This window comes from Gopherus flavomarginatus, chromosome 4 (assembly GCF_025201925.1).
Source record: "Gopherus flavomarginatus isolate rGopFla2 chromosome 4, rGopFla2.mat.asm, whole genome shotgun sequence".
NCBI classification, from domain to species: domain Eukaryota; kingdom Metazoa; phylum Chordata; order Testudines; family Testudinidae; genus Gopherus; species Gopherus flavomarginatus.
In genome coordinates this window covers 14,482,894-14,771,251 of record NC_066620.1, presented here as the reverse complement: position 1 = coordinate 14,771,251, position 288,358 = coordinate 14,482,894, and the positions used below count along the sequence as shown (strand labels likewise).

Here is a 288,358-nt window from a genome sequence, read left to right as displayed (position 1 = left end):
GAAATGTGGCCGGGACCCCATGCAAACCAAAGACCATGGTCTAGAACTGAAAAAGTCCAAAGGGGGTGGAGAAAGCGATTTTTTCCCTGGACTCGGGTGTGAGAGGGATCTGCCAATAGCCCTTCATTAAATCTAAAGTGGTGGTGTATTCTGCCTTTCCCAGCTGGTCAAGCAGTTCATCAACCTGTGGCATTGGGTAGCACTGAACATCGATACTGAATTGACCTTGTGGAAGTTGATGCAAAAACAGGTGCTTTCACTGGGCTTAGGGATCAGTACCATAGGGCTTTTCCAGTCACTAAATGATTCCTCAATCACCTCCAACGCTAACACTGAGCAGAGTTCCTCTTTCATGGTCTCTCTAAGCTTCTGGAGGAGGGGCCAGGGCTTTTCTCTGACCTTAACTCCTGAGTCCATTTGAATATTATGAGTTATTAGGTGAGTCCGCCCTGGTTGGGTCGAGAAAACAGAAGAGAAGGCACTGATCAGTTTTTGCGCCTGATTTATCTGCTCTGGGATAAGATTGTCCCCAATCTTGACCATCCCCTGGAGTTGAGGCCTCCACTTGTGGGCCTAGTTTGGGCTCTGGTGGGTAGGGCGCTATTGGTAAGTCTTCCTGGGCTTTCCACAGTTTTAACAGGTTCAGTGGCAGATTTATCATACCTTATGTTTGTCAGGTTGCTTGATTTCATAGTTCACCTGCCCCAAATGTCGGATCACATCATACAGTCCTTGCCAGCGGGCTAGGAGCTTCGATTCTGAACTGGGCAACAATAACAGCACCTGGTCACAGGGCTGAAACTCCCATTTATTGTAAGCTACTTCTTGGGTATCCTGGGCATTAGGAGGTTCTCTCTGGCAAACAAGCCTAGGGCCTCAAGCCTCTCACGCAGGTTTAAAACATACTGTACCATGTCGTTGGCTTGGGACGGCTGCTTTTCCCACCGTTCTTGCCTGGTGTTGCCTTCCATATAAAAGCTCAAATGGTGAGAAGCCAGTGGAAGACTGGGGTACTTCCTGCACTGAGATCAAGAGAGGTGGGAGCAGCTGGTCGCAATGCCGGACATCCGTCAGGACGAACCTTCGGAGCATTGTTTTTAGGGTTTGGTTAAAGTGCTCTACCAGGCCATCTGTTTGGAGGTGGTATACAGATGTTCTTAAGGTCTTGATTTTGAGTAAACAGCAGAGCTGCTTGATTGTCTGGGACATAAAGTTTGTCCCTTGATCTGTCAAGATTTCCCAGAGCACCCTGACTTGGACGAAGATGTTCATAAGTTCTGTAGCCATCCCCTTGGAGCACAGTGACACTACTTCAGGGTACCGGGTCGCGTAGTCCACTACAAGAAGAATGAACCGGTATCCAGCAGCGCTCTTCTCTAGCAGGCCAAATAAGTTGACTCCAATTCACTCAAAGGGTATACTTACAAACGAGAGGGGGATCAACGGGGCTCTCTCAGCTGGCCGAGGTGCGGAGAGCTGGCACTCTGGGCATGAGGCACAGAAGTCTGCCACTTCTCAGTAGACTCCTGGCCAAAAGAACTGGGCTAAAATCCGGGCTAGCATCTTTTCCCTTCCAACGTGCCCAGCCACGGGTATGGCATGGGCAAGTCATATAACTTCCTTCCACTATGATCAGGGCACCAGGAACTGATGCTGGCCCTCTTCAGTCAATTGGTCTTTCTCTATGCGGTACAGATGGTCACCTTGAGTCTCAAAGCGTGGGAACTGTCCCGCTTGTTGGCATTCGACAGTCTCTCCGTTCACTGCAGCCACCTGGGCATATGCCTGACTCAGGGTATCATCAGCCCATTGCTCCTCCACAAAATCAGAGAGGCGAGTCAGGATGTCCAATTTGGATAATGGAGGAGAGCTCCCCTCCTGGCTGGGAGGGGGCCTGGGCTGATGCTGAGAACTGGGAAGTCCTTTCACCAAGATCAGCAAACTCTCCCCCACGCAAGGGTCACACCTTCAGACTGGCGGGGGGCCAGAGGTAGGGGCCCTTGACCACTGGATGGGGAGTCTCACCAGTTGCCTCCAGTGACTGTAGGCCGGTTGCTAGTCTGTGCCTTCAGGCAGGCATACAGACAGCTCCTGCCTCTTCACCAGTCAGTCCATGACTGAGCCAGGCTCCCTTCTTTCTCCCCCTCCTCCAGGCCTGGCACTGGCTGAAGGTACTGCAAGTATAACGGGGCGGGGCTAGCTGAACCCACAGGTGTTCTTTAACCCCTGCCGTGTCCAGCTGAAGTCTCTCTGCTCCTTCAGAACATGCCACATCAGGCTGCCTTGGCAGACAAAAGAAAGGAACATCATTAAGGATGGATGAGCAGTATGTGTTGGGTGTTGAGAGAAACAGTGAGAAACTGGCTGGATCCCTTAATCATTCCATTTCTAGACTTTGAATGATGAGGTTTTTTTAAGGTTAGGGTTTTTTAAAGAAAGTATAATTTTAGGGGGAATACTAGCTTGACTCCATTGAAACACATGTCTAACCATAACTCTTTCTCTTTTGTGTGTGTGTGGCGGGGGTGGGGGTATACTGTATAATCAGTACAGCCAAATATTTCACGGTCACTAATACCTTCTAAAAAAGGGAATCAAAATAGTGAACCCATGGGGACAGATCCTCTGATGGTGTAAATCAGCATAGCTCCACTGAAGCCAATGGAGCAATGCCTATTAACACCAGCTGTGGATCTGGCCCTGAGTGTTTCTCTGTGAATCTCTGTATTATCTCCTCACTACTCCTAGCTGTTTTGCAACTCACCTTCCCACTGCTTTTGTCAGGTGTTGTCAGATGTAAAGTCCCTCTTCTAGGGATGCCCCACTCACTGTTCCTATTCCGGTTCCCTTGCAGTTGGGGGTTTCTTGGGTTCAGGCTGTGTAGGGAGCCTGTGGTCTGCTGTAGCTTATTAATTAGGTCTCCTTTAGACACCCTCCAGCAGTTCTGTTCCAGAAAAACCTCAGAACTCATCATCACTGGGAGAGAGAAGGTGAGGATAGTCAGCCTGGGAGCAGAAAGGTGACAAGATTCCACTTAGCAAGTCTAAAAGTTGTGCTGGGACCAGAACATCCCTTCTGATATTTGGCCACCAAAGGGATGAAGGTAATTAGAAACCTTCTGTAATAGATTAAATGGATTAAACCCCCATAAATTGATGAGTGTAACAAGTGCCCTTTATTCAGGTTAAACATAAGATGCAACAGTGGTCTTCAAGCCAAAGGCATAGCCACGCCATTAGGAATTTTAACTTCTTGGAAGGAGGGATTTTCACTGAGTGTTGCCTGGAGATAAGGATGTATGTCTGGGTGAGTGGAGAATCAAGATGAAGGCCTGGTCTACACTACGTGTTTAAACCGATTTTAGTAGCATTAAACCGATTTAATGCTGTACCCGTCCACACAACGAGGCCCTTTATATCGATATAAAGGGCTCTTTAAATCGGTTTCTGTACTTCTGCCCAACGAGAGGAGTAGCGCTAAAATCGGTATTACCATATCGGATTAGGGTTAGTGTGGCCGCAAATCGATGGTATTGGCCTCCGGGCGGTATCCCACAGTGCTCCACTGTGACCGCTCTGGACAGCAATCTGAACTCGGATGCAGTGGCCAGGTAGACAGGAAAAGGCCCTCGAACTTTTGAATTTCATTTCCTGTTTGTCCAGCGTGGAGCTCTGATCAGCACGGGTGGCAATGCAGTCTCAAATCCAAAAAGAGCTCCAGCATGGACCGTACGGGAGATACTGGATCTGATCGCTGTATGGGGAGACAAATCTGTTCTATCACAGCGCCGTTACAGAAGACAAAATGCCAAAGCATTTGAAAAAAATCTCCAGGCTATGATACAGAGTCCACAGCACGGTGCTGTGTGACATGCGTAACGGAAAGCCAAGGAATCAAATGGATGCTCATGGAGGGAGGGAGGGGATACTGAGGACTCCAGCTATCCCACAGTCCCTGCAGTCTCAGAAAAATATTTGCATTCTTGGCTGAGCTCCCAATGCCTGTAGGGTCAAACACATTGTCCGGGGTGGTTCAGGGTATAACTCGTCAATTTACCCCTCCTCCCCCTCCGTGATAGAAAAGGGGAAAAATCATTTCTTGACTTTTTTATATGTCACCCTATGTATACTGCATGCTGCTGGTAGACATGGTGCTGCAGCAGTAAACAGTAGCATCCTCTCTCTTCCCCTCCCCAGTGGTAGATGGTACAGTGCAGTAGGACTGATAGCCGTCCTCGTCATCAGCCCGTGAGTGCTCCTGGCTGGCCTCAGGTGAGGCCGGCTGGGGGCGCCTGGGTAAAAATAGGAATGATTCCCAGTCATTCCCAGTAGATGGTACAGAACGGCTGATAACCGTCTTCATCATAGCAACTGGGGGCTGAGCTCCATCAGCCCCCTCCCTTTCATGGGTAAAGAAAAGATTCTGTACTGCCTGGACTATCATAGCAGCGAGATGCTGGGCTTCTCTCCCCCACACTGCTTAAAGTCCTGCCTGGACTATCATAGCAGCTGAAGGCTGCCTCCCTCTCATTTTATCTCACTAACAAGTCAGTGTTTCTTATTCCTGCATTCTTTATTACTTCATCACACAAATGGGGGGGACGCTGCCATGGTAGCCCAGGAGGGTTGGGGGAGGAGGGAAGCAACGGGTGGTGTAAGGTTCTTGGGAGGCTACGGGCCTACCCAGGGTGCTCTGCAAGAACGAGGCCCACACACACTGTGAGTTATTGGCTTTAATGAAGGTAAAGTGACACACCTGCAACGAGGACTCCTGGCGTTGCTGTCACGGAGGCGGGGAACCCAGCGCACCGAAGCTCGGCCTGGTATGGAGTCCAAAGGCGGGACCGGGATCATGCAGCTATATATACAAGACACAAACACAACTCATACATAAGCAAATAGGGACTTTCCACAGGCTGTGTCCGCCCCTTGGCCAAAGACCAGAGACTTTCCACAGGCGGCGTTCGCCCTTTGGCTAAGGGCCATGCAAACTGGCCCTAACCAGTTAAGAGCGGATTATAACTGGCGTGCTGTGTCCTACAGTGACCGGCCGCCGAGAAAGCGGAAATACCCTAGCTAGGCCGTAACACAGTCTTCCGCAGTTCCCTACAGGTGGGGTTGTTGCAGGGGCACCCCCTGTGAATGGCATGCAGCTCATCATTTCTGTGGGATCTGACACGGAGTGGCTGTGCTCTCTGGTACACTGGTACACTGGTTCTCTAGTACACTTGCCCCATATTCTAGGCAGGACTGACTCTATTTTTAGATACCATAAAGGAGGGATTGACTCGGGGAGTCATTCCCATTTTTGTCTTTGCGCCCCCTGCCGACCTCAGCCAGGGGCACCCATGACAGTAGCAGACAGTACAGAAAGATAGATAGCCGTCATCTCATCGCCAATTTACAACGGCACAGCAGACAGTACAGAACGACTGATAACTGTCTCTGCTATCATGCAAAGGCAAATGAATGCTGCTGTGTAGTGCTGCAGTATCGCCTCTGTCAGCGGCATCCAGTACACATACAGTGACAGTGACAAAAGGCAAAACAGGCTCCATGGTTGCCATGCTATGGCATCTGCCAGGGCAATCCAGGGAAAAAGGATGCAAAATGATTGTCTGCCGTTGCTTTCACGGAGGAAGGAATGACTGAAGACATTCACCCAGAACCACCTGCGACAATGATTTTTGCCCCATCAGGCACTGGGATCTCAACCCAGAATTCCAATGGGCGGGGTAGACTGTGGAAACTATGGGATAGCTACGGAATAGCTACTTACAGTGCAAAGCTCCAGAAATCGACGCTAGCCTCGGACCATGGACGCACACCGCCGAATTAATGAGCTTAGTGTGGCCGCGTGCACTCGACCTTATACAATCTGTTTTACAAAACCGATTTATGTAAAATCGGAATAATCCTGTAGTGTAGACGTACCCGGAGAGAGACAGACACAGAGCCTGAACAAGCAGCTGGGAGCACAGCCCTGGAAGAAGCCTAGAAAAAGAGCTTTTGAGGGTAGTGGTTGAAAGAGTTGGTGTTGCTGTGAGCAAAGACACTGTCTCCAGTTGTTTGATTCCTACTGTGTTCAGGGAAACAGAACTTTGTGTACATTGCGTCAAATAAATACCTGACTCCATTATCAATTTCTCCTCCTAACAGAAACAACTTGCTAGATGTTGGCAAACCGCTCGGTTCAAGAATGAGTAAACACCAGTATAATTCCATTGAAGTCAATGGGGTTGCAGTTGTGTAGCACAGAATTTGGCCCATTATGAGTTGCTAAGAGCTCTAAAGGTGACATCTCTTACAGAGAGGGCATAGACACAGGGCTGGCCATGGCCCATCCAGTTAGCACTTCAGCCACCCAAAGTTCACCTGCTCCTACCCCGTGCCACTTGTCTGCTGATTGCCATCCTGCTCAACTCCAGGTGAAGAAGGAGGAGGCGTACCTGGTCCCCTCTCCTCCGCAGCCAGAATCAGGGCTCCCATCCCATCCCAGCTATGGATTGGCCAGGCTCTGGGTGGTTCTGAATGCGACGGCAAGATGTAGAGCAAGGGCAGAAAGGAGAGTCTGTCTGACTCCAGGGACCTGGATGGATTCTATGACTAACCCAGGGGTAAGTCCTGCCTGCTGGAGGGAAGATGCAGCATCTGCTTAGTACCAAAGTGTGGGGCAAAGCCTGGCCAGAGCTTTGGTCTGCAACCACCCAGACTTGCTCCAGGGACAGGGCAGGAATTCACTGTAGGTCATGTGATTCCCAGCCATCTCCAAACACCACAACACAGCCCACAATGCCTCCCTTCCCATTCCCTCCCTTCCCCCAGTATCCCTCTGTGACCCAGGGACCTCTTGGTGCCAACCATAAACAGATAGCTAAGGGTTAATGTCTCGTTCACCTGAAGCACCTGACCAGAGGACCAATCAGGAAACTGGATTTTTTCAACTCTGGGTGGAGGGAAGTGTGTGTCTGAGTCTTTGTTTTCTGGCTGCCTGCTTTCTCTGAGCTTTGGAGAAGTAGTTTCTTTTTTCTAGTCTTCTGTTTCCAAGTGTAAGGACAAAGAGATCAGATAGTAAGTTATATGGTTTCTTTTCTTTGGTATTTGCATGAATATAAGTGCTGGAGTGCTTTGATTTGTATTCTTTTGGAATAAGGCTGTTTATTCAATATTCTTTTAAGCAATTGACCCTGTGTTGTATCATCTTAATACAGAGAGAACATTTGTACTTATTTTTCTTTCTTTTTATATAAAGCTTTCTTTTAAGACCTGTTGGAGTTTTTCTTTACTTCAGGGAAATTGAGTCTGTACTCACCAGGGAATTGGTGGGAGGAAGGAATCGGGGAGACCTGTGTGTTGGATTGCTAGCCGGATTTTTGCATTCCCTCTGGGGGGAATAGGAAAGTACTTTTTGTTTCCAGGATTGGGAACAGAGAGGGAGATTCACTCTGTTTGGGTTCACAGAGCTTGTGTCTGTGTATCTCTCCAGGAGCACCTGGAGGGGGGAAGGGAAAAAGGATTATTTCCCTTTGTTGTGAGACTCAAGGGATTTGGGTCTTGGGGTCCCCAGGGAAGGTTTTTCAGGGGGACCAGAGTGCCCCAAAACACTCTAATTTTTTGGGTGGTGGCAGCAGGTACCAGGTCCAAGCTGGTAGCTAAGCTTGGAGGTTTTCATGCTAACCCCCATATTTTGGACGCTAAGGTCCAAATCTGGGACTAAGGTTGTTACATGAGTGGCAGCTGGTGGGAGATAGACAGAATCCAGAAGCCAGTAGAAATATTATATTTTTCTTTTCTCTGCTAAGGGCTTTTTAGCAGAGAGAAGCAGTTGGTTTTAAAAGGGAACCAGAGAGAATTTTTTTTTCTGCTCTCTCTCGCAGTTTGTGGCTTGCATGTTAAGGGTCTTTTGTCATGCAATAGCCCTCCCATTAGGAGGCAAGTACCAGCACTTATAGGCATGCAAAAAAAGTGGTTTTTCTGGTTTCCCTTCATTGAACATTAGCTAGAGAGAGAAAAGGACAAAAAACACTGTTGCTAGGCAGACTTCAGGAGGCAACAGAGAACCTGCAGTTCAGAAGATAAACACCGGAGGGCACCCCAACACAAGAAAACAGGAATCATGACTTCTAAGGCAAAAATTGAGGCCCAAGAGCAAGTCAGAGAAGCTGAACACAGGCGACAACTGGAAATAAAACAAACAGAGATGGAAATAAGAGAAAGAGAAAGAGAAAGAGAGGCGGCCCACCGCCGAGAAATGGAAAAACAACAAAAAGAAAATGAAGAGAAGGAAAAACAGAGAAAACATGAACTGGAGTTGTCAAAAGCTGGGCTGCATGTGCCAGCCAACCCTAACAACCCGGCGCCAAATATTGCTCCACAGCACAGGAAATTTCCCACCTACAAGGCAGGTGATGACACCGAGGCCTTCTTGGAAAATTTTGAAAGAGCCTGTCTTGGGTACAGCATTCCCGAAGACCAGTACATGGTAGAATTGAGGTCACAGCTCAGTGGACCTTTAGCAGAGGTGGCAGCTGAAATGCCTAAGCACCAAATGAATGACTATAAACTTTTTCAAACCAAGGCCAGATACAGGATGGGGATAACCCCAGATCATGCCCGTCGGCGCTTCAGAACCCAAAAGTGGAAACCAGAGGTGTCATTTCCCAAACACGCCTACTACATTGCAAAAAACTATGAGGCCTGGCTAACAGGAAACAACATTCAAACCTTGGAAGAACTGAACCTCCTCATACAAATGGAGCAGTTCTTGGATGGTGTTCCTGAAGACATCACACGGTACATACAAGATGGAAACCCCAAGAATATCGCTGAGGCGGGGGAGATTGGAGCCAAATGGATGGAACTGGCAGAAAGCAAGAAAGCTACTGTCAAGGGGAACGATTACCCCAGGGGGCACACAGACCATAAACCCTACCACCGAGGACCGCCAAAGACCCCACATACCACCCAAGTAAAGCCACAGATACCCTACCCTTCAACCTCACCAGTCTCCAGTAACTCACCTCGGGCCAGTGACCCATCAGATGGAAGATGCTTTAAGTGTAATGAACTGGGACATATCAAGGCCAAGTGTCCCAAGAACACCATGCGAGTGCAATTCATTACACCACCATCACACCAAAGATCCCCAGGCCCGGATGCCTCTCAAATACCCTTGGAGCGAAGGGAAAATTTGAGAGTGGGCGGAAAGAAGGTTACTGCGTGGAGAGACACGGGGGCACAAGTGTCAGCTATCCACCAATCCTTCGTTGACCCCAAATTCATCAACCCAAAGGCCAAAGTTACAATTTACCCCTTCATGTCACAAGCTGTAGACTTGCCTACAGCTCAACTGCCTGTCCAGTACAAAGGCTGGTCAGGAATGTGGACTTTTGCAGTCTATGACAATTATCCTATCCCCATGCTACTGGGGGAAGACTTGGCCAACCAGGTGAGGCGGGCCAAGAGAGTGGGAATGGTTACACGTAGCCAAACCAGGCAAGCTTCCAGACCCATTCCTGTTCCTGAGCCGTCCACAGAGGCCCCGTCTGTGTTACCAGAGACCCAGACAGAGGTAGTGGACCCGGATTCCATGCCTACCACTGAAACAGCCACAGCATCTCCAGTCCCAGGCCCGGAACTGGAACAGCAACCAGCACCAGCAAGTGCAACCCCATCTTCAAACTCAACGCCAGAGGGCGCCAGCGAGCCAGAACTGGCAGAAGCACAAGACAGCCATACCCAAAAGGCTCAGCCAGAGCCTGAAATACCCTCAGGTGCACCAGCGGAGAGCGGTACACCAGCAACGGAAACAACACCATCACCTACATCGCTTCCAGAGGGACCAAGCCCAAGTCCACAGTCTGAGGAAGAACTGGTGACCCCAGCCTCAAGGGAACAGTTCCAGACTGAGCAGGAAGCAGATGACAGCCTTCAGAAAGCTTGGGCGGCGGCACGGAGCACCCCACTGCCTCTCAGCTCTTCTAATCGATCCCGGTTTGTTATAGACCAAGGACTTTTATACAAGGAAATTCTTTCTGGTGGACACCGGGAAGAATGGCAGCCGCAAAAACAGTTGGTGGTTCCAACTAAGTACCGGGAGAAGCTCTTAAGCTTAGCCCATGATCATCCCAGTGGCCATGCTGGGGTGAACCGAACCAAGGACCGGTTGGGGAAGTCCTTCCACTGGGAGGGGATGGGCAAGGACGTTGCCAAGTATGTCCGGTCTTGTGAGGTATGCCAAAGAGTGGGAAAGCCTCAAGACCAGGTCAAGGCCCCTCTCCAGCCACTCCCCATAATTGAGGTCCCATTTCAGCGAGTAGCTGTGGATATTCTGGGCCCTTTCCCAAAAAAGACGCCCAGAGGAAAGCAGTACGTACTGACTTTAGTGGACTTTGCTACTCGATGGCCAGAAGCAGTAGCTCTAGGCAACACCAGGGCTAACACTGTGTGCCTGGCCCTAACAGACATCTTTGCCAGGGTAGGTTGGCCCTCTGACATCCTTACAGATTCAGGGTCTAATTTCCTGGCAGGGACCATGGAAAAACTGTGGGAAACTCATGGGGTGAATCACTTGGTTGCCACCCCGTACCACCATCAAACCAATGGCCTGGTGGAAAGGTTCAATGGAACTTTGGGGGCCATGATACGTAAATTCATCAACGAATTCTCCAATAATTGGGACCTAGTGTTGCAGCAGTTGCTGTTTGCCTACAGGGCTGTACCACATCCCAGTTTAGGGTTTCACCATTTGAACTTGTGTATGGTCACGAGGTTAAGGGGCCATTACAGTTGGTAAAGCAGCAATGGGAGGGGTTTACGCCTTCTCCAGGAACTAACATTCTGGACTTTGTAAGCAACCTACAAAGCACCCTCCGACACTCTTTAGCCCTTGCTAGAGACAATCTAAAGGATGCTCAGGAAGAGCAAAAGGCCTGGTATAACAGACATGCCAGAGATCGGTCCTTCAAGGTAGGAGACCAGGTTATGGTCTTGAAGGCGCAACAGGCCCATAAGATGGAAGCATCATGGGAAGGGCCCTTCACGGTCCAAGAGCGCCTGGGAGCTGTAAACTACCTCATAGCATTTCCCAATTCCTCACTAAAGCCTAAAGTGTACCATGTTAATTCTCTCAAGCCTTTCTATTCCAGAGATTTACAGGTTTGTCAGTTTACAGTCCAGGGAGATGATGCTGAGTGGCCTGACGGTGTCTACTACGACGGGAAAAAAGACAGTGGCGTGGAAGAGGTGAACCTCTCAACCACTCTGGAACGTCTGCAGCGGCAACAAATCAAGGAGCTGTGCACTAGCTTCGCCCCATTGTTCTCAGCCACCCCAGGACGGACTGAACGGGCATACCACTCCATTGATACAGGTAATGCTCACCCAATCAGAACCCCACCCTACCGAGTGTCTCCTCATGCCCAAGCCGCTATAGAACGGGAGATCCAGAACATGCTACAGATGGGTATAATCCGCTCATCTACCAGTGCATGGGCATCTCCAGTGGTTCTGGTACCCAAACCAGATGGGGAAATACGCTTTTGCGTGGACTACCGTAAGCTAAATGCTGTAACTCGTCCGGACAACTATCCAATGCCACGCACCGATGAGCTATTGGAGAAGTTGGGACGGGCCCAGTTCATCTCTACAATAGACTTAACCAAGGGGTACTGGCAAGTACCGCTTGATGAACCTGCCAAGGAGAGGTCAGCATTCGTCACCCATGCGGGGGTGTATGAATTCAATGTCCTTCCTTTCGGCCTTCGAAATGCACCCGCCACCTTCCAGAGGCTGGTAGATGGTCTACTAGCTGGACCGGGAGAATTTGCAGTTGCCTACCTCGATGATGTGGCCATTTTTTCAGACTCCTGGCCCGAACACCTACTACACCTGGAAAAGGTCTTTGAGCGCATCAGGCAGGCCGGACTAACTGTTAAGGCCAAAAAGTGTCAAATAGGCCAAAACAGAGTGACTTACCTGGGGCACCAGGTGGGTCGAGGAACCATAAACCCCCTACAGGCCAAGGTGGATGCTATCCAAAAGTGGCCTGTCCCACGGTCCAAGAAGCAGGTCCAATCCTTCTTAGGCTTGGCCGGATACTACAGGCGATTTGTACCACACTACAGCCAAATCGCTGCCCCATTGACCGACCTGACCAAAAAGACCCAGCCAAATGCCGTTAAGTGGACTAATGAGTGTCAAAAGGCCTTTACCCAGCTTAAGGCGATGCTCATGTCTGACCCCGTGCTCAGGGCCCCGGATTTTGACAAGCCATTCCTAGTAACCACAGATGCATCTGAGCGTGGTATAGGAGCGGTGCTCATGCAGGAAGCAACAGATCACAACTTCCATCCTGTCGTGTTTCTCAGCAAGAAACTGTCTGAGAGGGAAAGTCACTGGTCAGTCAGTGAAAAGGAATGCTATGCCATTGTGTACGCCCTGGAAAAGCTACGCCCATATGTTTGGGGATGGCGGTTCCAACTACAAACTGACCATGCTGCACTAAAGTGGCTTCATACTGCCAAGGGGAACAACAAGAAACTTCTTCGTTGGAGTTTAGCTCTCCAAGATTTTGATTTTGAAATTCAACACATCACAGGAGCTTCTAATAAAGTTGCTGATGCACTCTCCCGTGAGAGTTTCCCAGAATTCAGTAGTTAAAAAGTGTTCTTAAAATGTAGAAGTCTGTTAGTTATATACTTAGGAGTATATGTAAAGGTGTATGTGTTGTATTAATCTGTTTATTTTCAAGTTCTAGAAGGAAATCGCCGCCAGTGAGCTTCCCCACTGTCTGCATTTTGGGGGGCGTGTCATAAACAGATAGCTAAGGGTTAATGTCTCGTTCACCTGAAGCACCTGACCAGAGGACCAATCAGGAAACCGGATTTTTTCAACTCTGGATGGAGGGAAGTGTGTGTCTGAGTCTTTGTTTTCTGGCTGCCTGCTTTCTCTGAGCTTTGGAGAAGTAGTTTCTTTTTTCTAGTCTTCTGTTTCCAAGTGTAAGGACAAAGAGATCAGATAGTAAGTTATATGGTTTCTTTTCTTTGGTATTTGCATGAATATAAGTGCTGGAGTGCTTTGATTTGTATTCTTTTGGAATAAGGCTGTTTATTCAATATTCTTTTAAGCAATTGACCCTGTGTTGTATCATCTTAATACAGAGAGAACATTTGTACTTATTTTTCTTTCTTTTTATATAAAGCTTTCTTTTAAGACCTGTTGGAGTTTTTCTTTACTTCAGGGAAATTGAGTCTGTACTCACCAGGGAATTGGTGGGAGGAAGGAATCGGGGAGACCTGTGTGTTGGATTGCTAGCCGGATTTTTGCATTCCCTCTGGGGGGAATAGGAAAGTACTTTTTGTTTCCAGGATTGGGAACAGAGAGGGAGATTCACTCTGTTTGGGTTCACAGAGCTTGTGTCTGTGTATCTCTCCAGGAGCACCTGGAGGGGGGAAGGGAAAAAGGATTATTTCCCTTTGTTGTGAGACTCAAGGGATTTGGGTCTTGGGGTCCCCAGGGAAGGTTTTTCAGGGGGACCAGAGTGCCCCAAAACACTCTAATTTTTTGGGTGGTGGCAGCAGGTACCAGGTCCAAGCTGGTAGCTAAGCTTGGAGGTTTTCATGCTAACCCCCATATTTTGGACGCTAAGGTCCAAATCTGGGACTAAGGTTATTACACACAGGGATGCATAAGGGTTACAGGGATTCCCTGGGTCTGGTGTCTACATACTAGTTTACCAAAGACTGTCAAATAATGTCTCTGCAGAAAGCCTGTGTCACACTGGTCCTCGTAATCATTGCAGAATGTGTGAATGGATAATAGGTAAGGAGTTATGTGCATATAATAAAAATTATGTTCTTAACATCTGTGATTTGGGGCCAGTCACCAAAAGGTGAGAAACAGGTTTCTTTCAGGCAAGATGTGTTTATCTTTCTGTCTACAAATAATGGAGTATTGTATACTTCACCATGAACACCTATATACAATCTGAGCTAAGTGCTAATTAAGTTATTACAAAGTCTCCATGGGAGATTGTGGGCAGGAAAATACAAGCAGCGGCAGTTATCCTGCATGAAAGAGAAGACAATGAATTTTTGACACTATAACTGTAGGTACAGAGACACAATCTGCATCTTTCAACCAGGAAGTAAACTGACAATGGGTTTGCTCATGAATGGAAGGATTAGAAAACACAAGCTGAGTACCGATAGTCTGCAAATGTCAAGTGAGAGCCATGATTGTTTTACAATATACCTGATCTTCACTGGTCCAGGGAAGATGAGTATCAAGATAGCTTGTATATGTGGGTCTTATCTCCTGCTATGCTCTGTACCACCGCTGGCCAACCACTGTACTTGTTTAAATAGATACATATTTACTTCAGCTTCAAAGGAGCCAACAAAGACCATTCTGGAGGCAACATAATGTGCTGTGAAATGGGAAATCCATGTTACAGTCCCAAGTTTGATCCCACACTCTTAGGCTTGTAGGGCCTAGAATCACTGTGAGGCCAGCACACCCAGTCCTTTGTGAGTAAGGAGCACATTACAATGCTCTTGTGAAACCTTCTGCAGCCAACACAGGAGTGTTTGTTATTGATAGGTTCTGGCTGGGAGCCACATCCTGACCTCCTTCCCTAGAAGGAAGGGTTATCCTGATACAGGAACAGGAAATAAAAGGGGGGAATTTCCCCACCCACCCACCTCAAAAAGAAAAACAGCAAGATGCTTACAGAATATTGTGCTTGCCTGAGTGCATCAACACAGAGATAGGTTGCAGCTACAAGACTGCAGGATAACCATGGGCAGGTGGTGACCTGACCATAGGAGGGGCTAGCCCCCTCACCTTTCCCTCCCTTCCCCGCAGGAGCCCAGAGCACCCTCAGGGCCGGGCTGCTGGGCAGTATGACCGCAGCATCCCCAGCCCCACAGTGCTGGGCAGTGCAGCTCCAGTGCCAGTCACCCCAAGTCCCTGTGACCGGCCGCCCAGCCCCAGACAGCGTGGGCCAGGCAGAGTGCCAGGAACTGCAGGAGGGGTGTGAGGGCAGAGGGTGGGTGTGGCCATGCTAGGCTGTTTGGGGAGGCATAACCTGCCCCAGCTTATGATACCTGCCGCCCGTGAGGATAACTTTCCTGTATGGCAGTGCTTCCTTCCAATGAGGTTCTCAGATGCACAGGAGGAATTTCTGAAATACAGACACTGGTATGGGCAATACTGCTCTTCTGCAGAGAGATTCAGTTCTCTGGGGGGCAGTGGGACATCACTATAGACTCCAGTCACTTCTAGTCACAATTCATCACCCACAGTTAAATTAAAAAACCTCTAACACCAGTCTTCATGTTTCTGTCTCCCTTGAACAAAAGCTGAACCTCAGCATTGAGGAACGTACCAAGAACCCATTCCAAGTAGGCACAAACTGAAAAAGATTAGCTTATGAAGTCTGCACTAGTGTGACAAACAAAGAGAGGCCTCATTCTGCCTGGAAATCCACTTGGAATGAGGCAAAGGATCTGGACTGTATTTCTGTGCCCCTTTAAATTAACCCATGTGTAGTCCCTGACTGGTGGACGATTCCAGTTCAGTACTATGTAAGTGCCATTCCCTATCAGCCACCACCAGCCAGTTTGACTTACTTATTCATGTTAACCTCTCTTTTACGGTCACCGTCCTCTGCACCACTTGCTGTGTCTTCTGACCAGAGCGGGCATTGCTATGGGCAATGTTGTGAATATTCTGGGGTTCTTCATAACAGTGGAAAAGTGGTGTAGCCTTTGGCTGGTCACCCTAGGCCAGGGGTCGGCAACCTTTCAGAAGTGGTGTGCAGAGTCTTCATTCATTCACTCTAATTTAAGGTTTCACGTGCCAATAATACATTTTAACGTTATTAGAAGGTCTCTTTCTATAAGTCTATAATATATAACTAAACTATTGTTGTATGTAAAGTAAATAATATTTAAGAAGCTTCATTTAAAATTAAATGAAATGCAGAGCCCTCCGGACCAGTGGCCAGGACCCAGATAGTGTGAGTGTCACTGAAAATCAGCTCACGTGCCGCCTTCGGCACCCATGCCATAGGTTGCCTATCCCTGCCCTAGGCAAAGAGGCAGGAGGTCAGTTTTTTGTGTTGGGCACGAGCTTATCCCTCTTGCCCATCCTACTATTCACCACAAATAACCAAAAATTAAATTAAAAAAAAATCAAATCTCAAACCAACAGCTTTTGAAGTGACTGCTACTGGGGTGGTTCCCCACGGGGTATGTAGAGAATACCATCATCTGGAAGGCAGGAGTTACTGAGGGAAGTTGCTTTTGATGTTAACTAGCGGAGAACTTTGTTCAGTCTTATAACAGGAGCATGGAGCTTTAGTTTCCAATTTATCATTATTTATCATTTACATTGTTGTAGCATCTAGAGCCCTCAGCCAGTGGGACCCCATTGTACTAGAACTTTACTGATATAGTAAATGACGGTCCCTTCTCCAAAGGGCTAATAATCTAAATAAACAAGACATAGCACATGAAAGAGACAATCAAGTGATTAGGGAAGGGGCGGGTGTTGGACAGGGTTTCAGATGTAGCGATAAGTTTTTAGTACAGCCTAACCTTGTGCATGCTTCTTAGCCAATCCGTAGCAGTGATCATAACTCGCCTCCTGCCTGGACACCATCGGTTGGCAGTTTTCTGTAGGCAGTTCCACCCATCTCAGAGCACTGACATGTATGATGCACTGTAATTGCCACTTCTCTGAACAGGTGTCCTATTTAATGACTATAGTGGATTGTCTCAGTTTCAGTCCAGAGGAGAATCTGAACGTTGGAGCTGGCCAGCCAAGCTAGTTCTGCTGTTGGGAGGAAGCAGTCTTGGTTATGCACATTTAGGGCACCACAGACCTCTGTGGAGATGTGCAAGGGGTGGACGTAACAAGGCACCTCTTCATGAACCTGCATAAGGGCTAGTCACAATGGCAGTGTTTGGGCTCCTCTGAGTGAAAAGACTGATCAGCTCCAGCAACACTGTTGGCACTAAATTCCTCAACTGATCAGGCAGGGACAAATCAGTGCATACTGCATCCAGTCTCTGGATGGCACAAAAACCATGCTTCCCTTTGCTCCTGCAGGCATTGTGCTCACAGCACAAGGCCACCTTCTTATACTGAAGCTTCCACCATTGGTAACAGCAATAGATCTGCATGGTGGAGAAAACACTTACAGATTTTCCTACTTTACACAAGGCCTCCCAACCTTCACCAGGTTCAGTGGAAATCTGTATGCAAAGCCAAATGTTCTCTTTCCTTGTGGGTTGATTGGATTATGCTGGCAATGTAAAACTCAACAAAATTCTCTCTTTTAAAATCAAATCACTTGCAGTTAGTTCTTTATATCTTGTTGCAGCCCATCTATTTTTCTCATTATACTGTAATTAAAAACTTATATGCAATGCACCAAAGACATCTATCCTACCTTTGATGTGGACCGTCCACAAAACCACCATTAACTTTAACAGGGTGATTTGCATATATTGAAAGGAGAATGGATACCATTTTATTGAATATTCCAGGCTCTCTTCACTTTGGGAGATAATCTTACCTTCGACGTTACCTAAACTAGAGACCTAGTGACAGTTTGAGCATTCCAGATGAAATTCACCCTGTGGAGAAAGCCAACATAAGGTGTGATTAATTATGCATACCTCCTTTCTCTCATTACACCAGTGATGGGGAAGCCAGTAAGCATATGAGAAGACATAGCTGCCTCTACTCACTTGGCATCAGTGGAAAGTTCCCATGCAGAGAAAGAATTCTCCATTGGCCTCTGGTTGCTTTAGTGCCACTTTGAACAGTAATGAAGTGGCTTTAGCAGATCAGAGAATCCTGACCTACCTGTGTACATTTATTTAAGAGATTACGATCCAAAGCCCACTGAAGTTTACAGAAACATTGCTATTGACTTCAGTTGTCTTTGGATTAGTCCCATAATGAACTATTGGGTGAAATCTTGGCTCATGTGAAATCAATGGGAGTTTTGACAATGACTTTAGTGGGGTCAGGAAATCAGTCTGCCTGTGTAATTGTTTCCAGTATTTTTTGGCATATGTACATTGTAACAAACAACTTAGAGTTTTTTTTTTCTGGATGGCCCTGATCCTGAAAGCATTTACTAATATGTTTAAGTACATGATTACAGTACAGACCTGTTTACGCGTGACCCGTTTATGCGTGAATCCGCTTAACGCACGGTAGCGCCATGCCTCCCAGTGCTACCTATTTAACACGCGAGACTCATTAATGTGTGGTACAGGAACTTGCTATGTAACACTACAGATTTGCTCACTAACTCACTGACATAGAAATCGACAGAAAGTGTGGAATGGAAATGTGTGGTACGTCTTTACCTTCAACGGGGGCGGGGGGTGGAGGGAAGGGGCAGCAGCACTTTAAGGATGGTCCTTTGCTGCGGCAGCACTTTAAGAATCCTCAAAGCGCTGCTGCAGCAAAGGATCGTCCTTAAAGTGCTGCTATGGCAGCACCAGCAGCACTTTAACGTTGCTGCCCCTTCCCCCCCCCCATCAGCAGCCCTGCGGGGGAGGCAAAAAGGGCAGGGCTTTAAGGATGGTCCTTTGCTGAGGTAGCGCTGGGCTGCCGACGGGGGTGGGGGCGCAGGAACGTTAAAGCGCTGCTGCGGCAAAGGACCCTGCAGCGCTTTAAGGTCCCAGCCCCTTTTGCCCCACCTTGGACGCTGATGGGGGGCAAAAGCTGTTCCGGGGCTGGAAATTTAAAAGGGCCCATGGCTCCAGATGCCACTACTGCAGCAGCAGCATCTGGAGCCCCGGGCCCTTTTAAATCACCATGGGAACCCTGGGTGGCACAGACCAAGCAGCCTGGAAGTGCTGGCAGGGGGATGCTGACCACTAGCCCCACCCCTTCCACCCAAGGCCCTGCCCCTTCCGGGTGCCAAAGCCACCCTCACCCCGTACTGGTAACTGTCTTGAGTTACTTTCACCCCTGTGTAGTAATAATAATGTTTTTAATAGATTACATATTTGAATTCATATTCTTGCAAAGCACCATTAACAGATAGGCCTGCAACATTTAGAACACTGTGAATATGTATGTAATCCTAGATAATTATACATGTATATATAGATATCTTAAGATATTTCAGCATGGTCCTCTTAACCCGCCGTCTGTTAACACGTGGTCGTGATGGCTTGACTCCTGACATCCATGCGTAAACAGATATGTACTGTAGTTACACGTGTGCTAAACTTTAAGTATATAAATAAATGTTTTCCTGATTGAGGCTTTCATGAGAAAGAGTGTAGCATTTTCAGGAGACAATAACACTACTGAAAGTTATTTACCATTATCCGTCAATGGAGGACTGTGATAGGGCGCACTTGCCCCACTCTGGTACTGCGAGGGTTAACTCTACTCTCTGGACCAAGAAGGCCTCGCCCTTGCAGCCCTGCTGGGCATGCTCCTGATGGAAACTGGGTATAAAAGGCAGCAGCTTGGCTCATTGGGGGTAGATCTCTGAAGAGGGAGGATGCACCCTGTGAGCTCCAGTCTGGAACTGCAGAAGCCTCAGATGGTAGAAGCCAGGGATGCTGAGACTCCAGAGGATGCCCAAGGCATGATGGAGCTGCACTGACCAAGGAGCCCAGAGACCCTGGAGATGCTGGGACTGCTGCATCAGGAACACGGTAGGAAGTAGCTTGAGGGGACTAGTTATTGTGTTGAGTGGGGTAAGTGTGTTTTGAGTGGATTCCCTGCTGCCCTTGTGGTGGGCATACTTGCCAGACAGGGCATGAGCTGGGACCTGGTGGAGCAGGGAGGGCCTGGCTCCCCTTACCTAGCTGCCATCCACCTCAGGGTGGCAGCTCATTCCCCTGACAGGCCATGCAGCCCTATGGGAATATTTACACTGACTTTGGCCAATGGGCCATGCAGCCCTGAGAGAGGGTGGCCCTACTGACTCTTGCCACTAGGCCACACTGCCTTGCTGAGTCAAGTGGCCATGCTGACTCTGACCACTAGGTTATACACTCTGGCTGAACTGGTGAGCCATCCTGACTCAGGCCATTAGGTCCCACAGCCCAGTGGGAAAGGGCCGTCACCTTGACTCTGGTCATTGGATCACACAACCTTGAGAGAGAGTGGCCATATTTTACCGCTAGGCCTCTCTCTACCCCAAGATAAGGGATAGTCATAAAGATGTGACCATGGGGAAGTAATTAACACACACACACAGCCCACCCCAAGAGAAGGCAGAGTGCACTTGCCCTGCGACAAGGACTAAAATATGACATAAGAAACTCCAGGAAATGAATGTAGGCAGTCATTTGACAATGCCTGTAGAAAAATAATATTTAATAAGCCACCTTGTTTTTATTTGGAAAGACTGAAAATACAGTTTATCGGAACAGTTTTTAAAATTTCTTAGAGTTACTTTTGAAATGCCTGTGGTAATGTTAGGTCAGGAACAAGACCAGAGAGGAGATTCTCAAGCTTTGAAAGTCTGGAATAATTTTGCAAGTGGAATGCATCAGTTTCTGTGAATGAGCTATTAGAAAGTATTTTTCAGAAAGGACTTATGTTGCAAGGATTTAATCTGGTTACATATCAAGAGGCAGTCCATGGGGGAAAAAAATCATTCATAAGGCATTTGTTGTTAAAATTGAAGACTGTTTGGAAAGAACCACTGTGAAACTCTTCTCTGTCCAGGGATATGTGACCATTATGTAAACAGAGTTGCTACTTCCTGTTACTTTTCCAAAAAGTAGTATTTATCGGTACTTCAAATTCAGAACCTATCTTAAGTTTTCCTGGGTGGAAGTAAAAGAACTGATTTGTTGATTTTTAATAAACTCACAATGTAAAGGTTAAGAAATGGGTTGAATATAAAAACAAAAAGCCCAACTTTTGTCTTAGCTATTATTTACTGGTGGAATGGAACAGTCTGATTTATTTATAGCTTTGTGTCATGAGTCTGTGAGCCAATATGATGCCATATGCAAGACGGGCAAAGCACAAATTGAAATAATGCCAGATAGCAGCTCCACACAAACTTCAGTATGTGTTTTTGATTTTTAATAAGCCTTTGTTTTCCCCCCCTGTTGCATGTTCTATAAGTAGTTTTGGAGGTAAAATACACTTTGAAATCCAAGAATGAACAACCCAGTAAAACAATTTTTTCCATCAGTGCTGCACATGTACTGTTTTATGTGTTGATTAATAGCATAGTTCATATAACTACTAGTTATGTAACACAGTTGCCAATACCTTATTTCTAATTTAATCATCAGAGCTGAACTGATTGTTCCCGTAACCAAGCATATTTCTTTGTTAGTTCATTATAAATGTCCTATAAAAGAAACTTTTACTTCTCTCCTCTGAACAGTTTAAAAAAAGCAATCACAGAATCTCAGTAAACCTGGAACATAAAGTAAAGAAGAATTCATGGCTTTCATAATTCTTGGAGTGCAGCATGTCACACTCAGATTTGCTCAGAGGCACTTTATACACTGTCGATTTATTCTACCATGAATCTGAATGAAGATAAAACAGCAAAGCAGTGGCTTTCCTGCTCTTTAGATGGGATTTCACACTCTGCTTGCCAGCTCATTAGGAGTGACATTCATTCATCAAGTTTTTTCAAATTTATTTTTATTATGTTTTGTTTCCTTAATCCTGAAACAAAGAGCTTTGCAGTGCTCTTATATGCACCAGAACATTCATTTAAAAAAAAAATCCTGTAAAGCTTTATCTATTGTAAGGAGTTCTAGAAGTAAATGTTTCAAACTGTTTAATAAGTTTCTACAGGCATCTAGTTAAACAATCTCAATGTATCACCCACACAATGTGCTGAAAATGTACTTCCAGATTTTAATGAACAAGTAGCTTTGTAAGAGAGTCAGACAGTCTTGGAGAAACAAAGCAGGAGAGAATAAGATGCTTAGACTTCTATAGTTAGTCATTATTCTGTGCCCTTTTCAGACCCTTTGCAAATATTTAAGACTATGGAAACCAGGTATTTTGTTTGTTTGCTATAAAATCTGCAATTAAGTCCGTTTGGGGATTTTTACTTCTGTCTTCTTTAAATTAAATTTATTTCTCTGAAAGAAATAAAACAAACCATAGGATGGGTTTAATGAAGATTTCACCTGTGGCCATTTCATAGCATCATTCAATCTCTGCCACTGTTCTTTTGTTCCACCCACATGTAGCGGGATAGCCTACTTTTCATCACTGCAATGTGGTCACATAAATGTAGAATTATGCACATAAAAAATGGAGGATCCCCTTATTTATCAGTAGGGAATTATTTCCATTTTACGTATGGGACTACTCATGTGCTTAAAGTATGTGTTTAAGTGCATTGATGGACTGGTGTTTCCTGCTGCAGTCATCTTTAGTATGTTTTTTATTTTGGTCCCGCATTTGGTCTGATCTGAGGTACAAAGAGGTGGAATAACATGACAAAATTTCCCCATCCATCTTCAATAGCTGAGTATTGAACATTTCAAGTTAAAATAAAAATGAATACTATAAAAATCCCTCACCAGATCTTTAAATATATGTGTGTGTATATAACACTTTGTACAGGCACTTTAATTTTATACCTAGACGTATTTAATATGCATGAAACCTAGAATTACAGGCAGAAAAGGTCCTTTGAAAGTTGGACACCTTAATGATTTATATTCAAACTATTGGCACAAAAAGAAAAATTGTTATATAGAATACTGTCTGTGAGTGTAAATTGCAAGGATGGGCAAAGCAGTGACTTACGGATTATTGTTCAAAAGCTCAGAATAGGTGGGAGGATGGCAGATGAAATTCACTGTTGACAAATGCAAGGCATTTGAAAGGAATCATTTTGAACCACCTATACATATTAACAACTGTAACCATGCAGGAAGAAGACCCAGGTGATACTATGAGCAGCACAAAGAAAACCTTTGCTAAATGTGCAGCAGCAGTTAAAAAGGCAAACAAAACCACAGAATGTGATGGAAAATAATACTGAAACCCTTTATAATAGAGGCTGTCAGATAATTACTAAAAGATACTTAAATGTATTATTGATCAGCTGAAATATCATGCTCATCTGAAGTTTCAGTATTTACCATTAATTCATATTTTTAATAAACTCTTATGAATACAGTGCCTTGAGACTTTCAGTTACTCCCCAGTAAATCAGTCACTGGAGTTGCACCATTGTGAGTGGGAGTACAATCCGGAGCAATATTTATATTTCAGAACTAAATAATTCTGTCATGATCATAATTATTGCTGTTTGCCTGTTTTTCCCCACCACATCATGACTCCCCTGGTCCTCTTATATGCACAACTGTACCACATTTTATGCTTTTTTAGATATACTTTTAGAAAACAAAGTTGCATTGTTTAAAAAAAATCTAATTACGGTGGCTAAATGAACCAGAATTAATTAAATTGTGGCTACTTGACATTTATAGTTAATTAGTTTTATCTAGCATAAACTGTGAAATAAGTACTTCTCATCTCAGTGTTTTATCAACTGTGCTGAAATCTTAAAGAAGTAGGTCTCAAAAGGGTCACAGAAATAGCTAATTTGGCAAAACCCATTTGACTGCAATAATGAAGGAATATGTTTCCTGCATCTTCATCTCTTCAATTTCAGTCAACAAAAATGATTGTAATGTCTTGAACGTTCCCAATTAGGGCAAGTTTGAGCTTTGTGCAGAACAAAAAACAAGATGCAACAAGTGAATCTAGCAAACATTTGGGGGCGGGGAGGAGGGACAAGAAGGGCAACAGTAATTAGATTAGCTAGTTATATAGTCCAACAATATGCATAATTGTTCCAAATAATTTTAAAACATTTTTTTAAATATTGCCCATTTCTAGTTCTTTCTTTTAATCTCTGCCTGTTTATACACTTTTAACCACAATATAAGGATTACTTCCATCCAGTCTGCATCAAACCTGCAAAGTGAGTTCTGTACAGCTGGTGGGCAGAATGCTTGGGGTGATGAATTCATACACACATGCCCACAATCCAGAGCCAAGGAATGGGTGGCTGTGCTGTCCCTTCCCCTTCCTTCCCCCTCCCGGATATACCAGCCGATAAGATGAAATAGTGGTAACCCACCCCCCATACCAGTTATGAACCACAGTCTCTCTGGATCTACATAAAGTTGGATCTGTAGCCTTTCCCTTGCCATTCAACATCCTATCATAGGGGTAAGCAGTGTGGAGACTTTTGCCACCAGTGGACACCAGTGCAGCCTGTAAGTGGTGTGGAGAGTCTCGTGCTAGCCTTGAATTACATCCTAAAAAGAATTCCTCCAACCACCACACCACACAGTTTCCATTTCTCTAATCCTCTCCTCTTGCTGCCTGGGGGTTTATTAGCATGTGCATGGAGCTGAAAAACAGGCCACAAAATCTGGCAAGGATTTTATTTCTTTGCTCTCAATGTGTGCAGTATAAAAAGAGAGGAAATATTTTAAGAGAATGTCAGAGGATCTTCCTTCAAGCTCTCAGGCCACCTATGTCCCCATCACTGCTGCTTTTACACAACCATTGCTTCCACAGCTTTATGATCTGGTGGCCTTGTCTACACTAGACTTTTTGTTAAAATCTCCCCCCCTTTGCAACCCATACCACCAGCAGCAGCAACATTGGGAGTATTAGTTTAGACTGTCCACTGATTCTTACGGCCGGACGGGGCAAGGGGCAAAATGACAACAGCTGGTCCACGCTATCCCTCCCACCAGTGCAGCTGCATTGGTGCTACACAAGTGGTGGGAGATACGAAGTAAAAGGCTGGTGTAAAAAAGACACTAGCTGCATGAAACCAGCCCCAAACACATCCACTGTTAAGCTCCTTCCAAGGCTGTCACTCAGTGACCACCCTCATGTGGCCTTGACTAATTTGCAAAACAAAATGAACCCTTCCTGAATTCAGATATCAACAACCCTCCATTTTGAAACCAGGGTCAGACGTTAAGGGTCTGAATTTGGTCCATGGTTTAGTGGCTGCTCTAAATAGCCAATCAGTTCAAAGGCAACTATTGTCTTCCCCAGATAGCCCAACTCATTACAGAGCTAGGTGCTAACCCTTCTTGCAGGTTCCCATATTAGATATTTATTTACTTAAGTTATTTGTTTCATATCGCTTTTGCCTCAACACTTTGTCAGATCCTACATCATCCCGACTGAAGCAGTGTGTAACATCACCCACATCTGCAATGCTGCCTCTGTTTCTTTTCCAGTGCTCTCACTTCCTATCCATCCCAAATGCCCTTGTCAGTACTCCAGCCAACCTCACCTGTGCCATTTTTCAGGGAAGCTGCTGCTAGCACAGAGGGATGAGGTAGAAGCAGAACTCCTGATCAGTAGGCTAAGGAGGAGGCAACATTTTCATCTTTTATTTACCATTTTTATTCTCTTCTAGAAACTTTGATGAACCAGACTCACCTCAGAAACCCAAACACCCTTTTAAACTCAGAAGGACCCTCACCTAACAGTACAGAAGTATTGTTTTTATTTAGCCTTTTGCTAATTCCTTGCCTTGTTTTCCCTGTGATCACCATGTTTTCTACATAGCAAGTCAATTTCTCCTTCCTTTGGTTTTAAAGGAGGGCCTTTATCTTCAGATGAGTGTTCTCAGCATCTCCAATCATGTAAGTCCCACCATTTTTACCATGTGCTGCTACCAACTGCCCTATATAAATGACAAAGTAACAGTGCATTATAGTAGAATAGAGAATTTGTCACATTTGGTATGTTTATCACTATGGTAATTACTGATCATTTACTAGCTTTTGTACCCTAACAAATTAAATAGGATGAAACCTGGTAACCCTTATGGTTTCATAAAGATGGCTCCAAATTAGTTCTGGATGTTTGGGCTTCCCATTTTTTTATTACTATTGATTAATGACAGTGCCATCTATCCCTTCTGTAACTTCTCATTGGGAATGTTAGCAGAACACCAGTTTGATTTTACTGCTGTGTAGAATACATTAATTCCTCTCACCATTTTCTACATGTTTGGGTTAATTTTCTTCAGTTTTATTAGGCAACCCCAAGTGCCACAGAATACTATGTACATTGTAAATTATGTCTTACTTTATTTTGGTAACAATTCTAATTCTAAAATAAAATAAAACAAATTTAAAATGAAATCAAGGCTCACCCTCTATTTACCGGAAATTGCCTGTCTGACTTTTTGTGTTTTTCCTTTCATGTTCATCACTTGTGCATGCCATTCCATCTCTCTCTCTCTTTTTTATCTTGCATATTAGCTGGGATCTCATTTGTGAGCCAAGAGAAGTATGTTGATACATGTCAGTTCTAGCCCTCAGCCCTGCAATTGTTCCCAGGTCTCTGTCCGATGGAGCTCCACTGTCTCCGGGGTGCAGAGGCAGGGATGGGAGAAGATGAAGCATGGGAATTGCTGCTGTCTGTGACACTTTCCTTGGCCCTGCTCCTGGATTTCAAGATGGGAGATGATATAGCTCAGAGCTGTATTACTTCCATCTGGATCTTGTCTGTGGTGCTATTCTACAGCCAAAGAGGGACTCAGTTAATGGATTAGGGTAGAGAGTCAGTGTATGGCCTACATTAGCTGAGCCACTGTAAACTCTCCTGCTGACATAGCGCTGTCTGCACCAACGCTTAAATTGGCATAAGTTATGTCGCTCAAGGGGGTGGCTAATTCACACCCCTGAGCGACATAACTTATGTCGACTTAAGCTGTCATGTAGCCTTAGCCTCAGGAATAGTCTATGATAGCTGCTGTCTCAGCATGGAACCTCACTGCAAAGCCCCCACATACATGTACTTACAACAAGGCCTGGGTCCATAATGTGTGCAACCCCACACTTTCCAAGGAGAATTCTGTGAGGAGACTCATGGTGAGGAGACTTCCCTGTGAAAGGGATGATTGAGCCCTACATTTATATGTAAGGTTGTGTTAAAACATGAAAGGCAGGGGAAAGGAGATGGGACATCCACTGTGAAGAACCATTTCCTATGGACTTGTGTGGTATGGTACAAATATTGCCTTATTCATATTCATAACCAATGTATTAGAGCTGGGAGATCCGCCAGCTTTCTGCTCCCTACCGTGCTAATTAGTAGCTTATGGCTGGTATTAAATATGGTACTTTGTGAACAATAAGTTCCTAAAACAAAGGTGTCTCACATCCCCAGAGTCTCTTCCTCAAGCCAGCCCAGCCTTGATATAACTAAGAGCAATGCCAGTATCAAGCTATGACGCAACAAATAAGCTTGTTCATCACAAGTCCGATGCTTAATCTTTATTACACTTTGAACTAACAGTGGCAGTAAGGTGTTCTAGCAAGTTCTGTCTGGACTGAGGCTCTGCCAGCTCCCTGCATGGATACTAATAAAGCCTTGAGCTGTTCTGGTTGTCTCATTCTTTCAAACATTTATCGACTTAAATCATAGTTTCAGTCACAGAATACACGGGGGAGCTGGTGGTAAATTACAACAGCTCTGTTGCTGGATCTGGCTGTGAATTTGCCATCCCTGGTGGACTCAAGCTGGATGTACCTTTTTTTACTGCTTTTACAGCTAGACTGGCTGTGGGGAAAACCCTGGCACATGTTGTGCTGCCCTGTGTCTGCAGCCATGGCAGGAGTCAACAGACAGCTCTTCAGTGTTAATACTGTATTATGTCCATTTCCCATTCAGCTTCAGTATGGTGAAAACTCTCTCCCAGGATGACAGATCTTGGTGTTATGTAACATGCCCCAAATCAAAGAAATACAAGTAAATTCACATCAGCTACAGCTTCTACCTTCTCTATGCCAGAATTCCATGCTGGAACACAACTCTGCACATATGTTCACCGTCACTTGCTACAATATCCCAGAGATGTAGCTGCTACAGGTATGAGTTATAGCAGGGGTCGGCAATCTTTCAGAAGTGGTGTGCCAAGTCTTCATTTATTCACTCTGTTTTAAGGTTTTGCATGCCAGTAATGCATTTTAATGTTTTTAGAAGGTCTCTTTCTATAAGTCTATAATATATAACTAAACTATTGTTGTATGTAAAGTAAATAAGATTTTTAAAATGTTTAAGAAGCTTCATTTAAAATTAAATTAAAATGCAGAGCCCCCTGGACCAGTGGCCAGGACCCGGATGTGTGAGTGCCACTGAAAATCAGCTCGTGTGCCGCCTTTGGCACGTGTGCCATAGGTTGCCTACCCCTGAGTTATAGCATACCACAACCAGAGATGGGAAAATAGATCCTGAGTATATAAATCCTCAGCTGCACGTAGTGAGACAAGATCTGAGTGTATAAATCCCCCACCCCCAACTCCAAATAGTGAGATGAGAACAGAGTTCAAGTCCCCAACCCCACAAAGCAAGATGAGAACTGTTCCTTGGGAGTATATGCCCTGAGCCTCATGTGACATAGACATATACATATGCAAATAAAGCTGAAGTAATGTTTACTTTTATAAATAATGCCTATTTCTTTTATTGCTCTCCATTCCTGCTTGCACCTGAGAGAGCGTGAGCTCTAGACAAGCACTTAAATAATTTTAAATTACCATTGTTTCATATTCTTCAGTCTTCTGAGGTCATTCTAAAGTTTCTCTCTTTCAGCATAAAAGCTTTCAAGACATCCCGCTGACAGCTACTAGACAGGGAGATGCCAAGGAAGGTAACCTAGTGGCCAATTTGGGAATGGATGGAAGAAGGGCTTGGATTATATTATGGGTTCAATCCTGCTCCCATATAACTGAGCAGGAGAACTGCCATTGATTTCAATGGCATAATTTTGAACACATTAGGTGAAGTAGGGCTATAACTTGCTCCATGCATTTGTGTACAAATTAAAGCCATGCAATACCTTTCAGCCACGACCCCAAATCAGATTAAATTTAATATTGATGGGAAATATTGCAAATAGAGCTAGCTGAAATTTTTCAATGAAAAGTAATTTCAGCAAAAAAGGCTTTTCTTCATAAATGAAATTTTTTGTTGAAAAAATTCATTTTGATGAAATTTTCAGGGTCTTCAAGACACAACCCTAAATTTTGTACCAAAATGATTTTCAAAACTTGAATTTTTATCATGCTTTTTATTGACAAAAACAGATTTTTAAAACAAAAAAATTGTTTGGCTGTTCAGTTTCAGGTTTTGGTCAAAAGGTAAAATATTTATGGGAAATTTGACAATTTTTTTTTCAAAATGTACTGCAAAAAAAATTGATATTTTTTGACCAGCTCTAATTTCAAGATTCTAATAAACCTTAGCAAACATCTCACTCAGGCTCACTGTGACGCTGTACCTTAAAATAGCACCCTGCTGGAACCCACATATTCACCACTGTCATATGATTGATACATTTAGTACAATGCATGCCTTGTGAGGTATCATTTTAAAAGTCTTGATCTGTTGAAACTTAATATCCTGTAGCCTTGTATGCACCATCATAGTATGTGAAGTTATGAGTACACATCTACCCTGACATAAAGCGACCCGATATAACACGAATTTGGCTATAATGTGGTAAACCAGTGCTCTGGGGAGGCAGGGCTGCACACTTCGGTGGATTGAAGCAAGTTTGATATAACACGGTTTCACCTATAACACGGTAAGATTTTTTGGCTCCCGAGAACAGCATTATATCGAGGTAGAGGTGTATTGCTATATGTGTTGCTGAAATATGTTTTGAGTTTTGGAATCTCCACAGCTGGCCTTTCAGTTGCAATAAAGAAGCAGCCACCACTGCCCAGGCAGGCATTAATGACCCACCAAGAAGAATCAACTCTCCCAGAGGCTTCTCAGAGAAGGCATGTATGCAATGAGGTGGCCTAACCCACATCACAGCAAGGATATTTCTAGCAGCTGGAAGAATGTATAAAAGAAGGACAGCAACACCATCACTTGGCCTCTCCCCTCCCCACATCTCAACACCTAGAAGATCCTCCAGGTCCTTTGAAGTAGGTGGCTCTAGGTATTTTGCCGCCCCAAGCATGGCAGGCAGGCTGCCTTCGGTGGCTTGTCTGCAGGAGGTCCCCGGTCCCGCAGATTCGGGGACCCTCCACAGGCATGCCACTGAAGGCAACCTGCCTGCCGCCCTTGCAGCGACCGGCAGAGTGCCCCCCCGTGGCTTGCCACCCCAGGCACGCGCTTGGTGTGCTGGGGCCTGGAGCCATCCCTGCCTGGAAAGGAATCCAGTCTGTGTACTGAGGAGCTGTGAGCTGCCTGTAACTTCTGTTAGGGTGAGAGACTGCTTGATTCAAACTTTGCTTAGCCTGTTAGACTGTGTTTCTATTTTTATTTCTTAGGTAACCAACTTTGATCTCTATGCCTGCCACTTATAATCACTTAAAATCTGCCTTTCTGTAGGTAATAAATCTGTTTTATATTATTTACCTAAAACAGCATGGTTTTGGCTGAAGTACTTGGGGAATCTCAGCTCATATGATGAGGACTGGTGCATGTTCACTCTCATTTGAAGAAGTGGTGAACTTATTAATGAACTGTCCAAGGGAATACAGACCAGTGTAAGGTGGTATATTTCTGGGGTGGGGGTGGGGGGTGATTTGTTGTTGCCTAGTTCTGTACAATTCATGAGTGGCTGAGGGAGTATTCATGCAATTTAGCTGGGTATGTGGCTCCACATACTCAGTTGATAGCTGAGTGATCACAGTACTTGGATGGGTTTTGCTTCTTGTCACTTGCGTAGCTTTGTGAGAGACAGCCTAGGCTAGAGAGTTAAGGAAGCACAGTGGTCCCACAGTTCAAGGTTGTACCCCAGGGATGGGATCCCACCACTGTGCTGCAGCAAGCAGGATGAAATGCACAGCTTCTTGTTCTGAGTGAGATTTGCACTTCATAGACTGGTGTGGAGATTTTAAGTGTGGGACTGAGAACAGTCAAAGAGACGGTTACAAGTTTATTTTCTGTTTGCTTATTTCATGAAAGGGGAGTAGTAACAGAAAAAGAAGACACATGGGTGAGAGTGAGGGAGTTGCAAAGTTAGAGCTGTTCAGACTGGAGGTGGCAGAAAGAGCAAGAACATACATGAACCCTGGAGCTAAAGGAACTGGAAATAGGGGGCCAGAAGCAAGCTGAGGAGTTAGCACATCAGCAGGCCATCAAGCTGAAAGCCCAGGAAGCCAAGGCCCAGAGACTAGCCATGGAAGAAAGAGAGAGAGAGAGAGAAAGCAAAAGCACCAACTGGATCTGTCAGACAGAACCAGAACTCGCCCACACCACTGAGTCCCACCTCTCCAGAATTGGGAGCAATTGTGTCCTGCATACAAAGAGACAGATGATGTCACAGAATATTTTGCTACTTTTCAGAGGCTGTGTGTGATTCATGAAATTCCTGAGGACATGGAAATCTCCACCTTTGTTGCAAAGTTAACTGGTAAAGCATGGAATATATTCAATGAAATGCAAATTCAGGATACATTAGGTTACTGTAATGTCAAAGAAACCATTCTGAAATTATTTCAGAGTATCCCGGAAATATATTGTGTGAAATTTAAAAATATGAAGAGGGGTGCTGATATGAGTAATGGGGAATATGTAAACAGGATGAAAAATCTAATGGGAAAAGGAGTGAGGGGAGAAGGAGTTGAAAGTTTTGAACAAATGTTTGTATTTGTTGCTCAGGATAAAGACATTTTGTTCCCTTCCTGCAAGGAGTAGGTACAGGCAATTTTCTTTGCTGCCACCATTGTCTCTTTAACTCTTTCTGTTAAAGGATGCAGTATGTCCTGGAGCACTATAGAAATATAGGGCTTGAAGACAGCTTGAGAGGTAATCTATTCCAGCCCACTGTGCTAAGGGAAGACCACATACACCTAGACCATCCCTGACAGGTGTTGGTCTAATTTGTTCTTAAAAATTTCCAATTATGAGGAATCCACAACCTCCCTTGGGAGCCTAATCTAGTGCTGACCTATCAATATATTAGACCAGGGGTCACCAATGCGGTGCCCGTGGGCACCATGGCGCTCGCGGGGGCATCTAAATGCGCCCACATCCTGGATGGCGGTGGAGCATCCGCCGAAATGCCGCCAAATTTCTGCGGCATTTCAGTGGCGACGCCTCTAGATGACGCTGCTTGTTGGTGGAAAGCAGTGTCATCGAGAGGCATCGCCACTGAATTTCTGCAGCATTTTGGCGGCGACGCCTCTCGATGACGCCACTTGCCACCGACAAGTGACGTCATTGAGAGACGTTGCCACCGAAATGCCACAAAAATTCGGCGGCATTTCAGCGGATGCTCCACCACCACCATGGTCCTTCGTCTGGCGCCTGACAGACAAAGGTTGGGGACCACTGCATTAGACAGTTCTTGAGATTTTGCTTTGAGGTGTGTTCTTTGGACAAATCTCTGAATGTTCCAAGATGTATTTGTCCCTATGATTTCCACCCTATATCATTTTCTTAGAGGATGATCCTTTCTTGGCCCATCTTATTATAGCATCTGTCATGGTCTTCCACAAACCTGGAAAAGGTATGTTGAAGGATAGAGCTTCAATTTAGAGGATACGTTCAATTTCCTTTTTAAGTTTAGATTGTAAAATATATGCACAACTTTTAGCTAAACATCTGAAGTAGGAAGCTTCTTTTCTAATTATTAATGACCATACTGGCTGTATCAGTGATAGATCATCAGTCATTGTTAATATTCAGGGTCTAGTCACAGTATTGTAAAGCACTGCTAAGGACTCACCAGAATCAAAATCTGGTTGCTGAAAAAACATTTGATATGATAGAGAGGAGATTTCTATGGGTGATCTTAGACAATATTATTTATTATGTGTCTTACAATAGCACTTAAAGGCTTATTCCAAGACCAGGGCTCCATTGTGCTAGGCACTGTACAGACACATAGTAAAGACAGTCCCTGACCCCAAGAGTGGTCAGTCAAAGGACTAGATGGTAAATTCACTAATACCTCTAAAGTTGTGTATCTTAGATCAACCCCCACCGCCCAGTGTAGACCAGGCCTAAGTAAGAGGCAGCTCATAGTTTCTTTGCTCCAGGAACAGACCAAAAACTGAACTCTGACTTTCTGAGAGTTGGCATTGCTGGGAAACTGGCCAAGTATTTAAATGCGAAGTCAGTCTTGAAAATATCAAACAAATCACTTTTTAATTTTTACCCCATTATGATGCACCTCAGTTTACCCTTTACAACAAAAACAACAACAAAATCCTGAGATCTTCATTGTTGCTTGTCCCTACAGACCTGAGCAAACATTACGGTTTCCATTTCAAACCATTGCTACAACAGATAAAATCCAATTTCTACAGAGGGACTTTAGCTAAGTGGATGTGTCAATGGGATAAAAAATGAATACTCTTCCTATGTGCTTGGAACTTGATTCTCCTTTGACATGCACCCCACACAGTCATTGTCACCAGTGCAAAGTAGCTGTAAAACGCTACTGCTCTGATTTGGTAGCCTTTTGCTCCCACTTTGCATGAGTATAAATGACTACACAAGATGCAGGGCAAGGAGAATCTGGCCTTTGGTTCCTATGTCAAATCCTTCCTTGCCTTTTCTTTAGTAAATTCTTTGAGAAATGTGATGCCTTGTGGTCCTTGCTTAAATGAAAGAAGTGTCCCCATATTAACCGTGCTAAATAACAAAAGCTTGTGGGGAAAACAGATTGGAATACTATCACTTTAAGAAATGCTACTCAGCAGCCAGATCACATGCCAGGAACCATTTCTTCAGGGAATTCATCTTAAACTCATTTTAGACTAATTCAGACCAAGCTATATATTACCTAAAGAGGCCACTAACCTCTTATATCAGCTGAATGGATTGAAACACGTTGCTCACACAGTCTCTTGCTATCTGGACAGTTATATCCAAGCAGTGTGTGTGTGTGTGTGTGTGTGTGTGTGTGTGAATAGCTACAATCCAAAGGGTTTCTTAGAACTCTGGCCAGCTACTGGAAACTTAAACATAAAAGATGTTTCATCCCCAAATTTATTCAGCTCTTTCTCCAAGCTAAATAGAAATTGGCCTTATGACAGAAAAGCACACTATCAATATTTACAGCATCAGTGCAAATCCAGGTAGCAATTCTAAATGGAGAAACTGGTTCTGCTTGGAGCCAGAACCACAGTGTATTTTCTCGGAATCTGCATGTGACAGAGCCACCAGAAAACTGGGATGCAAAAGCCAGTTTGGAAAGGGTTAATACAGAGGAGTATTCATTAAACCACAACTGAAACCTTACCTAGCATCTCAACAGGACAGAGAGGGGCACGCCAGAGCAGTTTTTCCCTTTCTCCTGCCCTTATGTTGCAAAGACCCCAGGCATATGTATTTTAATATTATTATTTTTCAGGGTTTCCTCTAGATCCAAGAAGATCAAGGAGTGCTAGCAAATGGAAACACTTTTAGATCATGTCAGGAGGCTCAGGAGAGCTAGCGATGCCTGAAATTGGCCCCCTTTGCATCATTTAGTAGCACAAATGCAGCTTTGCATTAAGCCAAATGGGAAAACGTCAGAATAGTAAGGCTGAATTCTGGTCCGCCCTCTCTGACCTCTATATGCTGTTCTGATGGAATATATGGGCCACAAAGAAGCTGGAAAGACCCTGTGCTGCTCTTCCTCACAGGCCCTAGCATAGTGGGTATACTGGGAGAAGTAGGAGCCGAAAACAAAGGGCAAACCCCCAGTGCTGCTCTAACTTATGCTAGGAGCCATTCTGGCCTCCACAGTAGTCCATTATTTGGATGGCACAATGGTGACACAAAGCCATTTTTGCCCACCCTGCCACCTCAGCCTTCCATGCCGAGTTTCTGAAGAGGTGGATCACAGAATCCTGCTCGTACTCTGTGGGTTTGTACGTTCGCCTGTTAGAACCATGAGCTGTTCCTTGGGCTGAGGGATGTATGAAAGCATTTGCAGGTGCATTCTTGCTGTTGATCCTGATGAAAGCTGTGATGAAATGTCAGACTACCTTGGCCGTGTTGTATTGTGATTGAAATTCTCATTGTAGTCTTCAGATACTGAAACCTTTGCTATGAGTAGCGTGGCCTGCCTGCCAGGGCTTTGCATGCCTGCATAACTACGCACAATGGAATTTAATGAGATGCTAGTTGCATGTGACATTGTTCCAAACAGCTAAAATAGGCTGCCATAATGGAACATAATTCCATGGGAGACAGGAGTGCGTGAAGTTGCAGGGTCATATATTCATACCTTAAGAGCATTTTGAGGCTTTTATTCACAGGTCAATTTTCTAGGATGTTTTCCCTCAGGATCTTTTCTCTAACAGAATCATAAAGTGACATGGTATAAAATCAAGATTTTGTTTACCCTCTTATGAAGTGCTCTGAGTTCTTCAGGTGAAAAGTGCTATATAAGAGCTAGAGAGACAATGTGTCTCATATCAGAGCGGTAGCCATGTTAGTCTGTATCCACAAAAACAATAAGGAGTCCAGTGGCAACTTGAAGATTAACAGATTTATTTGGGCATAAGCTTCAAAATGTGCCTCAAAAGCTTCTCTCTCTGAGCAACAGAAGTTGGTCCAATAAAAGATATTACCTAACCCACCTTGCCTCTGTAATATCCTGGGACTGACATGGCTACAAATACACTGAATATATGAGCTAAGTATTATTTAAATTAAAAAGAATTAAAACTAACGTGGGGAGCTGGATAGGTTGGGGAATTTAGAGGCATTTACTTTGCATGATGTAGGCCCCATCCTGCAAACACTTAGGCGTGTGCTTAACTTTACATTGAAGTCAACAGGACTACTCTTGTGCTTAAGAGTCACACATACGCAAGTATTGGCAGAATCAAGGCCTCGTGACAGAAGTCCTCTGTTTATGTAGGGCTTGATCCACAGCCCACTACAAACAATGGTGTCTTTATTAACGTTAAGTGTTTTTGTTTACACTCCCTACACAGCAGATTCAGCAAAGGCGGTGGCAAGGCAAGCTTCCCTTCCACATCTTGTCAACCAGTTTCACTGCAGGGAGTATGAGTTTCTCCATCTCCATTCAGTCCTGCTGTAACTGCCTTCTGAGGTATTATTTAGTGCTTATTGTGATGAGGAATTTTTGTGGTCAGAATTTATATTTATAGGTACATTATTATGCTTTGTAAGTACCATTTCTACTGGGTGTCCTCTGTCGAAAAATTCAAAGCTTTCTCCCCTGCAGAGGGCTTATATGTCTGACAGTTGGATTTAAATCTACATACAGGAACAGAATACCCCTGTTCTGTAAAGTTGGGGTCCAGATAACTGATCACTTTCTCTACTGTGGGCTGAACGAAAGCTTGGATCCGAATACCTTGAACTTTGGAGAAGTTTAGGTCTGGATCAAAATGTCTCCTCAAATATTGGGAGAGAGCTTCAGCTGGTGTGAAGCTGTAGATTTCAATGGACCTAGGCTGATTTACACCAGCTCAGGATCTGATCCACTGTGTGTGAGGCCCATTTCTAATGTGTTGGTTATAAATGTGCATGATCTTAGGATCACTTTCAGTCCTGGTCAGAGGAGCCTGTGTGGCCAAAGCCGTTGGACATGTGGTCTCAGGGATAGAGCACTGAGCTGGGTTCTGTTCCCAGTTCTATCACTGATCTGCTATGTGACCTTGGGAGAATCACTTCACCTCTCCCCAGTTTTGTTTCCGCTCCCAGCCTTTATCTGTCTTGTCTATTTAGCTTGTAAGTTCTTCAAGGGGGGGATTCTTTCTTACTACATATATATGTAGTGCTTAGTAGAAAGGGGCCTTCATTTTGGTTGCAGCTTCCAGGCAGTACTTTAATAAAAATCATAAAGAAAAGGAAGAATGCTTATATGTACTAGCTAGTGCAATGTTTTAATGACACTATCCTTTGCTGTTCATTTTTGTTTTTCTAGCTGTAAAATTATTGAAAAAAATAGTTTTAAATGTTTAAAAATTGCAATGGTGATTTTTTTCCCTCCTTCTAAAAGAGATATTTATTTATTCACCTAGCAATAGGTTAGTCACATTATCACACATTCATCCTATAAGCTAAGAACAGATACCAACAGTCAGGTTTTCTCTAGACAATGTGAGGAGAAAATGGGATTATTATTGTATCGTTTTCAGATGAAGCAATAGGGTATGATTCCAGCACTAAAAGTCTACAGAGAAAAATAGAAACTATACTCCTAGATAAAACCATAGTAATAATTCTCTCCCTGAACAGAAAAAGATTTGTGTTTGAGTCTGATATTCCAGGAGCAGAAAATACTAATACACTCATTTATTTCTGCAAGATTCTAAGGAAGTGATTGAAGGTTATGTGAATAAGAATTGTTAACATTCATGACAGTGCCTTGCTGCTTTGTTGCCAGGGAACCATAATGAGACAATACCAATGCCCAGGTTCCGTGATATGGGGCTGCGACATTAATCCTGCGTTTCACAGATAGGAGATCTATGTCATTTGCAAACATGAATACACCCGCAGGAACCTGGGAAGGTCACTTCACTAATAGATATGTAAAACATCATTTTAAAAAATGACACCAAAATGGATCTCAGAGAAGCTTTACTGTCTCCTAGTATGAAATTCAGTGTAAAATGAGAAGGTGAGCTCAGCTCACCATCTGTGAGAGTGGTGATTTCCAGGATTGTACTAGGGATAGGATTATATTAATCATTTACATGGTAGAAAATGCTTGTGTAGGGCCCCATGCTGTATCTGCATAGCAAATTATGACATTGTTACAAATAACATCATGTCATATCCTACCCTTCTGCAAAAAACATCTGCAGAGGAGGAAACATGGTACACCAGTCTTCAGATTTTGAAAGCCATATCAGCCTTTTGCACTAGGAGAGGTGCAGGAAAGCTGGGGCAATCCTGACAAAACCATAGAGCACAAGGATTCACATGAAAAAAGGGTCAAATTCCACAGGCCTTCGACATTTCTCATCCGTTTCTGTGTTGCTGACAGCTAACCTTCCCATCTCAGCACCAGCAGCACAACTACAGTCCAGGACCTGCTGCACATTGCAGCCAACACGTAAACATACACTTTTGGTTCCTTTAACACCAGGCTAGATCCTATAGGGCTCATATTCTGGTATTTTTAAAGGATGTGTTCTATACAGTCCTCTTTATAGACTCCTATTGACTTCAAAGGGCTTTGCATTATGCACTAATGAAACTGCATACACATTTTTTGCTTCTGCTGCCTATTTTTTCCACAGTTTTGAATAGGGATCTTTTGAACTATTCTAAAAAAGTATTCAGAAAAGTAAACCAAGAAAAATTACTGTTGTAAATGCAGCTGTTTCTGTCAGTTAATTTCTATCAGTAAGCTGGGAGTTCTGAAAAAATTATAGAAAATATATACAGAAGAAATGTTAATATTTTTTACTCTAGAGTCTCATGCAATATATTTCTTGTCATTCATAGATAGCTGATTATAAGAAAAGATATGTCTCATTTTAAATGCCCCATGTTGAGGCAGGACCAAGTATACCTACATCATTTCGAACATGTGGCCTGGTCTACACTACGCGTTTATACTGAATTTAGCAGCGTTAAATCGATTTAACCCTGCACCCATCCACACAACGAAGCCCTATATATTGATATAAAGGGCTCTAAAAACTGATTTCTGTACTCCTCTCTGATGAGGGGAGTAGTGATGAAATTGGTATTGCCATATCGGATTAGGGTTAGTGTGGCCACAATTTGACGGTATTGGCCTCCGGGCGGTATCCCACAGTGCACCATTGTGACCGCTCTGGAAAGCTATCTGAACTCTGATGCACTGGCCAGGTAGACAGGAAAGCCTCGCGAACTTTTGAATTTCATTTCCTGTTTGCCCAACGTGGAGCGCTGATCAGCACGGGTGGCCATGCAGTCCCAAATCCAAAAACAGCTCCAGCATGGACCATACGGGAGATACTGGATCTGACCGCTGTATGGGGAGACAAATATGTTCTATCAGAGCTCCGTTCCAGAAGACGAAATGACAAAGCATTTGAAAAAATCTCCAGGCTATGATAGACAGAGGCCACAGCAGGGACTCAACACAATGCTGTGTGACAAGCGTAACGGAAAGCCAAAGAATCAAATGGATGCTCATGGAGGGAGGGAGCGGGGACTGAGGACTTGAGCTATCTCACAGTTCCTGCAGTCTCCGAAAAGCAATGCCTGAAGGGTCAAAAACATTGTCGCCAGTGGTTCAGGGAAGTTGTCATCAATTTACCCCTCCCCCTCCCCAAAGAAAAGGGAAAAAAATCATTTCTCGCCTCTTTTCAATGTGACCGTATGTCTACTGGATGCTGCTGGTAGATGGGGTGCTGCAGCGCTAAACAGCAGCATCCTCTCCCTTCCCCTCTCGGATGGCAGATGGTACGGTACAATAGGACTGATAGCCATCCTCATCATCAGCCAGTGAGTGCTCCTGGCTGGCCTCGGTGAGGTCGGCCGGGGGTGCCTGGGCAAAAATGGGAATGACTCCCGGTCATTCCCTTCTTTAAGCTTTGTGTCCTGGAGATTCAGTCCTGGCAGACGGTGCAATAGGGCTGGTAACTGTCCTCATCATAGCATCTGGAGGCTGAGCTCCTCTCCCCTCCCCCTTTCATGTCTACTGGAGATTCTGGACTATCATAGGAGCAGGAGGCTATGCTCCTCTTCCCCCCCACCTTTTAATGAGTAATGGAGATGTCCTGCCTGGAATATCATACCAGCTGGAGGCTGCCTCCTCCTCATTTTATCTCACTAAAAAGTCAGTGTTTCTTATTCCTGCATTCTTTATTACTTCATCACACAAATGGAGGGATAACTGCCATGGTAGCCCAGGAGGGGTGTGGGAGGAAGGAAGCAACGGGTGGGGTTGTTGCAGGGGCAACCCCTAGAATGGCATGCAGCTCATCATTTCTGCAGGATATCTAGGGGTCTGACCCAGAGTGGCTGTGCTCTCTGATTCTCTAGTAGACTTGCCCCATATTCTAGACAGGACTGACTCTAATTTTAGACAAAACATAAGGGAATGACCTGGGAAGTCATTCCCATTTTTGTCCATGCACCCCCGGTCAGCCTCAGCGAGGCCAGCCAGAAGCACCCATGACAGCAGCAGATGGTGCAATAGGGCTGGTAACCATCTCTGCTACCTTGCAAAGGCAAATGAATGCTGCTGTGTAGCACTGCAGTAGAGCCTCTGTCAGCAGCACCCAGTACATATACGGTGATAGTGACAAAAGGCTAAACGGGTTCCATGGTTACCATGCTATGGAGTCTGCCAGGGCAATCCAGAGAAAAAGGGCGCGAAATGATTGTCTGCCATTGCTTTCATGGAGGAAGGAATGAGTGACGACATTTACCCAGAATCACCCTTGACACTGTTTTTGCTCCATCATGCATTGTGATATCAACCCAGAATTCCAATGGGCAGAGGAGACTGTAGGAACTATGGGATAGCTGTGGGATAGCTACCCACAGTGCAATGCTCCGGAAATCAACACTAGCCTCAGTACATGGACGCACACCACCGAATTAATGTGCTTAGTGTGGCCGCGTGCACTCGACTTTATACAATCTGTTTTAAAAAAAACGGTTTCTGTAAAATAGGAATAATCCCGTAGTGTAGACATACCCTGTATTTGTCCAATCAGTACTTAAAACCCTCCAATGATGGGAGTTCCATATACTTGGTAACTTTTCCCACTAATTAACTATTCCTTATAGTTAGAAAGATTTTCCTTATAGTTTGAAATATTTTCCTAATATATAACCTAAATCTTCCTTACTGCAGATTAAACCCATTACATCTTGTCCTACCTTCAGTGGACAGGGAGAACAATTAGCCTGCAAGTGACCTGTGCCCCATGCTGCAGAGGAAGGCGAAAACCCCACAGAGTCTCTGGTGACTGACTTGGGGGAAAAATATAGTGATCAATTGGACCCTGGGCATGTTGGCAAGACCCATCAGCCAGACCCCTGGAAATAGAATTCTCTGTAGTAACTCAAAGCCCTCCTCCATCTAGTGTTTGATTAGGCTAAACAAGCCAAGCTCCTTTAGTTTCCTCTCACCATCCTAGTAGCCCTTCTCTACAACATTCCTTTATCCAAACAACCAGGCTTTAGGCTTTAGGCTGATTTGCTCAATTCCCTGGAATCCAGCCCTGCGCCTAAGAGGGCCCTGCACCAGGGCCCCGTGCCTTAGGCGTCTTTTTAATTTTTTTTTTTTTTACTCAGCTGCAGTCTGCTCTAGGGTCTTGGGAGGCATTTCGGCGGTGGGGGGTCCACTCCGGGGGTCTTCAGTGGCATTTCAGTGGCAGGGGGGGTCCTTCGGTTCCACGGAAGACCCAGAGCAGACCCCCTGCTGCCAAAGTGCCGCCAAAGCCCCTGACTGCTGCCGGGTATTTGAATCGGGCTCCGCAGTTAATAAAGCCGGCCCTGCAAACAACTTCAGTTATAGTAACTCTATTTGTAAATTATAACTACAGTCTCTACTTGGGCAAAAGTGCCCTCTGAATGACTTCAACCAAACTGTAAATGTCTATGTGTGGAATTTTCAAAGTCATCTAAGTGATTTAGGGACACAAACTGTTGATTTTCAATGGCATTTGTGCTTCTAATCACTTGGCAACTTTGAAAACCTTATCCTTTGTGCTTGTGTCAAGTTATTAACAAGTCAAACAAAAGTCTGTTTTGGGAGGAAGCATGGCCCAGTGATTAAGGGGCTAATCTGACTCTTAGTGGTTCCTGGTTCAATTCTCTGCTCCACCACAAACTTCCTTGGTGAGTTTGGGCAAGTCACTTAGCCTCTCTGTATCTCAGTTCTCCATCTGTAAATTGGGGATAATAACCCTGCCCTACCTCACAAGGGTGTGTAAGGATAAATACATTAAAGATTGTGAAGCACACAGATAGTGGGGACCAGATAAGTACATAAAATAAAACAATTAAGGCCCTAATCCTGCCTCAATTGAAATCACTAGCAATAAGATGAAGAATGAGGCCTTTCAAAATATAAGGATAAGGCCTTTCAGAATATCAGAGCAGTAAGATATGATTGTTTTCATTATAAATATGTTTTCAACAGCTAAGACTAAGAGATAATGAGTCAAGATAATAGAAACAGAAATGGTTACATTTACTTTTTTTTTTTAATAACACGCTTTCTTGAATCTAAACTTAACTTTAACAGGCTAAACCCTTGTCTAAAGAAGTTTATCTTACCTAGAGCAGTCTCCCAGCAGCTCCAACCAACCTGACTGAGATACCTCTTTCATGAATGCAAAAAGTGCTGTCCTTTTTATTTCCTCAGTGAAGGATAAAAAGGTTTCCTTTTTCCATTTCCTTATATCCACCCAAATTCACTGTTTTGTCATGAGTCAGGACAACCTGCTGGGGTTTATTCCCTGATGTGCTGATCGCATGCTGCCTTCACAGCCTCATGTTGACCATATGCAAATAGAGCTTCTATTCTATTGGTTTACAGTGCTTAATTCACATGTGAACCAAGGCAGACTGATGAATATATGTTCTTTGTCTGGCAAAAACCTGTTTATCAACCCTGCCTTGATTCAGATTTTAGAAACATAGTTTCATGATACATAAATAATTTTTTACATCGTATCAATGCATAAATTGCACAATAATAATAATGAGCAGTCTCATCTTGGCTTTCATTTAAGATCTTACATGACATCTTGTATGGATAAACACCATGAAAGCAGTATGCTAAATGTAGGGAGTTTGAGGCCTGATGGGAGTTACTGTTCTAGAACAGTGAACCCTTTGCCAGTTGACATTGAGGGATTCTTAAAGTCATACTCCCCCCTTCACGCCTACCTTGAGACCCACTCCAACCACTCGACCATTCATGCTTCCCATGTGCTCTCTCCTTCAGGAAGAGAAAACATGTCTTAGCCTCTATAGCACTCCCACAAACCTACTCTCCCATTTACATTTTGCCCTTCTCCAATGCCCCTTGCAATGTACTAACTACTAATGTTTATCTTGCTAAGGAAGCACCAAGTTCTCATTCAGTGTGAATTAGTTGGCTAGCCATGTCTGAAAATCCCACTCTAAGAGCCTCCCAGAACATAAATTTCTTCTATGTACTAACTACTCACACACACAGGCCTCCTCTGTTTTTCCCTGTAGACTACAGATCTTTAGTCCTATTTCACTGGGGATACTTGACCAACAGTCTAGGTTTTTTGGTATGTTTTGTTTGGTTGCTGGGTTTTTTTCCTGACGTTAGGCTTCATGCTCAGTGAAGGAAGATATATGAAATGAATGCGTTAGAAAATAACTCTGGCACTAAATTCATTCAAAGTAAAATTTCCTATAGTTTCTTTCATAATTTAACTTATCCACATCTAGAGTTCTCTAAATATCTTCTCAGAAGACATAATTCTGAGCTCACATTTCCTTCTGAACTTCAGTTGACTTTGGATCAGAGTCTTATCAGGGAATACAAGGGACTTTGGGTCAGGGCCTTTATGTCCACATTTTCTCAAGTCTCATTTAATCAGATTTCAGTCTGAAATTTGTCAGAAGGGCTGTTTTGGGTTGCCTTAGACTTTTTCAATTTGTTGCCAGGGGTCAGTGAGCAAATATTTTTTGAGGGGAAAATAAATGCGAATGCATTTTGAGGACCCCTGACTTTCCAGTGTACAATTTTAATACGTTTTTACCAGTTCTTGTAAGTCCACCAATAGAAAGTTGTTCACTATACCATGGCTTTCTGCATTTCCTTTTGACCGTTTTGGGCTTGTGATAAGTTATGGGTAACACTTTACATCCCTGCTCATCATTTTAGGACTTTCTACCATGAAAAAGAGAATAATGACAATCTTGGAAATATGCTGTAGCATGGAAATTTCATTCTTCGTCTTCTATGAGGCAGCAGCCTAATACTCTAGGCTCTCCAGAAATGCTTACACTTACCTCTTATATTGGGTTTCTATAATTTTAAAATGGGAAGGCACATGCTTCAGGTTGTGCCTGAATTTTTGCAAGTATATGGACAATAATGCAAATTTGAATCCTACTTTGTTTTTGTTATAGGCTCTTGTCAGGCACACACTCTTGGTGCATAAGTCCGCCAGGCATGAAGTATTCCACAGCCATTCTGGAAGGACAGTTTCTTCCACTAGACAAAAACATGACAGCAGTCACCACCCAGCTCTGTGGTGGCAGAAAGATGACCTCAACAGCTGTTACCTCCTGCTGCTAAAGTTGCCAGCATCATAATTTCTCCTGCCTCTCTGAATCCACTGCCAGTAGACGTGTATGCTACAGGCCTCCCTGATCCTTCCAGCACTACAGGTTCTTTAGGTGAAACCTGAGCTTTAACGTCTACTTCTTGCTATCTCAGGTTGGAAGAAGTGTCTCATGTAACAGGTTTAGAGTGTGCCACCTGCAACCACATAGTTCATGCGTCCCTAATATCAGCTTTGGAAAGGAAGGAGTGAGGGTCAAGAAGAACCTACCAACTCTCTAAGGCTCTATCTACATGAAGAAAATGGGAGCCATTAAATAAGACTTCCTCTTGCCCCACTACCTAACCAGTTTGTAACAGTTCAGCATAGGTGGGATCAAATAATTTTTAGTACTTATCGAATGTGAGGGAGACATGGACTTGACAGGATAGTTGGTCTCACGGCTAAGCTGCTATCTTGTCTCCATTCCTGGCTTTTCCATAGCAATGCTGAGTGACCTGGCAAAAACCATTTACCTGTGACTCAGTTCTCCATCTATAAAATCAGGATAATAATACATTCCTACCTACCGGGTGTAGAGAAGATAAACTGATTGACTGATGTGAAGTTCTCAGATCCTCATAGAAAATCCTATAAATAAAACTGTTTTTGACCCACAGCTGAAGCAACAATGTGTCATTTCCTAATGAAGATGCACCCTAATAGCAGTCAGAAAAATCTAGCTGGTGAATGAGAGAGGGCCTTCATTTTCATGCCTGCTACAGGTTTCCCAGTGCTACCAAAAGACCACTTTAAAATCTTGTCAGTAATGGTGTAGTAACTCATAAAAAGTTATTGGATCTTTCTGCAGCTTGCTTGCTTATCAAGTTTTGTCATATTACCTTTTTGACATAACAAATTGCCTTCACGTTAATTGGGAGATATAACAATAATATGATGAACAATATAGAGATTGCTGGCTGCTAACGCATATGAATTTTGAAGAATGAGAACTCTACAAGGAAAAGTTATCAAAACATCTCCCTATTATATTTAATAAAGAAACAACAAATTGCTACATTCCTGGATGGTTGGAGGATATAATGAATTGAACAACAGACAATTTCATTTCTCTCTCCAACTGTGTAGAAATTAAATGTCAACTATAGCCACTTATTCTTCATTTCCCTTGCTATGCACTAGACTCTTTCTTGTCAGGATACTTAACTGAAACTGAAACAGGGGGATGGGACCTTATTTCTGGCAAGCCAGTGTTCTCCTTGTCAGGGCGGCTCTAGGTATTTTGCCACCCCAAGCACGGCAGGCAGGCTGCCTTCAGTGGCTTGCCTGCGGGAGGTCCCCGGTTCCAGGGATTCAGCGGCACGCCTGTGGGAGGTCCGCTAAAGCCGCAGGACCAACAGACCCTCCGCAGGCAGGCTGCCGAAGGCAGCTTGCCTGCCGCCCTTGCAGCGACTGGCAGAGCACCCCTTGTGGCTTACCGCCACAAACACGCGCTTGGCATGCTGGTGCCTGGAGCCGCCCCTGCTTCTTGTTATATTTAAAGGGCTGTGCAATGGAGTATACCGGGGTAGGCAACCTATGGCACACCGGGTCCTGGCCACTGGTCCAGAGGGCTCTGCATTTTAATTTAATTTTAAATGAAGCTTCTTAAACATTTTAAAAACCTTATTTATGTTATATACAACAATAGTTTAGTTATATATTATAGACTCATAGAAAGAGACCTTCTAAAAACGTTAAAATGTATTACTGGCACACAAAACCTTAAATTAGAGTGAATAAATGAAGACTCAGTATACCACTCCTGAAAGGTTGCCGAGTCCTGGAGTATACAAACCCCTCACTGGGCAACAAGGGGTTAAGGAACTACTCTGGGCTCAGCCAGTCCTGCCCCACCCTGCCCTGCCTGTAGGAAATGCTTTAACAGGAAGAGTAGTTAAAAGGTAGGGGAACAGCTCATTTAGTGGCAGGCTAGGGAAGAGAGCAGACCTGCAACCTATAGCTCCAGCAGAGAAGAGCTGAGGGAAAGGTAGAATGTCTCCCTAAAACAACTGCACAAAGGTCCCTCCCTGAGGGAAGGGAGGACCTGCTACAGAGACAGCATTCCCCTCTCCCCTTCTCAGCGTTATTTGGGAAGTCCCACAATCATCTACTGGATTCTCCCCATTTGAACTCGTGTATGGAAGATGACCCTAGGGAATTCTCAACCTATTCTGAGAGCAGGGGCGGATCCAGGCCCCAGCAAACCAAGTGCATGCTTCGGGCGGCAAGCCGCGGGGGGCGCTCTGCCGGCGCCGCAAGGGCGGCAAGCAGGTTGCCTTCGGCGGCTTGCCTGCGGAGGGTCCACTGGTCCCGCGGCTTCGGCGGACCTCCTGCAGGAAGCCGCCGAAGGCAGCCTGCCTGCCGTGGTTGGGGAGGCAAAATGCCTAGAGCCGCCCCTGTCTGAGAGATGTGGAAAGGACAGACATCTAGAAATGAGAATGTCCTACAATATGTGTTGAAGTTCTGAGAGAGACAGGAGATTGTGGGGACCTTGGCTAAAGAAAACCTCCTCACCACTCAACAGACCCAGGAGCGTACCTACAACAAGGGATCAGAGGTGAGCTTATTTAAGCCAGGTGAATGGGTTCTCCTTTTATTCCTGAGTATGGAATCCAAGCTATTGTCCAAGTGGCAAGGATCCTATGAAGTTGTGCATCAAGTTGTGCCAGTCAACTATGAGATTAGGAAGCCTGACAAGTGGAAGCCCATCCAGATCTATCATATCAACCTTTTAAATTCATCGAAAGAGCGAGAAAGCTTATTGCCCTTTACTGCTCTGAACTGGAAATGGGGCCCCAAGTGCCTCATGTCCTGCTCCCAGACTTTATACAGGTGGGGGAACACCTTCACCTAGAGCAGAGGGCCCAGGTAAGGAGCCTCATGAAAGCCTTCCTGAGGGTGTTCTCCTCCCAGTTGGCAAGGACTCATCTTGCGCACCACCACATCCAAATGAAACCCAGGCAGAGGAGATTATGTTTGTCTGCGGACCTCCCCTACCCTGTGATATTAGGCTGAGACTGGCCGTATTTCTCCAAGCTCTTACAAAAACTTCCTGTAACACAGGGGCTGAGGAAGACACCTCAGAGGAGGTGTTAGGGGTCTTGTTCCCTTTTAAGAACTATGACCTCCTTACCTCCTAATCCAAGGGAAAAAACTCTCAGAAAGAAAAATGGAAGAGAGGAAAGAATGAAAGAAGGTGGGAGAGTCAGTCCCCGCCATAGCTGTAATAGACACCACAGATGCGAGAGCTGATGCCCGGAGAAGGACCATCTACAGGCCCAAATACCACTCCCTCTGCAACGAGACCTGAGAAGCTAATTGGATTCTTAGATTTCTGTGGGGAGCAAAGGAATGATGAGACTTTGAGCTGAGTCTTCAAATAACTAGCCATGATAGAAGATGAAGCGGTGGATCCCCTAAAGGCAAAGCAGTACCCACATTTTACCCTTAAGATGGACTTGTCATATCATGTAGACCAAGACCAGCAGATGCAAGAGATATGGATACAATGGCTAGTACCTTGGGTATATCACTGCGAGTTGCTGCATCCGGTGCACACAACCGTATATGCGAGACTTCTTGGGAAAGACAAGACCGTTTAGGATCCTGGCATAATACTTTTGGCCAGGGGTCTTTAAAGAAGTGAAGAATTTCTATGCCTCATGTCCTGAATGCCAATTGACAGCCCCTAAGGGAATACCCCAGGGTCCAGGAGTATCTCTTCCCTTGGAGGAGACCTCCTTTGAGACAATTGGAATTGACCTTATGGGACCCCTAGAGAAGAGTGCCTCTGGGCACTAGCTATACTTGGCATCATGGACTATGCCACCAGATACCCAGGAGACATACCACTATAGTCTATGAATGCTAAAACCATCACCAATGCACTGCTGAAGGTCTTCGCACAGGTCAGGTTTCCCAAAGAAATCCTGACAGACCAGGGGACAAATTTCACATCCCGGCTGATGTGAAAGAAGCATGAGAACTATTGAAAATCAAAGCCTTACACACATCCATGTACCACCCACAGACAGATGGCCTAGTAGAAAAGTTCAATCAGACACTGAAAAGGATGCTCAAGAAGTTCATAGCCCAGGATTAAGGCTATGATTTTGTCATGGACATTTTTAGTAAAAGTCACAGACCAGTCACGGGCAATAAATAAAAATTCATGAAAACTGTGACCTGACTTTTACTAAAAATGTCCATGACAAAATCAAGGGAGGGAGGAGGGTCCATCACTCTGCCCTGCTGTGGTTGGGAGCTGCGGAGACTGGTGAGCCTTGGGGGTTTCCCCCACCACCCGCAGCAGCTGAGGAGCTGTCAGGTTTTCCCCGCCACCCGCAGCAGCTGGGGAGCTGCAGGGGATCCCCCCGCACATAGTGGTTGGGGAGCTGCAGGGGATCTCCACACCCATGGGGACTGGGGAACACCAGGGCCCCCGCCACTCTGGGCAGCAGGGCATCCTGTAGTTCCCGGCCACCACGAGCGGTGGGGATACCCTGCAGCTCCCGGCTGCTGTGGGCTGAAGTCATGGAGGACTTGACCAAATCGTATCCTTACCCAGGATCCATGACACTGGGACCAGCTAATCCCAGCCTTACTCTTCACCATCAGAAAGGTACCCTAAACTCCAACAGGGTTTGCACCCTTTGAACTGCTGTATGGATGACAACCAAGAGGCATACTCTACCTGTTATGAGAAACCTGGGAAAGCCGAGCACCGACAGCTGAAAACATAGTGCAGTATGTTTTAAACTTACATGAGAATTTGGAGGCTATTGGGGCATATAATGGAGAAAATCTCAAGGAAGCACGGGAACAACAACGACAGTATAACCGAGGGGCACGGATGCATGTCTTTCAATTGGGAGACCTAATCCTGTTGTTTCTTCCAAAGTTAATGGCCAAGTGGCAAGGACCTTACGAGGCGATATAGAAAGTGGGGACTGTAGACTACTTTATCAGACAACCAAGGAAGAAAAAAGAAAAAAATTACCATATAAGTTTATGGAAGGCTGGGAAATCCAGGGAAATCCTTTTCATCATACTGTATCCTGAGGAACCGGAACTAGGACCCCCCAAAAAGGCTCAGTATCCTCAGAAAGAACTTAAACCATATGCAAAAGGAACAGGTGTTCCAACCGGTGCCCACTTTCCCATGGGTATTCTCAGCTCTAACCTGGGAAGACATTCTTAGCACAACATCACATTAATACAGAACGTGGTAAAGTAATATGGGAAGTATTCAGGCCATCAAGAAAGAGAGCAGGACCATGTTGGAATCTGGGGTGATAGAAGAGTTCCAGAATGACTGGAGGAGTCCTATTTTGCTGGTCCCAAAGCTGGATGGCACACTATGTTTTTGTATAGATAGATGAATGCAATTTTTAAATTTGACCCGCCTATCCCATGCCAAGAATCTTAGACCAAGTGAGAGAATCCTAGTGCATTACCACTTTGGATTTGACAAAGGCGTATTGGCATATCCCCTTACCACTGGATTCTCAGCAGAAAGCAGCATTTTCTAGGCTGCTTGGCTATTTCATTTTAAGAGTATGACCTTTGGATTACAAAGGGCAGCATTTGATGGACCGATTACTCCAACAGCAGCAGCATACTTGGATGACATAGTTATCTTTAGCAAGGATTAGGACTCTCCTCTAGACAAAGTAGCTGCTGTTCTCTGATCACTGAGAGAAGCCAGGTTAATGACAAACCCCACTAAATGTGGAATAGGAAAGGAAGAAGCCTGTTGCCTGGGACATAGGGTTGGTAGAGGACAAGTCTTCCCCTTGGTGGATAAGATTCATACTGTACAGGTATACAAGACCCCCATGACCAAAAAGCAAGTGCATGTCTTCTTAGGCTTAGTTGGATACTACCGCCAATTCATACTTCATTATGCAATCCTGACAGCCGCACTAACTCACTTGACTAAGGATGCCATCCCAAGATGCCCCACCTACAAAAGAGTATCAAAAACTTAAGACCATTGTGACATTATGACCCATATTCTTCACAGAAATATGTTTATGATATGTACGTATTCTTCAGTGTATTAAGCCTAGTTTGTATGTTTGTTTTATTTGCTCAACAATCTGCTTTAACTGAGATGTATTTTATGCAAGATGGGTCATGTGAGATATCATTGGAAAGGTTATGATTTACTGAATATGATTATCCAATTTGGATGCATGTATCATTTCTGCATCTGAAGTTAGGAATATTGACTATGTAACAATTACAACTGTGTGTACACTTGGGGAACGCCTACCAGACAGTGCTCAATCAGCCTGAATGGGCCATTAGGAAGGACAACAGGACTTTGAAGATGCTAATCTCCTTCCTTCCTGAGAAGTTTCCTGGGATGCTGCAATGACTTGGCAGGGTCATGTGATCACCATATTGGACTTCTAGTATTCTTCCAGGAAACCAAGGATTACTGCCATATGCAAATGAGAAGTGAGTTAATCTTGGTTCTCCTCCATTGCTTCCCCACCCCAGAGAGAAGATGGCTGAAAACACTTGAAGAAACAAAGGAACTAAGTTGGAGGATGGGGAGGGGGCAGGGGCTGGGCCCAGGCAAAAAAGGTCAGCCTGTGAAAGGAATACCTGGAGATTTAAGCTACGAGCAGTGCAGTTTACCTTCAAGTAGGCTGACCAGATAGCCAGTGTAAAAAATTGGGACAGAGGTGGGGGGTAATAGGTGCCTATATAAGTAGAAGCCTCCAAAATCGGGACTGTCCCAATAAAATCAGGACATCTGGTCATCCTACCTTCAAGAAACTCTGCAACCTGCATAAAACAACATTTAGGGTGAGAAATTACTATTTATAGCCAATTTCTTTAATGTATTAAACCTCATTTGTATTTTTATATGCTCAGTAATCTGCTTTAATCTGTTTGCTATCCCATATAATCACTTGAAATCTACCCTTTGTAGTTAATAAATGTTTTTGTTTATTCTATAATCAGTTTGTGTAATTCGTAACTGAGGGGGAACACACAAAAAGCTGTGCATATCTTCCTCCACATTGAGGGAGGGAGCAAATTTCATGAGCTTATGAGCGCAAGACAATATAATTTTGGGTTTGCACCCCAAAGGAAGTGTGCACTTAAGTGCTGGGGAATCCCTGAGCTGACTCTTGCCACACAATGCTGATTGTAGATGCTATGTGATTCTACAGCTGGGAGAGAGAGAGAGAGAGAGAGAGTGTGTGTGTGTGTGTGTGTGTGTGTGTGTGTGTGTGTGTGTGTGTGTGTGTGTGTGTGTGTGTGTGTGTGTGTGTGTGTGTGTGTGTGTGTGCGCGCAGCAGGACAGGGTGTGGGAGCCCAGGCTGGTGGAAAGGATGGGCTTAGTGGGATCCCACTACATCAGATAGCACCCTGGAAGGAGGGTCCAACCCACCACAACCATATTCTGCAGACACCCAGTTCTGTATAGCCGAACTTCAAAAAGGAATTTGTATTACAGTTGCATTGGAGGTAGGACTAGGGGCAGCAACGCTTCCTCCGTGAGAAAACATACTCAGTGATAGAAAAAGAGTGTTTGGCTGCCAAATGGGCAATAGAGAGCCTTCAGTACTACCTCCTAGGAAATGCGTTCACATGAGTCACTGATCTTGCACCCTGCACTGGCTAAATGCGATGAAAGAGAGAAACCCAAGAATCATGAGATGGTACCTGTCGCTACAACCACACGCCTTTTGGATACAACACTGGGCAGGACGTTTGCATCATAACACTGATTTTCTGTCCAGCAAAGGAGCCTATGCTAGCCAATACTGAGCACAGACAAAAGGGAGAGGAAAGCCTCTCCTGTTTACCAGCAAGCAGCTTGACCACACCCCCATGCAGCTGCCACAGCTGCCAGTCATGGATGCAGGCCCTCACAGCTTCAGTTTATAGAGGAAACAAGGCCTGCTATAAAGGGGAGGGTACAGAGAAGGACTCAGTTAGAGATGAGGGTCCAAGAAGTGCCCTGACCAGGAGCAAGCTGAGGAGAGCTGGTCAGGAGCAGCAGAGACCCCTCAAAAGACCACACCAGGAGCTGGTGACACAAGTTTATTCCTTTAATAGACTGAGTCCTTTATATTTTAGTCATCATACTATTGTGTTTGGACATTCTATCAGCAAGAAATAATTCCCCATGGCACTCTGGTTAGCTGAGGTTTGGTCATAATGTCTAGAAGTCTGTAACAAGGAGTGCTTGTATTCGAATTGAAGAGTCAGCTTCAGACATCTACTGAAATACAAGAGGCGTTAGGGCCCAGCACGGCCTCCCACTTTTAACTGTGGTGCATAGGTTTGTGCTGCGTGCATGCTGTACACTTGTTTCTGCAAGTAGAAATGGAGACACCTAGATACATGTTTCATTGACACCAGCTTTATATCTACATCTGGAAGATGGTTTGAAAACAAATTGCTGATCAAAAAGAACTAACTCTGCATAAGGATTAAATAATAAGTGTTTACATACAGTAAAGAATTCTGAACTGGGAAGGTTGTTTGTTCCCTATGTTTTGACAGAAGAGACAATAAAGAAAGCCTATTCTGATTGTTCAGGTGCAGAAGTTCAGCATGACCCTCACTTGGTTATGAAGAAATGACATCTAGTTCTGCATGTCAAAACAGATTTAAACAGCACCACGCAGCTTACCAACAATTACAGAGGGAGAATAGATCAGCAGACGAAGTTGCACTCATTTTCTTCCCAAAAGAGTTCAAAGCACTCAAAGATTAGGATAACTTCTATGATGAACTGACCTATAGCTGTGAGGAGGTAACACTGTTCCCAGCTTTGACTAGAGAAAAGCCTCTTGCTGGTTTCTGATGAACTAGCGATCACTCTTTTTACAGAGATGACACTTCGGCTTCCTGAACCAAACTGTGAAATACAAACACCAGCTGTTCAGTCAAACTGATGCTCACTGTGATTTAAGACAACTTACAGGAAGGCCTGTATCCACTATTAATTCACCAAGATTTGCAAAGGGACCGAGGTGCTGCAATGCTTAGCATTACAATGCTAAATTGTAGGCACCCTTTCCTATAGTGGAATTCCCAACCCTGAGATAGCATCCAGGCTCACTATACAATGCTTGGGGAGAGTTAGGTGTCGAAGAATGAGATTCACAAAAGCGAGTATGTGTTCAGTGGGGAAATGCCTAAGCTAGTTGATCAAAAATGCTGATGAGATGGGAATGGCCTAAGCCCAGACTCTCAAAGTGAGCTAGATAGCTATCTCCATTTGGGATTCACAGCCATGAACCCTCTATTGGAGTTAGGCACCTCAGCCCTTTCTCACAAAAAAACCGAGGCCAGGAGGAGGAGGTGCCTTCCTTATAACCCGGAGCCCAGTGGTCGTAGAACTCACATGGGATGTGAGACCCATGTTCAATTCCTTGATCAATTGATGGGGGAGAAGGGATTTGAGAAGGGATTTGAACATGGATTGCCTTCATCTCAGGAAATTATAGGATTACAGAGAAGCATTACAGAGAAGGTGAGTTTTGAGAAGGGATTTGAAAGAGAATAAATAGGATCATAGAGAAGGATATATGCAGCGGCAACTGCACAGCAAGCTCTTGGAACATGAAGTATAAAGAACTGCTTAGTGAGGAATGAAAGAGTGCTTTCACAAACACAGCATGGGACAACAGCAGCAATAATATTAAAACCAAAGTTATGTAGAAGCCTTTCACAGGAAAAAGAAGTTAGGATACATCGAAAATATAAGTAGGTAAAAGAAAAGATGAAGTACAAAATGCATCAGTGAAAAGTGGTTGGTATTTGCTCCATTAACGAACATTTTCAATTAAGTCTTTGTGATGGGTTGGACCCACCTTCTGGTATGCCACTGATGTACTGGGGTTTTACTGAGCCCTTCCTGCTCCAACAGCCTGGATTCCCTCTCTCTGTTTTGCTAAATTACTGTATATACTCGTTCATTAGCCTGTTCATTTATAAGCCGACCCCCTAAAATGGATAGGTAAAAATAGCAAAAACTGTATGACCCTTCCATAAGCCGACCCTATATTTCAGGGGTTGGAAAACTTTGGCTCCCAGCCCGTTAGGGTAAGCCGTTGGCGGGTTGGGACATTTTGTTTACCTGGAGCATCTGCAGGCATGGAGCCCCTCAGCTCCCTGTGGCCACGGTTCGCCGTTCCCAGCCAATGGGGGTTCCTGCAGCTCCCATTGGCTGAGAACGGCAAACCGTGGCCACAGGGAGCTGAGGGGCTCTATGCCTACAGATACTCTAGCTAAACAAAAGTACAATGTATTAGCTCAGGGATCGGCAAACTTTGGCACGCGGCTCATCAGGGTAAGCACCCTTGCGGGCTGTGTCAGTTTGTTTACCTGCCACATCCGCAGGTCTGCCGATCACGGCTCTTTCTGGCCACAGTTCGCTGCTCCAGGATGCATCACTTTTTTACCAAAAAGATTTGGCTTAAGAACAAATATATACAGTAGGCTCTCCGGCCTCTTGCAGTGTGCACGCATGCGCGCGCGCACACACGCACACACACACACAGAGAGATAAGGCCACAACCAGTTGCAGACATAGACTGAAGTCAGCTCTGTGTGAGAGGATTCACCCAGCACTCACGTGCACACCCCATTGGGGAATAAACCCAAAATAATACTGTCTTGTGCTATATAGAAAGATCTGCACAGCGCAAGCTCATAAAAATTCGCCCTCTCCCTCAATGTGAAGAGAGATATGCACTGCTTCTTCCCCCCTGATATGGATTGCACAAACTGGGTTTAATAATAAACAAAAACAAGTTTATTAACTATAAAAAGTAGATTTTAAGTGATTATAAGGGATAGCAAACATAACAAAGCAGATTACCAAGCAAATAAAACAAAACACACATACTAAATTTAAGATCTTAAAGAAACTGATTACAAAATATAATTTCTCATCCTAAATGTTGATTTAGGGAAGATGCAGATTTTCTGTAGCGTAGAGTTCCAGTTATTTCTCTTTACAGACTAGACTCCTGTTTTAGTCTGGACTCAGCCCTTGCCTTTGTCTCTTCAGGTGTTTTTAGCAGTCTTTCTTCTTGGGTGGGATAAATAAACCATGTCCACCCTCATGTTCCATTTCTGCAAAGGGAGCCACAAGCAAAACCTTCAATTCCACAAACAAAATTCGTGATCTTTTGTGGGATCTGGGCATTTGTTTTGATCCATTTATAATAATAATTTAATAATTAATCATTATTAATAATATGTTTGTGTTATGGCAGCACCTAGAAGGACTCCACTATACACTTTACAAAGACACACTCTTTTAAAACATTTTGCATTACTGAAGGGGCCAAAATCCTAATACTGTGTTTGCAATATATTTGCAAACTGCATTATGTGGCATTTTCCTGTTGTCTTCAGTATGAGCAGGATGGGGCTCCTCTCCATGTCCTTATTTCCTAGCATTATAGCACAATTTATACTACTTTTATTATGCCACTGTGCATCAGCAAAGCCCATTAGTAAGACTCCCATTGCTTTGGGTATGGACCAAAACCTAACTGTCCTGCTTCTCACCACATGCAAAAGTTAAAAAAATATTGGCAGCTCCTCTTGGGTCGAGTCTTTATCTGGGAGATTAATATACATATATTAGCTGCCTGGGATTATTGTTTCACTCTAGAGCTCATCAGATCTTTAATTACAGAGGGGCCTGGTAACGCCAACATCTGGGATTAGACGCTGTGTGGGATTACACAAAGCCTACAGCTCTGGAGTTCATCCCTCCTGTGATGAAAAGAAGCAAACAGCTAAACGCACCACAGCCCCATGGGGGCAGGAGTGTGTAACCCCAGGGGACAGGCTTGGCCAGTGACTGCACCTGCCCACCCGTCTGTGTGTGTTGGGGGGGCGGGGATCCCTCCCTGTGGCTGTGCTCCCGACCCCTGCCCCGGCTCTAAGGCCTCGCTGCTGTTCCAGGGGCACTCCCAAGCTCGCTCCCCACGCCCCGCCCTTCCCTGGACAGGGGACTCCAGCCCTCGGTGGGCGGGGCTCCGGGCAGCAGCCAGGAGGGGGGGGGAGGAGTAGCGCGTCCCGAGGAGGTTTGTCCCTGCGCTGGCGCCGTACCAGTGGTGCTCGCCGCTGCTGCCCCGTGGCTGCCGTGACAACAAGGGGAGCCGGCCCGACCGGCGCAGTGATTCGGGCGACTGCGTGAGAGGGACGCGGCGCGGCAGCTGGCAGTAGCGGAGGAGGCGGGGATGTGGCCTGTCCCCTAGCCGGCAGGGCCAGCCCTGGGCCAGGGCAGGGATGAGCCATGGCTTCGGTGAAGGTGGCTGTCCGGGTCCGGCCCATGAACCGCAGGTGAGTCCCGGGCGGAGCAGGCTCCTGCTGCTCATTTCCCGCTGTAAGGGGGAGGGACTGTCCTGCCTCCTGCCCCCTTCCCTGGGGGCTGCGGGGCCGAGATCCTCCCCTCCCGTCCCCTTTCCGGGGGGCCGACGTCGGACTGGTCCTGATTTGCCCCGGGTCAGGGCTGTCACTGTTCTTATTCCTCCTTGTCCCCTTCCCTGGTGGCTGCTGGGGCAAAGCCTGTTCTGCTGTGCCCTTACCTGCCCCCCTCCCTTGGCTGCTGGCCAGGGCTGGGACTAGTGACTGGGACTAGCTGGGACAGACAACACCTGTCAGGCGTGGTCTAGACTGTAGATAATACTAAATCCTGCCATGAGTGCAGGGGACTGGACTAGATGATCCCCCCGCCCCCCGTGGTCCCTTCCAGTCCTATGATTCTATCCCCTCTCAATACCCACCTTCCATGGTGGCTGCTGAGTCAGGGCTGGGGCAGCATGAAAGAGATTTTCAAACAATGAGGAAGTTTTTTTTTTTTTTAAATCTTTCTGAAACAGAGTAGAAACTCTCCATTCCCACAGTGTGAGACCACTGAAAATTGCTTTAAAACGTTCTGTAAAATTCTCTTCCCCCTTCAGTTCTCAGGATAAGTCAGATTGTGTGTCAGGGCTACATCCCACTGAAACACGAATTACGATGGTTAGAACCATGTTGTTATTCCCGATCTTCCAGGTTCTGTATCTGGAAGTTTTAAAAGTTTGTGGGGACATAAACGTCTGAGCTGCCAGAACACATAACTCCTGTAAGGGCTGTATTGGCAATGCCATATCTATAATTGTTAAGAAAATCATGTATGTGAATGTTAAATGTCTCTAATACGCAGCCAAATAATCCACTGCAAGAGTTACTTCAAACTTGATTGCCAAATGAGGTCCCTTTCTTTCTCCTGTGGTGGACTGAGAAATACTTCCGCATTGTGCATACGGGATTGTTTTGTCAGGATCCTTTACTGAATGAAAGCTTTGTCTTCCAAGTCATTAGTAATTATATATGTTCGTCGAATACTTTTATAGTTTAAGAAAGTTTGCAGTATTGTGAGAGACGAGACTGTTGAGCACACTTCCTTTCATCTGAATGTTAAAAGAAAGTAGAACACCACACATTATTTGTTGGGCCCATATGGGTATTGCAAGCTGCTTTGCCTATTTTAATAAGAGGTAGTTTTGCATAGTACAAATATAACTACTTTTGGTTTGCAGTGGGGGAAGACATAGAAAATGTTTGTTCAGTTGCTGTTGAGAGGGCTTTTTTTTTTCCATGTAAAAATGGGGGAAAAAAAGTAGACAGGTATCTGGAAAGTAATATTTTGGACACTTTCAAAAAGTGACCTCAATCAGAAGTCTTTATAGGTAATGACTGTTAGTTGACTGCTGAAAAAGACATTAAAAGGACACTGCCTGGACTGTTCACAAAGTTGATTGTTGCAAAATGTACACATCTTGAGGTAAATCCAGAAAATAAAAGCAGTTTCTCCTAGATAACTAAACTTTTTTAATGTACAGAGTAAATATAGTAATTTTTTTTAATGAACTGACCCAAATACTGCTTTAAAGAGACAGACAAACACCCTCCCCCTCCCATATTAAATTCAGTGGCTTCTCTTGGCAATCTTTTCATTTATTCCAGTGGTCTGAAGTGACAAAGATTTATTATTATTTTTTTTACAAGAAAAAGATATGCGTTCAATTTATAAATTGTCAACCAGGAGTCTGTTAACTTCCACATTTTACCTACTTTCGATATCTCCTTATCAATTTGCAAAATCCTTAGAAGATCTGTAAAAAAAATTATAAGGGCCTTGCGACCATGGGTCGAAAGGCAGAATAAAAGTGCAAAGTATTATATATTTGTATTGTGGTAGCACCTAGGAGTCCTAATCATGGACCAGGACCTCATTGTGCTGTGCACCTTACAAATACATAATGAGAAGACAGTCACTGTCTCAAAGAATTTATAATCTAAGTACGAAACACAAGTGGATACAACAGATAGATTGGGAGCACATGGAAACAGTAGAACAGTGCTGGTGTGTTGGGCAGCATGTGCTGGGATGTGTTAAGGTTCAGAGAGCAAGCAGAAAGGAGAACCAGCAAACCAATTTACAAAGACATGGTTAAGGATTCTTGTGTGTGCTGCAATACACAACTTGTTTACAGGAAGACAGCGGTGCCAGCCCAGGTTGCTAACCAGAGAAACATGACCAGCTGCTCTGGTTTCTGAGAATACTAACCATTAACTGGTTACAAATTGAGGCATTCATCATGTTGTCTGCCTGGTTGAAGCAGTCTGAAGTTATGGTGTAGGCAAGTCCTCACTGTCAGCAAAAATACCACCTCAGACTGTGTTCTTACCAGATTTGTAAGGTTTAGTGTGATCAATATGTAGATGGGAGGCTGCCTTGGAAAACCCAGAGTTCAGCAGAAAGTTGGTAGTTTATTAAAATAGCACTATTTTTTTTTGGTCAGCCTGGTTTTATGGTTTGCTGTGCTGCAGGAGGTGCTATCCTTGAGATGAAGTGCAAATCCAAGATCCTGAAATGTTAATAAGAGTAGCGATGTTGGCCCTGGTGCATAAACCAAATGAGATAATTACATTTTGTCCATATAAATTTCTGTTGTATCTTTATTTGGATATGATATCCTTTGTGTCCTTTCCTAAGTTGTTGCTGTGCTGTTCACATCTGCTATGCTGAAGTACATAGTCTTAGGGTATGGCTGCACTTGCAGCAGTACAGCGCTGCCGTGGGAGCACTCCCGTGGCAGTGCTTTGAAGTGCGAGTGTGGTCGCGGCGCCAGTGCTGGGAGAGAGCTCTCCCAGCGCTGCAGGTACTCCACTTCCCCTTGGGGATTAGCTTGCAGCGCTGGGAGCCGCGCTCAGACTGGCACTTTGCAGTGCTGTAACTTGCTGCGCTCAGGGGTGTGTTTTTTCACACCCCTGAGCGAGAAAGTTGCAGCACTGTAAAGTGCCAGTGTAGCCAAGGCCATAGATTGGTGAAGGGACTTTTTTCTTTAATTAAAAGAAACGTGTCAATGAAGCCTTACTGTATCCCTGTGTTTTTAAACTCTAAGCATGGTATACATAAAAGCAAAAAGACTTTCATTAACTTGCGGCACCTTAGAGTCCTGAGTCTAAGAGTCCTGTGGCACCTTATAGACTAACAGACGTATTGAAGCATAAATTTTAGTGGGTGAATACCCGCTTCATTGGATATTCACCCACGAAAGCTTATGTTCCAATATGTCTTAGTCCTGTGGCACCGTACAGACTCTCTTTGTTGCTTTTTACAGCTCCAGACTAACATGGCTGCCCCCCTGATACTTTCATTAACTTGTAATTTCTTGTAGATGCTTAGTACATCTTTGGTTTGTTTTAAATTTCATTATATTATGAAGCTTATTTTATGATTAACTATTCAGGTCATTTGTAATTAGAGCAGGCCGGGCAGTGTGTGGTTATGTAAAAATGTCTGTTGGTAAGCCTTCTTCAGCAAAGCTTCGAGTGCTTTGGTTTTTGCACTATATGCAGTTGCAAAATATGAAAATAGAGGTGAATATTGAATTATTAAAAATAAAACTAAATTGGAAGTTACTGATATTTTGTAAAATTTGTTTCAATTCTTCCTTGGATATTGGTTTTCTACATGTAGCAAACCAACTGAAGGGAAAGATAGAAATGCATATGCTCAGGTTTGCTGCTTAGGCACATGAAGTCATTCACAGTTATTATAATAAATCAGTTTTACTTTCATAAGATGAACAGCTTTAAAACGTTATAGAGTTGAGGGTTTCTCTGTAAAAGAAGTTTTTAAGTGACTCTAGGATTTGGTTGGATTAACGTGTGCTGTGTCAGTGTTAATGCTTGAAATTTGTAGGCCATATTTGTAGGCTGTCCATTACAGAGATATGCAAATTAGTGCAACAGCACCATTAGCTATATAATTTGTTGTGTATATGCATTTTGGAATGAGTCAAGCAGTAGGAAGGAACATACTGCTTTATTAAATATAATTTGCCATTCCATCATGTAGGTGACTAACTTTAATGCACTTCCCTCCTTTCTGTGGTTTTTGGTCAGTGGCATCTGTCTTTGATCTGTCCTGAAAAGGGACACATTCATTTGGGAGCCACAATAGTCTGCCTCCTTCCTTCCCCCTGTGCCTCTCTAAAAATAATTCACATCCAAAAGTGTATCATCTGTAAGAAGGGTTTCTGACAAAATTATGATTCAGTATCTCTCCTGCTGAATAATATAATAGTAACAGTGTGGTATGTAGTAGAGAAGGTTTAGGAGCTAAACAAATTATCTTTGAAACCAAACTGCAGGTGTGAGGTCATGTAGTTACAAAACAGTTTAGTCACGTTAAATCTCCATGAAGCCTTCATTTTTCTCTCTTGAGCATGTGTATGTAATTTTGTGGAAGTAGAGAGGGACAAATGTAGTTACTAGTGTATTGTGACATTAACCTTTTTAAAAAAAATTCTAAGCTATTTTATATTGCCAGAAATAAATCTTTTGAGCCACAGAAGGAAAAAGCAGTTGATTGCTTCTGAGACTAAAGATATAGTAGGAGTTCATAAGTGACTGAAGTTATCCCAGGGGCTTATGGAATGGTCTTAGTTGTCACTTACCTGTATAAAGTTACCTATGAGGTTCAGTTTTAGAAATAGTTGTTAAAACTTCAGCCTGTGAGGAGTTGGGTGGGAAGGATACTGAAGAAAGTAGGGTGTTTATAACAAGTGACTGTCATTCCTTGGAGCATTCCTATTTGCAGTGTGCTGTACCTTTTGAAGTTCTCTCAACTCTCCCTTTTATTTTTGTTGCCTCAGAAAATATCAGACAGCTCCTTATGCTTCTCTGTTCATTGCTGGATAGCATCTTGAGCAAGTTGGACACTATTATGTGGTTTTCTGTTGACTTTACATTCCTATTTAATGAAACTGATTCTATTTTTCCCGTTTGGATGCTTTTACCCATTGCTGGTCAAATTTATGAAGTTACCTGACAATCTTGCATTAATATCCGCAGTGAATCTTTTAGTTCTTCAATTTTCCCTTCCCCTCTGTTTTCTCCTCCTCCCCATTATATCTATACTTAGAATTAATGGTGAATTGGCAAGTTTAAATCTTTCTGGAAAAATATATTGAAGACAAAATCATGTCAGTACTTTAAAAAAATTGCTAATTTTGTGGTACAATAAAGACAATGTTTTTAACATAAAATGATGCAATTCTCTTCTGACTCTTAACTGTTTTTATGGCATAATTGCACAGTCATCTTTGTTTAAACTCAACACCCCAAAAATTATACACTGAATGAACCTGGTATTGGAAAGGCCTGGAACACAGATTTTAAATGATCCTCACTGCTACCACTTTGACAACAGTGGTAATGAAAATGTCAAGATTGTTGTACTTGCTGGTGTTCTGTTCTTCCATTTCAATGGACATCTTCATTCAATGACTCATCTGATGTTGAAGAATTTGAAGAAACTGACTACTTCTATTTTTAAGATGAGCACACTTCTTTTCTCTCATTACTTAATTTTTGACAATGTTTACATTTTCCTCATTTTTCCAAAGTCAGTAATTTTTATGCCCTTGATCTGCACGCCCTTCTTGATATCAGCTGGAGTAGTGCAGATGAATGGAAAGCATTATATGACTTTTGGGATCTAACTAAAGTACTGGTAATAATAAGGAATGGAAAATCTGAAATAAAAATTCCATTGGTTTGTCAACTACACTTAAAATAGTCATGATGAGCTCTTTTAACTTAAACAAAAATAAATAAGTTAATAGAAGTAAACAACAGAAACTGTATTGTAGCATGTATGTTTATTACACAAAGAGAAAATATGTTGAAGTAGGAAAACGTGAGATATAAAAATGTAATATAGTAAAAGCAATTTATGTTTAAATTGTGCTTTCAGAAACATGGATTTCTTTAACTGTGCTGGGTTCTAATACTTTAGAGTTTTTGGCACTGTCTTTGGGGCCAAATTATGTTTTAAGTGGACTAATTTTTTTAACATAATTCAGCCCAAACCACATTGGTCAGATGAACTGTTACAGCTCAGTGCAGCCACAATTGTACGTTAAACCGTGCATAAACATACATAATATATTTTTTTAAACTTGGTGGTTTGCCCATGTGGAAAGTAAATATTAGTCCATTATACTGTACCTCTATAGCAGTGTTTCTCAAACTGTAGTCAGGGTTGGTGTTAGACTTGCTGGGGCTTTGGCCCTCCTGTGGTGGCAGAGCTCGTGCAGGCTCAGGCTTCGGTCCCCCCTCCTGGGATCATGTAGTAATTTTTGTTGTCAGAAGGGGGCCACAGTGCAACAAAGTTTTGAGAACCCCTGCTTTATAGCATAGACAGCTGCATCTTCATTTCTGATCTAGCATGGTATGTGAACAATCACACTTGTTTAAAAAACACCACAAACTGCATGAAAAATATTGGTTTCTCATATTAGAAGAACTAGAAGTCAGGCAACTACTCCACTTGAAGGCACAACAAACAGGTTCCTCCCTGTCGTTGTCGTCCTCCTAAGATGTGCTAAGTTTTGTCTAGATACTCTATAAAACTTCATGAATGATGATAACTTATTACCTACTGTATTTTTAGAATAATACCCAGTGCTTATGTTTCAGTCTGTTTATTGCCCCACCTTTTGGTACTTTGGATCACTGCTTGCTCAGAGAATCTATTAGGATTTCTCCTTATATCTGAGCAAAACCTAGTTCCACACTTGACTGTTCTAAATATTTATTTAGAGCACATATCTTTTTAAACACTTGATTTTGTAATCTGTGATAACTGAATCTTTGCTTTTGCATCTCGAGTCTCATTTCACTGCTCCAATGAGAAGAATCTCTAAATAGCCTAAATTGTATGACTTGTACTGTATATGATATTAGTTATCAATCAGTGTGTTGCACTTTAAACTTTTGGACACTGAAATTCTGCAGCAATCCCAGGAAAATCCTCAGGAAGCAAAACACTTGAAAATGTGTCATTTTCCTGGAGAGTTTCAGCCTTGGTTACTCAGAGGCCCTGGAACTTAACCTTTCCCTTAGCTCTAGATAATCTTTTGTCATCTGTAATCTGTATTGTTGCACTTGTGAATTATATAGCCACGCACTCTTATTTTCTCACAACATACATATTAGTTTAGCCATATAAAGTTGTCATGAAAAACTTCTTAGCCTAGCCATAGAACTTGCTATTGCTAGGCTTAACATTGTGGTGATGGTGTGGGAGTGGGAGAGAATTACTTGGGAGCAGCCTTTGAAAATTCTGCTTGCTCATCTTGTCATAAATCATTCACAATTGGCCAGATCCTCAGCTTGTGTAAATTGTTGTCATAGCTCAGTTAAAGTCAATGGACATATGACAACTTGAGTCAGGTGAAGGTCTGGCCCCTGAAGTTCCCTTGTGCATATATTTGTTCTCTGATATCTTTATATATGGAACTCTGTCACCTTGTTACAGTTGCTTTAAATATTTTGGAATCAGTTACTCTGCTTTCGTATTCGCTTCTAGCCAAAACAAATGGAAGTGTCATTCTTAGGAGTGACAGTAGATATTGAGTAATCATTTGCTGTGATGTAAACCTATAAACTCATGATACAAAACTCAAGGGTGTTGATAAATAGTTTGTTTCTTTACAGTTTTTTAAAATGAAAAGATAATTGTTCAGTTTGTTACTAGTAAGATATACCCATTCTCTTACTTGAAACTTAAGATGCCAGTTCCTACATCAGCTAAATCTAGTCCGTAGAGCAGCTCAACTTCACAAGTACAAAAAGCGGAACTTATTTAAATTAAAGAACTGATCTTTAAGAGGTAGGGAAACCTTGGCACTTCGGTTTAGCAGTTTTCTCAACCTAACAAATACAATACATAGGCTTTAAATTGAATTTTAAAATTTTCCCCATGACATTATGATTTTAGAGTAGGTCAGATTTTGGGACTTTAAGTTTTGAAGTATTCTTTTAAATAACAAATGTTTTTGGACAAATATGAAGCATGGGCTTTGGGGTGTGTGTGTGTTTTTCTTTTCAAAAGAGAGAATTTGTAAGGTCCTAAATGGAGATGCCTCAACTATCTTCTTAAATTCTGGATTGATTTTCTTTTATTAGTAGATAACATATTGTTTGAATGGCCATTAAATGTTTTACTATGGCAATCTGTTACTCAACAGTAATGCTACTTCACTTTTACCCTGATTTTTCCTATTGTCTTCATGGGATAGGCTGTAAGGCTGAGAACTACCCAGGTTCTATTTTAAGAACTGGCAACAGCTAACTTTGTAAATAAATAACATGGGTGAGAACACTTTCTCCTCTCTATACAATAAATTTCTGCTTCTCATCTGTTGACTTTTGAATATAAAGTCATTAAAATAATTTCACTGAGCACCTCTTGGGGTAAGGTAGGGCATGTCTTCAGTGTCCTCTTAAAAACAAAAATGACTCTTTACACTCTTCATTTTAATAACCAGTATTTCTGGAATGTTGTGTGTGGAACTTTGCAAACACAAGAAAATGTCCCTGATTCAAAGAATTTAAATCACATTCAGGCGGGCATATACCATGCCAAGGATCCATTTTTATCTGCAAAATTTGTAGGGAATGATGACAACATGGAGGAGATTGTTGGAAGACTACATCAAGTGAAAGGGTTGAAGAGGAAGTGGACTTGGCTGATTTAAATTGGAAGCTGTGCTAAAGGTGAGGGACAGAATGAAAAACAGTGTAGGCTAAGAACTGTAGAAACAGCAGGTCAGAATGTCCCAGGGATTGAGACATTTTCTTGCAGTTCCACTTTCAGGATCATAAAACAGAGGTGATGATATGGACTTGTGGATCCTGGTGAGGGAGAGGCAGCCAAGCATTTTGCTGGTGCCTCCTTATGGCAGATGTCCAGTATAGGTACTTGGTATGGGTTGTCAGATAAAATGGATTGGAAAAGGATTTGAAGGAAAACATCCCTTAAGGGAGCTGGGGAGCGGGGCAGGGAGTTTGGGGTTCCTGCATCCTGTACAGCTGGCCACCAACTAGCCTCCTTTCACCTGATATGAGGGGAGGATGGTGAAGTACCAGCAGTAGTATTACTTTGACTTGGTTGGGGATTATGTGGAAACGATTAAGGAAAGGATGATTGACCTGTACTGTCGAACTTATTGCTGGGTACTCCCAGATATTTTAGGTGAATACAGTTGCAGCTTTATTAAACCACATCCATTGCCTCTTATTTTCCTTCTGATATGGTAGGACAATGAAAAACAATGTTAGGCTGAGAACTGGAGAAACAGCAGGTCAGAGCCTCTCAGAGGTAAAAGAGGATGTGTTGCACCAAGTCGTCAGCTAGTGGGAATGCTCACTGAACATCATAAGAAAGAGATGCCAGTGTCAACAGTTACACAGCAGGATGGAGCTGAGGGTGAGGAGGCACTGACTAATGATTACCATCGTTTGGAGTTCTGTGGTGCATGTGTTTTCCCAGTCTCTCTCATCTGACAAGCAGTAAAGCTAGTAATCTTTCATCAAGCACGCCAAACTGTTTTTTTTCCCCTCTCCCTTGGGGCTCGTTGAAGTTTTGCTATTTAGAATGTGGGGTCATGAATTTGCTATGATATGGCCTCAGAAAAGGGCAATGCACTTTTGGCTTCCATGCACGCAAGCATCGCATGAAGCTCAAAGGTTCTTTTCTGTGTGGCGTGTTACAACTGCCAGCAAAGATTAGAAGACATAAGTCGACAACTATTTGAAGGGTATAAATACCTAGGAGAAAGAGGTGTTAATTATTTAGTTAAAGCTCCTTATTTTAGGAGCAATGGGATGAAATTAATAAAGGAAATTTAAACTGCATATAAAGAAATACATTTTAATATGGAGATTTCTTTAGACTGTGGAATAGTCTCCCAAGGTAAGAGTCGAAAACTTAGTCAGTTGGAGAATCTACAACTCTCCGATTAAAATATTTGAAAACACTATAAGGAATAATCTTGCATAAACGGGGAAGTGGACGGGAACTAGGTGACCTTATAGGTAACTTCCTGTTTCTGACTTCTATATGATTCTGTGAGCTCTTGTAATGTGATGTGTGTACAGGTCTATGTGTACCCTGCAGGACACCCTGTACATTTCTTGCCATTTGTGTGTGTCCCACAGCTAGGACTTGGTCCAACTTTCATTTAAGTTAATGGTAAAACTCCTATTGATTTGAATAGAGCAGGATGGAGCCCCTAATGCTAATAGGCCAAATTTTGTGTTCCTTTAATTGAATGGTTGGGCTGGCAGTTAAGCTTGCATACAATATGGAAATACAGGATGCCTCTGTCTACATATGCTTGCTTTCCTGAGCTTTCCAATTTTTTTTAATGTTAATGCCTCATATTTGTCAAGCATTATAAGGGTTTATCTCAATTGCTGCCCTGTTTCCATCATTCTCCTGTGTAGCATTAAAGAGCAAAATGTTTCCAGTGCCATTGTGACTGGAGTATAATGGTAGTGTGGGAATGTGTGGTGCAAACTTAGTTATATTTCTGTTTTTAGAACTTTTTTTTTCTTTTTTGCAGGCTACACTCACATTTAAAACATTTTGCATCCCGAATATTCAAACTGTATTTCTTTTATAGTGGCTTATATTAAAAACATAAGCATTTATTTTAGTGATTTTTATCCAACACACTTTTGAGGCACCTACGTGTCTTATGTAAATAAAATTGTGAATTACAAAATAAACTGAAACCTCCACCCCTCACTGTGAATTCCCTGCAACCATACCAGGAAAAGACAGTGAATCATAAGGTTGTAACTCCCATGATGAACTAGAAAGTAAGAGAGAGAGAGAGACTCTGTCACAACTGAGATTTGATTTGAAATTAACACCGATTTTTGAGATTTAGACCGTAACTTTTAAAATAAATATTTAAAAAGTTGTTAGAGTTGTGAACAGTTAATACAACTACACTCCTTGAACTGGTGCCTCTGAAGTCTGACTATTTGAAATGAATGACAGGTTTCAGAGTAGCAGCCCTGTTAGTCTGTATCAGCAAAAAGAACAGGAGTACTTGTGGCACCTTAGAGACTAACACATTTATTTGAGCATAATAAATAAATAAATTGAATTTGTTAGTCTCTAAGGTGCCACAAGTACTCCTGTTCTTTTTGCTGAAATGAATGAGTTTATAGGTAGGGCCAGCTGTGTGAATGAGTCGTCATGTTTATACTGGTTAGATACAAAATACACAGATACCATAGCTATTGAGAGTGTATTCTTAAACGGAGAGATGCGCCAGAAATAGTGAAGCTCTGAAAGACTGAGCACAAGCGGGTAATTGCTAGTTAACTAAAGTTATCATTCAATGTATGTATCCTAGTAATACCCAGAGGCTTTGATCAGCTTTATGAAGACATGGTCTTTGTCCCCAAAGAGTTTATAATCTAAAATCACAAGTGATATAGGAAGGGTGCAGTAGGAGGGGACACATTTATAACTTTTATATAGACATATTTACATTTTCAAACGTTTAAATTATTTTTACTTCTGAAAGTGTCTAAGTGCCTAATAACCCCATCTGCTCTTCGAGCCAGACTTGTATGTATCACAGCTGAGGAGAAGTGGGAAGAAATATGTGGTCTTAAAGGTCAGTTCAGGGAGAGTGCTCAGTCTTGAAGAAGACACTGTTCAAGTTTTAGTTGTTCGTTTAAATTATCTTTTAACTTAATATAAAATGCAGTAACAAGTGAGAGTAAACTATGGAGGTAGGATACCATCATGAGTTTAGTCAAGGTGGGAGCTACTCAGTTTTCTGAACTGAGGATGTCACATACAATTACAAGTACTTAACTTGTGACCAAGTGGTGTATAGTGCAGATAAGGCTTCAAAGCCTAGGTAGAGAATCATGAGGCCAGAGTTGCTGAACAGAGACATAGTTACTTTTCAAGGTGGCATATAAGGACAGCGTGGAACAAATCCATCTCAGAACTGGCTTCTCTGATCTCCAGTTGAGAGAGCTTTTCTTATCCTGGGGGTGGAAAACCAAGTATATGAAGGAAGAGCACCTCTTCATTTCAGATGTGAAGTAGAATGTCTGACAATGAAAGAGGATGCTAACATAATACAGTAGGAATTACTGAAACATGATGGAAAGATAAAAATTACTGAGATAATGTAATATGGGGCTATAAACTATGCAGGAAGGACTGACTTGGTCGTAGAGATAGGGATCATGGAATCTTGTAGTTTTACAAATAGAATGTTAATAACTTGTGAATCTGTTTGGATATGGATAGAAATCATCATAAGTCATAAGTACAAATATAGACTAAGGTTATACTACTAGTCTCCTGATTAGAAGAAGAATATTGAATACATAATGTTGAAGGACTTCAAAGGGACAGTTCAGTCTAATAATACAGTTCTGATGAGTAACTTCAGCTACTTGCGTACAAACTGGTCAGATGACACAACTGGACACCGTTAATTGTCTTGTGGCACATTTGAAAATGGGACTTACAGCCAAAGTCACTTACACACTTTTGAAAAATTCTACTTGTTATAAGCTATGTAAAGAAATTAGGTCTCGTCTGGCAATAAAACCTAGTGGTATGGTTACAGAATTATTTCAGTTACACCTCCCAGTTTGAGGTTATCATAACTTCCTGAAATGTTTCTGGACTGAAACATTCTGTTTGGTGTGAACCACAATGTGAATTTTTTGGTGAAAACTTGAGGAAGTCTTTTTGGCCATGACAGCTGGATAATGTTGAAAACAAAATTCTAATTATCCCCTTAATGTCATGGCAGCAGCAAACAAATTAAGCCTGAAATGTACTTAATAGCCTTTATTGGGCATTACATTCTGGTAGTAGTCTTCTGATGAAGAGTTGTGCCTATGCGAAGTTTGAGCAAGGCATAGCACTCCTTTTCAATTATGGCGTAGTTTTGTTAATTTTTTTGCTTCAGTAGGCAGTGGGGTGCCTCTTCCCCTCCCCCCAATTCTGTCTTGTATCAATACTGGACTTTGGTTGTTTTCTGTGTGTATTTTTTTCCTTTTGTTTTTTATTGATAACAAAACACATTCCTGGTACTGGTTCTCTTCCTAAAATTTTCCTCTGTGACATCACAATTGATTACTGTATAAGTAATTCAATAATAAACATAAAACCATGCCTTCCTTGTGGGAATAAGCATCAGGAGCAGATGAATACCTCATGAGTCATCAAATAATAAAGAACAAAGACAGTTGAATTATTTCTAGGTGTTTTCCAATTTTCAGCAGTATCTTAAAGGTGAACTGTGAAGCAAAGGCAAAAATTGTGCCCTTTTGCTGCTCTATGTATAAAAATGGTGTCCCAAGATTGTCTTTCATTTGTTTATATCAGGGGTTGGCAACCTTTCAGAAGTGGTGTGCCAAGTCTTCATTTATTCACTCTAATTTTAAGGTTTCGCGTGTCAATAATATTTAAATTAGAAGGTCTCTTTCTATAATATATAACTAAACTATTATTGTAATGTAAATAAGGTTTTTAAAATGTTTAAGAAGCTTCATTTAAAATTAAATTAAAATGCAGAGCACCCTGGACACCGGTGGCCAGGACCCGGGCACTGTGAGTGCCACTGAAAATCAGCTTGCTTGCTGCCTTTGGCATGCGTGCCATAGGTTGCCTGCCCTGGCTTTGTATGTTTACTGTGCAAGGACTTTCCAGTTCTTGGTTCCCTTTCCTTGTGGGAGAAATTTGATAAAGGCTTGTGAAGGACTAGAATAGTGACATCACAAGAGAATGTAGTGAGGTTTACTCTGTTCCTTGAAATGTGCGGGGTTAGTTTTAATGGTTTGGCTTGGATTACCTGCCCATGCAGTGGGGAAAAAACCTCCTCTTATGTGGGCTGACTAGATCTAAAGTCCAAGTGCATAGGAATAAGGAGGACTACTTGCCTGCTTTCTTCCTCTGTGGAGCAGTTGTGCAAGGAACTGGAATCTTGATGGGGAATGGGTAGTAATGCAGCGCATAGAGAAAGCAAGGGAGGAAACATGTCTCAGAAGTGTCTCTGAGTCACAGTTTCTCAGTTCTTCTCCTGGATCAGTACAGTTTATGTACCAGCCCACCTCATGGCTCTGCCTAATGTCGGATCCTAGTCCTATAAAAGTGAAGAAGAATTATTAAATCTGTGAGCAGATAATCCACTTGTCAGACATACAGACTATTGTTATTATACCTTAATTTCTGGTATTGGTACTCTTGATACTGAAACAAGGGCCTGATATCTATAATAGTTCTCCAGAATTTTTTCCCCTACGAATATCTGAATTTAGTAGTGCTAGAGGGTTAATACTAAATACTTAGTTAAAATATTTCCTGACATCGGTGTCAAGCAATTTACCTGCCTTGATCACTTTATAACATTAGTTCTGAGCCAAGAGGCCATAGGTTGTAAGCTTAATTATAGAGCCCGACATAGTGTATGAAGTGGCAGTGGTGAAAGGCTGAAAATTGGAGTGGAGCATTAGCTTGAGAGTAGATGTGATTTCAGAGGAAACAAGTTCTTTCAATGCAATAAATTATCAAGCCATTAAACGTAAACTCATTTTGGTAGCCTTTCCCTTTATTTTACTTTGTATAAAGAAGGGAAGGGAAATAGAGGCTTGTATCTTATTTCTGGTGATAATGTGTTTTTGGGCAGTGTTTGAAGCTCACGTCTAAATTGTGAACTACGGCTCAGATTGCATGGTAAGTACCGTGTATTGTAAAAGTTGCTAACTGCGATAGGCTTCTTTTCAGGCCTTCAGTGCTCATATAATGGTAATGGGACGGTGAATTGCAGCTTATTACTTTGCTTAATTTTTTGGTAATTAAGATGACGCGTTCAGTCCCAAATGTTTTGAGCAAAATTCAATTCCAAATAATACTTGTGTAAAGACTGCAACAGCGTAATGTTAGACTGCATTATGGCTACATAATTGGTCTCCGTTTAGATTTTAATGGAATCTGTCAGCTTACAAAAATCACGTATTGGAAACCTAGTATTAGTAATATAAATAATACATTCTTTAAACTGATTTAAAAAAAATCCATTTTACTTTCCATTATTTATTCTCTTTACATTTGCATTTCACCCAGTTTTGACAGTAAATAGCTCAGATCCTATATTCATTTTTAACCTTGCCCTCACTCCAGGAGTAAAATCCCTGATTTTCCTTTTGCAGGTCACCTTTTTAGGAGGTTCCTTTTTTTTAAAGAGGTCTGAATCCCAATTCTATTATGTACAGCCTTATAAATTGATAGAGTAAAAGAAAAATGCTGAGACCTTACATGTGGTCAGTGTTATCACAAAAATAAGTGACTGAAGATTTCTTGTAAAAACAATATGTAATACATTTTTATATTTAAAACTCTTTTTGGCAACACTGTAAATCAGGGGTCAGCAACCTCTGGCACGCGGCTCACCAGGGTAAGCACCCTGGCAGGTTGGGCCAGTTTGTTTACCTACTGCATCAGCAGGTTTGGCTGATCGCGGCTCCCACTGGCCGCGGTTCACCGCTCCAGGCTAATGAGGGTGGCGGAAGCTGCGGCCAGCACATCCCTCGCCCCACGCTGCTTCCCACAGCCCTCCTTGTGGCACCTTAGAGACTAACAAATTTATTTGGGCATAAGCTTTCGTGGGCTAAAACCCACTTCATCAGATGCATGGAGTGGAAAATAGTAGGGAGGTATAAATACACAGCATATGACAAGATGGTTGTTGCCTTACCAACACTGACCCCCCCCACACTTGGTAAGGCAACTCCCATCTTGTCATATGCTGTGTATTTATACCTCCCTACTGTATGTTCCACTCCATGCATCTGATGAAGTGGGCTTTAGCCCACGAAAGCTTATGCCCAAATAAATTTGTTAGTCTCTAAGGTGCCACAAGGACTCCTCGTTATTTTTGCTGATACAGACTAATACGGCTACCACTCTGAAACCTAGTATTGGGTGGTGGCGTAAGAGACAATCTCAATCCATCTCCTGGTAACGATACCACTGGAAATGTTTCTCCATTTCCCCTGTCTGTCACCAGTATCAGAATTATTTTTCTTCAATCTGGAAATATAGAGCTAGTCAGGGAGCTGGAAGAAGCTGTGGGGGGGAAAAAAATCAATATTATAAAGAGATCATCCTCAAAGGCAGTTGTAGTGTTTTTCTGGTAAACCTAAATTCAAATTACAGCATTAACTATACACTATTAAAAGTCTGTTTTTATTGGGTTAAAAATAATGTAATCAATGTATTGATATTTAAATAAGCATCTTTATTGGCTTATTATTTATTATCTTTAGTTCATTGACTGAGGTTTTTAAAATCTCTCCTGTTCCTTCAGAATTACTTCTAGAAGGAGACTGAATGGGATAAAGAGTGACTTATCAATGAGCAAGGATTAAGAAGTGATGTTCCAGCCTACCATTTGGAGGGAAATATTAAACCAAAAGTCTTTCCTTGGTCCGCTTGTGCTTGGCAAGGCTATTCCTTGGCTGGGAGGGAAGAGGGAAGAATTTACTCTCTGCTATTTTTCATTTTAATCTGGCTAAGTACATATCAAGTAGTCATGAAAACATGGTTATTATTTTAACTCCTTTTACTTTGCTGTGTGTCAGTCAGATATGATTATTTATTTGCTAGGTGACTTATCGATCTGATATTTGTAACAGCTGATGTTATTTTTGACTAATATTGTGAATATCATTTTGTCTGGTGTACAACACTACTTGCTCTTTAAGGGTATGGCTACACTCGAAACTTCAAAGCTCTGCTGTGGCAGCGCTTTGAAGTGCAAGTGTGGTCGTAGCGCTAGTGCTGGGAGAGAGATCTCCCAGCGCTGCACGTACTCCACCTCCTCATGGGGATTAGCTTACAGCGCTGGGAGCCACACTCCCAGCGCTGGGACACTGTTTACACTGGCGCTTCACAGCGCTGTATCTTGCAGCGCTCAGGGGGGTGTTTTTTTCACACCTCCGAGCGAGAAAGTTGCAGCATTGTAAAGCGCCAGTATAGCCATGGCCTTAGTTTAGCTTTTATATTTCACACATTTTTATAATGCATGGGATGTTGTGTGACAATATTTTTAATGGGTAACCTTATTAAAACAAATGTAATTACAAATATGCATATGGACTACTCATGTTTTGTAGTTAGGTATAATGAAATCAGATCTCTGCAACAGCTTGGCACATGTTTCCCAGGCACTGAGTTGGCTCTTTCTTGATATTTCAGACAGGCAGGAATGCTGATTAGAATGTAGTTGCTAACAGTTGAGACTGTTTTCCAAGACCAGTAATCCAAATAATTCTCGAAGTCGCTAGCCACTAGAGGGGGCCTGTGTGAGGGAAACTAATCTAGTGAGATTGTAGCTTGCTCTTTCTTTGGTGTCTTCAGGTGTTCATGGGAGGGCATATGTCAGGGCCGTAATTCGATTATCTCTTGCCCTGTCTTGGCTTTTCCAGGGTTGATCTCCTTTATGTCTTCCTCACTCTCTGCTGCAGAATTGGACAGATTTTTGTGGAACAGCCACTGGGGGGGAGGAGAGGGCTGTTAGACTACAGGAGGAGAGAAGCATGCCTCCTGTGGCTACAACCAAAGTCTCTAGAGCTGCCAACTCCGAGTATTTAAAACACTCGGTCTCTCTCTCTCTCCCCCACCAATCATTAGCATTAAAAAATACATTTGGGGTTCTTGATATTTGCCGTGAAGCAGTGGTGGGCAACCTGTGGCCTACGGGCCACTGGCAGGCCACGAGACAGTTTGGGTACGTCTGCACTATGGGATTATTCCAATTTTACATAAACTGGTTTTGTAAAACAGATTGTATAAAGTCGAGTGCACGTGGCCACACCAAGCACATTAATTCGGTGGTGTGCGTCCAGGTACCGAGGCTAGCATCGATTTCTGGATCGTTGCACTGTGGGTAGCTATCCCATAGTTCCCGCAGTCTCCCCCGCCCATTGGAATTCTGGGTTGAGATCCCAATGCATGATGGTGCAAAAATAGTGTTGCGGGTGATTCTGGGTAAATGTCATCACTCATTCCTTCCTCCGTGAAAGCAATGACAGACAGTCATTTCGTGCCCTTTTTCCCTGGATTGCCCTGGCAGACGCCATAGCCTGGCAACCATGGAGCCTGTTTTGCCTTTTGTCACTGTCACCGTATGCGTATTGGATGCCGCTGACAGAGGCGGTATGCAGCGCTACGCAGCAGCATTCATTTACCTTTGCAAGATAGCAGAGATGGTTATCCATTGTTCTGTACTGTCTGCCATGCCATTGTAAATTGGCGATGAGATGATGGTTATCAGTCGTTCTGTAGCGTCTGCTGCTGTCATGGGTGCTCCTGGCTGAGGTCGGCCGGGGGTGCAAAGACAAAAATGGGAATGACCTCCCGGGTCATTTCCTCCTTTATGGTTTATCTAAAAATAGTCAGTCCTGCCTAGAATATGGGGCAAGTGTGCTAGAGAACCAGTGTACCAGACAGCACAGCCACTCCGTGTCAGAACCCGCAGAAATGATGAGCTGCATGCCATTCACGGGGGGTGCCCCTGCAACAACCCCACCCGTTGCTTCCCTGCTCCCCCAACCCTCCTGGGCTACCGTTGCAGTCCCCCCCGCATTTGTGTGATGAAGTAATAAAGAATGCAGGAATAAGAAACACTGACTTGTTAGTGAGATAAAAAGAGGCGGAGGCAGCCTTCAGCTGCTATGATAGTCCAGGCAGTACAGAATCTATTCTTTAGACATGAAAGGAGGGGGCTGATGGAGCTCAGCCCCCAGTTGCTATGATGAAGACAGTTACCAGCTGTTCTGTAGCATTTACTGGGAATGACCGGGAATCATTCCTATTTTTGCCCAGGTGCCCCGGCCGACCTCACCTGAGGCCAGCCAAGAGCACTCACGGGCTGATGATGACGATGGATAGCAGTCATATTTTACTGTCTGCCACTGAGGAGGGGAAGGGAGAGGGTGCTGTTCATTGCCTCAGCACCATGTCTACCAGCAGCATGCAGTAGACATAGGGTGACATATAAAAAAGTCAAGAAACGATTTTTTTCCCTTTTCTTTCATGGCGGGGGGAGGGAGATAAATTGACGAGCTATACCCTGAACCACCCCGGACAATGTGTTTGACCCTACAGGCATTTGGAGCTCAGCCAAGAATGCAAGTGCTTTTCGGAGACTGCGGGGACTGTGGGATAGCTGGAGTCCTCAGTACCCCCTCCCTCCCTCCATGAGCGTCCATTTGATTCCTTGGCTTTCCGTTACGCTTGTCGTGCAGTACTATGCTGAGTCCCTGCTGTGGCCTCTGTCTGGAGATTTTTTCAAATGCTTTGTCATTTCATCTTCTGGAATGGAGCTCTGATAGAACTTATTTGCCTCCCCATACAGCGATCAGATCCAGTATCTCCTATACGGTCCATGCTGGAGCTCTTTTTGGATTTGGAACTGCATGGTCACCCGTGCTGATCAGAGCTCCATGTTGGACAAACAGAAAATGAAATTCAAAAGTTCGAGGGGCTTTTCCTGTCTACCTGGCCAGTGCGTCTGAGTTCAGATTGCTGTCCAGAGCAGTCACAATGGTACACTGTGGGATACCGCCCGCGGGCCAATACTGTCGATTTGTGGCCACACTAACCCTAATACAATATGGTAATACCGATTTCAGCGCTACTCCTCTCTTCGGGGAGGAGTACAGAAACCGGTTTAAAGAGCCCTTTATATTGATATAAAGGGCCTTGTTGTGTAGACGGGTGCAGCATTAAATTGGTTTAATGCTGCTAAAATCAGTATAAACGCGTAGTGTAGACCAGGCCTTTGTTTGCATTGACTGTCCACAGGCACGGCTGCCTGCAGCTCCCATTGGCCGGGAACAGCGAACCACGGACACTGCGCGCGACAGGTGGCCGTACCCGTGGACAGTCAATGTAAACAAACTGTCTTGTAGCCCACCAGCGGATTCCCCTGATGGGAATTCCCCTGATGGGTTGTGTGTGGCCCGTGGGCCACAGGTTGCCCACCAATGCCATGAAGGCTTGTTTGTTGTTTAAATGAAAGCTGAGATTCTCAGGTTGCAACCCGATTCTAGCAGCTGGGACATCACAAAAAACACAAAATATTGTGAGGCTTTTAAAGTAAAATTGCGAGTGGTCAACACTGGGTCTCTAAGGAAGAATTGCAGTTAAAACAGTACTCAGTTCATTACCTGGGCCACGTGGCCAAGTTGGGTCCTGATTCAGGCCAAAACAGAATTGTTGCTAACTTGATGGAAAGAGCTAAGGTTTCCTTCATAATGCTTTATTTCAGAATTCATTAGAGCTAGCTGGAGAATGCTCCCAACAATTTCACCAGGCTTTGGATCAGATCTGCCAGTAAGAGAAAACTATTAATTGAAGTGTCTAATCAAACTTCTGGTGTTGAATTTTTCCTGGAAGGGACTTGGCAGAAGGAACTTGGAAACAAGCTCAGGCAATACAAATATATCAGAAATGTAAAGCAGTAAAGCATGCCTCAATGAAAAAAGAAATTGACTAATATTCATATACAGTGCTAAAGTAGTGTTATAAAAACAGTTACTCTTTGATTCCTGAATGCAAGATAAAGTTTTTTTCAACAAACTGAAATCATGCTTTTTATTTACAGGGAAAAGGACCTGGATGCTAAATTTATTATTTCAATGGAAAAAAATAAAACAACTATCACAAATATAAAGGTGAGTGTTCTCATTTGGGAAGGAAAAATTATAACCAAGTTAGCCATCAAAACAAGGTTCTGATAAATAGGTAATTGGTAGTGTCCATTTCATATGAGGGAGAGGCCTTTGGTCTCTGGCTTATCTACATCTTTGAATTGTTGTCTGGAGACCAAGATAGGGAAGTTACTATTGTTTGTTGTACAAATTTCATTTGAAAGGCAACCCATAGGACCCGTTTCTTAAGTATTTCTGTTGCTGTGGCCATTCACTTAGCTGGAGGATGAGTGCTTACAATGGAAAAAAACATTTATACTCTGTTTCTAATGAGCTCCAATTTTCCATCCTGCTGTACAAACAGCCTTCCAAAATTGTAGTGAAAATTTACTAAATCAGGTGGAAGGTCTACTTGCCACTATTTACTAAGATGATTTAAAATCTTATTAAATTTTTCTTACTTGCCAAAAGATAACTGACTGCACTAGGTATGCAGAATTTTTCAAGGTGTGCAAAACTCACCTGCAAATATTTAAAGATATTAAAGGTATGTTGATGTTCTGAAAGCCTCCAATGACAAATGTTAAAGAGGCTTTCAGCACATAACTAATTTAAAATCATTAAAGGTCCTAGTTGTGCTGGCCATTTCTTACGTAAACCAGGCTATTACATCTGCTATCAGCAATTAAGCTGGATGTACAAATACCCCAAAGGAGTTATGCCATTAGATTTGTATTTATATGGAGTGGTTTTACAAAGACTTAATACACATGACTTCTGGGATTTCAGAAAAATGTATAAAATGAAATATATTGTGGATGTGTGTGAGATAGTATTTTATGGCCAGTTATCTGCATGCACTCTTGCTATCCTCACCACAGATGGGATATCCCAACATTGTGTATAGTTGGGTAGAACAGATGTAGGAATTGGCTGGTGAGATTTTTATTTCAAAGGAATTTAAAATGGGAATGAAGAAAGGTACAATAAAATTAAAATATGCTAAATAATCATGCCTTTGTTACTTGATGGATTCAGCAAATTAACATACTTTTAGTTTATGTAACAAAAAATGTAGGTCTTTATTTTAAACTTTTGTTATTTAAATAATGCTACATAGTCAAATATCTTTAGATTTTTTTCTTTGTGCTATTGTAGCACCTTCTCATCAGTGCTTCATAAACACTGTTCCGCTGGTTCTCCACCAAGGGTCCGGGATCCACTTGGGGGGCTGCAAGCAGGTTTCAGGGAGTCTGCCAAGTAGGACCAGCAGTAGGCTGGGGCTCAGGGCAGAAAGCCAAAGCTCCACTGCCTGGGGGGCTGAAGCCTGGGGCTTCAAGCCCTGCCACCCGTGGCTGAAGTCAAAGCCTGAGCAACTTAGTATCACAGGGCCCTCTGTGGCATAGTGCCCTGGGCAGTTGCCCTGCTTGCTACTCCCTAATGCTGGCCCTGGCTTTTATGTTGAGAAAAACAGTTGTTGTGGCACAGACGGGCCATGGAATTTTATAAAATGTTGTGGGGGCCTTAGAAAGAAAAAGGTTGAGAACCCTGCACTATTCTACCTGATGCACCTTTCATATACACAAGCCTTACAACCTTTTTATAGCGGAGTGAGCCAAGGCACAGAAGTTAGATACTTTTCTTAAGATGACATAGTGAAACGAGTGGCAGAGCTGGAGATAAAATCCAGTATACCTGATGCATAGTACCCCACTCTTAACAACTACATTATGTTCCTGCCCCGAAAGGAGAATTGTGTGCGAGACTCGGATAGTAGTACATATTGCTAATGTCATGAGCAGTCTGCCTCCAGCATGATAATAGCCTTAAGCTGAAGGCATATATGACCATTTTAATTACATCTGTGCTTTCATATGCAATTCAGTTTGTACATGGTAAAGTGTTTGTTCATTAAGTAAATGTTCGGAATATTGTCTTAGAATTTCCTACACAGAATTTAACTTGTAATAACTAGTAGTGGTAAACATTACATAGTAACATAACAAAAATGAGCCATTACATTAAAAGTAAATTAAAATAAAGAGTAACATACCTACAGTGCTCTTTTAATAAGACTGTCCCTTTCTTATGAAAGCAGATGTTACTTGCTAACTTTTTTCACCACTAAGTGTGTATATTTGTTAGAATAACAAAAAGGGATAGCCTTTCATTAAAATGCTCTCTTTGTGTGCTCTCCTATGAAATTTGTGTTCCAATCATCCTATGTTGCAAAATGTCCTTTGAATTGATTACTTTATCATGCAACATGCCAACTCTTTTTTGTCTCCTGTAGATACCAGAAGGAGGAACTGGAGACATAGGAAGAGAACGGACAAAAACATTTACCTACGACTTCTCCTATTTCTCAGCAGATAGTAAAAGTCCTGTCTATGTGTCTCAAGAAGTGGTAGGCTTTCTAAACTTTTAGAATTGATTGATCCTTTTTATATTGAAAGATTAATGTGACGTTTCCTCCCTTTTACAGTTCTCTCTGCTCAATTTGGAAATTCCCTACATGTTTGAGAGAAGCGTTAGGACAGCCAACACAGTTAGCTATATGTTTTCTCGCGGTAGAGAAGGAATGTCCCTTGTCTGGTTCTCTTATATGACTTATTTTATTAGGTCAGGTTAGTGAAATCCTCAGTAAAGCTATTACTGTGCTACCTATATTTGTCACCTAAAAACTTAAAAATCACCTTCTGAACACCAGATACATCTGCTTAATTCAAAAAGACACAAACATTCGGTTTTTCCAGATAAAATCCTGTTTGAACTAGATTTATTAAGGATTTGAAAACCTGCTTGAAACAGGTTCTTGATCCTTCTCTCCAGAGTATTACATGCGAGCTTTCTAATGTAGAGTTGTAGACTTTGCCCTCTAAATTACCTTTCTTCTCTCACCCACAAGACCGCATATCTATCATTTATAATTATGTAGATCTGGTGACTGTCTCCTCCACCCAAGTCTAAACATATGGAGACTGTTTTTCTGAAGACAGGCTTGTGTAATTGCATGCACACTACATATTTTCACTTAATTTAGGCACACAAATGTAAGTGCACATTGGTATCCCACTAACTTTGAAATATGTCATATGTGCTTTTTGCAGGACCTTTGTTGCTTATGACCTTCCTAGTTCCCTTCCAGACCCAAATTAATTTATCTGACACAATTCAAATGTTTTTCAATATCGGCACTTTCCTCTTTTGATCCTGTACCAACATATTAGGACAATTGCTTCTCTCCTGTTGTATGAGAGAGTTTTCAGTATACTTAAATAATGGAAATTCCTGCTGAATTTATGGATACCAGTGAAGACCTTTTGGTATCTAGAGTTGCTGCAGATACATTGCAGTGGTGATGGTGGTGGTCTAGAATTAAGTGAAATTAGTGAGCCTGATCCCTGAAGACATGGGGGTTAAAACCAACAGGAAGACTAAAATAACTGCCTAAAGTAGAAAAATGGTAGTTCAGGCCAAGATTAAGGTGCATTATTATAACAGACTGTTTTTATTGGCAATGCTAACCAATATGGCTATCTGACAGGGAATTTCCACTTCTGGTTTTCTCTTTAACCATTTAATACAAACTAGTAGATCCCATTGTTAAAACTTCCTTATTCATTTTTATAGTTTAAATAATAGATTGAATTAAATTGTAGATTAAACACTTGATTACATCTTTAACTAAAGAAGTTATTAATTCTTGGCAATTCAAAATTTTTCCATTGCAGTAGTTGCCACTGTTTTCTTAGTTTTCTGAATTTTGTAGGTTTTATTTGTTTCTGTGCATGTATGCTTTGAAAAACAAAAATTAAGATAGTTAAAGATACTAAGTGAAGGAAAAGATTATAACTGACAATATTCATAAAAATCCCAAACTCAAACATTGAGGTCCCAGTCCTGGAAAGCATTTCTATTCAGAAAGGGTGCTTAAGCATGTGTTAAGTCCCTAGTGATGCTTAAGCATGTGCTTTTAAAGTTGAGCATGTGTGTAAGTGCTTTGCTGAATAGGGATAGATTTAAGCATTTTAAGGTTTTGCCCCTGTTTCAAACTAGGGCAAAGTGCCTTGGTGCAAGTCACTTTGACACCTGTGGAGGATTCCTATACAAGGCACACTGCTTGTGGAGGAAAAAAACGCCAGTGAGGGAAGACCTGAGGGTGCAGCAGCAGCCTGAAACAATAGCTCCTAGAAGAGTGAACTGTACCATTCCTATCAATAGGATGTTAACTGTGAAATCTAAAAACGACTTTCTTAAATGTCAACATTCACTATTGATCTTTACAACAGACATACCCAATTTAAGTGCATGTCCCACAATCCCAAACCTGTCTCCCAGATCTTCTTGGGTACCAAAAATCCCAACAGTTCTCTGCCAAGCTATCAAAACCTCCATTGTCTATCATGCATTTGTGTTAAATAAAAAGTCCTGTGGCACATGGAGAACAGAAGGCCATCTTCAAATAAATTAACTTCAACTTCAAAAATAAATACAAGACAGGCTGTCCTCCTTGTATTACTCACTTTCATATATAATTGAAAACATTCATATTTTAACATGCATCAAGCTGCTACAGAATTTCCAATCGACTACACCAGGGTACTGCATAAACCTTCCTGCCTAATTCATGTCCAGCTCACTGTGGAGCACAATGGATACTTGAATTACTAGCATATTTGGTCCGTTATTAAACTTTTGCTATGTACACATAACTGAGTGATAAATGAAACTGTATCTAGCTTTACATGTCCTATCAATGCCCTCTTGTGGACATGAATTGTGCTACAGTGACCCAGAAATTAGACTAGAGATTTTACCTGCTGATCTTTAGCTGTATATCTGTGCAACAAGAATGAAGATAGATTTTTTTTTTCTGATCAGTTGTACTGGCCTTTTGAAACCACTAACAGAAGGCCCTAGCGATTCAGTCCTAGTGCTAACAATATGTTCTGTTCAAGTTGATGCACTGGGCAGTAATTCAGAAAATGGTAATCTCTGGTTGCTTCTGTCTAAACATCATTGCTTTACTTTAACCTGAATAAATTTTCAAGAGTCATGTAGCATAATACAATTTTATGTTGTATAAAGATGTTCTTGTTCCCCTAGAGTAGACAGATTGTGTAGTGAGAAAAAAGAGACTTGTACTAGATTAGTGGGGGGGATTAGGGATAGGAACGGGGCTATACCAAGGGCGGGATGAGTGAGGCAGCTGTAAAGCCACGGGGCTGGTAAAATGGGGCAAAGAAATGCCTAATAAAATCAGCAGGGAGTGAAAATATGCTTGCTTGCCCTAGATGCTAAAATATCTAGTTACAGCTCTGTATAGGAATAATGAGACACAACTCCATGAGGCAGGTTTGAGCATACCCGTCAAGGGATTACCAAGAGTGAGGCAAATATTGGACTGGATTTTGACATGAATGAGGTGTCAGTGGAATTATTTGGTGATAATACAGCTTCAATTTTTTTGAACATTTGGGAAGATGGATAGTGGCAATCTTCAAACGCTAGAGTCTAGAGATGGTCGAGGGGCAATTAAGGCAACATGAAATGTAGGTATGGATGATGATTTCAAGAAAGGTACCATCAGAATGGCATTAAATGGGAGACATTCTCTTCAAATAACAGGGAGAACATGAGAGAATTGTGCTTACGATTGTCTATGACAGAGGACCCCAAATCCTGGTACATGAGGGTGTTGAGAGTGGCACAGTATAACAGGGTGGTTTGTCCTCTTTAAGGGGTAATGGGGCCTGGAGCCATCCAACCCCACCACAACAGAAAGGAACCAGGCACACCTAAATGGCTATGTAGATGATCCAGGAGGATGGAGTGCTCTACAATGTCAGATTTGATTAAATTTGAGAGCAAAAGGAGAAGGGGCTATCTGAGGAAAGAAGGTAATTACTATAAAGAAGACATGTTCTCTGCTTTGGCCAGAAGGAAACAGAGTTCGAACTCAAAGGTTCTGTTATGCAAGAGGTGATTGGTGAGAGGAAAAAGGCCACTCATAGTCTCGGGATCAGGGAAGGGTTTTCTTTTTAAGACGGGAATAGACACTTTCAAATTCTGTAGCATTGGGGAAAATATTAAAGGTGTAAAGTAACTATTAACAATAGCAGAAAGATGGTCATTAGATAGTGCCTGGATTCGATTAAAAAAAATAGGGGAAGATCTAGGTTTGACAGAGAAAGTGAAAAGAATACTTTGGCACCGCTGTAAACTAAATATACTAGTAACATTCTGCATGTAATCAAAACGGTTCCTAGCTAATTCTCTAAAGCAAATATAACTGATCCAAACCGATAGCTTGTGTGTGTTAGTATATCTCTGCTGTTTTGTAGTATTTGCAATGCTATGTTGAATAGAATACATTAAACTATAATTAAAACTACTGCAGATATAATGATTTTTTTTAACTGTTCAGTCTCTTAAAAAGCCTTTTTTTTTTGTTTTTGTTTTGTTTTTGTTTTTAGGTTTTCAAAAATCTTGGCACAGATGTCCTGGCATCTGCTTTTGAAGGTTATAATGCTTGTATTTTTGCGTATGGACAGACTGGATCTGGGAAGTCCTACACTATGATGGGAAATGCTGTATGTCATGTTTTGCAGACTTCAGTTTTATTATGCAGTTGGATTCCTTTTGGAACCATCATTCTCTACTTTGTCTGCACATTGTTATTTCCATTTTATATCTAACTTTTAGTAGTTACGTGGGAGTCTTCAAAGTTCCTTATAGTTATGTGGGAGAAATTTTAAATCAGAAAAAATATCTTTTTGTGTTGCTGTTACAGCTAATAATAAGCTATTTGTCATGCACAGATCAGAACAAAAATCTTCAAATTGACTAGTGATTTTTGGGTACTCAACTTGAGACACCTTAAAGGGGCCATGATTTTGAGAGTATGTATGCTCAGCACTTTCTGAAAGAATCTGCCTGGTTCTGAAGGGGGAAAAAAAATCAAGATGGCTGTTTGATTCCTATTTGGAAAATAAATAAAACTTCAAAATAAAAACATTATGCAGACTTTAATTTTAAGGATTAAAGTTCTGGCTAACTCTGGCACAGGACACCTAGCAAAGGAAAGTCCAACTGGAGGGGCATTCTGACAGGAGTAGAGTGGCCCACAATTGACTCCATTGAGGGGGGATGCTTGCTTGAAAGGGGAAGGAACTGGCTGAGGAAACTTTTGAGTGGTGCAGCCAGTGGCATGCTGATTAAGTGCATCCCAGAAGCATCCTCTGTTAGCTGGTCTCTTGTACTCCTTAGCTAAAATAACCACCCACCCCCAGCAAAATTTAAGAAGGGAAGGCTGCCACTTGCCCTCTGCCAGTTAAATCCTTTTTGAACTGTAATTGTGTCACTAATTTTCACCTCCCTGAGCTGGAAGTGTGAATTTGACTCTGTCTTTTACATATTACTATACACACAGAATAAGTAACTTCGCGTATAATGTTATGAAGTTTTTTCCGTGTGGTGAATAAGCATAATAGAATGTTAGGGTGAGAGAAAATTTTATGAATGAAAGATATAAATTGCTGAAAATGGTGTGCTAAGTAACCTGCATATTGCGAGACTTCCTGAGTAAATCTAGTGGACATTATCTTCAAGAGATTTTGCTATGATATAAGTAGCAGTGTTTGTTTGACCCAGCTCAGAAATAGAGGTCTACATTGATTCTTCTCGCTGTGAGCCATAGTTACTGTACTTTGGCCGTATGTATAAGATTATATAAATTGATAGACAGTGGCAGTTGGCTCACAGAATCACTTGTATAAAACATTTGATCCTAGACTCTACCTATAATAGACAAAATTCAAGTTACAAGTAAATAATTTCCTTTTTTTGCTATTCCTTAAAGCACTAGTACTAAAATTGTAGTCAAGGGACTTTTCACCCTCCTAGAGCTTACAGTGCCATTAGCAAATATGCATTGATTGCCAAACTCTGCAAGTGGCACTGATAGTGTGTGCTAATATTCTAGTAACAGTGTATTCATTAGCAGAATGGGTCCCCAGATGAAGACTTCACTAGTGTGTAATCATAATTGGTTTTAGGTGCCTGTTTTTTTTAGATTTCTGTTCACTTTTAATTAATTTTAATAAGAAATATGCAGCTATATTTCTGACAAAACCACCAAAAACCCCTAACTTAAAATCGATGGCTAAATTAAACAGAAATATAAATCAAGGAAACGTGCAAGCACATGCTTCTTATATCTGAGGCCTGTAGTTAAGTTTACCCAAGAAATAAGTAAACTCAAGATTCTGGTGTCTCAGCATTTCTCTGCTGCCAATAAATGTCTGTGAAACCCCTGAGGGAAGTGTCTCAGCTACCTCCTAGTGGTTGGTCCACATAGAAGATAATAACCTACTACTGTTAGGAGTTACTGTGTTAGCTCAAGTGGCAGAGGTTTGTGCTGATAAACCACATGGGTGTGTTGGAATATATGAAACAAAGGTGTTAATCCAGTGACAGTTATGTTAATATTTTGGCCCATCTATTTCATTAAAATTAACCTATTTTTGGCGTGCTTTTATGTCTTTGTCTCGCTTTTATGTTTTTCCCCATCAGTAGGTGTCAATATGTTTCCACGTTATTCAAATTTTGGTTTTCACTTTTCAGAAACCTAGGAAATTACACACAAACAACTGTGCAAAAAGAACATTAAGGTTGCAAAATAAAGCACTTAGAAATAGGGAAATACAAGAGTTAAAATTGCCTTAATTCGCCCCCCATCGTGCACATATATTATGATAGTCTTTAATTACGCTATTGCATGCTGATATTTTCCACAGGACTCTGCCTCACTCAGTGCGGAAGATGGATCTGCTCTGGGGCTGGATCAGGGTTATTTAGTGCATGAGGTTGTTGTCTGTAGGACCCCTGCTTTTGTTGCAGATGTCGGAAGGTGTGTGACTGAGGCAAAGGGTTTAGGGGAGAGAAAGGATGGTTAAGGAAGTTAAATGCTGTCCTGGAGAACTGGATTCTTTCTCTGCTTTAAGTAGGTGAGATTTGTATAGACCAAATGTGTAGGGCACAGGGTAAAATCTAACTCAAAACTAAGGGCCAGTGCTAGGATCTGAATTGCAAACTGCTTAACCTCCAAGTTGCTATGTCTGCTAAATGTGATATTAAGAATATTTGCTAATAATTCCCTGCTGCATATCTGGCGCAATGACTTTGGGTATTTTCAATTTCAACTGGTGATTTCTTCTGTTTGGAAAATATACAGTGCATACATGTAGCGATGTAGAAAATAAAAATTGTTGTTGCAGGGCGATGCTGGCTTAATACCTAGAATTTGTGAAGGATTATTCAGCAGAATAAATGAAAAAACAAGATGGAATGAAGCATCCTTTCGAACAGAAGTCAGGTAGGTTTTGTGTACATTACAAAGATTGCTGGGAATGAACCTACTCTGTTATAAACTCCTTGTTTTCATGTTAGTATCGTTTTGTGCAATGTGGTTTTAGGGATGAAACTTATTCTTCTTCTCAGCCCGAAAATGGATTTTTGTGGAAAGCTCTGGTAAAATGTTATCAGAACTTCTCTGCTGGACCTCCCACACTTTTTCAATACTTTAAGAAAAATTCATGCTTTTATAAAGCAACCTTCACTAATCCTTCCCCTTGTATTCAGAAATTTCACTGCAGACAGAGACCAAACCTGGGAAACTTCATCTCACATGGTGAAAGTTTGACATGATTTATAGTCAGTTGAAATTGCTCTTGAGAATGGAAACACTTAAACAACCTTAACTTCAGCTGTTGCTACATGTGCCATTTGTAATAATTTAAAAATACTTTAATTCTGTATTTTTTTGGCTTTTTGTAGGTAGCAAGAGTAATAATTATGAAAAATATTAGATTTTTCTACATTCTGTTATCACTTGATCGTGATGAAAACAAGTTTTTAACCTTTTTTACTAGACCATTTTCTAATGTCCAAAGTGTATAAAGGAAAGAAGTTTAACGGCTTACTTTATTTTCTGTTGCTACAACTATCGGTAATAATAGGATTTGCATCAAGATATACTAATTCTCATTGGTATTGGGTTAGGAAGCATAGTACAGTAAACAAAACACCAGGAAATGCAGGGAGATGTTTACATCATAATGTGATCTTTAGCAATTTTGTTACCATAGAGCTTATATTGTGAATGGTATCATAACTTGGTGAAAAAGTTACGAACTAGGATCTGTCCTGCAGAATGCCTACATGCAGGAGTGACTGAATAGTCAATTGGACTCGTGGGTGAAGTCACTCCTATGTAAACTTGCAGGATTGAGGCTCAATTCTACCATCCGAATGAGCTCTTTCCAGTAATGTTTGCTTTTTAAAATATTGTATCATTCAATATTTTTCTAAATTCAAATACTTTTGTTTCAGTTATCTGGAAATATATAATGAACGTGTGAGAGATCTGCTTAGGCGAAAATCATCAAAAACTTATAATTTAAGAATACGAGAGCATCCGAAAGAAGGGCCTTACGTTGAGGGTAAAATCACTTCATTGCTTTCTGCTTAATGAATATTTTCAGGTTTATGTTTAAGTGTATATCCCTGTTTTTTGTTTTTAAATTGTAAATGCAAATGAAGGTGAAAGACAATATGTTTCATTATCAATGTAAAAGCATTATTGGGAACAGTCTTTTTTATTTTGTACAGTTCTCATTTCCAAACTCTTCTAAAGTACACCACTTTTTTACTGAAGTGAAGCTCTGCTAATTGATTTCAAATCAGCGTTGGGGGCTAACTTATCAATCATGGATGTTTGAACTGGAAAGGATTTGTTAGACTCTAACTATCTTAGTCTACCACTCCGCCAATGCAGGTTCTTTTCCCTGAAAGGTTAGACATATACTATATGCTTCAAAGAGAAGTATGCAATTTTTTGAACTATTCTACTGTAAATTTTATAATAATAGTCTGAAGACGTATTCTTCACACAATGTCTCATTTACACTATTTAAAAGAAATAAAGGAAATCTGACTATAAACGCTTTCTGTGTTACTTGAGCACTGCTGCATTGTACTGAGGTGAACCTGAATCTCAATCAGTTCACAGTAGCTTCATAAGTATACTTGTTTTAATTTATAATCATTTTTGCTTCTGTTCAGATTTGTCCAAACATTTAGTACAAAATTACAGCGATGTAGAGGAACTTATGGAAGCAGGAAACATAAATCGAACTACTGCTGCAACTGGAATGAATGACGTTAGCAGCAGGTCTCATGCCATTTTCACGATCAACTTCACTCAGGTAAAAAAAATCGCATTGTCTTTAAATATTTGCATGTAATAACTTTTATTTGCTAACTGAAACATGTAACTCTTAAATCAGCAACGTGGGAGACCCAGTTACTTCTATTGATGCAAATACAGTGACGAAACAAGGACAGACACTTGGATGGAGTTTAAGTGGCAGGCTGCAACTTTTATTAAGCTTAAACACAAGGGAAGGATGTTATCCGCCTTTCACCCTTACTTGCCTATACCAGGCATTTAAGTGGGAAGGGTACAAGGGCTCTTACCATGTAACCCTTTCCCTAGACTATCCTCTAGCACTCAGCTCGGTCTGAGGCCTGCTACCACCGCTCACTACGAAGGGGACAAAAGGTGCAGAAAGATGGGGACTTCAGCCTTACCCTGTCCCATGAACCCAAGGCCCATCAGCAAAATCCCATGTCTTTTACCTCTGGGAAACTTTCATTTTATCCTTTCAACTGCACTGAAAACCCAAACTGATATGAATTAACAGCTCAACCAGGTACCTCAGTTAGGTACTAAGTGTATTCCTACTGTCACTTGTGGTTTGAAGGAGTTGTGAGGAAAGTGAAAAAACTCCCCAGGCTTCTGCCAGTTGGCTCTCTGGGAGAGAAATTCCTTCCTGATCCCCAAGGCAATTGACTAGAACTGCAGCATCTGGCAGACTGAATTCCTATTCTTAGTTCAGGGTGGATATGGGGTGGAGCTGCTTGAATGAAGCTGAAGGAGGCTCCAGATGGCGCGGGCTCCACGTTAAATCCCCAGAGCTGGGGCTGTGACACAATCGGCACCTCTCCCCTATAGCTGGCCAGTGGGTGTTAGAGACTCCAAGGTGAGGAGAAGCTACTTGGTGTCCTTCAGTGAGTGTCTCCCTCCCTCAATGCTAGGTCTGACCCTCTTTACCACCAGCCCCATCAATTTCCTTCACCTGTTGAGACAGGTGGGTGGTATTTGTCTTCTGCAGCAGAGAAAGGGAAGGGTATGTTTTTTTGTTAGAGTTAAGTGTGGTATGATGAACTTCTCAGTGACTGTATTAAGACATTGTACATTACAGTGCCTAGTAATTCTTAAAACAACTTTTCTCAGATGCACCATTCTCGATGATAATTGACTGAAACTCAAGCTAGCTAAAACTCAGTGAATAAGTAAAGCATAGACCCTTCTGTTGCCATAGAATCCCAACAACACTGGGGAAAAATATTGAAAATTATGTGTGATTTGCATAAAAGTAGTGACTGCCTTTTATGCTTTAACGTTGGCCAGACACTCCTGAAATACAGTCCCATGGCCCAGACTGGTCTCCCATTAACTGTTCCTCTTCTGGCTACTAGAGTCCTAACTTTGAATGCATATTCATTTCATTCATCTCTGGACTAATGGGGTGACCAAATATATTCTTCTAGGTATTTGTTTTCCACTCCAATTCCCAGTAGCAGTCAACCTTAGAAAAGGTAGTTTACTTTTTTTTGTAATTTTGTGGGGATAGTAGGCCTATGGAGAGTTTTATGGAGGGAGGATGGAAGGAAGGTAGAATTTGTCATCGTTGCACAGTTTCATTTTTTCCATAGCATGTTGCAAAAAGTTGTGTATTTTGGGAACAGTGAATTACTCAGCTTACAATTTTTAGAGACGGGTGGGAGGCAAGCCAACAAATGGTATCAATGTATTGTTCAAAGACACTGTAAAAGTACGATGGGGAAATCTGAGTGAAAAGGTTGTATGTGTATGTAAAAAGTGCAGCACTGATTGTTAGCCAAAAATTTAATACAGATTTAACAGGTGAGTTTATTGTACTTCTTTAAAATATCAATACATTTTAAGATGTTTGTGGTTGGTTTATATATGTAAATAGCTTGGAATATTACTTATGAAAATCAGTTAAATGGGTATTATGCAGCTGCTTGTGCACGGAACTCCTTTGGTACCTCTTGTACATCTGACTTCTAAAGCTCTACTACTGCAAACAAATTAATGTAATCTTAAAACATGACATGGAAGATAGAAACTGAATTCAATTAGATTCCAGAACTTTGTAGCTTAACCCATTATTTTCTATTTTCTTTTTATATTTTTCTTTAGGCTAAATTTGATGCTGAAATGCCTTGTGAGACTGTTAGCAAGATCCATTTGGTAGATCTTGCTGGAAGTGAGAGAGCAGATGCCACTGGTGCTACAGGGGTTAGATTAAAGGAAGGAGGGAATATTAACAAATCTCTAGTTACTCTGGGAAATGTCATTTCTGCCTTAGGTACGTCTCTATTTTCTTTCATGCTCAGTCCTCTTTCTGCATTAGTATTATATATCTGTTTTTGCAGTTGGTTTGTGTTGAATCCACTGGAGTGGTAATAGCTCCATGGTTTTAATTTCTTTTAAAAAGTAATCAATATACAGAATTGCTTTTTTCCCCTCTCACAGCTGATTTATCTCAGGATGCAACCAATCCTCTTGCAAAGAAGAAGCAAGTATTTGTGCCTTACAGGGACTCTGTGTTGACTTGGCTTTTGAAAGATAGCCTAGGAGGAAACTCTAAAACGATAATGATTGCCAGTAAGTATTTTAAATTACTTTTCTTCATTCTCAACACTTTATACAAATTAGCTGTAAATAATTTGATTCCAAATGCCTCATTAAGAAATGGTGTTATTTACACCTTGTTAAATTAATGATTACTTTTCAGAGCAAAGCTTTCTAATACAGTCCATACCCTTTTGTTATCTGTTCTCTTCTTCATAAAGTATGATATAAACACTGTTGTCCTTTTTTAGAAAATAATTGTAGCATGGGTACCTAGCAGTGGAATGAGGACATAAATATTTGTATGCTTAAAATGAAAAAAAAAGGCAAAAGCTATTTTATTACTAAATACACTTCTACCCCAATATAACACTGTCCTCGGGAGCCAAAAAATCTTACCACATTATAGGTGAAACTGGATTATATTGAACTTGCTTTGATCCACCGGAGTGCGCAGCATGTCCTCCCCGACCCCCCCCGGGCACTGCTTTACCACGTTATATTTGAATTCATGTTATATCGGGTTAGGGTAGAGGTATATATGCAATCACATTTTCAGGTAGACATGAACAATTGCAGATATTTGTGTGTGCAAATCAGATGTTGCATGTGCATATCACTAGCTGTGTCTAACTGATCCGGTATGCCAAATACCTAGTTTATGTGCATTCACTGGGCACTTTATGCATAAATAGGGTATGCACAAATGTATGTGGATAATTACGACCACCACTTTGAAAATCTGTACCAGGACTTTTTGTTCCTTCTTGAGAAATTTTATTTTCTAAATCTGTACTGTTTAGCTAATCTGATCAATTAAGCCTGGAATCAAACATCCCTATTATGTTGTGATTCATTTGCCTCCGAGACAGCTCAGTTTACTTGTGTGTGTTCTAACTTCTCTCATACCGAGCACCCTCAATCTGTGATCTAAAAGTCAAGGCTTTTCCCCCTCCTTCTGGCTTGTGTATCATCACCCGTAATAAAGATCCAACAATGTGAATATACCCAATAATTTTGTTGATGTGAGAGCTAGCTTACTTTACTGTAACTATTATAGGAGAAAATAGTAATAAAGACTAATATGGTCACATTTGACTCCGAATACACACAGGAGGCAGATCTGTTAAGTAAGAATGTGCCATTTCTACATAGTTACTCTTCTTAATTAACAGCACTTTAATTTCTTGTGTTAAGTTTCATTATTTATAAGCTGCTCTTCTGAGAACTTTTTTACAGTTGAAACAAAAAGTTCAATAATGGCTCTTTGCACTCAACAAATATTTATCTCTACATCACATGGCAGATGTGCCAAGGTCTCGCTTATTCCACAGTTCACCAGCCCATTGAAATGTCAGGTATGTTTCCAAACAAGATTTTAAAGAAATAAAACCACAGTGAGATTGGGCTGTGTATGTTGTTTGTTTTTGTGTAGCAGAACTGAAGCGTGAAGGACTATGAAAAATTACTTTAATTGGGGTTCTCACTTGTCCTTTGCTTATGTAAGTGTACTGTAACTCATTGGGTTCTTCTGGTGCTAGAGGAAGCATCTGAAAGGTTACAGATAAAGTTGTGGTTCTTCAGTGAGAACTACCTAGTGGACTGACACTCCCAGGATAAGTGCTCCTAATGCATGATCTTGAAATCTTTTAGAAATCTCTGCCAATCCCTCCCCATGTGCTGTCTTTTAGGAGTATAAACAGAAGCTGTGGCCTCCAGCTTTATTTAGTCATTTCTGAATGCCAAAGTAAGTCTGCTTGTTTCTTCCTTTGAGTATTTTTAGCTGTTTGAGGTTGTTTTTTTTGTTGTGTTTTTGGTTTTTTTAAATTATCTAATTAATCAGGTTTTTCTTTTGTTTAAAAACAAGTTTTCGGAGTCCATGCCATTATGGGCATCATCCGGGACACTGCGCTCTTTGGGCTGCTTCCCCTTCTCTGAATGTCATTCCTGCTAGGCTAACTTTTTCCCCCTCTCCCTTGTAGTTCATCTCTCTCTCTCTCTCTCTCTCTCTCTCTCTCTCTCTCTCTCCCCCCCCTTTGCGCCCCCTCTTCCCCAGTGTCTGACCTACAACATGGTGGAAGCAGTTGAGAGCCCAGTGCTTGTAATGTGATGTCTGTTTCTTACAGACACCAAACTTAGGTGTCAGTAAGTTTTTCACAGCCCAAATGTGTTTAGTCTGCCTCTTCTTTAACCAAACTTGCAGAGATCAGGAAGGCCACCTCATACTACAGATGGGAGAGGTTTTTTTAGGTCCAGTTGACTGAGCCTGGTACCAGATATCTGGCTTTTGTGAATCATACATGTTAAAAGTACTTAACACTTAATGGAGTAAAGAATCCTGTGGCACCTTGTAGACTAACAGACGTTCTTCTTCGAGTGATTGCTCACATCCATTCCAGTTAGGTGTGCGCGCCGCGCGTGCACGTTCGTCGGAAACTTTTTACCCTAGCAACTCCAGTGGGCCGGCAGGTCGCCCCCTGGAGTGGCGCCGCCATGGCGCTCAATATATATCCCTGCCGGCCCACCCGCTCCTCAGTTCCTTCTTACCGCCTTGTCGGTCGTTGGAACTGTGGAGCGCGGCATAGCTGTCCTCCACGTCCCTAGCTCTCCTTGTTATCTCTCGTTATCTCTCGTTATTGTTATAGATAGTAGTAATTAAGTGTAAATAGGTTGTAAATAGTTGTTCGCCGGGGGCTTTAGCCCTTCCCGGCACCCGGCACCGGGCTCATGCCTGGTTCGCCGGGCTTCAAGCAGTGTGCGGCCTGCAAGAAGCCTATGCCTACCAGCGACTCCCACGACGTGTGCCTGAAGTGCCTGGGGGAATCGCACAGATCGGACAAGTGCCGCATCTGCAAGGCTTTTAAGCCAAGGACAAAAAAGGAGAGGGATCAAAGACTCCGGACTCTCCTTATGGAGGCGGCACTTGACCCGGCGGCTTCGCAGGCCGTGATCTCGGCGCCGGCACCGGATCGCACCGGCACCGAAAAGACTCCCCGGCACCGACCTTCTCCGGCACCGGGGGCAGAACCAAGACCGTCGAAGTCTGCTACTCCGGCCAGGCAGACCCGACTGGAGCGCCCGTGACATAACCTTAGTCCCAGATTTGGACCTTAGCGTCCAAGATATGGGGGTTAGCATGAAAACCTCCAAGCTTAGTTACCAGCTTGGACCTGGTACTTGCTGCCACCACCCAAAAAATTAGAGTGTTTTGGGGCACTCTGGTCCCTCTGAAAAACCTTCCCTGGGGACCCCAAGACCCAAATCCCTTGAGTCTCACAACAAAGGGAAATAATCCTTTTTCCCTTCCCCCCTCCAGGTGCTCCTGGAGAGATACACAGACACAAGCTCTGTGAATCCAAACAGAGTGAATCTCCCTCTCTGTTCCCAATCCTGGAAACAAAAAGTACTTCCTCTTCACCCAGAGGGAATGCAAAATCAGGCTAGCCACTTCAACACACACAGATCTCCCCTGATTTCTTCCTCCCACCAATTCCCTGGTGAGTACAGACTCAATTTCCCTGAAGTAAAGAAAAACTCCAACAGGTCTTAAAAGAAAGCTTTATATAAAAAGAAAGAAAAATAAGTACAAATGTTCTCTCTGTATTAAGATGATACAACACAGGGTCAATTGCTTAAAAGAATATTGAATAAACAGCCTTATTCCAAAAGAATACAAATCAAAGCACTCCAGCACTTATATTCATGCAAATACCAAAGAAAAGAAACCATATAACTTACTATCTGATCTCTTTGTCCTTACACTTGGAAACAGAAGACTAGAAAAAAGAAACTACTTCTCCAAAGCTCAGAGAAAGCAGGCAGCCAGAAAACAAAGACAAAGACACTCAATTCCCTCCACCCAAAGTTGAAAAAATCCGGTTTCCTGATTGGTCCTCTGGTCAGGTGCTTCAGGTGAAAGAGACATTAACCCTTAGCTATCTGTTTATGACACGCCCCCCAAATTGCAGACAGTGGGGAAGCTCACTGGCGGCGATTTCCTTCTAGAACTTGAAAATAAACAGATTAATACAACACATACACCTTTACATATACTCCTAAGTATATAACTAACAGACTTCTACATTTTAAGAACACTTTTTAACTACTGAATTCTGGGAAACTCTCACGGGAGAGTGCATCAGCAACTTTATTAGAAGCTCCTGTGATGTGTTGAATTTCAAAATCAAAATCTTGGAGAGCTAAACTCCAACGAAGAAGTTTCTTGTTGTTCCCCTTGGCAGTATGAAGCCACTTTAGTGCAGCATGGTCAGTTTGTAGTTGGAACCGCCGTCCCCAAACATATGGGCGTAGCTTTTCCAGGGCGTACACAATGGCATAGCATTCCTTTTCACTGACTGACCAGTGACTTTCCCTCTCAGACAGTTTCTTGCTGAGAAACACGACAGGATGGAAGTTGTGATCTGTTGCTTCCTGCATGAGCACCGCTCCTATACCACGCTCAGATGCATCTGTGGTTACTAGGAATGGCTTGTCAAAGTCCGGGGCCCTGAGCACAGGGTCAGACATGAGCGTTGCCTTAAGTTGGGTAAAGGCCTTTTGACACTCATCAGTCCACTTAACTGCATTTGGCTGGGTCTTTTTGGTCAGGTCGGTCAGTGGGGCAGCGATTTGGCTGTAGTGTGGTACAAATCGCCTGTAGTATCCGGCCAAGCCTAAGAAGGATTGGACCTGCTTCTTTGACTTTGGGACAGGCCACTTTTGGATAGCATCCACCTTGGCCTGTAGGGGGTTTATGGTTCCTCGACCCACCTGGTGCCCCAGGTAAGTCACTCTGTTTTGGCCTATTTGACACTTTTTGGCCTTAACAGTTAGTCCTGCCTGCCTGATGCGCTCAAAGACCTTTTCCAGGTGTAGTAGGTGTTCGGGCCAGGAGTCTGAAAAAATGGCCACATCATCGAGGTAGGCAACTGCAAATTCTCCCAGTCCAGCTAGTAGACCATCTACCAGCCTCTGGAAGGTGGCGGGTGCATTTCGAAGGCCGAAAGGAAGGACATTGAATTCATACACCCCCGCATGGGTGACGAATGCTGACCTCTCCTTGGCAGGTTCATCTAGCGGTACTTGCCAGTACCCCTTGGTTAAGTCTATTGTAGAGATGAACTGGGCCCGTCCCAACTTCTCCAATAGCTCATCGGTGCGTGGCATTGGATAGTTGTCCCGGACGAGTTACCGCATTTAGCTTACGGTAGTCCACGCAAAAGCGTATTTCCCCATCTGGTTTGGGTACCAGAACCACTGGAGATGCCCATGCACTGGTAGATGAGCGGATTATACCCATCTGTAGCATGTTCTGGATCTCCCGTTCTATAGCAGCTTGGGCATGAGGAGACACCCGGTAGGGTGGGGTTCTGATTGGGTGAGCATTACCTGTATCAATGGAGTGGTATGCCCGTTCAGTCCGTCCTGGGGTGGCTGAGAACAATGGGGCGAAGCTAGTGCACAGCTCCTTGATTTGTTGCCGCTGCAGACGTTCCAGGGTGGTTGAGAGGTTCACCTCTTCCACGCCACCGTCTTTTTTTCCCGTCGTAGTAGACACCGTCAGGCCACTCAGCATCATCTCCCTGGACTGTAAACTGACAAACCTGTAAGTCTCTGGAATAGAAAGGCTTGAGAGAATTAACATGGTACACTTTAGGCTTTAGTGAGGAATTGGGAAATGCTATGAGGTAGTTTACAGCTCCCAGGCGCTCTTGGACCGTGAATGGCCCTTCCCATGATGCTTCCATCTTATGGGCCTGTTGCGCCTTCAAGACCATAACCTGGTCTCCTACCTTGAAGGAACGTTCTCTGGCATGTCTGTCATACCAGGCCTTTTGCTCTTCTTGAGCATCCTTTAGGTTCTCTCTAGCAAGGGCTAAAGAGTGTCGGAGGGTGCTTTGTAGGTTGCTTACAAAGTCCAGAATGTTAGTTCCTGGAGAAGGCGTAAACCCCTCCCATTGCTGCTTCACCAACTGTAATGGCCCCTTAACCTCGTGACCATACACAAGTTCAAATGGTGAAAACCCTAAACTGGGATGTGGTACAGCCCTGTAGGCAAACAGCAACTGCTGCAACACTAGGTCCCAATTATTGGAGAATTCGTTGATGAATTTTCGTATCATGGCCCCCAAAGTTCCATTGAACCTTTCCACCAGGCCATTGGTTTGATGGTGGTATGGGGTGGCAACCAAGTGATTCACCCCATGAGTTTCCCACAGTTTTTCCATGGTCCCTGCCAGGAAATTAGACCCTGAATCTGTAAGGATGTCGCAGGGCCAACCTACCCTGGCAAAGATGTCTGTTAGGGCCAGGCACACAGTGTTAGCCCTGGTGTTGCCTAGAGCGACTGCTTCTGGCCATCGGGTAGCAAAGTCCACTAAAGTCAGTACGTACTGCTTTCCTCTGGGCGTCTTTTTTGGGAAAGGGCCCAGAATATCCACAGCTACTCGCTGAAATGGGACCTCAATTATGGGGAGTGGCTGGAGAGGGGCCTTGACCTGGTCTTGAGGCTTTCCCACTCTTTGGCATACCTCACAAGACCGGACATACTTGGCAACGTCCTTGCCCATCCCCTCCCAGTGGAAGGACTTCCCCAACCGGTCCTTGGTTCTGTTCACCCCAGCATGGCCACTGGGATGATCATGGGCTAAGCTTAAGAGCTTCCCCCGGTACTTAGTTGGAACCACCAACTGTTTTTTGCGGCTGCCATTCTTCCCGGTGTCCACCAGAAAGAATTTCCTTGTATAAAAGTCCTTGGTCTATAACAAACCGGGATCGATTAGAAGAGCTGAGAGGCGGTGGGGTGCTCCGTGCCGCCGCCCAAGCTTTCTGAAGGCTGTCATCCGCTTCCTGCTCAGTCTGGAACTGTTCCCTTGAGGCTGGGGTCACCAGTTCTTCCTCAGACTGTGGACTTGGGCTTGGTCCCTCTGGAAGCGATGTAGGTGATGGGGTTGTTTCCGTTGCTGGTGAACCGCTCTCCGCTGGTGCACCTGAGGGTATTTCAGGCTCTGGCCGAGCCTTTTGGGTATGGCTGTCTGTGGCTTCTGCCAGTTTTGGCTCGCTGGCGCCCTCTGGCGTTGAGTTTGAAGATGTAGTTGCACTTGTTGGTGCTGGTTGCTGTTCCAGTTCCGGGCCTGGGACTGGAGATGCTGTGGCTGTTTCAGTGGTAGGCATGGAATCCGGGTCCACTACCTCTGTCTGGGTCTCTGGTAACACAGACGGGGCCTCTGTGGACGGCTCAGGAACAGGAATGGGTCTGGAAGCTTGCCTGGTTTGGCTACGTGTAACCATTCCCACTCTCTTGGCCCGCCTCACCTGGTTGGCCAAGTCTTCCCCCAGTAGCATGGGGATAGGATAATTGTCATAGACTGCAAAAGTCCACATTCCTGACCAGCCTTTGTACTGGACAGGCAGTTGAGCTGTAGGCAAGTCTACAGCTTGTGACATGAAGGGGTAAATTGTAACTTTGGCCTTTGGGTTGATGAATTTGGGGTCAACGAAGGATTGGTGGATAGCTGACACTTGTGCCCCCGTGTCTCTCCACGCAGTAACCTTCTTTCCGCCCACTCTCAAATTTTCCCTTCGCTCCAAGGGTATTTGAGAGGCATCCGGGCCTGGGGATCTTTGGTTTGATGGTGGTGTAATGAATTGCACTCGCATGGTGTTCTTGGGACAGTTGGCCTTGATATGTCCCAGTTCATTACACTTAAAGCATCTTCCATCTGATGGGTCACTGGGCCGAGGTGAGTTACTGGAGACTGGTGAGGTTGAAGGGTAGGGTATCTGTGGCTTTACTTGGGTGGTATGTGGGGTCTTTGGCTGTCCTCGGTTGTAGGGTTTATGGTCTGTGTGCCCCCTGGGGTAATCGTTCCCCTTGACAGTAGCTTTCTTGCTTTCTGCCAGTTCCATCCATTTGGCTCCAATCTCCCCCGCCTCAGCGATATTCTTGGGGTTTCCATCTTGTATGTACCGTGTGATGTCTTCAGGAACACCATCCAAGAACTGCTCCATTTGTATGAGGAGGTTCAGTTCTTCCAAGGTTTGAATGTTGTTTCCTGTTATCCAGGCCTCATAGTTTTTTGCAATGTAGTAGGCGTGTTTGGGAAATGACACCTCTGGTTTCCACTTTTGGGTTCTGAAGCGCCGACGGGCATGATCTGGGGTTATCCCCATCCTGTATCTGGCCTTGGTTAGAAAAAGTTTATAGTCATTCATTTGGTGCTTAGGCATTTCAGCTGCCACCTCTGCTAAAGGTCCACTGAGCTGTGACCTCAATTCTACCATGTACTGGTCTTCGGGAATGCTGTACCCAAGACAGGCTCTTTCAAAATTTTCCAAGAAGGCCTCGGTGTCATCACCTGCCTTGTAGGTGGGAAATTTCCTGTGCTGTGGAGCAATATTTGGCGCCGGGTTTTTAGGGTTGGCTGGCACAGGCATCCCAGCTTTTGCCAACTCCAGTTCATGTTTTCTCTGTTTTTCCTTCTCTTCATTCTCTTTTTGTTGTTTTTCCATTTCTTTTTGTTGTTTTTCCATTTCTCGGCGGTGGGCCAACTCTTCTTCTGCTTGTTTCCTTCGGTAGGCCACCTCTTCTTCTTCTAGTTTTCTTTTGTGTGCTGCCTCTTGGGCTGCCTGTTCTCTTTGGAAGGCTGCCAGTTTCATGCTTTCTTCCTTTTCTTTCATCTCCATCTGTCGCCTGTGTTCAGCTTCTTTGATTTGTTCTTCGGCGTCAATTTTTGCCTTAGAAGTCATGGTTCCTGTTTTCTTGTGTTGGGGTGCCCTCCTGTGTTTATCTTCTGAACTGCAGGTTCTCTGTTGCCTCCTGAAGTCTGCCTAGCAACAGTGCTTTTTTCCCTTTCTCTCTCTAGCTAATGTTCAATGAAGGGAAACCAGAAAAACCACTTTATTTGCATGCCTATAAGTGCTGGTACTTGCCTCCTAATGGGAGGGCTATTGCATGACAAAAGACCCTTAACATGCAAGCCACAAACTGCGAGAGAGAGCAGAAAAAAAAAATTCTCTCTGGTTCCCTTTTAAAACCAACTGCTTCTCTCTCTGCTAAAAAGCCCTTAGCAGAGAAAAGAAAAATATAATATTCCTACTGGCTTCCGGATTCTGTCTATATCATCCCACCGCTGCCACCATGACATAACCTTAGTCCCAGATTTGGACCTTAGCGTCCAAGATATGGGGGTTAGCATGAAAACCTCCAAGCTTAGTTACCAGCTTGGACCTGGTACTTGCTGCCACCACCCAAAAAATTAGAGTGTTTTGGGGCACTCTGGTCCCCCTGAAAAACCTTCCCTGGGGACCCCAAGACCCAAATCCCTTGAGTCTCACAACAAAGGGAAATAATCCTTTTTCCCTTCCCCCCTCCAGGTGCTCCTGGAGAGATACACAGACACAAGCTCTGTGAATCCAAACAGAGTGAATCTCCCTCTCTGTTCCCAATCCTGGAAACAAAAAGTACTTTCCTCTTCACCCAGAGGGAATGCAAAATCAGGCTAGCCACTTCAACACACACAGATCTCCCCTGATTTCTTCCTCCCACCAATTCCCTGGTGAGTACAGACTCAATTTCCCTGAAGTAAAGAAAAACTCCAACAGGTCTTAAAAGAAAGCTTTATATAAAAAGAAAGAAAAATAAGTACAAATGTTCTCTCTGTATTAAGATGATACAACACAGGGTCAATTGCTTAAAAGAATATTGAATAAACAGCCTTATTCCAAAAGAATACAAATCAAAGCACTCCAGCACTTATATTCATGCAAATACCAAAGAAAAGAAACCATATAACTTACTATCTGATCTCTTTGTCCTTACACTTGGAAACAGAAGACTAGAAAAAAGAAACTACTTCTCCAAAGCTCAGAGAAAGCAGGCAGCCAGAAAACAAAGACAAAGACACTCAATTCCCTCCACCCAAAGTTGAAAAAATCCGGTTTCCTGATTGGTCCTCTGGTCAGGTGCTTCAGGTGAAAGAGACATTAACCCTTAGCTATCTGTTTATGACAGCCCGGCCTCAACATCGGCCGCGGCGCCGCCGGCACCGTCGACTCCGGGCCCGGCGGGTCCGTCGAGTCCGGTGCCGCCAAGCTCCCCCATGAGATCTGGGGTTGAGATATTTGTCCCATCCACGCCGGAGACCTTCGCCTCGGCACAGGACCTCATTGCCTTGACTGAGCCTACTCAGCTGCCACCCCCGGTACCTCCGGTGCGGGTCGCATCTAGAGGCAAGCCCATGATGTCGGCACCGTCTCGGGACTCGCGCTCGCGGTCCAGGTCCCGACGTCACGGCAGGTCGAGATCTCATCGCCGCTCGCAGTCCCGGCACCGCTTTCCTCGGCGGTACCGGTCGCACTCGCGGCACCGGTCGACCTCAAGGCGGTCGCGGTCGGACTCCAGCCGCCGATACCGGCACCGTGACTCCAGGAGCCAGTCCCGCCGTCACTCGCCGCACCGGTCGACCTCCCGGCACCGAGCTGGTGGCAGGTCCTGGTTCCGGTCGACCTCCCGGCACCGAGCTGGTGGCAGGTCCCGGTCCCGGTCGACCTCCCGGCACCGAGCTGGTGGCAGGTCCCGGTCCCGATCCCGGCACCGAAGCGGCGGCCGGTACCGGTCCAGATCCCGGCACCGAGACAGAACCCGGTCCCGGACCCGATCCCGGCACCGATATGACTCCCGGTACCGATCCCCGGCACCGAGAAGATCGTCCCTGCCGACCCGCGCAGACCCTTACCAGCCAGGGTCGGCCCCGCCGTGGCCTTCTAGACAGCCGTCGGTCTCCTCCCAAACGGACAGCGGGTATGCGCTGGGCACCGACCGGCAGGCGGCGCTCTTTCACGACCCGCCACAACACGACCAAGGCCCACAGCAGTGGGGGTTTTGGACACCCTGGGCATACCATCAAGCCCAGGGGCCCCAACAGCTTCCTGCTAGGCCTGCGACGGTGGAACACAGGGTGCCGGAAGCCTCGTTGTCTCGCCCCCCTCCCTCCCCGGATGGGGAGGAAGGGTCCAAGCAGCAAGACTCCGCTCTGGCTCCGGAGACAGAGGCGAGGGCCGAGGGAGACCCCCCATTAGACACTCTCTTGCCGGGGGTCTCCTCATCCTCCTCCCCTGATGAAGCGGTGACTGGTACCTCCTCCAGTAGCCCCCCCCCCGCTGGATCTCAGGGCGCACCAAGACCTCCTCAGGCGAGTAGCTCAGAATCTGAGCCTACAAGCCGAGGAGGTCTCGGAAATAGAGGATCCGATTGTTACCATCCTCTCATCGGACGCTCCCACCAGGGTCGCCCTACCCTTCATAAGGACCATCCAGGCCAACGCCAATACCATCTGGCAGTCACCGGCCTCCATCCCCCCTACGGCGAGGGGCGTCGAGAGGAAGTATATGGCCCCCTCTAAAGGCTCTGAGTACCTCCATATACACCCGACACCGTGTTCCCTGGTGGTACAATCGGTAAATGACAGAGAGCGTCATGGGCAGGAAGCTCCAGCCCCCAAATCCAGGGAGGCCAGGCTAATGGACCTCCTCGGACGTAAAGTATACTCGGCTGGGGCGCTGCAGCTCAGGGTTTCGAACCAGCAAGCCCTGCTCAGCAGGTACGCTTTCAACTCCTGGGTGGCAGCAGACAAATTTAAAGAGCTGCTGCCGCAAGACGCCCGCCAGGAATTTGCAGCCATCTTAGATGAGGGCAAGAAGGTTGCACGTACATCTTTGCAAGCTTCTTTGGACGCTGCAGACTCGGCTGCCCGCACCCTCGCGTCGGGGGTAACGATGCGCCGCATCTCCTGGCTGCAGGTCTCTGGCCTTCCTCCGGAGCTCCAACATACCATCCAGGACCTCTCATTCGAAGGCCAGGGCCTGTTTTCCGAAAAGACAGACCCCAGACTTAAGAGTCTGAAGGACAATCGGGTCATTATGCGCTCCCTCGGGATGCACACACCGGGAACGCAACGCAGACCCTTCCGGTCACAGCAACAACAGCAGCGCAGGCCATATTCCCAGTTCCGCCAACGGCAGGACCTTAATAGGCGCCGTGGCAGGAATGGAAGGCGCAGGCATTCGGGGAACCAAGGGGGGCAGAACCAAGGCTCCTCTAAGCCCCCGCCTGGACCCAAGCCTTCATTTTGAAGGTGCGCCCGAGGGCGCAGTAACAGTTTCCCCCACGGATCCTTCCCCCCCGTTTTCCAACCGCCTTTCGTTTTTCCTCCCGGCGTGGACCCAAATAACATCGGACCGCTGGGTCTTACGCACGGTGCAGACGGGATACCGCCTGCAGTTTGTATCATTTCCTCCTTCCCGCCCCCCTTCCTCGTCCCTCTTCAGGGACCCCTCTCACGAGCAATTCCTTCGGCAGGAGGTACAGACGCTCCTCAGCAAAGGAGCTATAGAGGCGGTTCCGGAAAACGAGAAAGGCAAGGGGTTTTATTCCCGTTACTTTCTGATCCCCAAGGCCAAGGGAGGCCTCAGGTCTATCCTCGACTTGCGAGAGCTCAACAAGTACCTGGTGAAGTTGAAGTTCCGCATGGTATCCCTGGGGACCATTATCCCATCCCTGGATCCGGGAGACTGGTACGCCGCCCTCGACATGCAGGACGCGTATTTTCACATTGCCATTTGGCCACACCACAGACGTTTCCTTCGTTTCGTGGTGGGCCCCCTTCATTACCAGTTTGCAGTCCTCCCATTTGGCCTTTCTACGGCCCCGAGGGTATTTACAAAATGCATGGCAGTTGTTGTGGCACATCTTCGACGCAGTCGTATCCACGTGTTCCCTTACCTAGACGATTGGTTAATTCGGGGCACGTCGGAACGGCAAGTTTGCAGCCATGTCCGCGTGATCACCGGCCTGTTTGCTACTTTGGGCCTCTTGATAAACATGGACAAGTCCACCCTGATCCCCACGCAGAGGGTGGAGTTCATCGGGGCTGTCCTGGACGCCACTGTGGCCAGGGCTCTGCTGCCGTTGCAGAGGTTCCAGGCATTGTCGGCGATCGTTCAACGACTGCGGGCAGCCCCCTTGACATCAGTGCGGACATGTCTAGCCCTGTTAGGCCACATGGCGGCTTGCACCTTTGTGACCGGTTACGCTCGGCTCCGCATGAGGCCCCTCCAGTTGTGGCTCATCGATCATTACCGGCCGACAAGACAGCCGCTAGACATGCTGGTCACGATCCCCCAAGGGGTGTTAGATTCTCTCGACTGGTGGCTAGACCAGTCCGTGCTATGTGTGGGGCTCCCTTTCCACCCACCTCAGCCCTCGGTGTCCCTGACAACGGATGCCTCAGATTTAGGCTGGGGGGCCCACCTGGGAACCCTGAGAACGCAGGGCCTGTGGTCCCCGCAGGAGGTGGGGTTGCACATCAACATGCGGGAGTTGAGAGCGGTCCGCCTTGCTTGTCAAACGTTCTGCCATCAGCTTCAAGGTCGTTGTGTCGCGGTGTTTACCGACAACACGACGACCATGTACTATATCAACAAGCAAGGCGGCACCAGATCCTCTCCCCTGTGTCACGAGGCGATGCGACTCTGGGACTTTTGTGTAGCCCACTCCATTCACCTCACGGCTTCCTTCCTCCCCGGAGTACGGAACACGCTGGCGGATCGCTTGAGCAGATCCTTCCTGTCGCACGAGTGGTCCCTTCGCCCGGACGTCGCCCTCTCCATCTTCCAGAGGTGGGGTTATCCCCGTGTGGACCTCTTCGCGTCCGGGGGGAACAAGAAGTGCCAGGCGTTCTGCTCCTTTCAGGGCAGGGAGCCCGGGTCGATAGCGGATGCCTTCCTTATTCCGTGGTCGACCCACTTGTACTACGCGTTTCCTCCGTTCCCACTGGTCCACAGGGTCCTTCTGAAGGTGCGCAGGGACAGGGCTCGCGTGATCATGGTAGCCCCGGCGTGGCCCAGGCAGCATTGGTACCCCATGCTGCTGGACCTGGCCATAGCCGACCCAGTTCCCCTGCCCCTTCACCCGGACCTGATTACCCAGGAGCACGGGACCCTCTGTCACCCGGACCTGCAGTCGCTGCACCTAGCGGCGTGGTTCCTGCGTGGCTGACCGGCTCTAAGCTGCGCTGCTCCACACCGGTGAGGGAGGTGCTTTTGGGCAGCAGGAAGCCTTCCACGAGAGCGACATATTCGGCCAAGTGGAAGCGTTTCTCCTGTTGGTGCGTGGAGAGAAATCTCCGCCCTATGGAAGTTTCGGTGGCCAATATCTTAGACTACGTTTGGTCCCTCAAACAGCAGGGTCTGGCGATATCGTCGTTGCGAGTCCACTTGGCAGCTATCTCCACCTTTCACCCGGGTGCGGATGGTCGCTCTGTTTTTTCTCACCCGACGGTGTCTAGATTCCTTAAGGGACTGGAACGTTTATACCCTAACGTCCGACTCCCTGCTCCAACCTGGGATCTTAACTTGGTGTTGTCTCGGCTCATGGGACCCCCCTTTGAGCCGTTAGCTACTTGCTCCCTGCTTTACCTCTCTTGGAAGACTGCCTTTTTAGTAGCTATCACCTCAGCTAGGCGGGTGTCGGAACTCCGGGCTCTTGTGGTAGACCCCCCGTATACAGTCTTCCACAAAGATAAGGTGCAGCTGAGGCCACACCCTGCCTTTCTCCCCAAGGTAGTCTCGTCCTTCCACATCAGCCAAGAGATATTCCTTCCGGTTTTTTTCCCGAAACCTCACTCCTCAGGCAGGGAGCAGCAGCTCCACTCGCTTGATGTCCGTAGGGCTCTCGCGTTCTACGTGGAGAGGACCAAGCCCTTCCGCAAATCCCCCCAGCTTTTCGTGGCGGTAGCGGACCGCATGAAGGGGCTTCCTATCTCCTCCCAGAGGTTATCCTCATGGGTAACGTCCTGTATCAGGACCTGCTATGACTTGGCCCACGTCCCTACGGGCCGTGTGACTGTGCATTCTACCAGGGCGCAGGCGTCGTCGCTGGCTTTCCTCGCCCGTGTGCCCATCCAGGAAATCTGTCGGGCAGCGACCTGGTCATCGGTCCACACCTTTGCTTCCCACTACGCCCTGGTCCAGCAGTCAAGAGAGGACGCGGCCTTCGGATCTGCAGTGCTCCATGCCGCGACTTCTCACTCCGACCCCACCGCCTAGGTATGGCTTGGGATTCACCTAACTGGAATGGATGTGAGCAATCACTCGAAGAAGAAAAGACGGTTACTCACCTTTGTAACTGTTGTTCTTCGAGATGTGTTGCTCACATCCATTCCACACCCGCCCTCCTTCCCCACTGTCGGAGTAGCCGGCAAGAAGGAACTGAGGAGCGGGTGGGCCGGCAGGGATATATATTGAGCGCCATGGCGGCGCCACTCCAGGGGGCGACCTGCCGGCCCACTGGAGTTGCTAGGGTAAAAAGTTTCCGACGAACGTGCACGCGCGGCGCGCACACCTAACTGGAATGGATGTGAGCAACACATCTCGAAGAACAACAGTTACAAAGGTGAGTAACCGTCTTTTTTGGAGCATGAGCTTTCGTGGGTGAATACCCACTTCGTCGGATGCATGTAGTCTGTAAGGTGCCACAGGATCCTTTGCTGCTTTTACAGATCCAGACTAACATGGCTACCCCTCTGATACTTAACACTTAATGGGCAGCACTAGAAACAAATACAAAATATTTGCAATCCTCTTTCCCTATTAAATACTATAAAGGATTTTTCCATAAGGGAACTGTGACATTTCCCAGAGTACAATCTGGATGGTTGAACAGCTGAGTCCTCCAATTGGGGTGCCTTTTACACTGCTTTGCTGTGAGAATAACCATTCATCTGAGGAAGTGGGTATTCACCCACGAAAGCTCATGCTCCAAAACGTCTGTTAGTCTATAAGGTGCCACAGGATTCTTTGCTGCTTTTACATTCCTGGTCTGTTTACACACAGCCTCTAGCATGCAAAATCACTCCCAGCTCAATTATATAAGTGCTTCCAGCCAGTCACTCCTGAATTATATTACAGGGTGACACCAGGAAATTCTCAGCTCTAGACTTGTCCCCAGAAACGTGCGTCTTGTATTGCCCGGCACCCTCCTGCACAATACAGGCTCATAGAAAGTCTTTCATTTCATAACTAAAAAATAATTTGCACAAACCCTGTTATATCAAATGGAGGTTTCCAAACATGTCAGTTAAAACACACACTGGTTTAGATAAAATAAAACAAGATAGAATTTAAGTGGTTAGCAGTAATGAGGCATAAAAGTCAAATTTGGTTACAAAGAAATAAAAGGTAAAACCTGAATTAATACCTAACCTAACAAGCTAAGTGAATTTAAAGCAAAAGTTTTCTCTCACCATATGCTCACAGCAGTCTGACTGGATTCCTTCAGCCAGGACCAGTCCCTCAGTTCAGTGATGCTCCTTTTTGTCTTTCAAATGTTGATGCTGTGAGTAGAGATGATTTGGGGCCTCTGTTTCTTGTTTTTATATCCTTCCCTCCTTTTCAAGAATCATCTCCAGCTGGGGGGCAGGCGACAGCAAGTCTGTTGCCACAATGTAAATGTCTCACTCACACTCTTCTGTCAAAGAATAACCACTTAACCAGGTGATAGTCCATTTGAAGTTGCTGACATCTGACTGAGCCATCAGTTTGCCTTTCTGTCTCTGAGGAACTGGTCTGGGCTGCTTTTTCACATTTGGAATATGCCTTAGTAACATCATACAATAGAATGTTATAATTTTACATATAATGTAGCCACGTATTTTACCAGGACAATACTGATCAGCAAATTATGAGTTTTCAGTTTGTATTCTGCACAACATTTATCATAATTTTGTAAACGTGGTGAACATAAGGGTACAATCTATCACAGGAATGAGTATAATAAAGGAGTAATGATAGCAGCTATGGTAGTGTGTAGCATAAAGGGACAGGGCAAGAGTTGAGGGAAATGCATTCGATCCCCCATCATCCCCAAATTTGTGAACCACTGACAAGGGAAAAACCCATAAACACAGAATGAGGGAAAGAGAAAATACCACATTCTTCTACTAATGATTGTTTAGTTACCTTCTCAGAGCCCACGTGGTCTCATTCTGCTATTTTCCTGTTCAGCCTTATAAAGGTGTTAAACATCTTGTTAGTAAAAGTCAGTATCCTATCTCTTCTCTGAGTAGCGTCGTCTTCTCCTGTGCTATGACGTTAGATATCACTATAGAATATCTGTCCCATACCTTGCTACTCTACTTGTATTTGAGGATTCACTTTTTAAAAATCTTGGGAATATCTTGTCCATTTGCTTTTAAAAGCAGTAATGAATGGCTGCCATATTGGAAAAATATGTGAAGAAAAGAATATTTATTGACACATTCAGTTCTTTCTCATTAAATTGCCTCCATAGAAAAGCACCACTGGAGTCCTTTTGTGCATCACATAAGCCTTGGAAGCAGTTAGTTCAAGCATAGGACTGTGTGCTGCCGTACACCCACAGCTTAGCCCAAAGACCTAGTTTATAAGTGGGTGCTGTGGCTTCTTCTTTGTTCTTTTTTATGTCTAGTTTCTGTCAAGGTATATCTTATAATTTCCTTTAAAAATGGACAATTAGTGTTGTAGTTTGCTTGAATCAACTTCCTCATTTTGAAGATGTTATTGAGACTTAGAAAAAAATGTACTACTTTATCCTATTCTTGCGTTTGAACTCTGTTATATAGGGTATACATTCAAGGAACATGGTATGCTCACTATTGAGTTGATGAACCTCCGAGTTCTATAAAAATCAGCTAGGTTGATGGCAAGATTTTTTACAAATCTCTCAATAATTGACCTTGTTTTCTCTCCATCTGCAAGATGTTTATCTGACATTTAAATTACAAACCAACTTTATTAAATGAAACATCTGGTGCTGGCTAAACTATTTCTGAATTAATTCTCAGCTATTTCACCTGCTGATGTCAATTATGGAGAAACCTTAAGTACGCTTCGCTATGCAAATAGAGCCAAAAACATCATCAACAAGCCTACTGTTAATGAGGATCCTAACGTCAAACTAATTCGTGAGCTGAGAGCTGAAATAGCTCGATTAAAAACCTTGCTTGCTCAAGGGAATCAGGTTAGTTTTAGATTTATGTATAGTTTTCTTTGAGTAATAGGATCTAATTCTAGATCCTAATGAGATCATTATCTTTTTTCATTATATTGATCTGAAAAAACAAGCAATGTGACGTCGCGAATGAATGTAATTTTCTTCTTTGAATTGGCTTCCAATTGGCCAGTGTGATACCTGCTTTTGTGTGAAATTTTTAACCTCACCTTGATATGATTAAACATAATTATATGTTGTGGGTAAGTATTCACTGCAGCATATGGGCATTTAGGTGCACCACCTCATTAACAGTAAAGAAATAGCTGTGCCTAGCTGGATGGGTTGAAAAGATATCCTTATACATTTTTTTCCAGCACAAGAATATTCAAAATACCTAAAATATCTGAACACATACTTTGTAAATAAGATTAAATTCACGTTGAGACTTTGTAAATATTATACTGTGGAGAAAGATAAGGTCGTTGAAAAGCTTGTAACCACACTATCTTTGACTATGTAGTACTCCAGAGAGCAAACAGTGTGCTTAGAAACATCTAAAAACATTGTTGATCCCTCCATATAGTACAAAGTGAAAACTACGAATAAAATAAACCGATTAGTCAATAAAGATAAAATGACACAGTCAGTCCATTTTGCTCAGTCTTCCAATCAGAAAGTTCAGAACCTAAGATATTTAAAATTTATTTGAAAAATAGTTGTTTAATTAGCCTTGCTATTAGTCTGTTGCTTCTTATGTTTTAGGGGAGTGATACTTTTGGACACTAAAAGTATGGGAGTCTAATTAAAGATGGTAGGTGTTACAGCTCTGTCCACATAATAGTCACTCTAAATAACAGCAATAATTTAATGTATATTTTTCCTAATGATTTGGTGTTTGATTCCCTCAAAGACACCTGCTGCTAAGTCTAAGTTTAATAATGCTGTAAATATAGATGGATATTATAGATGTAAATATGGATTGATGACACCATAGGTAAGGTTTACAGGAGTGTTCATTCCAGGACCCCTATTCAGATGAGGAGTACTTGTCTTCTTCAATGCAAAGTTTTGAGTGTAAAATATGCATATTAAGAGACTATATATAAAGAAGCACAGCTTCTTTTGAATTGTGCTTCATTCCATATGGAATGATTGTGTAGAATGCTGGTTGGCATCAAGAGAGTTCTCTATCCAATACTAAGCAGTATAGTCCCTCTATTTTTTGTTTCTATTTATCGTTATTCTGTTTAGTTTTTTATCTCTCTTGGGCGCTGTAAAATGCGATTAACTTGTATGTCTGTCTCTGGATGACAAAAACAAGCTAATGTTAGGATGGTGATTCTTGAAATTAAGGAATATGGTTTAAAGGTCTATAGTAGAACCTGGCTAATTGAAACTTCCAAACAATGTGTGGTTTACCAGATTTTGTAATTGAACAAACGTAATTGGAGGGCGTGAATAAACTATATTAAAAATTGTAGTTATAAAAATAAATTTAAAAAGTAAAAATAATTTAGTTTAATTATGGTATGAGATATCAAAGCTAGTCAGTGTAGTATGGGACTTGTTGTAAAATAAAACAAAATGAAAACTTAATTGTCCACAGCATCCTGCTTAAATATTGGCTGAGAAATGGGATGAGGTCCCCCTGCATATTTTGTGAAAAATATCAGGTTTGCAGATTATTAAAGAAAGTATTAGTATGATTCTGCTGTATTGTAAATAGTAAAACCGAAAACCCTCCAGGAGGGTGAAATTACTCTGTTGTACTCTGTGCTTTGTCCTGTGCTTGTCTGGGGGAAAAGTTGAGTGATTTTGCTGGCAAGCTGACAATTTTTATTTCTGAAATACAGCTTGAGTTTACAAACTCTGCTTTGAAGATCTAATATTGTGACATTTTTTCAAGGTGTAAAAGAGTAGATATCACAAAATAAACATGGCTATGCTACGAAGAATTCCAGAGAATTTCAATTCTTATGTTATAAATATCTGTGAGGGATACAATGCCGAGGAAGACTGAATTAATTGAATTTGTGCTGCTTGGTAAAAACAGCAGGTGGTGGTAAATGTGTACAACAGAATATAAATCCCTGTATAATTTCTTCTATAGACAGTCTTTATATTCCCAGAATATTGTATTGCAAATGCCACCATGGCTCATTGACAATTATTTACCCCAAATCCAACAGTAGTCAATGTTATATAACAAAGAAAACTGCTTACATTTTTGTAAGTATTAGTAATTTTCATGTTCCACAGTCAGATTAACAAGATATGTTTTTTACAATACAAATGTCATACACAGAGAAATGTTTATAGCAGAATAGTTAAATAGACACTCATGCATAGTAAATTGTCATTTACTGCATTTTTTAAAAATTGATGTTTGTAGAGCCAATTTGTCAAAATATTGTGTGTCTTCAGCAGAATATGAATGTAGATAAATCAGTAAAAGTGTGTGTGTAAAATTATAAATTACTGATTTGTACTTCAAATTTATACTTCGACAAGATTGCCACTAATGTGAATATCTTATATAGATAAAGATGAAATGTCATCCATTGCAGATAAAGGCTAGAACATGACTTACTATACAAATTTATTGAAATACCTGCACAATAATATTTCATACCTTCTAATCCACCATCCATTGTACTGTTTATTTTACTATATACTAATGAGAGTTGTTTTACAATTTAGATTGCACTCTTGGACTCTCCAACGGCTTTAAGTATGGAGGAGAAGCTTCAGCAGAATGAAGCAAGGGTAAGTTAGAATTCAATATTTATTTTAGAGATAAATGTGATCTGGATGCTGGAGCAGTAACAGCTCATTTTCAGGAACTTTTTGGTATGCACACTTATCAACAGCGACTTTAATGTTGTGGTTTGTTTGTCCATTTGTTTATTTTACAAAGCAGCATTTTCTTGAATTCAACTAGATGTAAAAACCTGAGATTTTTTTCGAACTTTTTATAAAAAATGAGAATTTGTAATTTTATTACTTGTTGCACTGTTTATGTGAAATAGAGTGCAACACAGAAGAAAATACATTATAGATACTCTTGCATGCTTTCTTGAAATCAATTTAACTGACTCATGTTTGAATAATGGAAAATTTTGTTCCCTGGGCAGATCTCCTTTTCTCTTCTTCTCTTAAAAATGTGTGTATTAAAACTTCTTGAGAAAGATAATAATAGATTATAATATGGAGAGTCAGAAAAAGATTACAATGCCGACAGAAAAATGCTAAATAAATGCTAGTATAGTGTTGGACTAATTCATGTTTCTAGTTTCTAAACTTGCCATGCTGTGTTCTAAGAATATGGGGCAAATTTTCAGGCAGTAATGTTGGTCTGCCTTCAGATCTGTTATAACCATATGCAAATGGTTATTTAGATCAGTGGTTCTCAGAGTTGGTCCGCCACTTGTTCAGGGAAAGCCCCTGGCAGGGCCGGGCCGTTTTATTTACCTGCTGCTTCTGCAGGTTCGGCCAATTGTGGCTCCCACTGGTTGCGGTTTGCCACTCCAGGCCAATGGGGGCTGCGGGAAGGGCGGCCAGCACATCTCTCGGCCTGCGCTGCTTCCTGCAGCCCCCATTGACCTAGAGCAGAAAACTGCGGCCAGTGGGTGCTGTGATCAGCCGAACCTGTGGACTCGGCAGGTAAACAAACTGGCCCAGCCTACCAAGGCTTTCCCGGAACAAGCGGCGGGCCAGCTTTAAGAATCACTGATTTAGATAACTTATAAGCTATTTTCATGTGCAGTACTGATAACTGAACATGTGAATCTAGACGTAATGGACCTATATCTTCCATATCTGAGAATTTTTAATGCTCTTCTTAATTCTTTACTATCTGCTTCATGTTGACCATATTTAGACAATAGCAGACTGTACAAAAAGAGGGAGCATTAATCAGATGGGGGTGGGGGGAGTACTTAAAGATTCTAAGTTAGGGTTTCCAGGTGTCTGGTTTTTGACGGGAACACCTGGTTGAAAAGGGACCCTCGTGGCTTTGGTCAGTTGGCCATCTGCAGCGAGGCAAGCAGGGTACCTGCCTAGCTCTGCGCGGCTCCTGAGAAGCTGCCAGCATTTCATTCTGGCTCCTAACTATAGGAGCAACCATGGGGGCTCTGCATGCTGCCCCGCCCTGAACCCCAGCTCTGCAGCTCTTATTGGCCAGGAACCACAGCCAATGAGAGCTGCAGGGGAAGTGCCTGCAGGCAGGGCCAGCATGCGGAGCGGCCTGGCTGCTCCTCTGCCTAGGAGCCAGTTGGGAGATGCCAGCAGCTTCCTGGGAGCTGCCTGAGGTAAGCACCTGCACCCTGAACCTGCTCCTGAGCCCCCTCTTGCCCTCTGAGCCCTCTCCCCCTACCACACTCCAACCTTCGACCCCAACCCGGAGCCCCCTTCCGCATGCTGAACCCCTCCATTTCTGGTCCATACCCCCCTCACACATCCTAACCCCCTGCCCCAGCCTGGAACCTTATTCCACACTCTGAACCCCTTGACCCAGCTCCGGGCCCCCTCCTGCACCCCAAACCACTCAAGTTCAGCCACACCCCAGAGCCTTCAGCCCCAGCCGGAGCCCTCACTCCCTCTTGCACCCCAAGCCCCTGCCCCAGCCTAGTGAAAATGAGCAAATGACTGAGGGTAGGGGAGAGCAAGCGATGGAGGAAGCAGGGATGGAGTGAGCAGGGTGGATAAGGGCGTGGCCTCAGGGAAGAGTTGGGGCAAAGGTGTTCAGTTTTCTGCAAATAGAAAGTTGCAACCCTACTTTAAGGATCAAATATGGGTATAATCTTCTGAAATCATTGGGCCAATTCCTCTGCTGGTGTAAATTGATATAATTCCATTGAATGAAGCTGACTGAGGATTTGGTTCATTAGAATTACTCAGTCTACTAAAATCTCTGGAGTTAGTATATCCCTTTTAGGAAACACATTTTTGACTCAACTAATTGATACTATACATTATCTCTTTACATTATTTATATGTATGACTCCTGATCATAATACTAATTTTTTAGGGCAAGTTGATGTGTGAGAAACTACGCTTACATATTTGTTTAAAAAACATGAAACTACAAATTATTTAGGTTTCTCTATTTATTTATTTATTTTATTTTATTTTATTTTATTTTATTTTATTTTTAATACAAGCTCTTCCAATGGTTTAAGCTAAACTTGATACCAGCATAGACAAAATACTAGATTCACTGATGTAAAACCAAGGAGAATAAGGTCTCTTGTAAAGCATGTTTCTGCCTGGAGTGCATTTATGATAGTTACCCTATCCTAAAAAACTAGTGTTCTGTACTGTGTTCAGTACTTGTAGCAGAATGTGAATAATAATAGTTTGAACATTAAATTACAACAGTGCTTTTTTAAAAAAAATATTTTGAGGAAAATACTGATTAATATTAATTTGTAAACTTGAATCACAGTTGAAATAAATATACTTAGTGTTACCTGAGTATTGTTCTTATGAATGTTTAAATGGGTGGTAGAAACTGCTGAATGTATGGTTATTAATTGGAATATATTTTTCATGCTCTGATAGTATTCATTGCTTGTCCTATTCAGAAGTGTTGTCCTCACTGTGTGGGATGTTTATCGAGTATGTTTTATTGTCCACTGTTAACTTCATTAATACGTTATATGATTGCTACTTAAGATAATTACCACAAGCATAATTACTGAATTACTGCACATTCTTAGAACATATTACAAAGGGTAAAGCTGTTCTATAACTGAATAGTGAATTTGATTCTGCAGCTCTTAAGACTTTATTACCATATTTAAATTAACTGACTAGTGCACAGTAGTTCTCTTGAATGAATTGATTTCTGTGTTGCAAGAACTAGTTTAAACAACTCATGTGCATTAACAATTCTCCAGAAATGGTGAAGACAGAGGTGATGAGCATCAGGATTCTTTAATATTTTTTTCTTTAAAAAACAAAAGAAAAGAATTGACAAGACTAATATTGTGATTGTCAGCATTCTGGACCTAGGTGGCACAGTGGAGAGAAGTATTATCTTTTCCTTTGAGTTTAAATCCTAGGTTACAAGTGAAAATGAGCTACTTATTTGATTTATGATTTCAACTTATTCCCTTGTAGGCAATTGACCATATTATGTAACTACCATACAGTGCATCTTAATTTATAGTCTGCCCACAAATAAAGCCAACTGTGAAACTGAAGGATACGGTTGCAAGTCAAGATTGAGGTCATTTTTTGGCAGAGCTGTGAAAGGAAGCATTGCTATTTGTCCCTCTAAGTAAATAATCAATTTATCAATAAATCTTAAAGGAGACAGAAGCAGTTAGTTTTGAGTTTAAGCATTTCACCACTTGAAAGTAGATTCAGGTAGTAAAAGATGTATAAACTTAATTCCAAGATAAAAAATCAAGAGAAGTAATTATCAAATGTTGCTTGGGAATAAAAGGCAGTGTCCGAGGATGTGAGCAGTTTATACTAACTATGCCCTTGTATATGCATTATGTAAGCTATTTAGAGAGCCTGGGATAAGTGCTTTTTTATGGATATAAATCAAAGAAATATAGCCTTCATCAGGGATTTCAGTTCTGAAATTTAATTTATATTGTGGGGAATAAGATAACGTGTGACAGGCGTGCCATTGTACAGATATGCGGAGTTACACACATCTAAGAATTGTTGAGCATAATCTAAAGACTTGAAGTCCTGACCTGTATTTAAAATAGGGCATTCCAGGTTACTCTTATTAACAATTTGAATTTTTTAATTGAAATATATAAACACTTTTTAAGTAAAAAGATTTATGCTCTATAGTTTTTGTTCCTTGATTTTACATAGTCTTAAAAAAAATCAGTGTAAATGCCATGCATTGGATGAGTGGAAAGATATAAAAATACAGTAAAAGCTGTGCTATTTTGCACTTTACCAACCAGCAAGCTCTATAAACTTTTTGATCTTCATTGAAAGTCCGGTTTATAGTCTGGTTGGCGCGGGGCCTGACCCGAGCCCCCTCCTGCACCCAAACTCCCTCCTAGAGCCCGCACCCCCTCCCGTGCCCCAACTCCTGGCCCTGAGCCCCTTCCTGCACCCAAACTCCCTCCTAGAGCCCGCACTCCCTCCCTTGCCCGAACCCCCGGCCCTGAGCCCCCTCCTGCACCCAAACTTCCTCCCTTTTAATTAACCAGAATTTTTCCGCACGCCCCATTCCTCCAACATGCCGGATAAGAAAGCTTTTACTACCACAAAAACATTTCTGTAATTATTAGCCTTTGTAAACCTTTTTGGACAACATATGGCCTGAATCGTGAGTACTCTTACCTTACCATGCGTAATCACAGTGACAGTTGATCCTAAAATTATTCCAGTTCATTGTAAAATTTGGCTATAACATTTAAATCATTCTATGATTGTAGATTTTACAGGTTTGACTAAGCACTGCATATAATAAATCGTTTTATTTGTTCTGAAATTACCTGCCATTGTTTTAAGTGAACATCCCTTTTCATCCTTGTTCTTATGAAACATTACAATTAGGAGTTTTCACTACGTCCTTCATAATCTTAAATACCTGTTCCTTTCTAAAAAGATAAAAATCAGAGGTAGGATAGCCCATCATTTTTGTCATCTTGCTGTATATTGGGCAAATAATTATTACAAACAAATACATAAGTGGCACAGGCTTTATTTTGGTGGGGAAAATTTCAGTGGTCACTGTAACAGATTTTGATGGCATTTAATTATTATCCCAATATTGGAAGTAGAATCAGTTGCAGAGAGCAAGAAACTTGGCAAATATTTGGCATTTTAATTTTATGCCAAGTCTGTTGTGAGAGTAAGTTTGGCATTTCAAACAAGACTAGTTTAATATAGGATATTATCTTTTTGTTTCATTTCACAGGTACAAGAGCTGACCAAAGAGTGGACAAACAAGTGGAATGAAACCCAAAATATTCTAAAAGTAAGGATCAGTTAAATGCACCATTTTCTTATTTGACATTTTAAGTAAACTTGCAGAAATGAAGTTTTTTTCTTTAAAATAGGGTTCCTGAGTTAACCATTCTATTATATTTTTAAATGTTATGTTACCAAAAAAATTGTGTGTGAACCTCACTCTGATTTGACTATTTCGAAAATAGCTTTTTGAGTAAAAGCTCATGAATTTTTATAATAGATCTACAGCACAACCTGTTCTATTTTCTTACCGATGCTGGATCGTTTCCACCTTGGAGTCTGCCAAAAGGGAGATCTAGTTTGAATATTGCAAACATTTAATTTGCTTTTCCTGAGCTCTCTGTGAAAACAAATCTGAAAAGAAACCACCTTCTGCTTTTCCCTGTCCTTTGTGTGGTGACCTCCCATGGCAGTTGGTGGCATCGTTACTACATGTATTATGTTAGTGGATACTGAGACAGGTTTTGGAATTTCTGAATGGCTAAGTTTAGGTTCCAGATTTGCTTTTTAGCTTTATTTCAGTGGTAGTGTTCAGCAGCAATTCTTGGAAGTTTCCCTTCCAATCTATGCTACCATTATATCCAATCTTTGACTATCCTATAAATCCTTGTTCAGTTTTTTTATTCTCCCCCTTATGTCTGCTGCTGCCAGCTAGTGTAAAGACTGGCCATCGAGATTTGGATGAAAACATTAGGGAGAAAATGGCACAATTATTTAACAGCATGCCCTCTAAGAAAAGGGACATCTGTTCCCCTCACTCTTATTCTAAAATATCTTATAAAATTGGAAGAGACTTTCAAGGGGACTTGTGCTTCTGAGTCACTTAGGTGCTTTTGAAAACACCACCCAGAATAGCTGTTCTCTGTGTAAACTTTTGTTAGAAATTCTGTTTAGAATCAGAGTTGCCAAGCCTTAATCTAAATCTCTTGCCTCATTCTGGCTTCGTAGATTTTCTAGTGCTAGTTGACTATTGATGAGTAACACTTTGAGTTGCTATTTTTAACAGACTAACTTTCTGGTGTTACCAGTCCAAAGGGTAAGAATCTCTTTCTCCACTTGATCTCCCACACAATACAACATAGCATTTCTTGTCGAACACTTTTAGTTGATTGATTACGTTAAATCTTAACATTTCAATCTAATACTTGTTTATTCTTACCTACATACATATGCTGAATGCGCAGTTGGTGGTGAGTTCTGAAAATAACACAAGCAAACAATTGAAGAGGAGAGCCCAGAATTCTATCTTATGACCCTGATTTGAGACTTTTTTTCTTATTGATATTGCTGTGCATCACTTTTTAATTCCTTTACTTTAGTATTTCATAATTCACTCCTGGACCTTTTACTCATTATCTGATTTACAAATAACTTACTGTATCCATGCTTTAGAATAAAACACAGGTAATTTGGAGTGGGGCACAGAATAGGAAACTGCCTGGCAGGTGGTATGACAATGAACTAATTCTTTTTAATGTCTGTCTAGAAATTGAACTGGAACTTCATATTTGCAAATTCCTCAGATTTTTGTTCCAATTTTTCCACTGTTAAGTTTCTCCATGGTATCCTACAGAGAGCTCTGTGTAAGCTTGAAAGTTTGTCCCTCTCGCCAGCAGAAGTTGGTCCCATACAAGACATTACCTCACCCACCTTGTCTCTCTAATTTGACTAGAGGCAATCATTAAAATACTCCTGTCCGTGGAAAAATGGAAATCTATAAAAAGATTTGCTGGTTTATCTGCTGTGTTTTACACCACTTTAATAAATTAATATTAATATTATAGAAAAATGTATTTGAGATATTCATGTGTATTGGGGAAAAATGAATTTGAAATTTATTTTTAAAAACTATGGGCCAAAATAAAAGAACAAATTAGAACACCTCACATATGGGCTTTAGAACCTTCAGTGGCTCCCCACCAAATCGCAGATCCAGTTCAAAGTTCTGATCCTAATCTACAAAGCCCTGAGTAGGCTGGGACCTGGGAATATTGGAGAGAGTTTTCCCACCAACAATCCACCCATATTTACAACTGCAGATTAAAAAGCTATTGAATGGAATGTTGATAGTAAAAGGTCCTAAGTACAGAATTAACTACCAAAATCGATTAGAATGGGCCCAAATCTTACCATATTTGGTGCATGTTACAGAACCCTATTTCTTCTCAGTCCTTCCCCATTATGCCAGAGCTGAATTTTCAGGTATTCCTCCAAAGCTTTTCTGTATTTTCTGTAGTACAGTGATTCTCAAGCTGTGGTTTACTGAGCATTTCAGGTAATCTTTGGAGTTGATTTTTGTCACAATAGTGAAGCATTTGTTGGTTGTCAAGCAGAAATGGTTCCTGCTCTATAGAAGTAGCCCTGGACTCTTCTGGACTTCCAGTTCCCAAAGGTTCTTTTTGAGGGTGCAGAGAATTCACTGCTCCTTTATATTCTTTGCAGCTGCTTATTGTCTTTATTAGCTGTCCTTTTTGATGTAAATTCAGACTTGATCAACTTTGCCAATGAAACATAATCGGAGGGCTAGCAAATGTATAAGACAGCAGAATCAACCTACCACACAACAATCCAGCACTAAGTATGGCTTTGGCATCTCCCACAGTGCCCCAGCTGCGCCCCTTTACCAGGTATATTTCTCTGCCCTGTGTTCTTCTCAGGTAGGGTTCTAGCTTTTGCCTAAAGACATCAGTAGGCTCACCCCTCTATCATTCCTCAGTTTTCAGCCCTCTGGCTTCACCTCTCTGGCCCAGAGAGCCAGCAGACCTTTCCCTCTCCTGCTCTTAGCTGTCTGACCAAGACTCTCTGGCCTGGGGAAATTTGTGGCTGACCTCCTGACTGCTTTCTGCTTTCGTCAGCCTGATCTGGCTCCACTGCTTAACCAGACTCTCACCACTCCCTCGTTCATGAGCATACCCTCCCTGAAGCTCCAAGCCCATATCTGCTCTTCTTCTGAGATCTCTTTGCTCTCATGACTGGACTGTTTTTCTTCTCTTAATTCTGGATTCTAAACTCTCCTTCTAAGCTCCTTTTCTCTTAGGATTCTGGACTTTTATTTGTAACTGCCAGAGGCAGCTCCACCTTCCCTGTTACACCAAACAAGGCACATCTGGACTGGAACAGAAGGGCTGAGCCTAATTTCGTTTAAGGGGCCAGCTATCCTGTTATGATAATCTATAAAGCACTAAATGTTGTGGGACACTATGTTGAAGGACTTGTCTACACGAACAGTTAGCCCACAACAAACTGGGACATGAATCAAAGCCCCACTAGTGTGTGTTATGCTAACCATTCCTTAGTGTGCTTTGATCTAGTCCCATTTCAAAATGAGGTAGATCAAAGCAAGCTAAGGAACATAACTTAACAGTGGCCACATGAACAGTTAACGTGCAGTAGGCTAGTGCAGAGTAGATTCATACTCCAGCTTGCAGTGGACTAACTGTGTATGTAGACAAGCTGTAAGATACTCTCTGTGATGTATTGCTAAAGTTTCAGTCAGCAGGGCATTCGCCATTAAAGCCTTTGGAACTTGTTTCTTCTCCAGGTTTGGAAGAGCCCATGTTCTTTCATCTTCAGGGTGTAAGGCTCACTTTTTCTCCCTTGCTGGTTGGGGGTGAGGCTTGACTCTTAGGTGGAGACTCTGAGAAAGTCAGTTAACGTATTATGCTTATATTGTTGCTGGGTTATTTGATTTAGTCTGGGGTAATGAGCATGTCTGTTTGTTAGTGTATTTTTAAGAGATTAATGGAGAGTTCAGAATTGGGTAGGACTTTTACTGTAATTTTGTAAACTCTTGAAGAAATAACATATTAAAATGTTTGAGAACTGCCTCCTGTAGTGTATGAAAAAAGACATAATATTAAAAATGTCTCCCAAATCCATTATCAAATGTTGGAATAATTTTTTTTGGTTCTTTTTACCTCTGCTTATAGAATATTAAGTGTGGAAAGGGAAACAAAATGGCAATAAATCATCAGTGTTGAGAACTTAAACTTTCAGAAGTTAGGAACATCCAAAAACCAGAGTTTTCCCCACAGCTTGAACTAGGCTATATTATGTCCTGTATATTTTATAGCCTATGTTATTCCCGTCATATATCAATTTACATTTTACAAGAAAAATAGGATTGAAAATGTCACAGCTGTGAAAAAGGCAAAGTTAGAGTTGCAGCGGAAACTTTACTTTTCTTGACTTTTTTGAGAGCTTGAGTTCCCTGCCAACTTTAAAATGTTGCTTTAGTACAGGAGTTGGCAGTCTTAGGCACATGGCCCATCAGGGTTCTCTGTTGGCAGTCTGCGAGACATTTTGTTTACATTGACCATCCGCAGTTACGGACACCCAGAGCTCCCAGTGGCTGCGGTTTGCTGTTTCTGGCCAACAGGAGCTGCAGAAAGCAGCGGGCTGCAGGGAGGTGCTGGTCTACACTACAGCTGTAAATCAACCCAAGTTACGCTACTTCAGTTACGTAAGTTACATAACTGAACTTGAAAGCAATGTAGGTTGACATACAGTGGTGTTTACACCACACTTTGTCGATGGGAGATGCTCTCCTGCCTACTTACCTTATGATTCTCAGGGAGCTGGAGTACAGAAATCAATGGGAGAGCACTCTGCCATCGACTTTAGCGAGTCTGGTGAAGACCCGCAAATTGACACCATTGCATCTATTGCTACAGTTCTGATCTAGGTGTAAATATAGACATGGCCAAAGTCGGGGTCCGTTTTAGAACCCAGTGTCCCAGCAATTCTCTTGCTTCTGAGAGGCTTGAGTGGTGGTGAGTTGAATCTAGTGTTGAGAAACCTTGTTTACACTGTGGACTTTTTGAAATTCTCCCACTGCTTCAAGCATTAGGAAAATGGACTGGTGGTAGAGCTTGGTCCCCAAGTCTCCCAACTTTGTCACGTCTTATGATATGTGATGTTTTTCTTTAATCCAATTCACCAGGAAGTGGGATGATGAAATGGAAATCTCAGTGTTTGGGGTTTTTATAAAGTAAGTTCCCAGCTATTGTGTTTGGGGAGAAAAGCTTCAAAAATGAATCTAAAATTCATTGATTTAAAATCATAAGATTTTAAAAATAATCTCATGGCGTTTGGAGGCATGACTCAAGATTACTGGAGATGGGGTTGGCAATATTGTAGAACAGTGATGATAGAGTTTAGAAAAATCCTGATGTAGACATAGCCTAAAGGAACTAGGCAGATTCAACCCAAGGCTTTGCTCCCTCTCCATGGTGCTTCAAGGGAGGATGTCCTGTCAGCTACCTGCTACCTTCTTCCAGTTACCTTCCTCCTCCCCCTGCTTCCTCAAGTAATGGGGATTAATTGTCCATTCTTTCTTAAACAATGTTAATTGGCTGATTATCGCAGGTTAGGAGGCAAGTTTTTCTGATGCTTCCATTGATACCTGATGGAGGATGGTGCCCGAGTGTTTCCTGGTTCCCTCCCTTTTTAATCTAGTTTTCAGATGTATGAGAGTGCTTAATCCTCTTCCTCCCACCCAAGCTAGCTCTACAGAGGTTCTGGTACTGCTTGCTCCCTGCCCTGTAGTGGCTGAAGCTAACTGGTTTGTAGAACTAAATTGCTTTTTGCCCTTACTAGAATGCTTTTCATATCATATTTAATAACTGTATGTATGCTCCACCACCCATTGTTCCAAAGCTGCTGAGATTGTAAATTTCTGTAACCAAATACCTGTTGTTAACTATCGCTAACATGTGTCCACTGCATGCAGGTGTACATCTAATATCCTAATGCTTTCTGCTTCTTATTATTTTCAGGCCCACATTTTCCAATATTTAACTTTTTAAAAAAGATTTTTTTCAGCTTTTAGCAGAGTGTACAGCCTCTTAAGGTCTATTCGCACATCCAATTTGAAATGTCCAAGTTTGGATGGTTTTGTATTATCTTCACAGTAAATCATTAATGTTTAACTCCACAATGATTGATGGGATTTTACTCAAACATTCTAAAACGGAGACCAAGTATGGAAAATTTCAGTCTAAATGGTGAATGCTTCAGAAAGTTGTTAGCATGTGAAAATAAGAAATTGAAAATGTTTTTTGCAGCACCATAGCAGTTGTAACAGCTGTAATGCTGTTTGTGTTACTTAAACTTGAGCATCACAGTGTTCTGCCTGCATATTGCATGCAGCTATATAACACGCTCACTGTTTCTTTCACGTTCTGCTCTGTTTTTTTTGTAGGATTCATATGTTTAATATATATCACTGATGATTTCCCAGACTGCGGTGAGACAGTGTGCTTATTCAAATTGAACATCATGAACTATTTTGTCTGCTAGTGCTGCTAGCCTTTATAGAACTCTTTGGATTTGATTCTGGTCTCACCTAGTTTGGTATTGTAACCAAACTTCAGCACGTTGGGCCCAGTCATCCTGGCTACCTCATGTGGACAGGTGCCAGATCAGATGTTTCTTGGGATGGGGGATATAAAGAGTTGGGAGCAGCTAGTCTGGAGAATTATTCTTCCCTTGATTCTGGGGAAGCCCCTTTGCTGGTAGATTACAAGGGTTGAGGCCCTAGTAATCAAGAAAAGCTGTGATTTGTGTATTGTGGGGTGTATTATAGTTGCTACACGGATTTACACCTGCTGGGTATCTGACAGTATCCTACATAGCAATGGCTTCTAGCATTGGTGACACATGTGAAAACCCTATTGGGGTGAGGGAGGATTTAAGAACAGTTTCATGCTACCATGTGGAGGAATTGCCATCACAGCTATGCTGGGCTTCTGCAGATGTCTCAAGGTTCATATGGATCTTGGGTTGTCAGGTGATTTGTAGAGCCAAGCTCCCTGCTCATTATTTGTGATGGAAAGATTAGGAGGAACCTCCACAAATTGGCTTTTAGATATTTTTCCCATCTCCGTAGGAACATCTGTTGCCTTTCTAGCATGGTGGCTTCTTGGCATCATTAAATTCTTTCTAGAATGAAAAGCATTAGTTTTGATGCTGAACCTTGAATGGCTTTTCCATTCACTGGCATCCTTGTACTTGAAAACAGCTCCCAGTATTACAATCTGACTTTGCAATCTGGTTATAAGAAACTGGCCTTGGTCACTTTATCTAATTCCAGGAGAATGCTTTTCATACCATATTTAATAACCGTATGTATGTATTGTTGGTATTGTGTAAAATGTGGCATTGAAATCCAAGTAGATTATGTTGATTGCTTAAACCCTATCTGCTTTCTATCATCTCCACAAATGTCATCAGCATTGTCAAGAGAAGACTTGCAAATTATGAAACAATGCTCCTTAATATTGGCTCTCATATCTTTAGGTGTCCTGTGTCAATATCTCTTACTACCTTTAGAATTTTGCTTACATCAGTGTCAGACTTAAAGCTTTTGACTCTTGCCTGTTCTTGTTATGAAAAATTAGGATTGTTTCCTCTCCTCTGTACTTTTATTAAAAGATCAATTCTGAGTTCCATAATTTCTTTAGACATCTTCTAAGCTATTAGTGTAACCCATTCAGCTGTTAATCTTTGCCTCTCTTTGTAGACTTTAATTAGTACAAAAGTCTTTTGATTTGGCTGCTGAGTTCTACTAAATATTTTCTCATATTCTTCTAGACATCATTTCCCTTTCTGGAATCTTACTTTTGTTCACTTGTTTCAAATTTCTTCCACTAACTTTTAGAAGTCTCAGAAATCAGTTTAAGATAAAACGTCTTTAAATAGATGAAGAAGAAAGTGTTTATTTTTTTTCACATTTGCAACTTTGCTTCAGATTTCCTCTTTTCTTCATTAGTGTTTGCAGTACAAATCAGTTTTACACTCTCAGCTTTCTTCCCCCGTATTTCACATGATTCTTGAATCCTTTTGCTGTATTTGTAGCTTAAAAAACCTCCCTCATTTAGTGTCTAGGAGCCCTAGTCATGGGTCAGGTCTCCATTGTGCTAGTGCTGTACAAATAACAAAACACAGTCCCTGCCACAAAGATCTTGCAATATAAATATAAAACAAGAGAGACTAGATGGAGACAGACCCCTTTTATATCATTGTCCTATCTTTTGGCCCCAACCTTGCAATGAGCTTTAGGTGGAAGGGCAGCTTTAGGTGGGGCACAGAGGTCTGTCTGCACAGAGTTCATTAAAAGACATGGTCCTATGTCGTGACTTCTCATGTAATTATCTGTCAATTTAATAGCCTTATTTCCTGAGTTTGCACTGTTGTTTAGGGACATAGCCATATTTACATCAATAATACTAATTCTGCCTAGAGTGACCAGATGTCCCCATTTTATAGAGACAGTCCTGATTTTGGGGACTTTTTCTTATATAGGCTCCTATTACCCCCTGTCCCCATCCCAGTTTTTCACACTTGCTGTCTGGTCACCCTAATTCTGTCTTAGTCCTTTACCACATGTTGTGCAAGGAAGATATTGAGCACCTATGTCTATACAGTTCTCTCTTGTACCCCTTGTACCCTTTGATTGTATTCTAGCCTAAAATCCTCTATTTTCCATTAAAATCCTCATTCTTTTTTCAGGTCTGGGTGGGAGAAGTGTTCTATTTTTATCTTGTCCATGGTCCAAACATCTATTAGTCTTTATAGGTATTTACGCTTCACTCTCATCCTCCAAGGTTCTTGCAGCAACTTTCTTGTCCACTAAAGAGTGGATAAAGCTCACTTTAGAAACAATTAAATCCATTCCTAAATCAGGCTGGTTGGCATTTGCAGACTCATGCAGAAGTTTCCCCATACTCCTTAGGATATGGAATCTAAGCACTGGAGATCTGCCTCTTAAAACTCTCAGCCCCAACCAATCAGGGTAGTGAATGATCAAGAGGCCAAAACTACTTTTGGTTTTCTTTGTAGAACACTGACTATTGTTGGCAGGCTATTAAGTTTCAGAGTCACTTCCTTTCCCCTCCTGCTTATTTGCTAATATTTCCATAATAAACCCTGGCATGACTACCTTATACTGATCTTAACTGCATGATATTAATAGCAATAACTGTGATAACAATAGAAACATGAAGCAGGAATAAAGCACAGACTTAAATCTGTTCCCTCTTCTCCCTTAAATCTTTTAGCAACTCTTCAGTTAAAATGCACCCTGTCAACAAATATCCTGTGTGCTTACAAAGAACCTTTGCCTCCATGTAGACCAGTAATCAGTGGTCTACTTAAGACTTCTAATAGACAAGTTGTTCAAACTAATTAGGCTCTTGAAACCACAAGCCATAAAGCTAGCAATATATCTCCCATTGCCAGCTGTTGATGGCAACTCATGATTGCAATGCTTATTTCGTGTTTGAATTATAATAATTGTGACATGTGCACAGTGGGTATCTTCAGCAAACAAAACAATTTTTAGCACAACTTCCATGAACTGTTAACGTGCTAGGACCCTAATGCACAGTGGGCTTAATAGTCAGAGTCCACTAATACATACATCTTCTTTAAACCTACATAGAATCATAAAATAAGGCCTTAATTTTGATTATTAATGTCATTTCTCATTCATGTTACTAGTCAGTTAAGCAGTATTCACAGAATATTTACAACACTTATTGTGAAAAGCCCCGATCCTACAACCCCTGACAGGGGCATAACTTTGAGGAGTCCCATTGAAGTTAAGTATGTGTTTAAGTGTTTGCAGGATCCAGGTGCTAAGTTGTAAATATTTAGGAGCTGAATGAGCAATGGACATAATGATAGAGTACAGGGCTGGCCCTAGATCAAATGGCACCCCAGGAGAGGATGATCTTCAGCGTCCCCCTCCCCCATTTGTTAAACTTTTGAATACTTTGTTTTTTATTGCATTTGTAGACCATTTTATGACTTTGATGCACGATTTGCATGCATGATTTATCCCTGTCATATAAGGTTATAAATTTACATGCTAGGATCTGTAAATCTCTATATATTCATGCCACTTATAAGCCAATAACAGAATTTGTTTCCCCTAAGCTTATAGAAACTTTTTAATTTTAAGAATTACTGAAATGTACTAACATGAAGAAATTGAACTGTGCACCAATATTGGGTGGACAAGTATTAAATAGTGTTGCAGTAGGTGCCAGCCTCAGAATGACATTGAAGCACAGTGTCAGAGAGATCAAAGGCTGGCCAATGGCATTTCAAGTGATAAAATAAGTGATGTCAGTCTCTCGTTGGCCATCATTGATCAAAGGTATGTTTTGATGAGCCTGCGCTTTGAAATGCTGTGCTCACCATTCACGACTGTGACCAGCAGCATGAGCAGAATCCTTAAAGCTATCCACACATTAAGAAAAGTGCCCTTCAGCTTTACATCATGAATGAATTGGAGAACTTGGAATGCAGAGTGCTTCCTGTGTGGCAAAATATGATGGATGAGGTCTTTATCATTGGTGTCTGAACACTCCATGTGTCAGCATCCAGTGAAGATCAAGTGTTCAAGAGTGTTTTCCTACCCACTGGCAGCTTACTGAGGTCATAGAAAATTCCCCTGGGTCTTTTTGTAGTGCTTCATTTGTCCAAACCTTTCTTTGATGGACACTTGAGCAGTGTCAACGAGCGAGCAAAGAAACTCCCTGTTGAATTTTATTTCTGAACTTTCCATCACCTCATCTCTGTCCTCATAACCAAACTGTTTCTTCCTCTTCTGAATCCGAGTTTCCTTGAAGACAGGCTCACCTCCTAAGTTTTTGCCATTTCTTTGGCAGCAGTGGTGCCATCTTCAAGTCCATTGTCTCTGTAGGCCACAACGAAATCAAGGCAGCTTCTCATCAAAGTAGTAGCAGTTGCCATGTCCATTGACTGAGTTTGTAGTGCCTTGCTTACAATGTTTACTTGGAACAGAATATCGTGCCAAACCACGGTTGAGACTAGAAATCTGAAGTCAATGATTTGGTTTGCCAGGCTTTGTGCCTCGTGTCAGATTCCGGCCTCAGCTTTACTTGACTGTGCCAATTATACCAGAGAGTCGTAAACCTCAGTCACTTGGTACCTCACTGGCCTTATGCTGTCAATGCAGCTCTCACAGCAAGTGTCACTTAGCGGCTTCACAGTTAGATTTGTAACATTGTCTATGAGGCTCTTCCACCTGATAATTGATGCTGAAAACAGGACGTGTATTCTTTGCAGTACTGTGACGAGAGATACTGAATCTAAAGATGATGATGCTGCATCTGACACAATCAAGTTGAGGGAATGGCAGCCACAAGGCACAAAGGAAGCTCTTGAATTCAGCACAAGGATCCTTGTGTGGATGCCACTGCTCCTTCTCTTCATGTTTGGGCCATTGTTGTAGCCTTGAAGTGGCAGTCCAGAAGCTTTATTAATGTTTTGAATGAGAATAAAATAAACAGTTCTGTTAGGTGTTTTCCAGTAGAGCCGTCCACCGAGCAGAAACAGATAAAGTGTTCCGTTACTTGGATACAGCCATCCTCATTGTCAACAAATCTTACTGCAAATGACATCTTTTTTGCTGTGATTAATGTCGGGAGTGCAGTCTATTATTACAGTGTAGTACTTCGCTTTGCCAAGCTGTATCAATATGTTATCAAGCACCTTCCTTGCTATAAGGTCAGTTAATTCATTTTGAATAGTTTTGCTGCAGTAATGGTCCATAGCTTCTTTACAAACTACTTGACATAGGTTCTCGTGCATGATATCGTCCTATTTCCCAAGGACCTCTACCAAACCAAAGTAATTACCATTATGTTCACTGAACAACTTATCCAATGAGCCCCGGAAAGCCAAATTATTCTTTGCAAGGAAGAGGGTAATTGAGATCAGATGCTCGAGTATGTTCGTCTAGTGCTGGGTTTCTACATTAATAATGTGCTGGTTTTCTGCATCTGTACGTTTATTCATTTTGAGCCTGGACTCGACCTCCATCTATTTGGAGTCAGCCGTAAAATGGCTGGGTGACTTTCATGTTGCTTCAGAGCATCAACTAAGTTATGTCAGTAATTGTACCCAGATAATACAGGTTTGTCATTCTTGTCAAATATTTTACAACAAAAACAGAACACTTTGTCAGTTGATTTCGAGTAAACTTGCCAACTCACCATTCTTGAGCATTCTTGAGCAGTGTGACTTTGAGAAGTGTTGCTTTTGTGCTTTTACTGGAAATGTCATATCCTCATTTTTGCCCAGCCCATTCAAAATTGTATGATATCGGGAGTGTTTAGGATTGCTGGCCATAAAGCAGGGTCTGATATATCGATCTGTGGTGTGCTGTTTTTCTTACTGGTATTTCTGTCATCATGCAAGATGGATTCTTCTTTATCGTTTTTCTCCTTTTCATGTGAGCCACATTTTTCATCATCAGTCTTCTTTATGCCGCCAGGAAAACTGGATGATTCTCCAACACTTTACGCAGATATCCATTCCTTATCTTCAGATAAATCTCCTAATTCCTTAGTCATAGGACTGCCTTCGTTTACATTTTTCTCCTCAATTTCTTCTGCACTGGGACAATCACTACTGCCTAAAGCCTGGTCTATAATTAGATATTTTTCTATTGAATTTGCCCTTGCCTGCAAACTAGGTTGCAGTTGAGCTTTTTGCTTCCTATACGGAGTTCTTGAATGCTTCTTCAGGGGTATCTTTTGTTTTCTTTGGGTAAAAACAGATGGTATTAGGGAGAGCAAAAGTCCATGTTGCACAATCTTAAAAAGTCATCAAACATTATGTGTTAAGTGTGGCAAAAGAAGTAACAGTATTTCTTTTACGTTATTGTGTAGGTAGGGGTTCAATAGATATCTTTGGCCTCTCATTAAATATGTCCTTTATTAGTTGCTACGTACACTCTTCAAGTCTTAAAACACAAGTACACTTTCACAATTACACAATAATACAAGGTTCACAGTGTGGCAGCTGAGCTCTCACTTCACTTCAGTTTGTTCTTATCTCTTACTGACTGACTGGTGATGTCCTTCCCCTTTATATACCTGTGACATTCTAGGAGGTTAAAGGAAAATGTGGCTCTCAGAAAATCTGAAAGATTCCACCAGACTCTACAAAGATCAAGAACATTCTAGAATCCGCACATGGAATACCTGAAACATTTTATTTCAAACATTCTATTTTCCCTTTTGTCACTAACAACAAAAACAGACCCCAAGCCCGGTGCCTCCTAGGCCTGGCCCCCCAGGCGGTCACCTGGGTTGCCTGCACCTAAGCCCGTCCCTGTAGAGTATATTTGTCAGCATACAGATGTTTACATTACTCTACTGACATTTTTTTAATTCTCCGCTTTTGCATATGTTTGTGTACTTGAAAATATTATTGGAAGGAATAACTATTACATTTAAACCTTAAATTATTTCGGAAGATTTTTTAGATTGTAGCAATAAGTGAATCCAATTACTGTGAAACTCTTCTTGACTGACCTATATTGGTTAGTGCACTTTGGTTAGCATGTTGAATTTTAAAAAAAGTCTTATTGCTAACAGGATCATTCACTTTTAGAAGGACACAGTCAACATAACAATCACACTATTATCTGAACATTTTTTTGCCTATATAACTAGCAGATTTTTTTTTTTACATTTTTCAATTTGCTTTCTGTCTCTGATAACCAAACTGGAGGTACATAAAGTGTTATTTCCCTTTTATAGACACAGTTTTCTCTGTTTAGATCTTTAACAAAGTAATAGGCTAGAGAAAAATAAGTAAGAAATAAGAAAGTATGATAGTACAGCTGTAAAAACTGTCAAGGAGATTCACGGGCAGGTGCTCTACTTGAAACTTTTTTTTTTTAAATAACTAGATTTCAGGGTGATGGGGTTCATGTTTTCTGTTAGCCAAAAAAATGTATAATGTTGATGCATTTATCAAACTACATTTGCATTACAAAGACTGGTAAAGATAGTTTGCATCAAATATAACTTCTTATTTACACATTATAAAATTTTCCCCATCAGTTGCTTTTGGAGGCTGTGGGGGAGGAAAGATGTTAGGTTTTTTTTAGCTACTAGCATTTATTTCTCAGTGTCTGTACCTTCTCAGTGATAAAAACCCAACAATTTACCATAGCTTCCCCTTTTTTCTAAAAATCCATTTCAGTGCTTTTTTATTTTTTGGCACTAGAGGTCACTGTGGATATCAAAATCTGCTTTCTGTGGCTGTTTAACTGGCTTGCAATATCATAACTGTAATTGCCATGTCGACATTCTTGAACATGAGAATGCCAAAACATTGCTGTAGGAACAAGTCCTGATGAATCGCACAAACTGTTTTGATCGAAATCCTGTCTGAACAACAGTTTAAAAACTGGGTAAAATGATTATTTATATATTCAGGATTATTGCAGCTATTTGTCATGATTTTCAGCTATTTTTAAAAATACTGTAAGAGCTAAAAAGTTTGACTAATACTTCATGAGCTGAAAACTTGAGACAGTATGTATTTACTATCCACTTACAGAATCTTGTGGTTGGAAATGCCAGTGGCACCGATTATATATATTTTTCCATTTCAAACTGTTTTTCAAACATTTTTTTCCATCAACTACATCAGCAGGTTTATAATCGTACTTAAAATAGTTAAGATTTAATCTGTCTTTTTGTTACTCCTTCTGATGTTCGCTACCTGCATCTGGCAGTTGTGACAGAGGTGCTTTCACCAGAGTTGACTGATAACAATCAATTTTTGATCATTGTTAACCCTTGTGTAGTACTATTTTTTTTTCTGGTGATGACCTTTAATTCATATTTTTAGCTCTCCATTTTATTAGAAATGTATTCCCTGTACCTGTGATTGATCTCTTCTCCCCCCCCCCACCTCCTGTCTTCAGAGTAGACAGGTTACTAGCTTATCTTTATTTATAAAATAAAGTACTGTGACTACACACACATTGATCATTTTCATTGGGACTTAAAGTTGAGAGAACTTGTGGTCATTAAAGAACACACAATTTTCCTACTCCCCCCAAGCCTATATAGTTGGACTTGTACTAATGGGGCCTGGTTTTATAGAAGGAGAGGCATGAGAAATACCAATGTATCTTAAAAACTTGGGCTAAAATAGTTCTGAAGTAGTTGTTCAGTGTGACATGTATAGAATAGAGGGTTGTAGTATGTGTTTGACCAACCCAGTATATATTGTTCCACTACAAATTATACAGATTTTGATTTTGAATGAGAGTTTGGATGTAGATTATCCAAAACAGTGTTCTCCTATACCAGCTGGATCTTTGGATGATAGCAAGTGTTCTGGACAGAAGCAGAGCAAAGAGGCAAAGTGGGCCAGGCATTCCTATTTAAACTTGCGTATGGAAGGAAGAAGGAACTTTTAAACACCAACACTTCAAAAGAAAGATGTGAACACACATTTTACCCCTCTCCTTTCAAATTAATTATTTCCAGTAATTGTATAGAAATATCTGTTCGGTGAGATTAGTTTAAACTAATGTAAACTACTGGAGCCACTTCATTATATTCACATTCCAGGATGTGTTTATTAGTTCAGTAATACATGACTTGGGTAGCTTAAATATATAATGCCGTATTGTACCTAATATATGTATTAACTGGCAGCTAAGCATATCCTGGACTTGTATTGCAATTCTAATGCATTTAGAGATGAGGCTTTGGCCCTATACACTGCTCAAGTACATAGACTATGTTTATGAGATCTGCTAGAGGATGACTCTACTTTTCAGATTGGCAATACAACCGCTATGGCCACTACTGCAGCCTGAGAGTAATCCCAACTGGAGGAAGGAGAGATTTTGTGTTTAAGGCATTGGATTTAGGTGATCAACGTTTAATTTCTGAGTGCCAGAGATTTCCTTTGTGAGTTTGGTCAAGTCACTTAATCTCAGAGGCTCAGTTGCCTGTTTATGAGAAACATCAAAGATATGCTGATGGGGACTAGATAGAAACTCCCACTGCCCCTCTCCCTCCACAGGGGACTTTGACAGTGGACCGTCATGGTCCTGAATCCACCCCATCAAAGCACCACCATAGGCTGAGGTCTAGTTAACTCCTTTGAAACATGCTCCTGTGAAGCACATGCTCTCAGTGTGCTGCTCAGTCTCCCTGAGCAGTGAGTGCAACTTCTGCTGTGTTCAGAGCAGGCAGGGAAGGAGGGGGATAAGGACTGACAGAAGAATTTGAAGCTAACTATTGTAAAAATGTAATGGTGGCTTTCTAGAATAAGTACATTGGTTTTATTTATTTCTTTTGCCACTGAAATATTTGCAGAATTTAACTTTTAAAATGTTAAAAACTTAAAATGTTAAAAGTTTTTAAATGTTAACCTTAACCATGAGACTTCCGCTGCCACATTTACAACTAGCTTAACTCAGCGTGTCACTTCTAAATACAAGCTGGAACAGATTGTTTAGCATAAGCAGTTAACGCACAATCTATAAAGCCATTCCAGGTGAAGGGCCCGTTAACACCCCTAGAACAGTGTTTCCCAAACTTGGGATGCCGCTTGTGTAGGGAAAGCCCCTGGCTGGCTGGGCCGGTTTGTTTACCTGCCCTGTCCACAGGTCCGGCCGACTGCGGCTCCCACTGGCCGCGGTTCGCTGCTCCAGACCAATGGGAGCTGCTGGAAACGGTGGCCAGTATGTCCCTCAGCCTATGCCACTTCCAGCAGCTCCCAGTTGTAAGTAGGTTATAGATTGCTGTAATAAACCATAAATCCAGTGTTTCTATTTAGTCGTGATTTTTAATGTCTAGCAAAGTTATAAATTTAAGCTCCCAGGCTTGTCTTTTGAAAGTGTTGTGCAGGTTTCTTGGAGGATGAGGACTGATAGGTCAATTTGTTAAAGCACTACAGCAGTTCAGCTGCATTGGTGTAGCGTTTTAACTACTCTGAGTTAGTCCTAGACCTGAAAAACAACTCTCTGTAAGGCTATCAGGGTTGGAAGGGACCTCAGGAGGTCATCTAGTCCAACTCCCTGCTCAAAGCAGGACCAATCCCTAGACAGATTTTTATCCCAGTTCCCTAAATGGTCCCCTCAAGGATTGAGCGCTCAACCCTGGGTTTAGTAGGCCAATGCTCAAACCACTGAGCTATTTCCCCCCCCCCATCTTGTGTCTCTCTCCAACAGAAATTGGTCCAATAAGAAATATTACCTCATTCACCTTGTCCCTCTCTAGTATCCTGGGACCAACACGAGCTACAATACTTCATACATTGAAATCAGTGAAAATTTTGTCCTTGCGAAAGTCAAAGATCAGACATTTTAACTTACTAAATTGATCCACATAATTATAGGAATGAAGATCAAATTTCCTGAACAGTTATTTGTATGTGTTAAAGGTTTATAATGGAAGTACTCACAGAACGTTACTTGCTGTGGCACTAGCATAATGGTAGTTTCTGCGTGTTAATAAACAGCTGTAATTCTATGTCTACCAGATTTTGGGGGAGAGAAACAATAAATTATGGAAAAGGGAAGATGACTTATGAGGTGTATGACTGGTCCTGTAATTCCAGTATTCTTGAAAGCAACAGCATCATTAATTTCCCATCGTTTTAGCTTCACTATACCAGTACTCGCTCATTTGGATAGTTCTGCATTCTGCATCTGCCTTTTTAATTGACATTCATTTCAGAGAGCTGTTGATGCCTGCGTGGGCTGCTGCCGCAGCACCTGCATTTCACAGTAAGCCGCTCACAACAATTTTCTGATCTTGGTAGCTGCAGAATCTTTAATGGGTTTTCTTGATTGATGAGGGTGATATGGCCTAAAGCACTAAGACAGAGAAAAATCTGATTAGGAAGTTTCTTCTCAGTTGTGGTTTTCTTTGTGGCTTTGAATAGTGGAAGTTAGTTTCTTCCAGAAGAGTAAAGTATGTTTGTTGTACCTCTTTTTACAATGAAATTGAATTCACTAGCGAGAATGGATCGTTTTATTGCTTTGCACTGTTATTTGGGAGAGGAGGATTTGGTGGTGATTTTGTGGTTTTATGAGACTCATTACATATCTATGTAAACATCAAAATTGATTGTGAATGAGTATATATTTTTAATATTTCTTTTCGAAGGGCAAATTTTCTTTAATTTTCCAAAACATTCTAATAAAAGCACATTATAGCACATCATTCAGAGTACTGGTTTCTAAGACTACAAAATACTCACTATAGCATTAGTGATGTGTTCCCTATTCAGCACAAAAGATAGTAGCAAGCTTCTAACAAAGCTTTGCTATGGCTGGCAATTTAAATGCGCAAAGGCAGAAATTTCAGAATTACTGTTATTCTGGGAACAAGAACTCAGCCTCAGTGAACATATAAAAGTAGGACATAAACTTGATGGAATATATACAGACACGGGTAATGAGGAAAGCAGCTTCTTTGGTACAAGACACAGTGAATCAGTTTCTTCCCTTTTAATGGGTGCCATTGTCATTTTAATGGGAGTCTCAAATTTGTCAAAGTCATTTTCTTGGAACGGTTTTTGGCTGTAATTGTCTTGTCAATCACAATTAGAAACAACTGTATTTCTTGGAAGTGCTGCTTTTGTCTTGACTAGTCTTGCCAAATGATTGCAAGGACATTAATTTTCTCCCATTTTAGTGGCAAGATGCTTGTTGCAGTCCTGACTCTCGTTCTATGACAATATCTGTCTGATTTCTACTCCTGGATGTCCTGTCACCAACTCAAACTCAACGGGTCAGATACTGATCTTGTCATCTTCCCTTTTCATTTCTTTAGAACCATTGCCAATAAATCCATTGTCCTATCTAGCTCCACCTCTGTCCTTCCCTCCCCACATCCAAGCTGTTGCTGGATCACGTCAGTGCTAAATGCTCTCTGTCATTCAGCTGGGGCATTGAGAATTGTAGCTACTGTTGTTTTAGTCTTTTTACAGTCCTTGCCGTTGCAGTCTTTGTATTTTGAATCCTTATATTGACAATTCTGCTAATATTGAAAGTCTTGCAGAGACTTACGTCCTCATAGAGTATGTCATAAGTAGGAGGCCAGCTCTTCAGATGCCAGTAGCTCATGGCATTGTCCACTTCTGAATATTCAGCGGTGTAAACATGAACATCACAGGCTGGGGTGTAGAAGACCCTTGTGAACATCAGCTTTGTTTCCAAGCTGTGTTTCAAACTCCTGGAAAACTGTCACAAGAATTTGTGCATATCTTCAAAGATGGTATTCAGTATTCCCAAAATACAGTGAGTCACCTGTTCTGCATTTTTCAGCATATGGTCTTGATGAGTTACCCATTGCTGCAAATACACAAATCTGCATGGATATCTAGCAGTGAATTTTCTGGTAATGTTATGTGATTTCTCTGCAGCTGTCCTAATAACTCTCCAAGTTGGATTGACATGATTGCTATGTTATGCAGGAACTCGAGGTTCAGGATGTTTTTCAGGTCATTATATTTGGGATTTGGTTTTCGTGGTCTGTGGAGGCTTCACTGAAATGTTCAGAGCACAGTGTAGATAGTCCAGACAACCCTGATTGATAGCTGACTTGATCCCACCGAGAGGAAATCAAAGATCTTGTTAGTGGTAATATTCTGATCCACTGGAGTTTGGGCTCAGGGTGAGTTTATTCTTATCCTTGGAAGACAATTTATAAGCCCTCTATAATTTATCAAAGAACTCCTGCAGTTGATTCATTCCAGTGAAGTTTCTGGCTGCTCTCCAACAATAAATTCAAGCCTGTGAGAGTAGCTGTGCTAGACTGAGTTCTGGTTAAAGAGTTAAGAGGCAGAGAGCCATTCTGGATTTCCTACCCTCCCCCCATCCCTCAAATTATCATGGGTGCTCTTTTTATTGCAAAGGAGACCCAGTTGTTTTGCAGGAGGTTTTCTGCATAGCAGTCGTGACTTCAGATAATTCCTGTAGCTGAACAGTCAGACAGATGAATAGCTTACCCATGAATGATAGTGAGCTTTCCCATCACAGCTCTGAAGTATGTGAACGAGACTCAGAGCTTACTTGAAGTTGTGGACTTATCTATCATCAGAGTTTAACCATCTTCTCCTTTGTATATTTGACACTTCTTTTCATTTCTGCCAGAAACCTAGTCCTTGATGACTGGACATACCCTTAGTGAAGAATTTGTTCATGTTGAGTTCATTCGATTCGTGCACATCAGTGTTTGAGGGGAAACTTTGCAAAAGTCCCCTGATATATGACAATTTTATATGCTGTATGAAAAAAGGATTTTTTTCCGTTAGACAGATACTCTGAGCCAGCAAATTTTCAGACATGTTTGCTTGATTTTTTTGCTTTGTTTTTTGTTTTTAGCCACAACAAATGCTTTGCTTTTGAAGGGATGCACTGACTCAGGCTTGTTTTCACCAAATGAAGATACTTCCATTTGCCCACTCCATAAACACAGATTCAGTTCCTGAATTCTTCACTTTTTTATGTGTATTTCATCTCAAATGCTTAGCCTTTGCAGTGATCCAGAGGGGTGTTCAGATTTCTTCTTCAGGCTCTGGCTAAGAATCCAGCAATCAAGAGCTGATGCTGCATGGAACAATGTCCACAGCGAGCTGCATGGAGGAATTTGGGCTGGTCTGGTATTCAACGTCTCTTACTTGAACTCCTTGCAAGATTCTGTCTTCTGCTGTTTTCTTATCATGTTGTCACTCTCACAAACTCCATGGCTGAACTTTCCTAAAGAATAAAGGAAATTGCTACACAAAGAGCAGTTAATTTAAAAATAAATAGGTATTTACTGATTCAACTCTCCTCCTAGCAGCAGGTTCTTCAGACCTAGCACTACTATATTTCCAAGAGCCACTTACGCAGAAAAAACTTGGGATCATGGGTTTTCTACTAAGATGCACTGGAGTCTCTACCTTGTGGACCTGCACTGTGGTGGGGTGGACTGACCCTCTACTTTCTGGGCTACTTTTTGTTCAGAGTAGCTGCAGCTCCCCCCTTGCCACAAGATGTACTGAGCTGCTGTTGCTGTAATAGCTCCTTGGGTCTGCTTCTCCTCTTGTGGCTCCTGATGCTGCTGCTTCTCTGTCTGGAGGTCAGGAGCAGAGGAAATACTCTGGCAGCTCCAGCTGCTCCCTTGTGAGCAGCTGCCCCTTCTGCAGTTGTACTAGTCCTCTCTGCTGCTGGCTGCTAGCACAGTGGAGGGTAACAGCAGGCCTGGGCAGGAGCTTCTATGCCCAAGGATAGGCATCTTCCATTTGGAAGATTGGTGTCAGCGCCACTGATCATTCAAAGCCAGCGGTGCCAGTGTGTGGTGGAACAAGATGGCAGCAGCCTCAAAGAGTTGCCATTAAGGTGTATAGAACCAATCTGATTTGAGTCCTGGGCTAAGGCAGTGACAGGCAGGTCTCTCCTGACTTCTAAGCAGCACTCAGAGTGAAGATCTTTGGGGAATCTGGGGACTGTACATCTTGAAGATAAATTTCCAAGTAAGGATGGATAAATCTTCCTATTCCTAACCATGAGACCATGCTTCCTTCAAAGGAAACCCTATCAAAAGGTGCAAGATCAGCTATCTCAATGCTAAAACGAAAAGTCCTAGAAGCTGCCCTACTGAAGCATGAAAGATTGGTGCTCTGGAAACTACATCATATCACTGACAACACAAGTCTATTATAGCAGCCTCTGAAGTGACATTGTTTTAAAAAAGAATCTGGGGAGAACCAAAACTTTGAAAAGCAATGCAAATGTTACATAGCAATATGTTTTGCCATCATTTAATTGTTAGTTACAGACTTAAGAATGTTCTTTGTCCTGATAAATCTAACTAGAGTTTTTATTACAGTCACCCAGAAAAACATTTAATTGAGTTGGGGTGAGAATGGAAGCAAAGGGATGTGGTTATATTTCTTGATGTCCAAAAAGGCAGACAAAGAATTGCTTATTGGTTGTAGGGGGAAATGCAAACATCATCTCTCTGCCTTAATAAGTATATCCCGGTCACATTCATCAGCTCACCTGAAGTTTGCATGGAGAAACTTTTCCATTGGGAATTGGAGCTGCCAATGTGGTATGTTCTAAATTTCAAACTCTTCAAATGTTTTCTCACAGTTTTTTCTAATCGAGTTCCTATTGGTAAAGTCCTTTGTTCACAGCTCTAGCAAGCGTCAAATATATTATACTTCTGGGGAACTGGGAATCCAGCTATCCAGTGAGTACAGCATTTCATACATTGAGAACAAAAAGGCCTGTATTTTCAGTGTTTATCTTAGGCAGAACTGGTAGCCCCACCTATAGTTAAAGTTGTCCAACTCTTCTTATTATAAGCCCCTGTTCAGTTGCTTATGTCTTTGCCACACTAGCTCAGTCTCATTTATTTGGAAGCTTTCAGCTAAAGTAGTTTAGCCAAGATTGAGTTTAGAGATGAATATATTATTTGGTGCATGTTAAAAACAAAACAACAAAGCATAGAGAAGCTCTGGGCTTCCAATTGGAAGAGTGACTTGCTGTTTGGTTGGGAGAGGAGGGGAGAATGGGCTGGAGAGGTCACTCTGGTGTCAGGGATGTCTCTCTTGCTATCTCTGCAAAATATTGCCAAATTCAACCAATTTATAAGACAACCCCCCTCATCCCACAGGAAAAATTGCACACACTCAGCAGAGACTTAATAGAGTTTAACTAAATTATCCAAAGATTCCATCTGCACTGAGCATGTTCCAGAACAGAGCTGCAGGGACTGTTCAGGATTTTCCCTGCAACTGCTTTTCCTGGGGTCTCTGTGGCAATGGGCACCAGAAGTGAGAGCAAGGAGATTCTCTCCTGTGCACTCAGTGCTCCTGGTGCTGGCACCAAGGCAATGTGCAGGAGGAAGCATGTGTTTCAAATACACATGGCTAAGAAATGGGGGAAAGAGGGGTTTTCAGGGGCGAGGGATGAGAGGGAAGTAAAAGGGGAGGGGAGCAGGAGCTGGGGAATGTGGAGGTTAGATAAGAGCTAAGGAGGACAGAGAAGCTGAGGGCACAGAGGCCGAATGGTGTAAAACTATTGGAACATGTTCCCCTCCAAAACTTGGCATTGAACCCATGAGTTCTGAGTTTGTACATTTCTCTGCCGTCAGCAAATAATGATGCCACCAACTAGGAAAGTGAATGTCTCATCCCCTGCTAGTCAGTGGTCCACATAAAAAAAATACCAGTGCACTATTTCTGCCAGTCAGTCTATTAGATTAAGTGGTAGAGGTCTGTGCTGTGGATCCAAAGGTCCAGACACAGGTTCTTATCCAAACTGGGGGTCAATATGATTCCATAAGACAGAATTTGTTTTCAATTTTGTTTAAATTGGGAAATTGCATTGAAAAAATCACAATAAAAGAATGTTAAGGTTGCAAAGTCCATTTCTTAAATTAGAAAAAGCCATAATTACATTTCCCATGGAACCGTAATTTGTCTCCCTTTCGCCCTGCGGTATAATCCAGTCTTTAATGACATGATCACATATTATTTTCTCATCAGGACCTTTGGCTCGTTCAGTGCACAGGCTGGACTGTGCTCTTGGAATGAATTGGAGTTGGGTAGTGAATGAGGCTGTTTTCAGTAGGCCCACTGCCTTATTAGTTAGAGAAATTGGAAGGTGTATAGTGAATGAGGCTGGGGATTGCAAAAAGAGAAAGCATAATCTTCAGGTTAAGGAAGTTGAATTGCCACCGTGTAAAGTTGGATTATATCCCTGCTTCTGCCACAGATTTCCTAGGTGGTAAGAACAAATCTCTTAAACCAAAATTTTCAGATGGCCACTGTTTATGTATTCTGCATTTTCCAAGTATCTTGAGTCATCAGGGGCCAGGTTTGCAGAAGTGCTGAATGCTCATGACTGCAGCTGAAGTCTATTGCTACTGTGGTTTGCATAAATAAAGTGCTGTTCAACTAACAAGTATTCTGAAAAATCAGTCCCCAGGTTTCACAAGTCGGGCACCCAGAAGTAGTGAATACTTTTGATAGTTTTGCCCTTAACTGCTCTGTGCCTCCATTTTCCATCTGTGAAATGAGGATAGCAATAAACCCTTACGTTATAGGGATGTTGTAAAGATAAATTCATTGTTTGTTTTGCTCTTGGACATAATAAAGTGGAAATATCCATGAATAAATTATTAACTTAGTATTTAGTGCAAGTTTTGAAAGATTTGCATTAAATAACACTTGGAGCCACACAATGAATGGCGATTTTAAAAAAAGGAAATCGGAATGTATCCATTCACTGAATACTGTCCATTCTGTGCACTGAATGAGGCATGAGTCCTGTAGAAAAATGTGATTATGCAATTAAAGACTATTATAATGCATAGGCACAAGGGGCAGACTTAAGATTGCACAGGTATTTTTGAACCTTTCAGTGATTAACTTTGCAACTTTAAAAGCAGCAAAGAATCCTGTGGCACGTTATAGACTAACAGACGTTTTGGAGCATGAGCTTTCGTGGGTGAATACCCACTTTGTCAGATGCATCTGACGAAGTGGGTATTCACCCATGAAAGCTCATGCTCCAAAACGTCTGTTAGTCTATAAGGTGCGACAGGATTCCTTGCTGCTTTTACAGATCCAGACTAACAGGGCTACCCCTCTGATATTTGCAACTTTGGCATTCTATTGATATTGGGGTTTTTGAATGTAAGTTATTTTTATTACAGCCAAAACTGCAGAACCTAGCTGAAGTCTGAGTTCTGTTGTGCTAGGTGCTGTACATATGCTTAGCAGGAGACAGTCCTTGCCCTGAAGAGCCTACAATCTAAATAGACTAGGCAAGCTAAAGGTAGACAAAGGAAGCATCCTATAGGTTGAAACGTGACTTCTGGCAGACTTCTGGCCAAATTATACTTTCTTTGCTGAGAACATAAAACCATTTTAAATGAACTTGTCCAAAATGTTCCTGGAAAGAATGCAGTTAAATTTTTTCTAGTTTTTAATCACTGTGGTTTTACATAAATATATGGTGATCTAAGGTAGAAATTCTAAAAGTGACATCATTTTTTATATTTTTTAAATAAATTTGATTTTTTTTTCCCTCTGGAAATGATTTAATGCTATGGACTGCCTCTTTGTAAAATAACAATAATAGAGATAGTGTTTACACTATTGATGCTACATTTTCAGAATAGCAGTTGGACAGCCTACTTGTATACGCAACATTTTTTTGGTCTTGATGCTACCTCTCATCTATCTTTCATTAAAAGACATCACAAATGTTAATCTGAAATTTATTTCCATGTCACACAGCTCTGGTTGGTGTCTCATTTAGAAAAAAAAGAGAGAGAGATTGACTTCAAATGCTAATGAAATTACATATTCCAAGATCTTAGGCCACTTCCATTGGAATAATTAAAACCAGGCATGTTGGACAGTCTAATTATTTTCTATCAGAAAATGTTAAGTTTAAAGCATCCTGGGTGTCCTGGAAGGGTTGGGATTTAAGCAGCAGTATTAGGCTTCATTTGTTGCTGTCAGTGGTTTTTACTTGCAAGTCATGAAAAATAGCTGAAAAACTTTATAGGAGAGAAAGGAAGTTAAATGTAAAGTTTTATGCCACTTTCATTTCCGTAGTGGATGTGTTTTACATTTCATGAGAGCTGTGATTTTTGGATCATGGTACTACCCGTAAGACACCCCTGTGATTTTGGTAAAGGGGGCAGAAGTTTACCACGATGTATTTATGTATTCATTCAGCTACTACAATCCTGAAACATTAAACGTCATAGCTAATTTTTTGTAAGCACAGGGGCATGTGTGTGAATTTAAATTTGACAGCTTTTGGAGGGGCATGTTAGAGATGCGGCTGAAAGCTGGGTCAGCAAATTGTGTCCAGTGGCGGAAGCAATGGCTGGGTCAGCGAAACGGGGGTCATCCGCTGGGGCTGGGGCAGAAATTTTTTTTAGATGAATAGTGTCGCTGACGGGGAGGGCCAACGGGCATGTTCCTGCTTGCGCCTCCTTGTGCATGTCCCTGTGTAAGCATAAAACTTTAGGGCATCCAGGAAGAAAGACTTATCTTGTCTGTTACACTATGCAAACATGTAATTAATGGCACATCCAACTGGTGAACATGACCACTTATTGCATGTTATCCAGTGGAAGATGGTAGGCCCACTTGGATCCTACTGAGGATGTTGGATTGCTTACTGAATCCCATCTGAGACAAGTGTTGTGTTCTATAAAATGGGCAAGGAAAATTAATACTAATGGTGGATGGAAGTATCATTGGATTGCTACTGCCAGGGCAAACTCTACACTTCAAATCACTGTGAAAGAGAGAGCCCTTCCCAGCTTCTAAAAACTTACCCAAGTTGGCCTACTCTGACCAGCTGGACCAGGAATGGGGGAGAGGTGGGAGGAAAGGAGAAGAGGGAAAAGTGACATCTCCAAATTAGTGTCAAGTTTGGTTATCTCTAGATCTAGCATGAAAGGCAACAAAAAGCTCGTTGTCAGTACAGCTGGGTCGTAAAGGCTTTTCCACCCAGTGAGAATTTGAGATTTTGAAATTTTTTCCTATCCCAAATAGGTCCAAAAGGAAAAATCTAACCAATAATCTGAAATAATTCAGATTGGGTGAATACATTTTTTTCAATTTCAACATTTTCATTTTTTTAAAACTATACACTAATTTTAATGTCAAAACAGTTGTTTTGGGCTGAAAAATGGAACTTTTTAAAAAATGTCAAAATGGTTCCTTTTGACAATTTCAGAACTATTTGCAAAAAAAATTTCAAAATTGGAACACCAACCCTTTCCCACAAAGAGTTTTGGTTTTGATGAATCATCATTTTTAGATGAAAATTCATTTTGTGAATGACTTCCCAACCAAGTCCAATTGTCCACTCCAAAGCTTGGTTCTTGTTTCACAAAGCAGGACAATCTCACCACTGCAAAGTGCTGGCAGAGGTAAATAATCTTCGTTCACTGGTTAGTGGTTTAGAAACTATAAAATGCAAACGTTAAGAACCCTGGCAAAATGCATGAGCCAGGTGGCCAGAATCTTGCTTCCAGGTTAGGAAAATGCAACTAAAAGAGGGGCTACGTTGGATCTTTGTTTTGTGAGCAGAATTTCTGCTAAGAAATCTTTAACAATTAAATTCAGGAGTTAAGACCAGGATTTTCTAAAGTGTTTAGCAATTTTGCATGACCAGTTTTTTTTATTGAGTGCCCTACGTGAGACACCTTAAAGGGGTCTGACTTTCAGAAAGTTCTGTGAGCCCCTGCCCTCTGCGAATCAAGGCCTTATAAGGTGTCTCATGCTGGGCACCCAGAAGTAAAGGAATCCTTAAATTGCTAATTGCTTCTGAAAGTTTTCTCTAATCCTGAATGACTATTCAGCAAGTTGCTTCAAAGACAGTAGTTGGAGAGAGCTTCATGGTCAGTTGATGGCTTCTTGAGGATTGGAAAGACTATTGCATTTTTCAAGGAGTATAACAGGTTTGCTGTTCTGAAGGAAGCATTCATAATTTCTATTAGTAGTGGGTGTAGCTGTTCCTCACTGGCTTTTATTAGCCGGAAGGAGTATGGATCCAAAATGTGTAGGTCATGTTGATATTTGGCAAATGTGATGAGACCAAGACTCTGCCAGGGATCATGGGATGGGCAATGCAATATAGACAGTAATGGAAATTTTCTCTCTTGGTTACTTCCATTCAATTTTTCATTGATCTTTTCAGCAAAGCAAGATGAGAGCTCTTCATAGCAGTCAGTACTTAGTCAACGTCAGTACTAGATACGATGTTTGGACTGTGGAGTCTGGGTTCATTAGTGAGAATATTTCTGCTGACCTTAACATTATGGAATAATACTAGATGATTCATCCACAAACGTAGATTCATTTTAATTTTAAGAGCAGGTTATTCTAAGATGGGGTTCTCAAACTGGGGATTGTGACCCCTAAGGGAATTGTGAGATTATTACGTGAGGGTTGTGAGTACGTGCACGAAACAGAGAGTGACTGCTATAAAATACATAATTTATATCCAGCACTTTAGAAAATTACACACACCTTTCTGTGCAATGTAGTGCATTTTCTTTAAAAAGTATTGTAAACATATAATGCAGTGATCATTGTTCCTAATCAAAATATATATTTGTATTATCACCACTTTAAGGAAATTGGACTCTGCAGATTGTAGTATCATGCCCACAGGTTTGTTGTCTTGAGACTGAAAAGGTGGGACTTAGACAACATTAGAGGGCTTGGTTGTTCAGCAGCTGAAAAGCTGCATTAAACCACAGACCAATCAGAACACTGAGATTGGCAAAGAAAAAGTAATGTATAATTTAACAGTCAGACACAAAGGTAGGATGGTGTGTGGAAGGGTGGGGGGAGAGCCACCCCAAAATTTGCCCCGCCACTACCCCTTCCAGCACAAACGTCAGATGTTATGCAGAATTAAAAGTGGCATGGTATGGCATTGCCATCCTTACTTCTGCAGTTCTGTGCTGCTGCTGGTGCCGGTGTTGCCTTCAGAGTTGGGTGCCCGGCCAGCAGCTGCCACTGTCTTACCTCCCAGCCCTGAAGGCAGCACCTGCCTCCAGCAGCAGGGCAGAAGTAATGCTAGCAATAGAGTGCTAGAAAGTCTGCTGTGAAAAGTGATATTTGTATATTTGTTAATACTGCTTTTCGCAGCCTCCTAGCTAGCTAGCAAGTCTGCTGTGAAAAGTGATCTTAACAAACATACAAATATCACCTTTCACAGCAGACTTATCACCCTATTGCCACCCTTACATCTGCCCTGCTGGTGGTGGGGGCACAGCCTTCAGAGGTGCCAGCTCTGAAGGCAGTGGTGGCATCAGCAGCAGTGCAGAAGTAGAGGTGGCAATGAGGTGCTAAGGTTGCTGTGAAAGGTGATATTGACAAAGCTTCTTGGTGCCTCCCCCCACTATTAAAGAGTAGCTCTTTAAAAAAAAACCTTTTATACTCATAACAATAATTAGACAAAAATGTTTGTCTTAATTTAAAAGCAGTGAGAAAAGGTAAATTCATTCAGTAGGGTTATAAATTTATGATTTAAAATAATGTTAAATATAAAAATGTGATTTTAACTTATAAAGCATGTTGCACTTAGTGGTTTGCTGTCTGACAGGGGTTGCCAATACAAAAAGTTTGAGAACCACTAAAGTAACACATTTCCCCAGGGAATATGTTTTTGGGAAGTATTTGTATTCCCATCTTTTGATCTTACCGTATATACCTTATCTCCTACTGCTTTTGTTTGCCCATTGTATTTTATGAATGCTTTTATCTTTCTTGCCATTAATCTGTGCTCTTCATTGTCTTCCATAACTGAAGTGGAGGCCCTTCTATCGTGATTATAATTCAACATTTGGATTGAGGAACTGTTAATTCTCACATGGTAGTTACTGTAAACTTCCTAATGTTCTTCCTGTCAGATAAATAGAATTACTTTTTTTGCTTCTCTGGTTTATAGACTTTTTTGTATCTTTTCTACTGACTTTTACACTGCGTCTAGTAAAAATTCTAAATTTGATAATGACTGATGTGAGAAAGTTCCTCCTCTATCTTGGTGGGTCCTGTGCTTATTTGGCAGATTTGCTCACCTCAGTGATCTTCCCCACAGTCTGGGTCAACTCCTCCTGTGTCTGATCAGGAGTTGGGAGGTTTGGGGGGAACCCGGGCCCGCCCTCTACTCTGGATTCCAGCCCAGGGCCCTGTGGATTGCAGCTGTCTATAGTGCCTCCTGTAACAGCTGCATGACAGCTACAATTCCCTGGGCTACTTCCCCATGGCCTCCTCCAAACACCTTCTTTATCCTCACCACAGGACCTTCCTCCTGGTGTCAGATTAACGCTTGTACTCCTTAGTCCTCCAGCAGCACAGCCTCTCCCTCTCAGCTCCTTGTGTCTCTTGCTCCCAGCTCCTCACAGGCACTTCCTCTCCTCTGGCTCCTTCCTCCCTGACTGGAGTGAGCTCCTTTTTAAACCCAGGTGCCCTGATTAGCCTGCCTTGATTGGCTGCAGGTGTTCTAATCAGCCTGTCTGCCTGAATTGGTTCTAGCAGGTTTCTGATTACTCTAGTGCAGCCCCTGCTCTGATCACTCTGGGAACAGAAAACTACTCAGCCAGTGACCAGTATATTTGCCCTCTACCAGACTCCTGTACCCCACTGGCTTGGGTCTGTCACACTGAGTATATTGTAAATAGAGTATACTGTATAATTTATAATTGCATTAGCAATAAACTTAAGTGTGTACCTAGATACTGGGGTTTTTTTTTCAGTGAAATAAACAATTAAGGGCAGAGTCACATACCTGATAGTTTATTCTTCTTGCCCTGAGTGAACCAGGATTACAAAAGGAAAGTGTCAAAATCCATAGCCATTTTACACACACAACCAATTACTAATGACATTTGTGCTAGAGTGCCAGTTAGTTTATGCTTTTAGTACACAAAATCAAATTGATAGTTTTAAAGGGCATCTTATTCTGTCCTTGTAACATCTTTGATCATTTGACTTGAGATCAAAAGGAATATATTTTTTGCTATTTGTTGACCTTTTAATAGACTCTTAATTTGCTTTCCCATAAGTGACAACCTGTATTTGATGTCAGTGACCTGGTGAAAATGAGCAAATTATTTCTGGGAAAAATGTAAGATGATAATGCACTCATCAACTACCATAAAAGCCATTATAAACTCTGTTTCCCCACAAAATTAATGCAAAAATCTGTTAAAATTACCACTAAAATATTCTCGTAGAACTAAACATTGAAAGCTACATAAAGATGTTAGATTCAGAGTTGCTATTGTGACCTTTTTCACATCATTATGCCTAGGTGGATTGTAGAAGGTCACAGAACCATGCCTGATCTTAGTAAATGGGCTACAGTATACAGGAGCACTGAGGAGCTTTTTACGATTGAGGTCTTTTTACTTGTGAAGTTTATCTTCAAAACATAAATCTCTATTAACACAAATAAATAAGTTGCTAAGTTGGAAAGGTAGTCACTGACTTTAAAGGTCATTTGTTTTCGTAGTCCTCTTCCACTTAGTTAATATTTGTAAAGCTTTCTGTAGTGGTGTTTTCTAGCATTCAATGCCTGTGGCTACAAAGGATGCACACAGGAATTTCCATACTGGATTAGACCTGAGATCCTTCTAGTCCAGTCTGCAACCTGACAGTGGCCAGCACCAGATGTTTCAGAGGAAGATGCAAGAAACATTCTCATCCCTAATAGTTGGTTTGGTTTAAGTCATGATCGGCTTTCAAAATTTGTTAGCATTAACTATAAATCTGCATGTTTGTTACCCATATAAATGCCCAGTCCCTTTTTGAATCCTGCTAAGTTTTCGTCCTCAGAGACATCCTGTGGCAATGAATTCTGCAATTTAATTGCTCATTGTATGAAAAATATTTCCTTTTATTGATTTTGAATTTGCCACCTTTTAGACTCTGATTGAATGTCCTCTTGTTCTTATGAGTAAGGACCTGAGAAAATGGTGGCACCAAAGCATAAAACCAACTGCCATGTTCTCACCCATACTGGGGCTATGACATGTTGCTATCATACAGTAAGAGCCACGTGCCCACTCCCGCCTCCCCCCGGTTGGAAAGATTGCAGTACTGGGCTAATTTAGCAATTTCTGTGCATTCTGTGAAATTATGGTTTTTATAGGACCCTGCTTATGAAACAGGAAATACCAATCCCTCTAAAATGGTTTTTAAAATAAAATACCAAACCTTAGTGCAATTATTTTTTATAAAGTATTGTTTTAAAGTTGTCACTACTTTAATTTACAACTGCTGGTGCCAAAACACATTAGAACCCAGCATGCAGTATGTTCTGCCTTTGCAGAGTGGCCTCTCTGCTTCAGTGACAAATGTGAAAGAAGAACTTTTTAATGGAGAGAAACAGCTCCTTATACCACCTTGCTGAGCCGTACCCTCACCTGCATGTTGTTATGGTCCATGTAATCATCCGGTGTCTAGCATTTTTACAGAAAATAGAAGGAAAATGCTTTTGGGATTATTGTGCTGTCTTCCTTTTTATTGTCTTTTCTTTTTTTTCTTTCTGGTTTCTTCAAAGGCAGTTCTTGAAATACTTTGCTCTAACCACATTGCTCAATTACAACTTTTTAAATAAAAATAAATGTTTAGCTGCTTAAATTTTTGAATAAATGGTCACTTGTGTCACATATTCTATTTATAACCATACAAATGTATGTTTCTTGTGATATATAATCACACATCCCAGTTGCATATCACTAGAAGTATATTGCTTGTTTGCTACTAGAAAAAACAGTTCACCATTACTTTGCATTAGGTGTAAAATCCTGTGCAGTCTGTAACTATACTTATAACTTAAACAGAGAAGATTCCTAAATTTACTAACTTAGCCACTTTTCGTTTATACTCAATTTAACTTGTAAATCCTCCTTCTATTCAGTTGCATGTTGCTAGACAGTCATAAAGCCAAACAAGCTGAGTTGTAAATCAGTGAAGTTTTATAGCACAAAAGAATGGAATTATTTTTCTAGATGAATTACTAGAGCTTTCATTAAAACAATTGAAATATACAAATGAGATAATTCTGTAGACATTCACATTCATATATAGTTTTTAACATTTTAACTTAATTATCAGATATTGTAAACAGAAGCTGAAATCAAGAAACTCTATGTTGTATTTGTATGTGCAATTTGCATGTTTCATAGTATTTAAAATTTACCTTTAGAGTTGTAAAATTTGTCTAATTAAATAAGTTTCTCATTGGGATTTGTAACTCTTACTTTTCTTTCTGTATCATTTGTTATGTGTTTATCCATATTCACTTGGGCTGTTTAGCGATTAAAAAAATTAATCATAATCGTGATTAAAAAACGTAATCATGCCATTAATTATTCTGTTAACAATAGAATACCATCTATTTTAAATATTTGTGGATGTTTACTACATTTTCAAATATATTAATTTTAATTGCAACACAGAATACAAAATGTGCAGTGCTCACTTTATATTTATTTTTTATTACAAATATTTGCACTGTAAAAAACAAAAGAAGTATTTTTCAATTCACCTCATACAAGTACTGTAATGCAATCTCTTTACCATGAAAGTTGAACTTACAAATGTAGACTTATGTAAAAAACAAAAACAAAAAAAACTGCATTCAAAAATAAAACAATGTAAAACTTCAGAGCCTACAAGTCCGCTCAGTCCTACTTCTTGGTCAGCCAATCACTCAGACAAACAAGATCGTTTACAATTTGTAGACGATAATGCTGCCTGCTTCTGGTTTACATTGTCACCTGAAAGTGAGAATAGGCATTCACGTGGCACTGTTGTAGCTGGTGTTGCAAGATATTTACATTCCAGATGCGTTAAAGATTCATATGTCCCTTCAAACTTCAGCCACCTTTCCAGAGGACATGCTTCCATGCAGATGATGGGTTCTGCTTGATAATGATTCAAAGCAGTGTGGACTTACGCATGTTCATTTTCGTCATCCGAGTCGGATGCCCTCAGCAGAAGGTTGATTTTCTTTTTTGGTGGTTTGGATTCTGTAGTTTCCGCATCAGAGTGTTGCTCTTTTAAGACTTCTAAAAGCATGCTCCACATCTCGTCCCTCTGAGATTTTGGGAGGCACTTCAGATTCTTAAACCTTGGGTTGAGTGCTGTAGCTATTTTTAGAAATCTCACTTCGGTACCACCTTTGCGTTTTGTCAAATGTGCTGTGAAAATGTTCTTAAAATGAATATGTGCTGAGTCATCATCCAAGACTGCTATCACATGAAATATATGCAGAATGCAGGTAAAACAGAGCAGGAGCACAGTTACAAATTTAATTGACGCATTATTTTTTTAACTAGAATTATCAGCATGGAAGCATGTTCTCTGGAACAGTGGCCAAAGCATGAAGTGGCATACAGATGTTCAGCATATGCAGCATGTAAATACCTTGCAATGCTGGCTACAAAAGTGCCATGTGAACACCTTTTCTCACTTTCAGGTAACGTAAGTGAGAAGCAGGCAGCAGTATCTCCCGTCAATGTAAACAAACTTGTTTGTCTTAGCATTGGCAGAATAAGAAGTAGGACTGGGTGGACTTGTAGACTCTAAAGTTTTACAGTGTTTTATTTTTGAGTGCAGTTATGTAACCAAAAAAATGTGCATTTGTAAGTTACACTTTCATGATAAAGAGATTGCACTTCAGTACTTACATGAGGTGAATTGAAAGATACTATTTCTTTTGTTTTTACAGTGTATATATTTGTAATAAAAATCATAAGTGAGCACTGGGAACTTTGTAATTTGTGTTGTAATAGAAATCAATATTGAAAATGTAGAAAAACAGCAGAAAATATTTAATAAATTTCAATTGGTATCGTTATAAGTGCATATAATCGCAATTTTGTTTATTTGTGATTAATTTTTTTTAGTTAATGACGTGAGTTAATTGCGATTAACTGACAACCCTTATATTCACCAACTTATTGTTCTGAAAAAGAAAGAGCTTTTTAATGGAAATGGGATGAAAAAAATATTCTTTGTGTTTGTTTGATTCTTGTTTAATTAAAAAAGCAAAACACTTCAGCTATTTTAGATAAAACATAAACGCTTCTGCAGTATGTAATAACTTTCTTATGTTAGCTTTTAAAATGCTCATTTTGTATAAGGTTAAATTCTAAATTCAGTGTTAAGCATGTACTTTCCTTCATTAAAATACCTCCACAGATACTCTGTCTTGGAGTCACATCCCATTCTTCATGTACACCAGAAGAGTGGTGCTAGTGTTAGGATATGATCCAAAGTGCACTGAAGTTGATGGAAAGTCTCCCATTGACTTCAATGGTCTTTGCATCAAAAACCCAGCAAACATCCCAGCTCTTGCCAAGACAAAGTCTATCAGAGAGACATGATGAGAACTAGTCTTACAAATTTGTATATGTCATGTGAAAATTACCTTCGGACAGATCTGTGTGTGTAATCCTTGGCCCCAGTTAACCAATTCCATCTCCACACTACTTGCTCTCCCCTTCATGCTCCATTTCTTGTTCCCATTCTCTCCTCCACGTGCATACCCCTTGCTTTGACCCTCTCAAGTTGCGTGTGTGCACTTCTTTCCTGAGGGATTTGATAATGATCTAAAGTTAGTGGGCATTATGTGTACCCCAGGAGTGCAGGATCAGGCTATGTATTTGTAATGAAGGAAGTTGTAAGAGTAACTTGGTATCTGGTTCTTCTGAAAATAAGTTCTGTATAAACAGAGGATTAACTTTTCTTACAGTATAGCAACATAAAGTTTATGTATAATGTGTAGCTTTCAATAGCATTTATTCATTTTCATTTCATGTTCATGGTATTTTTTAACTTTTTAAAGGCAAAGTTATATGACAGACTTTTTAAAGGTTTCACATAGAATATTAAAATAAATGCAAATGAATTTAAAATTAAGATACACTAATGTCATGAAAGCCTACAAAAGCAAGAAAAACTTTAGCTGACTATTCCTGGTCCTTTTTGCTTAAAATTGTAGGGGTCTTAGTTCAGTTCGAAATTGTATAGGAACTCTACTTAATGACACTGTTTCACTGACTTTTTTCTCTGCATGCATAGCCTATGTAATTCTTTCTCCTCTGTTTGTTTGTTTGTTTATTTATTTTGAAATTTAACGAAACAAACACAATATGCAGAATGATAGAAACATTTTTCTTTTCCAAGGAAACAGATTAGTTTCAAGTTTCCAAATATCTAAAAGGGATCATGTAAAAACAGAAATATATCTAGAGGAAAAACAAGTAATGAATTAAGAATTTTTTTTTGTGTATAGTTATGTATGTATTTTTTGGTATATGGCGTTAAATGTTAGTGCCAGACCACAGAAAACTTTCAAACATTGTGAACCCAGGATATTAGGACATATTTTTGTTCAAATACACCAGAAGTTTCTGTTACCACAAAAATCTTCTCTGGTTATGCTAATGCAGGGACTTTTGCCATTGCATATTTTTACAAAATAATTTCTTTAATTTGGAATTATGTATTTTTGCATAATTTAAATATAGACATCTGGACAATTTACTCAGCCAATGTAATGTTCTATTTTATCAGAAATGTCTGTGCAATGTGTTCTCTGAACTGTGTGCCAGCAGTTAACTGTTTAATATTTAAATAAGGAATTAAGTTTTTGCAGTGGAAAGTATAGTGGAAATTAAGCTGAACCTCTTGGAGTTTATTAAAAGGGCAGTGTCATAATTATTTACCATTTTAATAGGTGCAGTGCCAATAGCATTAGAAAGTGTGACTAACTGGATGCCTCTTAGAATACTAATACTGATCAGGGAATATTTAAAGTGTACTTTTGGACCCTCTACATTTCTTCAAGTGACTGTACTGTTGGCTTTAAAGAAAACTTATACGAGATATGATTTGCATTTTCCATACAGGTAAAGGTACTAAAACAAAGTTTGAATTTCTGCTTACTGCGTATTTTCTGGTACACATTTTACGTGGTTCAAGATGCCTAGCCCAAAGATTCAAACAAGTATTTTAGAACCATACTTTCAAAAAATTTAAAGAGGAGATCTTCACTGCGGGATTGGGTCAATAAAGCTTTTACTCCTAGTTAGCACTACAGACTAATATAGTTCTGTGGGAGTGAGTGAGATTCTATTTGGGCACTCACGTCTTCCACAGAGTTATTAAAGAAATTGCAGTTTCAGAATATGTTTCTGACCATAGGAGAACAAGAAGGAACCCAGGGCTGTCATTTAGATAAACAACTAAAATCCCATTCTTGTAGCCTTGATTCAGGAAAGTATTTAAGCATTGCTCAAATTAAGCGTGCTGAAATGCTGTCCTGAATAGGGATGCTTTCCTGAATCTGGGCGTTTAGTTGTCAACTGAGCACATTTGATCTGGAAGTTAGTGAGTTTCCAAAAAAATTTAATTTTTACAAAGTCACTTTTCAGTATAAAACTACAGCTTATTATACTATTGTTTGATACTTCGTGTTCTGCTCTTTGGCCTTTTTGTATTTATAGTCTGTTGAAAATAATACAATGATTTTTTTTTCTGTTCAGTGATAAGTGAAAAGTCAATGCATGCAGTATCTCCAGGTTTTAAAAATAGAAACCTGAGCTTCTGTTCATTTTCAAAATTATAATTTTTGAGCTTTTTCACGCTGTAACTTGAATAATTGGTTCACAACTTTAGAAAAATTGCTATACAAATCCAGGCGAATCAAGCCATGGAACAAGCCTAAGCATTTATTTGCTTCATAAAGACGTCTGACTTACTTACAGTGAGGATCCTGCCTCCATGGGAACTGATCTTATTGTGACCTGTGGGATGATGCAAGGGCTATTTCTATTTGGCTGGCCTTCCTTCTTCTGGTATCTTCCCTTTTCTTGTTGGTTTTCCACAAAGGAGAGGTTGTCCTTTGTGTGATAGCATTCCAGTGACCTTGTGTGTGTGGGGGGGGGGCAGGGCGGGGGGAGGAAGACAGCACTGACGGAGCAGTAGCAGGTATTGTTACAAAAACTCACCTTATCATTCCTTATGATAACAAGAGTTAAAAGAAGCTGCCAGTAAGAGTAGGATTGCTCTCTTGCTGACCCTGTCTCCCCTACTCTGACCGGAATTGCAGTAGGGAAAGACAACTTTTCTTGTACTGACATAAGGTGTGTGTGTGTGTGTGTGTGTGTGTGTGTGTGTGTGTGTGTGAGAGAGAGACTACTGCTTCCATTACTTTGAGGTCATAATTGATAATGATCCTTGTTTACAACATCCTCAGGATGAACAGGATCTCTACATTTGGGGTTAGAAAATTTCTCTCTCCAACTTCCATCCCTACACCCACTCACAGCACACTGATCAAGCTAGAAGGAAATTTTCACTTTTCACTATAGTATTTTGTAGGGCTCACCTGGCTGAAACTGAGGTTGGAAGAACCCAAGAGAGTGCCTCCATAATGGCTATGGATGGACTGATGCAACCCTAATGAAAAAACTGTGTGCAGTTGTATTTCTGAGTTTTATGCAGTTCAGAGGAAGTTTCTCTTCATGGTGTACTTTTTTTTAAAAAGTGTCCCAACTTCATATGGAGGGCATCCTTAAAGTTGGATGTTGTGCCTTCCTTTCTCAGAACTTTTGTTCATGTTTGGGAGTCCATGTACTAGGGACAGTGTCGAGATGACATAGGACACTGTGGAGATCCTTATAATATCCTAAGATTTTAAAAAAGCACTATGACTGTCATGATATAGTTCCCCACTTTGAACCTTAGCGTCCAAAAGATGGGGTACCAGCATGAATTCCTCTAAGCTCAATTACCAGCTTAGTACTTGTAACGCTGCCACCAACCAGGAATTTAAGTGCCTGGTACACTCTGGTCCCCCCAAAACCTTGCCCAGGGACCCCCAAGACCCAGACCCTCTGGATCTTAACACAAGGAAAGTAAACTCTTTCCCTCACCGTTGCCTCTCCCAGGCTTCCCCTCCCTGGGTTACCCTGGAAGATCACTGTGATTCAAACTCCTTGAATCTTAAAACAGAGAGGAAAATTCACCTTCCCCCCTCCTTCTCTCTCCCCCTTCCAGACTCTCCCTGAGAGAGACAGTAATCCTAACACAGAGAGAAATTAGCCTCTCTCTCCCCCTTCCCTCTTTTCTCCACACCAATTCCCTGGTGAATCCAGACCCCGTCCCCTGGGGTCTCACCAGAATAAAAAAACAATCAGGTTCTTAAACAAGAAAAGCTTTTAATTAAAGGGAGAAAAACAGTAAAAATTATCTTTGTAAATTTAAGATGGAATATTTACAGGGTCTTTCAGCTATAGACACTGGGAATACCCCTCCAGCCTAAGTACACAAGTACAAATTAAAATCCTTTCAGCAAAATACAAATTTGAACTCCTTCCAGCCAAATACACATTTGCAAATAAAGAAAACAAACATAAGCCTAACTCACCTTATCTACCTAATACTTACTATTCTGAACTTATAAGAGCCTGTATCAGAGAGATTGGAGAGAAACCTGGTTGCACATCTGGTCCCTCTGAGCCCCAGAGTGAACAACAACCAAAAACTAACAGCACACACAAAGGCTTCCCTCTCTCAAGATTTGAAAGTATCCTGTCCCCTGATTGGTCCTCTGGTCAGGTGACAGCCAGGCTCACTGATTTTGTTAACCCTTCACAGGCAAAAGAGATATGAAGTGCTTCTGTTCTGTTAACTCTTACTTATCTGTTTGTGATAATGACAAACACATTGTATCATATGTAACCATATTGACCTCCAAATAGATCATTGGCAGGAGTGGATCTTTTAGCTCTAGAGGGCAGACCTCTACTGCTTGTGGTAATGGAGTAACTGCAGTAGTAGGCTGTTGTCCTCTATGTGAACCATTCACAAAAGGGGAATGTGATTCCTGGTAGTTTCACAGCTCAGGCAGCTTTTTTCTTTTCCACACTGACTGGGTGCTAGTAAGTAGAGGGTTATTGAGAGCAGAAGAGAGACAGAACTCTTCATCTTGGTTCCAGTGCCCAAGGAGTCCCTGGTTGGCAGGAGGAGCAATTGCAGGGAAAGTCCTGCTCAGTCCTGAAGCCCCAGTATGGAGCAAGCTCAGTTGTCCTCTGCGGGGATAGTGCATGTGTACCCCATGTGTACCCCACACACCTCCTGGGACTGGTGTTCTGTCCCATCTAGTGGCACCGAGACCATTTAGAGAGAGATTAATGAGTCTGCTTTACAGCCTTAGCTAAGAGCCATATGGTTTTTAGCTCATGCGGTAGAAGCTCACGCAATTAGCTCTAGAGGTCCCGGGTTTGATCCTGCCCGCCGGGCAGGCTGCAGGGTAGTGACCGCTCCAGGTCCTATGATTGGCCAGCTCAGCGTGGTCAGTCCCAGAAGTGACGGATTCGTCACCACCGCCCTGGGCCCCGCACCTGGCTGGGGACAACCTGGGGCCTAAAATTGCTGTTGACGGGCTTGGCCCAAATGGTTTAAGTTCCAAAAAATTTTAAACACCTGAAAACAGGTCTTAAATGGAAAGTGTTAGGTAACCTTAACTGTAGTGGTGCTATAAGCTCTGTCTGTAAAACATACACTAATAGGATGCATTATATGTATATAATTTTTAGGAATATAGCCAAAATGGGAGATTGATAATGAGATTCAGTTGATTTTCTGTTTTTAGATCTGAATAAATGAACAACACATCACTTTTAAATCATAATTAACCATTTTATTTTTAATAGTAGTCAGTAAATTTAAATGTTTACTAGCCAAAAGGAGAAGCATTTTTCATTGCTCTTAATTATTCATAATTGATTTTTTCCCCCAGTTATGATTTCTGTACATCCTAGCAAGCCTATTTTTTGCCTCAGCAAGGGATGTTAGCAAGTGATTTGTTCTGCAGAAAAAATATGTTTAGCTCTAAATATTTCATGTGTTGCGTTGGGCCAAAACCGCCAGCAATTTGCAAACGGCCATAAACCTGTAGTGTTTTGAAGTATTCAGTCTTGTCATATAGGAGTGTTATAAATAATGTATATCAGTAGATCTTACTCAATAAATATTTAATATGTGATAGATGTTTTTGTCTGAAATTACTTTTTCACTTGAACAATGATTTAAGCTCTACATTTTAGTTTTATAAGGTGACATTTCTACAATATCAAGGAGTTGCCAAATGCAGTTTGAATGTCAGAGAGCTGCAGGGCAGCATTAATCACGAATTCGTTTGTTTTCTGAACTCTTGAAAACTTTAATTCATATTTTACCATTGTGAGGGGTTTTTTTTGTTTTGTTTTTGTTTGGGGTGTTTGTCTTGTCATTGTAACATTTTGGCTTGACAGAGGCAATGCTGGAAAATATTGTTCAGATTTATGTCAACCTGCTGTACTTAGGGGAACTTGCATAGCAAGTCTGCCCACATGTGCAAACATTGTAAGGTCTTGCATGACCCTGTAGGGTACACATCGATGAACAGGCAATAGTCATTCCACTGTCACTAGACATATATCTTGTGTGTTTAGAAGTGCCACTAGAAAAGTGCATGTCTGTGAGATTTGCTAATTTCTCTTTTTTACAATGTCAATTTCACTTGTTTAAGAAAAATAAATCCTGATTCCTTTGGAGTTTTGCTGTGTGGTTTATATTTCAAAACGAAACAAAACCAAAACCAAACTTCAATAATAAAGGTACTTTTATATCTAAACCTTGTTTTTTTAATTTTATATAAATATTATACTAAACTTTATTTCAAAACAAGCTGTTGTTTCTGGTCTTGTTGTATATATTAAATACATCAATAGAGTATTATGTTTTAAAGATGTTACCAGAAATCATTTATCACTTAAAGGTTGCACTTTTACTCATGCTGAATGGTACTTTTCTCTATGAGTAGTCCCAATGGAATCAAGCACTTGAATTGTGTACAATTGAAATTATGGCTGCAACTGTTTGTTTATTGCTGTCAATATTCTATGCTACTGTTACATTACAGGTTACGCTAATTACTCAGGCTTGTTGGTTTTTCAATCTTCCAGGCTCATTATGAGGACTCCCAATATTTGAACTCTCAATTTTCCATATCTTATGCTTACAAATTCCATATGAATATCCAAACTCTTCATACAACATCAAAAATAGTATATAAATTCCATTCAGCCAATATTACTATAGGGTTCTTTTGAGTAATCCTCTTAATCTGCTGTAATACAGCTGCTTTACTGACTATTCCTATATACATTTATAGAATTTATAGAATTCCTGAATAGCAAGCTTGGAATTCCCATTTGAAAATTGAAATCTAATTTTTCAGGCTTGTTTATTTCCTTCAGGACACTGTACAAAAGGTCAACTTGAGGTGTGTCTATGCTGCACATTTGCTACGTGCCCCCCTAGCTGGATTAAATAATAGTATAGATAGTGAGGCACTGCTTGGATGAGTAGATCAGAGACTTGCTCGCACTCTATGGATGTGTACCCTACCGGGCTCTCTACTTGCCCAAACAGTGCCTACCCCTTCTAAAAATAGCAATGTAGTGTCCTGCTGGCGCTTTCTCCACAGCAGGGATCTGCTGGAGCCTTTCACCACTGCAGGGAAAGTCTCTGGCAACAGGCTCTGGCAGCTCCCCACTGCCCAAGACTTTCACTGTAGGGGGAAAAGCTCTCACAAGGAGGCAGTGAGGAAGGGCATGGGCAGAGGGAAGCTGTCAGTGGCTTTCCTCCTGCCTCCCTACAGCCAAAGCCTTCCATTGACACGTGCAGCGTGGTCACAGCTTGCTTTTTTCCGCTCTGTGTAGCTACACATACCCTACATGTAGGTGATGTGCAGCGTAGACTTTGTCTTACTGATTAATTAAAAAGCGTTAATTAAATAGAGAATTAACAGTAATACCCTCTTTCTCCTTTGAGAAGAAAGTAAATTTTTGTAATTTTTTGTCATTGCAGGAACAAACCTTAGCCCTGAGGAAAGAAGGAATTGGTGTCGTTTTAGATTCGGAACTGCCTCACCTTATTGGCATTGATGATGATCTTCTCAGTACTGGGATCATCTTGTATCACTTGAAGGTAAACACACTTCTGTGCTTCCGCAGCCTTTGTCTGCCTCATGATTTTTAAATAGACAACTTTTAATTATAGTATTATTTTATAATGTACAGGAAGTGATCATTACGTTTCTCCAGTGCTGTCACATCAGCTGTAAAAAGGCTATAACTTGTTCAAATTAAAATACCAATCAGTTAGAGCCTAGGTCTATCCTGAGGGTCAACGCTTTAACCGGTGATAGATGTATGACATTCTTGCAGGCTCTACTGGTTTTTCATTCATCTTGTTGTAAAGCTTGAATTGAAATCCAAATATAGATGAGTTGCCTAAGAACCATCAAGGTGGTTTTGCTCAATATAAGTAAAATTTGAACTAACAATGTTTTATAATAAAGATTGTCTGATAAAGCAATTTAAAATTGTTCCTAGATAATCAAAATATTATGTGTAAACAGTAATTTGATCTGAAGTACTGTGTCTATGGGGATGAGTAATAAAATAATGTATCCTATCTTATTTTGAAGAGTTAAAAAAAATAGCTTTTTCCCCTGTCTAGGAGGGCCAAACATATGTTGGCAGAGAAGATGCTGCGACAGAACAGGATATAGGTAAGAAAGTTGAGACATTTTTATATCCATCCTTCCTTCTAATGTCCATTTCTCTTCCAACATTCAAACATACTACATGTTTAAAATTTCCCCTCCTCTTTAGTTACTGATATTCATATATTTTGCTGATTATGAATGTACATTAATACTCTTTTAAAAAACAAAATACACAAGAGAACTGCATTTCGATACATTGGTTTTCATGATCATAATTCAGTGGGCATATGCTATGTCAAGTGACATTGATAGTAGCGTCTGTTGATAAAACCATATCCTTTGGGTATAATTTGAGAAATTGGAATTGGGCATATTTTATAACAGGTTTCTTTGGTCAAAATATGCCTGGTTTTGTGTTTGTAAAGCTTCCATTAAATTAGTGTGTGTCCTGGACTCTGAAATGTTTGACAAAATACTGTATGGTTATCTGATTATGGTGAAAAACACAGGCTATTTGTCCATGAAAATGCACGTGGGACGTGAAAAAAAGCTACGTGGTCTAGTGAATAAAGCATGGGGATGGGAAACCTGAGTTTCTGTTCTGTCGTGACTATCCTTTAATAATTATGACTGCAGACAAGCATTAAGTATTCTACATTATAAACATCCTGTATTTTCAGATTAAATATAATTGCCCCCAAGTTACACATGTAGATAAAAATAATTGCTCCCACAATTTAAGATTTGTCTGAAAGGCATTATTGTCCAGTGGAATTAGAAGAAAAGTTGTCTCTACCAAAAAAAGAGGCAAACCAAATGTCCACATGGGTTGGTGGAGAGGACACAGAATATTGTCCAGAATAAAGTGACTAATACATACTCAAATGCCTGGTGATATGCACCCACAATCAATGAAAAAAAATTCCAAATCTCATTAAATGCTAGGAAAATAACTCTTCTCTTTGCTCTGGGGCATTTTAGTGCTTCATGGCCTCGATTTGGAAAGTGAGCACTGCGTGTTTGAAAATCTCAGCGGTACAGTGAATTTAATACCACTGAATGGAGCACAGTGTTCTGTGAATGGAATTCAGATTACAGAGGCCACACAACTAAACCAAGGTATTTGCTCAGAAAAATATATTTTCTTTCAAGATATTTTGTTTCTCCCTAGTGATAACCGTGGAAGGCCTTTGCGTCATAAGGATGCAGTTGTTAACTTCAGTTTTAACTTTACTACTCCATTCTTCCTCCCTCACTACCCAAAATAATCAGTAGGTTTCTTTGATTGAACTAGAGAAATGTTATAATGGAAAGCATAAACCGTAGTTATGAATTCACACTCATGGTTATTAGGTATTTGAATTTATGGATTTTTATACAAGGGAAGTCTATGAAAGGTTAAAAGTCAAATTGTTTGTTTGTATTGCTATAATAAAGAAAAGAAATGCTAGTCCATGTTTGCTACTCCCCCCGTCCCTGCACCCCCTCGCCCCCCAAAGTCCCTAAAGGCCAACAGAGCAGGACTGTTTTGGAGCAGAGGGAGTATGTTTCCCTCAGAGTTACAGGCCCTGCATGGAGAACACACACTCCTGCCAATCTCTTTTAAATAGATGGCAATCCAGATCAAGCACCTCTGCTGACTGTAGCTGCAGGAGAATGGTGTGAGGAGGGGGGGTGATGTCCCAGATAGGACGATCACAAGCTGTTTAAGGCTTTTATAGATTAGATTAAAAACAAAACCTTAAACTTGATCGAGAAACCAAGAAACAGTCAGTGTAGATCATTGAGCACAGGTGCATTGTGCTGCTATTGGGAGGCTCTGATTGATACATTCTGCGCCAAATATCTAAACATTTTATTTGCAGCTTTGTATTGGCAGCGGTCTGTTGTAGACTTTGTGAAATTTTAGTGCCAGAGCGTATCCCAAACTCAAGCACAACTGGGGTGAGAGTGGCCATTGCATAGAAAGAGTTAGGATTTGGGGAGGAGCCCCTTAGTATACTGTGCAGAGTGAAGCTCTCCACATGAGAAGGGGCAGATTGCAATTGCTGTGAGAAGTATTTGAATGGAAGACAAGGTTTTGCTGTCTAGTATAGGATTTTTTCCTTTGTTAAAATTATTTCACCAGAATTTTCTGCTATTTGCTTAATCCAGTGATTCTCAAACTGTGGTTCATGGAATGCTTGCTGATGGCTTTTACAGGGCTAGCAGGTCACATGGTGCAGTGTAGCTATTCCTGTAGCCATCTAAGCATTTAACTGTAAAGGAGCTGAAATAAGAAGGAGCCAGCCTTATTACTGCCTTTACTGTATTCACTAGTGTGACAGAGCCAGGCCAGTGCGATGCAGGAGTCTGGTCCTATTGACATCCAGCGGGGGTGGGCGGGCAAAGCCCGCCCACTTCTAAAGGGCCTCCCCCCAGCCTAAGGGGAGGACCCATGCAGGAGTTTGGTAGAGGGCAAATATACTGGTCACTGGCTGAGTAGTTTTCTGTTCCCTGAGTGACCAGAGCAGGGGCTGCACTAGAGTAATCAGGAACCTGCTAGAACCAATTCAGGCAGACAGGCTGATTAGAACACCTGCAGCCAATCAAGGCAGGCTAATCAGGGCACCTGGGTTTAAAAAGGAGCTCACTCCAGTCAGGGAGGGGGAAGCCAGAGGAGAGGAAGTGCGTGTGAGGAGCTGGGAGCAAGAGGCACAAGGAGCTGAGAGTGAGAGGCTGTGCTGCTGGGGGACTAAGGAGTACAAGCGTTATCGGACACCAGGAGGAAGATCCTGTGGTGAGGATAAAGAAGGTGTTTGGAGGAGGCCATGGGGAAGTAGCCCAGGGAGGTGTAGCTGTCATGCAGCTGTTACAGGAGGCACTACAGACAGCTGCAATCCACAGGGCCCTGGGCTGGAACCCGGAGTAGAGGGCAGGCCCGAGTTCCCCCCAAACCTCCCAACTCCTGATCAGACACAAGAGGAGTTGACCCAGACTGTGGGGAAAATCACTGAGGTGAGCAAATCTGCCAATAAGGGCAGGACCCACCAAGGTAGAGGAGGAACTTTGTCACACTAGGTGGGTGTGTATTTACTCCAGGGGTGTGGAAGAGGTACTCCTGGAGTGGAAGGGAGTTTCCCTGCTACATTCTTGCATGTGTCTTTTCTTGGACAGAGATACCTGCAGAGCAGACGCTGTCTTTGCCACGAGGGTGCTAAAGTCTCACTCACACGCGCACACACACACACGAACTCATGCTGTTCTGTAATACACATATCTTAGCACTGATTATTAATGTTGACTTTCTCAACCTGGAATCTCAGCACCTTTAAATATCTGCTCTAGGTAGTTGTAATTTACTGCTGAGACTTTTAAATGTGTCCTTTCATTAGTAAATTACCATTTATTTGGAAATGTGTTAGTGTTTAGATTTCCCTAGGAAGAAATGCACATAATTATCACCTCCTTCTCCAAATTACTTCAAACATTTGTAAATTCTAGTTAATGTGCTTTTTGTCTAAATACAACCTACTGTAATATTTTCGTCTCATAAAAACATCTTACAAGATTTTCAGCAGCATTAAATCCATCTTTAAATGTTTGACTGTTTTCCATTTAGAATAAATACCAGCCTAAATCCAATTTGGTTCCAGGTTTAGGCCAAAATACCATCACATTTTTACTAAAAAATTCCCTTTTTTTAGAATTCAACTAAAAATAACTTTTTTGCCTTACAGCCAGGAAGATTCTCACTATGTATCAGTTAATTTTAATGGTTGCAACATTTTTTTTCAATTTGGTGGGGATATTTTTGGTGATATAATGTGCAGAACCATGCATGTTTTATTTTCATCCAAATGTTTTTTTTTCTGTTGAAACTGGATATGAATGGGGAGAAATCAATTACATTAGCAGATAAGAATTATGCCAGTGGTGGGGAACATGCCTATTGATGCTGTCTGATAAACCCTTTCCTTTGCCGCATACTCCCACTCTGAATGTAGGTACTTAAAATAAAAAAATAAATCATGCAACTCATAGCAAATCCAGTTGTTTCCATGACAACATCAACTCTACACTTTGCACACATGCATTCTGATGGGGAATTGCATTGTACAATCATGTAATATTGAGCAATGTGACCTCTTCTTTAGCAAATATTTGGCAACCTTTGGTTAGGCTCAAATATGTTTTTCGTTCTGTTTTAATGTAGATACTAACCTAAGTAAGTGCTTTCAAGTGGGAGTAAAAATTGTATAATCGTGCTTATGTAATGGAAAGAATAACACTAAAATGTTAATTTGTCAAATGTAAATCCCCATCTGTAAAATGGAAATAACATTCCTCCTACCTTATAAGGGTTTTGTGAGGCTACATACATTAAAGATTGTGAGGAATTCAGATATTGTAATGATGGGAGCCATATAAGTACCTTAGATGCATAGGAATCTAAATGTGCAGCTAACAATGGAGTGTCCTACTTTGTATGCGTAATCACCTAGTTTCAAACATTCCTACTTATTTTTAAAACCATGTTTTTAGATTTGTAGGAACAATAATGCTTATCCACGTACTAATTCTGAAGTTTCAGTTCACCTGTTTGTTGTTTTCATCTGATCACATGGAAAAGTGATTAAAGATTTTAGAATGAATGATTTTTACACTCATTCCAAAATAGATTAAGGAGTTTCACTGAAATCAGTCCCCCTCCACCCTCTTAAAATAATCAAAATAACCTTCCAGCAGAGACCAAGAATGAAAATGAATATGTTTTGGGAAAATTATAATCCTATGAAATAGTGGTAGAATGGAAATGGTTTTACAACTTAAGCTATAGTGGTTATGACCAACAGGGGCTTGTTTAATGTGCTTTTATAAAGAAAAAAAAAAGGATACCCAGTGCATTTCATGACAGACGGGCCAACCTGACTGCATCACATAAATTACAGGGATGGTATCGAGATGACTTTGCAACACAAACCTTCATGAACAGTAAATCTTTTTAAGATTAGACTGGGATGAAATGCAATAGCACTGTTACTGTAATCCAGAATTGAAAGCAAAGGATGTTTGATTTCACCTTTCTGTATGATAATGCCAACATTTCTCACGCCCTTTGTCTGCCAGATTTATTTAGATTGTAAAGCACTTCTACGTGTGCCAAGTACCGAGCATAATGAGAATCTGTAGGCATTACCAACATACAAATAATATCTACAAATACATTATTAAAACTTCTTTTTACAAAGTTTTTTTCAAAGTAGAACAAAAGGGATGGGAGACCATAGAACAAGATGGCATCCACGTATATACAAGATACATAATAACGTACAATCAGAAACAAATGTGAATGCTTACTTTAAGAATCAGTGGAAACTATATCAGTTGATACTCATGCTCTTCTAAGTAGTCAGACAAAATATTAAAGATCTCCCACTAGACCATAAAGAAACTTTTTTGCAAATTAGCAAAATTGCCCACATCTGAAGATGTCACTTTTCCATTTTAGTTGGATAATTATTTTGGCCAATAGACTTGGCGCTCTTATTACATTAGGAAGTCTAGATCACCTAAAATAAATACTGTAACCACAAGTCTAATAGGAACTACATTTGGGGTGCTGCCTATATAGGAATGAAAGCTGACCTCATCAAAGTCAATGGGAGTCTTACCACTGACTTCACTGGGGCCAGAATTTCACTCCAGAGTTTTATTCATAATTACTAAAGACCATGTAAATTGTGATCACAGTAAAATAAAAAAACACCATGTTCTCAGTAAGGCAAATTCTCTTAATCAAGTGGAACGTTCATATCTAAGGGCAAAATTTGATCCTAACATACTTGGCTTGTTGAAGTAAAATATGACACCTCTCCTCAAGCTTTGCCTGACTGTGCTGGCAAGTTTTTTGTGCATAAAACCGGGTAAATCAAGGCTATTTAAAAAGAGTTTCTATTTCATTATAACAGTAAGACACCACTGACCACACAGTTATTATTAGAGTATTATTAAAATTGGCCTTAATGTCCTCCGAATCTGGCAGTAGTTGCCTAGAAATGTGTGTTCATTTGTCATCTGTAATTGGTTAAACACAGAACAGGTTGACTTATCTGAATGTAATGGAGGACTATTGAATAATTTGGTTTTGGTTCATGAAATAGATTTGCAGCATCATAGTCAGATGACCCTGTTTTGGATATTGTAGAATTTTGGATCAATGTTTATCTGATTGGAATGAATGGCTGAGAGCATCGATGATGACAGGGTAATGGAGTCATCTGCATGTATAGTAGCTGCTTCTGATCTGTCTCAGATTGTTAGGGATTGAAAGTCATTGCCATTAGGCATATGTTTTCACCTGTGCTGAGTAGTGGACAGGTTACATTTGGCAATAACTGGCACCTTTCAGAAAAGAGTCCAGAGATTAAATGGGTTGGAGACTGAACTGTTCTCTAACCATAGAAGAGATCGCTCCAAATGGGCCTTGAGGTATACATAGGTAAAGCAGTGTGAGAAAGCTCGTACTGCCATCTCCACTGCTCACCTGTTCTTTGGATAAAATAGTCCAATGGTTAGTCTATATTTTGAAAAAAGACATAACATCCATGTATTTTAAAGTAGTAATAGGGAGGAACAAGGTATATACTACAACCATTAACACAGCTCCAGCTCCGTCTGAACATTAAAAAAAACCCCAGAACCTTAGTTGTTAGAATAATGCTTTTTAATTTTTGTCTTATATTGTAGAAGTCAGGGCTCTTGTCAGATGAATGAGAAAATTATTGGACATCTCCTGATACAGTATGCTGTCAATAAACCTGTGTGTATGTTTCCTGCTAGGTGCCGTTATATTACTTGGGAGAACCAATATGTTTCGCTTTAATCATCCCAAGGAAGCTGCCAAACTGAGGGAAAAAAGAAAGGTGAGTACCTGAGGAATTCAAATCTTTTAAAATAATTTTTGTTTCTAAAATGTTGAAATATTCACTGGTTTAGATAATTTTTTGTTGCTTTACATCAAAATAGTTCATATTTTGTCAAGTAGAAGAAGTGATATTTCTGTAAGCACAGCAGTGTTTCTTTAATACTAGTAATAATCTTTTAATTCTATGTTCTGTTAGAGTGGACTACTGTCTTCCTTCAGTTTATCTATGACAGATCTTTCAAAATCTTGTGAGAACCTCTCAGCTGTTATGCTTTATAATCCAGGGTAAGTATATTCTAAACAGTAATTACACAAATAGCAATAATTCATTCTTGAAAAAGTTAGTTTAAATGTATTTTTAAATACCAATTTAGACGAAGAGTTCAGTTAGTTAATTAACTTATTGTATACGCTATGATGTTTGTGCCTAAAATGTAGGATGCATTTTTTAAAGATTCCAAAGTGACTTAGGCTCCTAAATCACTTTTGAAAATGGGTTTTAGGCTATGAAGGTGCTACTAAAGTCACTTAAGTACTTTTGAAAATTTTACCTGTAAACCAAAATGTCTCCTTTACATAGGAGGAGAGCATTACTGCATTAGTGAGTAGCCAGTCCTGCCTGGAGCTCAGCCTCCAAACACGAGAACAGTCCTATTCTAGAGAGCAGCCTCGCACACCTAGGATTTTGACACTAATAAAATTGCAGTGTATGGAGTTCATAAGGCAAGTTTTGCCAGTGCAAACAAGACAGTTTAGTAGAATTCATGATGTAGCAAATTTTCCATATGTCCTAATTTCCCATGCAAGATATTTCTCTTTAAAAATTACATGTGTGTAATGTATCCTCTCCAAACACAATATTTGACTGCAAATCACTCAAGGTTGCTCAAGTACATGTAACAACAATAAAAGCATAATAAGGCCAGGAAATCAGTGTCTCAAGTCCTCACCCAGCCCTTTCAACAGTAACAGTGACTTTGCTAACTCTTGTATTATGACGCAAACATACCACCTATAGACAACACATGCTACTTCTCACCACCTCCAACTTAACATGGAACCGTTAATTCCAGCCGGGAGTCATGGATGTTCTGCGATTGTTCCGGTTATGGAACTGGTATTGTTTGAAGTAGGTGGCTAGTTTAGAGTATGGTGAATAATTTTTGTCGCTAGTTTGAGTTAAGTTTGCTGCTGATGATTATTAATGGAGGCAGTTAACAGCATGTAAAACTTACCATGTTTGAGGTTGTTTGTTCAGTGTTTGTACTGGAGCCCTTGAAGTGGTTTACTGAAGAAGTATGGTGTTTTTTGCTTTCTCAATAGCTAACGTTTTGTGTTGAGGGATAAAGTTGCATGAGTTTGAGAAGTGTTTAAAGTGGATTGAAACAGGAGGGGGAAGCAGTCATCTTGCCAATCAAGCACGAGAGAGCTATGAGAAAACATTGGTTATCCCTGCCAAGGAGAGAAGAGAGATTCTGCTGGTGAGCAGCCATTTACCCAGGCCAGGGAAAAGAGAAGCGTCCACTGCTTTACACCTTTATCTCTTACTTTAATCCCAGTATAGAACTAGAGGGAGTAGGGATTTGTGCTGCAGGTAGAGATGTCTTCTTCATTTTCCCCTCTCTGGATCTCCCAGCTCAAGCTCCATCCCCTTCCTCTGCCTCCTTTCACCCATAGTCTGACTCCTCGTGTCCCTTCTGCATGTCTGCTCATCACTTTCAACTCCCCTCCCACACTGGTCCCCAATTCCTGTAGTGCTGCTTTGAGGGACCTGAGAAGGGGTGATTGGGAGCTTTAGGGGAAGGGGATTTTGATTCAGCTGTTCTGGGGAGCTTAGGGTGGGAGGAGGTCCCATGATTCAGCATGTAGGCATCAGCTTCTCCATCAGGAGACGAGTTTATTCTTCAAATACCAATACTGTGATGCCCAGACACTGGGCTTCCCTCTGCCTCTTGCACTCCATGCATTGATGCAAGCCTTCTCATGCTCGTGCTCTCTCTCTGTTTCTTTCTCTCTCCCCCCCATCTCCCCACAACCCGTACATAAATCCCTGCTAATCTACAGCTCTCCAAAGTTGTTCTCATGTGGCTCATATGTCTGCTCCCCCATCTCCCTCCCAGGAGCCAACCCCCATACTGCCTACCTCCTCATTTGTCTCCTTGGTTCCCCATGCTCTCTGAGCAATGCAGCTAGGGAGGCAGGTTGGCAGCATCTGAAGGCAGAAGTAGCTGATGTAACTTGAGAGTTCTATTGGCTAGTTCTGGTGTAACATAGGTTACCCCAAGTAAGGGGGACAAGAATGTGTTTAATTTTAAAATGTCGAAAGTGGCATGTGTCTACTGTTATCCAAGAGTATGAGGGACTGAAAGAGAAGTTTGGAAATCATGGCAATTATTTTTAATTAGAATAACCCTCAGAAATTTGAGGAAACAGGATAGTCCAAAAAAGGAATATACACTTCCTTTAAAAAAACTAGTAAATATTTTACTGAAATATTACAAAGAAAATTGTTCTCTAAAGAGTTGTAATGGTGTTTGGATATGGAGGGTTACATTTTGAAGTCACTTTGGAAAATTTTACCCTAAACTGAATCACACACCTGAATAATGGATTGTTTGTCCTCCATTGTATCTAACTCTTAACTATGGAGTCATTCTCCATGTCTCCCTGATTTGCAGGATAGGATATTTAGTGATAACTTCAGTTTAAATAATTCATTCCTTTCTGTAGCTTATGTGTAAAAATGTTGTTTGGTTTTCTTGACACACACATGATGATTGCTCTCTTGCCAGCAAGTTACTCACAGAGAACTTAAGACACTGAACTGGTTGCTCATAAATTTCACATTTATCTTTTCTGAGGGAGTTGAAAAAGAATTCTTAAAAAGTGGAAGTTTTCCTCAGCCTCCCAAAACAGATTGATCTAAAAAACTGGTACTGACTGCTCTTAAGATTATTTCTTGTAAAGGGAGGGGGGATGTTCTTGGAGAGCCCCTTATTATAATCCTGCCTCTCCGTGCCTTTTCCAGACTATTATCCTGTTTGAACACTGCTATGAACAATGGAGTTATATCTCACAGTATTTACCACAACTTGGTAGTCAGTGTAGATCAGACAAACTGTGTTCAAGATTGTCTCACTCGCACTCCTCAAACTTAGGGTACAGTTTTGTAGTATGGAAAAGTATGTGATGGGAGGGTTGGGGATGATTTTTCTGTCCCTGGAGGAGTTCACTGCATCTGCAGATGCTGCCAAAATGTGCCTGCCAGACAGGATTCCTTCTTTGACCTCATAAAATACTTCTGGCATAGACCAGATTGTGTTCTGTGGCAGGGAATTTTGGACAGATCACCCCTGTCTTCTCTGCAAGATCTTCAAACCACTTGGGCCTCCCACTTCCTTTGAAATTACACAAGTTGAATTTGAACTATTAATATACTCAGTATTTTTCGGGAACAAAGTCTAAACAGTTTTCCCCAAAGAACATTGTGACACTGGCAGACCAGGTCCCAGCTCATGCCAAGTCCCCAGGCCTCACTGAACACTGACAAATGCATAGCTGAAAACCAGTCTGGCTCACCAGTCTGGCGTGTTAGTATTGTTCAATAGGTGTCAAGTTTATAAGAATGGGTTTAGTGTTTAGATTTTATGAAATGCTTGCAGGATGCTGTGTGTATTAATTTTGCTTATAACATCAGTGTACCCCATGTTTTAAGGTTATGTTAAATGTTTGCATTGTAGTCCTCCGTAATTATGTGAGTCTTCATAGAAGAAAGGAGCATTTATTAGTGTAGAAATGCTGGCTTCCTATGGAAGGTATTATGGTCTGCCTACCAAGAAGGCCCGCTGAAAGCTAATGAACCATTATGAAATATCAGAGAACAAAGACTTTCTTGATTGTTCCCCCACGCCTGTGAAGAGGAGACAAGCAGGTGGGCTCATCCCATCAGCTTGAACTCTGGGGGAAGGGAGTAAAAATACCTGACAAGAAGGATCCTGTGCATCCCTATGCTGCTTGAACTCTGAGGGGTGAAGATTGCTAAACATAAGTAAGAATTCCCTAGTGCTTGGCCTGGCTTAGCCCTGGAGGACGTATAAAGCTGGCATATTGCAGATATTACTTTTTATATTACTTTTTGGAGTCTAAGGCTGTAACTCATTTGTGTGTGTTTTTACCTGCTTTAATCTTGTAATTAACTCTTATTAGCTAAGAAAAGAAATAAATCTTTAGTTAGTTTGTTGTAGGATTGGCTACAAGCTTTGTCTTTGGTGAAAGATCTAGGGTGCAATTGACCTGCGGTAAGTGAACGGTCCTTTGGGACTGGGAGTGACTTGAATAGTGTTGTGATATTTGATGTAAGGGACCATCTGTCACAATAGCAAGCGTGCCTGAGTGGCAAGATAGATCGGAGCAGCCAAGTGCACTGTCTATGACTCTGTTAAGGTTGTTGTAGTGATTTAGGAGTTCACACTTGATACTTAGTTGGTGAAATCTAAGTATAGAGCTCACAACTAGTTTGGAGTTTGTGCCCTACTTCTTAACAGTCTGTCCTGAGGTTGGTACTCATGCTTGTGAGCCACTCCAGACAGCTTGACACTCATGTATTCTTAGCAGGATTCACATGCAGCAGGTCATTTGGGTTTAGAGATTATAACCTGGCTCTGATAAAAGTGGAAACTTGGTATTGAAAGCTTTAAAGATTACACATTAGTCTTAATGAATGAATCACAGTCATATGATGGTCTTGACAGAAAAAAGCTGGAATAGTTGTGTAAGGAGAGGGGAATATCCCATAAAAAGAAAATTCCAGGAGCTGAAAGCTTTGCTCATAAGTGCTGACCAGAGGAAGTCCCAAGAACCTTTCTGCCCCAGGTGTCACAGAGGAAAACACCACAGTTGAACTGGCCTGATTGCAGTACTGGGCAGCCCATAAAGAACATGAGCTCTGGAGATCTGGGTGAGATTTTGGATTAGGGAGACCAAAGGAAGCTGAGAAGAGAGCCCACCAAAAAAACATGGAAGCTGAGGACAGGGCACACAAAAGGCAGCTGGAACCTCACACCTTGCAACTCAAAATACTGGAACACCGAAAGGAGCTTCCTCAGCAGGTGAGCACATTCTCTCCCAGCACCACTCACCGTCCCCCAGCACCAGGGGAGAAAGTCTGCCCAGTTGATAAAGAGACTAATTGCATTGAAGAGTACCTGTCCACTTTTGAAAAACTGTGTGGGATGCACAAATCCCAGAGGATAAGAAGATGCCTATCTTCTTTACCAGATTAACTAGGAAAGCCAAACAAGGTTTTAATGATATGGAGGAGGGTGATGCTAAGGTGTATATGGGATTTAAAGAAAATGTATTGAAAAGATTTAAGATTACACCTGAACTACAGAAATCTCAGAATGTTTGACAATATCACTCATGTTAAATATGTGCATAAAATATGTAGTTTTCAGAGAAAATGGATAATGGGACCTGGGGTTGAAAGTAATTATGAAAAACTGTTTGAACTTATGGCCCAGGAGCAATTGTTATAGGTAAGGCCAAGATTTTGTCATGGATATTTTTAGTAAAAGTCCATGGACAGCTCATGGGCAATAAACAGAAATTCACAGAAGCCCGTGACCTATCCCTGACTTTCACTAAAAATATCCATGACAAAATGGGGAGACAGGTTCAAAACCCACTGCTGCTGGGGCTTGGAGTCCCCCACCACTGCAGTGAGCGGGAGCTCCGGGGTCTCCCCAGGCAGCAGCTGAGCAGTTCTGGGGGATTCCCCACCACCTGTGGTGAGTGAAAGCTCTGGGTTCCCACAGGGGCTGGGCTGCTGTGAGGTCCCCTTGCAGCGGCTGGGAGCCCCAGGGGGTCTCCCTGCCGTGGCTGGACAGCTGCAGCATCCCCCCACCAGGGTGGGGGCAGGGATCTGCGCGGGGTCCCTTTGGGAGCTCCATCCCCAGGCAGAAAATGTCACAGAGGTCTCTGAAAGACACAGATTTTATTACCTCTGTGACATAATTGTAGCCTTAGTTATGTGTAGTTTATAGATGAGGTAAAAGCAGCCATCTGTGACAAACCTGCCTCCGCACCCCCCACCCCCCCAACAACCTAGCACGGTTTTAGAGGCTGCACAAATTGCTGGTGAATACATTGAATCGAGAGCTCGGGAGGTGCAAATCCCAGGGGGAGGAAAATCCCCATGTCACCCAGCTTAAGGAGGAAGAGGGAATTGGAAATAAACCGAACCCCAACTTCGATTAAAAAAAAAAGGGGAGGGAACCAAAGGAGCCCAGGTTTTAAAGCCCTCTACCCCAAAAGGGAAGGCAAGTTGTTTGCCATCACTGTTGGTCGCTTAAACTTAAGGTAACCTCACGACCCATACCCCTATCTGCCACAATGAGTGCCACTATCATCGCTTCAGAGGCAGCATCAGAGGAGGTATTTGGTCCAGTGAACTATATTAAGACTCACCCACTGAGACCTCCTCACTCAGGTGCAGAGATGCCTGTGGCATCCCAGCCTGGGCCCACTCCACCTCATGGCTTAGTATTTTGATGGGGCGCGCGTGTAGTCAGAGCATGCTTCATTCCAGTGCACGACATCCTCATACACAGCAGGAGACCATCGACCACAGCCTGCTATCAGGTGAAATGGAAGCACTTCACCGCCTAAGTGCACCGTTGCCATTACCCTCTGGACTTCATTTCCATTCCCTTCCTCCTAGACTGTCTTCTCCAACTTAAGCTGACAGGCCTCACCCAGTCCTCCAGCCGGATTAATCTGGCAGCACTCAGTGCCTTCCTCCCTGCTGGGGACAGTTTCTCCATTTTCACTCACCTGGCCCCTGTTCACTTCCTTAAAGGCCTGGTCAAGGACTTCCGACTGGTACATAAACCTTCCCCCTCTGGGGACCTGAACATAATCCTCTCTGCCTTCACTAAATTACCCTTTAAGCCCTTCGTGACCTGCTCCCTCACCTATCTCTCCCTGAAGATGATCTTGGTGGCAGTCATTGCGGCAGATTAGTGAGCTGGAGGCTATGATGGTTGAACTTCCACACACTGTCTTCCACAAAGATGAAGTCTCCCTATGCCTGTACCTCAAATTTCTCCCCAAGGTGGTCTCTCCATTTCTCCTCAACCAAAGCATCCACCTTCCTATCTTCTACCCCAAACCTCACACCTCCCCCAGAGTGAAAATGCTGCATTCTCTGTAAGTCTGCCAGGCGCTGGCCTTCTACCTGCAATGCACCCATGTCTTCTGGGCTTCACCCAGGCTCTTCATCACCGTCATGGAATGCTGCAGGAGCCAGGCCCTCTCCTCGCAATGCGTCTCTAAATGGATCTCCCATTGCATTGAGGAACGCTACACCCTTTCTCATGCTTCCCCTCCCACCTGGAGCTCTGTCCACACCTTTAGCGCTCGCTATGCCATCGCAGTAGCAAAGGCAGTGGATGTGACTGTTGGATGAGCCATCCTGCAGACTGTGACTTCACGCAAGTCCATGCACCCAGCTCCATACTGAGTACTGCTCACCACTATCTCATATCTGGAATCCATATAAGAATCATCAGTAGAAGAAGAGGAGATGACTTACTGTAACTGGAGATTATGTGGTCCCGACTTGGATTCCAATATCCATCCTCTAGCCCCTCTGCTGTGGACTTCATTACTTGCGATTAAGAGAGATACTTGAGTGGCGTGGACCCTCATGGCCTCTTATAACCTTGGACACAGACATGCGGAAGACACACGTGCGGGTCAAGAGAAAGTACAGCTGAACAGTTCTGGCTCCGGCACATGCTCACCCATGTCTGGAATCCAAATAGGAACCACACATATCGAAGAACCTTCAGTTTCAATAAGTAACCTCTTATTGTAGCAAGGTCAATAGGTTACCTGTAGAGTTCATAGATGTCTAGCCAGGTGCAGATAGAAAAGAGTGCCCTTGGCTACAGCTACTTTCTCAGCATCCAGAAACAACCAAGAATGTAGAAAGTTTTCTTAATTGTGAACTTCTATTACAAAAGGCAGCCATTCTCCCTCATTCACCGATTACTGTTATAATCTTCACCTGTTGATATGGTGTGTGCAGTGAGGCAGAGTAGCCTTCCTCCAGTCCAGAGGGGGTTAATTTCCCTTGGGAAGCTCAGCTCACCCCATCCCACTCGCAGGAAGTGCAGGGGTGGTGCAGGAAGTAAAAGAGTAGGGCCCTGCAGCTCAGTTGGCACTGTACCAGAGAAAGCAGGCAGATGTCTCTCGCAGAGACGAGCCCTCAGAGAGGACTAGGACTGGTAGCGGAGAAGACTGGCAACCCACTGCCCCAGGGAACAGAAGACCCAGGGACAGATCAGAGGAAGGGCTGCCTGATCCTGAGTCCAGAAGTGACTGAGCGGTACCAACAGAAACTGGTAGGAAGTAGCTGTGGGAAACAAGACTTTGGTCCAATTGTGCTGATGGGATGCGAGGTAGCAGTCGCCTGTTTTTCTTGGTGACCCTATGATGGGATCACCAACCACCATTAAGACCCTGGGCTGGGACCAAGTGAAGCAGGGTGGGCTCAGGTCCCCCTACCATACCCCATACCCAGCGGTTGTCCAGGTACAAAACATTAGGCCAAGATGCCTGAGACAGTGACTATTGGTCACTTAGCCCACATCCCCAAAGGGGCCTGAGACTGAGATTGGTTGTTGCCAGCCCCAGCCAGAAAGCTGTGGGCTAGAGACTGTTTGGTTGCTCTATTTCACCCAAAGGGCTAGAGTCCCAAACTGTGGTTGCTTGGCCCAGCCAGGAGGCTGCAGGTCAAAGACTGTGTAATAATTCAGCCCACATGTTGGAGGCCTTAGCCTGGACTTGGGCTATTTGTCCCAGCCAGGAGGCTGAGGCTATAGACTATTTCATTGCTCAACCCCCACACCCTCAGGGGTCACAGACCTATACTGTGGGTGTGTACATCAACCAGGGGCTGGGGATCCCCGCCAATGGGTGGTATGCTGGGTCTTCCAGTGGGGACGAGAAATGTGTGGCTGTAAGTCAGACCACCGTGACAAACTTCCTGCTGGCCTACAAACTCCCCGCAGCCACGGAGAGGGGGCATCCTGACTTTGAAAGGGAGGAGCCCTAAAGTGTGTGTTTGCACATGGTCCTGTATGTAAACTGCACCAGGCTGTGTGGATTCTACAGTATTCTGGTGTAGCAGATTGGAGATGGAGGCACAGTAATTAAATGTGAAGGCTTTTATTGAAATAAATGTGAGAAAGAATAGTGCAATATGTAACAGTTGCCATTGTGTTAATTATTTAGACATGTAGTTTACTGCTCAGTTTCCAGTGTGCCACAGATTTTTGCACTGATTATGCATAATTACTATAGGCGAGGCTGATAGTATTGTGAGGCTGCACAACATTTTAAGACTTATTATAAGACCCTGATTCATTTACTTGTAGCTTTGTCAAACTTTAACTGTTTGGACTGATATGTTACGTGCTGGTTAGAAACTGTCAGCCAAAACAGTTCAGCTGTTTATGAGAACATGGTTTGGGACAATGTGCCCATCTTAAAAAAATTGGGAGACACTTTTCCCCTTGAAAAGCTATAGGGCCTCCGTGGTTTACAGTAGGGACTTAAAATTTGGCAGAGGGGTGGCCTTGTGTTAGAGTTTTTCCAATCCCCATGAAAATCTGCCCAAATATGGCCAAGTTATAAACCAGGGGTCTCAAAGTCCCGGCCCGCAGGCCTCCTGCAACCCGAGAACCTCCCCACTGCGGCCTGCGGAGGAGACTCTCATGCTGCCACGCTGCCGGCAATGTCTGCTGCAGGCGTGCCCCCGCAGCTGTCATTGGCTGAGGGAGAGGGACAGATATATCATCATTAGTTGCTGGGCAGAGTCAGCCATCGAGGCAGCATCATTAGTTGCCAGGCACAGTTAGCCATGGAGGCAGCATCACTTTTTCCTGCAGTGAATATAAAGAAGTCAAAATACTGAACACAACTATCTGATGCACACCTTGCTGCAATCCTGAAGGCTTCAACTGCTCAGTCCCTGAGGCCAAACATCAACAAACTGACAGAACTGAAGCGCTGCCAGGTGCTGGCAAACACTAAAAACTCTGGCAAGTGAAGAATTGTATAAAGTTGTATGACAGGTTTTTATTATTTCTAAGAAATTTGAAATAAAAAATCTTCAGTGACATTATTGGCCCGCTGGGAGGATTTGAGGACTGTCACTGGCCCTAAGGTAAATTGAGTTTGAGATCCCTGTTACAAACCTTTGGAAAAATTCACATTTCATATGCTCTCAATAGAGACTTAGATTTTAGCAGCTAAAAACTCTGGAGATTCTGTCCATATGTCTAGCCTAGAGCTGAGCAGGATTTTCTCTGCTGTTGCAGGTCTGGGCTGTTGTGGTCTAGGCTAGGCACCATAACTGAGAGCAAGGAGGCTCTGTCTTTTGCTCCCAGTTTCTCACTACCTAGGCTGAAGGCAGCTGCTACATTGAAATGCAGAGGGGACAAGAGCCAGACCTGGGGGTGGAATGTTGAGTAGATTAGAACAACGAGCGTCAGGCAAGGGAGAAACTGGGATTGGAGGCTGGCAGGGGAGTGGAAAGGAGAGTGAAATTTGGCCATGGGCCTGGGAGCTGCGGTCTGTGGAGCCTGGTGCTGGTTAAGCAAGGAGAATGGGATTGTGAATTGGGTAAGGGAGACTGAGACTGGGGGCTGAGGCAGGAGCTACATGGGAAATTGGGATTAGGAACAAATAGGGCACAGGGAAGGAGGTTGGGGGATGGTGGTGCACAGAGATTGGATGAGGAGCCTGGGGAGGGAAACTGAGACTGAGAGCCAGTGTGAGTGGGGAACATGAGGGAAAGAGCAGGGAAGAGAGAAACTGATTGGGTGAGGAGTCAGGAAGCAGGGAACCAAAATATTTACCCTCCTTGTTGTGCTCTTTCTCCATGTAGTTTTTTCATCTTACAGGGTAAGAATTATCCCTGAAGATCAAATATGTCATGTCCTTGGTCGTCTCCTATACTGCAATTATTTTTTGCCCTCTTCCTCCATAGGGAAGAAGGACCTAGAGGCATGTTTTAATTTCCCACATTCATACAATTAGGAGACTTTCTGTGTTTTTAAGGGTCTTGCAGGTTACAGCTGAACAGGCAGAGAGGCCCAATATTAATTTAAGAATCAAAACTTCCTTTACCATCTTTTATGCCTTCATCTATCCAGTGCTGACAGTCATTTTCACAAGAAATACGTATTAAAAAATCACATTAGTAGTTAAAATAAAACATTAATTTAAGAGTTCAAAACTTTGTACGTTGTAAAGATGCAGTCATTGTGCAGCACAATGCACTAACATCTGGGAATACTTTTCTGGAGCAAAACGTTGAAGATACAGAAGTATGAAGCAGTGAGAGATGGCGTTCTCTGTAGGTTTATAAATATAGTTCGTATTAAAATTTAAAGGTTTGAAATTTTATATGGATCCAAGTCTCTCTTGTCTCTATCCCTCCGTCTGCATAGGAGTGCTCTGAAGTGCTCTTTTGCCTTCTGTCTTTGATTGATTTCTGCAAGGCCTGTTACTTTCATGGTCTTTCTCAGGTTCAGCAATTTATAACATAAGGGCTGATAGCTACCTTTACAGTTTCTAAAGATTTCAATAAACAGCTTGTAAGGTCTGATCTCTTTGGACAATCAATGGCAGAAGAGCCTGTGGGTTTCTGTTCTCATTTTCTGTGATAGCTTATAAATTAAGAGTTGCATATTGCTAGCCTCATTAATGAAGTTGGGTTCCTATTTCTGAGAGCAATTTGGAGGTCATCCCCTGGACTCTGTGAAGTACCTGTGCCATAGGAGGTTTCATTTTAAGATTATATTGCTCTCTCTCGGATTCTGTCTAAAGCAGCAAGTAGCTTTTTAAAAAAAATTTGGATTGTAATAGGGCTGTCAAACGATTAAAACTACAATTAAGCGTGATTAATTTTTTTAATCACACTGTTAAACAATAATAGAATGCCATTTAAATATTTTTGTATGTTTTCTACATTTTCAAATACATTGATTTGAATTACAACATAGAATACAAAGTGTACAGTGCTCACTTTATATTATTTTTATTACTAATATTTGTGCTGTAAAAAAGATAAAAGAAATAGTATTTTCAGTTAACCTCATACAAGTACTCTAGTGCAATCTCTTTATCATGAAAGTTTAACGTACAAATTTAGAATTATTTTTTATATAATAAAACAACGTAACACTTTAGAGTTTATAAGTCCTTTAGAGCAAAAGGAGAGTCTGGGAGGACAGCGGAGTGATGACAGGGCGGACGGGGGGCGTTAACTACGATTAATTGACAGCCCTAGGTTCTCATAAAATTGTAACGACCTGAAGTTGATCTTAAAACACTTTGCTCGAGCTAGTTTAACCAGCTCTGCTTTCAGAGCAGGTTGATATTCTGTATCCTAATTTAAGGAGCAGGTGGAATTGGAGTAGGGTGGACAATAAGTCCTACCTTTCTCTTTCTTCTCTAGATAGAAAACAGCTTTAAATGTAAACACTTTGCTTTTTAGAGTCTCACGCCATATAAATTCAGCAAGGTAGTATAAAGAGCTTTGAATAGCCAGCTTGTTAAACTTTAGTGGCTGTTAATGCAGGTAAGATTATTTGCTTTCCTGTTCTTGATGTGTCTTCAGAATGTTCTTGTGACATCCTAATCTTATCAGAATTACTGTATATGTACATACAGTAGAACCTCAGAGTTATGAACATCTTGGGAATAGCGATCATAACTCTGAAAGGTTCGTAACGCTGAACAAAATGTTATGATTCTTTCAAAAGTTTACAAACGAACATTGACTTAATGCAGCTTTGAAACTACTACGCAGAAGAAAAAATACTGCTTTTAACCATCTTAATTTAAATGAAACAAGCACAGAAAGAGTTTCCTTACCTTGTCAAATCTTTTTTTAAACTCTCTGTTTTACTAGTTGATGTTTAAAATAGTACTGTACAGTATTTGGGGTTGTTTGTTTTTTTTGTCTCTGCTGCTGCCTGTGTGTGTACTTCCGGTTCCAAATGAGATGTGTGCTTGACCAGTCAGTTGGTAACTCTGGTGTTCTTAACTCTGAGATTCTACTGTACTAGGTTACTTTCTACATTTGTAACAGCACTTGTTTTATTCTCAGTTGACAATCAGGTTTTGCAATAAATACCTGGATGCAGTAAGCGTACATCCATTAATTTTTTTTCTACTTCAGAAGACTCGTGCTTAAATGTGGGTCTTTGAAGGCTATCTGCAAGTCCTCCATCAGCTCGTAAGCAGCTCGAGCCGGTCTGAAAGCTATACTCCTCTAGAACCAAGGCTAGTGAATGAATGTGTGTCAGCTGATCTTTGTATGAGAGAATAAAAGGTAGTTTGGGAGTGGGGATTAGTTACCTTTTAAAGAATAGAAGCTTGGGAGTGATGTGAACAGGGTAACAAAATAAAGGAATGAAGTAGGTAGAGAGGAATACATAGAAAGTAAGAAAAGGAAAGTGGAAGGGAGAAGTAGAGAAAAGATACAATTAGAGAACACAAAAGAAGAATGGGATCTAATATACAAAGAAGATATAAAAGAGAAAGGGGAAAGTATTAAGATGGGGAATAACTTCTGTTGCCTCAGTGAACAGAAGAGATGAAAGATGTAAATTGCTATTTTTTTAAATCGTCCTTGTTAACATTGCACTTATTTAATTGCTTAAGTGTTTGGTGCATTGGCATGACATTTCATAATAGCATTGATACTGCAGCTAAACTGGACAATAAGACAAACCAGAGGTGCAAAACAGGTAACAATTGCAAATTTGGTGCATTATTATGAAGGCAATTGTCATCTTTTGTAGCGTTAAGGATTAACATAATTGAATGTATTATATACATTTAAAACTGAAAATTACCATATTGCATTTTAAAAAAAAAACTCTTTCAAATTAGGTTTTTTCTGTAGCAGAGCCAGAATGTTATCTAGGTTTACTAATATGACAGTAATGTAGTCTGAATTAGTGGTTACTTTTAAAAAGCTCAACAGTTGCCATCAGTGTTACTTGAGACAGATTAGTCCATCCAAAACAGGCTATAATTGCATTATCCTAGGCCTGGTCTACACTATGCATTTATACCTAATTTAGCAGCATTAAACTGAATTAACCCTGCACCCGTCCACACAACGAAGCCCTTTATATCAATAAAAAGGGCTCTTAATACCGATTTCTGTACTCCTCCCCAACGAGAGGAGTAGCGCTGAAATCGGTATTGCCATGTCGGATTAGGGTTAGTGTGGCTGCAATTCGACGGTATTGGCCCCCAGGTGCTATCCCACAGTGCACCATTGTGACCGCTCTGGACAGCAATCTGAACTCGGATGCACTGGCCAAGTAGACAGGAAAAGTCCTGAGAACTTTTGAATTTCATTTCCTGTTTGCCCAGCATGGAGCTCTGATCAGCACGAGTGGCCGTGCAGTCCCAAATCCAAAAAGAGCTCCAGCATGGACCGTACAGGAGATACTGGATCTAATCACTGTATGGGGAGACAAATCAGTTCTATCAGAGCTCTGTTCCAAAGATGAAATGCCAAAGCATTTGAAAAAATCTCCAAGGCTATGATAGACAGAGGCCACAGCAGGGACTCAGCACAGTTCTGCATGACAAGCATAACGGAAAGCCAAAGAATCAAATGGACACTCATGGAGGGAGAGAGGCGGGACTGAGGACTCAGCTATCCCACAGTCCCCGCAGTCTCTGAAAAGCATTTGCATTCTTGGCTGAGCTCCCAATGCCTGGAGGGTCAAAAACATTGTCGCGAGTGGTTCAGGGTATATGTCATCAATTTACTCCCTTCCACGCCCTCCGTGAAAGAAAAGGGGAAAAAATCGTTTCTTGACTTTTTTCAATGTCACCGTATGTCTGCTGGATGCTGCTAGTAGACGAGGTGCTGCAGCACTAAACAGCAGCATCCCTTCCTTGATGGCAGATGGTACAATAGGACTGATAGCCGTTGTCGTCATCCTGTGAGTGCTCCTGGCTGGCCTCAATGAGGTCGGCCGGTGGCGCCTGGGCAAAAATGGGAATGACTCCCGGTCATTCCCTTCTTTAAGCTTTGTCTAATGGAGATTCAGTCCTGCCTGAACTATCATAGCAGCTGGAGGCTGCCTCCCCCTCATTTTATCTCACTAAAAAGTCAGTGTTTCTTATTCATGCATTCTTTTTTACTTCATCACACAAATGGGGGCATAACTGCCACGGTAGCCCAGGAGGGGTGCGGGAGGAGGGAAGCAACGGGTGGGGTTGTTGCAGGGGCATCCCCTAGAATGACATGCAGCTCATCATTTCTGTGGGATGTCTGGGGCTCTGACCCGGAGCGGCTGTGCTCTCTGGTTCTTTAGTAGGCTTGCCTCATATTCTAGGCAGGACTGACTCTCTGTTTTTAGACAAAACGTAAAGAAGGGAATGACCTGGGAAGCCATTCCCATTTTTGTCCATGCGCCCCTGGCCGACCTCAGCGAGGCCAGCCAGGAGCACCCATGACAGCAGCAGATGCTACAATAGGACTGGTAACTGTCATCGCCAATTTCCAAAGCAGCAGATGGTGCAATAGGGCTGGTAAACATCTCTGCTACCTTGCAGAGGCAAATGAATGCTACTGTGTAGCACTGCAGTACAGCCTCTGTCAGCAGCATCCAGTACACATATGGTGACAGTGACAAAAGGCTAAACGGGCTCCATGGTTGCCATGCTTTGGTGTCTGCCAGGGCAATCCAGGGAAAAGGGCGCTAAATGATTGTCTGCCATTGCTTTCAAGGAGGAAGGATTGAGTGACGACATTTACCCAGAATCACCCGTGACACTGTTTTTGTCGCATCATGCATTGGGATCTCAACCCAGAATTCCAGTGGGTGGAGGAGACTGCGGGAACTATGGGATAGCTATGGGATAGCAACCCACAGTGCAACGCTCCGGAAATCGACGCTAGCCTCGGTACATGGTCGCACACCGCTGAATTAATGTGCTTAGTGTGGCTGCATGTACTTGACTTTATATAAGCTGTTTCCAAATTCCGGTTTCTGTAAAATCAGAATAATGCCGTAGTGTAGACATACCCCTAGATACCCTGTGTGGTAACTGTTGCTAAATGTTGGCTGATTACTGGAGATTGCTGTACTTTCTACATGTTTTCTATATCAGTGAGTTTTTCTCTGCTGTTTTCATACAGTGAGAATTTTGTGTGCCTCATAAAGAGATAACTTTTTGTATAATAATGCAGTTCCCTAAGGAATTTTTTAGGGATTCTTTTTGTTCGGTTATGATGCCTTCAGGCAGGGCTAGTTTTACTCTTGTCAATCTGTAAAATGTAGTGCCATATTAAACACAATTTTGGTTTAATTTCCAAAATGTTTTGTTCTGCTTATTTTCACCCTTCTTCTCGTATCCAGTGTCATTCAACACTTCTTCAACTAATAAGCTATGGATAAAAGAGAGCTTTTGCTCATAGATTTACATTGAAGATTTCACTTGAGAATCTTCTGTAAGTTACATTTTACTATAATTTTATGAGAAACTTTGGTCTTGCCATAGATTTAGCTTTTTTAATTAAGCATATAAATTGGGGTGCTAAACTAGTATTGTAACATCTTTGTAGTCTTACCAGCACTCAGTCTTGCCTACATAGGTGTGCATCAGTAACAGTACATGTTGTGCTGCCTAAATTAAGCTATTGGAGTATTGTGCTAGTAAGAATTGGCTTAATTTATTCTGCAGCATGTACTGAAAGTCTAATTTTTTTCAGGGATAGTGATGTCCATTTAACTCCAAATAAATCAGATTAAATTCCATTGAGGGAATTGTGCAGAAGAACAAAGGCAGCTTTTAATCCTTATTTTAAAGTTAATGTAGATTTTCTTCATTTTGATTATACTATTCATGATTTTAATAACTAATGTATGTTAAGGAAATATAAGAATTTTTTCACGGAACAAGAAAAATGAAGAAAAATAGCAAGTTACTGTGCTTATGCATGTAAAATTGACAGTGACATGATACGGGGAGGGATAGCTCAGTGGTTTGACCATTGGCCTGCTAAACCCAGGGTTGTGAGTTCAGTCCCTGAGGGGGCCGTTTAGGGATCTGGGACAAAAATCAGTACTTGCTCCTGCTATTGAATGCAGGGGGCTGGACTCAATGACCTTTCAAGGTCCCTTCCAGTTCCAGAAGATTGGTATATCTCCAATTATTACTATATTACTAATTACTATTACTAGTGGTGAAATTTTTTTTAATATACTTTCTATGCATTTGAAGCTGATTTTAGTAGTTTAGTTTCACCTAACACACTCCAAATGCTACTAACAAATAATAGAGGATGTGGGAACAAACAGCTATAAATCATATAAACTTCAGCTGACCTTTTCGTTGATCTCTCTTGGGAAATTAATAGAGCCAGAGCATTTTTGAAGGGCTCTGAGGGAGAAAGCTTTTCCTCTGATGGATCACTGAGTTAATGGTTTGCAATTCCATAGTACGCTTTTATCCTTAACCATTGATGAGGTAGCCTATACACACTGCCCACCCTGGCTTTCCCTTCAGAGTTGTCTGGTTCAAGATGGCCTGCAACAACTGAAAGAGGAAGGAGACGATGAGAGCTAGAACGATGATGGAAGTCTTGAAGGGAAACTGATCAACTCATAAAGAATTTAAAAACGCTTGTGCAGTAGTTGTGTGGGAAGGCAAGTAGAGGTTCTTTGTCTCTAGGAAGGATTTTGCAAAATTCTCACTCAGTTTTGTTTTGGGTTGTATACGGCTTGGTGAATCCTTGCTGTGTCCACCTAAGTGCTGATTTGAATACTTTCTGTTGAAAGGAAATTTTTGTTTTATGGTGAAACTGCATTCTGATTCAGGCCAAACTTGGTGCATCATGGGGAGGCAAACATTACCTCATCTCTGCTTGAGTTTTAATCAGTGGCACTCTCAGGTACTGAAAGTGTTGGGAGAACATGAATCCATGTCTTTACTAGTTGCTGAAGGCCAGCAGGGAAATGCTTACCCTTGTATTGATGGAAATTGTTAACATTTTCTTTTGAGAGAAGCTGGCAATCTGATGCATTTAAGAGTCTTTGATATGACCTATGCTCAAGAAATCATCACAATTCCTTGTGGTAAGGATAACTGACAAGTTTACTGCAAGATAAGTCACAGTAGGTAGATGTCTCAGAATTCTCTGACCTTGTCTGGGTACTAACTACTATGTAGTGATACATGAAAATCAAATTCCAGATATTCAGCTGGTTTAAATCAACTGAGCTCCATTGAAATCACCCATATACCAGTTTACACCTGGCTCCAAGTATTCATGCTCGTATTAGATCTCTTAGCTGTCTTTGATACTGTTGACCACAAAGTTATTTTTACATGCTTTTGATCTTGGTAAGAGTTGATAGTATTGCTTTAGGTGGGCTTGGTCCAAAGAGGAACTGCTCTTCTACCTATAGGCTGCTCTTGTATGAAGTTCCCTGAAGTCCACTTTTGTCCTCTCCTTTCAATAATATGTATATGAGTCCACCAATAAGGAAGCATGTGGTTGTGTTGTTGTTTTTAGTATGCAGTATACTAGCTGAATGTGCAGTTGAGTTCCTTTCCCAATGTGTGGTTGAGGTGTTAGTGTGACTGGAAGTTAACTGTCTGAGGTTTACCAGTCCTGGTAAAACAGAGGTGATATGGAGGAAGGCAATGAGAAATATGGCAAATTTGTCTCTCTGTGTCTGTCAGGCATGCTTCCCCACTGTATTACCTGTGTCTGCAATCTGATAGTCTGGTTATATTCCTAGTTCTTGTTGGATGGTCCTCTTTTATTGGTACCCAAGGCAACTTTTCACTTTTATTTTTTGAAGAGGTTGCATCCTTTCTTTCTGTTACAGACTACAGTGTTGTAATTCAAGCTTTTTATTACCCTGACACTGGACTGCAGATTTGTGCTGTATTTAACCCCATTTCTGAGTTAAAACTAGAGCAGAATATGGCAACATGCCTAAGTGAAATGTTCCATTAGGACCAGTGTTTCATGATCTGCTCTGGCTTGTGTATTTCTGAATGGAGTTCTGGGTGTTGGCATTGATCTTTAAAGTGCTAAATAGCTTAAGGTCTATCTTCTGGAGAGACCTCTTCTCTTCCTGTACCATATTACTGAAGTTGAGATCAGCAGAGGCACGCTAGGTAGACATCTCCTTGAGGTGAACACAAGTGGCTTATTGGTGAGATAATTTTTGTGAGGATTCTATTCCTCATCTTGGCCTACAGTAACTCAAACCTGTTGATGTTTAGGGCATGCTTATCCTCTTTATTGGAGCTTTTGAGGATGAGGGATGATTAAGGCTAAGATTTTTGTCATGAATATTTTTAGTAAACTTCATGGACAGGTCATGGGCAAAAAAGAAAAAGTCACGGAAACTGTGACCTGTCCGTGAATTTTACTAAAAATATGCCTGGCAAAATGGGGATCTGTGGGTCCCCACACTGCCTGAAGCAGGTCAGCTGCGCAGGGGCTAGAAGCTGCCTGCAGCAACTGGGGGCTATGAGTTACCCAGGCCGCCTGCAGCTCCAGGGGTCCTCCACTGCCCATCAGGCCAGGAGCTGTGGGGAGCCCCTGCCTCCCACATTGGTCAAGGGCTGCAGGGTGGCCCACGATGGCTGAGGGCTCGGCGGATTCCCCTGCTGCCTGTGGTGGCTGGTGGTTCCGGGATTCCCCCACTGCCTGCGGTGGCCGGTACCCCCGCCGGCAGCCGGGATTCCCCATCCCCCGGAGGGGTTTGGGGGTTTTCCCACCACCCATGGTGGCTGGGAGCTCGGGGTTCCTCCACCACCCGCAGCAGCTTGTAGCTCCGGGGGCCCCACCAGACGCACCGGGGATACCTTGCAGCTCCCTTCCCCCTACTTGAGGCAAAGGGGACCCTGGAACTCGCGACCACCACAGGCTGAAGTCACGGAGATCGCTGGAAATCACAGATTCAGTTACTTCTGCAACCTCCATGACAAAATCATCGCCTATGGGTTGATACCTACAGAAAGTGGGATTTGCAATAGTTCATTTCACAGTCATAAAGTTATGTGTATGGAGTATTGTGTGGTTTGTTGATTTCTACTGTATTTAAAGTGATTGGTAGAGGTGCCTAGAGTACAAGAAATCCAGTTTTTTAGTTTTTTAGTTAAATATAAACAGTAGATGCTTGCTGTATATTCCATCTTCCAATTACACCTGCCCCATACAATACCTCTTTTTCCCTTTCTGTGGTGGACAGTTGTATTATTTGCAGAAAATAATATTAAATAAAAGCAGAGGTTATGTATTGATACTAATACCATTGAACTGAGTCCTTAATATGAAAATATTTCGTATGAAAATGTAGGTGATGCTCCTCAGCATGAGTCTCTTAACCAATATTTTATTTTATTTAGATTTAAATAGTGGGGGGAAAAGACTTCTGTTCATGAGCTTCTGGCACCTGACACTTCTAATGTTACATAATATTCTCAGCAGTGTTAAAAATACCAGCAATACACTCAGTTAATCCAAATATTTTGATGTTCTGAAATGGGGTTTTATACCATGTTTCATTTTACCTCGGCCTGGTGTTCTTTTTGTTAGCTGTATTAGAACGACTGAATTACAATGATTATTTGCTTTTTTGGAGAAAAAATAGCTTTCATGCTCCATTTAGGTCCTTTTGAAATTCAAATACCTTTTAGCTTTCTCAAATTTGTGCCCAGTTAATAAGCCAAAGGAACATGAAAGTTGAATAACAATCACTGGCATATGAAAAGCATGCTTAGGAAAAATAACTGTTTAATTTATGTGAATCGCTGTTTAGTTTAGAGTTACAATGTGATTGACTGTTGCTTGAAGAATGTAAACCTAACAAATGTCAGAAAGCAAAGCTAAGGTCTGTTTGCTTTTTTTAAAAAGCTAATTTTGTAGGTAGATTGTTGGCTTTAAAATATTTTTCACTGCGTTTCTCTTGCCTTTTGTTCTATCAGTTCCTTTCTTAATTGATCACTTTGTTTCTCTCTACCTCCTGTGGCAGTCTATTCCCTGTAAAAGGACCAATCTGTCTAAGGTAGAGAAACTCAATTTCTATATATTGATTGCTATGTCTGCATATAGTTAGCTTGCAGAGGCTGTGCTAATCATTCATCTGTCCTGTTTAATGTTACTATTTAAATCATTTCTTCCCAGAAATTCAGTTACTTTTCAGCTTCCATACAAGTGCCCAGCAGCACAGAATCTAATTGGTGGCCATATTTAAGGAAATGTTTTCAATTCTTATAGAGCATATTAAGCTATTATAAAACTTGCCAGGCCACAATATTAACGTAAACTTTTAAAACAGACGCCATGATGTAAAATGTGCCATGCTTTATTTCTGTTTTGTAATTTTCAAGAAATGACACTCCTTTTTCCCATGTTTTTTTAATTAGACTAGAATTTGAGAGACAACAACGAGAGGAACTGGAAAAATTAGAAAGTAAAAGGTAACTTCTTTCTACTACCCGTCTGAGGTACTTATGCCCCTCATAATCTCAGTGTTTGAGTGCCTCACAATCTTTAATGAATTTATCCTCAGAACATCCCTGTGGAGTAGGTAAGTACTATTGTCCCCATTTTACAGATGGGAATTGAAGCCCAAGCCCTAACCACTGTACCATCCTTCCTCACTATACTCACTGTGGTTGAGTATATATGAAGAAATATGCATTATTTGAATTCAGATTTTGTTGTCTGTTTTCTGTATGTATTTTCTTTCATTCTCTTATTTTGTCCGAGTTTGACTATTTTACTTATTCAAGGCTAAACAATTGGCTGTACAATGCCATTACACTAATCTTCAGACCACTGCACTATGCAGATATGTGTAGCTTGGCGTTTTCTACACTCCTTCATAATTAATCTTGACCCTCCTCCTCTCCTGCCCTCAAAGAGACTGTGAGAGAAGAATTATATTCTGTATAAGGAAGAGAAGACAGTTTGTCTCTAGGAGACAGGAGCTATTCCCACACTTCCAACCAAATGTGCCAATTACAAGAGGAAGTTCCCTAAAAGAGTGAAATTTGATGGATTTAAAACAATTCACTCAAACAAGATTGGAGGATGTGAATTTTTAATCTAATCGTTGTGTTCATGCCTGAATCGTATTCTGCAGCGCAGTCATGCAGTGTGTATTTAATGAATATTATTACATTGGATGGAGTTATTGTGGTTTAAACATGTAGTGCTTCTACTACTAACATGAATTGACTTAATGTAATTTCATATACCTACAATTTAAAGATAATTTAATGATAGTTCAGTATGTGTCAATTCTGTAGTGTATCTGCTTGTCAGGTAAAGCTTTGCTCGAAGTAATTTGGATCTGATAACTATGTTTTTCTCCAGAAATTGAGTTAAATATAAGCTACTAAATTATGAAGGCATGTTACTAACATGAGGCAGATCAAAAAAAACTGAAATAAAATTGTATCTTTAAACAAAACAATTCATGTTGGTATGTGTTTTTAGATCCTCTTCCAAACCCTGGTAACTTTTAGGAAAATATTAACCATATTAGGGAAAGGGAAGGAATGTTTTGAAGGTATCAATCTCATATACATATTGTACATATTTTATTTTAGGAAACTGATAGAAGAAATGGAAGAAAAACAAAAATCTGACAAAGCAGAACTAGAAAGAATGCAGCAAGAGGTGGAGTCACAGCGCAAGGAAACAGAAATAGTCCAACTGGAAATACGAAAACAGGAAGAGAGCCTGAAACGGCGAAGCGTTCACATTGAAAGCAGGTTAAAAGACTTGCTGGCTGAAAAAGAGAAATTTGAAGAAGAGAGACTACGAGAACATCAGGAGATAGAATTTCAGAAAACGAAACAACAGGAAGAAATTTTTGCTCGAGTTAAAGAAGAACTGCAACGCTTGCAAGAACTTAATAATAATGAAAAAGTTGAGAAAATGCAGATTTTCAGAGAACTAGAAAAACTTAAAAAGGAAAAAGATGAACAGTGCATCAAGCTGGAATTAGAAAAAAAAAGGCTTGAAGAACAAGAAAGGGAGCAGGTGATGCAAGTGGCTCACCTAGAAGGACAGCTTCGAGAAAAACAGGTTATGATACAGCTACTCAAGAGAGGGGATGTGCAAAGGGTTGAAGAAGAGAAAAGAGAACTTGAAGAAATTAGAGAATCTCTCTTGAGGGTCAAGGAAGCTAGATCTGAAGGTGACGAAGACAGTGAAGAATTAGAAAAATCACAGCATAATTTCATGGATTTTAAAAGAAAGCAATTAGAACAATTGACTATTTTGGAGAAAGACTTATTTCAACAAAGGGATCATCTAGAAAAGGAAGTAGCAGATGAACATGAAACTCTGGACCGTTTAAAATATGCACACAAAGAACGGTTAAACCTCCTCAAAAAAGATGATGAAAACGTTGTGGATGCTACAGTGATGGTTGAAGAATTTGAGAAGATAAAGCCAGCAGAATACAGGCTCCAATATAAAGAGCGCCAGCTTCAATACCTGAGGCATAATCACTTGCCAGCTTTGTTGGAAGAAAAACAGAGAGCTACTGAAGTCCTTCATAGAGGTCTGCTAGGGTTAGACAATACTCTTTATCAAGTTGAGAAAGAAATGGAAGAAAAAGAAGAGCAGCTTGCGCAATATAGAGTCAGCACTAACCAGTTGCAGCAGCTCCAAGAAACATTTGAATTTACAGCCAACGTAGCTCGTCAGGAGGAAAAAGTTCGGAAAAAAGAAAAAGAAATTCTCGAATCAAGGGAAAAACAGCAGAGAGAGGCACTGGAGCAAGCAGTAGCTAAGTTGGAAAGGAGACACTCCGCTCTGCAGCGTAGTTCCACAATAGATGTTGAAATTGAAGAGCAAAAACAAAAACTTGCAATTCTCAACAGCAGCTGCAGCGAACAGGCAGGTCTGCAGGCTAGTCTAGAAGCTGAACAAAAAGCCCTTGAACAGGATAGAGAAAGGTGAGAATTACAGGGATCATCAATTTAATAGACTCTGTACACAAAGAAGTGTGTTTTGCCTATATTTTAAATTGTAGAAAAGAGGCTTCTTTGTTTCTTAGTATTCCAGTTCCACAGTGCATGTAAGGTGGTTGTCCACAGAAGTGAGAGGGTATAGCTATGAACTCATTCTAAAGCCTATATTTCTTGCTTTTCAATTAAGTTCTGTTCAGCTACTTATCCCATCTTCATCAGCAGAGTATTTGTGTCCATTATCACAGTATTTAAGTTCCTTATTTGAACATGTTTTTTTCCTGTCCAGAAAGCTCAGCTGAACAAGGGGCCAGCCACACATTCAATATGTACACAGAACAATTCTCATAAGTGGTTTAAGTGCATGCATAGATTTTGCTTTCCATCTTTAAAAATAATTAGAAATCAAGTTAAATAAAATATAAATGAAGGACTACGTTCATGGTGTTGGGTACCTCATCTTGATTGAATAAAGCATAGCTTTTGGTGGCACTGACTAAAGGCTTAGTCATTGTAATTGAAAACTGGAGAATAGTCAGAAAGCACCTAGTTATCATGACAAAGAAAATGATATAAAAGTTGGGAAGTGATATGTATGATAAATGTCAAACAGTAATTCTTTGATAGGCTTAACATCCTCTTACATACCTTTTTTGTCTTAAGAGTAAACAGACATGGTATTTAATACTTGGTAATTTACTATGAGACTAAAATCAAAGACTAAGCTCATGTTGGAAACACCCTATTGAAAGATTCCTACAAAAAACTAATTTATTCCCTAACCAGCCAGTCAACATTCATAGAATCATAGAATTGTTGGACTGGAAGGATATCTCGAGAGGTCATCTATCCCAGTCCCCTTCACTTATGGCATGACTAAGTATTATCTAAACCATCCCTGACAGGAGTTTGTCTAGCCTGCTATTAAAAATCTCCAATGATGGAGATTCCACAACCTCCCTAGGCAACGTATTCCAGTGCTTAACTTCCCTGACAAGAAGATTTTCCTAATGTCCAACCTAAACTGCCTGTGACGGGTCTTCCTAGGGTGAAACCTGGAACTGGGGTATCACTGGGCCCTCTGTCCCTCCAGCCCAGGCTTCCTATCACATTGTGATGCTGTTGCTAAGCCACAAACCTGTGTCAGGTACTCTTCTTACACAGACATGCACAGTCAGGGACACACCCAGCTGAGTTACATGAATGTTTCTTCAGTTCACTCATGAACTAACAATAGAGAGGCTCCAGTTGATTCCCCCAGCTCCGCAGCCTAGGACCCCAGGGCTGTACCGTCTTGCCCTGGTCAGATGCCCGACAAGTATAAGTTTATTAACCAGTCTGCCCCTTCCTCAGTGTGGAGAGGACATGCACCAGTTTTTGTTTCTGAGCAGATTTTCCAAGCACTTTAACCAAATGCACTGTTTTTAGATAAAATATAAAACAGATTTATTAACTACAGAAAGATAAATAGATTTTAAGTGATTATAAGAAATAAGCATACAGCTCAAAGTTGGTTACCTACGAAATAAAAGTAAAATCGCAAACTGAGTTGTATAAATTAGACCAGATTTGAGTCTGATTTGAACCTGATAGATGGTATAGTTTCTTAATACACAGGCTGGGATTCTTCTTTCCAGCCTGGGACCACTTCCCTGTTCCAGATCTTTGTCCTCTAGATGTGCTTCCAGGTGAGAAGTTGTGGGAGAAGTGAAGCCAAGTGATGTCACTTCCCCTCTTTTGTAGCTTCTTCTAGAGCCTTTGCTATGACGTGGGTCAAGCAGTCTCCATTGTCTACACATGCTATCTCTGAGAAGTTCCCATTGTATACAGTTCCTAGGATAGCTGTCGTGAGTGTGGACTCCCTTTAATGGGCCATCAGCAGCATCTGGCTGCTCCATTGTTGTACCTGCCAGGCTGGTTGTGGGTGTTCCCAGCCTTAAAACATATATTTCTGTAACGCACACATAGCAAAACTTCATAACTTCCCATACAATGATAGCGCATACAATCCAACAGGATATTAATGCTTAACAGGTCAAGACTTTTAAAATGATACTTCAACGAGGCATACTTTATTCAAAACATATCTTAATTATATGACATATGTGAATATGGGGGTGCCAGGATACTGTTTTGAGCCACAGCATGTCACACCATCCTTGTTGCAATTTAGGCCCATTGCTTCTTGTCCTAACCTCAGGGGTTAAGGAGAACAGTTTTTCTCCCTCCTCCTTGTAATAACCTCTTATGTACTTTAAAACTGTTATGTCCCTTTTCAGTCTTCTCTTTTCCAGACTAAACAAACCCATTTTTTTCAGTCTTCCTTCATAGGTCATGTTTTCTAGACCTTTAATCATTTTTGTTGCTCTTCTCTGGACTTTCTCTAATTTGTCCACATCTTTCCTGAAATGTGGTGCTTAGAACTGGACATAATACTCCAGTAGAGGCCTAATCAGCATGGAGTAGAGCAGAAGAATTACTTCTCATGTCTTGCTTACAACTCTCCTGCTAATACATCCCAGAATGGTATTTGCTTTTTTTTTTGCAACAGTGTTACACTGTTGTCTCATATTCATCTTGTGATCCACTCTGACCCCGAGATCCCTTTCTACAGTACTTCTTCCTAGGTTGTCATTTTCCATTTTGTATGTGTACAACTGATTGTTCCTTCCTAAGTGGAGTACTTTGCATTTGTCCTTATTGTATTTAATCCTATTTACTTCTGGATAAACTGGAGAAATGCTCTGATCATCTTGAATTTTAATCCTCCAAAGCACTTGCAACCCTTCCCAGCTTAGTATCATTCTAAAACTTTGTAAGTGTACGCTCTATGCCATTCTGTATGCCATTGATGAAGATATTGAACAGAACTGGACCCAGAACTCATCTCTGCAGGATCTACTTGATATGCCCTTCCAGCTTGACTGATAACTACTCTCGGAAAGGTTTTCCAACCAGTTATGCACCCACCAACCTATCTTCTTCTAGGTTATATTTCCCTAATTTGTTCATGAGAAAGTCATGCAAGAGAGTATCTAAATCCTTACTAAAGTCAAGATCTACCATAACTACTGCTTCCACTCTATCCAGAAGGCTTGTTACCCTGTCAAAAAAAGCTATTAGGTTGGTTTGACACAATTTATTCTTGACAAAATCCATGCTGACTATTTCTTAACTCTGTGTTCTTAAAAAGAAATTGAATCATATGATGATGGTGTTTAGTGAGATAATGGGAGGGTGAGATGGGTACTAAAAAAGAAAATGTTGACCTACATTGAAAGTGTAACTGATAATTGTAGCACCTGGCTCAAGACAACAAATACGTTGGTGGTCTGTTTTTGAGAAGCGAAAGGGCTGATTTCATATTCCATTGCCTGAGGAAGAGGAAATAAAAATACCTCTACCCAAATATATAGAAACCTATGTTGCCAATATTATATTTCTTTTTCTCTCCTGGATCTCCTGTACCAGTCAAGATGTTCCAGTATAATTCATCCCAGCCATCAGATATAGACGGAATAACAGTCTTTTGATGACATCACCCCTCATAGAATCATAGAATATCAGGATTGGAAGGGACCTCAGGAGGTCATCTAGTCCAACCCCCTGCTCAAGGCAGGACCGATTCCCAACTAAATCATCCCAGCCAGGGTTTTGTCAAGCCTGATCTTAAAAACCTCTAAGGAAGGAGATTCCACCACCTCCCTCGGTAACCCATTCCAGTGCTTCACTACCCTCCTAATGAAAAAGTTTTTACTAATATCCAACCTAAACCTCCTCCACTGTAACTTGAGACCATTACTCATTGTTCTGTCATCTGCTACCACTGAGAACAGTCTAGATCATCCTCTTTGGAACCCCCTTTCAGGTAGTTGAAAGAAGCTATCACATCCCCTCTCATTCTTCTCTTCTGCAAACTTAACAATCCTAGTTTCCTCAGCCTCTCCTCATAAGTCATGTGTTCCAGCACCCTAATCATTTTTGTTGCCCTCCATCTCACAGAACACAATTATTTGTCTTCAGTAAATGGCCTATCAGAACATTTGTCCATAGAAGATAAAAGGTAGAACAAAATGGAAAAGGTCTCCGTTCTTGGCCAAATAGTAAAGTTTAGTTATTCAGAAAGAGCCTCTGATAGGAAAAATCAGGCAGCTTCTAATTTCCACACAGATTAAGGAGATGATTAAAGAAGCTAACTTTAAATGCATCTGAGATTTCCTTCCTAGCTCTAAAGCCCATACAATGAGATAGAATAGGTTCTTCTTGAGAAGAAAGAGAGTAGAAATCTGTGAAGTGGGCAACAGTGTACATCACTGTTGATTTGTTGTAAAGCAGCGTCAAGGAGAGATGGAAAATTTTATTTGTTCATTTTCTTTTTTCAAGATGTTCTGTATCATTCCAGAATCATCCCCACCTAGGAAAACTGGCAGAATGTCTCTGTGTAATGTTTCATGTTGGTTTTGTAGTTATTAATAGACTTACTAAAGTTTCACTTAGTACTATGTGATGACAAATCCTTTATATGTACAAGGGATGATTGTGACAGGGTCACCAGAGTGCAATCTGGACTACTGAGGCCTCCAAACCCACCAACCTGGGCTGCCATCACACTGTGATGCTGATGTCAAGCTACAAGCCTTTGAAGGGCACTGCACTCACACAGACATCCACAGGCTGGGACACACCCTGCTGAGTTACATGAATGATCTTCCAGCCACTCATAAACCATCAATAGGGAGGCTCCAGCCAGTTTCCTCCCAGCTCCCCAGTCATGCATCCAGAACTGTACTGTGTTGCACTGGTCAGAAGCCTGGCCAGTGTACATTCATTACTTAGTTCGCCACTTAGTCAAAGGAAAGTGGAAATGCACCAGCACTTTCCCAAGCACTTTAGACAACTCACTGGTAAGGACAGAACATTAAAAACGTTTATTAACTATAGAAAGATAGTTTTTATGTGATCATAAGTGGTAGGCATAAAGATCAAAGTTAGTTACCTTAAGAAATAAAAATAGAAACATGCACTCTAAATCCTAAACGTTTAGTCTAAGCAAAAGTTGACTCAAGCAGAGTTTTTCACCCTGGCAGATGGTACAAGCAGGTCAGTACATAAGTACATAAACTGGGACTGCCTTCCAATCTGAAATCAAACTTACCCATTCAAAGCCTTTGTATTCCAGGCATGCTTCCAGGTGTTGAGATGGGGGGAGAGAGACCAAGTGATGATGTCACTGTCTCTCTTGTATACTTTCTTCCAGCTTGTTGGAAAGATCTTGGCTGTGATGTGGGTTAGTTTGCCCTAATGGTGTATGTGCCTTCTCTGAGAAGTCTCTAGGATAATGGATTGCATGTTGATGAGCCATTAACGCCATCTGGCTATTGATGGTTACTCCTTTTTGTAACTGAAAGGTTGGTTGTGGGTGTTCCCAACCTCACAACATATTGCAGTAACACACATATAGCAATACTTCATAACTTCCCATACAATGATACAGGGATATTAATGTTCAGCAGATCAAGATTTTTAAAATGATACCTCATAAGGTATACTTTGTTCAAAACATAATAATATCACAGAGGTGAATATGAGGGTTCCAGGGTGCTACTTTGAGGTACAGAGTGTCACAATGATGTCATCAATAGACTTACTAATATTCTGTCTTCAGCTGTTGGCTGGGACTATACCCCAGCACTTAGATGAAGTATGGAAGAGGTCAAACATAGGGAATTCAACTAAGGAAATTTTTGCCTTTCAAAAAGTGAGAAATGTTTCACAGTATCTAGGGCCTGAATTAAATCCCATTGAAATCAATGCATCAGGCCCATACTGTGTAGAAGAAGGGCACTACTGCATTTAAAAAAAACACCCATAATTATTGTCTGGAGATAAAAGGAAAGCTTTAGAACAGGGCTTTAAAATGGCTGTTTCTTGAGAGAGTCTTGAAAATTTGATTTTTTTGAAACCCAGAGTAATTATCTGATCCTCCTTTCTCCCACACTTTACACTGCTGCTTTCTTAGAAAATAATTCACATGGAATTGATCAGATAAACATTTACCTGTAGCCAAACTGATTGGCTCTTCTCTATTGTTTTTTTCAAATCATTATTTCAAAGAAAGAGTTCCTTTTCATCCTCCTCTCTGGAAGAAGTTACTTTGAAACCAGTTTATGAAGGCTACCATGGGTGCATATGTAATTTAGCAGGTTTGATATTACTTTATAGTTTTTCTTCTAAGAACTAAATATTGATGTGTTTTTACATCCCTTCGCTATCTTTTGTACATGGGTAATTCAGTTGTTTTCTGAGCATTCTGTAGCTACTTACATCAGTGTTACTAAAACAAGTAGAATGTTTTATTATTCAATTAAGCCACCTGATGGTGTGTGTCAATATATACATACAGATTAAGATGGAAGTCAGCTAAGCTCAGGTTTATGAAGCATATATAGTTACCTATAGCTTTTATTTCTCTGCCTAGAATTCTGATTTTGTAAATGATTCTCAAATGTACTGAATATTTATTAGACTATTTATGTCAAGTTGAGGCCCAAATTGCTCAGATTCTCTGAACAGGCTAATTAATGTAAACTGTTTTGCCTCATAACTGGAGGTAGTTGCTATAGTTAAATGTCTAATAACCTGTCTGGGATAGAGGTAACGTCCTTCTGGTTGCTTGGCAGTTATAGAGCATACTAAAAGCAATAACTTTACAACAAGAAATAATTTTAACAGTTCCCAAAATTGTGCAAGATACGTTACAGAAGAAATGGAAAGGCTTGGTCCCTACCTTGGAGATAGTAAGAATAGTTGTATATATTAAGTATTTAACTTGACTATTATAATATCTGTAGTTAGCTACAAATAAGAGTTGCAGAAAAAATAGAAAGACGTGGTTCTTGCCCTGAAGACCTTGCAAGTGAGGGAAATAAACCATAGGAAAGGGATTGGTTGAAGAAGGAAAACAAGATAAGTTTCAAGATCACATGGTTTAACCAAGGAGAGATTTAGGACCACAGATTCTCTTAAATCGCTTGTGTACTTTTTGAAACTCTCTCCATTAGCTTAGTAATATGAAGGTTTTGATGGTTCAGTGAAGATACTGGTCCTGATTCACTTTGCACTATCACCACTTTAAACCACGTTGACAATGTAAAGGGGTTGTTTTACTCCTCCTTCTCCTTCTCTAAGATTATTTAACACAGAGGTGGTGATATAAAGTGGTCTGAGTAAAAATATCAGGCCCACCGTGTTGATTGGGGTACATGCAGTACAGTGATGAACCATATATGTGCCTAGATACATAAATACTGTTTTTGACTTCTCTTGAGCTTCATGGAGTAAGACAATCTTACTTAGTTTAATCTTAAGGTTCTAAATTCTTCAGAACATTCATGTTGTACTTTGTTTGTGGTTTTCAGAGAACAGCACATAGTAAAATGGATTCCCATTCCTGAATGGAGGTGTTGGACTGTAATGCATAATAAATTATACACATATGTGCATCACACACAATGTTTTTGTTTTTTATTGTTTAGTAGATATTGTCATTTGTTTGTTTTTCAGCAGCTTCAAATGCTGCCTAAATTCCAACCAGCAATAAAATGTCTTGCATTGTCTATTTTATGACGTCTTGCTGCTTATGATCTCTATGATGTTGTCTCGTCAGGCTATCAGGAAATTAAAGGAGAGGCTGAAATCTATATTAGCTAGACAAAATTGTTAAGTCCAGTTTTCAGTTAAAGTAGTCTAAGAATAAGTGATCACTTTGCAGTGAGCTGCCAGTCCTTTGAAGTTGGATACATGTTATTTTTCTCAAGTTCTCATATCTTCTTACTAAATTAATTCTAATTCCAAATTCTGTCACCTATTTGTAAATATATATTTCAGGAAAATAAAGATGGCCAAACAATGGTTACAGCAAGTGAACTTGTGCTAGGGTTAAAATACATACAAAATTGTGTCTCAATTGGTACAGTATTGTCATTTACCCCTAATGCAATAGAGAGAACACATCACCCTAATGCATGCTTTATTTTTGAGTTAGTGGATCTAGAAAGATTAATACAGCCAGAGTATCACAGTCTCCCATCAACTTTCTCTCAAGATTTTTCCCCACACTGAATAGGTTTATCTTCTAGTCAAAAGGAACTGGTGACTTCTGGTAATGGTGCTAGAGGTATACTTCTGTTTAAAAGTTAAATAGAAATTCATTTATCACGGCCCCAATCCACTACATTCCTTCCCCATTTTTATTTTTCTGTTCTGAACTCAGAGTGTATAGAGCACTGGTGAGCAACCTGTAGCCTGATGGCTGCATGCGGCCTATCAGGATAATCTGATTGAGGGCCGTGAGACATTTTGCTGCCATTGACCGTCTTCAGGCATGGCCCCCCGCAGCTCCCAGTGGCCACAGTTTGCCATTCCTGGTCAATGGAAGCTGCAGGAAGTGACGACCAGCACATCCCTGCGGACGGTCAATATCTGCAAAATGTCTCATGGCCCACAATCAGATTACTCTCAAGGGCCGCATGTGGCCCTTGGGCTTCAGGTTGCCCACTGGTTTAGAGCAAACTCAGTACTGTACATTTGAGGATATAAGTCTGAAAACTCTGAACCTATAAAATAATGTTTATCTGCAAAGATCAGAATTTGTGTAATTTCCCTTTCATTCACAGCGATTTGATCTTCTTCATGTTTGTGTTTTTTATTTTTAAATTACAGGTTGTTAAAAAGAAGAGCTACCTTAGACAAAAGTTGTACAGTAAGCAGGGAAGGCTACACAAACCAATCCATGGGAATATACAAGCTAATTTAGTCTAAACTACAATACATCTGAAAGATGCAGATTAAAATTTATTATACGAAAACAATAAATATGCTAGGAAGTGTTTTTATTTGTAATACTTGATGCCTAAAGTATTTTCAGAGAAAAATACTCAACCAGAATGTGAGTGACTTTTTATGTGCATAAATCAGCTTTTGTGACATATGAAATATATTTGAGAATGTGAGGAAACTTGTGTTTGGGAAAAATGATCTATTAGTAATTCAAAATAAATTCTAGCTCTGTATGGTGTTTTTAAAATGGTCCATTTTCAGATTACAAGATACCTGAACAAATAATGGGATTTACATACATTATTATGCAATTTTTAGGGTTTTTTTTAATAGACTCTGTCATGTTGTTAGATTTTCTTCATTTCTGACTCTAGTATTGTCTTTTGAGTTCAACCAATTTTTCCAGACTAGCAGCAGAATAATTGAAATCATTGATAGAGTTCTAAAATGAGGTAAGGTTTTTCAAGTCGTTTTACTAGATTGATTCATAAGACCTGGCCTAACTTTAATGAGCTAGCTGAGACATCAGTTGCATTGAAAGTTACAGATGTTGATTTATTGAGCTAAAATGCTTCTATTCTAGTCCAGTTTTCAAATGATAAGTGTATACTTTCCCTATCTATATATGCATTAATAAAATAACATTTTTTAGTATTTCTATGACTACAGTCATAAAGACCATAGGGGGGGTAAGATCCTGATTTAATTATACCACCACCTAATTATCTCCAGTCTTATCTGTATGCAAATATTCTTGGGAATCAGTGTGTTGTAAATAGGGAACTTAAAACACTGCAGACGGACATATTTCTTATTTTGAACAACATAGATTTTGAAATATATTTTTAAATCTACTTATAGACTGGACCAGGAAATTCAACAGCTGAAGCAGAAGATATATGAAGGTGATGGTGTACAAAAAGGGTATCATGGAACAGTAGAGGACAGACTCTCTCTCACCAATTCCCCTACCAGCCCTACAAAGTCACAGTCCCATTTTGTTCCACTGGTTGATGACAGGTGCATATACTGATTTTATTCAGATTTAATATGATTTTAAATAATAGTGTTAAAGTATCACTGAAACATTCCAAACTCTGCATAAGTGTTTTCAAGATTTGGTCTTTATTTAGTAAATTATCAAAATGGTACTTTAATTGCAATCTAGATAGAAACATGCTCTGCCTTTACTACTTTGAAATGTTTTTTTATGATCAGTAGGCTTCTCTGAGATATATGCTGTATTAGAATAGTACCTGAAGAAACTTTAGGCTTATATTTATTTTAAATTGTTCCTAAATTTAATTGTTTAGATTTGCTTAAATGTCTGCTTGACTTACACCTTTGCATACTAAAAGTGACAAATAAAATTATATTAAGCGAAGCAGAATAGCAAAACATTGAACAAATTAATTCCATTATTTTCTCTTTCATTTCATTTTACACTTATGCACATAATAATTAGTATAGACTTTTGAAACTTTCACTGTGTCTGCAGGCCAAAATATTGTTAGTCTGCTTATTTATAGTGTATGTGTTGGCAAAGTCATGAAAGGGAACTGTTAGCTTAAAAAAAAATGTAAAATACAAAGGCAGCATGTAAATGGAGAGAAACATTTACTAGATATTTAACCAAGGGTCCACTAATTGCCAGTTATTAATTCTTTGGCCTTTTTAAGTTAAAGAAAAACTGGTGAAAAAAATCATAACTTTTTGGGGGCCAATAAAGTCTGTCCACAATGTTCTTATATACAATGCTTAAGATGAATAAACTATTCAAAGAACACTTTAAAATATCTATATCGATTGTCTTAAGAATAATTTTTTTATTGTATGTCTGTTCATTTTTAAAAGAATAAATGCATTAATTGAAGAAGAAGTGCAAAGGCGTCTTCAGAATATTCACCACACATCTGAAAATAACAGTATGGGCCTGTCTCAGCCTACAGAAATTCTAAAGGTGAGCAGAGTCTGCTAGGAAACATCACTTTTAAAGATAACTTCAAAAGCATTGGTTTAATTCCTTTATTCACACTCCTCATGTTTTATCTGTATTAATGTAAGTTTAGTTTATCAAATAATGTAAAAAGAGTGGCTGTATTTTATTTGTGAAGAGCAGAACAAACATGTTTCAAATTATTTTTACGGAATTTAGTTTTATATCCTGACATTAAGTCATCTAAGGGTTGAAATACTTTGGTTTCAAACAGCAGTAGATCAAGGCATACTATGGAACTTGTACATAGCAGCAGGGTATAGCTAGCTACTTGATGTGCAGTATGCTAGTGCACCATAGTCTTTTTTACTTACTTACACACACACACACACACACACACACACACACACACACACACACACACACACACACACACACACACACACACACACGCTCCATTGAAGTCAATGGGGCTGAGATTTCACCCAATATTTCCATGTTGTCCTACATTGCGGTTATTTTCAGTGAACTGCATCTTAATCTAAGTTTCTTCTCAGATATGTAGCACTCAATGAAGATATTCTCTAAATGGCACCAAAGCCTTTAACTTTTCCAAATTAATATGAAGAGTTTTTTTACTCCCTCTGCCTTTTATTATGCTTCTGTTGATGAAAACATAAAGTTCCATCAAAATGAATACTGAATATTTTTAATAATACATGCTTAAAAATGAACAAGCTATTCTTGTTAAAATTCCCTTTTTCCTAATTGGAAAATGGAATAGTTTAATTCAGCTGTATGGCACTATCTTAGCAAACACCAGTAGAAGATGATGCATATTTTTGACAGTTAAGCTGATTACTTTAGGTCTGTGTTGCTATAAATAGTTCAACTTTTATAACAAGGAAACTTTTTTTTAATCACACGTATCTTTTTGGTTCTTAGGATAATGAAATGCTTCATAATGGTACTGTTCAACGCAAGTTGAAGTATGAGGTAGGTTATAATTCGTCAGAATGAAATGGTTGTCTTAAATTATGGCATGCTCAGTAATTAAAGTTCTTAATGTTTAGCTGCATAATTAGAATTTCAAATTTATAGTAAGATTAATAGCTAATAGAGAAGTCAAGCTATTTTTCAGGCAAAAAAAATGGAATCTTGCATGTTGGGTACAGTTCTTGCTTTATTTAAATAGCATATTTTTGTGGTGAAGGGTTTTTTTTTTTCATAATTCTTTATTTGGAACAGTATCCCTTTCCTAGATCTATAGGACAAAAACAATTTAAGATCAGGAACAAAATTATTATTTCTAATCAAAGTACGCTCTAACATGTCTGATTCCCAATTGTCTCACTACTGTCAGAACCCTCAGAATACTAGCAGTACTACAGTGCAAATATTTGTGAACATGTCCTGAAGGTTTAATGTTAGACAATCTGAAAGTATTTTACCACTAAGTGTTGTAGGTCTATAATGTTTTATTTGACAATATCACATTTTTCCCCCTAGTTCTTTCCTCATTTTTCTTATCCTGGTTAAGATCTTGAAATTTGTTAAAAGCATATAGAAAATTTGTTATCCTGTGAACATTCTGATTCTTTTGGGGAAACCAAAAGCAGTACTAGACAACGTGAAATGGATACTGTATACACACAAATGATGGGTATGGGGTAAATACATAAAGATTGTTCCTGAATCAGACCTCAATCAGTCTACTTGGATTTGGTTTCACAGTTTTTGATTACTTGTAAATGAATGCACAAACCTAATTAAAATTAAACCTGAATTCAAGACATTTTCAAAGCAGAAGGTGCTTCCATTTCCCTATTTTGACTTTTTAAACAGAAAAGACGACCTTGGCAGCTACATTACAGCCTCCCTTATGACTTTAAAGATGATGATATTGGCTCTAACTTGACTGAAGAAGATACAACCATAGCAGACCTCAAAAGACACCCCAAATGTCCAGAGATGTGGAGCTTATTTTCTATTCCTGAACAAATCTGTTACCTCTCTCCATTACAAAAGGGAGTTGGGAATGAAAAGAACAAGTCGGAACTGCATTGCTTTGATTGCCTATATGATACTGAATATGAACTGAATCACCCTAGAAATACTAACATTTTTAATGGGGAGAAAATTCATTATAAAAATGTTACATTCACTTCTCCACATAATCATGATATGGGCAAAGTGGAGCATTTGCAATATAAAATGGTGAATCTCAATAATCCTGAATATGCAAAAATTACTTCTCAGGATGGGGACACCACAAAGACTGAATTTGATTGTTCCCATTCACAACATCTCTCTAGCTCAGAACCTTTAGACTGTGGGACTGAGCAGGTTAGCTTTAGCAGCACATCTTGCATAATTCTCTCTCAGTCCAGTATACTTTCTGAAATAACACCCAAAGAAAACAATCCATGTAACACAGTGTATCGTGCAATTCCAGACCAATCTCATATTTCTCAGCAGCCAGTTGAAGAAGACCCAGATATTAGCAAAATAATCTCCCCAAAATCAGAAGCGTTGTGTTCAGATGTGAGAACAGAACAGAGCTATGGCTTGGGCTATCTTTTCGGCAAGCTCTCTTGTCTTTACAAAGACACTAGTAGTAGTTTGCTCAATAGTGCCCAAATTATTAAACAAATAAAGGAGCTGGGCAATCTGTGTGATAAAAGTGAGAGATGTGCACAAGTGGCATCATTGCTGAAAAATTTGCCATTTGTAAAAATATTACATGTAAATGTGCCTTTCAGATCGGATATGAAGAAGGCTACGCCTCACTCCACTAATGAGGACAAAGCGCATATTGATTGCAGCATTCAGTCAGAACACAATATTCTTTGTTGGCAGGAGGTTAAGTGTGTATCCTCAAAAATCTCAAGCATGCATGCACGAGATTCATCTGAAGGATCTATGTACTGGTATAGAAATGAAGAAAAGGAAAAGAGTTTAGTGTTAAAGCAAAAGCTTGTGCATTTTCCAGATGAGCTACTGAAACTTCAAGTCTGTTCTCTTGAAAGACTGTTAGAGTATGTGAGCTGTGCCTTGCCACAAGTTTGTGCCAGGATGGATCAATTAAAAGGTGTATACTGGCTTGCTGTTGGCAATTGCAAGAAACCTGATCCAGAGCCGGCTTGTTTGCTTTTGTTCAGCTCCATTTTGTAGGCTGTTGTTTCATCGGACAACCAAGAAGACAACTGTCAGGATTCCTTGGCAATTTTTCACGTTCTTCCAATCACCATGATAAGAGAAATTGAAGTTGGTTTTGCTGGACAGAGTGTTAGACTTGTATGCTGTACTGAAGATAGTTTACTCACAATATTTACCTATAACAAAGACTTCACACAGAGAATATGCCATGATATACTGAGTATCTTGATTACGACATCAGATGATGATGCTTGTTTAAATCACCAGCTGCTGAAAGGTGATTTGTTGCAGCTGTCACTTCACTGGACATCAGAAGTCACTGATTTAGATTTTGCAAATGGAGTACGGTTGTCCTGCAAATTCCAGAGTGCCTTAGCTGACTTAGTGTACTTAGTTCATGAAAACATGGAAACTAATAAACCCCCTTTAGGAGATGTTCATGTATTGCTCTATACCACAGTGATGATAGAAGACCATTTTAAACAAATGACCTACAGATCACTAGTTCTTACAACTACTCATATAGGACTCATGAAGGAAGATAGGGTTTTCTATCCTGTTCCTAGTTTTTTGTACACTTTACCTCAGTGGCTCCCAGTTTGATAAAATTCAGTTATACTGTTTGAATGAACTCCGATGTGTGATTGTTCCAGACAAAGAGAAATTTAACAAGAATTCAACTTGTTTTTTCTAAAATGAGCAAGGTTGGATCTCATTCAGGGATTGGTTTTTCTAAACCCCATACAAAAGAAACAGATACTCAGCTGACACTTATTCCATCATTTTTTCAAGACAATTTAAATGTTCCATCGGAAATATGGAAAATAACGTTCAAATGAAGAAGCCATTTGCCTAATTATGTATTTGACTAGGCATAGAAATCCAGATACATTTTAGATACAACAAAAGTAGACAGGCTAATGGATGTTGATATACTTTTTATCACTGCTGTTAGACAGTAAGCAAAAGAGTAAATTTAGGACCTTTCTTTGAGTCTTGTAGAGAATACCACAAGATACGTACTAGGGCTGTCAAGCGATTAATTTTTTTAATTGTGATGAAAAAAAGTCCTGATTAATCGCACAATTAAAAAAATCGCTGAAGCATGAAGGGCATACGAGTGTTTAGTATATCTGGCACATAAATACCTTGCAATGCCAGCTACAAAAGTGCCATGCGAATGCCTGCTCTCACTTTCAGGTGACAGTGTAAATAAAAAGGAGGCAGCAGATCTCCCGTAAAGGTAAACAAATTTGTTTGACTTAGCAATTGACTGAACAAGAAGTAGGACTGAGTGGACTTGTAGGCTCTAAAGTTTTACATTGTTTTGGTTTTTGAGTGCAGTTATATAACCAAAGCAAATCTGCATTTGTAAATTATACTTTCATGATAAAAAGATTGCACTATGCTACTTGTACGAGGTGAATTGAAAAATACTATTTCTTTCATTTTTACAGTACAAATATTTGTAATAAAAATAATATAAAGCGAGCACTGTACACTTTGTATTCCTGTGTTGTCATAGAAATCCATATATTTTCTACATTTTCAAAACATCCAAAATATTTAATAAATTTCAATTGGTATTCTACTATTTAACAGTGTGATTAATCATGATTAATTTTTTTTGAGATAATTGCGTTAGTTAGCTGCGATTAATTGACAGCCCTAGTATGTGTCCATCTTCTCTTCATCCCATATTAGTTTCTTTTTTGCTTTGTATGGGTCTGTGTAGTATATTGAGCACACAGCTTCCTGAAAAGGCAAACAAATTTAAAATATACATGTTTGATATAGTGAATGGTTCAGAATCTATACACAAGAAACCACTCTCTGCTCTTACTAGTACTATATTCATCCTTCTCTTCTGTGCTGCTGATTTTTACCCCTGCCATCTCTTAACCTGGCTTCACCAGAAAGCTCCAGTTAGTGTCTTCCTCACTCTTGCCACCTAAATGGCTCCCTCCTTCAGAGGACTCTTAACTACTTAAATGAGTATCTTTTGCCTCCTGATTCCAGAGGTCTCATCCACTTAGTAGTGGTGATTGGTTGGTTGAATCTCAAGATTCATGTCTGTCATATCCATTAGCTTTACTCTATTATTGTACATGGGTTAGAGTGTATTTAACCCGATAGGATGTGTATTATCTCCTCGTAACCCTAAGGATGTTGTGTGTGTGTGCACGTGTACACAGTTTCTTTAAATGTTAAAATCATTGGGTGCTAACATTCTGCTCATTAATTTTAATAACACTTGGTTTTTACTTCATAAAACCCCATCTTAAAATACTGCAGGGCCTCTTCTAATGTTTTCTCCTTTTAAGGTGCAGAAGCTCCATAAATTCTTATTTGAATAGATGCAGACATGTATTCAAGTAAGTATGTGCACACCGCATATTCTGTAGCCAGAGACTTTTTCTTAGCAGTACCGGGGAAGGGGGGTAAGGGGAGTCATGCCTGTAGCACATCCCTTGACTACATGAGGCAGCACCGCCCTGACCCCCCTCAGTTCCTTCTGACTGCCTGTCAGCTTGAGTCAGAGCTCTGTGTGATGGTGGTTTCACCACCTTGCAATTCATCCTCGTAGCGTAGTTTTAGTGTACATAGTTATTAGTTTAATTAAGTGTTAGAGTAAAAGTTATAGACTACAGAATAGCAGTAGAGGTAATACTCCCCAGCTATGCCCTCGCTGGAATTCAAGCGTTGCCCTTTGTGTGGAGTGGTGATTTCCAACAGTGACTCCCACACAAGGTGCTTGGTCTGCCTTAGGCAAAGCCCTCCTTAAAGAGCACTGTTTGATCTATAGATTGTTCAAAAAGAGGACTCCTGTGGCACGGGAACTTTGCCTGAAGCAGCACCTCCTTAAAAAGACCATGAGGCCTGAGGCCTCCTCAGGCCACAGATCACCCTCCAGCTCAGAAAGTGCTTCTGCCTCCTGTTCTGGGACAGGGGCCACTCCAAAGAGGTGCAGGAGTCTTTCTCCATTGTTGATGCCAAAAAAGAGGGCTCATAAGACCAATCATGAGCATTCCAGGTCTCAGGGTGACTCTTCTACCTCCCCTAAGAATAGTGTTTACTCTCATGGGACTGGCTCTGGCACATGGGATTCTGCGGGATCCTCTGACCCTCCCTTGGTACAAGGTAGGGAGGATGAACATCCCTTACTGTTGACTTCAGTTCTTGCCTCCGGCATCCGGGGAGTCCGGTACCAATGGGAATGATGCCAGCATTGACAGTGTCTGTGCTGTCATCATACCTGGCTACAGTGGACCTACTCTACCATTCAGTCCTGTCTACGCAGCTAGTCCAAGACTTAATGAAGCTAGCACCCACAATGGCATCCCAATTGGAGCATACCACTGAACGCTTGAGCCCTTCGGCACCACACCAAAAAAGCACCTCTCTCCGGGGTTGGTAGGGACATGGTACTGGAGACAATACAAGGTTCTTCAATACCAGGCCCTTCCTGAGCACTGACGCGATTGACGCTGCAGATGGTTCCATGGAAGTTGTTGCTGCCCCCAACATCAAGGCAGTCTGGTACCAGTGATTGCACCAGGACCGACCATGCCTGCAAGACCAAAATTTTTCCAATGGTGTCAACTGCATCAGGAGCAATGATTCCAACCTCTTTCTGGATCCTGGATGAGTCGGCTCGCCTATTTGCTCCATCTGGAGTTGCTCCCCACTTGTCTCCGATTCTCCCAGACTCTGTTTCAGAGTCAAGATCTTTGTCATCCTGCTCCCACTTCACCAGAGGAGGTCCGAAGGTTACCAGTAGATCAGTACAGCTGCCAAGGTTGGCATGTGCCCCGAGGCTGGGATGGAGGCCCCCGTCCCAGCACCATGATGAATTTCAGGCATTTGTCACTGAGCGCTGCTTGGTGGCTAAAATATCTCTGCAATCTGCCCTTGATGTAGCAGACACTTTGGCCAGGTGATAGTCCTAGTGATTATTATGAGGAGGGCTTCCTGGCTCTAGAACTCTGGGATCATGCTGGATATCCAGCAAATGATTGACCTGCCTTTCAGTGGCTGAACCTTGTATATGGACAAGGCCTAGATTGTCTGCGCCACCTCCCTTGGTAGCTGCTAAGTGCCCATTTTGACTTGTTGGTTCAGAGCACTGTTCCAGTTGTTCTTCCTCCCGTGTTGACCCCCTGTTCCTTTTGGGACAGACTGGCCTACTTTTACAATGCCTGGGTCTTAATAACCTCAGACCTTAGATCCGTAGACCCTGTCAAATTGGGTTCCTTTCCATGCCCCTCCCCCTTCCCTGTTCCTCTTCAGGGACCCTTCTCATGAGACATTGCTCTTGGAGCAGGTCAGCTCTCTGCTAATGTTGGAAGCAGTGGAGGAGGTTCCACAAGAACAATGGGGTCCTGGGTTCTACTCCTGGTGTTTACTGATACCAAAATCCTAGGGCAGGATGAAGTCCATCCTCGACCTCTGTGGACTCAAGTTAATCAAATATGTGCGGTTGCTCATGGTCACTCTATTAACTGTTCTCCCTGCTTTGTCTCAGAATGGCTAATTCATCCCTCTGGACCTTCAAGACTCTTACTTTCATATGGCCATCCTACCAAGTCACAAGAAGTTTCTTTGCTTCGTGGTAAGAGACTACCACTTTAAGTATGTCGTTCTCTTATTTGGCTTCTCTTTTGCCCCCCTGAGTCTTCGCTGAATGCATGGCAATGTTTGTTGCGCACCGCAAGAGGGAAGAGAAGCCATATCTTCCCCTAGTTTGATGACTGGTTGCTGAACGGTGCTTCAGAGAGGAGGTTCTTGCCCACATTGACATCATGCTACGTTTATTCGATCATTTGGGACTCATTCTAAACACTGTGAAGTTGGCTTTGGTTCCCACTCAACAAATAGAGTTCATTGGGGCCGTGTTATATTCCATGAGGTCGAGAGCATTCCTTCTGACCGACTGCTTCCAGGCGATTTGACAGCTGTGTCTCAGTTTGCAATCACAGCCCTCCATGACAGCCTGCTGGGCCACATATCAGCTTGCGCCCAGGTGGTCCAACTTTCCAGGTTGTATCTTTGCCCTCTTCAGATGTGGCTCAGGATGGTTTACCGCCCTGCCCTGCATTCTCTGGACAGGTTGAGTCACCTTTCTCCATTAGCCCTGGAGCCCTGCAATTGTAACAGTCTCCACTCAATGTGTGCCATGGGGTCCCCTTTGTTTGGTCCTCTCCAGCCAAGTCAGTGGTTATCAAAACATCCCTTTGGGTTGAGGGTCACATCTGGACCTGTTGAGGGTGCAAAGCCTCTGGTCGAAACAGAAAACCTTGCTCCACATCAGTGTGCTGGAGTTTTGGGCCATCCACAATGCATGTCCTGCCTTCTGGGACTGTATCAGGAATTCAGTGGTTCACATACTCACCAACAATGCAACTCCAGTGTACTATGTGAACAGACAAAAAGGAGCCCACTCCAGATCACTTTGTCTCGAGGCGATACCTGTGGCAGTTAGGCATTGAAGACAACGTCGCCCCAATAGCTATCCACTTACCAGGGAACTAGAACCACCTCGCAGATCATCTCAACAGGTTTTTCTCCCTGACCCACCAATGGTCTCTGAAGGTGGGTCCTTCAGATAGATCATGGGGATGCCCCATGTTACGAAAACTATCTTGTCACAATGAGGGAAAACAGTAAGTGTCACCTATTCTGCTCTTGGGAGGAGCTCATCCTGGGCTCCCTGTGACACTTTCTACTGCAGCTGGCAGTCAACTCTTTTGTACACATTTCCTCCTATCCTGATCATTCCTCAGGTCATCACCAAGCTCAAGGCAGATCAAGCCAGGCTCATCCTGATTGCCCCAGAGTGGCCAAAACAGTGCCTGATGTTGGACCTCCTCGCTCTGTCAGTTCAGCCTCCAATGACTCTTCCACGTGGTCGTCCATACATGCATTTAGGGAACCTTATGTGACCACTGCTTCTTCCAGAGCAGATGCTAATGTTGAAAATGCAGTCCTGGAATCCTTACTCAGGTAGACTCTGAGCTCTGCCTCCAGATGGGGTTACTGCTCACTAGTCATCTACTTGGAATACGTCTGCATCCACTCATGGAAGAAGAAATGGTTACTTACTGTAACTGTGATTCTTCGAGATGTGCTGCAGATGTGTATTCCATGACCCACCCTTCATCTCCTTTGCATCAGAGTCTTCCCCTGGACTTTTAGTGCAAAGGAGCTGAGGGGAGTCGGGGCAGCACTGCCTCATGTAGCTAGGGGAGGGGCAACAGGCATGAAGCGCGAGCACTGCCCCACAGGTACTGCTAAGCAAAAGTCTCTGGCTCCGGCGCACCCGGCATGACATACTTACTTGGGATACCCGTCTGCATCACATCTCGCAGGACCACATTTACACTATCAGGAACTACATTCATTTACTCATTCTACTCTCTGCCCACATGCTGGTTTTAATATAGGAAAAGAATAAATTATAATCTTATAAAGTAAACCAAGGAATCTACATGATCCCTTAGTGAGCCAGTTGTTACTTAAACATGATTCATCATGGGCACTTACATTTCACAATGTTGTAAATCCTTAAAGCAAACTTACAGAATACATACAGGTATAGCCTATAACTCATTTATATATTGTAATCTTTAATAATAGTTTGGGGTGGGAGAAGTTGGACATGTCAAAACCCAGTAACATACCATCAGGATTTATTTAGTTCTTTTTAACAAAGTATGTCGTGGTTGTATTTGAGTGATTTATAGTTTTAAAAGCAAGTCACAAAAAGTGAACTTTCTGGGTGTTTTGTAATTCTTATATTTCTAATTGCCAAACCATAGTTTATGGCTTCCTTAAGAACTTGATACTTCTGTCCAGTATGCAGATATGCACTGACAGATATCTAATCGCACACATTCCTTTAGTAGTGCAGCCATTTTCATAAGATCTAATGATGGTATATCTGCCTATCATAAAGAAGGATTAAGCCTTAAGATAATTAGTTTGTGATTTTTTTAATACATAGAAGGTCAATCAATATAAACATAAAAGTTTTTAATAACATATTTTTGAAAAATTATTTTTGGGAGTGGGGTGAGAAGCTAGAGTTATGGTTAGAAATAAATCATAGGTAAAGGACATAGTGACTATTTTTGAAACTGAATCTTCTTTACTATTTTAAAACAAATTGTTCCATAATCAGGGTATGATCAGTTGCCTACATTTTTTTATTGATATGGCTGAGTCCTTAGAATGTAGTATTTTATCTATTTTCATTACTTCTGATGCTTTAAGAAGAGCTTAAGTACTAGATTCTCAGCTGTGGCCAACATAATCTTGGGGTGGGTGGGGGATAAGATAGCTGTAAGCCATTTGTGCTGTTCCTTTGATCCTGGGGTCTGATCTGGTTTCTGATATAATTTAGAGTAGTCTCAGGATTGCACTGTTATCCTTGATTGTCCACTGACCCAGCTGTCCTGGCAACCTGAGTTTGCTGGGTCTCTGAGTCTTTCTGCTGATCTCCTATACTTAATGCCAGGAGAAATGTTTCTGTATGCATCTCAGTGGGATTTTTATCTGTACACCTTGAGTGAGGTGATTAAGCAGACCTTTTAGCTGCTGTGTATCACTGAAGCAATGCAGCAGACAGCTCAGACCTGGGAAGAAGATCCTTTAGTTGAAAACTCAGTTTGTTGACAAATATTTCAAATATTGTAGACTTGTAGAAAGAGACACTTGAACATTTTTAGAAGGTATTACTGGCACGCAAAACCTTATATTAGAGTGAATAAATGAAGACAAGGCACACCACTTCTGAAAGGCTGTCGTCCCCTGTGCTACAGTAAGAGTAGTTGCACATAGGATTGCCAAAAGTTTCATAACAAGTCTCACACTGTTAACATGGTCAGCTGGCAATCTAGGGAATTGGGGATACTACACTAATGCTTCCCAACAATTAAGAATAGAAACATTTGGCCCTTGATGTCTCTCCATAAAATGCACCAAATGCCGATCGTGAAACCTGGCTGAGAATCCTGTTATCTGTCTGTTTGCTTCCTGAGCCATTATGTGATGCTTTGTGGCTCTGAATGAATTCTTATCACTCTCTCTTTTAAGATCCCACTCCAGGAATTATCTGAACTATTTAAAAGTGGCACGAGAGCTCCAGTAACCCATAGGCACGACTGTAACATAATAAAATCTACCCCTTACCTCTCTTACAGATATTTTAAAAAATCAGCAACGGTTGTCTCTCTACTTTCCTTTGTTTTTCTTTAGTAGGAGTAAATGTTTGTGTATTTTATAATATTTTCTGGCACATAGACACTAATTCATTAGTTGAATGTGCTCTCTGGGTCATCTGAGGAAAATGGCCCTTGGCAGAAAGACCAATGGGGTCTAATCTGAAATTCTGAATTGTAAAGACCTCTCTCCAGTTGAGGTGCAGTTTCTTCATTAATATAAACACATTACGCATTAGTTCCTACAATATATTAAGCCATAACAAGAATAATGTAATTCTTAAAGGTTTAAAAACAGTTTGGGTTGGGAGATCGGAACTGGAAGGATGTGGGGTGGTTTAGATCAGTGCTTCTCAAAGCCGATCTGCTGCTTGTTCAGAGAAAGCCCCATGCGATCTGGGCCAGTTTGTTTACCTGCCACGTCTGCAGGTTCGGTTGATTGCGGCTCCCACTGGCCACAGTTTGCCATCCCCTTCCCGCAGCCCCTATGGGCCTGGAGCAGCGAACCGCGGCCAGTGGGAGCCACGATCAGCCGAACCTGTGGATGCACGGCAGGTAAACAAACCAGCCCAATCTGCCAAGGGGTTTCCCTGAACAAGCAGTGGCCCAACTTTGAGAAGCACTGGTTTAGCTGAAGAGAGGGTGTTATGATTATTTATAGTAACAAAGCCCCCAATTCTCATTCCCCCAAACAAAAACCTACAAACCTGTTGACTTAAATAAATTTGAAATATGTTGATTTTTGTTTCAACAAATACATAGGAAAAAAAGACAATACAGAAGGTTTTGAATAGATGGACAGTTTTTTGTCCTTATGAGGGAATTCTGCACCAAAAAAATCTGCAGATTTTATTTGTCATAATAACACTATATAATCACATCAGTTTCAATATTTTGGTAGTTTATTTCAAAATATTTGTCATCAAGTATGTCTGAAACAATACAGAGACAACAAAAAATTGCCCTGAGAGAAGAGAGTTAAAGAAACCCCTACGACAAAGAATTGAGCAGAGTGGTCATGGCAGGTAATGTGGGATACTGGGGGAAGCCTGTAATGGTGACGTAACAAACAGCAGCATCTACACCAGAGGTGAGCATGCTATGGCCCGGAGGCCACATCTGGCCTTCCAGACGTTTTAATCTGGCCCTCTAGCTCCTGCGGGGGGGAGGGGGTCTGGGGCTTGACCTGCAACATGCATTTCGTGGAAGCAGCGGCATGTACCACTTCCATCTCCTACATGTTGGGGCAGCCAGGGGGTGCCGCACGCTTCCTGTACCCTAACCCCCAATTTTGACAGCATTCATGGCCCGCTCTGCAATTTCCATACCCAGATGTGGCCCTCAGGCCAAAAAGTTTGCCCACTCCGATCTACGCTGATGCTTTGTCAGTTTAACTTTGCTGCAAAAAGCTTTATGTCTCTTGTTGAGGTAGTTTTATTTTGTCGCCAAAACAGGAGAGTTTTGCCACCAAAAATAGCATTGTAGTGTGTACACCGTCACTGGCTTGTCAGCAAAAGGCAGCTTTTGCTGACAAAACTGTAATGTAGGCAAGGCCTTACTGATGTTGAGAAGACATTCCAAGTGAGTCTTATTAGAACTTAAAAAGTAAATAATTGTGAGAGCTACTGTTATCAGGGTTGGTATGTGACTATACATACTGTATGCAACACCTTTCGGATTATACAGAAAAATTCTACTATATATTTCTATATTCTTATTTGTCTTCAAATCTAAGGCAGTGGAAATTCTACACTTTTCACAGAACAGTCTTGCACTGAAACTCCTTCTATTCCACTGTAATTTAAATGTTATTTGATAAACATTGATGGTTGTCAAAGCTTTGTTAATTTGTTAGGACATTCTTTGCCAAATACTGTAGTGTATTTTGTTTGGTACAATATTCTTGCTTTTACTAAACTATTATTTGTATGTAAATTCTCAGTAGAAACCGTATATTTTCCACAAAGAAGAATAAATGATAAACACCCTCTGTCACTATTTTAACTTACTGAGAGTAACTTTTGTGGTATTATTTTATAGTCAGATTAAACTAAAATGTCAGTTTCAGGGGAATGAATTGTTCTTCCTTTCAAGGTAGATATTAACTAGTGTTAAACAAAAAAAATCAGACCCTTTTCCCCTCCTTTTAGAAATAAAAAAACACTGTGATATTCAGTTTTTGACCAATGATGTTTGTTTTTCGAGTTTAGTTTTCAAATGGAAACAATGAAAATTTTCAAGAAAGCAGATGTTTTCTGTGAAAAATTTCATTTTTGAAAGCTTAATTTTCTATTTGAAAAAGATGTTGGCAAAAAGTTCTTGACCAGCCCTAATTATATTTAAAAAAATTGAGATTGGGATTAGTAATGTGTGAGAGAGATCTTTTGCTCTAGCTGGCCAAATCAAGCCAGGTAAATCTGTAAGTAACCAAAAGGTATCCATGGACAGATACCATAGAAAGAGGCCTATTGAAAGAGTTGGTAGTTTTGGTCCAGTTCCTGTGAGATATAAGTACACAGCACAAAAATCACCATCACAACTGAAACCAACAGACACTCCATGGGAAGTTGCAGAGGAGAGACCAAGGAGTCAGTGAGCTGAAGACTGAACTACACTTTCTCTCACTCTCCTCTAGATATAGTCCATGCTGGTCAGAATTGGGGCATTTAAGCATAGGAGCTCATGCAATGTGGTGGCTCTACTTAGGTTTCTAGGATTGTCAGTCCAACACGTGATAAATATGGATTTCACTTACTAAAATAACGGAAATTACCTGGTCTTTTGCTTTAAAAGATTGTTTATATGTGGTATGGAAATATAATAAAATTAAACAGGATATTTTGGTTTTGGAGATCAATTTACAATACAATAAAAAGTCAGATGTTAATAAATTGGACATAACACTTTCAACTGGGGTTTTAGTATTTTTTCATAGAAATAAGACCTCTGAATAGCCTGTTGGGTTGCTCTGGAGCAAAGAACACAGAGTCTCAGGTGGTCATCAGTAAAGCATTGAAGATGGGTCACGATCTAGATTATATAGGTGTCCTGGGGTAACATCATTATGTATAAAAATGGAATATGACAGCAAAATTAAAGCTGTTTTTTAAATCTATATTATAAACTTGTATTTCTCTCAGTGCTATTGCTTTTTAAAATAAAAGTGAAATTACGAAGTTTTTCAGACTAAACTCTTTCCACTAAAAAGATGGAGAACTTAATGGTATCAGAAATCATATAATTAATATATTTATTCATTACAAATACTTATGCCATTTTTGGACACAAGCATTGCAAAACATTAGTATCTTGAGTTGCAAAAATATTTTAATTTTTCACACAACTTTGGAAAATACAAGATAGCTAAACTGCAGATCCTATTAGCTCTTAGTTAAAGGAATGCGCTCTCATTGTAGACTTATCTGTAAAGATGTCTGTAATCTCCAGCACCTTGCTATCCAGACCATGAACATTTGTCATATTTGACATTTCTGTTAATCAGATGCGGCTTAAAGGATATGCTAGGAAACTGTTTTGACAATGGATTAAGGTGTTATCTGTACCTTATTGAATTATAAAATGCTTTAGGATTTAAAATATTTTTAGGATTGCCCAGATTCTCTCAAACTTTGCATGATGTCTGCAAATAGGTCTGCTATTTAAAACAAACAAACAAACAAAAAGCAAGGTTAATTTCTGGTTGTAAAGTCCTATTTCATATTTTTATATTTTCAAGTAAGATCAAAACATAAAGTTCAATGCTTCCTTTTTAGCTTTTTACTTCTAAGCTGCAAATGCCTTCAAATATTAAACAGCAGTTGAAATGGCTTATCACAATTTTTTTTCATGTATATCTAAACAAAATCTGAGGATTCATTAATAAGATGATACCATTTTTCTTTCAAAGAATCCTTCGTGTTTCTAGTAACCTTTACTTCCTTTATAGTCTTTTCTCTACTTCTCTGTCCAAGAGCATTTTCTTATTTCTATCCAGCTAAAGTATTTTCCATGTAGTGATTCTGGTCTTCCCTTGTTCTTCTTGTTTGATATCTACTTGATAGCGGATGATCTGTCGCTCTCTGGGAGCAAATTCAGATGACTTAAAGGACCCAATTAAAATTAGCATTCTGCGCTATGTCCTTTGTGGGCAGGGAAAAGATGAGCACTATGAGTTTGAGATAAAGGTAAGTGTTTTTCAGTTATATTTCCTTAATGTTTGGGTTTCTTGCATGCATGCTGCTTTGTTATACCATTACAGAGTGACAGAAAAATGCCCAAGGTTCACAAGCAAGTGGTTATGAGATCGCTCAACTCAGCCATCAGAATTCAAAAGGTGGAAAACATTCTTGCATTGTGAAGTGCAGTTGGTAATAAAGTGTGGAGATATAACTGAGTTGCCTGCTTCTCACAATGATGTCACAAGCAGTACAGCAGCCAAGAGAAGTAGACAACAACCTGAAAAAAAACTCCCAGTTTAAAAAATGTTAGACTTTAGAAATCTGTGTGATTATCCCCAGGAAATGTATTGTGTTGGCTGCCAAAGGCCTTTCCAACAGAAAACATTCTGGATTTCAGAGAAGACTATTGGCAGGATAGAAATAACTCTACTCAAAATGTACAAAACAAGCCTTTTTAACTCAAGATGAGCTGTGTGGGACAGTGTCTTGACTTGGGCAAGATGTCATCCTTGGTAAAAGAGGCTCATCTGTGTAATCTTAACTATCACTGATATCTCATTGTTAAAGACAAGGAATCATTGAAAATATTCTTTTTGAAGGTTGTTACTTCTGTGTTTTTTCTATTAAAAATCCCCAGTCACAAACTTTCTTACTCAACAGCACACTTTACTGGATACTGTAGGGATGTCTGCATACAGCATCTAATGCAGGGGTGGGTAAACTTTTTGGCCCGAGGGCCACATCTGGATATGGAAATTGTATGGCAGGCCAGGAATACTCATGAAATTTGGGGTTGGGGTGTGAGAGAGGGTGAGGACTCTGGCTGGGGGTGCAAGCTCTGGGATGGGGCTGGGGTTAGGTGTTGGAAGTGCAGGAGGGTGCTCCAGGCTGGGACCGAGGGGTATGGAGGGTGGGAGGGGGATCAGGGTTGGGGGCACGGGAAGCAGTCAGAGGTGCAGGCTCCAGGCGGTGCTTACATCAAGCAGCTCCCAGAAGTAGTGGCATATCCTTCCTCTGGATTACATGCGGAGGCATGGACAGGCGCCACCCCTGTAGCTCCCATTGGCCATGGTTCCCTGCCAATGGGAACTGCGGGAGCGGCACGTGGGGCAGGGCAGTGTGTGGAACCCCCTGGCTGCCCCTACATGTAGAAGTTAGAGGACATGCTACTGCTTCTAGGAGACATGTGGAGCGGGGCAAGCCCCTGACCCTGCTCCCTGGTTGGAGCACTGGAGCGGGGCAAGCCCCAGATCCTCCTCCTTGGTGAGAGCTCGAGGGCCAGATTAAAACGTTTTCTCACCCCTGATCTAACAGATCATATGCACAACAACTACAAAACTTCAGTGGTCAGACTCTTGATCTCACTACTCCAGTGTAAATTTGGGGTAACTACATTGAAGTTACAGTAGCTGAGATTAGAATCCTAACACAAGCTAAGTTTTACAGATAATACGAGTTTTATCACAAAAATCACAGTACAAATTAATATAAAATTATTAGATATATGAAGTTATTAAACTTGTCATGTTTTGCTCTAATAACAAACATAGTATTAAGCTATAGACATTTTCTGAGGTTCCATCTGCTCCCTGGTCTCCCCATGTTACTCCTCTCCTTCCACTCTCCATTCATTTTCTCCATGTCCAAACTCTGTTAGTTTCTCCTATTCCCATCTTCTTCCCTCTCAGTGTTATCTCTTCCAGCCTGAGATTTTTCATGTTCAACCTTGCTGGATAAGTACAGGTACACTGCCTTTCCTTCCTAACCCAGGAATTGAGACCGTCTCTCTTCAGAGCAAAACATGAAAAGCTGAATGGAAACATGCTTGGTGAAGGTAGAGCATGCACAAGCTTGTATGATTGACACATCTCTGCAGACTGAAGACATCAATTTGGCTGGGGTCAGAGATAAGAGGATTGACAGCCTTTAGCTGCTGTGTGTCAAACTTGCTGACCTAGTTTTTCATTAGTTACCGCAGGTTAAAGGGCTTTCACTACAACATGAAGATCATTTCTGAGCTGTGCTCACATTCTGCCAGCTGCAAAATTGGTACCTGATCCATCAGGTTAGGTCAAAGGTGGTCAGACCTGCTGCTGGCCACATCACTTCCTTGTGTACCATTGGCTATGAAATTGAAGTGCCTTAACCACATCATCTCAATAAGCCATTAGCTTCAGAGAACTTCATGATACCAAATCATCCCTCTCCCCCTACCTTTTCAAGAATCCCTCTTGCAAGTAACTACTAAAGAACACGTTGCAGCCTTTCCACAGGTCAGAAGAATAGAAGAGGGTGACACAGCAGTGTCAGGGAATGGGAGTCTACTGTTGTTTTACTGGTACACCTTTATCAGCTTAGTTACAGTAATAAACATAATACCTAACAGCCTGTAGGTGGCAACTCTGAAATTGGTTAGGGCTCTTCAGAGATTAGTACAGGGGATATCCCTTATAATCCAAAATCCTTTCTTTATTCAAGGCAGCTAACTCTGCTGTCCTCACAACTCATGTTTCTCTTTTATAGCATATTCTCTCCTTGGAGGCCATGCCATGCTGTTGCCCAAGCTGCTTACCATATGGTGACTATTAGGCTCCAAGCCCCACCCCATAGTCGTTGTTATATAAGCCTACAACTGCCACTCAATGAGGGGCTTAGAAGGCTGCTACTTCTCTGCTCCTGGGTTCCCCCTCTCTATTCAGCAATCTGGCTGCAGGGCCCCCAACTCTACTCCCCTCTGATTTGACCTCAACTGGAGTATTGTGTCCACTTCTGGGCCCCACATTTCAGGAAAGATATGAATAAATTGGAGAGAGTCCAGAGAAGAACAACAAAAATGATTAAAGGTCTAGAAAACATGACTTATGAGGGAAGTTTGAAAAAATTGGGTTGTTTAAGTCTGGAAAAGAGAAGGCTGAGAGGGGACATGATGATGATAGTTTCCAAGTATGAAAAAGGTTATTACAAGGAAGAGGAAGAAAAATTGTTTTTCTTAAGGACAAGAAGCAATGGGCTTAAATTGCAGCAAGGGCAGTTTAGGTTGGACATTAGGAAAAACTTCCTAACTGTCCGTGTTCGTTTAAGCACTGGAATAAATTGCCCAGGAAGGTTGTGGAGTCTGCAACATTGGAGATTTTTAAGAGCAGGTTAGACAAACACCTGTCAGGAATTGTCTAGATAATTAATTCTGCCACGTGTGCAGGGGACTGGACTAGATGACCTCTCAAGGTCCCTTCCAATTCTGTGATTCATGGAACCATAATTACAAGACTGTCTTCCATAAAATACCATATTGACTGAATGATTCCTACTCTTGAAGACCAAAATGCTTGAGGGTGTAATGAGACCATCCAAACCTAATTCAGATGAGTGGGGGAGAAATTACAAGCAAGATACCTCATGCTTTAGGGAATAAGCCAACCATTAAGGGATAGGGTTAGGAAGAAACTTCCTCGGTGACTTGGTTACTTCAGATATGTCCACTACACAGGTTTTTGCATCTTCCTTTAAAGCATCTAATGCTGATCATTGCTAGAGATAGCCTATTAGATGAGATGGAGCACTGATATGATTCATTATGTCAGTTCCTGTGCTTCTATAATCAATTCTGGTCTTATGACTACTCAGCGTCTCTATCTGCAAGTTCAGAATGGTGACCTTAGTCTCAATTGTAGCATTTTAAATTCACAAGATTGACTTGGTGCTCTACTTCAATCACTTACTTACACGTATAAGCCAGATCATCTCTCAGGAACTACCTTCGTGTCTTCTTTGGAGGGGTTCATTACCAGTGTAAAGTTCTACCATTTTGGCCAGGGTATTAAGCAAGCCTTAGCTGTGGCAGAAGCTCACTTGGGTTCACGTCTTCCTCTACCTTGATAGTTGATTAATAAATGATGAGACAAGCTGCATTCCAGATGGCTGGCTCCTGGTTTCGTTTCTGAGACCAAAAGATAAGCCAAGATGATTCACTTTCACTCCTCAAAACACACTGCATTTGACTCGACTATAGATTCAAAAGTGGCAAGAGTTTACTGATACCTGCCTTGTGGAAGGTTTCAAGAAATAATTAATTATCCTGTCAAAATGGTCTTAACCTCAAAAACTAGATTATGGGTTCTTGAGCCTACTGATAACTCTGTTTGCTAGATTGAGAATGAGGCCTCTTCACCAAAATTGTTTTCATTAGGCAAATATAGCTTTTTTAAATCCAGATTGACTACCTTTCAAGAGGTGTCCCTCAAAGCCTATTCTCCACCAGGTGAAGTTAGATTGATGCATAGTTACTTCCTTAATAGAATGAAAACGTTCTGTAAAGTCCCAAGATTATTAATAGTTTAAGGTTACTATAGGATAGGATTTGGGAGAGGTAATTTTCTCTCAGCCTCTTCTAGATAGTCTTTTTTGCGCATATCTAGATGATGTAATGCTTCCCTTTACTCTTAAAATATATGAATCTATTAAGGAAAGGAAGGTTCTACCCTGTTTATTTCATGGATGTCCCTCATGGTCAGGGAAGGTTACTACTGCTGAAATAACTCATTACCTGAGAGCCTTTCCTTTCTCCCAAATTTAGATCTAAGTTTCTCTTTTATCAGAGTGAGATTTTTTCCTAGTGTTCCTCCTGCTGTTGGTCTTCCAATAAACTGTTCAAGCTTTTATTGCTCTTTTCCTGCCACAAAACTATGACTTTCCTGCAGCCCACAGCCCTGACTCAGATACATGTTAAACTATCAGAGAACTTCTAAAGATGAGCAGGCCACATCTGTGAATCTTTGCAAACATACATTTTTATCAGCGGATGCTGAAATTAGTATGTGGCCATCACCCTAGATGTTGCCATCATGTGAAGAAACAGAATCAAGAAATGAGGGTGAAAAACACTTCTGCTGGCACAAAATAGATAGATTCTTTCCCTGGTAGCACAAAGAAGAGCACACAATTCAGGGCATCTTGGCAGCACCTTAGTCTAAATGTTGGTAAGTCCTTCAGTCTAGCAGGCAGTCCTTAAATAGGGTCACTTCTAGCTAACCTATAGTACATCGTCAAGACAAAACACTATTTTCTAGGGCAGGCTGGCTTAGCACTTTGTCCATCCATAGGTGAGCTTTAGCGGTTTGGAGTGGGTCTTTTAAATGGTCCCTCCACACTCATAGTTAGGTAACTCCAGTCTATCATGCTGAAACCATTGCGCACAAGACCTACCGTATGATTTTCAGGCGATCCTAGACGTGAGACTTCATTGAATTGATTCATTTTCTATAAAAATGAATCCTTAGGTCAGCACCAGCCTTTTCCACAGCAGGAGAGGTGAGGTCCAGCCACTTATACTGGTGTCTAGTGGTAGTTGCTAATATTCATATGTTTCCTACACAATGCCAATGGATAGTTTTCCATATAAACTCCCATCTGCCAGGCAGTTTTGTATGCATTCCATAGAGAATCCAAAATAGCCAATCATGTTAACATAATTGAAGGTACTTGATTATTTAAATGACTTGACCAAAGCCTCAGAGCATGTTTGTATTGGGACTGGGATTGGAATGCAAGAGTCACTTGCTCTCAGTCCATGCTTACTCTCATGTTATTGTACTGCCCATAGTTGTGGCCAGAAGCCACAATGGATGTTCAGCAGGGAAGCCCACTCTAGAGGCAGGCAATTGGCCAGCAGCCAGGAGGAAGTCTGTGGTGGATATAATGCCACCGATAGCTGCCAGATGTCACCGTTCATCCACAGACCCAATCAGATTGTACTGGATTACCTCAAAATTTTGACTCCTCCAGGCAAGGATTTCACTGACTCCAAAAGACAACTCTAAAGATTAGTATGAGGCAGAAGAGAGATCATTAACCTCTGTTTTTAGAGAAAATATCTCACTCACTCAGCCTCTTAAATACAATAAATATAAATACATTTTTTAAAAAATCCTCAGTTCACCTTTAAATTCTTTGCTCAATATTTTAATCAAAGATGTCTTCCAAGAAAGAGATCTATGTAAATCTTGTTATAATTTAGGACCATTGAATTTTAGATCTGTAGATGCTGAGTTCATAGATTGTGGCAGAAACAAAAATGTAAACAAGGTTTTCAACTTTTCCCATCACTGGATCAAAACCATACTGACTTGAAAGCCAAACAAGTCACCTGTCCCACAATGTTAAAGTCCCATTTGACAAGTGCCATAGTTAATGTCACTGGTGGAGATGGAATCTTTCTCCAAGGAAAAGATCTGCAGAGTAGCCATTTGGAACTTCCACACACTCCTTTACTTACTATACCATTTGGACCTCTTGGCTGATGCTGCGTGTAGACTTAAAGTTCTAGAGGGTGATTATACTCTGGAAAAAGTACTGTAAAATAGCATCAAACTTAATCTGGCAGATGATAAATGAGCCAGAGAAGAATTCAGCTCACTCACCTACAACTGATCTGGTTCTGCAGTGCCGTATCCGTTTCTGCTATGCTAACAAAAGTAAAATTCGTATAACTTAATTTTGTAAATAGAGCTTGCAGAAGTTATTTTCAAGGCGCACATCTGGTGAGTTGAGGAACTGTTAATTTTCACAGTGACAATAACTGCACTATTATTTCACATAAATAATTAAATTGGTTACACTTTCTCTTACCTTTTTATCTTCCTTTCTGTTGGCTTCAGGATAGGGCACATTTTTAATTATTTTTTTTCCACTGCTGTTTTTGTGTCTTTGGGGGAAAAAAAAGAGAGACAATGACTACAGTTTTCTTGTGAGTGCCTCTGTAGGAAATCAACATGAAATGTTGATTAGACTGTTTACCCTTTGTCACCAAGCAGAAGTTCAGCAGTCCACATTGTCATATTCTCTTTCCATAAACCTAATTTTCAGGTAGGAAATAACTTTGTTTAATCTAGATCAGAAATAAAACTGCAGTTTTAGACAACTCAATTAAATATTAATTTATTAGTTTTTGTAATAAAGTCAAAAATATATTTAACCTGATAGCAGCTATTTTTGGAACCCTTACAGTCTGTTTTCCACATAAATCCATATTTAGCATTGCACTGTGTGTCACAATGTTAAAAATGTGTTTAAAATGTTATGGAAAAAATACATTGTGCTATCCTCTATATACAGATACTAACACTGATAATATATAATTGTTTTAAAATAAACTGTGGCAGAATATACCATAAAATTTAAAAGGAACTAAATCCCATTCTGCAGGTCAGCCTTTTGAAAGTTTTACACATAGCCTCTTGTATGGACTAAGTGTCTCTATGTTTCAGATACAAAATTTAATTTTTGAACTGCAGCAGCACAAAAATGACTGGCCCAGTCCAGCCCAAATTAACTTTTACATGCTACTGCTCTAGGGAAGTTATGCAGATTTTCTTGGCTATGTAGCCACAGAAGCTGAGCTCTCACTAGCGACTCTTTTGACTACATTGGTTGGAACAGGCCCTCTGTAGTGGCTATAGAAAGTTACATTAGGTTCTGCACAACCACCCTCTCTTCATGCGTGTAGTCTGTGTCTGTCCTGTCCTAACATCCACTAGGATTATGGAGCTTTTGGGAATATTAGGATCTTGCCAAACATTGAAATTGAGCCACTTAAAATCTCAGCATTGAGGGTGTGAAGAAAGTATCATTGCCTGGGCGACAGAACGCCAGCTAACCAAGGAAGGATTTTAAAATAGCAACGGTTTGAAGTTTTTTACTTCCTCTCACTGCTGGATTAACACTTGAGAAAGGGACCATATGACTTAGAGCAACCCCCTGCCCCTACCACCAAAGGACCATTGGAGGTAATGCCTTCATTTTTAAAACAACCTTGGAACATAGCTTCTCAATACTGCTTCTACGTACCTCAACCCAGTCCAGCATCAGGCAAGGTAGATAATAGTCATTGAGCTTTGGCAGAGTTTCACAGGATGGAGATGCAAAAAAAATAATTGGGATTTGGAGACATCTTGAGGAAGTTTGATTTGAGTAATTCTTTTGCTTCCCTGGAATTTATGCAGTTCTCAGATGCAGAGCAAGATATGTTGACAGGCATTTTTGGCACACTGACATCAGTGATCTTCCACAGGTATGTGGTCCAGAGGGCCATGAATGTTTTGAGCCTGCTAAGACTTTTTTTTTTTTTTTCCTTCTCCCACTGAACCATAGAGAGAGGGTAAAACTCATTTCTGGACTGAGATCTTGTAAGCTTAAAAGTGTCAGCCCAGAGTGAAATTTTACCGCTAATTTATAATCCCTGAAATATATAATTAAAACAATGAAATGACCTGAACATTATAGTTGCTCAAACATTAGTTGATTACTACCCCATGTATCATTTTTGCGTTGTCAATGACATCCTATTATAGTCTAACATTTCCTTAGATTCTTAGTGATGTTATCATCTAGGTAAATTATAAATCATTTTGTCTAAAAGGTTAACATGCCTCAGTATCCTCAGTGTATCAAACTGTTTGTTGAATCGTCATTCACTGTTACCAGTTTGAAATAAATATATACTGTAAGTGCATTCAGGTGATTCTTAAATCCTTGAGACATTTATTAAAAAATATTGCAAGATGCAATTGGGTATGAATTGTTTATAAGGAAATGCAATGTGTCATGCAGAAATGTTGATTATGTTTAAATAGCATTTGATCATATTTGTGACATGAAAGATGGATTTTATTAAAAAAAAATGTTCAAACAAGGGAATGAATTTGCTTATTAAAGACTTGAAGCAGTAGAAAACTCACATTCTTAACTATGTTAAAAAGGGAAGTGAATATCTTGAGATCAGTTTGTTACATATCCTTATTTTTTCTAGTTCCTACGTTACACAGTGCACATTTATTTTTACATGCATACAGATTTGTGAAGCCACTCTGGAATATGCAATAAAAGTGTTCAGTCTCTGTTACTGAATAAATACGGTAAAGATTTCTTGTCTGTGAAATCAAGCAACTAATTTTGTCAAAAGCCAGTTGTGCTTTCCCCCCAAATACATTCTACCAACGTTACAACTGAAAAATTAAGTAAACTTATCAAAATATGTAGTGTTACATATGGAACTAATGTTGCCTGCTTTATATAGCAACTTTGTTTGCTGCATTCTTTTTAATGACAAACTGTTTTTGGTTTGTTTTCTGGTGAACAGATAACAGTCCTAGATGAGACCTGGACAGTATTCAGGCGGTATAGTCGTTTTCGAGAAATGCATAAAACTTTAAAGTTAAAATACCCAGAGGTAAGTCATGAGAAAACTTCTTTTGAGAGACAGAGTGGTAGTGAGGCTTGAAAAGAAAGATGCTTTCAAAAGATACATGCTGTCTAAGATCCCTATTCTCAGATCTGTGCTCCTTGTATAAGACTCGCAGGCCCCTGTAGTAGTTTGAAGTTCCAGAGTCACTGGGTCCAGCAAGATAATCATTGCATTGTCAACAAACCATGTTACCTCTAATCATTAATTCCTTTCTTAGGGCTGACTGGAGTTGGTCCCTGCAATTGCTTTGCTCTACTCTGCAATTGACTGCAACATACCTGTTGTCTCACTGAGTCACCTTGACAACTGCTTATGTTCCTTAGTTATCCTTTTATAATAGTTCCTTGCAGGTTGCTATAAAATATAGGATTGTTCCTTCTGGACACCTCAGAGGTTTTGAGTACTGAGCCTTTGTTGAAGAGTAATGTCTCACCGCGCCTTAGTTCACCGCACTGTGCATTAATAACATTCTAGTCTTCACTCTTAACATTTGATTTTTGAATTTTTTTGCCCCTCCTCCCCCTCTTTCTTTCTTGGGTGTCATAGAAAAAGCATCCCAGCAGCGTCAAGAAGTAACCTTGTGTGAGGCGCATCACAGGCAAACATGCCTGGTTATTTCAGAGAGGACCAGGCAATAGAAATTACTCTAGGCTTGCCAGGCCGTGAGATGTTCTTCTTCCCTCCCCTGGCATTTCCTATAAATAGAAAATCTAGCAATTTGGAATGCTCTGAGACTGAAAGTCTAAAATAGACCTGGATAGAAACACAAATTTTCCATTTTGCAGAATTTTCCATAATTAAAAAAAATTGTTCCTTCCCCACCCATTTAAAATTTCCCAAAAATGTAATTTCTGAAAACCAACACTTTCTCAGTTTGACTTATTTTATACTACACTGTATAATATAGAATTAAAATAATTGAAATGAAAATTCATTTGAAAACAGAAAGTCAAAATGTTCCCATTTAACCTTATCGATATGCTATTTTTCAATTTCTAAACAAAATTTTCTTGAGCTTGAAAAGTTTAGCAGAAATTTCACTTTTGACAAATCAGAATTTTCCAACAGAAAGAAGTTCCATCCAAAATTTTCCAAACCACTCTGCTCTCAAGTCATATACCTGATTTTATGCATTGACTCCAATGTCAGCCATGTCTTTGTGAGTGTAGGTTTGATGTGATAGGTCCCAGAGTTTATACACCATAGCCTCACAGAATCCAACTTCATAGGATATTAGTGTTATAGTCTGCATCAAAGTTATTTCTGGCTGCCTTTTACCTGGCAGGAAAACACAACACTATCACAGATAAGCTATTTTGAGAGACACAATTGTTGATCTTTTGATCAGGGGGATAGTAGATGAGATTTACCGTTCCTGTGAATGCCAGAGTTCAAATCACTATATAAAGACTTGATTAAAGATGGATGGTTATTAAAAATAGATTTTGAAAGTTCATTTATGACTTTCTTTGGTATTTCTAGTAACAAAGGTTCTGAACAGACTCAGATGAGGAAACTGTTTGGACAATCTAACGAAATGCGGTTGTCAGCCCTGTTGTTGACAGCAGTGACAGGTTCCATTAGACTGAGCCTTGTCATATCTCCTCTCACCAAACCAGATCCCCCATCTAAATCCCATTATTCTGGCATAGCTCATGAGAAAGTGGAGGTTTGATGTTTTAAGTCCTCTTAGCTGCTCAAAAGATCTACCTATGCAGAACCAACTCCATGCATCTCCCGCCTTCCTCCAGAAACACACCACATGCTTGACTAGTTATCATCTGAGTCTGGGTTACAGACATCTTCCCTGACATTACATTCCATAACTGTTGAAGGGAGACTATCTTCTCTGCAATGTATTATGATCAGATTCAGGAAGAGCCTGTTGCTCTGAAAACACCTGTTAAAAAGCTCTTTGTGACATGGAGTATTATTGTGACCTTTCTGAATGAGATAAGACCTCCTTTTTGAGCTGCACATCTCATGAAGCATTATTGATTGATCACTGTCTAAGCAAAAATCAAAGTCAGGCTTGCTGGTGTTACAGAACTTATTTCTCTTGCTACCTCTTAATTTTGCTGTACATATTTTTAAGATATCTTAGCTCCCTCTCTCTCCTATATTTTAAATTGAATTTAACATATGTTTTTCCTTGCAGTGCGTCTTTTACTGTCTGTTGCAGTGTCTTTGGGTGGTGTATTTACATATTGTTGAAAGATGACACTTAGAGTAGGAATCTATTATAACATGTATTGGATAAGAGATAATGTAGTTAACGTTATCTGACGAGATATAACCAGATTGACAACCCACTTACCTGCCCTCAAAGTGGAACATTCTAAAACCCTTCATTATTTTTCCAAATTTCACAAATTTCCACTTTTTGCTTCAAATGCAGTGATAATTGGAAGCTCTAGGTGTCATTGCAACTTCAGGACAAGGTTGGCAAGTGATGCCCCCTGCTGGAGCTTGCCGCTTAGAACTTTAAGCTTTTTGAGTTTCCTGCCAGTATTGAGCTAGTTTCCTATCAGTATTCAACTGTAGTACATCTATATCTCTTCAAAGAACAATAATTACATGTAAATAGTTATCGCTTCTCTGGAGAATATCCATTTTGATATACATGGCTAGTAAAATTTTTGTGACTGGTCTAAGGTTGTTTTAATAATAAAATACTTATTTAGCAATGTGGACGATGATGATGATGATAGAAACTGATATACCCCTCTACGCCGATATAACACGGTCCTCAGGAGCCAAAAAATCTCACCGCCTCATAGGTGAGACAGTATTATATCGGGTTTGATCCGGTATGGCTTCCCTGGTGGTGATTTAAAGGGCCTGGTGCTCCAGCCGCTGCGGGGAGCCCCGGGCCCTTTAAATCACTGCCGGAGCTCTGGCAGCGGGGCTCAGGCGGGGACTTAAAGGACCTTGGGCTCCCTGCAGTGGCTAGAGCCCCAGGCCCTTTAAATCACTACTGGAGCTCTGGCAGCGGGGCTCAGGCAGGGATTTAAAGGGCCTTGGGCTCCCTGCAGTGGCCAGAGCCCCAAGCCCTTTAAATCACTATTGGAGCTCTGTCAGCGGGGCTCGGACAGTGATTTAAAGGGCCCAGTGCTCCACACAAATTCAGATATAACGCGGTAAAGCAGCGGGGCTCGAGTGCCGCTTTAAAGGGCTGGGGCTCCCCACTGCTTTACTGCGTTATATCTGAATTTGTGTTATATTGGGTTGCATTCTATTGGGGTAGAGGTGTACATGTTTTATTTTTTCCCTTCTTAACTATTTTCGCTAACAGCCGCAGTATATTAATCATTACCATATCTCATGGTACATGATATTTTCTTAAAATATGAGATACTTTCTTAAAACAGCATAGTAGTAATTTTTAGTTTAAAATACATTATATTTAAGAGAGACTGTATAATCACATTTATTTCTAAACAGTGACACTAAAACTTTTATCACTCTGAGCTTTCTAGTACTTATTTAGTTACCAAGGTGACAGGTTGTTTCCATTTGTGTATAGCCATAGATAATTTCTAGATGTCAACATACCTTGGGGCAGCAACCATGTAGTCTTGTGTGTGTGGTTTTTGTTTTGATTTGTTTTGGTTTGGTTTTTTACAGCACCTGACACAGTGGGGACCCAATTCTATCTTGCAACTTTCAGCACTACAAATAATAAGTGACCAATTTGTGGGCAAGAGAGATGTTAACATCTGCACTTGATTTCTAGTTCTCAACATGTCCACAAACTGTGTTGTGTCTCTTTTGTGAAACATGCTTCTTTAAGGAAGTGGTGGGGGTGGGGGGAGGAGAAGAGAAAAGAAATCTGGTTACCAAATCATAATGAACATGGGGCAACCAGGGTGGAGTGTGGGGGTTTTTTTTTTTGGTTTTTGTTTTGTTTCATTTTTTTCAGGAATAGCAATGCTTATATTAAATATTTAAGTTCTGTAGAGCCTCCAATATTTTACCTTTATTTAAAATAACTTTTCAATTGTACTATTTTAAAATGTAATATGCAGCATGTAAAAGGAGCTATCTCTGTTTAACGCACTGAAAATCACCCAGACATTTCTACTGATCCCTCCCTGACATAAGTTGTCACTGAATTATTAAACAAGTGCATAAATATAAAATTTGGAAAAGTTACATTTATGAATTATTCCAAATAAATTCAGTTCCGAAAAGCAGCTGCATAAAAATCTATTTGAGTTGAATTATTTCATGTAATTCACCTTCCAACTCTAAATTATTTATTATAAACAGAAAATGTTGTATACATGTTTAATGTATACAGTGCCCTGCTTTTGGAAGTGAACTTTACAATTCATTAGTTGTTTCACTTGAATTACTACATCCGTATTTTAATAATTTGCCGATCTTGCAGTTTGTTTTACTGCTAGTGCATTCCCAAAAGGAATGTATTGAAAAACTGATTTATTGGAAAGATAGAATGTCTAACCGTTCAGAAGGATGATGAACTGCTTAATGTCCTACTGTCTGAAAATATGCAGTAAATTATTTTACTTAGCAGCACATTTAAAATTAGATTAATAAATAGATTTTGATAACTGATTGAATTTATCTAATTGAAATGTGTTGCATGGAAATTTTAAAAGACCAAAGTGGCATGCACCAGTGTGAGATTTTTAAGTGCTACAGGCAATACTGTACTTTGGTGTTAACCGGGTGTATTGTATTAAGTGTGCGCAATAGTCGTGGACAGTTTCAGGATTTTTTCTTACATTGATTCTTTAATTACCTTTTGGAATTTTAATCCAGACAGTACTTGCCTTTCAGATATGGTAGCAGTTGTAATTAAAGTGTTTTTATTGTCTGTCTTTCAGTGAAGAAGCCTGACAAGCAGGTATCTTAGTTGAGAAGCAAGAACTTTTAGAGCTGAATTTTTTTTCTTTTTTTTTTTTTTAAAGCAGCCCTTTTTATCTAGTGCTATATCATGGTTTTACAATTTTCCCCAAGTAATGGGTAGTGCAGGAAAAGATTTGTTCCCTGTTCCCCGCCTTGCTTCAGATAAGCAGATTACCAGTGTAGTAATCACTCTTTTATGGCGAAACTGACGGTCTCATTGGGGTTACTCCCTGTCTGGTGCCCAGAAACAGGTGGGTGGGATGTGAGTACAGAAGGACAAGTAGTAAGTCCGTATTTCTCTCTCACGCCTGAACCCAAGGTCTGGTCCATTCATCAGCATCCAGGTGTGGGTCTTTTCTCCCTCTTATGTACTGGCATGATCTGGCCTATGGTTATCAATGTAGGCTTCGCTTAAGGAGGACACTGGGCTTATTTTCACTACCGGGGTTAGACACCTAAATTATGCTACTCCAGCTATGTGCATAACGAAGCTGGAGTTGATGTAGCTTAGGTCGACTTACCCCAGTGTCTTCACTGCGTTGCATCGAGGGGAGACACTCTCTGATTGACTTACCTTAATCTTCTTGGGGAGCTGGAGTACCGAGGTTGACCAGAGTGCGCTCTGCAGTCAATGTAGCGGGTTTTCACTAGACCCACTAAAATCGACCCAGGCTGCATCAATTGCAGCAGCGTTGATCTTCCTGAAGTGAAGACCGGCCCACTGTCAATCTTCCTCTGGGATTTCTTTGCTCATTGTTCCTCTAAACATTATTCAGAGAAGCGCTAGATGGTTGAATTGAAGGATTTCTTATTCTTGGTAGTGTGTGTCTTTAAAAATATGCAAGATCCACTAAAAATATTAAATACCTTTCTAATTTAAAATACAAGGACACGAGGCATGCAGGCAGGAGCACTCCACTACTAAAGCTACTCACTTTTTACCTTGGTGCATGTAATAAAATAAGACAAATCAATTTTATATTTATATGGTTCCCATGTTGTTTCTTCACTTGGAAGTTGGGAACTATCTATTCCCTACAATATTTGTATAGTTTCATCTTCTATTGTGCAGTGCTGAGCATGTGCATGCACTGACATGACTGTTTCTTATATTTATTTTCAAAGCATTTTGTGCAGTGATTAAGCTAACCCTTGCCCTCTGCACCTTCCTCCCCAATCAGCCTGTTTTTATACTTTTGCATAACTGATTGGCTATAGAATATCCAGGTTGAAGGAGCAGAGTGCAAAGCGTAAACTTGTGCCTTCAGGAGAGGCCTGAGTTGCATGTGACCCCTTTCTTCCATCCAAGCGCATGAATTGGCTGGGATGTACTACGCAGTCAGAGAACATTCCATGAATAAGTCTGGGTTATTGGAACTGGGCACCATTCTTGCAGTGATACTCTGTAGAGGGTATGAAATTTCAAATTGCATTATTTCTCAAACAACAAAGGTTGCATTTTATAACCTCCAGGAAAGTGTTTCTGCAGTAATGGTATTGTCAATGTTTTATCAATCTAGCCTTCTAGAGGAAAGACTCTTTCAGTAGCGTGAATAATAATTGTATGTTCCTAAGATACCACCTCTTCATTTCTGAAGTCAATGACCTCCACTTACCAGAAGCCTTTGTCTGACAGATTATTGTGTTATTGTTTGACAGGACCTATGGTTATTGCCAACTGTGGTTGTTAATAGGCCTTTCTCTACTTGTTTGCTATGATTATACAAATTATTTCTGACTCAGAGCGGAAAATGTTTCTGAAAGAGCTCAGAGGTACTGATGCACAGATGGAGAACTTTTTTTTTTCCTTAGCGTGCCGGGATATAAACTGCCAAATGATTTTATTCTTATTAAATTGAGAATCTACACACTGCGAAATTACTATTCCCATAAGTTGCTCACCTAAAACACTTTGTGTACTGTGAAGCCCCCCGCCCCTTCTTTGAACCACACATGATACATAAACATCTAGCTTTATTTAAGCCTTTGATAGTAACTTATAAAAATGTTTTTTTTCCTAAGTATCCTTGAAGTGGGTTGTAAGGCCCTTCTCAAAACTTCTTCAGGGAGGTATATAAATTATCATATTAATGATAATAATAAAATATAATAAATAAGCCTGAAGATGCATGAACTACTCACTTAAGCAACAGTGTGATCTTATTGTTTTCATCTTCATCTTCCTGAGCGCTCATTATGTGTCCGCTCCTTTTGTTAGCTGACATTGTTAGTTCACCAGGGCAGGGACTCTTTTGTTGTATGGTGCTGTGTACACTTATGTTGATTGTCACAGGGTTCATTCACTGCTGGTGGCACTTCCTGCTGGTCATCCTGGGGATTAGCTCCAGCCAGGTGTTATGCCCTCCCCTGCATCTCTCCCATCATCCCCTCACCCTGTGGATCCCTCTCACTCCTCTTCATGACTCGACCCTCTAGCCAGGTCACCATATGTGTTCCCCCTTTCCAGGGTATCATAGTCCTTCTTAGTAAGCAGGCTCAGGAAGTCTTCCTGCTCACTTACTTGCCAGTGCCAGTTTGTCAGTGGCTGGTAGGGACCCAGGTCCACCCTCAATGAGAGGGCTCCTGGGACCTAGAGAAGATAGTCAATGTTTGACCTACTCCATACCTCTCTGCTCTTTCCCCTGAACCTTGCCTTCCTCTCTGGCTCTCCTCCTTCTCTGGGCTTGCCAAGCCACACTCCCTCCTCCCAGGGAGTAACTGTGGACTACCTGCCTGTAGCCCCAGATACCCCTCCTTTCTTCCAGGGAGCGGCTGAAGACTCCTTCCCTCCAGGCCCTTCTGTTGCTTTCTGGCTTATATAAGCCCTGCCTGTTCCTGCTCAGCTGAACCTGTTCTACTTAACCCCCTGCTTCCTGTCTCCTTCTCCAGGTGCAGCCTGGGCAGTTAATTGGCCCAGTTAGCCCATCTTAACTATTCCAGGCCCTGTCTAGGGGAACACCCCGTCACAGTGATCTTGATCAAATGGTAAGGGATGTGACAGTGGGGGGCAGAGGGGGCACACACACGTTAGTAGTGGGGGGAATGTGAGCACATGGTCAACAAGTTGGTGGGTGGCCCCATCCCTTTCCAGGCCCTTTACTTTCCCATTGTTTGATGCTGGGAGGACTAGGCCGATCAATTTAGCTTTTGTATGGGGAAAAAATTAAATGCCTATTTATACTCTTCTAGATTCTACAGAATCCTTTTGCCCCTGTTGCTTTTGGAACCTTAAATATTCTATTTCCCTACTTTCCAATTTTTAACTGTGCAGCTGTAGTTTCATTAACACAGCTTTTTGTATTTAATCTCCTGGGATGATTTTAGCAGAAAAAGGGTGAGGAGAGAAATAACCTTGTGCTACTTAGCTTACAGAGCTTTTAAGCCCATTTCCATGCAGCTATTGAGCTTCTGGATTTTATAAACTGCTGTGCCAGCAGAACTTGAAGGCTCCTTGCTTCAGAGCTATTGAGACTGAAGCTCTGTCGGTTTTGCCATTGTAGGGTGTAAATTATTGGCGTCAGTAAATGCATACTTACTGTGCAGACATATGGAGCATGTGCGTTTTATGTACACAGATGTGGATTTTGGATTATTTTACTGTTTTGTATAAAAGAGGTGTAAAACACGATGCTTAAATTACTTAAATTAAATATTAATTATTTCTAATGATTTTATTTGAAATGTGTTACTAAGGCAAAAGCTCTGATCCTGCAGTGAGTTCAGTGTAGGATTGGGGTCTTATCCAATAAATTTGAGACTTGATCAGGTTTTATAAGTTTTATTAACCAACCCAAAATTCAATGGTGAACTGAAGAAAGTTACAAAAAGTAAATTAAAGATATATTAACAAGAATTAAATTAGTTAATACAATTTATCAATTAAACCAGCATAGTACATAACTCCATACTACTATTTTGTAAAGACAAGTTTTTATCCTCATATAGATTCTTACTATAGATCATTTTAAAGGCAACTAACTGCCTGGCAATTATCAATGTTTCGATAACGTTTTCAAAAACACCTAAGTGATTAAAGATCCTGATCCCATTGCTAGTTTTGAAAATTTTACCCAGTGACAATCAAAATAAACTCTTAACATATTGATTTTAATTGATACTTAAAAAATGCTCCCTAATATGAACAGTGGATTTAGATTTTTTTAGCGATTGAAAATATGTGTTTTTATGTCATTGCGCTGTGACTCAGAAATGAAAGGATTTTGTTCAGTTTCCTAAATTATATATACAGGAAATTATATTCACCTAAAGGCAGAGAATGGAATGGCAGAGAATGGAAAATTGCAGTCCAAAAGGTGAATGTTACAGAAAATGGAGTGTGAGAACACAAGGTTAGAATGGAAACTGTTTGCAGCATTAACTATAATGCTTGTGACCAGCAAGTGTTATAATACATATAAAGATGCCTTTTGGCAGTGTAATTATGTCAAACAAAGAAAAGCATTAAGAAGATGGTATATGAAATATAGTCCATAAAAGAATCATAGACTTTAAGGTCAGACGGGACCGTTATGATCACCTAGTCTGACCTCCTGCACAATGCAGGCCACAAAATCTCACCCACCCACTCCTGTATCAAACCTGTGTCTGAGTTACTGAAGTCCTCAAATCATGGTTTAAAGACTTCAGGGTGCAGAGAATCTTCCAGCAAGTGACCCGTGCCCCATGCGGCAGAGGAAGGCGAGGTATCTTAAACAAAGCTGTTAAACAGCCTATGTCAGCCTGGGATCTACCACCACCAGATTCTTAGAAATGGTGGCTGTGGCTAGGGTGACCAGACATCGTGATAAAATCGGGACTGTCCTGATTCTGAGGAGTTTGTCCCGCATCCCAACCAGAGTATGGTTGGGACGCCATTTGTCCCGATATTTTGTTTCCTGGTCTTCTGCGGCAATTTGGTGGAGAGTCCTTCAGTCACGGACAGTCTGCGGCGGTATTTTGGCGGCGGATGCTTCTGTCTTTGGTGGCAAGGTTTATTACCTGCCACCGAAATACCACCGAAGACCGTCTGTGACTGAAGGGCTCTCCGCCGAATTGCCGCCAAACTCCCAGACGGTCCCGATATTTTCCCCTTAACATCTGGTCACCCTAGTTGTGACTGTCTTTCATTAGATTAGCCCATAGGCTTGAATAAATGTATCCTAGCCAGATTTGGACAATCATGGTTTTTGAATGTGTCTTCCTGTTTGTATTAGAATAAAAACGTCCCTTTTGATCAAAACTCACATGTCCCTTATTCCATTCAGGTTAAATGATTTTCTTGTGAATGTTAGTTCATCCATGGTGAGAGAAACTTTTCCATCCTGAACTTTCAGATTTGGGCCATGGGGAACCAGCATAGCATTTCCTTCTTTAAATAAATAAGGGTAGCTAGGAAGAGGCCTAATTTCTTAGGCACTCTAGAGCTGAGAACACTGTTCTTTGTTTTCAAATTGGAGAATATTTAGTGTTGTATCAGCAGTGAGATCTGACTTTCACTATTCTGAGAACGAGGTCTGGATTGCTGTAAAGTAGATACAAAATCAATCAAGTGAATTCTTCATCACCTGTCTTTGCAGCATACAGAAGGCAGTTTTGCCTCCCAAGAATGTCTACCCCTCTACAAAGCCCAAAGCAAGAGATTACAGTAAAAGTTATTAAAACCCCTGCATGACAAAATCAATAGACTGCAATCTTTCATGGCTTAATATAAAAATAATCAGAGAAACAGTGGCTCGAATGAAAAATATTGAGCTGCATTGGGGAATTGACAATTTCATGGACAAAGCAGAGGTGAAAACTAAAAAGTGAGCAAAGCCATCCAATTTGCACTAAGGAATATATCAAAATCATAGCCAAAAAGTATGCTGCAATGGACAGGTAACTGGAAACCCCAGGGAGAAAAATATCCATTTTATGGAGAAGATGAATGGGGGTATCATTTATATAAAAAGTGCACCTCACATCCCAATTGGTGAAGTACTTTTCAAGGTAGTGTTAAATTAATAGAGAGGTGTGGAAAATGGCTATGTGGTTAAAGCAGAGTACTGGGAGTCAGATTCTGCTGCTTTTCTTGACTCTGCCAAGTCTGTGTGCCTTTGAACAAATCACTTAGAATCTGAGTGATTTGGCACCCACTAAAGTGAACAGAAAGACTCCTGTTGACTTCAGTGGGCAGTAGAGCAGACCATCTCTGAATGTCAGTTTCAATCTGTAAAATGGACATGAGACCATGAGCAATAAAAGAATCAATCTGTGTCTTTAAAAGTCAGCTTCTTCTAATCTGGAACTATAGTCATTATGTGCTATCATAATTGGTTATTCCATGGTGTCATCTCCTGGGTGGAGTTAAGGTAGTTTGGGTGCCTCATTTGTGTATTTTCATACTGTTTGGATTTCTTTTATGTTTAAACATAATACTGGATTTCCTAGGTTTGTTATGCTTGTGTTGAAGAGAAATGTTTTTAAGCATAAGTGTCTGATATGTACTCAACTTTAACTCCAGTTATAATGTAAGTTTATTTGGGAATAAATAATCATTAACACTAAAGTCAGGCAAACTATTAACCAACACAAAATTGTTTGTTAATAATTTAATATTGTAGGGGGGGTTATTTGCATATTTAAGTGTGTATAGTCTGTCTTCCAGGTGTGTTGTCTAACTGAACTCAAAGATTTCTCAACAATAATGCATCATTGTGAGATGGGCTCTGTGTGTGCTGAGGATGAAATAGCTTGGCAAGGCTGTTTTCAAGCTATTATAGCTTTGTGTCGCCTCCTTACTGGGCTGGATTAGCAAATCCTTTACAAATGGGTTGACACCATTATGTTAAATTGGTTGTGTAATACTTGTTACTCTAGAACTATTGTAATATAGTCCTCTAGCAATGACTCAGTAGTCATGACGCTTGTGAAATTGACTTATGTCCCAATATTGCCAACCCCAAATGCTCAAATATCATGAGTCAGGCTCCCCAAAATTATGAGATTTGCTTTAAAAATCAGAAGATTTTAAATAAGAAATCTTAGGATCTTTTTCTTTGTCTTTAGGCTTTTGAACTTGTAGGACACATTTGGGTCACCCTTCCACAGTTGTCTCTGTAACCACAAGGTCTAGAATCTTTATTTATTTATATATCTCTAGATATAAAAGTAAAGTAAAATAAAATGAATGAGGTGGTGTGACTGGAGTCCTGGGCGGCCGCACTGAGGTTACTCAGTTCGGGCAAACTGCAAAGAATGGGGCAGACAATCCCCCAAGCTGGTGGATATTCTAATGTTTAGATTTACTATGTGAGCACAAAAGAGCTTCTACAATACCTTACTGGTTGTGCAGAAGCCAAAACACAGTTCCCTTATAGCAACTCAGCCTTGGGCTTTCACTCAGATGCCCAAGTCAAATATGATGAGGATTACTGAAAATCTTATCCATCATATAAGAAAGTTCTACCAATTCCAAACATCAGACACATTACCTCCCAAGTTAATGAATATTTAAGATCTTACCGAAGTGCATGGTTACAGCTAATTCTAAACAAAAATTTATTAAAAAAGAAGAGAGTGAGTATTGGTTAAAAGATCAGTATACCTCAGGAATCATAACACTCAAAAACCAGTAGGAGAACACTTCAACCTCTCTGGTGTGACAGACCCAGGCCAGTGGGGTGCAGGAGTCTGGTAGAAGGCAAATATACTGGTCACTGGCTGAGTAGTTTTCTGTTTCCCTGAGTGACCAGAGCAGGGGCTGCACTAGAGTAGTCAGGAACTTGCTAGAACCAATTAAGGCAGACAGGCTGATTGGCCTGCCTTGATTAGGACACCTGCAGCCAATCAGGGCACCTGGATTTAAAAAGGAGCTCACTCCAGTCAGGGAGGGAGGAGCCAGAGGAGAGGAAGTGCATGTGAGGAGCTGGGAGCAAGAGATACTAGCTGAAACTGAGAGGGTTTGCTGCTGGAGGACTAAGGAGTACAAGCATTATCAGACACCAGGAGGAAGGTCCTGTGGTGAGGATAAAGAAGGTGTTTGGAGGAGGCCTTGGGGAAGTAGCCCAGGGAGGTGTAGCTGTCACACAGCTGTTACAAGAGGCACTATAGACAGCTGCAAATCCATAGGGCCCTGGGCTGGAACCTGGAGTAGAGGGCGGGCTCAGGTTCCCCCCAAACCTCCCAACTCCTGATCAGACACAGGATGAGTTGATCCAGACTGTGGGGAAGATCACTGAGGTGAGCAAATCTGCCAATAAGCACAGGACCTACCAAGATAGAGGAACTTTGTCACAACTGGTGTCAGGAGTGGGGTCTGGTGTGCACAGCGCGGCAGAAGGAGAGTGATTTAAAAAAAAAAAAAGGTAGAGGGTTTATTTTTTTTCACCACAATGGAAGACTTAGTGCAGGCATTGATACAAGCTACGGCGGCCCAGCAGGAGGCTACCCATGTCCAGGCAGCTGCCCAACAGGAGGCAGTGCGGCTGCAACAAGAGACTAATCGCCTGCTGATGGACCAGGCTTCTCAAGACCGGGCTATGTTGCGAGAACTGATAAACTAGGTAAAGACCCTTACAGAGCTGAACCATGGCCATAATAGGACGCAGTTCATACGGGCCAGCCATTGGCAGAAAATGATGCGGGAGGATGATGTAGAGGCATACCTTCTGGCCTTTGAGAGGACAGCCCTACGTGCGGCCTAACCTCGAGATCAGTGGTCTGGCATCCTTGCCCCTTTTCTGTGTGGAGAGGCCCAAAAGGCTTACTATGATCTACCTGAAGAGGCTGCAGCAGACTACCCTCAGCTGAAAGCAGAGATCCTGGCCAGATCTGGGGTAATGACTGCAGTGCGGGCCCAGCAGTATCACGAGTGGAGGTGCCTCAGGCCTCAACTGGGTTTTCCCCATTCGAGTTATTATATGGACGTCACCCCCGTGGCATACTAGATATCACCAAAGAGATTTGGGAAGAGGAATCCAATGAGGGGAGAAATATAATAGAACATGTAATACAGATGCGAGACCGGATAGCCCGTGTCACCCCTATTGTATGGGAACATTTGGAAAAGGCACAGGAGGCCCAGAGAACCTATTACAATCGCCAGGCAAAAGTCAGACAGTTCCAACCAGGGGATCGGGTGATGGTGTTGGTACCCACAGCAGAAAGCAAGCTTCTGGCCCAATGGCAGAGGCCCTATGAGATGGTTGAACCCATGGGGGAAGTAACCTACAAAGTGCGGCAGCCAGGACGCCGAAAACAAGAACAGATTTATCACATCAACCTTCTGAAACCCTGGCATGCACAAGAGGCATGCATAACTATCCGAAAAGACTTAACCCAGGAAAACAAGCCTTCCAAACAGATGAGTGTCTCCTGATTTAACACCAGACCAGAAGAATGAGGTGTCTGAGATGATCTTCCGGAACCAAGATGTGTTCTCGACAAAACCAGGTTGAACAACCGAGACATATCACCACATCATCATGAACCCCGGGGCCAGAATAACAAATGGCCCTATCGGGTGCCAGCAGCCAAAAGAGAGGAAATAAAAGCAGAAGTAAAAAAAATGCTGATATTGGGGATCATTGAAGAATCCCACAGTCAGTGATCCAGCCCAGTCGTGCTGGTGCCCAAACCTGATGGCACCACAAGGTTTTGCAACGACTTCCGGCGACTAAATAAAGTATCCCAGTTCGATGCGTACCCCATACCTCGCATAGATGAGCTAGTGGACCGTCTGGGGAATGCCCGGTACTTGACTACCCTAGACTTGACAAAGGGGTACAGGCAGATTCCCCTTGCGGACGATGCAAAGGAAAATACTGTGTTCTCTACACCAGAGGGTCTTTTTCAATATACTGTTCTCCCTTTTGGACTACATGGGGCTCCAGCTACTTTCCAGCGCCTCATGGACAAGCTATTACGCCCGCATAACAGTTATGCTGCTGCCTACTTGGACGATGTGGTCATTCATACCCCAGACTGGGAAACTCACCTAGAGAAGGTGGAGGCAGTCCTTGATACCTTCAGGCGAGCTGGCCTTACAACAAACCCTGCCAAGTGTGCTGTAGGGTTTACAGAGGCCAAATATCTTGGCTACATTGTGGGAAAAGGTCTGGTAAAACCCCAAGTGAACAAGTTGGAGGCCATCCAAAGTTGGCCCCGACTGCTTTGCAAGAAACAAGTCCGAGCATTCCTAGGAGTAGTGGGGTATTACCGACGATTTATCCCCCACTTTGCCACAAGGGCAAGTCCCCGACAGACCTAGTGAAAGCCCGTGGACCTGATCTGGTGAAGTGGTGTGACACAGCAGAGGAAGCATTCACAGACCTAAGGACTGCCCTCTGCAGTAATCCTGTACTAATAGCTCCTGATTTCACCAAGGAATTTATCCTGCAGATGGATGCATTGGAAGTAGGGTTGGGCGCCGTTCTATCACAGATGGTCGGGGAGGAGGAACACCCAATTCTCTACCTCAGTAGGAAACTCCTTCCGAGGGAACAAAAATATGCAGTGGTGGAGAGGGAGTGCCTTGCCGTAAAATGGGCCATGGAAGCATTGCGCTACTACTTGCTTGGGCGCAGATTTGTCCTCATGACCGACCATGCCCCTCTCCAATGGATGCAGCGGAACAAGGAGAAGAACACAAGGGTGACCAGGTGGTTCTTATCCCTCCAACCTTTCCAGTTCCGTGTGCAACACAGAGCAGGGAGCCGTCACGGCAATGCCGATGGCTTGTCACGTGTCCACTGTCTGGCATCCCAAGCTGCCCAACCCCTTGGTGTTGAGCAGGGGGAGGGATATGTGACAGACCCAGGCCAGTGGGGTGCAGGAGTCTGGTAGAGGGCAAATATACTGGTCACTGGCTGAGTAGTTTTCTGTTCCCTGAGTGACCAGAACAGGGACTGCACTAGGGTAGTCAGGAACTTGCTAGAACCAATTAAGGCAGACAGGCTGATTAGAACACCTGCAGCCAATTAAGGCAGGCTAATCAGGGCACCTGGGTTTAAAAAGGAGCTCACTCCAGTCAGGGAGGGGAGAGCCAGAGGAGAGGAAGTGCATGTGAGGAGCTGGGAGCAAGAGACACAAGGAGCTGAGAGTGAGAGGGTGTGCTGCTGGAGGACTAAGGAGTACAAGCGTTATCAGACACCAGGAGGAAGGTCCTGTGGTGAGGATAAAGAAGGTGTTTGGAGAAGGCCTTGGGGAAGTAGCCCAGGAAGGTGTAGCTGTCACACAGCTGTTACAAGAGGCATTACAGACAGCTGCAAATCTATAGGGCCCTGGGCTGGAACCTGGAGTAGAGGGTGGGCCCGAGTTCCCCCCAAACCTCCCAACTCCTGATCGGACACAGGAGGAGTTGATCCAGACTGTGGGGGAGATCACTGATGTGAGCAAATCTGCCAATAAGCGCAGGACCTACCAAGGTAGAGGAGGAACTTGGTCACACTGGCCACTCAGTAACAAACCTGAAGGTGGCAATTTTGCAACAGAAAGACTCCAAAAACAGACTCCTACAAGAAACTGATGAGCTTGAATTGATTTTCAAATTAGATACCATTAACTCTGGCTTGAATAGACACTGGGAATGGCTGAGTCATTACACTACTTGAATCTATTTCTTTATGATAATTATCCTTACACCTTGTGTCAACTGTCTGTAATTGGCCATCTTTTTTCCTGCTGATAACAGGTCATCTTAATTAATTAGTCTCTTAGAGCTGGTATGGCATCTTCTCTGTATGTGTGTGTGTATATATATACTCTTCTTAATGTTCCATTCTATGCATCCAGTGAAGTGGGCTGTAGCCCACGAAAGCTTATGCTCAAATAAATTTCTTAGTCTCTAAGGTGCCACAAGTACTCCTGTTCTTTTTAAGTATACATATAGACATGAGTACCATTCTGAGATCAGTTTTATAGTAGAGGCGGTGAGCTTTGTAGTTGCAAAGAGTTCTTTCAGAATTAGTCCATAGTTTATAGTCCAGTGTTCATATTCAGGGTGGTCCAGATGGGACTGGAGATCTGTCTTATGACTCAAGCTTCCCCTGCGTACTGCATCAAGCAGATCTGAAATAAAAAGGAGCAGGACCCAAGGGTTTTTTATACAGCTCCAGGCCTTCTCTTGACAGTTCGGAGTCCTTAGGCGAACAATAGGCAATCATCCAGACTTTGAAGTAGACCTATTTCCTAAGCATCAAGCTATAAGCTAAAATCCTTATTTTTAAATGGTGCTTTAAATGTAGATAGCCTACACATATAGTTAAATTTATGTCTAATCTTCATGGGTGGCTCCAGGCCCCAGCACGCCAAGCACGTGATTGGGACGGCATGCTGCGGGGGGCACTCTGCCGGTCACCGGGAGGGTGGCAGGTGGCTCCAGTGGACCTCCCACAGACGTGCCTGCAGAGGGTCCACTGGTCCTGCGACTCCAGTGGACCTCCTCCGCTGGTCCTGCAGCTCCGGTGGAGCATCCGCAGGCACACCTGCGGGAGGTCCACTGGAGCTGCGAGACCAGCAGATCCTCCGCAGGCACGTCTGCAGGAGGTCCACCGGAGCCGCGGGACCAGCGACCGACAGAGCACCACCCTCGGCGTGCCGCCGTGCTTTGGGCGGTGAAATGGCTAGAGCTGCCCCTGCTAATCTTCAAACAAATAATAACGCTGATTGCTTAAACACAAGATTAAATACACACCATAAGACCTTATACAACTTATTTCCACAAACCATAAACTCTCATCTGTCTATGCAAAAGAAAGATAGTAAGATCTCCAGCTGTTTTCCACCATTTGCAGGTGATCTGCTCTATATTTCAAAGAGAAATCAATACAGTGATATCCCTATATTTACAGGTTTCAGAGTAGCAGCCATGTTGCTCTGTATTGGCAAAAAGAACAGGAGTCCTTGTGGCGCCTTAGAGACTAAGAAATTTATTTGAGCATAAGCTTTCGTGGACTATATTTACAGTTCATTTAAATGTTAATATCTCCTTTTGATCTCTGAATTAACAGAATACAGCATAGACAGGAACTGTTTTATTACATTGTCAGCCTCTAACCATATATATGTAAACACACAAAAACACAAACATCATCTACCAAATATGTCCCTAAAGGTTGAATTTGGGTGATTTATCCTGCAGGATGCTCAACCCTTTTGGCCATGTGTCACAGGTGGAGATTCTCATATATGTTCATTTGACTCTAGGATCTGAGGCCTTAAGAAAAATATTGCAAGACTCACAATAAAGTAGAGAGACGACAGCACAGATGCCCTCTGTTCCCCACAGTTGCTTGTTCCCCTTTGGCTCCAAACTCCTTTTGCCCCAAGTGTTTTCCTGAGGGTCCATCTTTTCATAATACAGCTGTCCAACTAGGAGATCTTACTGTCTTTTGAGTTTCACTTTTGCATAGACTGATGAGAGTTGATGGTTTGTGGAAATTAGTTGTATGAGGGTTTATGGTGTGTATTTAAACTTGCGTTTAAGCCTCCAGCTTTATAATCTGTTTAAAGATTAAACATACATTTAAATATATGTAAGCTACCTAAACTTAAGCACCATTTAAAATAAGGTTTTTAGCTTATAGCGTTTTTATTTTGAATGTTTCCATTTTTACCATTTTAAGCAATGTAGAAAGCTATTTTATTTCTCTCAATAACAAGCCTAGTTTATCCTAAAGATTTGCTGCTTTATGCCTACAACAAATCAAACTTAGAGAAGTACTGCTTATTTGTTTGCAGGTATATTTCTCTGTGACAGCTGTTTTTTAAGAACCTGAGATCTGCCATTAATATTCAGTAGTAAGAAATGCAAGTCTGTTCAGCAGAAAGAATTATTCCTGTCCTTTGAGTTTTGATTATTAGCATTTCTCAAAGGCAAGGGTGGCTGAAATTTACAGCGTTAGTCAGTCACACAAGAGAAGGAAGTTTCATAAATGCAGCCAGATGTCACTTAGGTGAGCTTGTATGCAACAGGCCAATCATTTCTGCATGAACTGGTAAAACTGCTATAGAGAGTTCTTATCTCTGAACTTAAGTCAGGCACATTAGTCAAATGGCAATACATTCTGTAAGTGTAGCGCTCCAGGGGCCTCATTATCCTATCATTTTCAGTGAAGTCAATGGGAACTGAATACACAACTAACAGACTGATCAGGTCCTGGTAGTGTATTTGGAATGGGAACATTATGAATTTAAGCCAAAATAATTCCCATACTAGGAAAAACATTAAGAGGGCAAGAATTTCCCCAGCGCTTCCACTAGAGCAGTGGTCCCCAAGGGAAAGTCAGGGGTAGGGGGGAAGCAGTTAAATAATTAAATAAGCAAGTTATTACCTTTTTATTTAAAACTTTTAAATAAGAATTGATAAAAATTCATACTGTTATTTGCCCACTTGTAACTTAAAACATTGTCCATTACTTTATATAACTATTTATTTTAAAAACTCTGCTATATGAATTAGGGAAAACCCATGTTTTAAGTATTAGTCAGTGGTTAGGACTGGAAGCAGAGTACCTTTTTTTGTTGCTTGGCAACTATATCTTCAAGGAAGTTAGGAGTGTTTTCAGTTGCTTCCTCTCTTTCAGCGATGGAGATTGCTGTAATAACTAGAACTTTTAAAACAGAGAGAGTGGAGAGGAGAGGGAGGATGGGAGAGCAACCTAGGAAGGGAGGGAGACCTGAGCCGAGGGAGATTAATTAACTTTGTCAAGTTATCTTAAAGTACAAGCGGCAGCGGCGTATTTAGCAAACAGAGAGGATATAAACAAATTTAAATAGTATATAAAAATATTTGAGAAAGAAGGTTATATGATTACTCTGAGTGAGAAATGGGGCTCGATGGATTAAAGCAGTTGGGAACCCATATCCCTGGGTTTTAATCCTGATTTTGAGAAGAGAGTGAGGGTTGTTATCTGCTCTTTCAAAACTTGAATTTGTTCTCTCAGTGTCTGTTGCTTTTGTCTGCCGAATGGATTGCAGGATTGCCTTCCTTTGCTTTTGGTTCATGGATCAGTGTTCAGGTTACACTCCTTGTCAGTACCTGGCCCGAGCTGGGGAACCTAATAATCCAACCAGCAGACCAAATTCAGTGAGGAATCCTGGTCATGTGCCACCTGAGGCATGTTGCACATACATTAAGAAACTGCTGTTAACTGTTTCTGGGCAAATCCATACATGAATGCATCAGTTTTAGGTGTTAACTCGCTCACTCCAGGGTTTTCACGTTGAAATTCTTTTTTATCCACTCCTCCGCGATTAAATTGCAGCTCCTGTCTCCTAATGTTCTCTGTGAACTGTTCTGTTTTTTCCTTTTATCTGATTTACCAATCCACAGTCTACTTCCCCCTCCTGTGCACTTACTTCCCCCTTTCTGACAGGCACCAGTTTTGGTCTCATAAGAATGGCCATACTGGGTCCAACCAGTCAGGGCCGTCCTTAGGCATAGGCAGAATAGGCAGCGGCCTCACTCTGCCTGGGGGCACCACGCTGCAGGCAGCCCAGACAGTGTAGAAGCAGGGCTGCTGGGTCCTAGAGAGAGCCCAATGCAGCACAGTCTGAGGAATGGGATTGGCTGCTGGGGTCTCTGGGAAGGGGAGGGGGTGGGGGTTGGGAAAGGAGCTCACCTGTGAGTGTGACTCTTTCCCCCCGGCTGAGGTCAGGTGAGGCAGGCTCTGTGGCTCTGGAACCAGTATCCTTTGTTGTCCCCCATAACATCCATTCTTCTCCTCCCTGCCCCACGGAGCACCCCCTCCTTTCTCCCTCCTCCCCAGGAGCACCCATCTCTCTCTCCTCCCTCCCCTCCATCAGGGCTGGGTTGGGTGAGGTGCTGGGGGATAGGTGAGAGGAGGAGGCTGGCTGGCTGCCTGCTGAGGAATGAAAGTGAAAGTAACTCACTTCCTCGGCAGGCAGCCAGGATTGGAATGTCACACAGGGTTTGGCTGCGGTTAGCCAGATGTGTGAAAAATCAGGATAGGGGTAGGTGAGCAGATATCCCTATTTTATAGGGACAGTCCCAATTTTGGGGTCTTTTTCTTATATAGGCTCCTTTTACCCCCCCACCTCTGTCCTGATTTTACACACTTTCTGTCTGGTCACTTTAGGTGGGGGTAATTGGTGCCTATATAAGACAAAGTCCCAAATATCAGGACTGGCCCTATAAAATCAGGACATCTGGATCTGGCCACCCTAGCTGGGGAGCGCCTCTCCCCCAGGCTGGCAGCTGCCAGCGATCCATCTCATCCGGGGGGAGCTGCACAGGGCAGGATGAGCTGCTGTGGCTCCATGGGTGCCTTGTCCCTGAGATCAGATGCTGTGCTAACTTCACCATGGTCCATAAGGCTGATGGTGGTGCCCATTGGCGTGTGATTGGACCTGAGGGTTTGCTGCTGCTGTTGCCACTCTGCACCCCAAGAGGTGGATTTTGGGATCCTGCAGTTTTCCACCTATCTCCTCCTCTACTGCAGATTTTGGGAGTGAGCCAAGCATGAAAGCAGTACTGTGTTGCCATTTAGATTGTCATTTAACAACTTTGTTTGCCAAAAATTCTTGCTAACAATCCTGAATCCAATTTCAATATTTTTTTTTAAAAAATCAATATCTTAGCCAAAAACAGAAAATTAAGTTGTTGACAATTATTAGTGACAGGTTTGGTTTGAGGCAGGGAGTGGGCCAGTTTTCATCAGAGAAATAAAAAATGTTGACTGACTTTCCTATAGCCTGTTACTCCTGATAAGAGCCCTCCAACGACTGTAATATGTTCATCTCCTTATTAGTGTATAAAGCAGGGGTCGGCAACCTACGGCACACGTGTCAAAGGTGGCAGGTGAGCTGATTTTTGATGGTATGCAGCAGCAGGCTGAGCGGCTCAGCCCATCACTGCTCTGGGGTTCCGGCTGCTGCCCTATTGCCAGCTGGAATACCAGTCATCGACCCCACTCAGCACCTGCTGCTGGCCTGGGGACCCCCAAGGAACCCCAGGCTGGCAGTGGGCTGAGCAGGCCAGCTGAACCACTCAACCTGCTGTCAGCCTGGGGTTCCATTCACTCAGCCGGCAGCGAGCTGGTGGCGGGCTGAGCAGGGCCGGTGGGGGGTTGAGTGGCTCAGTCTGCTGCCAGTCTGGGGTGCCAGCAGCACTCAGCCTACTGCTACTCCGGGGTTCCGGCTGCCAGCCCCTTGCCAGTCAGGAGCTCAGCCATCAGCCCCACTCTGCCTCCTGCCAGCCTGGGTGAGCAGAATCCCAGGCTGGTAGCGGGCTGAGGGGGGGTTGGCGGCCGGGATCCTGGCTGGCAGGAGTTGGTGGTCAGAACCCCAGACCAGCAGCGGGCTGAGCAGGGCCTGGGATCCTTGTCTAGGGTTCCAGCCACCAGCCCGCTGCCGGTTTGGGGTTTCATTTACTCAGCTGGCAGTGGCCTGAGCAGGACCGGTGGCCAAGACCTCAGATAATAACAATAGTTTATTTATATAATATAGACATAGAGAGAAACCTTCTACAAACATTAAAATGTATCACTGGCACGAGAAACCTTAAATTACAGTGAACTTGGCACACCACTTCTGAAAGATTGCCGACCCCTGGTATAGAGTGACCATATGTTGTACTAAGATTCTCCTGCCTTTTTTTTCCCTGTAAGTCAGTATAACTTTTGCCAGCCCAGAAGTTGGGCAGCCAATGTTTTACGTTTTCACAATGTTTTCTCCAACTTTCATAAAGTAAATACATAGTTAATATGAGTTAAAAAGGCCAGGGACACTTCTTTGTGAAGAATCTGTACAGCAGATCATGCCCATAGACGATCCAGAAAAGAAATTTGAGGTTGAATTTTTTTAATGTTGTGATGGATAAAGCAGTATCTGCTGTTGATGAAAGGTTTAATACCTTGCAAGTACACCATGAACAGTTTGGATTTTTGTATGACATAACTAAATTCAACAAAATAGGAAAACAAGAGCAACTAATGACAAAGGGCAAGAATCTAGAGAGCCTCCTGAAACACGATGATAGTTTTGATTTAAATGGACTTGAACTGTACGAAGAATTGAGTACACTGTCATCAATGTTGCCACATGCAAAATCGGTGATGGACATTGTACAGTTTATTCATACCTGCAAACTTGTTGACATATATCCTAACGTGTACATTGCCACTCGTATTCTACTGACAATTCCTGTAACAGAAACATCAGGAGAACGGAGTTTCTCAAAACTAAAGCTCATTAAAAACTATCTCCGCTCTACAATGAGTCAGGAATGCTTGACTGGTCTTGCTATTCTTGCGATCGAACAAGACACGACTTTGTCTTTGTCATACGATGACATTATTACTGATTTTGCAGCCAAAAAAGCCAGAAAGATTACTTTTAATTAAAAACAAATCTTTGTTTCAATACCTCTTCGTATAAATTTCCAATAAAATTTTGATAAATTAAAAAAAATATATTATTTGCATCATTCTGTCATATCAGAATTTTTTCTATAGTGCTGCTTCTTTAGTGCTAGTCCATCAGCATTACAGTGTGCTTAATTAAGTTAAACTGGTTTTAATAATGTGAATGTGGCAAGTTTTCCAATACTATAAGCTTATGTTTGTGTTGCTAAGAGCAGATCAGGCACAGGGGCACCAGTTTAATAATCTCGCCTAGGGCACCATAAATCCTAAGGCCGGCCCTGCAACCAGTAGTCCATCTAGCCCAGTATCCGGTCTTCCGACAGTGACCAGTGCCAGGTGGTTTGTTTGATTGGAACCTGGCTCTTATTGTATAGTGGTGGTTGCAATGTAGTGGCCTGCACCCATGAGTTGTTACATGGTTGGTCTGGGTCATTCCACATGTCCCCATTGCAACGCCCATTCCAGTCGCCCCCTGTTTCATCTTTTAATTTTACTAGGGCCACCTTTTTCCATTTCTGTCCCCATTCTTCAGGCACTGTATAAATGCCAGAAGTCCATTGTAGCCCAAAGAGATTTATAACAGAGGACGGCATTTCTCTTTTTTTGCAGATTCTCTACAGCTGTTTCCAATTTCCTGTTTTGTTCCTGTACTTGCTGTACCATATAATGTCTCTGGACTGTGTGCCATCCTGCTAAGAGAGAGCTTTCCAGGCCTCTCTTCCTTCTTTCAACTCTTTTTTGGTTTCTGTTATTTGCCCCGCCAGTTCTGTGGCGTGTTGTCTTAACCATTGAACAGTCATGGCTATAGTTGCCAATATTCTACGTTTTTTTAATCTAATTGTTATTTTTAAAGCTCAGTCTCTGCCATCACTTTACATATTCCAGTCCATGATTTTCCACTATCTTTTTTTAACTCATATGGACTTCCTTTGAGGGCTGTGCAGTGTATCCATACGTCATCAAACTGTGGGGTTTTGAAGGGAGGGAATAAGGGGGGTTCCTTAGCTTGGAGTTTTCTGCCGTGTTAGATCGCAATTCCTACAGAGGACAGCTTGCCTACTTACCAGATGAGCGGTCGGGGTCACCAGTGTTAGTTGTTGGTGGTGTGTATGTTCTGTGTGTGCTGTGCTGGCTCTGCGCAGCTAGCCAGCCCAGCAGACCTCGACTGAACTGCCCAAAGAGACCACAGACTCAGTTCAGTGGCGGAGGTGCTGGGCCAGATTTATTGTCAACGAAGCATGGTCCTAGCTCCCTGGATCAATGTATGCGATTACACTAGCACATGTATGCCTGTTACAATGGACCAATTCAGTGAGCGGCAGGACTTTCCGCTCTCCTCTAGGCCGGAAGATGGTGAGGACAAAGTATCTCAACATTTATAGATCGAGACAAACAATCTGGGATAAACATCTTACCTTACGTGTCTCCCCTTGTGCCTTTCTCCTGTGTTTCAGACAAAGCATCTACATTCATCACTTCTGTCAAATCTTCTTGTGCTGGCTTGGTGTGTCCGTATGCTGATCTGCTGGAACATGTTTACATATTCAATGTGTTTTAGTGATGCTGCTGGTACTTGTGTCAAGTTCTTGTATTAGCAAGCATCTGCTTTTTGACAGGGCCTGACTTTTGCTCATAGCATAACTTTTGCTGACTTTGGTTCAGTGCTCAGGCCATGCTTCAGGCTTTCGCTTCTTATTACACTACCAAGTGGCTGGTAGGGAGCTCAGATCCGTCCTTTACATTGGGTTTCAGGCCAGGTAACCTATAACATGAAGCCAAGGTCTATATCTCTTAGACCTGGCTGCAGTTTCCCTGGGCTTCTTCCTACCTTACTGTATTCTCCCCTCTCTGGGTTTGCCATCCTCCAACACCTTCCACTCGGGAGTGACTATAGCCTACTTCCTTGGAGCCTTTCCCTGTCCTTGCAATAGTCAACAACCTGGTTATATACTGGCCCCATCTGCTCCTGCTCAGCCAAGCTTACTTCTAATTAGTGGCCTGCTTCCTGGCTCCTCCTCCAGGTTTACTCAGGGGTTTTAATTGGCCTTCTGGGTCACCTTAACCCCTACCAACCCAGCATAGGGCAGGGGCCCATCACATACGCTAACACACATTAAAAGAGCACTGATTTACAATCTCCTATCTTACATTTCCTTGGATTATTTAATTCACCATTTTCTTTGAAGTTCAGCCAGAAGAGCTCTGAGTATTTTAGCTCTTTGCGTGTGCACTCTGCCCCACTCCACCCCTTCCCCAAAGCCCTCGCCCCTGCTTTGCCTCTCCTCTTCCTGCCCCTGCCCCGTGTGGTAAGTGGAGCGACCTGGTCCCAGCCTGCTTTGCTCCCCTGGCTCCCAGCTGTGCCACTGGTGAGTGCTGGTGGGCAGGTCCTCCCACCCCCCAAGGCTGGGAGCCAGGGGAGCAGAGTGAAGCAGGCTGGGGCCAGGCGATGGGTTTCCCACTGCCCCCCAGCCTCACCCCACAGAGCCCTGGGGCCCCACACAGCCCCATGGTGGGGGTTGCATAGGGGACCAAAATGGCTAAGAATGGCCATGAACTCACTATTCCTGTCAAGCAGGGAATGGGTTTGTTAATTTGCCCTACAGAAAACACATCACCTCCTCAGCAGCCCAAGAAAATGACGAAACATCCAAAGTGTAGAACTGCTGGCAAATATTTTCAACACCACTGCAGCACAGGAGGAAAAAAGTCATACGGGAAGGAACCTAGACCAATAGGAAATTAGAACGCTTGTGCTGCTGTCTTAATGTGTGGCATTGTTTTAAATTACATTCATGATAAAAGTTAGTCCTAATAGCTAAGGTGTGGCTGCCTGGGAGTTCAGCTGGATGAGAGGGTAAATGAAAGGTCAGTTCATTTTTCAAAGGAATGATTTTATATCCCTGACAGTCTTCAGGTCTAGATACTATATACTTTTTTTTACACTTGTTTTAGCTGAGACAGAGATCCATATACATAATCTACCCCCTCAGACATATTGTGCATTTGAATCCATGAACAAGTGAATGCAAGTGAATTTCAGTGATGTATAAATATCAGGAGTGTGATAATCTCTGGCAAATGTAATACAATTTGCAGCTGCTTGACAGTTTCTTAAAGGCTTCCCACATTGCCAGTGACAATTTCACTATATGCATTAAAATGTTGCTACCATTAGTAGCTCAAATACCAGTCATATTTTAAAAAACGTCCTAGTTTCAGATACATTCCCTAGTTTATGCCTGTAGAGACAAATGCTTTTTAACTTTTGAACTGTCAGGTTGCTGAATTGAGTGAAGTTTTTTTAATTGATTCTGAACCTCATGTTAAACTACACATCAGAACAGAAGCTACTTGTACAAAATTGTGGCAAAATTTCTCATGGCTTGGTATGTTCATATTACTGGGCTTTTTCTTATTTTGTTACAACAGTCACAGTTCTGATATAAGAATCGCTGTTATGTGTTTATACATCACATATTTAGTAGAACCTCTTACAATTAATGATTTTTTCCCCACAAAAATGCAAAAGAGCCTCCCCTTTTTACTCTAATCAGTTGTACAAATTATGGTAGCTGTAAGGAGACCACTACCAGTAATATATAAACATTATATACTCTCCTACATAATTACAAAGAATGTTTACATTTCTTCTTAATTGTTAACAAATTTGTTTTCACTGTGTAATATAAAAAGAGTTTCTAGCCCTCATGATTGCAAAGATGACCTTCAGAATGTGAATTGGATATTAACTGATGGCTTGATATCTGCCTGAGTCTGCAGCCAGTCTGAAACATGAGTTCTAAGCGCTTTGAATGTCTGCCTTTTGTTTCAGTGGGCTGCTAGTACTGAAGACTGACACTGTTTTTGCTTAACTTATAAGCGGTAAATGTCAATATTGATTTCCTTTCAACAGTAGCTTCCAGTGCTTTTCACTGTAGAAGTTACTGTTGAAATGGAATCAATATTAACATTCACTGCCTATCATTTTAGCAGGAACATCAAGTTAATATGCATGCTTTTGTGTGTCATTGTTGGCTGTTTCGACAGATATTGAGGTGGAGTGGGATAACTAATGGCTTTCAAGAATTGTTATAGTGGGGAAGAAAAAATTCACACACATCCCTTCCAAATTTAACCCTTTTCCGAAAAGTGGGAGGGAGGCAATGTTGTATGTGCTCCCAAGTACCAGAAGCTTGCCACCTGGAAACCACAAACCAAAACCATCTCCCACATCATCTTGGGGAGAAAAAAGCACCACCTGTTCCCTACCCAAATGCCAAAACCTCCAGCTGTCACTTACCTGGATGCCAAAGCCTCCAGATAGCTCAGAAGGTGATGTTACTAATTGTCAGTATACTGACACAGATATGACAAGTATTTGCAACACATTGAAAATCTGGGTCAATGTAAAATAAAATCAATTGAGTTTAATATCAAAATAAATTAATAAAACAATGTTGTACTGAATGACCTGGATTAGAGGAATGGTGAATGGGGTGGGATGGTCAATGCTGCATATTTTAGCTCTAATGTGCTTGTTAGGATGCAAGATCCTCACAGTATATAAGTTATATACTAAAGATAGGCCTGAGCCTCCATGTTCTGATCTGGATCCAGATTCTGACATATACCCTTTCCCCCAAGTTTCAGGTGTTCAGATCCTAGCTTTTGAACAGCCATGAAATTCTAATCCGAGTCGTGTTTCATATTCTGAATCTCCACAAATTTCAGAGTGGGTTTGTTTGGCCGAGGTCCATCTCCAATATATATACACAGAGAAATATGTTTTTAAAATATAAAGCATATCTTTTTATTTGTCTAACCATTATACCTAGTGGTAACTTCTTCAGAGGTGCGATTTTTGCCACCCATCAATATTGTTGTATAGATTAACTAAAAAAAGCGATTAATACAATGAGAATTATTACCAAGGACATAATTGCTTTTATATAATAATATTAGGCAACATGCTGCTAATTCTCTAAGCATGTGGAAGCAAGTAGATGAAAAGAAAATGGTGGAGGAAATTCGAGGAATATAATTTTGAGGAAAAAGAGGTTGATGTAGTAAAGAGACTCTCCACCACGGCCCCCTGGTCCACCACTTCAGATTACTCACTTGAAGATGTCTAGACAGGAACTAAATGTAACATCTCTCTAAATTATCCAGGTCAGGATTTAATAAGGTTGAAGAATTATTGCTGAAAAACTAGAGATTGCTGAAGAACTCCTTTACATTGAGTGTTTATGTTCAAATGCAAAAATAAAGTTTGTAATTTAATATACTGTGCTTCTGCATATTGTATGCAAGCATAAACTCCTTACAGCCCTAAACTATACTTATATACTAGGCGATGGTTCTTTTATTTTGTTCTCTCTTGACATCCTCAGGCAGCCAGTTTGAATTTGTGCGGAAAGAGGCAATTGTTTTTGGAAGTGCCCCACTCTGAACAGTGACTCTAACAATGAAATTGTTGCATGTTTGTGTCTCAATGATTTCCTCATTTGACACAGTCAGTGATAAAGTGAAGATATTTTTTACTGCCATCCCTGCAGACCAAACTTCAGCTTTAAGAGTAATGGTGGTTTCTTTCCTCTTTTGCATCATTACCAGAAATAAGACTTTATGGGCCAAATTACACTTTCCGTGACACTTGTGTAAACCCATTGCCTTCTATGAGTTCGAACAGATATAACTGATTGACTGGAAATTAACAATTGTATTCATGCACAAGAAGAGTATAGAATCCTATTCACTCTCTCTTCATGAGTTGGCTTCTGCAGTTCCCACGGGATTAAAAAGTAGTGACGTAAACAGATATAATTCTGAACATCTACAAGGAGTGCATCTATTGCATAGGTAATAGACATCTTTAGATGGTCATTTTTCAGAATAAAACTGTGCTGTTGGTAGTTTCATTTTCAGTGTAATACATAAGCTTTTACCCTATTTACATGGATTCTGCTTGGACATTCTAAAGTTAGGCCAATTATTCAGTAAAATACCTTGATCATAGGTTAACTTGTCTTTATGCTCACCCGCGGTGACTTTTAGTAACATGCTGCCACTAACCTGGGGTCACCTGAAGCCCAGCGTAACTATCTGCAAAGCATGACTTCAGTAAAAGCTCTCAGATTTAATAATGGAAACTATATAGTTATCATAGACAAAATCAAATGAAATAGCTGTAACACAATCAGAGATAAGCTTACAATGATTTTAACAGATGATTCTGGTCTTTAAAATATACAGAATTCCTAAACAGCTCATATTCTCTTCTTTGTAGCCAGTGTAATATGCAGGTTCAGTTTACAGACTTTTGATTTTTATGTTGGTGGATGGAGACATTCAAATTCCTATATTTGCTTTGCAATTATTCACTTGTGACAGTACAATCCTGTTGTTTTAGTACAGATTGGATTATATTAACATTAGTAGAATGGCATAATGGGGTTGGACCTAATGGCATGTACTGTAACTTGTGAATATTTGTCATTTTCCTCTCTCTGATCACTTTGTGTTTTAAAGATAATTGTTTTCAGCTTAGCTTTTCATTTACAGTACCAGTTAATTCTCTTACATCTGTTACAGCTTGCTACCTTAGAATTCCCTCCAAAGAAGCTATTTGGAAATAAGGATGAAAGAGTGATCGCGGAACGGCGGAGTCACTTAGAGGTAATGGTAATTTTTTAACAAACGTTTGAGAGTGTATTTAGACAGAGTTGTGTCTGCCTGACCTATAGGAACCATTCCCATATGCCAGAAGTTAAATAGTCTATTTGTAAGTGTGAAGTTACTTGCTGCTTCATTTACCACAGGAGATGGCAGCAGTAGATTGCAAAGTAATGAAACATGCTTATAAAAAAAAATCCTTCTGGTCTTTTTTAAAAAAAGGCATCTTTAGTTTTCTTCATAGGAGGTAGATTTATTTAAGGAGGAAAAGGTGGTAGATGAGGTGAAGTAAGCGTTCAGTGTAGACAGATGGTCTCCACACAGCGTAAGATTTTACAGAAGATTGCGTACTATAAACTCAATTTTCTAACTGAAGATTTGCAATATTTTATCTTAATTACTGTATCAGAATATCTGAGTATGAAGATGCAAGCACTCTTTAGGCTTCATTGAGCTTTATTTGTAATCTAACTTCTTTTGAATTTACTTTATTTCTTCTCTGAACTAGTATTAGAATTAAGTTTGATTGTAGCATAACAATGTTTCTGATCATTTTCAAATCCTCTTGCTGTGGTGTGCACACAGTACACAGTTCCAACTCAGGGTTGCCTGGAGGATTCCGGGGACCTGGGGTCTTCGGCGGCAGGGGCCCCCGCTTCAGCAGTAATTCAGCAGCAGGGGGTCCTTCTGCTCCGGGACCCGCCGCCGAAGTGCCCCGAAGACCCGCAGCGAGGACCCCCTGCTGCCGAATTACTGCCAAAGCGGGACCCGCCACCGAAGTGCAGCCGGGTCTTCGGCGGTAATTCGGTGGCAGGGGGTCGTTCCATCCCAGAGCAGAATGACCCCCCACCGGCGAAGACCAGAAGCGGAAGAAGCTCCGGGGGCCCGGGCCCCGCAAGAGTTTTCTGGGGCCCCAGGAGCGAGTGAAGGACCCTGCTCCAGGGGCCCCGAAAAACTCTCGTGGGGGGCCCTGCTGGGCCCACAGCCTGGGGCAAATTGCCCCACTTGCCCCCCCGGGCGGCCCTGTTCCAGCTTCCAAATCCTTCTAGCTATTCTACAGGGCACCTGTGAGGATTCTGTATTTCATTAATAACTCATTCATCATTATAGTATAGGGTATTTGTGGGGGGGACATCCAGATTTTGTACTGATGTGCATCACTCTGCAACCTTGTTATAGCTAATGGGGTTGCATGGGGATGCAAGTCCGTATGGAGTTGGAGCCATTGCATTAAGTTAAAATAATAAGAAGTGCGGTTTAAACAGAACAAAGAGAAAACAAAGAAAATTGTATCATACTCTGAACCTTATGATTCTTATTTTTAGTTAATCTACATACCACAGCATTTTGTGAAACTCAAGCATCTCTTCCCACTGACTTTTGTCGGGCTGGTACCCAACAGTGCAATTTCAAAATGTAATCTGTTTCCTGCTTCAGGTTTTTCTACAGTAGTTTTAAATGCTCTTTATATTACTAAATCTCTGGTTATATTCCATTCTCACTGCTGGAATTAGCTTCCGTATTTTGTGTCCCACACAGTAACTTAATCCCTTGTCTTTGTTGATTTTATTAATTTTATTAATTGATTTTACTGCAGTGTTTATACATGTACATCTAAATATTCTAACTGCTTTGTAAAATGATGGGGTTTAGTCTTGGTTATACAGTATTTATAATTTTAGATATACTTATACAAATAGTCTCTAAAATTTTAATTTATTATACCCATCTTAATTAAATTAAACCGTTTAAACCTTATTTATTAGCTATATATAGTTCAGCTATCATAATATCTGGACACTATTTACATAAATAAATACACTATTTACCCATACATACTGTACATATTCCCACATTACTCAGTAATCCCCAACAAGAAAGAACCCAAACTAGAAATACTAAAGAGACCAGTGTCTAACTGGTTACTAATACCCACTGACAGGAAAACCCTGGTCAAAGATTTGTGGTAACACTGTAAAAGTGCAATATTTTGGATTACCAATGACAGTGTATTCTGAAGCTTTGCCCCCGCTACTGATAGTGCTTTGCTGTTGGCTCCTATGACTTCTGTGCTGTGAACTTACACCTGAAGTACTGCAGCTAGCTTGGTAGAACAGAGTGACCGAGGCTGTTTTAGCAATAACTGGCTCCAAGATCAGTAAGGCTTTTTTAATAAGCCCAGCACCTTGAATTAGACCTGGAAGCAAACTGGCAGTGCAAAACATGTTGGTGTAATGTACTATAAACTACAGATTCTCTGAAAGCGTTGGCTGCTATACTTTGCACTAGTTGAAACTTTCATGTGGTCTTCAAGATTAATCCCAGATAGAGTACATTTCAGTAGCCTCACTTGAAGGTGAATAATGAATGGATGGCTATTGCAGTGATGCAATGCCTTGACCAGCTGAACATAAAACTTGGCATTTCTGGCAAGGAAATACAACGAAACTAAAGACTGACTACAGTACCTTGATGATCAACAGACATATGCCTCCAGCTGCTTATGCCATCAAACTTTAGCTTCTCCTTATCTATATTCACTCTAAGACAACTAGCTTTCACCCACATCCCTACATCTGCTACAGCCAGGGAAAGCAAAGAAACAGCAATGCCTGAATCCAATGAGGAAGAATCCTAGAGTTGGTAGTCTTCAACATATTGGTGACATTACATCTCATAATACGTCACCATCTCCCCTTGAGTCTTGGGAGATGATACGCATTAAAACATTTATGTGACCTCATTTTGTCATTTGATATGACTAATGTAGAGTGTGACAAAGTTCCTCCTCTACTTTGGTGGGTCCTGTGCTTATTTGTCACATTTGCTCACCTCAGTGATCTTCCCCACAGTCTGGGTCAGCTTCTCCTGTGTCTGATCAGGAGTTGGGAGGAACCCAGGCCCGCTCTCTACTCCAGGTTCCAGTCCAGGGTCCTGTCTATAGTGCCTCCTGTAACAGCTGCATGACAGCTACACCTCCCTGGGCTACTTCCCCATGGCCTCCTCCAAACACCTTCTTTATCCTCACCACAGGACCTTCCTCCTTGTCTCTGATAACACTTGTACTCCTTAGTCCCCCAGCAGCACAGCCTCTCACTCTCAGCTCCTTGTGCCTCTTGCTCCCAGCTCCTCACACGCACTTCCTCTCCTCTGGCTTCCCCCTCCCTGACTGGAGTGAGCTCCTTTTTAAACCCAGGTGCCCTGATTAGCCTGCCTTGATTGGCTGCAGGTGTTCTAATCAGCCTGTCTGCCTTAATTGGTTCTAGCAGGTTCCTGATTACTCTAGTGCAGCCCCTGCTCTGGTCACTCAGGGAACAGAAAACTACTCAGCCACTGACCAGTATATTTGCCCTCTACTAGACTCCTGTACCCTACTGGCCTGGGTCTATCAGAAGAATTAATATAAGATTTTTAGAAGAGAGATTGAATTGTCTCCCTGCAAAACAAAAATGTTATGTTCTTTTCAGAGTCTCTATACTGAGTTTATTGGATGCAGCCGCAACTGTGTGTTACACCATAACAATGTTCTGCCTGAATATTGAACTTGGATTTGTCAAGGTCAGAAGTCTCTGGTGGATGACAAAGGTCTCTGGTGGATGACAAAGTCTGGTCATTCTTCATAAATGATATTCAGTTGTTTACATTCCAGTAGGTGTTTGTAATTTTGAACAGACTCTGGCTTCTGTCACCTATTTCCTGAACATCTCTCAAGGACAGGACAGACTTCGATGACTAATCAGATTCAATTAGTATCTCATCTGTGGTGAGCAGCAACTGCTTCTTTCGAGCAGAGGCAAAATTTAGGTTTTTCTTACTTTTTGGAATTAACCAGACAGCATCAAATTAAAAATATTTGGTTCAGTATTTGTCCATTTACGGATTAAGGCAACACGTAGCTTAAGCAAACTCCCATGTCAGGCTAAATTCAACAGTTTGTCTACAAGAATTATTCCTTGAATCATCAGCAGCTGAGAGGTCCTTGTGGCTTCCTCACTTTGCCTCAGAACCAGTTTGTAACTAGTTACAAGATCTGCCCATGGCTCTGTGTTCTGAAACATTGAAGACTCTCTGAGAGGAACTTATCTTGCGGGGCCATTTTCCACTGTTCAACTTCAATATTAATTAAATATATAACCTGAATTATGCAGTAGCATAAACTATTTGATGATTAAATACACTTATTTTAATTGACTTCCCTTGACTGGCTTTGGTCAAGGAAGTTTTCATCACGCTTGATGATAGCAACATTTGGCAAACGCATTCTTTTTCAGGAATTCCTGGTAGTTAAGTAGCAGTTTAATGTAATTTTCATATACTTGTGTTCTTTCTGGTTCCAGCCAAAACAGAAAGCAAAACTACTAAAGTAGTATGAGGATTTGTGGCATTTTTTTAACCCAACCAGGGCCAGAATATTTTTGGAAACTTCATGCGAGACTTCTCTTTTGACTTGGGTGAGTGGGTGGCATTTGAGATAGAACCTGTGTTTTGAGAGAAGGAGACACAGAAGGTTGTGGTCTGCATAGGTCCTCCTCGTGTGTTGGGGCCATTTGGATGAAAAGGGTCCAGACAGCCTCAAATTAAAGTCAAGGTTGTTAACTTCAAAACAGGATCATTGTAAAAAATTCTAGAAGTTTTATGTGTTCCAGTCCTCAGAAGGTCAAAACTTTTTCAGTGCATTCATTGATAGGAAAATGTGACTTAAATTATCCAAAGAGTAATCTGTGTAACCTTTGACCAGTCTACATATTTATAATTCAGAGGCTTTTGGCATTGATTTTTTTAATATAACACAGGACATCCACGTCTCTTGTGTCTATATTGAATTACTGTGGTAAGTTTGCACAGAGAATTCTCTTTTCTTCTAGAGAACTGAGAGAGACTAATTGTATATTCAGAATTACCTATGGTAGATTTAAATTCTGGGCTTTAGCAATAAATGCTCTATTTGCAGTCCATTAATTGTTTCATCAGAGATCTGTTTAGGGTAAAACTCTAAATTAATTGTTCAGTTGCTTAACGACTGTAACTTCACTTTAGAGCCAACTGTGCTTGATTAAATCTGCCTTAACTGAAACAGCCAAAAATTTTGTTGATTCATTTTGTTAATAAAAGTTAGGGTATTTTTCCTTTCATGCAATTAGACTTCTGTAAATAAGGATATACTGTACTATCCTATTTTTGTTAATAAAACTACAAGGAATGTAGACTGTTTGGGGATTTATTTATTTTTTAAACTGGTAAAGAAACCAAATGAAAAAGCCGTTTCAATACATTTGTCTGTTTCCGTTTTGGTGGCAAAATATGTTTTCATTAGAATGCAGTTGCTTAGTTGGTTGGCTAGATGTATTCCCTTTAGGAGGGATAGGCTAAGGAAATGTTACTTCACTCCAAGCATTACTTGCCCCACCCATTTTCCCAGTATATCCCATTTGCAACATCCACTGTTTTTCTTCTCCTAAACATGAAGAACTACACTCCAGTTTAAGGAAATACAAGATTTAGATCCGGAGATCTCAAAGCACTTTACAGAGATAGATTAACACCATTATCCTGCACTTTCTGTATATTTGAATATACAATGCAGGCTATGTAAGTGCATTAAATGAACACTCCAACCCCCATCTGTTTGTTATCTGAGGTAACTTTGTTCACATTATTTGCAGGCAAATTGAGAAGGTGAGTACTGTATAAAAAATGTGATAATCAAAGTAAATGTGGTAAATAAAAGTTGCCTTTTTCTGGTTGACTTTCATGCCAGTGAACCCAAGTACAAAGAGCTGTCAAAGCTGCTGATTAGATGTCAGTTCAAAGCGATTATTAAAAGACAATTGTTAGATTCTAGTGATGAGCTTGCAACAGCTTCCTTAATATCAGAGCCTTAGGAAGAGCTTTAAAGCCAGCTTCTCATTAGCGTGGTTCTTCCAGTTTGATTGTAGGTCTATGATAGTATGAAAGTAACTACTGCCCTTAGAAGCAGCTCTCCTAGGTAGTTCTTAAAATGTTGAGAATAAATTTAGAAATCGTTCAAAGAAAGATTGAAGCTTTTCTTTTCATTATACATGTGCATATGTACCTGCTCATTTTGCTATTGGAAAAGCAAACAGTATTGGAAATTTGGAGCATTTGATTGCACTGGAGAAGGTGTCAGTTGCATGGTCTCAGAGTCAGTCTGAACTTTGAAATGTCGCTTGTTTTGGAGAAACATTTTTTTTTAATTTCCCCAAAATGAGAGAGATACTATAATGGAGGCACCGACAGGAAAGAAACTGCCATTAGCCCAGAAAGGAGAGCATAGTAGGTTAATTTTGTGAATATCAAATATGTTAACGCATTTCTAGGATGATTGTTTTAGCTACAGATAGCTAGATTGGGCCTCTTATAACCTGTATTTGCATTAAGAAAATATTTTTTAAAAGAAATAATAAATGAAGCACTGGCTTGCATTCAGGAAATAAAACCTATTTAGTTAGCCACTTTGATGCTATATGACACACCAGGTTCATGACTCACGGTGCACCACCAGAGTTGCCCAGAAGCACCTGGTACATCCACTTTGAAGTGGCAGTGTTTTGTGTTTTAGCAGCTGTCAGCAGTGAAGAGATTAAACATTCCGACATTTCTGGGTGGCTCTGTTGTCTTTGTATCAGGCACCATCTTCAAAAAGTGAATGATTTTTCCTAATGATTACATTTAATGGATACAAGTAAGAAGAAACTAAGATTTTTTCATGCACCAAACACTTGCATCCTCTACCTTAATCTGCATGCAGGTTACGAAATATAGTGTGAATAAACTCCATTGAGATTCAAACAGAACAGAGCATGTACAAAATATTGTATTCTAATAATATTGGTAGGGGGAAGAGTTGATCAGTTCATGAATGGAAACCTGGGATTATTTTCTAGAAGAGTTCAGTTCAAACCTCCAAGTTAGCCTAAAAAGTGGTCTACTAGACTTGAATGGATTGGTAACTGGAAATAACCAATTGGATTGATTCACTTCAGTCCAGTGACCAACAGTAACTTACTGTTTGGGCACTTGCAGGATTGGATTTTCAAACGTGATTTGCAAACCTGGATGTCTAACGTTACTTTTGACTGTTATAAATACCTCCAAAACAGCGTTTCGTTTCTTAAATATGACTTCAGTTGTTTAACTTCAGGCACCCCCTCAAGTCATAGATTTAAGGCCAGAAAGGACCACTAGATCACCTAATCTGACCTCTAGGTTATCACTGCCATTGAACACCATCCAGCTATCTTCGCATTACACCCAACAATCAGAATTAGACCAAAGGATTACAACATTCAGGAGAGTGAAATGTTGTGTGCCACAGACAGAAAAAATAGGCAGGACCAAGGTGCACTGGATTTTTTGCGATAAAAATATAAACTTTCCTGTGCAATACATTGTCTTTTCAAAGGAAAAAAATAGGATCAATCATTCAGAATGTTCAGCCATTTCACAATATTTTCTTAAAGTATCGTAAAAAGGAGGGAACCATTAATGTTGATTACAAAATTTACGAGTTAACCCATTTCAGACTTAATTTAATTTCACATTAGTGTTTGTAATAGTTACATTTTGTTTTGCTGTCAGTTCAAGACATATTCCTCAACATCTTCTTGCAAAGTAAGTTGAATAGTTGCCATACAGTATAGCTTCCCAATAACGACCTGCCACAGTCTGGAGCTGAGTGCATCAATAAAGTGAGCTCTCGATCAAGTACACAAGGTGCAACTCAGTGCTGTCCTTTTTTGAGGCAAGTTTATCAGTCATCCTCCAGTTTTTGATTTCACCAGAGGAAGTTGAAGGTGATGCATGTCAAGTACTTTGGTAGCTATTTGCCAAGGCCACTCCAGCAGATGACATGCTGTCACTGCTGGCCGAGGGATGCGTAGTAAATTCAGTTCCTTTGTTGCAGTCTGTGAAAAGGTTTTGACAAGATTTGTTTTGACTTGTGCTCTGGAGAAAAGATTGATTTCCTTCACTAGCTCAGTCTGTTTTGATCTTTTTAATATGGCCTTTTACTTCCAAAAGCAGATTCACACAGATATAGCAACTGTAAATCACAGTTGTTCTGTGGCAGGCTATGGGTATGTTTTTTATTGGAACTACGTAAAGCCAATGAATGTAACCTTTTAACATGCAGACATTGTAAGAAGTATTAAGTCCCATAGATTGTAAATGAATTTCATTTGTTAAAGTGTAATATCAAGCAGAATATTATTGCAGTTCATGAACTAGACTGACTTTAGAAGTTAATTCAACTGATGCTGGATAATAATAATTCAACATAATGTGCTCATGCTGTTAGACTTGAATAGAAAAATTATCTAAATAGCTATAATGAAAAGTTTGGTTTTGCAAAGCTAGAATAGCAGTTTCACCTTGAATTTTAACCAGCCTCTGGGAGAATGTTTGTTTGTTTTTTTATGGTAAGAAAAAATTAATATTAATGTATTGAATTCAAGTTGTTTGTTATCACTCTGACTAAAATTGAGTTTTATTGAAACTTAGTCTCCTGAGCGCCTAGGTCAATACTGAAAATCAGACTTAAGTTCCTAAGTCACGTAGGTGCTTTGAATATGTTATCCCAGATCTTTGTGTTGTGTGTATGTTGTTAGGACATGTATAGCAACTCTGAGCGAGATCCTTCATTAGTATAAATTGCCATAGCTTCACTGAAGCTGTACTGACTTACACCTGCTGAGAATGGTGTCCTCCATAATTCAGGTTATGCTCAGATTTGTACTTCTAATGGGGGTTAAATCCTTTTTGTTACTTAAGCAGAAGGCTGTGGACGTGTACCAGAGTCACAACACTTGCTCTTGGGCAGAGTTAATTGTTTGGAGAATAATAAATATTTTCAGTAACATGAGTTACATTATTCATTTTTTTTTAATTTAGACTTGTGGTCTAATATTTCCTTCAGGTCCCACTAACAAACGCTTCTAATATGTTGAAGTTCAGGTCTATGTACCTACACACAACTCAGGCATAGGCTAGTTTAAAAAAAGTTATTAGCATTATTCATCATAACTGTTGTATTCACACGCACACACACACGCACGCACACACACAGAGCAAGTTTCTCTCTCTGGTTCCTCCTTCCTGGGGAGTCCCTATAACTGCAATCTTGGATTTTCTTCATTCGTACATCTGAAACCTGTCTGTCAGCAAGAGAACTTAATTTTGGTGAGGCCAGAGATAAGATTGCATGTGTGAGATTCTGAAGAATTGGTTATGTGCATTATGCATGGCTGTCTGGTGGAACTGTGGAGGTGAAGTGTCTGAGTGGGGGTTAGGAATTGTAATCTGTGGGTGGAAAGGCATGCAAATTGAGGTTGATCTGGATATTAAATGGTGATTGTCTTGATTTATTTTTTTACAATTGCATTGGTAGGAAATATGTGTAAGCAGCCTTAACTCTGTTAACCTTATAAATAATATAATATATTGAGATATAGCTATCCCATAGAACTGGAAGGGACCCCAAAAGGTCATTGAGTCCAGCCCCCTGCCTTCACTAGCAGGACCAAGTACTGATTTTGCCCCAGATCCCTAGGCTGCCCCCTCAAGGATTGAACTCAACCCTGGGTTTAGCAGGCCAGTGCTCAAACCACTGAGCTATCGCTCCCCCCTCCAAACTTCAAAAGGCTGAAAACCCCACTGCCAGGAAACAGTATTGCTTGGGTCAGAGGGGCAGGTGATACAATTCAGCATTAGGGTGAATCATGAACTGAGTAGCAAGGGTTTGGTTAAAGGAATCCATCTTGTATTTTTTGGTTGTACAGCGTGAGGCCATTTCACCAACCACTGGACCCAGTTAATGCCTGGAACTTTGGAGCAGGTCACCCTCCCTTTAATATTGTAACTAATGCAGTTGTGGTGGACTGCTTTAAATCCATTTATGTGTCATTCTTCTTTCTCCTGCATGTCCTGATCAACCTCTTATCTTTGTGCCTACACAGATTATCTAATTGCAGGGGAAGGGCTCTGGTTTAATGTTGATGGATGTGTGTAGAATTATAATAGATACAGAAGTATTTACAGTTTCTTTTATTAAAATGAGATTTCCATAACTTTGTCCACTAATGACAGTGCTGTTTAGTTCTATAGTTTTGTTATAAGCAAAGTCCAGAACTTGATTCTTTCCCTAGGAAAGATACAGGACCAGTTGATACTGTAACATTTCTAGAAATGTATCATTTGTGCTTAGATTTCAAAGAAATAACAGCTTTTAAACACAATATTTTCTCAGGCACCAAGACTTTTTCCCCTTCATATAAAATTGAAACTGCCCACAGTGACCCCAGTGTATATACAGTAGTGTGGGGCTCTAAAGGTGACTAATCACTATATAAAGTGCATGAAATAAAACTCAAGATATTGAATAACAAGCTAGTATGCTCATATATTTTACTCTAGAGTTGATTTTAGGATATCTTGCAATATGTTCCAAGAGAACTTAGAAAAGAAATGATGCCAATGTATTTTTAGCAAGGGTGTAGCAAGGGTGGGTGAAGCAGTCTTCTAAAGAAGAACCTTGCGTGCAAGTTTGACTGTTTAACTCTTAGAGACAAGGTGAGTAAGATACAATCTTGTACTGAACCAGCCTCTTTGGTAAGAGAGAGGAGCTTACCCAGAACTCTTTTTCTTTAGGTCTGGGAAGCATACCCAAGCCAGGTCTGCACTACAAATTTCAATCTGCGCAGCTGCAGAGATGCAGCTGTGCCTCTGTAGCGTGTCTGGTGAAGACACTTAGCAGATGGGAGAGAGCTCTCCCGTTGGTTTAAAAACTCCACCTCTGTTTGAGGCGGTAGCTATGTTGGTGGGAGAAGCTCTTCTGCGGACATAGCACTGTCTACGCAGGGGGTTAAGCTCAGTATAACTGCATCGCGCAGGAGTGGGGATTTTTCACACCCCAAGGGATGTGTTTATACTGAAGTATGTATGTAGTGTAGACCATGCCCCAGAGTGTCAAAGCTAAGTACAAAGTGGGACAGATTGTTTAGCATCAGCAGTTAACACATATTTCAAGGAGCCATGCAATGTAAAGTGGGCCATTAACACTTCTCCGGTCATAGGAGGGAAAGGGAGTGGGTGAGGAAGCAGCTGGAAGGGTTGTTCGTGGGTTATAGGCTGTTTTAATAAGCAGTTTAATTAATAATAAATACGATGTGTCTGTTCGGTCCATGATTTGTAGTGTCCAGCCAAGTTATGAATTTAAGCTCCCAGGCTTGTCTTTTGAAAGTGTTGTGCAGGTTTTATGTGATGATGAGGTCAGATACAGAGTGATCGCTGTAAGTGTTCACCCACAGGTGATGTGTTTTTGTCTTCTAACATTTTCCTGTGTGAGTTCATCTGAGAGCATAGTGATTGTCTGGTTTCACTCACATGGTTGCTATCAAGGCAGTCAGTGCACTGGATGAGGTGCACCGCTGGTTGTGATAGGCATGGATCTTGAAAGGTGTATTATGGGGGCTGTTGATCATTGTAGCACTGGAGATATGTCTGCGGGTTTTGCGTCTGTTGTTCAGGCAGAATCTGGTACCACTATGAGTTGGTGTGTCTTGGTCTGTGGGGAGTTTGTTTCTGATTATGAGTTTAGAGAGTTTGGGAGATTGTTTGACGGTCAGAAGAGGGGATACAAGAAAGATGTCTTTCTTTCTTTCCTCATTGATTATGGATCCCAGTGTCGGTGGTAAATGGCAACTAGGGATATGCAGTCAGAGGGGGTTTTATTTCTGTGTTAAAGTAGGCTCCCTTGGGTGGCCTGTTCCATGGTACAGTCTACTTCTCCAGTGGAGTGTCCTTGTAAGGCGAAAGTGGTTTTGAGCATATTAAGATGTATATCCCAGATTTTTATCCTCAGAGCATATTCTGTGGTATCTAAGTGCCTAACTGTAGATAAGATTTTTTGGTGTGTTTGGTGTGTTTGGATCTATGAAAGTTTCTTGTGTGTTTCTTGTATATACCTATCTGTAAGATTCCAGTGTTGAAGCTGATTGTGGTGTCCAGGAAGTTGATGCAGGGGTGGGAGTATTCCAGAGAGAGTTTAAAGAATAGGTGGTGTGGTTGAAGTTGTGGTAAATATCTATGAGGGAGTTTGTCATCTGTCAAGAGGATGAAATATATCACTGATTTTATCGTGCATTTGTCCATAAATTCTTCTTCAAGATTGCCCATGAAAAGGTTGACATATTGGGGAGCTATCCGCATTGCTGTTCTCATAACTTGGACTAAGTGTTTGTTGTTGAATGTAAAATTATTATGGGTGAGGAAGAAATGGATGAGTTTGGAGATGTTTGGGGTGGATATCTGAGGGTTGTCTGTTGTTAGGTAAATATTTGAGGGAGGCAGCTATGGCATGATTGTGAAGGATGTTGGTGTATATGGAGGTGACATGCTTGGTGGCAAGGATGGTGTTCTGAGAGAAGTTGTTAATGTTGTGGAGTTTGTGGAGGAAGTCAGCTGTGTCCTGGAGGAAGCTAGTCCTTTGTGTGGTGAGTGGTTTGAGGATTGTTTCTGTGAGTCCCAATATTCCGTCAGTAAAAGTGCCATGGCCAGATATGATGGGTCTGCCTGGGTTCCCTTGTTTGTGTATCTTGGAAAGCATGGAGAACAACCCGATGGTGTGTTTGTGGGTTTAATGCTGAGGCAGTTGGGGATAAGAATGCTATTTGTAGACAGCACATGGCCCATCCTACTCCACTCCCTGCCCTCTTGAGCTCTGACACCTACCTGTTGCCTCTAGGCTATGTGCCAGTTCTTACTCTGATCCCTAGACTGACATCCATAATAGACATGCTTGTCTCATGCTGTTCACTAGCCTAAGGGCTGGATCAAGAAACAATTGTTAGGGTGATATCAGGGACTTGCAGCATACAATAGTTCTAACCCATCCTAAATTCCTTCTGCTAGTAACCCTCAATGCCCTCCCATTCCCACCCTCTACCAGTTTTCAAATAGCCATTTCCGATGTATTATCTACCTAAGAACTAGATAATGTCCCAATGGTTTAGAATTAGTTCAGTCTGCAACACCTCAGCTCCGTTTTCCTTATGAGTACCATCTTCATTCTTTCCCCTCTCCATGATATGTATAGCTGTGCCTGCTGCCTATTCTTGGGCCATCACACATCCATTTACGGAGTCTCATTCCCTGTGGCTCTTGGCCATTTACAAGGAAGAGAGGCCAAGAGAACAATCAGAAATGACTAAACGTTGCAAAGCCCAGTTCTAGAGGGAAGACATGAACCCTTACACCTCACCATTCCTTTTGTGGGATCACCGCAGATCGTGCACTTTGCAAATCCTGTCTCTCCATGAGACCCTGCCTCCAGTCTGTGTGTCAGCATGCCATCTCTAGAAGGCTGCTTCTTAACAGATTCCAATAGTCTGTAATAATACCTGACATTTTATATAGTGCCTCACATCTGAAAACCACTGCAGAAAAACATCAGTTACTCCTCATGACACCTCTGGGAGGGAGAGAGAAGAACTAGTATGTTTAACCTTTTTAAAATTAAATGGTAGAGAAAACACCTGCAAGGTGTTTCCCCTTTTCCCCCATTAGATGGATCTAATGGTTTGAGGAAGATCAAGCTGGCTAACATTCTGACTTGTGCAGTGACACTGGATGCCTGAACAATCAGAGTCTTTTAGAGTCTCTGCCATTTAAGCAGATCTTTCTTTCTTTTTGTTACTGCTTGGAAGCCCTCATAGCTAACCAGACTCCGGCTTACCTGCTCATTTTGCACTAGATTCTAATACCCTTGTTTAGGAGTATCTTAGGCTGAGGTACTCCCGTTGAAACTACATGTACTAATTGCAGAGTAATGTGTTATTCAGAGTGAGCGAACTTGAAATCTGCACCTTTTTATAATATTTCCATCTTTCTATAGAAAATAGCCATGTGTTTTTCTTCTATTAATAGTTTAAACCAGATTTGGCTTAAAACTCACAATACTCTCCTCTTATTAACAGGTTATATAGTAGTTATATGGCTGGGTCTGAGCAAGACTAGCATTTTAATAAAGGGAAAGATGGTCCAATGATAGGAGCTGGGTTAACAAGCTAGGCATTCCTTTTCCTGAGTCTGCCACTGATCCTTTGTGAGACCATGGGCAAATGTATTAATATCTGTACCTCAATTTCAGCTATAAAGTAGGGATTATTCCTGACATCACCAGGCTCTGTAAGGCTTAGCTCATTAAGGTTTGTAAAACTGTGAGCTCCTTTAAATGCAAGTGCAAAATATTTCATTATTGTGGGGGTTGTGAAACCCAGTATGACAAGAAACCTGCTGTAAAAATAGTAAGTTTGGGAAGGACCCTAGAGTCCAAACCCCTGATGCTGGAAGTTTTTCACTTTCTATAAGTACTGCAGCTGATGAGTTTCAAAACAATGCGAAGATTAATACGATAAAAATGAATCTAATTCTTACTAACTCTGCTATTGGTCTCAAAAGCTGTCACTCTTTTTAACATATGAAAACAATCTAATTGAGTTGTGTTCCCTATTAATATGCCACAACCGAATGGAAGATAAGAATCCTTTTACATTCCAGATCACTTTTCAATTTTAATACTGTTAAATTAAGTTATGGATTCATGTTAAAATATGTAAAATTATGAGGTCCCCGCATAGTGAAATAGTGCAAAAATCATTAGAATGACATTGCACATCAGATGAACACTGGCCTACGGATATAGAATGAACCCTATTAAAATAATAGTTTTTTTTAAAACTTGAAATGGTTATAATTTCACCATTCACCAAATGAAAATGGAGGGAAAGCAGCTTGGCCCATTCAACAAAAAAAGCAGCTTTGAGGCTTACAAAGCTTTCTAAGTTTTTCTCCCCCAGGAATACTTGTCATACAAGGTTAAAGCTTTGAGGTTTAAGTTTGTGTAGTTCACATAATATGTATCTCAAGTTAGTCAGTCTAAAGGACATGAAAATGTAGGACAAACAAAAGGGCACAACCATCACCTTTCAAATCTTGGGGACACATACTTTGAACCTAAGAATAAAACAGATTGGATTCCTGCTTTAAACATTTTCTTACATAGTGGTAATAAAATTCCTTTAGAAAGTAATCTTCCATATTTCTTAGTGTATTCTTGGACCAAATGACTGATGATTGATTGATAGATACATGTTAAAATGTTTTAAGTGTAAGGGCTGTCCATCTAATGATGCCAAGATTCCATGCCATCATTTACAGTTACAGTGGGTGTTCTGTAAGCCAACAATTTAACAATGTAAACACTAGTAGCAGCATGAACTCAGAAGTACATGTTGAACACTGATTGCTAGACTAAATAATCCAGAACAAGTGAATATTGTAATTTTTGCTATTCTGAAAGCATTTACCAGAATGAAAAATAAAATGTCATAAGAACATGTCTCTTGGAATATTCATAATAGTGAGTTTGATAGTTAACTTTCAAAGTTAACACTGCAAGGCTAGAAATAGATGTTGATATACTGTAGTACATTCCACATTTGGGGAATAGCAAGGCATTGAGTTAAGCACTGTTAGTGTAGTGACTGGATAGGAAGTCATGGCAACAATGCACTCAGCCTTAGTTTCATATGTGGTCTAGGACATGTTTCACTGTACTATGGAATCTTTAACTTCCAACCAGCACATCTGGACCAGCCATATGGGGTGAAGGGCACAACAGCCCCAGACTGCACTGCAACACCAGATCCAGAGGCTATTAAACAAGGTAGCACATACTGACATATAGTATATGGTGTTACTAGAGTGCAATGTACTACAGTGCAAAAAAATATGGGGGGTGAGAGAGGAGTAACATTTTCACAATTTGTTTTCCACTTTCCAGCCAGCTGTAGTGTTCCAACGAAGATTTCTGTGCAGATCTGGAAAAATCATGTGAAACAGCAGTTGCTGCTATTACCATTTTCATTTCACATACATATATTCTCCTAGCACAGGGCTTCTTTGTATTACCAATAGAATTGCCCAGGCTATAGCGAGAACAGTGGCTTTACAGGAAAGGCATGGCAATAAATCACCTGGCCATGCAGACCAAGGTGAATGCGATTTTCTTTCTGATGACTGTGACTAAAAAATTGGTACCTTCTGTGAACCGGAATTACTGCAGTAACTTTCCACTACTAAAACTCAAGCAGAGTGTTATATTTTTACATTTGATTTACTTCCCTATTCATCCTTCAGGCTTTATCGGGTTGGGATTTTTTTTTTAAGGGACCCTGCTTCGTGAACTAATTATGACAAATGTTGACACAACATCTGTTGCCTGCTTTAAATTATCTCCTAGTCTATTGGAATTCATCTTGAAGGCATTTTCATAATGAAATATTTTTTGTTGTGAACATTAATACAACCTGTGGGAGATCTGAATAAAAAAGAAAATCCACCAATCCTGCCAAGAGAATAGCTTATGTGCCAGCTGCTTTCTGTGATATTAATATAGTTTGTTTCCAAGACTCTTAACAGCAAATGGATAAATAGCTTGTTTTATTACGGAGAAGTTCTTCTTGAAAAGAAAGCAGGTAATGTGGATTTTAATTAGGATGATTGCTTCTCAGAATGGATGGATTAGGGCTGTATGCTGCATTCAGGTAACTGAACATCACATTAATCATAGGATATTCTACTAAATAGATTTCTTCCCCCTGAATACATGATTAGTGTGTAATATCTAAAGATATGACAAGTCAGTTATCTTTTTAATCCAGTCTGTAGCAGAGCAAAAGACTTTATCCTTTTACTTTAGATAAGATTTTCCTCGCAGCTGTTTGCACGGAATCAGGGAAGTGATATTTTTGGTTACTCTTTAGTACAGGTCTGTGTGTCTCCCTCAGCATATGTTTTATCTACCACATTTCATTTGAACATTTCAAGCGCTGTTTGTTAAGTCGCACTAAATGTTCATGTTCCCCCAAAACCTTACTTAAAGAAAACCCCATCAGTTTTACAAAAGTGATCTGTATGTTGTTACTGTCACAATTTCACAAGATATAAATGGATACAGTTTGTGGAACAGTTGGTAAATATGACTGTTTGGAACTGGAACACTTCTTGCATTTTGTATTTCTTTTAGACAGTTTTAGGGTGGATTTCACTAGAAGGACCCAGTTCAGAGATAATTACTGCACCACACCTTTACGTGGAGGAGGCTATTGTCCGGTTGGCAGAGGAAGGGGGAACAGTGCTTTACAGGTGGGGAGAGCCAGGGGCTCCTGTGAATGGTCCAACAAGGAGCCAACCACCCTTTCTTATAGCCCACCTTAACCCTCCTACAAGGAGGGGTGGATAAGGTCCCAGCAATGGGTTGGCTGGGAGACCTAGATGGAAAAGGCGGCTGGGGTGGCAGAAACCCCCGGGATAGTTATTGAATGAACATGAAGCTACCTGTGTTGTACACTTTTATCTGCCAGATAGTCCCAGACATTTAATTATAGAGCTGCGGCCTTATTAAAACCATATCAAGTGTCTCCGGTCCTTTTCGGTAGAGCCGGACATGTATAATTTATACAGATGACCTTGATCAAAACAATTCTTTTTCAATGTAATGATCATAGTACTTAGGTGCTGAAAAGATTTCTTAAGTTCTTTTGCATCCATATTTAGTGAAATTCCTGCAGAGTTGGAAATTCCTACAGACCTGCTGCAATATTTGCTAGCTTTGGGTGTTCTTTTCCAGGCATGTTGGTAAGCCATGATTAGCAGAGAGTATTATTCTCGAGGTAGAACAAAATAGTAACAATCCTGGCAGGAGAAGAATATAGTAAACATTTCTTTGTATTACCTGACAACAACGTAAACATTTCAGAGACACATTTTATGGGTTGGTATTTAAGTATGGTTAGTTATTAAAATGAACGTTTCCAAGTTCACAGAGATTTGTGTAACTTTTTTTATTTTGCCTTGTATTTAACTCTTCAAAATGACTGTAACCAAAGTGATCATGAAAGCACTCTGACATAGTGGATTTCTTTTCCCAGAAATACCTCAGGAACTTTTTCTGCATGATGCTCAAGTCTCCATCATCTCCGTTACACATTGATAAAGTTGGACCAACCCTGTCAAAACACACCATCTGTGAGTTCTCACCATTCTTCAAGAAAGGAGTGTTTGACTACAGCAGCCATGGGACCAGCTAACTGTTGTGCCTGGGACTCTTTGCCAGTGGAGAAGATTCTAAAGCTGTGCCTTCCATTCTGTGGTGTCAGAAAAATGCAAATAAAGAATCAATCTCCATGCCTGAAAATATCCATCAGAAATTTTGCCAGTTAAAAACAGATATGCAACAATGCTGACCTTCATCCTTTAGCGGTTGTCGTATTTAGTGCCTGCATTTTCTTGGCATGGAATATACAAACATTTGTTAGCCCTAGTTGCTCTGGTAATGATGTTCAAAAATTCTAATTCTCATGCTGTGTTGGGATCCACTCATTAGTGAAAGCGCTTCCTTTACATTTGCTCAGACAATTCATTATAGTACTGCAAGATTATCTCCTGTTTACTGTGGTTATGTAGTCATAAGGGGAGTTTTTCTAATGTTCAGTTTCCACCAAGCTGTTTCTTAAGATTATTTCCTGTTTTCCATTTCCCCTTAACATATTGTGGCATTTGAGATGATACTCACGCTCCATTGGTATTTATTTATCCCAAGAAGCACAGTTTAACTATTTGATTGTACAGTTTTCCTTATAAGAATCAAAGGACCTGTGACTTGAATGTTTACAAAATATGTACTGCAGAGGATTTTAATTCAAACTCTGTAAAAGTCTTCCATGCTTGATTATACAGACGCAGAATGAATCACTTGCCATTAATTAAAAGAAAGGAAATAATCATTATTCAAGAATGAGGTCAGCATCTTTTCTCATTTTCTAATGACCTGGAATGTAATTGTATATAGTGCACTTTACAGAGGTCTCAGCAATGCGTAGAACTAAGGTAAAATGCTATATTTATTTTGGAGTAGATGGTTTCTTCACAATAGAGTAACACTTATCTGAATTTTAGTTGCACAAATTAGAATTGAGGTTTTATTAATACTTCAGAATTACTCAGGACTTGTTCAGAATTGCACATGTATATACAGTATAGTATCCATTTTGTATTACTATAGAACAGAAAAAACAATATTAACTGGAATGAAGACATGTACAGGTTATATATAATAGATTTTGTAAAAAGTAGAGCTGTCAAGTGATTAAAAAATGTATCACGATTAATCACAATAATAATACCATTTATTGAAATACTTTTGGATGTTTTCTACATTTTCAAATATATTGATTTCAATTACAACACAGAATACAAAGTGTACCGTGTTCACTTTATTTTTTATTACAAATATTTGCATTGTACAAAATTAAAGAAATAGTATTTTTCAGTTCACCTCATACAAGTACTGTAGTGCAATATCTTCATCATAAAAGTTGAACTTACAAATGTAGAATTATGTGCAAAAAATAATTGCATTCAAAAATAAAATAATGTAAAACTTTAGAGCCTACAAGTCCATTCAGTCCTGCTTCAGCCAATCGCTCAGATAAACAAGTTTGGTTACAATTTGCAGGAGATAATGCTACCTGCTTCTTGTTCACAATGTCACTTGGAAGTGAGAACAGGCGTTCGCATGGCACTGTTAGAGCTGGCGTTGCAAGATATTTACATGCCAGATATGCTAAAGATTCATATGTTCCTTCATGCTTCAACCACCATTCCTGTAAATGTAAACAAACTTGTTTGTCTTAGCGATTGACTGAACAAGAAGTAGGACTGAGTGGACTTGTAGGCTCTAAAGTTTTATATTGTTTTGGTTTTGAGTGCAGTTACGTAACAAAAAAAATCTACATTGTAAGTTACACTTTCGTGATAAAGAGATTGCACTACACTACTTATATGAGGTGAATTGAAAAATACTGCTTCTTTTGTTTATCATTTTTTGTAGTGCAAATATTTGTAATAAAAAAATGACAAAGTGAGCACTGTACACTTTGTATTCTGTGTTGTAAAAGAAATCAATATATTTGTAAATACAGAAAAAATCCAAAAATATGTCATTAATTTCAATTGATATTCTATAGTTTAACAGTGTGATTAATCGTTTTTAATTTTTTGAGTTAATCGTGTGAGTTAACTGCTCTTAATCGAGAGCCCTAGTAAAAAGCAGACAAACAACTTTCAGATATTAAAATGTTTCATAAAATAGGTTTTCATGCTTTTTTTCCTGAGTATAAAAAGTGCCACCTGGTTAATCAGAACTACAATATGAGTTTCCATATATTAGGTCAAATTAGCCATGCTACTTTTATATTGGATGAAATGGTCATACAGTTAAACGTGGCCTGACAAAGTTGACAATGTGTATTTGGCAGTCTAAATTGTTGCAACATTAACATTATAAGCCCAAGGAGAAAAAGTGAAGACTACACATTGGTATTCAGTCACTGTGACAGTTCCTCTTGTAGAAACCTTTCAAACTTAAAGATGTGAATAAATAGAATTGTTTTAATAAGTTGCACATCTATTAGTGCATATTCCAATTAGTAAATATTAGCATTAGGGTAAACATTTTAAAAGCACCTAAGTGATTCAGAGACTTAGGTCCCATTTTAAAGTGACTTAGGAGCCTAAAGGTAGGTCTACACTGCAAATAGAAGAGTGGAAGTGAGTTTGAGCCCAGGTCAACTGACTTGGACTTGCACTACAGAGCTAAAAATAGCTGTGTAGATGTTCCCACTTGGGCTGGAGCCTGGACTCTGACTCCTGCTAAGAGCCCAGACTCCAGCCCAAGTAGGGATGTCTACAGTGCTATTTTTAGCGCTGTAGCGCAAGCCCCACACCCTAGTCAGTTGACCGGGGCTTTGATAGCCACTGCTACAGGTGGTGGTTTGTTTTCTTTGTAGAGTATAGATATACCCTAAGTCTTACTGAAAGTCAAGAGGATTTTGGAGCCTGTCAATTTGAAAATGGGACTTGGATCTCTAAATCATTTATCTGCTTTTGAAAATTTTACCCTCAAGCTCGTTGCAAAAGGAAGACATTTTTTTCTTCTTTGCAATAAAATATTATAGGCAGTTACTGTAAAAGAATTTAAACAAGGTGGTTTTAAAATAGAACATACTTTACTGCATGCCTTTTATATGAAAGAAACTGATGTACCAAAGAATCCTTTTTACATGCTTCTGCAGACTTACTGCACAGACTACCTGCAGTGCTGGTTAGGTTCATCAGAGTGCTTTCCCATAAAAAATCAATGAAGATGTACTTGTCAGGCCATCCTGGGTGCAATTGTGATGTGCCGTGCACAAAATATATGCCTATTGCAGTGGTTCTCAAACTGGGGCTGCCACTTGTGTAGGGAAAGCTGCTGGCCGGGCCGGTTTGTTTACCTGCCGGGTCCACAGGTCCAGCTGATCGCAGCTCCCACTGGCTGCAGTTCACTGCTCCAGGCCAATGGGGGCAGCGGGAAGCGGCATGAGACAAAGGATTTGCTGGCCGCCGTTTACCGCAGCCCCCATTGGCCTGGAGCAGCAAACCGTGGCCAGTGGGAGCCATGATCAGCCGGATCTGTGGACCCGGCAGGTAAGCAGACTGGCCCGGCCCAGCCCACCAGGGGCTTTCCCTACACAAGCGGCAACCCCAGTTTGAGAACCACTGGTCTATTGCAAGAGTTGGAGAGATTCCCATAGGTAAGTCACATGTTTCACATCATTTTAGATTTTGAAAACTATGTACAAACATATGTATAGGATTAACTGTAGTACCAAAATATTGAATAAAAAAACTTAACAATATTCTGATACAGACCCGAGTTAAGGCATAGAGAGCCAGACTCTCAGCTGATCTAAAGCGGTGTCAGTAGAGCTGTGCTGATTTACACCAGCTGGGGATCTGGCCCATAGTGTTGAATGTGCATAGCAAACATAACAGAATAAAAACTAACCACATACTTGTTTTTCATTTCAAAATATATCATCAGTTTGGAAGCTATATGAGTAAATGTGGTGGTGTTAAAAGCCATAATGAGATCAATGGTTGAAACTGAAGCAAAATAGATCCAAACTAGAAATAAGGCACAGATTTTTAACAGTAGGGATAATTAACCATTAGAATAACTTACCTAGGGATTTGGTGGATTCTCCATCACCTTGAAGTTTTAAATCCGGACTGGGCATTTTTCCAAAAGAGAGGCTATAGCTCACACAAGTTATTACAGAATCTGCAGTTTCTATGGTCCGTGTTATGCAGGAGGTCAGACTAGATGATCTTAGTGGTCCCTTTGGCTCTATAATCCATGAATCTGTTCTCTGCGGATAGTGATGTAAATTTCAAAACCACTGGGAGGAGGAGCAGGGGAAAGTTAAGGTCCTTATTAAAGAAAAGGAATGGCACTGTGTTTTCACACTGCCCGGACGATTAAGCATTCAGGTCCAGATTCAGCAACCACTTAAGCACATGTTTAACTTCGATCATATTGACTTCAGTGGCTCTACTTACACGTTTTAAGCAAAGTGTGTTCAAGTGCTTTACTGAATCAGGGCCCTACTTTTTACACTTGTTAATTGAAGTTGTGCGCCTCTGTTCAACACCACAGACCATTCAATACCACAGACACTTTGTGCCAGCAGGGCTGCACAAAGGAGCTGCAAAGTTGCCTTAAATTTGCACCTGAGCATTGTTCTATGTGAACTGCTCAGTCAAGATTTGAGAAGCACTAGTCAAAGCCAAAGAGCAGCCTCCACATTGGGCCAAGGATGTCACCTGAGAGCCATTCTGCCTGTTTAATGGCTGCTGCTGAACCTCCTCCAGGCTCCGTTTACCCCGATCACATCACCTGCAACAGAGGGCATGAATGAATTCTGCTTGCTCCTGAGCCACCTTCACATATGGCCACACAACCAATGACGATACAGCCTGTTAGGAAGGGTACAAAAGAGATTCTGCCCCTTAGCAATAAGACAGTGTTATATTGTACCGCTAGTTTGAGGCTCCAAATTTAAAAAAAAAAAAAAAAAGCCCAGAGGCTCCAGCCTATGTGAGACAGGTTTTAAGGTGGGTACAGACAAAATAACTCTTTATTTCTTTGCCAGAATTGTTGGGAGAAAAATTTGCCTCTACATTATCTCTAAGAAGGTCTCCATTCTCCGTCTCTTGCCATTTTGAGACAAGGCATAGAGAGGAGAGAAATTTGTAGAACTTTGCTGGTTACTTTTATTAACACTCTTGGAAATGGTGATTCCTGGTTTTGAATTTCAAAATTGTAAGGTTTTGTGTATGAAGACATTGACAGTTCATCTTTCCCAAAGTCAGTCAGGAGATTCAACCCCATAGTTTTCCACTTAAAAGATTTCAGTAATACTGATGTAGAATTTGTCATTTTCTGTTATCTAAAATTTGTATTATATACAAGAATAAGATATATGTTGTCTTAGATTATGGTAGGGCCTGACAACTTTTTTGCTGACAACTTTCTTCACCATCTTTAATTGAAGACCAAAACTTTGAAGAAATGAATTATTTTAACTTGCTGAGTTTCTTAACTTCCTGATGTTTGAATTAAGCCAACCTTCAGTTTGCCATTTTACTGTATTGTACAAACATTTTCTTTTGATGTGATATGACGTGATCATAGGTCCCATTCCTCCAGTCAGATCCACGTGAGTAGAAACTTGTCCTCTGTTGAAGTCCAGTGGAGCCCCGTTCAAAATCAGTGGGGCTCCAGTAAGCACTGATATCAGAGTCTGCTCATATAAAACCAATTGCAAAATCAGGTTCATGGTATGTTTTACTAGAGCATAGTTTTTGATAGGCCAGTTACCACTGACTATATTTTTCTCTATATTTTTAAAATAGAGAATTTGTTAGAATTAGCTATATTATATAAAAATATTTTTAGATATTCTGTCTTTTCAAAAATAAATATAAAAACCCATGTCAAGATGATGAGCTGAAACCTGGATATATGCTTCTAGGGAAGAAGTGTTCCATGAAATCAGTGTGTATAGTGTGCTTACGTCAACAGATAAACTTGTTCAAATATGGCAAAATACTAGGTTGCATATAGTAACTTTTAAACAATATTCTTTTGTCTTTTACAGATTGTTTTAAAATATTTGATGAAATGTGTAAAGGGTTCTCATTAACAGCTAATAAAAGAGAAGAATGATGTTGGAATATCATGTGTGGTATTTCATCTGTAGTGCATAAAACATCTTAGCAACAGAAATACTACAGCATCCGTACTAGTCCCTATTTTTTTCTCCATTCCTCATAAATTTGTTCTCTTCATAAACACCTCTGTTTTTCTCAAATGCTGCATTGACAGCAAAAAAAGTGACAACTCCCTGCAGCGTAGCTTCTGTGTTCATGCACAGATTCAGCAATTTTTTTTAAACGTAAAATTGTCAGGAGCTTAAGGAGTTTACTATAGGACTACAGACTTTTCCCAAAGTGCTTTACACAGATCCATTTGATCGCTTCTTCCATCTTTACACAACACAATCTAGCCAGAATAGCTCTTTCTCATGCTTCCTACATTTTAGATAATTACTGTTTTGTTTTCTTGTTTTGTACTATTTTGAAGAACATGTTTTTTTTAAAAAAAATATCATCTCAAAAAAGGGGTTATAAGAAGATCTTCTGATCTAGAGAAACGGAACCCAATTTCATTGCTCTTGAACCTCTGAGTCTCCAAAGGTCTCCTATGCTACAGCTCAGGAGGGAGGAATAGCTCAGTGATTTGAGCATTGGCCTGTTAAACCCAGGGTTGTGAATTTAATTCTTGAGGAGGCTATTTAGGGATTTAATTGAGGATTGGTCCTGCTTTGAGCAGGGGGCTGGATTAGATGATCTCCAGCAGTCCTTTCCAACCCTGATATTCTATAATAGCTATATGGTTTTCCACTATATTTAACATCTTACAAGAGCCATTCCTCAAACACTATGTCAGTCCCATGCTTCCGACCTAATTATGTCTCATAGTTTAGACCAGGGGTAGTCAATTATCTTTTTTGTCAGACTCCAGATTTCTTGGTCAAAGTATAGTCAAGGTCCAGACTCCAGAGAAAATAATAAAAATTAATGATGATAATGATAATAATAAGTAAATAAAAAGATTTTGCAGTCCGTTAAAGTGTGTCTGGATATGGCCACCTATTGATTAGCCCTGGTTAGACCCACATTTAACTGCTTTCTGCACAAACAAGTGTTCTCACTTTTCAGTATTGCAAATTATTTACATCAGAAAAGCTGAATCTCAAAAATGAGGACATAAATTGTAGATTATGTTGTAAATAAATTAATCCCACTTTTTTTTTTAAGCCTTCTGCCTCACTATTTCTCTTTCATCCTACATCTGGACCATTAAAGGCCGAGGTGTATGGTCAGAAGCATGATTTTTTTCCTCAGCCTAGTTGAACATAGTAATAATGAGGGCTTTAAAAACCACTCAGTGAAAACTCAAACTGCCTGATTTTCAAAGGTGCTAAGCAGCTTCACATCGACTTTGATGGAAGACTGGGTTGCTCATCACGTCTGGAAATCAAGCCGTGATGCTTTTCTGTCTATATCCATCTCCATCCCTCATGACTGTAATGTCTGAGAAACCTGGTTAGAGCACTGGACCAAGTAGATATTGCTTGTAAAGCACTCTGAGCATGAAAGATACTGAATAATGTGTATCCTTCGAGTGATTGTCCCCACCTGTACTGCACTTCAAGGTTGTGTATGTGCCCAGGACTGAAGAATTTTCTTTTGTAGTGTCCATGTGGTCTGTGCATGCACCCGGCACCAATGGAATAAAGAGGAGTCTCAGACCACTGGCCTCATAGTTCCTTCTTACCACTCATGAGCTGGGACGAAGCTTCAGTGTTCGTACTGACTTCTTAGGCTTCTCACTGTAAATAGTTCTAAAACATGTTGTAGTCTCTTAGTAGCTACTTAGGAATTAGTTGAATAGGGGTCTGGTTCCTTATCTTGGAAACCCCCCTTCTGGGGCAGGAAGCCATTGCCATACTCCCCTGGCTTCCATCCCTCCAATGGTTGCAGGGAGTATGCCAAGGATCTCTGGCTTTAAAAGCTGCGATATGTACCACAAGCTGTTCCTGGTTATAGACTAGCACAAAACCCTTCCAGATGCAGTATCTCCAGCTTGTTCTTAAGTTGGACTAAACAGTCTAGGGAGTTTTGCCTGAATAAGTTCCTCATAGAGGAAGTAATGAAGGTGGGAACAACCTCAGACTGGGGACATCCCATGTACATCAGCCCAAGGAACGTAGAAGTGACCGTTCTTCGGTCTTGAGTGGCTCTAAGAACTCTGCCTCCTTCCAGCTCTGAGAGACGCTAGAGAACAGAGCAAGCAGGGGTAAGGGAGACATAAGCACTTCCGTAAGGATAAAAGCACTCTAAAAAGTGGTAGACATCAAGTGATCTTGTATCTGAATCTGTTGATACTGATTATTTCCATTTTTCATTTAGGTAGCATTAACTAACAAACTGGGGATAATTAAAAGACAAATTTCCACATCTTTTTAATAAATAGCTTGGAAATAAGTCTCCCCAAAATATCCATTCACATATGTCTTGGGAGCATATCATCAGGGAGACGAGAAAATGTGTACACAAGTAGAGGTCTGATGCCGAGAGGTAGTAAGTGTCTCGGTGAAGTTACTATGCTCACTCTACTCACTTTGAAGTGAGTGGGAGTTCACTGGGCAGCTCCTCACAGGAGTTGCTTGACAACTTGTAGAATCAGGCCCTAATATAGACTCAATCTGTTGAAGTGGATTGGTTCTGGCAACTAAATCTGTATAGGAGGGCATGCTTTTTTGATGACATGTATCCTCAGCCATATGTTTTAATTACATTCTAGACTTTGAATTTCTATCTATTATGCAACTACTTATAAGGACACGTTAGGAGAATAAGTGGAATTTTGTAGGTATGCGATATACACTCTGTACGAATATGGGGGAAAGTTCTCTTTATGTGAAGGTCTTTCTATTGTCCTTAATTGTACCATTCCATTTAACAAAGCTCCTTTCTTCTCTGTCTGTGCCCCATTCTATGTCCAGGAGGTCCAGTTAGCACCTTCTTCAAATTTGACCCTCAGTCAATACAGCATGATCCTCACATGACTAATAGTCAATATTTTAGTTAATAAATGTGGTGAAGATTTGAAATTTGTCTATACTTACTGGTCTCATTACTAGATGCAGTATATATCTAAAATTTTACATGCTATGGTTGTAATGTTACAATGGGCTGGCTGTCGTGTGTCCTAGCACTGCCTTCTCTATTGGATAGAATTAGAAGTGTTCAAATGTGATGTAAATCCAAAATGCTGTTACAGCCAAAGGGGAGTCTCATTTAGCTCAAGTTGTAGGGGCCCGTGTTTTAGAAGATAATGGACCTCATTTTTTCCTTTCTGTGAAAATGATAGTGCACAGTCTGACACATTAGTGCATGTGACACTGACACTGTGTGACATCTAGTGACAGTTGTGAAGTTCTGGGGGACCCTGGCTCCATTACAATTAATTGTATGTGAACCAAACCAGTGAAGGTGATTGCATTTAGTTTGATTTGTTTGTCTGATACATACCGTGGCCATTTTTTGGATACATTTCCCACTTCAACAAAGGAAACAGTCAAAGATTATCCTGTAGAAGCTTCCAGTTGTTCTTTAGCAATGTGAACCTCTCATGACAAACGTGATATTTTTACCTGGGTAATTATCAATACATTTATCCAAGCATCTTTTAGTGCTTTCAAACACGAGAGCACTTGGGTGAAATCCTGGCTATTGAAGTTAGAGGCCAGGATTTCATGCCATGTTTTTAATTTTGTTTTTTAACTTAACAACACTTGCAATGCCTACAATTTATGTTGCCCAATGCTTGGCAATTTATGTTGCCATTATAACTCTGTAATCAGTTGCATGTAACTTTCCCAAATTGTAGACATACAGGCTGATGTTTGCCATGCTCCATCTTCCTCATTATTCTATGTAAGTATTAGTTTCAGTAATTTTCAGGAATTAGTTTAGGGGAAGGACATTCTTTTGCCCATGTGGTGAAGGGCAGATGGAGGTGGGGCTGGAATAAGGGCAGCACTGTTCCAAATGGGGAGACAGTATAGAGCAGTGGTTCTCAAACTGGGGTTTGGGAACCCATGTGGGTTCTCGGGGAAAAAATTCCCTGATAGCAGACAGAGCTGTCCATAGGGACCCCAGACAGCATGGGGCCAGCAGCCCAGAGCCCCTGGACTTCCAAGAGCTAAGCAGATCAAAGCAAACATATCTATCATACTGAGAAGATTTAAACTTCAAGACTCCTTATAAGAAATGGAAAGGAGGATAGATATTTTTTACTGATTTTAAAATTAAATATGCAGCTAGTATTGTTTTTAAAATGATTATAAAGAACAAGTTTAAGCTTTGTTGTAATGTGTGTTGTTTGCCTGGACTGCTCAAGACCTGAGTGCTTGTGTAGGAGGAACGAATTGAGTTGGCTTCTTAAATACCTTCATGCTATTTCACATCTGATACTCCTTGATGAAACATAGGAGCCTTGTCTTATAACAGGCTTATTCAAAGTGATACAAAGTAGGAAAGTGAGATTTTGGAAGAGTGTTGCTGTTTTCATAATGTAATAAAAATACTGTAATTATAAACAATAATAATAATAGTGTGTAATAAGCAAATTTTATTTTTCCAAGATCACTGCTTTTATAATTTATGCTCATTTTTAGGAGGGGGTTTGTGAGACTTGACATTTCAGTGAAAGGGGTTCACAGGTTGTTAAAGTTTGGGAGCCACTGGTATAGAGCCATTGAAGAGGGTCATATTGAAATGTTCCTTGTAACAATACCCTGTCCCCCAGGGTTATGGGGTAGTGGAGGGGTCAGATGTACCCTCCAGGGATGTGAGGGAGGGGAAGAGAGTAGACTGGCTGTCTTAACACCCCCCATCTCCCTCCCACACACATGAGAAAGTGGAGAGGTGGAAGAGGACTGACCTCTCTTCACCTCCCAAGGAGCAAGGGATATAGTGCCCTATTGACTCCTATGTGTAGGAGGGAGAGAGGCTGAATGCTGGTCCCTCTGACAGGGGCTCCTCAGACCAGATGTAGGCTCTCCCCAGAGGTTAATCCCGGCCCTCTGAGGGTGGGACTTCCTGGTGCTTAGCTGGCTAGGGGTGGGAGCTAACTGTCCAGCCCAGCAGGGGGGGTGGGGCGCTTCCCTTGATGACAGTGGATTGGGAGGGATATTGATTCTGCTTAGCCACCTCCTCAAGACAGAAGGTGCAGCCAGCTGGTCACTCCTAGAAGCCTGCAGGGAGGAGGAGGGGTTAAGATGACCAGGCATGGCCCTGAGAAAAAACTCAAGGTAATTGGGGAGAGGAGTAGGAGCAGATGAGAGGATGGGGCAGTGGGGAATTAGGTGTGACTGAGGGGAGCAAAACTTCTGGGGAGTCGGGGGAGCAAGGGGCTGCCGTGTCCCAGAGTTGAGAGGGAGAGACTACACATGACACTGTTTGAGAGCTGAGGGAAGGGATCTTAGAGAATCAGGGATCTGGAAACAAGGGGAATGACTTGGGGAAGTGCAAGTGAGGCAGAGAGGTGGGTGGCAGGTAACTGCTATGGCTCTGGAACAGAGAGGGCTGAGGCAGAGGAATGGAGAAGCAGGATGGTCTGGGAAGGATGAGGAAGAGGGAAGGAGTCCAGGAAGCAGGTACTTGTTGGAGAGGGGAATGGGAACTGCTGCATGTAGGAGGGAGGTGAGTGCAGGTGACTGCTTCCAAGTCACATGAATGCATGAGCTCTTCATGTTATTGCAAGAGCCCTGCAGCTGGGGGAATAATCGCTTGCCTTGCAAAAATTCATGAGAGTTGGCAACACAGCCTGTGCAATTTAACTCCGCCCTCCTCTGCACATACAATATGATTGTATTTAATTATGTAATCACATCCTAGCTCCTCTCTTAAGTGGTGATGTTGGGGGACCTTAACTCACGTTGCTGGGGAAAGGGAACCAAAGAAGAACGAAGAGTCACAAAACAGGACCTGGGACAGTAATCAGCAAGAGCCAGTTTATAAACAAGCATTTTGGTCTAGGAAGAATCTTTAAAAATATAAGAAAAATTGAGGAGTTAAAGTATGTCAGAAAAATCACAAATTTATCGTATCTGTTCAAGATTTTAAACAGATTTTATGCTGGAAAAATAAGGCAGAGACATGTAGATTATAAATCCAGTGGATGGGGGGAAGCTGTAGACTTGTTACATCTTGATATTAGTAAGGCTTTTTGACAGTCTCAAATGACAGTCTCACAAGCAAACTAGGGAAATGTGGTTGTGAGAGAATTACCATAAGGCAGGTACACAACTGGTTGAAAGACTGTACTGAAAGAGTGCTAATTACTCTTGGAACAATGGTTCACTGTCCAACTGGGAGGGTGTATCTCGTGGGGTCCCGCAGGGGTAAGTCCTAGGTGTGGTACTATTTGATATTTTCAGTAATGACTTGGATGATGGAGAGAGTATGCTTATAACATTCGCAGATGACACCACGCTGGGGGGGGGGGGTTGCTAGCACTTTGGCAGACGGGATTAGAATTCAAAATGACCTTGACAAATTGGATAATTGGTCTGAATTGAACAAGATGAAATTCAATAAAGACAAGTGCAAAGTACTTCATTTAGGAAGGAGAAATCAAATGCATCCTTACAAACTGGGGAATAACTGGCTAGAAAATAGTACTGCTGAAAAGGATCTGGGGGTTAGAGTAGGTCACAAGTTGAGCATGAGTTGGCAATCTGCTGCAGCTTTGGAAAAGGCTAATATCATTCTGGGGTGTATTAACAGGAGTGTTGTGTGTAAGACGTGGGAGGTAATTGTCCCACTTTACTCAGTGCTGTGAGCCCTCAACTGGAGTAGTGTGTCCCATTCTGAGTGCCACACTTTAGGAAAGATGTGATGTAAGCAGAGTCTGAACGAGCTCTCCCCTGGCATCTAGTGCTGAACTCAGGGAAAAGACTTCAGGAGCAGACCTGTAATTGCACAGACACGCCTATTCGGCTGACGCGTTCAGCAGTCACAACAGCTACTACATTTAGACATTTTTAATTGAGCAGTTCCGGATTACTTGCATCCAACAGTTTTAAAAGAGCTGGTTAATGTTGATTTTCAATAAGTCTTGGAACACTGGGGAAGTTTCAGAGGACTGGAAAAGAGCCAATATTTGAAAAGGGTAAATGAGATGACATGGGTAATTATATGAAAGTCAGCCTGACACTGATCCCAGGCAAATTAATGGAACTGATACTGGACTTGATTAAAAATATAATTAATGCCACTCAACATGAGGTTATGGAGAACAGATCTTATCAAATTAACATGATATTTTTTTATAATGAGATAAAAAGTTTGGAGAATGTGAGGCATTTGACTTGGTACCACAACTAAAATGACACAAAATCAACATGCCAAACATTAAATGGATTGAAAACTGGCTAAATGATAAGTGTCAAAATATAACTGCATATGAGGAAGCATTACTATGTGGGTCTATTTTAGACGGGTTCTGCAGGGATCAGTTTTTGGCCCTAGGCTATTTAACATTTTTATCACTGCCCTGGATGAGAACTTAAAATCTTCACTAATGAAGTTTGCAGATGACACCAAGAGAAGGCAAGAGGTAAATAATGAAGAGGACAGGTCATTGAGTGATCCAGTTCACTTGACAAACTGGGCACAAGCAAACAATATGCATTTTTAAATGGGCCAAATGTAAAGTCATACATCTTGGAACAAAGAAAGCAGGCTATATTTACAGGTCAGGGGACTCTATCC

General features: G+C 41.4%; 1 protein-coding gene across 6 annotated transcripts; it reads left to right on the top strand.

Moving 5' to 3' along the window:
• Window positions 1-56,365: 56,365 nt before the first annotated feature.
• Window positions 56,366-275,352, top strand: KIF16B (kinesin family member 16B). Of its 6 annotated transcripts, XM_050952006.1 has the most exons (28): window positions 56,369-56,578; window positions 77,302-77,371; window positions 79,641-79,754; window positions 83,827-83,943; window positions 86,629-86,726; window positions 87,743-87,852; window positions 88,475-88,617; window positions 90,702-90,870; window positions 91,038-91,169; window positions 109,016-109,191; window positions 111,865-111,930; window positions 117,065-117,124; window positions 159,394-159,513; window positions 160,048-160,099; window positions 161,018-161,155; window positions 166,859-166,941; window positions 167,140-167,228; window positions 188,051-188,083; window positions 188,445-188,498; window positions 189,636-190,994; window positions 200,706-200,864; window positions 201,699-201,804; window positions 202,726-202,776; window positions 217,220-217,342; window positions 226,470-226,559; window positions 256,406-256,489; window positions 273,591-273,709; window positions 274,495-274,608. In XM_050952006.1, the coding sequence occupies exons 1-28, from the start codon at window positions 56,532-56,534 to the stop codon at window positions 274,520-274,522; spliced, it is 3,990 nt and encodes a 1,329-aa protein (XP_050807963.1). In that variant the 5' UTR covers window positions 56,369-56,531; the 3' UTR covers window positions 274,523-274,608. The 6 variants fall into 6 exon arrangements, with proteins under 6 accessions (XP_050807961.1, XP_050807963.1, XP_050807962.1 ...); XM_050952005.1 differs by lacking the exon at window positions 273,591-273,709 and having other exon boundaries at window positions 274,495-275,352; XM_050952007.1 differs by lacking the exons at window positions 188,051-188,083; window positions 273,591-273,709 and having other exon boundaries at window positions 56,370-56,578; window positions 274,495-275,352.
• Window positions 275,353-288,358: the final 13,006 nt, after the last annotated feature.

Bases quoted from the DNA above. Each gene is read 5' to 3' on its own strand.
- KIF16B (XM_050952004.1), top strand. From the start codon at position 56,532: ATGGCTTCGGTGAAGGTGGCTGTCCGGGTCCGGCCCATGAACCGCAG. The intron at 160,100-161,017 runs GTAAGAAAGTTG...GGGGCATTTTAG, and splicing joins TGCGACAGAACAGGATATAG to TGCTTCATGGCCTCGATTTG. The intron at 188,084-188,444 runs GTAGAGAAACTC...TTTTTTAATTAG, and splicing joins AAAGGACCAATCTGTCTAAG to ACTAGAATTTGAGAGACAAC.